At 41.2% G+C, this 274,189-nt stretch overlaps 10 protein-coding genes across 12 annotated transcripts; 3 read left to right on the top strand and 7 right to left on the bottom strand.

Moving 5' to 3' along the window:
• Positions 1 to 50: 50 nt before the first annotated feature.
• ggnbp2 (gametogenetin binding protein 2) lies at positions 51 to 4,534 on the bottom strand (the record flags this gene model as incomplete). The annotated part of the gene is made up of 9 exons (XM_083905159.1): positions 4,466 to 4,534; positions 3,483 to 3,601; positions 2,680 to 2,760; positions 1,793 to 2,046; positions 1,431 to 1,529; positions 966 to 1,079; positions 665 to 874; positions 367 to 541; positions 51 to 254 (listed from the first exon to the last, which is right to left on the bottom strand). The coding sequence occupies exons 2-9, from the start codon at positions 3,585 to 3,587 to the stop codon at positions 51 to 53; spliced, it is 1,242 nt and encodes a 413-aa protein (XP_083761285.1). The 5' UTR covers positions 3,588 to 3,601; positions 4,466 to 4,534.
• A 598-nt stretch (positions 4,535 to 5,132) lies between these two features.
• pigw (phosphatidylinositol glycan anchor biosynthesis, class W) lies at positions 5,133 to 6,605 on the bottom strand (the record flags this gene model as incomplete). The annotated part of the gene is made up of 1 exon (XM_083910260.1): positions 5,133 to 6,605. One exon carries the CDS (start codon positions 6,603 to 6,605, stop codon positions 5,133 to 5,135), a length of 1,473 nt encoding a protein of 490 aa, XP_083766386.1.
• A 1,151-nt stretch (positions 6,606 to 7,756) lies between these two features.
• myo19 (myosin XIX) lies at positions 7,757 to 18,090 on the top strand (the record flags this gene model as incomplete). The annotated part of the gene is made up of 24 exons (XM_083905148.1): positions 7,757 to 7,819; positions 9,313 to 9,460; positions 9,582 to 9,730; positions 10,043 to 10,156; positions 11,199 to 11,331; positions 11,411 to 11,480; positions 11,584 to 11,686; positions 11,790 to 11,886; positions 11,972 to 12,048; positions 12,143 to 12,233; positions 12,936 to 13,101; positions 13,304 to 13,377; positions 13,466 to 13,587; positions 15,063 to 15,176; positions 15,282 to 15,458; positions 15,544 to 15,681; positions 15,753 to 15,860; positions 15,978 to 16,048; positions 16,195 to 16,268; positions 16,882 to 17,021; positions 17,136 to 17,265; positions 17,373 to 17,458; positions 17,557 to 17,880; positions 17,980 to 18,090. 24 exons carry the CDS (start codon positions 7,757 to 7,759, stop codon positions 18,088 to 18,090), a joined length of 2,880 nt encoding a protein of 959 aa, XP_083761274.1.
• A 1,861-nt stretch (positions 18,091 to 19,951) lies between these two features.
• Positions 19,952 to 22,608, bottom strand: znhit3 (zinc finger, HIT-type containing 3). Its single transcript, XM_083910276.1, has 5 exons — positions 22,467 to 22,608; positions 21,134 to 21,165; positions 20,970 to 21,038; positions 20,766 to 20,843; positions 19,952 to 20,275 (listed from the first exon to the last, which is right to left on the bottom strand). The coding sequence occupies exons 1-5, from the start codon at positions 22,532 to 22,534 to the stop codon at positions 20,070 to 20,072; spliced, it is 453 nt and encodes a 150-aa protein (XP_083766402.1). The 5' UTR covers positions 22,535 to 22,608; the 3' UTR covers positions 19,952 to 20,069.
• Positions 22,609 to 26,214: 3,606 nt separating this feature from the next.
• On the top strand, positions 26,215 to 31,670 carry vkorc1l1 (vitamin K epoxide reductase complex, subunit 1-like 1; the record flags this gene model as incomplete). Its single annotated transcript, XM_083910757.1, has 3 exons — positions 26,215 to 26,438; positions 28,488 to 28,597; positions 31,444 to 31,670. The coding sequence occupies 3 exons, from the start codon at positions 26,215 to 26,217 to the stop codon at positions 31,668 to 31,670; spliced, it is 561 nt and encodes a 186-aa protein (XP_083766883.1).
• Positions 31,671 to 36,841: 5,171 nt separating this feature from the next.
• Positions 36,842 to 46,438, bottom strand: gusb (glucuronidase, beta; the record flags this gene model as incomplete). The annotated part of the gene is made up of 12 exons (XM_083910756.1): positions 36,842 to 38,520; positions 38,795 to 38,930; positions 39,109 to 39,285; positions 39,994 to 40,078; positions 41,567 to 41,713; positions 42,293 to 42,471; positions 42,599 to 42,736; positions 43,642 to 43,829; positions 43,917 to 44,059; positions 44,585 to 44,766; positions 44,855 to 45,040; positions 46,220 to 46,438. The coding sequence occupies 12 exons, from the start codon at positions 46,436 to 46,438 to the stop codon at positions 38,369 to 38,371; spliced, it is 1,932 nt and encodes a 643-aa protein (XP_083766882.1). The 3' UTR covers positions 36,842 to 38,368.
• Positions 46,439 to 82,626: 36,188 nt separating this feature from the next.
• ca4a (carbonic anhydrase IV a) lies at positions 82,627 to 89,193 on the bottom strand (the record flags this gene model as incomplete). The annotated part of the gene is made up of 8 exons (XM_083910546.1): positions 89,076 to 89,193; positions 85,828 to 85,872; positions 85,185 to 85,349; positions 84,943 to 85,088; positions 83,733 to 83,825; positions 83,576 to 83,642; positions 83,335 to 83,501; positions 82,627 to 82,806 (listed from the first exon to the last, which is right to left on the bottom strand). The coding sequence occupies exons 1-8, from the start codon at positions 89,143 to 89,145 to the stop codon at positions 82,627 to 82,629; spliced, it is 933 nt and encodes a 310-aa protein (XP_083766672.1). The 5' UTR covers positions 89,146 to 89,193.
• A 14,920-nt stretch (positions 89,194 to 104,113) lies between these two features.
• On the bottom strand, positions 104,114 to 154,400 carry mtmr4 (myotubularin related protein 4). Of its 3 annotated transcripts, none has more exons than XM_083904071.1 (20): positions 154,291 to 154,400; positions 146,809 to 146,910; positions 129,201 to 129,290; positions 124,709 to 124,825; positions 123,169 to 123,198; positions 122,238 to 122,320; positions 118,686 to 118,852; positions 118,497 to 118,593; positions 116,390 to 116,503; positions 116,102 to 116,301; positions 113,397 to 113,525; positions 112,377 to 112,488; positions 112,048 to 112,243; positions 111,782 to 111,967; positions 111,305 to 111,475; positions 109,563 to 109,717; positions 107,415 to 108,900; positions 107,190 to 107,300; positions 106,967 to 107,055; positions 104,114 to 105,803 (listed from the first exon to the last, which is right to left on the bottom strand). In XM_083904071.1, exons 2-20 carry the CDS (start codon positions 146,809 to 146,811, stop codon positions 105,626 to 105,628), a joined length of 3,714 nt encoding a protein of 1,237 aa, XP_083760197.1. In that variant the 5' UTR covers positions 146,812 to 146,910; positions 154,291 to 154,400; the 3' UTR covers positions 104,114 to 105,625. The 3 variants fall into 3 exon arrangements, with proteins under 3 accessions (XP_083760197.1, XP_083760196.1, XP_083760195.1); XM_083904070.1 differs by lacking the exon at positions 154,291 to 154,400 and adding an exon at positions 148,567 to 148,696; XM_083904069.1 differs by lacking the exons at positions 146,809 to 146,910; positions 154,291 to 154,400 and adding an exon at positions 140,180 to 140,303.
• Positions 154,401 to 157,764: 3,364 nt separating this feature from the next.
• Positions 157,765 to 165,044, top strand: hpda (4-hydroxyphenylpyruvate dioxygenase a; the record flags this gene model as incomplete). Its single annotated transcript, XM_083910570.1, has 14 exons — positions 157,765 to 157,818; positions 157,965 to 157,991; positions 158,197 to 158,259; positions 159,915 to 160,019; positions 160,115 to 160,157; positions 160,253 to 160,335; positions 160,837 to 160,926; positions 161,022 to 161,128; positions 162,221 to 162,298; positions 162,524 to 162,686; positions 163,363 to 163,434; positions 163,528 to 163,650; positions 163,734 to 163,850; positions 164,931 to 165,044. The coding sequence occupies 14 exons, from the start codon at positions 157,765 to 157,767 to the stop codon at positions 165,042 to 165,044; spliced, it is 1,239 nt and encodes a 412-aa protein (XP_083766696.1).
• Positions 165,045 to 170,828: 5,784 nt separating this feature from the next.
• rnf43 (ring finger protein 43) lies at positions 170,829 to 260,342 on the bottom strand (the record flags this gene model as incomplete). Its single annotated transcript, XM_083885885.1, has 9 exons — positions 170,829 to 170,870; positions 171,921 to 173,444; positions 174,507 to 174,609; positions 174,716 to 174,886; positions 174,976 to 175,077; positions 175,358 to 175,492; positions 175,593 to 175,667; positions 205,892 to 206,005; positions 260,115 to 260,342. 9 exons carry the CDS (start codon positions 260,340 to 260,342, stop codon positions 170,845 to 170,847), a joined length of 2,478 nt encoding a protein of 825 aa, XP_083742011.1. The 3' UTR covers positions 170,829 to 170,844.
• Positions 260,343 to 274,189: the final 13,847 nt, after the last annotated feature.

Below are 274,189 nucleotides of genomic sequence, written 5' to 3'. Positions count from 1 at the left end.
CAGGGGAACAAAGTCCTCTGTGCGCATGATATGATATATGTCCCGGAATGTTAGTAGATGGTTACCTCATCCAGAATTTTGTCTTTATCCTCTGCCTCCTGTTCACTTATGTCAAACCCACACTTGTTCTTGCGTCGGTTTTTCCGCTTTTGCCTCTTTTTCTCCTGCTTCAGCTCTTTGGCCCTCTCCTCTTCAGACAGCTCCTCAACAAACTGCTCTAGCCGACTGATTCCCTGCATCTTCTCCACCGCCATCTACGGCCATGATAACAGACATAATATAGTATTACACAACCACAATGCATTATCTGATCAAAAAGATATTATTACATATACACAAAGTCAACTATATTCAAAGTCTGCTTACCTCAAAACTTTTGCGTAGTGTATCAATTCCCAAATGGAACAATAACTGCCAGGTCTGCTCCTCTGCTCGTAGTTTCTGCCAGATCCTGTGCAGCCGCTCATAGAGGTGAATACCCAGACAAGTCAGAACCTCCTCCTGTGCAACGTCAATGGTCTTGGCATGTCTCTCTCTGCGTCTTTAAGAAATACAATTATCAACTGGACATATAAATACATGGCAAATGTGACAGATGGACTGATTTGATATAAAGTCTCATTTGACTGAAGTCTGAACTATCCTTGTATAAAGCTTTACTTACTCGTAACCTCCTGCAAACTCAGGCTCTGCCCGGCCGAGCAGGTGAGCGATGAAGTCTGTTTCACAGCACACATGGATGTGGTGCTCGTGGGGGCAGCAGCACAGCCCCTCATACAAGGCGGCACAGTAGCCCTTCTCATTACTGGAGTCCAGCTCCCCCACCAGGATGTTGTATGCCCTCAGCACTTTATTCTTACAGTCAGTGCAAAACCTGTAGAACAACACAGTTAAGTCATGACAAATGATCCAGGTCTTTTTAAACTCCCAATTGAAGGTTACAGGTTACAACAGTCAGACTTTACCTGTGTTTACACAAGTAGGTCTCCAGTGTCTCCAGGAGGCAGGCGTTATCAATGACGACCACCTCATCCCTGCACACCTGAGACATAAGCTCCCATACATCCATCCAGCTTCCCCTGTAAGCAAGCATATAGCAATGGAATTAACAAGCTTACAATAATCCCCATCTCTTTAACCTGCATTGGAAACAAAACAGTATAAACACTGACATGACTCTTTAGCAAATATGATGAAGTTCAGTCTATGTCTCAATGTGCACAGTCTTAAAAGCATGTCATTGTTCCTACAATTGCTTTTTTTTAGGCCACCATTAAATGTGTTGTTCAAGCAATGTTTTAAGACCATACGGTGTAATCATTTCTCAAACACATCAATAATATACGGGAAACGTTATATCATTTTTTGAAGTCTATATGATCAGACATCTGTTTGATGCAGAAAACAGATGGAAAAATAAAATGTCTTACCCCAAAGGTTTAGGTTTGTGTGTGTCTAAGGAGTGTAACTGGCACCTCTTGTTCTTTTTACTTTTTGGAATAGCATCAATCATGTCATTCAACCTTGACCTGTAAAAATAAAAACAACAAATAATCTCAAATTACATTGTTTAAGCGCCAAGTATTCATTCACCCACTGCCACATTAATTTTGATCTTAAAAGGACTTAACACACATCTGAAGCATATTACCTTAGAAATGCATTAACATTATGTATTAATTCAATAAAACCACAGAGCATTTGTTGTTTGTTTTCATATTAATTTAAAAGTTAAGTTTTGTCTGGTTTGTTTTCGCAGAAAAAAATAAAAACAAATATCTTTACATCTTACCCATGTACGTAGAAGAGGGAGTAAAGCTTCGTTACATCTGCTGAACAGGACTTGGTGACAGAGAGAAGACCCGTTGGTTTCACCGTGAGAGGCTCCAAAGCCGGGCTCCCAGATTCCACCAAATGTGAGAAGAGGCGCTCCACACTTCGTCTGCAGCCCACACATGGCACCAGCTGAGATAATGCACTGTAGACCTCTTTAGTGGTCACCATCAGGGCAATATTCAGGTCCTGTTGCTTCAACTTGGAGTGATACTAAAAAAAGAGGAAACATAAATACAGAATGTCCTCAGTTTGCAGACAATTCATATGAAGACAAACTCACTCATGTTCACTCATCTTCTATCGCTTTATCCTCCACGAGGATCGTGGGGGTGGTGTACACCCTGGACAGGTTGCCAGTCCATCACAGGGTCACATATAGAGACAGAAAAATAACCATCCACACTCACACCTACAGTCAATTTACAGTGTCCAATTATCCTAATCCACATATCTGCATGTCTTTGGACTCTGGGAAATGCAAACTCCATACAGAAAGGCCCTTTTTCCCGACTGGGTTGCAAACCACTCGCTTGCACCAAGACAGATACGGACATGAACATACACACAAAAAACACACAGTCAAATTCAATAAAAACAGGCATGACTTTGACGTGTTTAAACACAAAAGTCAAAATGTGACATCGAGTAACAGACAACACACCCAGGATAAATTTGAACACCAGGTGTGTACAGTCTTGCATAATACTGTTCACTTGATATCAAACCTCTGAGGACAGATGCTAATAATATAAATACATGCAAGCATGCATCCACACATTCCGAGTGCTTCCATACATTCTCGTAGGCACGACGTTGGAGTAGTTGAAGTTAAAAACTCCTCACCTCTGAAAATTGTTTCCATTGTGAAGGGTTGATGTCATGGCTCTCAACATTCATGATATTGTCAGAAAATTCCATCACCATCTGGCAACACAAGGTAGCACACAGCAGTTAATTTACGTCAATGTTTTTGACACAGTTGTTGGACTTTAAATTACTAAATGTTCACTACTGCAGCGTATTACATGAAAATAATCTAAGCCAAGAGTCATGATGCATCTTAATTCATCAACTGCAACAATAAAATAAAACACTTGCTGTGCCACAGATAAACTGCTGGGTGTGTGCAATATGTAACGCACACACCCAGTGGTAAAAATAAATACCATGAGACTATTGCAAATTGTTGCAAAAAGATTAAGATTATAGTGAGGGACTTTATAACCAGAGTTAATGTTGTTCAACAGCTTCAGGCATGTGGCCAGTTATAATTTTGAAAAATTTAACATTAGTGACACATTACCCTTTGTAATGTTTCACTGGGGTATATGACTTACGTTATGTCATACAGTACAACATGGAAGCTACAAGGTTTTACTTTGCAATCATCTGTGTTGCACCTACACTACTTACAGATAATCTTATGATAGAGTCTTATATACATATAATTTAAGCTTTCTTTATCCATGTTTCTGTCCTCCAAATAAACAGGGCCTTCAAACTTGCTTAAAACAACTATGCCCTTTACTTCTACATATCAAACCTGATGCAAATGATATGGATACACGTGAATCAAACAAAGTAGTGGTTGTGTTTGTGTTTTTAGAGATTCTTCTTGAGGTCATGATCATGAGAAAGCTGCTTACCGTCAGAGTATCATCGATATACAGGGGGATCTGTCTGGAGAGGAAGGGATACTCTTCTTCTCCTTCCCTGCAAACTGCAACCAGACGCGCCATGGCCGATTCCATTGTCGGTTCTGCACCTGACACACAGACAGACACCGGCTGACCACATCTAAAGATTGCACAGGCTACAACAAGCTAGTGCTAATCGGCAGCAGGTCATTGCAGGGTTAGCTTCGACAGCCAACACCACCTCGTCATCGTAATGCTTTCTTATCTACTGCTTGGCACAAAATGAAGTGACAACGCGTCAGCCAATTGTCAAAGTTGACAGAGTCTCGTTTAATGCAACTATAACTGCTGCAGTTTGTAAGGACTTTGCTTTGACCCAGATTTAAACAGCTAAATTAGCTTAACACTGTGGGAAATGGAACGCTCCTGCGGTTGAAGAGGTGTAAGGTTATTTCCGTGTGCTGTATATACCTTGTTTGAATGTCACACACCATTCTAATCAAAAAGACATTTAATTACACGACTGTCAGTTTGTTGGGTGGAAAAAAAACAGCAACCAGCAGCTAGCCAACTGAAGTTAGCCTGCAAGCTAATTACATTTAGCAGTGTGGTTTTAGAACTTGAGGAAACTGACCAGCATATTTGATGCACAGTATTTTAAACATTGACTCGTTATTATGTCGTTAAGTTTATCGTTTAAGTTCACATGGATATATTAGAAGTAAACTATAAACACGATGCAGTAACAACATGTTTGTAAAACGCGCTGTCGACACCAGCCAACGTAGCTTACCTACTAGTTAGCTCTGCTATCGTACGGAGCTAACGTTAGCAAGCTCGAATGCGGCTCATATAAAGTTTATGTGTGCGACTGGCCACTTCAGTGACTGTCCGTTTCGCCAGATTCCTCGCGCTGACGATAAAAACACAAAGCGTGAGCCGTCACCTTCACATTATGAACAGTCAGGCACCTGACTTGTGCTACTACTCACCAGCTCCTGAAAGTTCCCCTTAAAAAATAAACAAGTGCTACAGTGAGTGAAGCTGCTACGGTGGCGGAATCTTCATGACTGATTTGACCTATGCCCTGCGACGTAGTAAGTGACGTTATAATGTAAATGACCACCAGAGGGCGCATTGTGCCATATTTTGAAGCTTTTAATTTAACATCATTGCTGTTGAACCCCATAGTTAAAAATACATTTTATTATGTCCAGACTGTGTTGATAAGAAAACACATTGTTCATATGATGGCTTTTAGTGATTTTATATATATGTATATATATACAGTATGTATATGTGTATATATATATATATATGTATATATATACACATATACATAAATATATATATATATACACATATACATATATATATAAACTTTTTCTTAATCTTAATCTCAAAACAGAAATAAACTTCACACAGCCCAGCTGCAGTACAGTATTATGGGTCACAGCCTTCACTTTGGGAATCTTTACATAGAGTCTTCAGCATTATAGATCACAATCCTTTGTTGCATAAAAACATACAAATGAATCATCAAGTTTTTCAAATCTTATTTCAGACAGCATAACCAAAAAATGTATGAAGGTTGACAATCAGTAAGTTTCAAAAATAATTTATCAGTGCATGTCATACAGTGTAAAGTATGTTTTTAAGTCACCAGAATTTCACTGTAATCCCACACAGGTGTAAAACATATGTTACAGAGCAATTAGCGAACATATATATTAACAAAACACACACTGAAAATGAACTACTACAATGAAGTGTGTCCACAACAGAATTGGTCAGTCCTGTCATGACATTTGCAAGCAGGAAAAACAACAGCTGATTCCTGGCAACAGCTTGAACCAAACAGAATCTTTCGATGGCGACGGTCTTTCCGTCAGCGTTTGGGTGTTTTTTATGCAAGCTCCATGATGAGGGTACAGAGTGACAACCTGATATTGTTTTGGAAAACAGCAAAACCATGTCAACTAAACCAAGGCAGGAAAGGAAAAACAAAGACTGTGCGACGCTCCAGAGACAGAATGGTAAATTAGCTAATCTGCGAGACACTGGCGCCACCAGTGTCTGACACATGTACAAAGCAGCATACAGCACAAAACTACCAAATAGGAGATTTAAAATTGCTCTGAGCCACTCTTTAATGTGAGATCTCAGCTGCATCACATAAAGTCCAACTTGAACACCTGCCATGTAGATGGCCACATAGCCCACTGCAGAGAATATGCCCTCCTTGTTAGCATGCAGAAAGTCCTTTTCTCTGTTGTCGTTGTGCATAATGAACACCTTCAGCCCTGTCGTCTCCAGAGTGCACTGATAAAGCCCACTGAGCACAAGGGAAAGGGCCCACGCCTGACTGACGGGTAAGACAGCCAAAAGCATGGAAGCCACAACTCTAACAACAGCAAGTGTGAAGAAGAAATTCCAGTGGACACCATATTCTGTCACATGCTCATGATAATGTGTCATTTTGATGCTGGCCAGCCTTCCCAGACCAAGAACAACCAGGGGCCAGACAGACACAAGCTGCTTTTTGATATGATTAATCTTTGATCCAGAGATGTTCTTTCTCCGAGCTTCTGGACACACAAGGGCATTTGCAAAGACGTAAGCTCCAACACCAAAGTCCATAACCCCCGTGCCATAGGTTTCTGTTTTAGCATATCGCCTTGGGAAGGCACTGAAGTCTACAGCAAGAATGCTGATGGCTGTTTTCACATTTATAAACACTCTGAAGGCAGTCACAAAGGGAACCTGGTTGAACTGAACATGATTCTGAAGAAAGGTGCCTACACTGGTCTTTGGGTGCCGCGTAGACGTGAGGATGTAGCAAAACACACAAGCTGAGACAAAGATTAAGCTCAGTACGACGTGGAGAAGAACATCGCTTAGGACGGTGCAGGACACGACGAGGGGGAGAATAAGCGCAGAAAAGTCGAGGAGCAGGTGAGAAATCTGTGGAAAAGGCAGTGGAAGAGTCCCTTTGACCTGATGGAGGAGGATCAACATCAGACCTCTGTTGAGCAGGCACACTGGTGAGAGAGATGTACCCAGTGCAACCTCCTGTAGACTGGTCCCATTGAGATTACTCACAAACGCTTCCTTCAGGTCCCTTTGATTCATGGCCTGTGAACAATAAAGTTCAGTTGTCACTACACCATACACTGTGCTTAGAAACACAATGACAGCATCCATGTTAAACATACAGTAGTAATATTTGAGTTATAAAATATCACTCGACTAAGTTTTACAATATAGTGCAACGTTGGATAAATATATTTTTACCAGGGTTTTTGAAGCTTCAGAGAGGAAAATACTGTTTTATAACAACTGTTTTACAGTAAACACAGCATTTACACGAGAGCGCCTTTAAGCACTTCCGTATTCAGTCCCAAGACGCATTCAGGGCAGCTCGGATTTCAGGCAACTTGTCCTAACGTGTTAGAATATTATGGGGGAAAATGTTGCACTAGTAATAACGCTCGTACGCCACATTAACCGTTAATTTAGACACATACAAAAATGTATACGTTAAATCATTTCAACGAAAATAAAGAGGGAAATTTGACAACAACAAAAAAAATTACATACATAAAAGGAAATACAACTCCTAAAACGAAAGAAATATTTTTTTGTAAAGGTAATAGTTACTGTGCTGGCGGATAGAGCACCTACTTGGGAACATCCAAGAATCCTGGCGTGACGGAAGTACTGTGGTGTGACGGAAGTGATTTTTTCCCACACCGAAACAGAGAATTCATATCGTTCGGTTCACTCGTTCCCTGACAGTAGCGCCGTTCCCGAGACGCCACATGGCCGCGCTTTGCTGTGACGTCACTGCAGACCTGTGACGTCACTCGGGGGAACTTTTTATAGCCTTTAGGAAGGTTTTACAAATATGAAACTCCGTGAATTTAAAATATGGAATATAAATATTTAGAAAAGCCCGTGTCTATGTCTCGCGGTGTCATGTGGACACTTTAACAGGCGTCTTTTTACACGACACAATTGTTTTCAAGTCAGAGGAGGCGGGGCTCTCTCTCCAGTTCTTATCCAATCCTCTTCTCCACTTCATTCATGGACTGGAGGGAACAGAGGCAGCGGTTGGGAAGTTGTTGTCCTTGAGGAATTTCTGACAGTAATGGAAAAATGTTGGGGCTGAGGACCACGAACTAGAATAAGCGCAAGTCATTACTTTGACACGGTTAACACGCAGATTCTGGCGGTGCTTTTAAGACAAACCGAGACTTACACGAGGGTAAAGGAGACAATCAATGAATTCTGCGGAGGATCGACGTCACATTGGGGCAGGATACAGACATGGACGTGGTGGTGCGGTAAGTTCAGACCCTCATGCTCAGCGGTATTCAGACGTTTTCTTATTTAGTTTGAAAAGTTCAACTGTTAATGACAAATTTAACTGCACCTGTAGTATCTATGCCATGTCTATATACGTATAGTCGGTTCTTATTGAGTTGTTTCGTTATTGAAACACTGTTGAATGTCTTTTAAGACAAGCTAGTCCCAACAATGAGACGAGTCAATTACGTCAAACGTGACGTGAAGATGGCTGTCAGGTTGTTGTGGTCCACTTTTAGCAAGAGTAAATTTATACATTTCACTGTATTTCAGCGCTGCTATAGCTTGTATTGTCGTCAAGTGGCTCTGGATATCTTGTAGACAATTCCCTCTATTGCTTGTTGTTGCCAGTTAATCATTGTAAAAGAAAACATTCACTAAGAATGACGCAACACAAACCTGCTATCAATATTTCTATTTGGAACACTGAATGAGTCACATCTCAAATTCTGCTATAACATTACACTTTTTAGTCTTATTTGTATGTCTTAGTGTTTTGTACATCCTGGGTATTACCTGTTTAGAGTTAAGTATTAAATTAATGTCATTGCCTGTTTAAAATAGCCTGAATGATGGGATGTAGGCCAGGTGCTATTGGATTAAACCTGGCCACTCTCATATAAAGTACGTCAGACTGTTGACTGTCCTCAGGCAAGGCTGCAGGTCCAGACCACGTGATTCTGACAGGTTAGGGGTAGATCTGGATTTGTCTGTCTACTCTGAAGTGACACTGAGCAGTAAACAACGACATTTGGACATTTTGTTGTATCAATATAAAGCATTGTAGGAGACAGAAGGATGATCAGATGGATCATGCACAACGGCCTGCTTTTAAACTGAGAACATTAGATACTCACTTCAGCAATCAAATAATAAGTTACAGAAAGTGTGGGGTCCCTTCTTGAAATCATTCCCTGCAGAGACTTGACTTGACTTTTTGCTCCTAGTGCAGGATTTGGTGTAACAGTGATCTTATGCTATTTTGAATATTGTTTGATTGTTATTTTGTTATTATGGATTTTTTCCTTTTTTAATTCTTCTACCACCCTGCATCTTAATTTATACCAATTCACTTCATGCTGTAATTGATATATACACAGGTTCATTTCATATCTTTGTCATGACCATCCAGCACTGAACTTTTGCTACATTGAAAATTCATTCAAATAATTGCTTTATGATCATTAATGCGGCACTAATTCAGACACTGGCATTTTAATATCTTTGTGGACTGTACTGCTAAGAGTCAGCATCGAGGACTATGTCCGTGTGTTTTACTGGCAGGTACATACTTCATGTTATGAAGACATCAGATGTCTGGAAAGAGACATTAGTGTTTCATGTATTTGCAGTAATCACAAGTACAAGGTTCATTACACGCAATAACAACTTATCTTCGCTTTTGTTTTCGTTTTTATGCATCTTGATATTTCCTGTGTGTTTGCCTCACATCTGCCCTTATACACGATAGGCTACAGGGTCCATCAATAAAGACTGTTCCCCGCATCCATCCCTGAATGATTCACTTGAGGGAGAGATTCGGGCTTTCCTCACTGATGTAGATGAGCTCCACACCTATGACGACCTCACCAAAGTTAACCCTGTGACCCCTACAACAGGTAACAAGCAAGCAAGTCTCTTCTAGAGCCCTTTTAAGTTATTTACACAGCATTGTGTGCAGTGCTAGTGCTGGGAAATCATATATTAATATTTCATGATATGTAATGTTTTTCCTGTTAGTGCTGAAATGCCTGCAGGCCAGGTACAGAGTGAAGGTGTTTTACACACATGCTGGTTGCACCTTGGTGGCTCTAAATCCTTTCCAGCCAATCCCGCATCTTTACTCTCTTGATGTGATGAAGCAGTACCACTGTGCTCCTCAACCCCAGGTATTTACACCATCACTGTAAATGCATGTGTTTTTCTCTACTGTTTTTAAATATGTTGGGGACAAATGATTGTTGACACAAGCAGGGGTATGGAGGATGTGAGTGGGAGTGGGGTGAGTGTCAAGCTGTCAAGGGCTGTTTGTGCACTTTCAGTAAATCAAGCACTAGTGCAGATGCTCAGAAGCAACAATTGTTATTTTACTAACATAAATGTTCCTCACCTTCCTCCTCTCAAGAATAGCATCAGTGTTAAAGTCATTATACTGTATGAGCAGCATCTTAATAAGTAATTAATCATTTCCTTGTCGACAGGAGTTCAAACCACACATCTTCATTGTGGCAGAAGAGGCCTACAGGAACGTACAGGGTCAGCTGGAGCCAGTGAACCAGTCCTTGGTGGTCAGTGGTGAGAGCGGTGCTGGAAAGGTAAACTAACACGTCAACATAAGCTCTTTTAATACTGAAGGTTGCAGACCCCCTGAACTAGACAGACTTCACCCACGACAGTCAGCCAATTGGGCAACAGATGGTGCATAATGTTGTGGAAATTCTCAGCTGCTGCTGGTGAAGAATGAAATGGAGTCTTCTGCCGGGCCCGGCAAGGTTTTATTTTCTTTGCAAAAAAAAAGGATAATCTACACACAAGTAGTCGTAGCTGGAGAAAGACCCAGAGCATAGTGAAACCTAAACATTTATACCTGAGGAACATCCCTTTGTCTGGGAAGGGGTCTGCCCCTCCAGGCCATGCTTTCACACCCCTTTGTCTACGGCTGGTATCGGGGGCTAACTCCCGTAGAGGTATCCCGCAGAGGTTGTAGTTAGGTGCGAGTTGAGTCTCGACATCCTAATTTGAATACACAAAAGGACCTGATATCTTTAGGAAAGGGGTGTTGGGGCAGCTATAGCTCTGAGACAAAGACATTGAATTTACCATTACAGTAATTACTACGACAAGGAGCAGAATGTTTTCTGCATTACAATATATTTCTGTGATCCAAAAAAATTCATAAATGAGGTCTCAGCCAAATTGTCTACCCTTACGAGGTGCATGTCAGCTGCAGTGGAGTGCCACTCTTCTACTGTACCAGTTGCTGCCATACACAGCCACAACAATGTCGCATGAGAGTTATTATGAAATATGACATCCTAACCACTGCGACCACAATGATTATATGTTTACAAGTTGTTTGGTTTACCTGCACAAGCCTACACATGTACTTTTGCCTGCACACCATTCAAGATTCCTCCCAGTCCCTGACAAGTGGCAGTGTTTGAGTGTAATTATGAACCAGACTCTGTTCAATCTATCCACAATTGTCAAATTCATTACTCTGTGATCTTGAGATAACAGACTGAAAAAATATAGTACAAACCATGGCCACTCTCGAGTTCTGTAGATTTGAGTACTTAATTAAGCCCTTGAACATTTTAACGTCAGGTCAAACTTAAAAGGCTTGTGTCTTCGCAGACATGGACGTCTCGGTGCCTGATGAAATACTACGCCACTGTGGCCGCCTCCTCCTCGGTGGTGAAGAGTCAGGACACGGTGGAGAAGATCGAGAGGAGGGTGCTGGACTCCAACCCCATCATGGAAGCTTTCGGTGAGATCGCAGATCGCTGCTGTTGTGTTGTTGATGTGAAAATTACAGCCATCATCAACCACAATGTACCCTTCATTAGGCAATGCCTGCACGCTACGGAACAACAACAGCAGCCGCTTTGGAAAGTACATCCAGCTCCAGCTAGACAGGTAACTGCTCTGCTTTGTCTGTCATCTGCCACATGGCATCAACTCACTTACTAAAAGTCATCTACTGGAGAACAAAATTAATCAGTTAAACATGTTTTTGAAGGTGTCAGCTGTTAGTGGGGGCATCAGTGCAAACATACCTGCTGGAGAAGACCAGGGTCGCCTACCAACCGACCAATGAGAGGAACTTCCACATCTTTTATCAGGTGATTTAACAGACATCCTGTATGTTAATATATGATATTTTAGTTTTGACATCAATGCAATAGCACAGATGTGTCTATAAATGGTGAATGCATTGTTTTCCAGATGATGAAAGGGGCCACAGACGAGCAGAGAAAGGAGTGGAAGATGCCACTTGGTCAACATTTTGTGTGGCTGCCAAAGGCTGAAAAAACAATTGAAGGTTGGTGGTTGATTTTTATTCGGATTTCAACTTTTTATTTATTTGTTTTTCTTTTACAAGTGACTGATCGTTAAATCTTTTATAGAGGACTGTTTTCTTGACACCGTGGAGGCTATGGATCATCTGGGCATTAATCAAGAAAGGCAGAGACAAATATTCAGGGTCAGTTATTGATCCTTGTTTTTCAATGTGGTTGATTAACGTTATTTCTCTGTAAGTTGGGGATGAAACCTTTGTTTGTTGTAATGGTTTACAGATTTTAGCAGGACTTCTGCAGCTGGGAAATGTGAATTTTGCCTGTTCAACGAATGAATCGCAACCATGTGACGTAGAAGAAGAGTCTAAAGGTATTGGATATGATTTTGTTTAAGATGTTCAATTAGTTCTTACCCAGTGCATGAAGCTGGCTGGTACTGTCTGGTATAATTTTACTATTTTGAGTACTTGCACTTTAATCTGTAACCAGTACTTCTTACGAGATACTGGTGTAGCTATGTTTACGTGTATTTTGGCCCAGAATAATTATTTCCCAGGGTGCACTATGTGCCTACAAAAGTTCTACTAATTGGTCGCTCAGCAGTTTGATGGAAAAAGTGTTTCTTGCATTACAGACAGAATTAATAAACAAAAACATTATGATTTTTTACAGGGATTTATTCTGATTGTTATTATGATTCACTTTTCTCCATCCTAGACATCCTCGACCAGGGGTGGGCAATTATTTTACATAAAATATTGTTGAGGGCCTGACCAATGGAGGAGGTCAAAAAAGCAGTATATTGTATTGTTTTGGTGTACATTGGGGCAGCATACAAACACACAATAAACAAAATTAAGGAATTCAATTATAACATAATCTATCAAATGACTACACTAAATGAATACTATTATACTATACTACTGTGGTGTAGTAAATATATTGTCTGACACAAACACCTGTCTTTGTGCAGACAGATGCAGATACATGTGTCCATATGTAAATAATAAAAATGGCAGGCTTGATGTCTTGGTTTTGTACTGATCATCCTTCTTCTCATCTCTTTGTTCAGTCTTCTTGCAGAGAGCTGCCAAGCTGCTGTGCGTCCCGGCTGACGAGCTTCAGCAGTGTTTCAGGGTGAGGACTCTGCAGGCGGGGAAGCAGAGCGTCCTCAAGCCGTGTCCTCAGGCCGAGTGCGGCATGAGGAGGGACTGCTTGGCCAAGGTCATCTACGCCCAGTAAGAACGAGGACGTGATTACACCACTTTGTTTGTCGCACTTTAATGTCATGTGGTAATGTCTGATCCTGCAGGAGCACAATTCAACCATCATCATGCCACCTTTTTTGTTTACAGTAAATACCAAGGAAGATGCCTTATGAATGATAGTCATGTATTACTATTAAAGGAATAAATGTGTCACCTTTTTTTTTTCCAACAGATTATTTGAGTGGCTGGTCACATTCATCAACAACAGTATATGTGCGGACAAATCCACATGGTGCAACTTCATAGGTAAAGACTCTGTTGTTTTTTCACGACACGAAGAAAAGAAAGTTTCTCACATCTGCTCACACTGTCCTCGCCTCTCTGTAATCTCCAGGAGTCCTCGACGTGTACGGGTTTGAGTGTTTCCACATTAATAATCTGGAGCAGCTATGCATCAACTACGCCAATGAGAAACTGCAGCAGCACTTTGTGGCCCATTATCTCAGAGCTCAGCAGGTAAGTGGGAGTGTCTGCCAGGTTTCTGTTTCCACACTGATGGTAAACTGAAGCCTGTACAACAAAGCAGGATTTATGGTTATAAATTAGGGGTGGGGCGATATAGGCCAAACTAAAATATCTCAATATTTTCGGGGGATTTGCATTATGTGCATTATGTAATAAATCTAAAGCAACTTGCCATAAAATCCTCCTAATATGTCACAGAGACTCGACAACAACAGTACAGCCAAAATATTCGCATTAAAAAAAATCCCAAAAAATGCCATTTGAGATTTCTTAGGTACCAAATTATTAAAAACCCATTTAATTTTATTTATATGTCACTACAGATCTAAAAAGAACTTGTTTTGAAAAAAAAAAAAAAAAAAAGTATTATAACTCGCTGTAAATCGATGCTTCCTGTGCGGTGCGTAATAACAACTCTGTGGCTCTGTAGCGTCTTCAGTTACGCAGCGCCTAGCTCTGGCTTACCTTGGTCAATTAGGGTGATTGACAGCTTGTTTAAAAACCTCTAAACCGGTAGAATCAGACCCCGGTCTCCAAATGCGTCTCAATCACTTCATTAGCGAGTCAAAATGACATAATTGCATATGACACATTTGTGCGGACATTCGCCTTTCTCTAATCAGAATGATCTAATGTCGCTCTGTAATGATCAATCAGACCGGGATTTGTTCCCAAAGCATGCTGGAAAGTGTAGTTCTTCATTAGAAGTTGTTTTGTTCCGGTGGAAATAACTTGTTTTGATAAACAGCAAAGGTAAGACGACATTTCTGCTTGTATTTCTTGAAAGTCAGTTTCAACACATGTTGTTTTTGTTTACATAATCACGCTGACGCTCCGGTGCCACTTTTCAATGAGTGCGCTGTGACGGTTTTTTTCCGCTCCTGCTGTTTGATCCATCGGTGTTTTAACTGTGTTTCGTTAACATAAGAATGGTTTATATGAGCTTTCAGTTGAGTTTCTGACCTTTCTGTGGATATGAAGCATGTCTGTGTTTGTTAAAGTTAGATATGGTTTTATGACGATTTTATGGGTTAGGGGTCCCGGGGGCAACCGTGAAGAAGAGGTTACGGATAATGATAATTTGTCGATGTAAGTCAGTGGTTCTCAAACTTTTTATGCCATGTACCACAGGAGAAAATAAAGCTATCAAAAGTAACGTCATTATGTCCAACGTTACGAATTCAGTGGTGTTTACAGGTCGAGTAGTCAGATTATGATTATGTTTATTAACTCTTCCACATTAATGAACTGTTGCTGAATGAAACAGTTGTTAATTGGCTTCATGTTCTGGTTAGCCTGAAGGCTGATGTTAGGTTAAATCAAACTAGCTAATCCTAGGTTTGTTGAAATGACTCTGTTGTACAGCCCTCAGACAATCATCCTCTTCTTCATCTTAAGTATGACTGAAGACAAAAAGGTGTCACATCTTATAAAGTGAAAAACTGACTTCTTTATTGTTCTCCCAGGAGGAATACGTGTCAGAAGGACTGCAGTGGTCCTTTGTCAAATACCAAGACAACCAGAGCTGCTTGGATCTTATAGAGGGGAGTCCAGTCAGTGTGTTCTCTCTTCTGAATGAGGTACTCTGGCCATTTCTAGTTATTTATCACCATTGTTTAAATGCACAACATGTATCTACTGAGATTGGTTGTTGTTGAGCAGTGTTTTACACCCATTGTGTTTAGGCGAGTCGCCTTAATCGAGCGGCAGACGCCAACACGTTCAGGGCTCGTTTAGAGAAGGAGCTCTGCGAGAACGTCAACATGAGCTGGGACAAGTTCAGCAAGGTGCCCCACTTCACTGTGGCCCATTATGCTGGCAAAGTGGACTACCACATAGAGGGCATGGTGGAGAAAAACAGGGTGAGAAAAGCTTTTAAATCTGCGTTTGTTGAGGATGAACCCCATCGATCCTTCCCCTCATTTTCTGCTGGATTTTGTCTTTAAGGACCCAGTGCCACCAGAGCTCATTAGCCTCCTTCAGAAGTCTGAAAACTCCCTGCTTCACCAAATATTCAGCGAGAAGGAAACTGACAATGTGACGAGCAAAGGGCTGAGTAAAGTCACTGTGGTCTCCAAGTTCAAGGTAAGATACGGCTGAAGTCTTTAGAATCATGGTCCTATGAACATGCTGATGATGTAAATGTCTACTTGTAGAATTCTCTGGAGAGCCTGATGAAGATCCTCCACACCACGACTCCTCATTACACCCGCTGCATCAAGCCAAACCCTGACTGCAAACCTCTGACCTTCAAGAAGGAGGAGGTACAGTAGATACTCTAAACTTACAGCAGTATCGCGCAGCCGCCAGTGGGAGGCAGTGCTTTCTGTACTCGCAAAAGTGAGGTTGGTTTTCATGGATGTTCCCTGTCATGTTGTCAGGTCATCATGCAGCTGGAGGCCTGTGGGATTGTAGAGACCATTCACATCAGTGCTGCTGGCTTTCCAATCAGGTCAGTAATTTTTTTATCTCTTCAACTTGTGCTGTGCCACTCTTTAACTTTAACTTTTAACCATTTAGCAGATGCTTTTATTCAAATTGACGTACAAAAGAGGAATAAGCTACACAGAACTTGATGGTGTTCTCTCTGTCGTGCAGAATTGCTTTCAGAAGCTTTATCCAGCGTTACGGACTGATCGCAAAACATTCAAGGCTCAGGAGTCAATTTTCTGGTATGTACAGTTTGCCGATGTGTCCTTGAATGGCTAATTTTGGCATGCGGACTGTGGACAAAGATTGATTTTATGTCCTCTCTTTAGGTCTGCTGGTTTATTCTCCTTTTCCTTCACTAGCCCTCTTAGTACATTGACCCTCAGTTCTCTACTTTCCTTGGGACCTTTAAGTTGTGTCTATAAAAATGGGATCTTTTTAACACAATTTGAACTTTGAAGGTAAATGCATGTGTCTGTGAATGATGAGGTCTCCCTTTGCTTGCTGTGAAATGCTTCATCTTCCTCGCTATTTACTGCTTTTTTAAATTCTCATGATTCTGCTGCTTATTGTGCCAATTACATGGAACCTGCTCACAAAATCGGAATGCTTTCAGATATTTATTCACATCTTTCTGCATCTTCGCATGGACTTTTATGTTAGTTAGTATTAAAAGATTAACACCAGTTTAAGCTCTGCTGTTAATGTTCTGATGATTTCTTAATTTTCTTTATCCACCAAACGTTTCTACCCTATGTTGATGTGTGTGTGAGTGTTGCTCAGCCATCTGTGAAGTACACCTATTATATGCTTCACCTTACCTAATATGCCTTTTCTGCCCCGTCTCATATTTAGAGGCTGACAGCAGTGACATTCATCTGCAACAGGTGGAGCAATTGCTGGAGGTGGTGTCGCCCTCGCACTGCGTCGATCGCGAAAAACGCAATTTGTGGGTGCACTGTGGAAAAACGAAAGTTTTTCTCACCCAGTCAATGGTCAGTTGTTCATGTTCACTGTCATTTAAACTCGCAGGAAATATATTTTTCTGTAATCACAGGATTTTTCAGTCTTTAGTAAAATGTCTGGTTGTGTTTTTTGGGGTTTCACAGCTAGATTTGCTGGAGGATCAGAGAAAGAAGATCCTGTCTCAGTGCGCCTTCACCGTTCAGTGCTGTTGGCTGCGGCACCAGCGGCGCTTACGCCATGCTCGTTGGAATTCTGCTACTCTGATCCAAGCAGGTAAACTCTTTAACACATTGGCAAAGTGACGGTTCAATTGTGCCCGGTTTAAACCTGCAGAATGAATGAATGGCTTTGGATGTTAACATGTGTTGCACTGCTTGCAGTGGTGCGGTCCTGGCTGGTCAGAAGGCAGGTCCACAGATGGCACAGTGCAGCGACAGTCATCCAGAACACCTGGAGGCGGTGGAGGGTGAGATTTTGAGAGAGCGTCCTGTATAAAATAATATATGTCACTTTTTCTTTCCTTTGTGTAGATAATAAGTAAATGCTGTTTGGTTCTTGTGGCAGGATCTGTTAAAGTCCTTGGCTGAGGCAGAACTTGATGATGCCGAGGACTTTGCAGAAGAGGAGGTGTTGGCATTAAACCCTGCTATCAGTGAAGTGGGCTCAGTGCAGCTCTCCACCATCCAGGAGCCTGTCACGGTGCGAGGGTGGCCCATGGGCCTGGCTCTGGCATCAGCTCCATCCATCACAGTGTCTCTGACGGCGACAGGCTTCCATAAAATGATGTCACTGATGGCCTCGCTCAACCTGCCTGCCAGGAGAGGGGAGTACAAGGCAGAGACCAACCAGTACACGCAGGGCCTCGCCTCAATAAGGGCTCAGCCCAAGGTGAGAGCACATCCACTCAAGTGCTGTGAAAATGTTCTGTAAAGTTTACTAGATTTCTGTGACTATTCCTTTGACTTTTAATGTCACCACTCTGCACAGGGATCTGTAAAACTGCACTATCGGCGATCTCCACTTCTCTATGCCAACAGGCAACCAGAGCAGAAGACTGACGTGACGGGGTTCAATGAGATCCTGCTCGAGAAAACTTAGTGAGAGATCCTTCAGTGCAGAACACTAAAGGCTGGATTTCATGGATCCAGGAAAAAGGTGACCTCACACAATGGGACCAAACCCAGCAGTTTATGCTGCCAATTTGCTCTTAATTAAGAAGAGTATTTTTTAAACACTGCCAAAGATCTTATCTCCACAGACAAATTGCATAAAGGATGGATTGATAAACTGACAGGAGGTCTAGATATCGTAAGATACATCCATAAAATGTGCAGTGCCTTTAAAGGTCCTATGTGTAATATTAAGGGGGTGTTATTGGCAGAAACGTAATGTATTACTCATAAAAAAGTTTGTTTGTAAAGCCAAAGAGTAAGTCTTTTAAATGTACTTATGCAAGGGTCTTGCTTTACACAGGACGCCATTTTATGCTGCCATATTTTGCCAAATGGACCAGCCAGAGCGTGCGTTTGGTGGCTGGAGTGGAAGTTTACTATGTAAACAAAGGGAGGGCTGAGCAGAGGAGTCTTTCTGTCTCACCATGTCACAAATTCTTACACACTGGACCTTTAAGGCAAAAAAAAGACCTCAATTTCCAATTTGTCTCTGTCCAATAGCCAATGCTTTCTACTATTTGAGGCATTTCAGATTTTCTCAACTTCTATTGGTGTTCCACATTATTCAAATCATAAAAAGGGATATGGCTTCTGATTATGATGATGTCAGCGGCATCAGCAGTGTTTTGTCTCATCCCTGTCTCTAAGCCAATGTACCTCCTCATAATCAAGCATATACATATGCAAGCATATATTACTTCCAGTTTTACTCCTAGATACCGCTAATATTTTCTGTGATGTCTGAGTTTTTCCTCTCTGCATACCTCCAAAACCTGCTTGCACTTTAGACTGATAGAGCAGTGCATCGTGTCCAGCATCCATCTTCATGCCAAGTTGCTTAAACAATCATTATTGCAGTTTCCTTGACTTGACTAAATTGCCTGCACTCATGATCATGCACTCGTAATCTGCACACATCGCCTCCGCACCATACGCACACATAAACCACACATTTTTCCAGATTAACTTCAGTCATAAATCCTCCACAAACTGGAATATATACATCTCACCTGTCATTCCGCTCACTAAGGCATTTTTTTTGTTAATGTATTGTTAATATTTTTGTTGACCACACTTGGTCAAAGTACTGGTGCCTTCTTTTCTTTATAAATGTACAGTTAGTATACATGTTTATTTAAAGCTGATTATTTAATGCAGCTGTTAAGATCCAGCATTTATTTTGACAGTGTCTGGTGTTGGGGAAATAATGGTAACTATGCAAGTATTGCACATGTAAAAGCACATATTGCACATTAAAAGCACACATCTGCGCCTCACACCACAACAGAAGGGCCAAAAATAAATCACTAAGGTATTTATAATATGCCAAATCTTTGACTAACTATTTTTTGGACAATTTGTTCAGCTGCATCTCAAAGCCAGTACTGTATTTTAAGTGACTAGTCTTTGAACACTATTGTTTTGTGAGGGAGAACAAACTTAAACTAATTATATCAAGTTTTAAGTATCGATTAATTAAAACTATTTTAACTTCTTTATGCTTCAAAAAATTCACATAAACATACATTTATGTCAGGGTCGGTTTGTTCTGTGTGTCATCTGTGTTTGTCAGAGGTACCAATGGATCCATGTACAAGACTTGAATTTTGTTGTATTTAAATGACTGTTTTGCTGAAATAAATATCAGTGTTCTAAAATATGTCATGCACAAATTGTCCTTACTACTCAGATTGTACATTTCACAGTAAAACCTTTGGAATCAATTCCATTTTGGTTGAACGTTTATTTAACTGTTATACACTGTACATATTGCAACATAATCGGACACAACAGAAATTCCAACAGCCATACATCTTACATGACAGCGTGGCTTATTCTATAGACATTTTGTATATAAACAACATTTCCTTTTGCAAAAATAGTTATCAAAAAGTATCTGAAAATCTAACATTCAAGATCCTCGTCATCAGATGTGAATGACCGAGGTTCATTTTCTGCAATTTTCAAACACCGATCGGCAAACTCGACAAATAGAGGCTCCTGCATCGCAGTCTTCATGGCGTCGTCTTTGCGGTCTGCGCTGTCAACAGTGCGCAATAACTCTCTCAGGTGGGGGTTGCACAGGAGATCTCTCAGCTCTTTTGACTGACCTGTGAAGGAAAAAAACAATTAATTATTAATAATAACATCAGACACTTAATTTACAAGTTTAGCGGCATTAGCTGGAGGAATCGTTAGGTGAGGCTGCGTGAGATACTTGCACATTGTCAGGCATATCATCTAATATTTGAAGATACATCGATTTTGTTGTCACCGCTAGTCAGCCTTTTCTGACTGGATACTAAAAGTTTCTGTTGCTTTGTATATAGCTCACTCCCCACACCAAAGTCCATATAAAAAAGTGCCATTTGATAAGGCTGTCTAACTGCTCTGAGACAAATCAGCAGAGATTCTTGAGACATCAAATACTTTGGCAGGTGTAGATTTTTCCTTCCTCATCTTTTCAAAGAGAGTGTCTAAAGTTGATTCATGGTGCAGCCAGTGCACACATCCCAGCCAGTGCTTTCAACTCTGTGAAAGTACCACTTACAGCCACACTTCCTGAACTAACACTTTTAGAGCAACAACAAGCAATGATACCTAATTGCTGGAGCCTTTGCAGAGGCACTTTGTCGATGACGTCCTCCTGGTGCAGAATATCGTCAACGCTCCAAAACTCTGCAAAAACAGAAACAGCAATTCTCACACACTTGCAATCAAGTTAAAATATGTTGTGCTTTTTACTGGCTGCTACTGGGATGTACACAAACAGAATCACTGATATGACGAGAATAATTGTCCTACTGGTGTTCAAAGTGCCTGTCGTTTCAGGAAAAGCTGGTGTCGTCTGTACAATGGGCAGGCATGCGTCTGCTACGGAAAGAAGACATATAGTGTTAACTACTTTCTGTGTGGAGTTTGTCCACTCTTTTAAATATCAATAATAGACTGAGCACAAGATAAATTACCTTTATGGCGCTTGTAACAACCAAGGGAACAACTGCAAAAGAAAAATAATCTTGATTAATTTCCCCCAAAGTCATAGCATATAATATTGACTCAAAACAGCACTCACTCTTGTCAGAAATATTCTATTCTAAATAAATATCGCGAAGAAAGAGCTAGTATTAAAGCTCATAACAACATTACACACTTTCAATTGAGGTTTAATGGTTTAGTTATAAACAATTTTCTGTCTCTACAACTTTCTATATTCTCTTCAATGACACTCCAGTCCTGAAGATGGCGGTAATACACTTTTTAGCAACCTCCAAAAAACCCAGCAGAAGAATATAATTTTGACTGTTTTGACCCGTCTGAGTTGCCGTCACATGTGATAGTGTCCAAAATCCCAATTTATACTCCTGCGTAAAGTGCTCTGCGTAGCTACGCAGAGTCCTCTGCGTCGACGCAGAACCTGTCGAAGAGCCTCTGCGTCGTCTCCGGGTGCACGGAATATTTTTTAAGTGTCCGTCACTCCGTCAAGGGACTACGGAGACGGCAAGAGCTGCGATTGGTCCTCAGGACATGCCGAGCTAAGCTGCTCTGTGCCGGCTCACAGTGAGCGCCGAGCGCTACAGAGGGCGGAGCTGATCCCCGCCGATTTCGTCGCTGCCAAACTATAAATACGTCATATCTTAACACACACAGCACATGTTTAGACTCTAAATGACCAATTTCTCGCCTCAAATTATCTTAAAACTGCGTTGCGGGACACAGAAAAGTGAGAAACGGCCGCTGTTTCAACAACAACAGTCTTTCTCCCTCGGACGCCATTGCTCACTGTAGCCAAAAGCACAAGACCTTGCGCAGCGACCCCTACTGATCGGGCGGGAAATTGCAGCGCCTATCCGTCACCACGACGCAGAAGTATAAATGCTCGAGTGGTCTACGTGGTGACGCAGACGGATAACGCATACGCAGTCGGAGAAGTATAATGTGGCCTTAATGTTTTCATATGGAACCGTGGGAGGGTTAAGACTTTATGCATTGTACACAGGAACCATCATTTTCGTCTTAAAACTAAATTCGACCTTAATATTTGGCTTCGTGTCGTAAGAAAAAGTGCTCTATTTACCACACGTACGTTAGTGCACTGTTTAAGTACTCGTCAGCTTATACGAGCTGCTCTATTTCGTTTATTATTCACATCGAACGGACTTCCTTCCCCAGTTAGTGTGAAATTATTTTAGACGCACGCGTCTGGTCGTGGTTACCAAGCACCATAGAACACCAAACAAAACTATTCAGAAGCTAACTATTAGCGAGTTAGCATTCAGACAGAAAGCCAAAGTTACTTACTATCTTATTTTGCAGACTGGACATCTGTATTTTGACGACTGGTCGCTGCACACATTACATATCTGCATCCTGCTGTCTTTTTAAAAAAAAAGAGTATGCGACAGTTTTGTTAAACGAATAAAATTTGAAACTGTTATCTACCTGACAGCATGGGTAAGCCTACTAGCACGTAGGACAGGAAATAAAGTACATCATGTCCGGTTAGGGGGTTCCTCCTTCAAAATAAAAGCTGGGTAAAATGATTTGTAAATGTATTTTTATAATTATTAATGTTATTATTATTGTTATTATTAATAATGATAATACTAATAACTAATAATTCATATTAATTAATAATTGTTGAGCCTCAAATGGACCATAATTTGACCTCTTCAAATTATGGTCCATTTTTGGCCCAAGCAGAGGGGACCATTTTTGGGCCCCTCTGCTTGGGCCCAGAAGGCCTGTTCAGTAATCCATCCTTGCTCTGCAGGATTATCTGGGTCTCACTCCCAAGATAACAAAAATAAACCCTTTTGATTTATAAGGGGAAAAAAGAGGATATAAAGAGAAGGAAGAGAGTTACCTTTGTGATTAGGTAAAGCAAAGAGAGAAAGGGAAGGACTTCAACATATTGTGTAAACAAAAAGTCATGTGCCTAGAGTTCAGTACTCAACTTTATGGACAACAGAAATCAAGCAACACATGATGTTTTAGTAGACACCAAATTTATTGAATCATACAATTAAAATACAGTATAACATCTTGTGCACGCACAGCGCTGCCTAAATCTATCTGTCTATATATATATGCATATATATATATTTTTTTTAATATATATACCAAACACACACCACTGACCTAGATAGCTCAACACAAACAATTCTTGCATGGCTGTAACTTGAGAGTAGCAGGTCTTGTTTCAGGGCAGAGTGTGGAATGGAGAGCTGTCTCGTGACTGTATGCCAGACATATTTGCACTGTCACAGCGCTCCATTCACTGGGACATGACGGGCAGAGACACTTGGTCATGGTCAAACATCAGAAATCCAACTTGTATCCAAAATCTGCAGGAAAAAAAAAAAATCACAAGGTCATTAGAAACACATTCAGCAGCTCTGAGTCATTTTCATAGTCAAGTTGTCCGCCGATTATTTCTGTCAACATGGAAACGTGTCATCGTGACAACACTGTTGTTGTTGTTGTGAAGCTCATGTTTCACTTGCATGCAGCCAGCAGACCAAAGGCCCAATGCATGATAAAAAAAAAAGTGCTGTTTCCAGTCTTAACCACTTGTAAGAATTGTATTTTTTTTATTTAAAAAAAGGGTAATAGACTTGACATTTTCAATAACAACAACATTTTAAGAGCAGACAAGTGTATGTTTGTCATTTTAAAATAAGCCTTGGTGTCATGATTAACGTAAACAAAACAAGGTTAGTCCTTGACAAAGGATTGGGGGAGGTTCTGTGCTACAGGCCTAAGCCAAACACCTCGACTGTACAACAAGTGACCTAATAAATACAACATATTTTTCAACACATTTTTCACAGGCAGGTGTTTTTCTACTGCACATTTACCTATTCAGCAAAACGTTATATGAACAGAAGGAAGTTGTTGTTGACATTTTTTTTAACGGTGGAATGAAAACACGGTTTTCGACGATGATAAAAAGCCTATTTCTGGGACAGTTTTACCTGTAAACGTCGTCGAAATTGCATCAAGACGAGCAGCTCTTGGTTCTCCTGCGTTTCATTTGGCTGTTGTAAAATTTCTCCGCGATCTTCCTCTCGTGTCCTGCAGGAATATGGCGGTTGGTGTTGAGCTCGATCTCCCTCTTGGATCTGCCTTTGCCACAAGCGTGACACGAGTACTCGAGCAGATTGTAATAGTCGTATTGGTCATAATAAGTCTGCTCAAAGGAGACAAATCTTTCCATGTCTGTCGCCATTGTCCAAAGCGATGGGGCAGCAGCGGTTTGTTTTCGCCAAAGAGTCTCTGGGCAGAGTAAATAGATGATGTCACCCTGTGTTTATATACACGGAGTCACATGACAACACTGCTCAGACTCAGCAGGGGCGTTGCAAGTGCCTTTGAGGGCGACCTGTTGGGTGGGAGGATACATTTAGGTGGATTTTTATCCATATATTATATTATATTATATTATATTATATTGTATTGTATTGTATTGTATTGTATTGTATTGTATTCTTGATATATATAAAATGGATGTAGGCTTGCAAATTTGCAAAATTCGTATTTTGTCAAAATTGTACCGCCACCCGATGGTGAAGTGAGATATTACAGAACCCTGACTGGCGCATGTCATGTGCGCAGAAGTATACCACAGGCTTAAGATCCTTGTTTAAACTGCAGCCCAAATCAGATTTGTAAGCATATCTGATCCTAATCTGATCTTCCTGACCAACTGTTCACATATGCATTGCAAATGAACAGAGCCAGTTGCAGAATTTAACCCTTTAAGGTACGCACTAAGAAAAAAGTAAAAGCATTTTTTATTTTTTATTTACTTATAATAACAATAATGTGAAATTAGACCCTACAGTATTTCCGATACAGGCCTCTACCAAACGGCTGTTCATAATAAACCTGGTTTGCATAATTCATAAAGTACAACATTCAGAACAAATGACATTAAGTGTTAGTGAGTTCAGCTTGATGCATTTTTCAATGAGATATAGTGGTCGACCAAATGGTTGAGTAGTACCTTAAAGGGTTAAAGGGGTTCTTACAACTGTGGAATAAACAAAGCTCTTCTCTGGGGCCCCCCACTCTTAGCTTATGGCTCAGCTGATGTTTGATTAATACTTTTGTTAAATGTACTTTCACTTTTTCAGTGTTATGTGTATGTAATTTATTATAACATTTTGTATCACAACATTACTAGAAATTAAGCACTGCTGTGATATTTTCTTTTCATTGGGGTTGTATTTTTTTTATTTGTAAGTAAATTAAAGTATGCACAAGGAGTATTTATGTTATTGATAGACAAAGTAAATAGCAGTGGAGCAATGATCGACCTTGTGACAAAACATTTCTTTAAGGTTGAATATCTTTTGTTGTGTACTGTCAGCAAAATAAAAAGGTCTGAGTTCAGTCAGTGAGGTAAGAGCTGAACCAGTTAACTGCAGCATTATCATGATATATGACCTGTAAATTAAGAATTATGATCTCCTATGTCACATGTTTTTGAGAGATGAAAGGAACACCGTGTTTGCTCTTCATCCAGTGAAGAGAGAACGTCAATAATTTGAAAAACTTCATTTGGTTTAGCTGATTTCGATGATGACGTTTGAACTTAATATTTTACAAGTACACAAATTTGCACAGCAGCAATGTTGATATGATAAAGCGGGAAAAGCACAGGTGCTGAGCAAAGGAGCTCTGTATGCAATGACAGTGTCACAGTGAACCACCATGCAGCCCGACCATGGAACATAGTCATCATTAATGTGATTGTTTACCTGTCAAGGTGGCCCATAAAAGACATTAAAGGCATTGAAATAAGACATCATATATCAACAATTAGTTTAATATGGGCTCCAATTAATTTGAAATTCTATATTATGCATATACGTTATATCCCCCGCATGAATGTTTTGGATGTGTCTTCTGCTATTTTGTTTAATTTAAAAAGAAAAAAAATTTGCCTGTCACTCCTCTGCACCGAGGCCCCGCCCCTGACGGTGTGGCACGTCCTGACGTGTCCCCACGTCACGGCTGTGTTTCACGGGCGAGCTCGCTGCGTATGTATGCGTGTCTCCAGCTAGGCCAGGGAGTGATGGCGGCGCCCGTCCTGAGAGTGTCCACCCCTCGGTGGGAAAGAATAGCCAGGTTGCTCGTGTGCCTACTCGGCATCCTCCTGTCTCTGTATGCGTTCCACGTCGAGAGGGAAAAGGCGCAGGATTCGAGTTACACGGCGATGTGCGACATCAGCAGCTCCATCAGCTGTTCGAAAGTGTTCAGCTCAAGGTAATTTGAATTCAGCAAAGAGCGCCGACAGTACAGTGGCGCTCGCTGAAGCAGGATGCTATTGTGGCAGCCTCAGACTGGGAAGGGCTTCGCGCTTTAAACTGTCAAATGCACTCGGCTAACATCTGTCTGCTAGCTGGCACCGCTAAGGCTAACTGCACACCTTAAGTGCTGGCATGCTGCGAGCTGAATGTGAGTGAAAAGCGAAGGCACAAGTTACATGGAACCTTAACGTTTAATAAACACACAGTTTGATTTCTGGTTAGCTAGACGAAGCTAATTTTGCTAGCCGTTAGCTAACGAAATCCATAGTATACTTCTTAGCCTGTTAGCATTCAGCATCGTTACATTATACATTGAGACACTGATTGCTAATGTTGACTGAAGGGTTAGCGCGACACATCTGTAACACACGTAGAAGTTGACGTATAGCATGCCCAGACTAACGTTAATGTTTGTGTCTTGTTGTTCTTTTTTTGCCGGTTGAAGCCATTAATTCATTCTTGACCAGTGGTTCTCAAACTTTGTAGTACCACCTGAGGAAATAATGATCTTTTAGTAACACCATTATCACCAGCGTCATCCTCCTCCTCACATATACTAAATTAGATTAAAATTGAGCTAGAGATAAGGCGACTAATTGTTGTTGTTATTATTATTATTTCATTCATTCATTCATTCATTCATTCATTCATTCATTCATTTATTATTATTATTATTGTTATTTAATTGATTTCATTTGTTTCATTTTTATGAATTCCATATACCCTGGTATATACAGTATAAGGGGGTGGGTCAAAATATGAATTTGGTCATATATCGTAATCCTTCTTCATGCAAATACGATAATTGATACATCAGAGCAAATCATCATAATATTTTAATGAGTAAATTAAGGCGCTTAAAGTAAACAGTCTCTGCCAGTTTCCAAGGACCACCAGAGAAAGCTGGCGTACCGCTGGTGGTACATGTACCAAAGTTTGAGGACCAAGGTTCTAGACATTAACTGTATTCCAATTGATCTTTTAATTAGAATAATTTAGTAGTTTTACTGTTGTAAGTAGCAGTCATTTTAATGTCAACAGGCAGCTATCAGTAAGTTTGAGGGTTTTAAAACTTCACTGTGCTCTGGCTATTTACTGTGACAGTGTTCATACTACTCAAGCTCCAGAGATTAGAGGGAAAGTCGTTGAAACGTTTCTGTGTTTTCCAATCAAATAAATAGTCCAAGGTCCACAGATAAAATGCTTCTTTCTCATGTACTAATGTCAACTAAGAGTTGGTTAAGCAATAGTTTGCTCTTAATTTTCTTAAAATGACGGTTCTTGTATAACCAAGTCTGAAGTTACCGTACTGGCTTTAATGTGAGCATGCATTTATTAATGAATCAAGTGAATCCACACTGAATGCAGTTCTTTGTAAGCTTTGGAGTCAGAACAACCGCATAATTGGAATGCAAGCTGTCTAACCCTTTTACATATTTGTTAAATGAGTGTGCAAATCTTCTGTCTGACTCTGTCTGTCGGTCTTTTTATATTTGATGAACTGGACTGATTTTTACATTTAGATTGGGCATGGGTAACTCCCCCCAGAGGTTATAGATTGAATTTTTTTTTTTAAATAACATGTGAAATTTGAATCTCAAAAGCATCATTTATTTTAATACCTCCCATCTTATGATGCAACAAACAGAACCTTGAAGTGTAACCTGTAACATACAGTTGTGAGTCTACTGTATTTGAGAACTAGGGCTGAAAAATAAATGGATAACAGATTCAAATTGCAGTTGTCAAGGCTGCAGTTTATGATATACCCTATGAAGCACATCATAGGCAGGGTTTATATTGTACTTTAACAGTTCTAAAATTGTGTAATACATAAATATTGGCTGCAGTTTGGATGCTTAGGTACTCTTCCTTGCAGTTTGCTAGGAAAAAAATAAGAAATATTTTTACAAGTTATTGTTGAATTTTACAGTTATCGTCCAGTTATCATCGTCCAGTCTTTTTACCCTGACAGTTGTCTTCTTTTTTTTTTTTCCTCATTTAGGTGGGGTCGAGGATTTGGTCTCTTGGGCTCAATTTTTGGAAATGACAACGCACTGAACCAACCCAACAGTGTCTATGGGATTGCCTTTTATGCCTTTCAGCTCCTACTAGGTAACTTTTCATTTTATTAACTGTTTTGTTTATATAAATCTCTTCCACTGCAGCACTTGCATCTAGCACTTGCTGAAATACTCTTAAGTCTCTTTGACTAATTCTGATTCATATGATGCTGACATTCCTGTTTGTGGCCATGTTTACATTGAACTATTTGTGAAATAAGTGGCTGATATTTTGAAGCACTCTCCACTGAAATGCAGTCTTTTGTGTTTTTTGGACCTGATTCTAATTGATTTCCACCGAGTATGCATCAATATCAGTGAAGAAACAGAATAAGTCAGATGATTTGACCCCTAATAATGCTGTATTTGTCTAAATGACAGTTAAGAAAACATTTCTTCTCGTGTGTTATATGATGTTTCTTGAAGGGCTTCTCTCTCTCTCTCTCTCTCTCTCTCTCTCTCTCTCTCTCTCTCTCTCTCTCTCTCTCTCTCTCTCTCTCTCTCTCTCTCTCTCTCTCTCTCTCTCTCTCTATCGTTATATCCATAGTCAGTTCTCCTCAGTGATGGCATTGCTGACTCAGTCATTCTGGTTTGACATGTGGGCCTGCTGAGTGGTGTGTAGACTCCCCTGGCCACCTGGTGCTGGCACAGAACAAGAGGTCCTTTTAGCCACAGTAGTTGCCACTCATTTGACTAACACAATAGCTGCCCAGTTAAGCCAAATAGCTCCAGCGGGTCAAGATTTCCATATTAAAATCATGATCCGTAACTCTCAGAACCTGGATTGTCTCACAGTGTTAGACTATCCAGTAGTATTTATGAGTAGGCATGAGTGACTCCTAGTTATAGGTTAGGTTCTGTTCAGCTTGAGGCTTTTGTGGAAGGGATTTTTACTGTAGGTCAAACTTTTGCAACAACAATACATAAATGCTACTGCTGTGACCTCTCCTAAAGACACTGCTGGTTTGTAACAGTATAAGGACAATAATAACTGATTTTTGGTAATTCTGCTAATTAATCGTCAATTCCCCAAAACATTGTGTCCATAAAGCAGTGATTTTAATATAGTAAGTAGTGCTGGGCACTAGGTTAACACACGACACGTTTCCATGACGAATGACCAGAAAAAGACACGCGTGAAGTCATGTTTACGTGCCACGACACCGGAGTCCAGGCACCGTTTACCAGTTAGCTCCGTTAGCTACATTAGCTTGTTTAGCGCCGTTGGCACGCCTACAGTCGAACTGGAGCTGTCTGTTTATTAAACGAAAAGAGCAGTGCTTCAAATAATCAGCGTACCTGTGTACTGCGTATGTGTGCCTCTGTTTTTAAAGTTTACCGTTACTTTAGAGACTCATTGGAACAACCCGGAGTCACGTACGCATGACGTCACGCGCGTCTATTTCCGGTCAGTCAATGGAAAAGCGTCATGTGTTAACACGCCCAGCACTAATAGTAAGATGTCATAAACATCTGTCACAATGGATAGATTGTTTTCACCTTATGGGATGTATTGTCATGGTATCCACCCACTGACCACCAATAGTGTCTGTCAGAATATGGTCAGTGTATTTCCCATTCTATTAGACCTGTCATCTACCACAGCAATTTTAGAAATGTGCGGTTGTAATTGAAATTGTAGTGTATACGTCTCTGTCAGGTCTGATAGTTTTGCTTGACAGAGCGAAATGTACTAGCATGAAATTCTTTCATCGTTCTTACAAGGATAAAATCGCACCACTTCTCTATTTATAATTGAATCCCTTCCAACCTTTCCAGCCAAACATTTATTTGCACTCAGTTTCCAGAAAATCGGAAAACTGTCGTTAACGGAAAAACACCAAATTTGAAAGTTGGGTCTACCTAACAAGACGTGCAATGCACTAAAACTCGCCAAACTCGGTGTGCACTGGGTGAGATTTGCGATCATTAGTGCAATCTAGTGCTGCGACAAGTGTTTTTTTTCCAGTAACTAAAACAAGTTTTATGATTTTTCGTCTTCTTAAATGTGAATACTTTCTGGTTTCTTTACTCGACGTAACAAAGAGAAATCATTAACCCATTGGCTGCCGAGTGTTTTACAGCATTTTGACTGGTTTTTCGAAGACCCACAAAACAGTGTGTTCTATGACTAAACAGCCAATTAGTTAAAAGACGAGACATTTGAGAACAGGTTTTGGAAAACACTGATCAACATTTTCAACATTCTCTGACATTTTACAGACCAAACATGTACTCAATTAATTGAGAAGATAATTAATAAAGAAAACAATAATTAGTTGCAGCCCAAGTGCCTGACCTGACCTGATGAATTTAGCAGAATTTATAGTTTAAACCCCTTTTAACATTTGTTCCCACGAGCCACATGAAAAATCTACAGGTCACATGATGACGTGACATAAAATTGTCTTCTGTCCATTTCTGTCTGACACATTTTAAAGTATACCATAATGAAGTATAACAGAAACCAGGTCACAAGGTCATAGGGTCTGGAATAATGGATGAATTGGCACCTCCCAGGTTCATATACTGCACAAGTCAAATGGAGTGTCCTGTCTATTTTCACGAGGTGCATGAAAGAACTTTATTCATCTGCTATTTAGCAATTGACGAAATGTCACAAGCGCACTCAGTGGGCAAACTGCCTTTAGAAACCCTGACTACACCTCATGTGACAACAGAAAAGTATGACCAGTCGGTTCGTGTGTGTGAGCTAAATGTCATCACGAGGAGGCTGACGTATAAATAGAGAACCGTCTGAGGCTGAAACCTTTGTGACCAGTGAGTGCAGACTCATCAGGTTCCCTTTGTGTTGCTAGGGTTGTCTTCTCTCTCACCCCCCCCCCAACTCTCTTATATGTCACTTGCCTAAGCCCTAGTTTGTGTTTCTTGCCATAGGAATGACTGTCAGTGCAATGGCCGCCCTTATTCTCATGACGACATCCATCTTGTCGGTGGTGGGTTCACTCTACCTGGGCTACATCCTCTACTTTGTCCTAAAGGACTTCTGCGTCATCTGCATCACCACATACGCGCTGAACTTCATTCTCTTTATTCTCAACTACAAGCGACTAGTTTACTTGAACGAGGCCTGGAAGCAGCAGCTTCAGGCCAAGCAGGACTAAGCTGTCAAAGAACGGCAAGGAAAAATACAACAAACAAAACACCAACAACAACAACAACAAAAAAGAAATGACCTCTGAACATTTGACTTGCCACCAGGAGACCTTGCTTCCAAACGATGTTTATTCTGCTGTGTGTTCAAAAAAAATGAAGAAATATAACTTAAATGTTGGGCCTGACATCTCAGTGTTGATTGCGAACATGGAAGGATTTGTAAGTGAAAAACGGATTTTCAGTTTTAACGTGTTTTACCTTGTTTAACATTGTACTCACTTGAGGATGGGGCTAGCTCTACGCGTGTGTGTGTGTGTGTGTGTGTGTGTGTGTGTGTGTGTGTGTGTGAGTGAGTGAGTGCGCATATGTGGGGAAACACAATAACACGAGCAAGCAGAGGCAAGAGGGCCACAACGCAGAATGGTGGTGGACATTTCTCTTTTGAACAAAAAAGGATCGCAGCATGGAAGAAAAAAAAAAGTGGTTTACTTGAAATGGTTAATAAGGTCCTTAATTGATGACTGCACAGCAGATCTGCACTAAACCTGGAAACGGAGTAATGTGTCCCAAAATTAGATAAACACTTGATAATAAGGTGATCGTACAGTTTGCAGATGAGCTTCTACGGCACGGTGGGCTGGCAAACATTTATACAGAATCGTGTTTTCTTTCCCCCCCCCTCCCTCCTCATGTTTACACTTTGTAGAACGTTTCTTTTTGAGAAGGACCACTAAAACGAACATGGGGCAATGTGAGATATTGTGTGTAGATCGGTCGGATTGTTTTTTTGTTTTTTTTTGCGATTCTGTAAATACTGCTGAGCAATATTTAAAGCTAGATTGTGATTTAGTGTTCAAACTTAAAAAGGGGGGGAAAAAAGACAAACAACCAACTGAACAGAAGAGAATATGAATAAATCTGGAATTTAAAAAAACACACGATTAATAATCCCAGGGCAACAGTTGAGTCTAAAGATGTGGGACATTGAGTCCTGCAATCCTGGTCAGGCATGCAGTTAAGAGTCGTGTGGATTTCTTTGTTGTAAGTGGTAACTGTTTCATCTCGCACCACTTGACGCTAGTCTTTTAAACGGGGAAACTCTCAGTTTTTCCTCATCAAGTCGGCATAAACGGCACCCTCCTCATTTTTTTTAGTTATTGTCGTGAAGAGCATTCCTGACCACCACACGCGTGGAATCCATAAAGACTTATGTGCCTAAAGGAATGTTAAGGTGAATTTTTTTTTTTTTTTTAAGTTTCGATTGAGTACACACCAGTTTTACTTGTTGCAGGTGCAAGGCTTTATCTTTTCACAGTTTTGTAAAAACAAAAAACAAAAAAAAAAACGAAGATACCAGTCACGTGTTTCTCCCTCCCCCACGATAAGAGTCTCATTACGTAGCAAAGGCTGCTACACTGTGACTGTGCTCAAGAGTAGAGAGTGGCCTGGTGGCAGAAACATCTCTTCATTCTTCTGTTGCTTTATTTCATGTCTCTTTTTTTGGGGCTTTTTTGTTCACTTTGTCCAGGTCTGTATACATTTGATGTCAATTGAACAGTAGCGGTGATCTTGCCAAGCTGAGTTACAGTTCATTTGCAGGACTTAAATGAAACTTGGAAACCTTTTTTTTCTTTTTTTTATGATTTGCTGACAGCAATTGCGGAAGTGGCACATGGCAGAAGGTTCTGTAAGAAAACCAAGTGGTTTTGTTGAGCCATATTATGTGGGATTTGTTTTTTCCTCCAGTAAGACAGGCTGCTGTCGTTTATACAGAGATGGATCATGAGGAAAAGCAAGCGCGGCGGCTTGTTGTATTGTCATTTTAGTGACACATTAGGACCACAGTCTTTTTTTTTTTTTTTCCCCATCCAGAATCCACTGAAGTATCAAGTTAACAGTTGCAGTATATCCTGGCGGGACAATCTTCCACACGCTGTCCTCGATCTTTAACAGTCGTAGTAATAATAACTGTACTGTAACATTGTGGTGTGGTGTTAAACCGGCTTGTTGACTTAAGTTTTCCAACCGTGTTCTTTCTAACCCTTAACCCTTCTTGTTTTAATAGAATTCCAAGCTCTCCTTGACTCTTGTGTTGTAGGGTGAACGGTCAGGGAAGTCCATTTCAGTGACGTGCTTCCTGTGATAACATATGAAGTCATCAGTTGTAAATGGAACGTTTTTTTATTATTATTATTATTTATCGAGCTATTTCAAACCGTGCATCTGTTTTTTGCATGTCGTGACCAATTTTCTACCCGTCGTCGTTTCATCACACTTTTCCAAAGCAGTATGTGACTGTGTAATTGGAGTTTTCCAGGCAGAAAGTTTTTACCTTCACAATCGGCGACAGACTTTAATGGACGCAACACCTCTTTGCCCACTGTTTGTCAGGTCACTGTCTTACGTTCGATTAATGTGATACAATTTATAAATGGCAGCCACACAACTCAACTTAACAGCAGCCCAGTCGGTTATTCGTGTTCTTGAAATGTCCAATCTTTGAAACTCTTTGTTTCACGCTGCACAGAAATGAATGTGAACCAGTATCTTGCTTTGAAAAGAGAGACTCATTTACCACTGCATTTGCTTTGGGAACTGGTGCACATGATTAGTGGCAAGGTTGTCGTTGTTTCTTGCACAGTATTGCGTGGGCAGGCTTACCATCAGGTTCTTTTTTCCCACCTCAACTCAGAATTAGATTCCATTGTCTTTGTCCTTTTTCCTGGGGAAATTATGCGCACTTATAAAACAAGGATAAGGATTCACTTGCACAAGTCTTTAATGTGGAGGAGTCAAACTGACATTACTTCCTAGTTTTTTGTTTTTTTTGTTTTTTTGGCAGTAACTGGATGCTGTGAGAATCGACCATAGTACTGACAAGTGTAGACTGGGTAGCCTGTGTTACGTCAGTGGTTCCAGTCATATGCAAAGCTATTACACTAAGATGTGTGCAGTTACTTTAAAAGGAAAATCTGGATGTTAAATGTTTGACAAAGAAGAAAAAAAATCTTTTGCTGGTAAAAGGATTGCTTAATGCTTAAACGTTGCGTCATCATGAAATGTCAAAAAAAAAAGGTCAAGATGGGCGATGCTGCGTTTTCATGAAACATGTTTTTGGGGCCCTGAGGTAGAACTGCCAGGTTAGTTGCATCAACCAATGCCAATAAAAGTGCCTTTTGTCTGATCACTAGGCCTTGAGCCAAAGACGAGCAACAGCAACAGCCTTGTAAAACAAAGAATGGTAACTTTAACGGGCACTTCTGCTTGCCTTCCTTAAAACGTAATCTAATGAATTGGTAATTCCCAAAGATCAATATCCAGTGTCGGTGCAAAAATCCTTGATTCCCTGTCAAATCAATGACCGTTGAGTTTTTTTCCACCCCATATAATTGCCATCTTTATTTTATTTTTTTCTACCTAGGACGTGTTTTGTTAGCTGTGAATCCTCTCTACACGACTGTACGTTTCTCTTTCCGTCATCGATTATGCCCTTTAGCTGTCTAGACTGTTAACATTCTGCGTCATTTTAATAAAAAATAAAAACACACACAAAAGGTTGAGGGGTTGGAGGGCTAGGAATCCATGTGTCAGCATAAAATGTTAATTCAATTTCTTTCTGGAGGAAAACGTGGTGGGTTTGCTTCTGTATTGCCAAATATGTTTTTGAAATGCTGTATTTTCTTACATGGAAAAGTGTTACATGAATGGTAGGAGGGTGCAGGGGAAAAAAGTAATCTGTTCAAATCCACCTTATCTTCAAGGGAAAAAACTGTGGAAAAAGGGTTGACATGAGTACATTTTAAATTGTTTGATTGTCATGTGGAAATGATCTACCATTAAAACATTCCCTCTGAAAACGACCTGTTTTTAATTATTTGAATGAAACTCATTATCGTTAAGACTAAGTGACCTAAATAGTGATGGGGGTGATATAGAATTTCATGACCTGCTGTTGTCGGGCTGCAACTATTGATTTTTCAGAATCGATTAATCTGTCCATTTGTTTTCTACTTGTTTGGTTGTAAAATGTTGAAAATTCATTGTTTACCAAGGTTATTATAGTTAACGCAAACTAAAATTGAAAAAGCATTTTTGTAAGCTGAAATAAAAATTAGTAACTGAAACTGAATTATGTTTATAAAACTAACCAAAATTGTAGCAAAAAATGTGGAATCGTCTTTTAATTAATAATTGAATAATGATTAATTTCATACATAATCCTTTTGAGTTCATATGAAGTGGATTTTTATTTCTTCTCTGCCGGCAATTTTGAAAGGTTGTATTTGCAATGTATTATTTTTGATTAATTTTGCACCTGGCAAACACTCCATATTACAAAAGACTAAAACTGATAAAAATTGAAGTAAAACTAAGCATTCAAAATAAAAACTAGCAACCCGTTGTTAAAACGAATTAAAACAAAGTGAAATAAAAACTAAAACTAATGAAAAATCCCAAACTATTATAACCTTGGTGTTAATCAAACCTAGTAATAATGATGTTGTCAGGTCTTGTTTTGTTCACAAACCAAAATATTCACATCTAAGAAGCTAAGAAATCGGAAAGCTTGTTTCAATTCTTGAAAAAAAAACATTGATTAGCAAATCAGTAATCGAATAATTGTTGCAGCCCTTGTGTGTTGTTTTTAATGAGCACCAAAATCGACATCCAACGGTAAGTTAAATATTTTAATCTTGCATGTCTGTCAGATCCTAAGAAATTATCTTAATAATTTTGAAACACTCAACTTAACTAGTGACCTTTTTATTAGCAAATACCAAAGCGTACGTGGTAATGGATGAAGTAATTGTGTTTTTTTTAGATTCAGGAACTAAAATAAATACCAAATTTATGAATGACCTCCAGTAAGAGAAATGTGTGTAAGCCTCAAACCTGTCAGTGAATGAAAGCATTTCTACCTGATCGTTATCAGCACTGATACACTTCAATTTGATTTATTCATTTTGGATTAACAATGCTGGACCAAAGCCACTTACCTTGTCTTGGAAACTTTTCACATCCTTTAAAAAGACACTATTCAGTGTTGCACAACACATGACGCTTAATCCTCAAAGTTATTTCAGTCGCAGTGATTTCAGAAATCAAGTTTGTAAAAGATCATGTTTTATTTTGAAATATTCATTCTGACATTGCATTTACAAAAACATCCAACACAGGTCCTTAAACTCCTGATATGCTAATTGCACTTAATTAAAGAAACTTGAAACATAGGATTTAGCAAAAACGAAGGTGCTAGTGTGGTCCCGTCTTTGCAATGTACTGTACGTCCTCCAGCATCTTTTTTTTTACTGATGATTGTTCTTTTGTTTGTTTTTTAAATGCACCACCTTACACACACACAGTAAAACTGTGACAACTGAAGGAATTCAGCCACGTTAAAAGCGCTCATGCATTAAGAGCATTGAGGCCAAACTGAAGAATTATTTTAAATCTTTCGAGAATAAAGTCGTAATTGTTATTCACGAAAAGTCTCACATGATCAGCTGCAAAGAACGCAGCACTTACAAAGAAATACTTTGTATATACGAATATTTATATTTAGTACAAATACTAAACATATTTCACATTACCTTTAGCATCTTTGTGCAAGAAACTGAGTATGTTTGGAGAAAAGAATCTCACAGACTTAATCAATATTTTTTCTCTTCAGTTCGGCCCTAATACTTATAATATGCATAACTTTTAAAAACAAATGTCCATTTGATTTAAACCATCGTCAGTTGAGTTCCCACCCAGCTGATTAGACCAAAAGTTATTTTTTTTAGAGTCACTTAAATTCTCCTGCTCGGAAAACCGGGTCGTTCAGCAGTTAAAAGCAGGGTAAAAAAAAACTTGTCCCCGCCCAACCCGGCGCTTCTGTTGTATACACACAAAAAGTCAAACTTCATAGTCCGTTTTTACGATGAAGGAGGCAGCAAACGAATAATGAAATAATTACATTTCTCTTCACAAAGAGCAGAGGCATAATGACAAAACCAAAACATTTAAGTTTTCTGCGGAAACCACATCACCTCCATAATAACCGCAATAAACTGCAAAATCCTGTATTCATAAAGAACTAGAAGCGAAATTTTTACAAATCAGCATAAAAAGTGTTGAGAAAACGATTCAGATATGCTGGTGAATCCCCTGAACACAGATAAACTAGGTTTCACTGAAATGTTTTTAAATGAAGGGTCCAATTGTGCTCAAGTAGATTTTGACCCACATTTACCAGCATTTTAACACATATGCTGTGTTTCCATCACAGTATGGTTCGGTTTGGTAGAGTATGGTACATTGTAGAGTGGTAAAGCCCTGGGTCAAGCTTGCATTTCGATGGAGAACAGTATCTGTATTTGGTAGGTGACGTGTGAGCAAAGCCTGATGGCCATAGCGTGACGTCGTACTGTTGCGACGACATTGAACGCAACACAATGGACAACAAAGGAGGCCATCCAGCAGCTCTTTTTTTTGTGGCTGTTAAAGTCAAACTTTGCTGACAGCTTCACCCTGACTTTACCATACCATTTTACTCTGGTACTCTAAGGGAACGGTGCCAAAGAATGGAATGCTCATGGCTGGTTATTTTGGTCCGATTCCTAATGGAAACACAGACAAAAAAAAACGTACTGTACCAAACTGAACCGACTCACCAACTGGAAACACGGCTATAGGTTTGAATCAGTCCTCCTGGACTGGGTTCTCAGAGGGAGCAGGGATACTTGGTCCACGTGGGTAGTATTCCTGTTTGGTTTGCCAGACTCCAGTACCTCTCTCTCAGGATGAAGGCTGCTGCTTTGGGCTGCCTTTGCCTGGTGAAAATGCCCTTCTTGTTCCCCACCACACGGGTGATTCCTGCAGACACATGAGACATGATCAAATACAACCTTGTCACGCACCTGATGCTGAAACAAAGGAGGCTTTCATTTTTATTTTTAAAGTAAACTGTGCTTCCTGTTTACCAAAAACAGGAGAATTAAGGCTTTTGGTTTTGATTAGGGCTGTGTATTGGTAAAAATCTGGCAATTCAATAAATATTAGGGAACTAATACGAACTAAATCAATTCAGAATTAACGGCTGGACTTCCGAAACAGGCCCCAGGTCTGTTGTGATGTGCTGATGTTGTACCTTGTGCAGTCATGAAATCGGCAAAGTTCCAGATGAGTTCCCCGACAACATACTGCTTCCTCTTCTGGTCAAACACGTCGTGGTAGTTCTTTAGAACTAGCTTCTGGTACTCCTCAGTAAACATCATGGGTGGATCCTGAAAGGTGTAAAGAAAGCTGCCTTAGGAGTCTGCAAAGAAACATAACTGCTGGCCAAGTCATTTAAAGTGTCCATCCATCCATCTTCTACTTTAGCTTTATCCTCCACGTTAGGGTCACGGGAGGGGTGCTGGACAGGTCGCCAGTCCATCACAGTCTCTGTATGGTAATACTCACACTATGAAGCCCAGGTACCGCGTCTGCTCCATATTCACTCTGAATGATGGGTTTCTGGTATTTGCCATACCAGTTCTCGAACTGAGTGTTGAGCTGAATCGGGATGACCTCCAAGTGACCTTGATCATGGTACCAGGAGAAATAACTGTTTACGCAGATTACGTCCACGTAGGGAGCCTAGGGACGAGATAAAAGACAAAAAAAGTTGCAGGCCTTTGACACATTTTAGCAGCAGAAGTTAAGTATCGTAAAACTAATGAGACCCTTCAAGACACAACCATCAGCTTTAGAAGACATTACTCACAGCACGGGAATGTGAAAATCCTAAGGCATGTCAACATGTCTGTCAACAAGCGCTTCAGAATTGGAATAGTTTACCATGACAACCCAACCTTTAGTTCCTTATTTTTAACCGGGCACTTTATTTGACTCACTGTAAGGTATCAGACTTGCAGAGGGGTTTACTCAGTCTCTTTTATTAATCATGGGTGTGTTGTGGGCGTAACAGGCGACACACCAAGCACAGTGGCATTTCTTAATCCTTTAAAAAAGTCAAATGCACTTGCATCTTGGCACATTGTATAAAAAAAGGATTTGCCAGGAAGTTAAAAAGAACAGTTCTCTGCAGCAGAATATGGGCAGTTTTCTGCTTATGCACCTGAGCGGAGCAGCTGTGTGTGTGTGTGCAGTGACACATTGCAACACTGACTTCAGAACAGATTTGTGTTGGTAATATAAATGCAGCAGGAATGCAGCAACGGTGAATATGACCACGCCTTGTTTCAACACAAACGGTGAAAAAAGTGAAACTCTTGGCATGGATTTGAAGCGGGTGTGACCCGAGACCCAACAGGTTAGAAAAAGCGAAACGGTGTACAAACTCACCCCTTTGTCTCGAGCATAGTTACTGTCTGTGATGTAAGTGACGGGGCGCGTTGGGTCCAGAGCTTTAGTATGCTTTATCAAGGTTCTGCAAGGAAAAACAAAAGGTGCATAAACTGAAAATGTGTCATGGAGGTGTCAGGTACATCAAAAAGTGTGTTCTACAAGTTCACACGATGTTCATTATGTCTGTCAGCTCCCGGTCTTTGTTTCTCAGTATAGTGGTGTTTAAGTCTCCTGTCACCTGGCAACATTCTCGCACAGAGCACAGGAAGTGATTGATTTAATGTCGAGACAGACGGAGGCAACGGCAACATTGCTCGCGAGACGAAAACACAAAAGGTGTGTCAGAAGTGGCAGATCGAAAGGAAAATTTTTTTATTTTTCCCGCTTGCACTGCTGTCGTTTACACACTTTTACACACTATTCGGACGGGATTAGTTTTCAATGGGTAGGTGGAGTAATGTAATATTACCATAGGACATCTGTAAGATTAACGGCTAATTTGCACGGGATAAGGACGAGTAAATCTATTATGCACCGCCGCCACCACCTGTTGTGCTTATGGCGTTACTTCCTGTGCATACCAAACTGATTCCTGAAATCTTTTAGCTAAAACACCTAAAAGAATGCGAAACTGGACCAGGCAGGAAACGCTGCATTTAATTTCGGTTTGGGTAGAATGTCAGTTTCAGAGGCAGTTTGAGACCATGGTGCATAACCACACCATTTGGGAAGAGATTATATCAAATAGTTGTAGATAAATGTTCGGAATGGTCTTTGTCGTATGCCGGGAAAAACCCAAGGTTTGCCACAGACATTGTCAGACGGTCTCTATGCTTGGAAATCCATGGAAAAGTACTTGTAAACAGGATATGACAGAATATTTATTTACGTAAATATTTACACTTGGCACGGAATTACCGTAGTATTGGCTAAAGGTGACTTTTCCGGACCTTTGTTCCCATGGTAAAAATCTCTGTAATCTTAACTGACATTGTCGGGTAATAATTATGGGCAAGGCTAATTCGGACAGGACTAAAATCACAGAGAAAATCTGGGAATAATTACTTTACTCCACCTCTCTATGTAAAACTGATCTTGTCTGAAACAGCAGGACTTTAGTCAGGTCTGATAGTTTTTCTTGACAGACATTGTCAAATGTTCACAGCGAAGAAACAGAGGCTGTAATAATAAGTGTAGTTGTAAGCTTTAGAATGACTGTTTACTGTATTCACACACTGTACCACTGTACACCACCTCACTCAGGTTGTTAGACAGTTTCGAGTGTTTGTTTGCCCCGTTTGCCTCAGGCTGTCGCTGAGCTCCAGCTGTGAATGTTCAGGGCGGCTTCACGACTACTCTTTCTGCATTCCATGCGTTAGATTAAAGGGATGGGCTGAAACTGAGAAACACGGGGAGCTCAAATGCTTGAAATACTTCTCGGTCTCTACACCACCTAATCAAATATAGCCAACAAATGCAAACAATTATAAGCATCTTTAATATTTCCCCAGCCATAGAAAAGCCCAACGTCGCTTAGAGTGTGAATTACGGGTCCATTATCAAAACTCACTTGAAATACAGATCAGCAGGAGGCATCTCTGCAGCGGGCTCATTTGCGACAGACCACATGACCACGGAAGGATGGTTCTTGTCCCGGCGTACAAGCTCGTCCATGACGACGAGGTGGTGGGTGAGGGAGGCGTTTTTAAAACTACGACTGTTAAGAAAAAGACAAAGACTCATTCATGCATCTTAAACAACATTGAAAAAGACATTGTGTCCAAAATCATGTGCACATGTTATGTACAAATTACAATTGTAGTTGTACAGTTTTTGGCAAATAAAAAAAACAAAGCAGGGTTTATTTCTGCAGACTATGAATTTTACGGCTGGATGACATTATTGCTGCCATTTCCTGTTGCATAACCGATGCGTGTCGTGTACACGAGGCAGCAGATTTCAAATCAGAGCGATAACTGAAATAATATTACTGAAATTAATACTACGAGTAATATTTTACACTACTTGTTAATGGGGGAAATAATACTATGTTGCAACATGTTACTGCTAAGAGTGTGTGTGTCTACTTGTATGGTATTCACATGTTTTTTTAACTAATGACACTGAACTAACCTGCATTTAATTAACATAACTGGGTATCCTGTGGTGTTAATGGACACCATACGATACTATGTCCTCTGTTCTTGCGACTAACTGTGACTAAAAGTGAAATGTAGGTTGACGATGATGATGATGCTGATGATGACGACGACACACACCTCACACGGACACTTACATGTCTTTGATGCCCACCCCCGGACACTCGTCGATCACGACGATGCCATGGCGGTCACACATCTGCAGGATCTCCTCGGCGTACGGGTAGTGACTGGTGCGAAAGGAGTTGGCCCCCAGCCACTTCAGCAAGTTGAAGTCCTTGACAATCAGGGGCCAGTCCAAGCCTTTGCCTCGAATCTACCAGGTAAACGGAAAAGTCGAGATCAATGAGCTGGATTCGGTTGTTCTGAAGGACAGAGAAGCTCAATTCAAAGTAGAAATGAGACTCATTGTATGGTCTTTGCTGCCCTCTAGTGGTACTCACATCAGCGTCCTCATGTTTATTGACTCCATGGAAGTAGAAGGGTTTGTTGTTGATGAGGAACTGGGTGCTGGTGACCTTAACCGAGCGGATGCCAACTGGTAGGGTATACACGTCTTCATTGGGAGCCATTAAGCGAACCTGAACACAAGTGTCCCCGATTCAGACACTATGATTTCTTACCACCTGTTAAATGCAGCTCTTCTCACAGACCCAGAAATACTCAGCAATTGCAATGAGTTAGGAAAATCATAACTTAAACTTCAGTATGATGCGATTGTGAAGGACAAATTACATTAAAAACATGCTTAAGCGTGTACAGGACATGTGCAGACAAGCAAAACACTAGCGTGTTTGTAGATAGTAAAGAACGTAAGAAAGTCCATTACTATGCTAATATTCCACTGTGAGAGTCTTCATCAGCTATTTTAAGCAGGAAATGTTGCCACACATTCAAACTGGGACAAAACACGTGACTAGTATTGCAAGACTACTACAGGATGTATCACATTTATCCGATTAATCACTAAGATAATTAAACTGTCAGAATGGGGTTTCTTTTGGGGCATTTTGTTGTGTTTATTTGTTATAGAGATAATATGAGAATTATGTACTAATTAATCACTGGAGAAAATCTGAGAAGATTATTTTACCCAGAAGGGGAAATAGAGTAAGGAATATGTTAGCTGCAATTGAGTTCAGATCAAATACAGCATCGTGTCTCTATGACAGGACAGTAACCCAACAGGACATGTAGCTGAAAGAGTGCAATTATGTGAAAAAAGTGGATTAACATAAACTGATTTACGTTCCATTCTGCGTTAACTAATGACAAAGTCATACTGAATGATAAGTCAATGGTGGAACAGCATTTCATGACACATCCGAAATGAATTAATGCATTGAAAATCCACGATTTACATGAATGTGATTTTGTATTATTGTGGATGATTTAATTCCATAATTTAATTTTGTGTTATTGTACAATTATATGTAATAACGTGGTGTTGATGTTATATACCCACATATTATTAGTGAGGTCTTACCTCCAGAGAGTAAAGATAACCTGGATTATCGTGCATTAAGTACGGCCACCACAGGTTGACATCCACCACTTTGAGCACTCCAGACAGCTCAGTGGAGGAGGCGACACAGTGTCCGTCTCTGTCCTGCAGGGTGACCTTCAGCGTCGCTGTGGGCGCACCTTGGACTGACACGTCGTACTTGACAAAACCTAAAACACATCATCCATTAGAATTACTTTCGTCAACGACCCGTTTACAAACGTGAAAAACAACTTGATTGTTTGCGTGTATTCTACCGGTGTTATCCGAGAAGTCGGTCACCACGGTGATGTCATCCACATATGCCTTAGGAGTGGTGTAGAGCAGCACGAGGCGATGTATGCCAGCATAGTTGAAGAAGTCAAAGGAGTAGTTTTGCACGAAAAAGTCATCGGGATATCTGTTGAGAAATGACATCATAGTGGCAAATGACACTGGTGTCTGTAATTGTATAGAAAAAGCAATGGGTTTGACACCATTTGAGCAGGAAAAGTACAGATTTTACCGATCACAACAACTACTCTATTCACATGTGATTTTCCTGCTGTGCAAAGTACCCATTAGTCAATTAGCTATGAATATTGTTTGCTTAGTCACTGATAAATGGAAATAATCGCAGTTCTACAACTGAGAAAATGTTTAAACATTTAAATTCAATATATATATATATATTAGCCTGACTTGTAAAAGAGTTGCCTAACATGCTGATTTGGCAAGTGATGTGATTGATTATTACTTTTGTTGTTGTTGTTGTTAATGGTTAATGGAGATAATCAGACATGGGGGCAAAAAAAATCACTGTCCATAAATAAGAGAAAAGTTAGTTTGTATCAGGCTATTTTTGTATTATTTTATTTGCAGACTGGTGAATAAACTTTGGTTATATATGTACATATATAATATATATATAAAAAATTGCGATTACTTGGTGTGGTCGTCCATGTGCTGGATCGTTCCTGGAGGAAGAGTCTCCAGGGTCAGCGTGTTGTTGACGGCGATGGTGATCCTGCACGACGACGTTGGGTCTTTGCGGAGTAAAGTGCCTATCTCGGCCTCAAAAGGAAGATGGCCCCCTTCATGCTCAGTCACTTTGACCCCGTTCACCCACTGTCATCACAGAAGTATGATTTCAAAGCAGACCGATCGAGAACAGTTATATTTTTCTACTCTAACAGCGGGATACACCGATACTCACCACCACTGAATAATAGTGAGCACTTCCCACTCTGATAACCAATCTTGTGCCTTCGTCTGAGAGCCAGCGTGCAGGCACCACGACCTCTCGCTCATACCACACCCAGCCGATGAAATCTCTCAGTGAGGGGTCCTGTGTGATGTCGTTGTAGCTGGCGGGAACTGGCATGTCAATCACTGGGCCAGTCTGGGGGTGAAACAGTGTGAAGTTTTCACTGGGATGGTAATACTAATCCTTTTTAGTAACACCATGATAATAATAACATGGAGTTAAAGGTGCATTATGTAATAAATCTAAAGCAACTGGCCATAAAATCCTACTAATATGTCACAGAGACTCAGGAATAATGTTCATACAGACAAAATATTTGCATTAAAAAAATATTTTGCAGACTGTAAATCATGTTTATGTTTTGAAATCATGTTTTGGCATGTGGCGCCACCTACCACCGTCTACCAATCATTACAGTCAGTAGAGTCTCAGCTGCCGAGCAACCACGGGGTGCCAGTTATGTCAGAAAACGAAACCTAAAAGACCACTTTGGGCCACATTCTTACATATGGCACCTTTAATGTTACAAAATTTACTTAAATTATACTCAACCTTTACTTAACCTGCAGTTTTGAAGGAATAAAAGACGACAGAGGACAAATACAAATGTATACAATAAAGTAATATCTTCGCGATGTGGAGCAAAGAAACCAGAAAATGTTCACATTTAAGAAGCTGAAAAAATCTGAAAACCTGTTTCACAAAAACACAACGATGACTCGATTATCAAAATAGTTGATGATATATTTAATAATAGCATAATAATCGATTAATTGTTGCAGCCATACTTATCTCAAATGTAAATATGTAAGGTAAGTGATATCCAGGTATTCACCTTAGAAGTGAGAATTATTGTGTGCTATCATCAGTGTGTATTGGTCATTTTAAAGTTCTTTGTAAATAATATGAGTTCCCAAACAGAGGCCTCTGAAGTAGCAGAATTGACCTATATTCTACCTAAATTTAGACAAATATAAATAGGAAATTATCTGTTTCCACAAGCAAATATCACTTCACAGTCCTAGTAGACCACCTGAGAGTGACCCTCACAAAATATCAGGCCATTCTGATGTGGTATTTCAAAACAAACTAGTAGTTTAATTGGAATACATTTATTTATGCTACTTCAGAGAGCAGCCATCGCTTTTATTTTGAAATTGCACGCTCTTACCGTAATATACAGTATAAATGGATGTCGTAAAACAACGTGAAGGCTAGCTTTTTACACAGTTTTTCGAAGTGGAGGCTGCCTTTACTGTAGTGTTATTTACAACGTGAGCTGCTTTATTTGTTGTCCCACTTCCTCCCTCTCACCTCAGCCAAGCGACTTTTGTACCATGCCCTCTCGAAGCCCAGGTTCCTGCTCGGGGACTTGTCCGCCCTGAAGCCCCACAGTCCGCTCAGCTCCTTCACTTCTCTGGACGCAGACTCTCGCGGGAACAGCATTCCGCCGTTGAGCGCACAAACCGCACTCATCATGGCGGACAGACACAGAGCACCGAGCACACCGGCTCGTCCAGGTACAGACAACATTCTGACCCGCTCAACCATACAAACACACACACACACACAGTCCAAAACAACGCACTGCACTGCACTCCACCTCTGGATGCTAGTTTTGTCACGTGAGTTTACTTTTTGTTGTCATGTGACCACGTCTTCCTCTCTCGCGTTGCTTTCAGCTACCGTCGGAAATTTCACACTTTCACAAATTTTAAATGTTTTTCGAGGATACACTTAAAAGGAAGTGTATCAGCATTCACCAAATTAAAAGCCTGAAAAGAGAGGAAAACAATAAATAATCCAGAATACTACAACCCCCCCCCCCATTCACATTATATTTATTAATTTTGTTTTTGTCATTCTATATAATTTTCCCATCGCACCATCATTACTCGCTGCTGCACCACTTAATAATTGACACTAGATGGCGCAAGACACTGAGGCATCATTCACTGGCTTTTTTATGATAAGGTTTTATTAGAAAATACAGCCACATACAAACAACTGGTCGTGCCAGGGGTGCACATATACGTATCAAAGACATAAAATAAACACAGTTATATAAATGAAACATAAAAAAACATGCCCAGCATGAAACTGTTTGCCTTTTTGTATTTTTAAGTCTTCTAATTGTTGTGTGATAAGGAAAAGTTCAACATTGGATTTGCAGTGCATCCATTTGTTTTTGTATTTGTGGAATTTCCCTATTAACAGAATTAACTGTTAACAGTCACTTCTGTGGCAATAAGTCAAATGTATTCAAGACCAGATAAAAACGATGGGTCATCAGTTTATGAAAATGTTTTGCTAGTGTGTTGAGTTTAAGTTCTTCACCACCTGACCTTGCAGTTCCTCTCCAAGAAAGTTTGTTCAGATTCAGTCTCTGGGAGAAAAATATTTTTTTTACAATAAGCAAGTGACATTAAACAATCCCCAAGGCACGATGACGAGCTGCTGTTCATATCTCAGTCTTGTTGATGTTATGTTGTCAAGAAGAGTTACATTTATTTAAGACAGATATGTGATAAAGTGCTTCATTAAGTGATTCTATTCATAACTTTACCATCTGCCTGAAATTAATGAAAGGTTAATGGTGAGTTCAGCGTTAATTTCCTGTCCCAGGTCATTTTCCCACCGAATCAGTTTGGATTTTTTCAAAATAAGAGTACTTCAACGAGTAATCAACGATCCTTGGGTGCCCACTTCAATGTCTGCGATGTCGTATCTTCAGTTACAGAAAAATAATAGAAAAAACAAGTATTTTGTCTATTCCTGAATGTTTTAATTATCTTTTTTTTTTTTTTTTTTCCATTCAGTTGATTTTGATGATGCGAGATCACAGGGATGTATTAAAACATCGTTAGCTCACCGTTGCTCTCCCACACAGCACAGTAAAATGTTATCCTTATATCTGCAGGTCGGAGCTCATTGTCAGTTTCTCTACATCGTCTACATCAGATTTACCTCCCACACGAAGGTAAGGAAAAATCATTTCAGCTTCAATTCAATCCCAGACCTTCACGCTTCAGCTGTGTCTCAGTAGTAGAGTCAAGCAAATGAATTATTATCATGTACATTTTCTTCTTTGCTTACTGTAAATAACATGAGTTACTGCACATTTACCACAGGGTCGATCATAACACATTGACACTGACGTTTATTCAAGTGCTAATTCCTTGATGAATGAGTTACACCTGGCTTCAATCCAAAGGTTAAGGCCCGACTTTCTCAGATAGCCTGGATTTCTTAATTCTACTTTCATGCAGTAGTTCATCATGTTGACGAAATGCAAAAACGTGGACATGACGAGCCTTTTTAGTTGATATTTATGACGGTGGTTCTCAATTTTAGCCCCTTCAAGGAACCTCTTCAATAACTCTAGACCAAGTCATGCATTACCCTTGGAATAATTTGACTATAAATTACTTGGATTAAAAAATGTATGTATGAGGAAGTCAGATTTGATAATACTGATGTGTAGTATGTTTTATTATGGGTTTGATTGTTAGTCTAACATGATGTTATTTTCTTTAGCTTAGTGATTAATATATGATCAAAAGGGAGGAGTTGTCATGGAAAATAACATATATCTCTCTCTGTTCATTTGTCTCAACATATTTATTACATTCCTGTAGTTTCACTCCCTAAACTCACCTCTATGTGCATTCCTGTACCTTCACTCCCCACACGCACCTATGACATATTTACATGTGCATAGTCTTTGCCCCTTTGACATATTTACAGTTTCAACTTGACATCTAGCAGGATATCTTATATTCCCACAGACCTGCCGGTGCCTGAGTAAGCCACCATTCTTTTCATAAACCTGCTTTTTGTCATGGTTTGTTTTTAAAAGATAAATGTGTTCACTCATTTATTTAGCACGTTTCCCCAAAGCCTGAAACTAAGCTTTTCATGCTGCTTCACTCACGTTACAACTACATCAAGAGGTGAAAGTAAAAGCTGACATATTCAGCTGTGAGGAGCAGCCGCAGCAACAGCCCCCGCTCTGCATATATTAGTCACATATAAGTCAAGATAAGTTGCCTTCCACAAAAAAAAGATCATGTGAGTTACAAAGTGCAACAAAGTGCTGAGTAAAGCAATTTGACCAATGTCTAATCAGAACTGTACTTTGAACTAATGTCCGCGATATGACATCCTCGAGCTGATGTGTCCAACAGGAGCAGAACATGATTATGGATCTTTAAAGATCCGGTTGTGTACGAATTATGGAACGAGAGACTGCTGATTTAAAGGTGCCATATGTAAGAATGTGGCCAAAAAACAGTTACTACATTCAAATTCAAATTCAAAATACCGAGGTCTTTTAGGTTTCGTTTTCTGACGTAACTGGCAGCCTGTGGTTGCTCGGCAGCTGAGACTCTACTGACTGCAATGATTGGTAGACGGCGGTAGGTGGCGCCACATGCCAAAACATGATTTCAAAACATAAACATGATTTGCAGTCTGCAAAAGATTTTTTTTAATGCAAATATTTTGGCCATACTGTTGTTGGTGAGTTCAGTTTGTTATATGAACATTATTCCTGAGTCTCTGTGACATATTAGGAGGATTTTATGGCCAGTTGCTTTAGATAGTAGTATTTCTGGGGCTATATAGGCAAAAATCTAATTTACTATCCATACAAAGGACACCTGTGGTGTATAATCGCTGTATAATAATTATTGCATGATTTTCGTAGCCTTAAAAAAGCCATTTATAATAATATAATCACGGGCCGCTCCCGCTAAGTCCTTCACAATCACGACACGCCATATTTCTACTGGAGCCTGATGTGGACAAACTTGCGAATCTCGCGCTGGAAGAGCTGGAAGTTGTTGTGAGATGGAAATAGCGCAGAGAGTTAGTTAAATACGGCATGTTTTTAGCGTTTTTGAGGATGGGGCGGGATCATATTTATCGTGTTGCTGAACAAAAAGAGCGCCGGCAACTGAATCTACGTCATTAAAGAAAAGCAAACACGGCGCAGGAAAAGGTGTTTGCGGCAGACGACGGAAGATTAAAGAGTAAACATCGGTGTTGCTGCGTGCAATCACTGACGAGGGACGAGCGTTGACAAACTGACGCCGCGCGCAGGAAATGATGTGTTTTTGCTTCACGACTGATGAAGGCAAAGAACAGCGACATAGCACTTAGCATGATGGAAGTGAATCCTACTGCTAAAAATAAAGTGGACCTTCTGCTTATTGCAACTGGGTAACATAGTATTACAGGGAAAGGCATGAATATTCCATTATTCCATTATTTGTTTGATTATAAAGAGTTAATTTGAAGATTCATGAAAATATAATGTCTTGAAGCAGGACCTGGGTTCACGACACAGTCAGATCAAGGGCCTTTTCTGCATGGAGTTTGCATGTCCTTTTTGTTTGCGTGTTCTCTGGTTTCCTCCCACAGTCCAATAACATGCAGAGGTTAACTAAACACTAAATTTCCCCCGGAGGTGTGAACGTGAGAGTGAATTGTTGTTCATCTCATCGTGTCGGTCCTTTGATCTGTCAATTTTGAAAACTTTTATTGAATTTAAACAGATTATATATTAAAACAGATTATATTAAACATCTACATTACATAACAATAAAAACAGTATAAAAAGTGCAAAAAAACAGTGCAAAAACCCAGCAAAAGGTCCATATTCAGAGAATCAAATTATCCCAGGGGAGAAGCTGTTCCATTTCAAGAGTTCTACTGTAATAACTTGATTGTACACAGTGTTACTGTCAATCACCTGGTGGATGATCATGGTACATCTGGTCCTCCATAACTTTGATCCTACACTTAGAAATAAGGGTTCCAAAAGGGTTCTTCTACAATGGCTAAGGTTCTACCTGGAACCATTTGCTTCTGAAAAACCCTTTCCTGAAGGGTTCTTGATAACACTAATGGTTCCAGTAAGAACCATTTTGATCCAGAGAACCCTTTAAAACCCCTTTCCTGAATGAAGGTGGAACCTTCCAGGTGGAACCTCTATATAAAAGATGACACATCTCCCAAAAGGCTGGTTATGAAAATGCTATGTAGTTTCTCTGTATGAGCAGCTTTCATTCTTGAATATGCACAGAACATGACGTCCTCGTGAACATTCAGACCTCATATATGAATGATATAATTGGCTTTATGACTTCTTAATGAGACATTACGTGTAGTGCTTTAAAATGTCAATGTATCCTCAAGTGAAATCTATCGGTTCCTCTCATCGAATAAAGGGTTTTAAAAGGGTTCTTGGTGGAACCCTCCAAAAGGGTTTTTCTATGAGGACAAGCTGAAGAACCTTATATGGTTCTACTTAGCACTTTTATTTCTAAGAGTGTACAATGCAGATGACCAACTGCATCAGATCCTTGAGTACTTGTTGTGTTGCGCAGATTTGATTGTTTGGCGAGTCAACCAAGGATGGAGTTTCCTGGAGTCAGTGATGAGTTTGAGTTGAAAAAGCTTTAGCGGAAGCAGCTCAGATCTGAGGAGAACTGAGACAATGCCCAAGTACAGTATGTTAACAGTCGGGCATCCTCTGTCAGTCTGCCTGTGAGTCCCAGAGTTAGGATGTTTAAAGTTGCTTTCTCTGCTGATATATGGAGCTGACCTTGGGGAGGACTGCGCAGTACACTCTTAGAAATCAAAGTGCTAAGTAGAACCATGTAAGGTTCTTCGGGCTTGTCCTCATAGGAAAACACTTTTTAGCTCCAGGTAGAACCCTTCCACCTGGAACCCCTTTGGAGGGTTCCACCAAGAACCCTTTTAAAACCCTTTATTCAGGAAAGGGGTTTTAAAGAGTTCTCTGGGTCAAAATGGTTCTTACTGGAACCATTAGTGTTACCAAGAACCCTTGAAAAACCTTTTCTCTGTGAAAGCCCTTGTAGAAGAACCCTTTTGGAACCCTTCTTTCTAAAAGTGTAGCGTTGTCGGTCGTCTGCCACAGTCCGGTTAGGCTCAGCGAAAACATGTAGAGACGAATTCTGTTGACGACAGACTGGTGCCAGTGCTATACCGAGGCCTCTGTGATTAGATAGTTGCGGCAGGCACCGTCCTGAGTTGTTTAGGCTTGTGCATAGGACTGGGAGCTGATAACTTTAGAAAAGGCTGAATAATACGTTCTTCCCTTACACTTTGTTTATTTTGTCGTCGAGGACCGAGTATATTATTGTTTTGTGATTGATGTCCATGTTGAAACCGTCATCCTTCATTTTTCCCCAGACTTCCTGTGCCCTATAGCAGTCGATTAGCAGTTCTCAGTGCTGTTGTGTCTCGTCATCGCGGCAGTAAATCATGGGACATTGTTTTGTCGTAACAGGAAGTGTGTTCATAGAGAGAGAGAAGCCATCTCTGATGGGTGTTTATTTTAAAATATTTCAAAAAGCTCAGGTCTTTCATTATTATGTAAGTGTTCATAATTGATGAAACCTCCATATATGGAGTCATTGTTTTTTTTTTTTAATATAGTTTTAGTTTGTGCCCATCTCAACAGCCCCCAAGCCTCCATATTCTTCTCCGTTAGACCACATTACAGCCCACAGGTAATCTCTAGAGATATAATCAAAGGCTTTCTTCACGTATAATTGTACGTTTAATCTATTCATTATTACTTTGGCTAAAATCTGCATTCATTGAAGTTAAGTGTCTGTAATTGTGACCTGTGACCTGTCCAGGGCGTACCCCGCCGGCAGAAGGAATCGGCTCCAGTGACCCACGACCCTCATGTGGAGGATAAAGCGGTAGACAATGGATGAGAGGAGTATATTAAAAAGATTATGTCATGAAGAGATTTATGATTCTGTCTCTTTATCCTCCTGGTCATGTGGTGTAACTTTCCTTATAGTATATTACAGCGTGGATTTCATATGTTAACCCCCAACTCATAGGTCATGTATCGGCACCAGGAGTACTAATTACTCAGAATTGCTCAATTGTGCACCAGAAGTTAGGTACTGGAGCTGCAAATTAGTTCAGCTGCTCACATTTACCCATTGATTTGAAGCATATCTAATAATAGTCACCCAGTTATGAAAGAGCTAATTAAGTGGTTCCACTGTGGTGCGGATGTACTTATAGTCCTATAGTGTTCTCTACATCCTGCCTCCTCTCTTTGTCGGGGGGCGTCCGCCCTGCTCAACTAAACATGCACTGTGGCACCGACTGCCGCTGATAAGGTGACCCGAATGAAACGGCTCGGCTCCGGAACCTTTGCATCAAACGAGCTCGTCCGTCATATTCTTTTAATGTATTTTGTCGCGGTTTTTATGTGAGACGCCGACAAAGAGAGGGGCGTTTTCTGCACCCGGCCTTTGTGTCGCACGCACACCGCTGTGTCCGAGCAGAAGGATGGCTGTTTCTCTCGCCTTGGACTCTGTGCCCGGTGAACATGTGTTGCAAGGTGAAAGTGGTCGTCTCGACAGATTGCCACTTTCCATTGTCTTCGCTCCACATCCTCTGTCCTGGCAGCGGCACCCAATTTCAAACACCGGAAATATTTTTAGCATCTGCTGCTAAAAACTAGAGTGTCAAAGTCAATAAAAAGCTTAATTCAGTCAAAAAGCCACATTATACTTCTCCGACTGCGTAATGCGTTATCCGACTGTGTAACCACGGAGACCCCTCGAGCCTTCATGCTTCTCCGCTGTGGTGCCGGATACGCACTGCAATGTCGTGCCTGATCAGTAGGGGTCGCTACGCAAGGTTGTTGTGCTTTTGGCTACAGTGAGCAATGGCGTCCGAGAGAGAAAGACTGTTTTTGTTGAAAAAGTGGCCGTTTCTCACTTTTCTGCGTCACGGAACGCAGTTTTGAGATAATTTGAAATTGGCTATTTAGAGTCTAAACATGTGCGGTGTGTATTAAGATATGACGTATTTATAGTTTGGCAGCGTTGCTGTCGGCGGTGATCAGCTCCGCCTGTCCTGAGGACCAATCGCAGCTCTTGCCGTCTCTGTTGTCCCTCGCCGGAGTGACGGACACTTAAAAAATATTTTGTGCAGTCAGAGACGACACAGAGGCTCTCCGACAGGCTGTCCGTCGACGCAGAGGGCTCCGCGTAACCTACGTAGAGCACTTTATACAGGAGTATAAATTGGGCTTAGTGTGAGAATGACATTGCCATCCTGTCGTAAAACTCTGAGCACATTTCTGTGCCTTTGGCAGAGTGATGAGATTGCATCTAACATTAGCCACTAATGGATTATTAAGCTTTATAAATGGATGTGTAAATGTTAACAGTATTCCCTGTAGGGTCAATAAAGTCGATTTGATTTAATATGACTGTTCTGAAAGTTTGAGGGTGAAGCTGCACAGTAGCTCTAGCATGGTGGCAGATTGCGTGTGTGGGTGCACACACGAGTTGGAAGTCATCTCTTCAGCCCCGCTGTGCCTCCCTCTGTGCTGGGGTCTCGCACTGCCAAAGCCGCGGCTGTGATTCTGTGCGATCAGGAGAGAGAGAGAGAGACTGCAGACCCACCCAGCACCTCGCCGCAGATCTGCTCTACCCTCCACGCCTCATTAACGTCTACTTTCCTGCAGTAATGCGGGGATTTCGGGAGACGACACACAAGTTATTTCTGTTGCAGCTGGAGGATGATGAAACGGGTTTTCAGCTTGCCGATGGGAGGGAGCTGCCATCTGTCAAATTGTCTGTCAGGCCTGGTTGTTTTATTGGAAACAACCAGGTAGGAAAGTAGTTTTTTTATTTTTTTTGCACACAACATAGCAGTAAACTGGTGCAGGCTGCTCAGTAACACAGATGTAAGACGGCAGCTTCTGACACCGTAAAGTGTGAAATGAGAGCGCCTCGGCTGCTCGGTCGATTTTTAATTCCGGCTCGCACTCCCGTCCCTGTCCAAACACGGTGTCGAAGATATACTGTATGATGCCAGTGTCATCACATCTGACCCTGAAAAACTATATGGATCTGTAGTGGAGAGCAAACTGGAAACTGCCTTGTTATCTCATCGTCACAGCTTGCTTGGTGTAGGTGAGAGACAAAAGCAGCTCAAGATTAATGTTTCACCGCAACCTGTTAATGGCCATTACGGGTCACGTGGCTAACACTGTAGAGGCAAACACGCAGCTTTCACCGGAGCAGGGTCAGCGCAGAGGTCAGCAACCTTTTAGTCCATTTAGATACCTCATCATTTTTAGGAACAGGAAGCAGGTGTAGCTCACATTTTTGTGCCACACTCGCTCGGATAATAATTAATCAAATGACACGAGGAGCAAAACACTAACCAGAGTGGTATCACATGCATCGTGATTGTTGTTGTGCTGAGGTTTGCAAGAGCAAAGCTGCTTCAAAAAGGTAATATTCTGCCTTCAAATGTATTAATTTTCCTTCTCCTACAAACAGAGCTGCAGGACATGTTTGTTTACAGGCGACCATGGTGGTTTCAGCATCTTCAGTTATTACATTCAAACACGGCGTGGGCTGTCGAGGCAGGGTGATTTCTCCCCATCTTTGTGCTCGCTGTGCCAAACGGCACAGAAGACGGTGACAGAAGAAAGATTAGGACGAGAGGGAGAAAGGGAAAAGACATTCCTCATGTCTTCTGCCACTGTTCTCATGTGGAAATGAGAATTTGCAATGCATAATTCATAGCCTGTGGGTGGCGAATAATGAATATGTGCAAGCGATTAAAGGATACATGGTGATTAGTTGGCATGAGAGACACGGGGAGGGCTTCCCCTGCTGCGTGAGCTCACCTGTCTCTGCAGCAGGAAACAGAAACATGAATGCTCGATGTGAGGCGATACAGCACATGTACATTCATAATGTTTGAGCTGGACACAGCTGTATATCCATGTGCTCGGCTTGGTTCGTTTGTATTTTTTCTCTCTCCGAAAGCTCTCGGAATCACATGAACCCGTGTCTGTGGAGTGAAAAAGGAAAATCCATGTTTAAAGATGGTGAATAATACATCGCTGCAGCATCACGCAGAGCTGTGTCTGCACGCTGGGGTTTCCTTCAGAGGGAGGCAAAGGGAGGGAGGAGAGCTGGTGCATTTGGGGTGTATCTCCCTCTCCTCAACACACTCTTTGTTTCTGTACATGTTGTTTTTCAGCCATAACCGGTGACTTTTGTCGGGACCGGTTGTCATCACGGAGACCAAAACCTGGTCCTCGTCAGGCAGAACATTATTTCAGGGGAACTGGTTAAGTTCAGGGCTAAGATTTGAATATTAGTTAAAGGGACAGTTCACCAAGAACAAAATGCAATAAACTATTATATGCTCATGCGAAAAAAAACATTTCAGCATAAAATAACTTTAGTTTTAAAGGTCCAGTGTGTCAAATTTTGTCATCTGGTTGTATGAATTGCTATTTTTCATTAGTGTGCCTTCATTTATATCACAAATGAGAAACATCTTGTCCAAAAGGTGAATGATCTTCAGCTGCACTTTCATTAAATGCTATGTTTTACACACTTTACCTTCTAAGTTAAAGGTCCATTATGTAATAAATCTAAAGTAACTGGCCATAAAATCCTCCTAATATGTCACAGAGACTCAGGAATAATATTCATATAACAAACTGAACTCACCAACAACAACAGTACAGCCAAAATATTTGCATTAAAAAAATCTTTTACAGACTGCAAATCATGTTTATGTTTTGAAATCATGTTTTGGCATGTGTGCTTGGCCCTCCAAGTGTATCGGATCAGGAAAATATTAATTTTGCACCATAGACACAATCTTATCGTGAACAATTTTTCATGCCATATCAACACAAACAATTTTATTTTGAAATTCTGTGAAATATTGTCACAAATATTGTTATTATGTTGTCATCATGGAATATCTTCTTATAGTTAACAGTCCTGACCAGACTGCATGGTCAGTGGCCCCCAGGTCATTTGAGTGAGACCCCTGGATTAAAGGATAGGTGCGCAAACCTGTGTATGTGTGTGTGTGCTTTAGGGTTTTAGGGTTACAACTGGGTTTAGGCTTTTAGTTGTGATGGTTAGGGTTAGGGTAAGCATCTAGGGCATGGGTGTCAAACTCTGGCCCGCGGGCCAAATTTGTTTTCATTTGGCCCTTGAGGCAATATCAAATTAACATTAGAGCTGGCACGCCGGTATTATTATACACTTATCTATGTGAGCAACTTTTCTCCTCAATGAAGATGACGAAAACGTCTCACAGGATACGTCTGACTGATGAACACCGTTCGATAATGAAGGTTGCCTCAGCTCAAAGCCTGAACCCCGACATTTATGAACTAGCATCCAAGAAAAGATGCCAGGTATCTGTCTTGGGCACATCAGATTAGATCACTGTGTCACAAACTGAGCAGTAAAAAGGCCTGAATGGTTGATTTATTCATTGTTATTTTATTTTCAAATTTATTAGCTTGTGGAAAAAGTTAATGTTGATATTTACCTCAGAAGGCTGCAAATAGAAAAGAGGCATTCAAGTTTTATCCATCCATTATCTACCGCTTATCCTGTATTTAGGGTGCATTCAATTTTTATTTAAATTTTATTTGATATGCCATTGATATTTTTTAGTTATTATTATTTGAAACTCGATTTTGCATGTCACTATAAAGTTATATAAGCCTTGCTTGTTCAATATTCAATGCAAAACTTGTTTGGGTCCCAATTAAAAGGTTAATTTGTTCAACCTTGGCCCGCGGCTTTGTTCAGTTTTAAATTTTGGCCCACTCTGTATTTGAGTTTGACACCCCTGATCTAGGGAATGCATGATGTCTATGAATATCCTCACTACGAATGCTGCACAAGCATGTGTGTGTGTGTGCATGTGTGTGATTGAGTGAATGAGCCTCTGCGCGTGAGTCTCTACGCCGACACATCTGAGCCTATGCATGTGTTGTTGTTCTTTTGCCCAGCATCCATGGGTCATTGGTTCTAGGGTTGAAAGTAACTCCTCACATCCAGCCACCCACGCAACGCTCACTGTTATGCTCAACTATTCTAAATATACACCTCGCATGTATGCGAAGACGCAACTCACCCTCGAGGCAAGACAAAAGAGCACGCTGCACTTTTACTTATTAAAGACGCTGTGGGAGAGATGTGCATGTGTGCCGGAGGTTACACCCCGAAAAGTGTCAGTGAAGCTGTGGCAAAACACCAGGGAGCAGCTGCACGTGTGAGGTGCAGATGCTGCTGTGTGTGTGTGTGTGTGTGTGACGTTTACTCGGTGATATGTCAGTGAGTAATTCCTAGAAGTGGACTGAATGATCTGTTGTAAGCACTTGGAAGGATTTCCCAGTAACAGCTGGGTGCCCACTGGAGCAGGTGGTGCAGTCATCATTCTTACCAACGACACACGTAGTGAAGAAATATGGAGGTGTGAAGGCTGTTAGATGTGTCGTACAGGTTAGATAATGTGTAATATGATATCTAGTATTGTTCACAATGAAATCAGAGGTCATTCGGATGATGTAAAAACAGATCCAGGAAATGAAGAATGGATTTGTGAGGATGTTCTTATCGCGCTGGACCATAAGTAATAAAAAAAGACCATTTCCCATATTGTGACAGGTGTTCAAATGCTCACTAGAAAAACATCTGTGTTTATTTTTGTCAGCCTAATCAGACGAGAGCTTCTCTTTCGCCGGCTCTGTCATGAACATTTAACATAATGCAATCACTGCCTCAATCTTATAGCGAGTATCTGGCTCGGAGCAATAGTTTGGGTTAGTTAGTTTAAATTAGTTTTTATTTTTTTGTAAATGCTTCATTTAGTTTTTATTAGTGTTGGTGTTAGTTTTTTTTGCAATATGCAGTATTTGCCAGGTGCAAGATGCAAAAAGGTCATAATAAGTATTGTGTCATAAAAACCAGGGGATCCTTTTTATTTATTGTCAAAGGCCCCGTCCCATTTCTCCCCCCTAAAATGTCCACTTGGTTTGGAGTGCCCTCATCCATAAATTCCCCTTGTTGAGGGAAGTGGCTTCCCTATGGAATTGGGACACCACTATATGCAAATTAGCTTAGTGAACGTAAGAACGTGCTAACCTACGTCACATGTTGACAATTCTACCGGTGGAGCGTGCTACTATTTTCATTCAGGAAAAATGCCGGATCCAGTAAATGCCGGTAAACGCTATATCACGAATGTGATTGAAATCGGACAAGTCCAGGGTATTCGTCAAGTGAACGCCGGTACACACATCCAAAACAGTGACAAAACTACCCAGATGTAGCAGAGGTAGCTAGCGGCTATTTGCCGAGTGCTTCGAGAGCGTTTGCCCGTCATGTAGCTCTTCGTGATGAGCATACTCTCTCGAAGCACTCGGCAAATAGCCGCTAGCTAGCTAGTTGGCTAGCTGCTTTCGTAAATCGTCAGTTATGTTCTGACATTAGTGTTCAAAGCTCAACGGTCCTTTGGGTGTATACCAAACCAACATATTCCAACACATTTCGACATTGAAATTGTTCCTCGGCAGATGTGGCCGCCATCTTTGTTGAAAAATATCAGCCGGCTCGCAGAATTCGCAAAGCATCATGGGTAATTTCATCTTCCACTTCGTTTTAAGCCCGCATGAGAGCTCACTACATTTTGAGGGTTGATTATAAGCGCAACATCGCACTCCCCCTTGCTCCAAGCTACACGTGAACATGCAAAATTTAGGGTTAGGGCAAAAATGTAGGGTTAGGGCAAAAATGTAGGGTTAGGGGAGGTATTGGGACGGGGCCTATAATTTGAAGTTTCTCCCTTGGTCCCTGTTTGCGGCTGGTTTAATTGAAAAGTGAGCGTCTCAGGCTGATGATCGTGCTTCAAAACACCTAAGCTGTCTTTTTAAAGATGCTGAAACTCTCGGTCTCTTTGGTGACCTGTACAGTCGGGTCATCATTTCCTGCATGGTCATCACTGTGGGTGACTTCTTTTAATATTTCAAATGATTAGACGTTAAGAGAAGCGACGCGGTTTCAGAGTTGTTATCTCATGTGTGCGTTGCCTGGGGATGTGGGTCAGTGTTCCCCAGAGTTGGACCAACCTCCCGCAGTCTTCAGCTGAGAAAACAAATCAGCATTCCCTCTCTCCTGAACTGTTGAAGCTATAGTCAACACAGTTCCCCAGTCATAACCGAGTAAAGTTTATTTCCATAAAACATTTAAATCTATTTAAATCTGCAGAATAAAAACAAGGTATCTTGCTCAACTAGTAGTGCGTGGTGTTTTTTTTTAAATTGTAAGGCTATCAAATGGTGGATTGAAGTGCGATACAGCAAACGAAAGAGCAGAAGAATAAGCAGCATAATATTACAAAGCTCTTTTTCAAGAGCACATTTTCACGAGCGGGATAAATAGCCGTGTCATTTCTCCTTAATTCTCCGCACATGATGTCATCTGTTATGAGAGGACTGGTAATCTACAATACTTTTTTTTGAAGATCAGCGTTCGGTTCTCTCACACAATCGAACACTCGGCTTCCTCTTCCTGCTTGTGCGCAGACTGAATGAGAGGCAGCGCTGCAGGAGAGCCTCTGTGTGAGGAGACAGACAAAGAGGATGTCTGGAGGTCCATTTCTCATGGAACCACACACAAACGCACATTCCTGCACTGGGGAAAAAGGTGCTTGTCTCAGACTTGGTGTCTCAGCGTTTCGACATCAGGTGTTGACACAGAGCTGTAGTAAGTGAGTGCCTCTCGTAGTAATAATATTAAGAACTTTATTTGTAAAGCACTTCACGATGTGCTTTACATTTAAAAACAGCCCAGACCACCCCACCCAGACCCAGACCCAGACCCCAGCACATACGCCCACACTTACACACAAATGCATACACGTGAGCACACACATACATACACACATAAACAATATATACGAAGCGTGTTGCTGGATACAGAGGAGCCAGGTCAGGAAACACCATCACAGGAAGCCGTCTGCACTAGGGGCCGCTCATGGCCCCAGGCCAGGATTGCCTCCACCCGGGCGTCCACCGAGCCACAGGCCAGCGAGGGGCCCACGGCAGTGAAGCACGGCCATAGAAACACCCTCCACCCACCCACACCGGACGCGGCCGACGTTCGCCACGAGTTAGAGACATCCCAGCCAGCGGCTATCGCAGCCCCCAGCGCAGGCGGCTCACGCGGAGGAAACTAATGTATATATGGAATAAAGTCATAAAAACTATATAGGCTAAAAATATAAAATAAATACATTTAATTAAATGAAATACTACTTAAACAATAGATAAGATGGGGCAGGTGAGGAAAGTCAAGACCACAGAGCTTTTTCTACAAGGGGAACGGAAGGCAGAATTTATTTAACTGGCTTTACAAATAAGTTGTGACTCTTGGTAAAAAGGTGGTTTACCTACTAAGAATAACAGAAATACCAGTAAAAATAGGTAGTAATATTATATAATGCACAAATTGCTCTTGTTGGGATTTAGATTGTGATTTGGTTCATGATGGTGCGTCACCTTCTCCTTGCTTAATAAAAGTATGTTGTCTTAGAGATGGAAATTTGCGATCCGAGTCATAACCTCCACAGGGATTATGGCTTAGGGTGAGCAATGAAACAAATGATTTCCCAGCTCTTTTCTTGTGCTTTTGAGCAGAGGCGTAATCAGTGTTCACGATCACATCAACACCGTCAGGATTGCGTCTCAGAAGTTGGTGCCAGCACACTGCAGGGTCTCCGGTCTGCTGTGGCATGTAGCCGAAGACCTTTGGATAGAGGGAGAAGTCGTGTAGTGTGACACATCATCACAAACTCACTGACCAATCGTCTGACTTGACTCAGCAGCCTTTAGACTCCCTATCGTTTGTATTGTGGTGTGCTAAGAATGGTTCTGAATCATGACGTGACGTGGTCTTGGTTCCCATTGTCCTCAGGGTGGACAAGGTGTCTGTACTCTTTCCCGCGTGGGGAATTGGCGCACTTGCGTCGTACAAGTTATTAGTCACGTAATAAATACACAAAATTGTACCTCGGGGAGAGTGAGGAGGAAATCTTTTTTATTATGCTTAGATTTTGTGTAGTGACCCCACCAGTGTAGGGAGTGTTTTGGAATTTTCCAGTTTTCCAACTCAGCGACATGCTTTGACAGATATTAAAAGAGACGATCGAGAGAGGTTTTCAGAAAAGTCTTTGCTGCCAGGTCAGCACCTCAGAAGTAAATTGCCTCATTAAAAACTTAAAAGCAAAGTTTGCAGAGGTTAAAAGCAGAAAGACAGATACAAAAAATAGAATCAGCAGTCTTTGTTGACGGATGGATAGATAGGTAGGTAGGTACACTCACTTAGGTAGAATTAAAACTGCTAAGTAGAACCATATAAGGTTCTTCGGCTTGTCCTAATAGGAGAACCCTTTTTGAGGGTTCCACCAAGAACCCGTTTGAAATAAGAACCATTTTGATCCAGAGAACCCTTTAAAACCCCCTTTCTGAATAAAGGGGTTTTAAACGGTTCTCTGGATGAAAATGGTTCTTACTTTAACCATTAGTGTTACCAAGAACCAAATGGTTCCAAGTAGAACCTCAGCCCTTGTAGAAGAACACTTTTGGAACCCCTATTTCTAAGAGTGTAGGTCGGTCGGTTGGTCGTTCGATCGATCGATAGATATATTAAATCTTGAGTGCAGAACTTAACTTTTAAACATTTAAACAATGTCCATTGAATCAAAGTCGATCAGCTCTGTATACACACGCTCCCTCAGTCAGGACTGATAATATTGCTTGCATTTTCAGACAGCTTACAAATAATGTTACTGAGTGTGTTTACATGCACACTAAAAAACTGATTATTATCGGGTTTTTGTAGTTCTCTCGTTATTTTAGTGCTCGGAATAAACCGATTTCATTATCAGTTTATTGCCGTTATGTTTAACACACCTAGGTTTCTGTCAATAATCTGATGTCTTACATGTATACACCTTAAACGGTTTATTCCAGTTACCCGATTATTGCCAGTAATCGTTTTTTTAGTGCGCCGGTAAACACACTCAATCTAATTCCTGTTCATGGAGACCAATAAAACAATAACATCAACAACAAGACATGTCGGAAAATCCTTGACACAGAATTTACATCAAATCAAAACACCGATACTGTACAGGAAGTTATGCGAGTGCGCCAATGCTGAACAATGGCTTTATCTGGTCACCACTTATCTTCACCTGGAGGACATGGATGAACGCCAGCAGCAATCCAGATCGCTCTTATGTTGAGGTCAGTTTCAGTACACAAACTCAATCTTAGTCCAGCTTTATATAATGTCCATGTGGATGTACAGTATCTATGCTGTGGTCAGACAGGCCATCATAGGGTTTAAGGTTGTCCAGGGAGGTTTTTGTTTTTTTGGATGGAAATGTATTGGCTGCAGACGATATCAGAAAATAACCATGAGAGAGTTGTGGCCTTGTGCACAGACCAACACCACTATAAATAAACAATGTTGAAACATCTGGAAAAGCATCCGCAAGCTTTTAAGTAGAAAAGTCCGGTGTGATTTCTCATCGTATTAGCCCTTCCTTAAACCGCTCTTAAAACAAGACGTAAGACCTAAGTGAAGAGTCTCAAATTAGTCGATGATGTGTTGTTTTCCTTATCTCTACGCCTCAAACGTATTTGCTTTACCGCTCCAATTGAAAACAAAAAGTATTCTGGGTGTCTATCACACACCCTCCTTTGGGAGTGGGCGTGTGATAGACACCGTGACCCTTCACCTGTGTCCTCCAGGTTGCGACCCTGTTCCTTTGCGCACACACTGTAACCGAGGCCTGAAGGTCAGGGTCAGCAGTGCCAGCCTGCCTCACACGTCTGTAATAAAACAAACACAATGAGAATTAGACAATGGCTGAGTGAGAAAATGGGAAATTTTACTTTCACTTGTCAATCACCATGCGTTGACCAGCCTGTTGTGTTGCGTGATATGTGGGCAGGTCATATTCAGTCCATGGCCGGCGCTGATGGAAGATATTCTTCGTCACTTCATCAGATTTAACAATGTCAAACGTGCCGTTATTATGATCAAATACTACATTTAATGGACGTTTTTACGCTTGGCCCTTGAAATCAGGGGGGAACAATCGAGCAGATGCAAAACACGGGTCATCGGACACATTAAGATAAGAGGAACCAATAGATTTCACTTGAGGATACATTGACATTTTAAAGCAGTACACGTAATGTCTCATTAAGAAGTCATGAAGCCAATTATATCGTTCATATATGATGTCTGAATGTTCACGAGGACGTCATGTTCTGTGCATATTCAAGAAAGAAAGCTGCTCACACAGAGAAACTACATAGCATTTTCATAACCAGCCTGACAATCCAAATGTTTATTATTGGAGATTTGTCATCTTTTTATAAAGGTTCCACCTGGAACCCTTTTGGAGGGTTCCACCAAGAACCCTTTAAAAGCGGCAGCACTGTTATTTTTTTTTAGCTGTAGTAATCAATTCTTAGGTGAGAAGCTCAGTAGAGCGGCTGAGGTGGTTCGGACCCCTACTTAGGGAGATGTTCCTCTGGCTTCTCCAACTGGGAGAAGACCTTGGGGCAGACCAAGGTCTAGGTGGAGAGATTATATCTCCTCGCTTGCCTGGGAGAGCGCCTGGGGAGTCAGAGTTGGATGATGTGGCCAGAGAAGTCTCGGGCTCTCTGCTAGAGCTGCTACTCCCATGATCTGACCTCGGATAAGCGCTTGACGATGGATGAAATCACTTCTGAAACTTTTTGTGGATGCTTTTGTGTTTTCAGTCAGACTCCAACTTGTTTGCAGCTGTTTCACTTCACTAGCACAACGTTGCTGTTGCCTTTGTCTGTGTTAACATAGGAGGAACACAGTCGTGTGGAGCGGGTAGACTTAATGAGCATTGTGTTGATTCATTTGACAGTGGTTTGAATCTAATGGACATTTGTATTTTTTAAAAAATGGCCCACTAGAGTTTTAAACATTTTACCATATTTTACCGTATTAGCTCAATAAGGTGGCTAAAGCTGTAGAAGATGGATGGATGGATAGTTTGTCATTTGTAAAAATGTGTTCCATGATAAAGAGGTCAGTCCAGAGGAGAATAGGAGTCGATCCACTGTTTTTAAGACAAAACTGTGGGTGGTGCTAGCCTAGAAGTCACAAAAATAACAAACTGTGCCAAAAAATGTGTGTCACAAATTTCAAGTCAGTCCACCCAGTTGGTGTTGAAACATTTCACTCTGATGTCTCAGTGTAGTGCACAAAACTGAAAAAAAGTCCCTACATTCTATAAGGCTGGTGGCTGTTATACAGTAATTGGCCTCATGAGGATATTGAGCGGGAAACCAGAAGCTGCAGAGCAGGTTGGCAGCTTTCCTGCTGTTAGAAAAAAAAGTATCCAGACAGGGATACTGGTTAAACACAAATGTTCCTTGTCTCAGGCAATTAAAGTCATCTAATTAAGAATTCCATCTACAGTGAAAGTGAAATATAATGAGCTGCTTAAGATGCCTCAGGTCTTTCTCTGTGACCTGTTGTGAAGTTATTTCACCCGGAGATAAAAATAGAGAAAAACCTCCGCACAACTCCACGCTATCGCACAAAATCTGTTTGCCTACAAGTCCTATGACATCATCATCTGTCGAAGGTTATGGCCAAGACGGGCGAGGCGGCCCATCGGTGGCGCCCATGCGTTTATAAATAAACAACCATTCACAATATATTTCAGCTATTGAGAAAATTGCATCCCATCCTTGAGAATAATGCACGGCAGGATGTGTGTATGATAAATATTAATAATCCAGAGGCCCAGTGTTTTGAGAGTTGCTCATCTGGGAAAGAAGTCAGGAAAATCAGAAAAACCCAAACATGCTTCGACAGAATACGACGGAACAGTGGGAAAAACAACTGTTTCATCAACTTCCTGTAGCTTTAGTCATGTTTACAGCTTCTTATGATCACATTGTAGTTGGTTTGAAGTTCTACTAGTTATGTCACTCCTTAAATTGCATGAAATTATGTGTATTGCCCTCTTCTCTTTGCCTTTTCCTCGTCTTCTTCAGTGTTTTACAGCAAATAGAGTCCATAACCAGTGTTTTACAATAGCTGTCTGTGTAAAAATAATTTGCTATACAATCACCAGCCACATTATTAGGCACATAGGACCATAATAATAAGAAATTAACATTAATATTACTTCAGTCATGTTCCTTCAGATAAACCAGGTCACATCAGTGGAAAGTCTTTCTTTTTCTTTTGTTATATCAACATATCCTGTTATATTTTGAAAGACATACCACTCTCTTATTTCTTCACCCCCCAGTTATTGATAGACAATCCCAAATTAGTGACAACTGCTTCTTATTAACTCACCCCTTGCATATAAACTCAGTTCAGATTTAGCTCCCTGCCAGGTCGTCTTTTCAGTTTTCCCTACGAGCGTTCAAGCATTTTCTAGTGTTAGTTCTCTTGTGAATGACCATAGTTTCGGTCCACTCGGTCATTACAATAAAATATCAGCAATACAATTAAAATTATACATTTTAGGGCTGAGATATAAAGTTAAAACTCAAATAAAAGTTTAAATTAGACCCTACTGTATTTTAGATACAGGCCTCTACCAAACGGTTGAGACGTCTGTTCATAATAAACCTGGTTTGCATAATTCATAAAGTACAACATTCAGAACAAGTCACATTAATTTAGTGTTAGTGAGTTCAGCTTGATGCATTTTTCAATGAGATATAGTGACTTAAAGTGTGGTCGACCAAATGGTTGAGTAGTAACTTAACGGGTTAAGAAGAGACTTAAGTGAGTAGGTCAGAGTTACGAGTTTTGAGGGCTGTGAGTGCAAATCTTTGTCCCCTTTTCATCAATAAGATCTTAATATATATTCTAAAACGGATATTAAAGAGCCAGTGTGAGGTAGATAAACCAGGGTGATCATGTTTCTTAGTTCTGGTTGAAAGCCTGGTGGCTCAGTTGGCGGCCTACAGAGACTGGATTAGAGGAGGAGGCTCGAGCTTGAGATAGATCGGTATAGTACAGACCAATCAGCTGTTTGTTTACGCTCATTACGGAACATAATAACACTGTGGAGCACACGTGCCATTAAGTTCTAACAACAGTGTGTTTCATAGCGTTCCACTAGCTAACACTCAGTAAATATCATTCATCAACAAGGTTTGCAGGATCATCATCCTCTCCTCCAGGATCCTCTTTGCTTCAATTTAACAGAAAAAAACCTATACACATGTCACAATAAAGTCATCTTGAGTTAATTAATTTATTGTTTACGGGGGGTCACACCCTGGACAGGTCACCAGTTCCGTCGCCGGGCAAACATACAGAGACAAACAGTCACTCACTCTCACATTCACACCTACGGTCATTTTCAGTGTCCAATTTAATCTGCAGATTCTCACCCTAATTTGGGACTGTGGGAGGAAACCAGAGAACACCACACAGCAAGGCCCTCAGTCAAAAAGGGATACAAACTGGCAACCCTTTTTGCTACAAGGCAACAGTGCTAGCCACTACTCCACCTTAAGTTCAAATTTAAATATTTTCTTCACCGATTTCCTTCTCGGATCAAACATTTGGTGTCTCTCAGGGTTTCAACACCATGGAGAGGAGAGATTAAAGATTAAGATTAAACTGGAGCTCAAAGGAACACTGCAACTATTACTTTTAAGAAATTATTCAACATTTTTAAAAAGCCCTTTAATTGAATTTACGCAGTAAAACTGTCTCCGCAGCTTTTAAAACATCATGGATTAAACGTTTGTCACCTTGAACATCCATGACAAAATGATCATATCAAATCTCCACAACAAGAGTGTTACATACAGTACATTGCAGCTAAACTTGCATTGTTTATATAAATATTTTATACCGTTCACATACACTACACCTTATCTAACTAAAAGATGAATCACATGTCTTATGTAACCATTCAGTTTCTTACCTGGCTAAAAGGTGACTGACTTTTACTTCATGAATTTTACATGTACATTAGCCTCTGTTTGTCCTGGTGTGGCCTCCTGTATTCACATTTCCCTGCGCTTTTTACCCATGACTGCATGTACAGTGCTGAACGAAGTGCAAAGGAATAAGCTCCGATAAGCTATGGATGGATGCGGGCGGGAGTGTCCCTTTAGAAATGTGCATCATCTGAATAAGTCATAAATCCTTTCTGTAACCTTTTTGTCATATATATGCTGCGTAAACGACGTGAGAGAAAGATACTCTGCAAAGTACCTCTGTATGTCAGGATGGAACACAGGAGTCAAACTGTGAAAGGATTGCTTTTCCATCTACCGTCTTACTCCAGTGCAGACGTACATCATGTGTTATATAAAATACACTCTATGGACAAACGTATTCGGACGCCTGCCATTACATCGACAGGAACTGTAATGACGTATTCAAATATATAAATAGTACTGTCCTCCTATAGCAGCTATAACAAGATGTTTAAGTGTCTCTATTGGCGTGTTTCCACTGGCTCGACTTGACTCGCATTGGCATGGTGCGGTTATTTTGCATTTCCACAAGAATAGTATCTGGTACCTGGTACCATGTACTTTTTTAGGACCTGCTCTGGGGAGGTTCCAAGCCAGCTGACGTTGCATGTAGGGGTGAGGGAAAAATTCAACAAATTCAAAACGATTTATAAACTTCAAAAATCCATTTCTGGAAATAAAGAAAAGAAATTTAATTTCTATTTTGGAACACCACACAAAACACCAGTTTGTGTTATTTGTATACAGTTTATTTTTTTATTTTTGTAACTTCTGGGAGAAAAAGGCAGCTATCCTAAGCTTTTTTTATACAAGTTATTTTTTTGTACAGTAAGTAAGTTTTTATTTGTTTTGAATGAATAAATGTTAACTTTTGTCTTAAAGGTGCCATATGTAAGAATGTGGCCAAAAACGGTTACTACATTCAAATTCAAAATACAGAGTTCTTTTAGGTTTCGTTTTCTGACGTAACTGGCAACCCGTGGTTGCTCGGCAGCTGAGACTCTACTGACTGCAATGATTGGTAGACGGCGGTAGATGGCGCCACATGCCAAAACATAAACATGACTTGCAGTCTGCATAATATATTTTTAATGCAAATATTTTGACTGTACTGTTGTTGTTGGTGAGTTCAGTTTGTTATATGAACATTATTCCTGAGTCTCTGTGACATATTAGGAGGATTTTATGGCCAGTTGCTTTAGATTTATTACATAATGCACCTTTAATGATTGCATTTATTCTGGCTACATGAGTTATCTGCGATGCAATGACGCGTTTGCAAAATATTGATGGTTCCTATAGGGCTCTTTGTTGTTTACAAAAAGTGTGGATGCGTGCGCAGCGCAGTTGTAGAACGGGCGCTTCTCGGCGTTTAACTAGCAGTGTTGTCGTGAAGTTAGCTGGCTCTCATGTACGAATTCAGGAGATTTTATCCTCGTACTACACCAGCTAGTCACCTTGTGATGAAGCAAGTTATGCTTGGAAATTCACCTTGGTGAATGGGATACAGCTTGATGACACATATGCTTTAGGCGCCAGTGAGTGGATTAATGACGAGACGAAGTGGCCCCATCTGCAGTGGCCCGACATCCACTCGTACCTGATCGATCGACACTCCGAGTCTTCAGTCCGACATGACTCTGGATGCTTACGAAAGTGAACGGTTACAATGTTAGCAACACAACTTGTCCAGATTGTTTACCGGCTGCTTCCTACAGGTCTATAGTGTTATTAAGAGGTGGATAAATTCAGGCAGGACGCCACTGAAGGCCTAGGTGCTCACATCAACTTCAAATCACTGATGCTAGCCTACAGAGTCCTTCATGGGTCTGCTCCCACCTACTTAAATGCTCTCCTAAAGGCTTATGTTACCCCTTGATTACTCTGTCCATCAAAGGATTGTCGTCTGGTGGTGTCAACACCGCGCACAAGACAATTTTCATGTGTCTTTCCACGCTGGTGGAATGATCTACCGAGCCGCTGCCAGAACAGAGGGCGTCCCTGTCTGTCTTCAAGCTCTTGAAGACCCAGCTCTTCCAAGACCTGCATGTCCTTCTGCACTTGGATGCACCTCTGCACTCTCACCCTCTGTCAGTCCACTGTTCCTATGTAGTGGATTTCTTTCCAAGACTACCTCTACGTAGCTTATTCATCTTTTGTAGGTCGCTTTGGATAAAAGCGACTGCTAAATGCTTAAATGCAAATGTGATTGCTTGGCCCGCCACTACTTTCGTGTGATCACAGAAATCTGCTGATCAACAGCATCTGCACAGCATCATTGAGGACAGAGGCGGCGAGGACACCCACCCGCAGCTGTGGCAAACAAACAAATGTGGCTCGGGGTAAACGTAGAGAACTGCAGGAGTGTAGATGAGAGCCTGTGGGGGTGCCCACGCAATCCCTTTTTGAAAAGTTCCGCTTCTCCTTCCAAATCAGCACAGAGTCAGCAAAGGTGAGGGAAAGAGAAGCCCCGTTGTCCCCTTCAGGGCAGCAGAAAAAAAAAAAAAACGGCTGAATGAACCTAAAGCAGACATCTGAGAAGCTCACAGTGTCCCACAATGCACTGCAACACAACCGACTGCCAAGAGCCTGCTGCACAGACAAGAGGACCGAGTGTGTGTGAGCGATACGTGCTGATAAAGTACACGACAATAACAGCAACATTAGCCCCTCCCCAGACACATTTTGTGTTAAAGGTGTTGCATATTCACTGCTTTCTTGTGTGCACACCTGCCACAAATGTGTGTGTGTGTGTTACAGATTTGGCCAAAGAAACACTCAGTCAAGTTACCCTCCAAATCTTGCATTCCCTTTGAAACTGGAGTGCTTGTCTAATTCAGCGTAAAATTGAAGAGGTTGAATATGATCTGCACCTCTAGGCCACTGTGCACAAACCTCTGCCCCCCCTGAGCCTCATTTGTCTGATGAGGATGCTGGTCTTTTGTTTTAATGGGTCACCATAGCACTGATGATGACCTGCTACAAGTACCCTAACAGGAAGAAAAAGAAAAGGAAGTCTTTGATATTTCCTTTTTCCTTCCTGCGTTATAAAGGCGTCAGAGGTGAGTGCTTACTCGGTCTGACCAGCGTGCAGATTTGGCAGACGGCGAGCCACTCGTCCTGCCTTGGTTCCCTAGGGAGAGGTGGTGAGGAGGTGTAACAATATATGGAAGATATGTCACAGGTTCTGGAAAGGTCAGCGTACTCGACTCCGAGACGAGAGGTGACATAACTGTCCTGTCACGTCTTCGAAAAAATGCCGAAATGCAGCATGAGTTCTCAATGCATCCTTAAAGTTGCGTAAAAGAGCGTATACACTATGTGACAGTTCATTATGTCGACTGATTGAACTTGATTTTTTGGTTCATTTTTTAGACAAAGGGAAGTTTTCTTTACCTTTTGCATCCTCCGCCTTCCTCAGAACGGTCACCAGATGTCAGGTGGTGACGTGACCTTAAGGTGTTTGATGGATTTAGGATGTGTTCTATAGCTCTCTATCATTTGGTTGTGTTTTCTTTCCTTTCCTTGTGCTTCTCCTCTATTATTGTACTTGTCCGCTTCTCCTGTTAATAATTTACTGGCATCATAAAAAAGGGAGGGGAAAGGAAAACACCTTAAAATGCTAAAATGCACCCATACGACATGTGTGCATATATATTGTACATGTGCATCATTTGAAAAAAAGAAAATTGCATGTTCACCCTTAACCCTCTAACACCTGGGCCTCAAAATGTCCACCTGGACTTTTTTCCCCCTTATTTTATACACAAAAAGGACAGAAAATATCCTGCGAGTGAGTGCTTTTGCCATTTTTTCCAGAATAACTATCAATATCTGGCAGTGATTCACAATTTACTGCATGTTGCATTAACAATTTAAAATGTTTTAATTCGAAAAAAATCCAGATTTTGCGTGTTAAATCTCAAATTTGAACAGTATAAAACATATTTAACCCTGTAAAGCCCAAACCATTAAATAATTGACAGAAAATTCCTTCTGTCCTTCTGAACAAACAAACACATTTTTTTTCAAGAACAAAAAATACACAAACCAATCCAACAAATAGAACAAAACCAATGCAGCAATGGAAGTGGAAGGGTGGAAATCTGGAAGTTTTATCGGGTTTGTCAAGGGAAAAAATTGTCACACTGTTCAAAAACCAATGTATCACATATGATACGTTTGGCTTTATAGGGTTAAAATAACATTTGTTTGAGTTTGTTTCTCAATGTCCAAAAACATGGAAACTACTGTATGTACAGGCATTTTTTCCAACTCTCTCCTCTCTGGCAACAAATACGCTGGCCTCTCCAGAGATTTGCTCAAATAATGAATTCATAACTTCATCTTATCCAGAAGGAACTCTTAACTTCCTGTATTTGTTGCTTATTGTGTCTTAATGCCACCTTAGCCGTGGTGATTACAGTAACTGTTAGGCACGAAAACAAGTTTGTCCTTGTGACTGGCTCCAAGCATGACTTGGACTGCAGTTATGTGACGGTTTGTGCGATCGGAAATTCCAACGGTTTCTGAAAGCTGAGAAAGGTGCACGTCATAACCAACATGTGGTTATTACGGTAATTTCACTCACACTGTTTCTTGCATAACACTTACTGTCATGACTGAGGTGGCAATCCGACGGAATAAGCAACAAATACAGGAAGTTAAGAGTTCCTTTTGGATAAGATGAAGCTATAAATGATTTTTTTGAGCAAATCTCTCGAGGGGCCAGTGGAACCTCCGATGACTCACCTTATTTACAAGCAAACGTTCCTCTGACGCGAGTGAAATGAATGCTCTTTTATCCTGTTTCTGACCTGGTTTAGATACAGTCAGTGGTTTGTAGACTTCAAGTCTGTTCTCACTTGTTGTTGCAACAATGAAATGAAATGACGCCCTGAATAAAATTAAAACAATACATAAATCTCCGCTGTTTGATGAAAGGAAATCAAAGATCACAAATCCTGCAGAGATGTTTAGCTCCAATCAGACCATTATTTTAGTTTTTATTCTGATTTATTGCATTCCTCACTGACTCTGGCTCTGGTAAACCTGTTGTACATCAAAACTTTAATGTCCAACTTGAGGCAATTGTTTGCTGATATGTTGGCCAAAATATGAAGGGTGAAGTGAGAGATAACTTCACCAATAGATTTAGCTAAAATGTACACACTGTACCTTTAAACAATTATTAAACATTATTGTATAACTCCTAATGGGATCGCTTCAAAAATGAGCCCTGTAAATGTACTTTATAATATTAAATCAATATCAGTGTTTATTCATACCAGTTATAGTACATTAGCAATAATAATTATAGTAATTAATTATAGGACAGCCGGTGGCTAAGAGGAAAGGAATTGGGCTTATAACCAAAGGGTCACAGTTCCCCGGCTTGTGTGTTTGATACTGCACAACAAAAAAATATAATCAACAAAAATATAAATGCACAAAGAAAAACTTGTAGTTAGTTGTTGTTATGTGACAAAACAGAGTAACTAACCAAAAATAACAGTACAACTTTATCAATAAAGTGGCTTTAATTTGCGAGCATTAGGATCCATTTCAAAACAAAAGTCCTGGAGTAATGGCAGGAAGAACACAATGGGGCTCGATGATCCAAGTTCACCATCTTCAATAACGTGAGTGTCCACCATTAGCCTCACGCAGAGCGCTACACCGGGGACGCATGGACATCACCAGGTTGTCGATCGTGGCCTGGAATGATCGTGGAATGATGCACATTCAGGCTATGTTTACACACGGCGTTTTCGCCTCTGAAAATTATTCTTTCTAAAAACTCCGGCGGAGTGGCGATTTTGGAAAACTGCGTTTTCGCCGTTGAATGTAAACGGAGAAAAACAGAGTTTTAGGCAATGTACGCTCCAAAAATGCGACCTTTTTACATTTGGTTATGATCGCTTTTACATGTTTGCATTTGCAAATACAGCTCCGATATTATGTAGAGGAGCAGAGACGTATTAGGGCTCGGTGGTGAGCCAGACTGTCACTGTCAGCATCGCCGGTTTTGTGTCCGACCTGGGCGGACTGCTGTCAGGTGGGAGAACTTTGAGAAGGAGTGGCGTGACAATTTTAGGGTGTTGTGATCATTGCTGCTGTCACTTGTATAGTTACGTCCATACATCGAGGGTGAGAGGTCAGTCGTTGTTGTTGTCGATGAGGATTCTGATTGGCTCGTATGGCTTTCTACTTCTTCCTTCTTACACTGCCGCCCACAGGCTTGGCATAGTTATGATGGCTCTCGAAAACAATGATTTGTGCACAAAGTTATTTTGGGAAATGGAGGGAAGAAAATTATAAAAATTATAAAAATTTCCAGCTAGTGTAAACGTAGCCTCAGTTGTGTTGCCACAGCTGTAACGCTCGACCCAGCACTCAGCATGCCAATGGCACGCTCCCTCATGATTTGTGACATCTGTGGCATATTGACAAGTGACAAAGGTCCACATTTTGGTGTGCCCTTTTATTGACCAGACCATAAGGAGTGTCTGTGTACTGGTCACTCATATTGACCACCACTCTGCCATGCTCCATGACTCTCGTGAGTTGAAATACTTAATCTGAGATTGTAGTCAGTAGGAGTGGCCAAGTGACACTGGACAACTGGGTTTGAGCAAAACAAATCATTCCATAAACAAATGCATCAAGAATCTGAGCAAATGTCATGACATTCTATTTTTGTTCACCATGTCAATTTATATTTGTCGTTTATATTTTTGTTGAGTATATGCAAAGAACGGGTTCAATTCATAGGTCAGATTCACTATCACTAATTCTTGTGTGTGTAAAATAACTAATCTTGTCACATGACTGTATGGACGTTTGTTATCTTTACCAGACAGTAATACAAACAAAGAAGGCTTTTGTACATAATGGAAAGTGTTATCTGTGTGTCTACATTATGAGTGTTGAATTCTAATTCAGCCTAAATACCACTTCATCTGTTTGGACACAAATGTGGCTTTAAAAAAGTCCAAATCATAACATTAAAAAAAGAAAAGAAAAAAAGATATTGCTTTGTAAACTTGCATACACCATGCACCAAAGTCCATAAAGGAAATCTATGCTTTAACATCACTGCACACAGGAGTTGTTGTTGTTGTTGATCCCCTGCTGACTCAGCATTGATTACAAATGTGTTTTGTGACTTTGGAGTTTGAACTCGCCGTTCAGATTCACATGCATTAAAAAAAACGACCAAAAGAGGCAGCAGTAGACCAGCAACCTCTGTCTCCCACTGTGCTGAAAAGCTGATTTTCTCTATGGACTTTAGTGTGAGAGAGTGACTGATTCACGTTTTCCAGTGTTAAATGTATTCTTAAGATCTCATAGACTAAAGCAGGTGTATTACGTAGGTGAAATCTGTTTTTTATGACAGAACTGTTCTTAAAACAACACGGACTACTTCTTTAACTGAACAAATCTCGGTTCAGCGAGGTCGAAGGACTCCTGTCTCTTGTCTTCTCACCTCGCAGTCGCCGGTCTACGTGTTTTGGCAAACTGAGTCTCCTTCCTTTAATAATATAAAAAATTTTACACTTGTTTCATGGTGGACCACGGCACGTCCTCATGTAAATCCTTGTTTTCCCAGTCTGGATGTACTTGCATCCCAAAAGCGTGCAAAGCGCTGTGATTGGTGGAAGGTGAGTAGGAGCTGAGCGTCAGGTGGGAGGGGGATTTGTGATGTGATGTACAAGAAGGCAGTCGCCTTCCTCTTTTATTGTGACCTTCAGGGTGACGCATTAAATTCCACAAATCGAAAATTAAATATGCCTCCCACTTCTTCCCATGGCGTCCGTGTGCACAGGGCGTGTCACAGATAGGTGTATAAGTGCCACATCCTTGGTGACCATTGTTTGATGTCCAAATATCCTGTCTCCACTTTGGCCAGGATACGAGAGCACACTGTGTCTCGCAGAGCCGTCTCGTCGTGCAGGACTTCTGTGGCCTCCGACACATATTTGAGAATCCTTTCACCAGAGTCCCTTTTCAAACACAGGCACACACACGCACACACGTGTGTGGCAATCGAAAAACATGTCAGATTTCTATGCTGGACAACCTGCCAGACATTTAGTGAAGCCAAGAATGTCGACATGAAGCTATACATCAGTTTCCCCTCACCTCCTATAGTAGCCTGTGTCCTGAGAACAATGAAGTCCAACTGAGTTGTTGTCAAAAATAGAACAACCTTTGGCACGAAGGCATCTTTGTTTTCTGTTGGAGATGTGGCCCTGTTACTCCAGCCTGAGCGTGCTTCCTGTTGACTGAAGTCTCCTCACTCCAAGTCTGTACTTGGGTCGCCTTCAAAACTGAAGTGCCATGATATCGGCCTCCTCACGGCCAACTGTGTGCATATATTTTGACTTCTTTCACTGCAATCTCCGATAAGACAAATATTGTACACTTTGTCCTTTTGAGAGCAAATTTATTCAGATAGGGTTTGATTCAGGGTCAGCGTATCACATCTTTGGAGATGCCAACGCTCCTTTTCAGAACTGCACACCCTCACCCTCTCTTATTTCTCGCATATTTCTTATCAATATCTACAAATAAGCAGCGATCCTGAAACTTTGCTGTGTGATGTGTCAGCACTTTCCTCGTCATGGACAGTATTTGTGTGTTTCTTTGTTCTGGTTTGTACACTGTGTCCTTTGCAGCTGATTCAGATGTATGAATTTGCCTGTCAAGACGCTGTTGTCTTTAAACATTATTTTTTTGCTGCGTCCTTCATCTGAAAACTGGCTCAGTCAAGCAATACTGTGAGACCTGACTGAGGGAGCGTTTGTGTGTATACAGCAGCAGTCTTTATTCCATGGAGCTGCTGAATGAGCAGGTTTTTTGAGCAGTAGAATTCAACTTTTTATGAAAACGTTTTTGCATTTTCAGTCAGACTCCATTCAAATGCTGTTGCCTTTGCCTTGTGGAGCTGAAATGCTTAATCAGCACTGTGTGATCTCACGTGGCAACGATTTGAACGTGTCAGTCATTTGTTTTAAGTTTAAATTGAGCGATTTTTTTTTGGTGCCGCTTTCTTCCATATCAGTGAATCCAATTTGAACTACAGTGGGACAGACTAATCCAGATCATATTCCCCAAAACTGCTGCCCTTGAAGGGATTATCGTCGTCAACCTATCACTTCGACTGGCTCTATCTGCGCAGCCTCAGAACCAGGTTTGTGTGCTGTCCTGGCTCCACTTACATGGATCAGACACTGCTGCGAGCAGTGGGCTGCCTGCACATCTCCTCACTGAGGGGCTGTTTAAACACCTCGCGGAGAAATTACATTACAATAATGACATGGCAATAATAACATGGTAATAGTAGGATACTATTTTAGGGAGGTAATACTGTGTTAATGCCATCTTATGTCTAAGACCATTTCCAGCTTGGAAATATCAATGACAATCAACAATTTATTTCCAAATGACTATCCAGTTTTTTGCTTTGTAATAAAATGCTGTATTCAGATACGGTTTGATTTTGGGTCAGACTCTCGCTTCTACTGAGAACAGTACCATCACTTGGTGGGCAGGGTGTGGGCTGTGCTACGACAACAAACGACGACATCAAACGTGACACAAAGGAGGACATCCAGCAGCTCTTTTTCCTGCCCGGTCTGTGTCCGTTTGTTTCAACAAGGCGTCAAGCTTTGTTTGAGATTAGACTGCGGGTGTTTGCCACGACTTCCATGGGCTATTTACACCGATCACAAAGGACTGACTCGGTTCCTTGGGTTCGAGCCCCGGTTGGAACACAGGCCTTTCTGCAAGGAGTTTGCATGTTCTCCCTGTGTGTGCGTGGGTTTTCTCCAGGTTCTCCGGCTTCCTCCCACACTCCAAAAACATGCTTTGGGGAATTATTAGGTGAATTGGTCAATCTAAATTGACCGTAGATGTGAGAGTGTGAGTGAATGGTTGTTTGTCTCTGTATGTGGCCCTGCGATGGACTGGCGAGCTGTCCAGGGTGTACCCCGCCCATCGCCCTTTGTCAGCTGAAATAGGCACAGCACCCCCTGCAACCCTCCGGTGGAGGATAAAGCAGTAGATAATAGATGGATGGATGGACAAGGGACTGTCATTTTTCTGTCCGCTAAGCTGAGTGGAGCCTCCCTCACCGTACAGTACCATTTACCATGGTACCCCAAGAGAAGGGTACCGAAATGCATGGGCAGCGGATGCACAAACTGAATGTCCACCTGCCCACCTGTAGGTGGAGTATTAAGCCCCGGTCACCAAGCAAAAAAAACATTTCGACAACAGAAGAAGTATTTGCCAAGGATAGACATCCGAGCCATTCGAACCAGACGTGTCCGAGGGAGCTGTAGTCGTGTTCTCTTCATCTTTGGTAGGAATGCGTCTTATTCCCTGTGTCCAGACGTGTACCGCCACCCGATGTTGAAGTGGGATGCTGCAGGACCCTGACACGCAAGTATACCAGGGTCCGCGATATTCGACGTGCAATGCTGTATACCAGGGCCTTTTGGCTAAAGTTGAAATTCAACCTCCCTTCACAAATGTTCTGTTATTACCAAGTGTTCATTTGTAGACTACTATAGAAATATGATGGTAATACCAATACATCATAAAAGAGTTCCCTTATTATTGTTGCCATGCTGTACTGTTAAAGTGTTACCAGTAAAAACGACCTTATCTCGCTTAAATTTGTGTTAAATTTGACCACGATGATCTCTGACCTCACGATGCAACTCGAGCTCAAGCGTCACTGACCATGAAACTGATGTTTTTGAAAAGGTTGAAGAGGTTAATTTCCACCACTGGCAAAGTCATGTTTCTTCATGAGCAGCGACCACAGCTGGCAGACGCTTCTGTGAGTCACATCCTCGACAGCGCCACAACCAGGTTAGCAGGTGCATCAATCTGATTAGGTGATACGGTGACAGATATCTCAGCGTGATGGCTCTGTGAGACAAACTTATGGCCGCGTCCGTCAAGCGGCGGCAGAACGTGGAGACATCACGTCCTGTGGATGGGCAGTTAAGGTGACACTGTTTGTTTTTCAGTGACAAAAACTGGCCCACTGACATTTAAATGCAGCTCACTATCTGATGGGCTGCTCTGGGCGTTGCAGGTAAGGTCACATTCAATATGAGGATGCCTCATGCCTTTCTCCTGGGTAGAATGGTGTCTTTTGTCCCACAGAGCCGTGGGACAGAGGGCATTTGAGGGGAGGTTGTATGGGTGCCGCTGTCTGTTGGAGACTAAGGTACCACGGCAAGATATTAGGCATCCAACCCTTGATCCTCGGTTCCTCCTGATGCTTAAGTGACTGAAGCAGGGGAATGAAGGGGAGGCTTTCATTGCTGCTTTTCTGTATAGTCTCTGTCTTCTTAAGCATGTCCATCACAATAAGGCTTTTGATGTCTTAATGACAAGTGGTGGGTGTAGAATAACTTAAAAGGGAAAGAACTTTGAAAAAAAGCACCTGCAACCTATACAAGACAACAGATGTCTTATATATTTAGTGTGTTACTCCTCTTTGATTTTGTGTGTGTGTGAATTTCATGAACTGTTTAAACCTGTGATGACCTTAAAAGATCCTAATTGTTGGGGATTGGGGGACTTAAAAACCTACGAAATCTAGTCTACTTGTTATCTTCGGAATGTGTTTGCTGCTTTATCTTGTCATTAGACTGCCTTTTCTAATTGGAGAAAAACTACTCACTCTCCTGCACCAAAGACCACAGAGAAAACCAGCATTTTTTAAGCTCATGGGGACACAGCAGCTGCTGGTCTACTGGTGCGTCAGTTGGAACATTTATGTGACAATCTGAACAGAGGATTTCAAACACCAAAGACATTTAAACTGACTGATGGAGGCAGCAGTAAATGAACAACTAGTGAGTGCAATGATTAATATTTTCTCTGGAATTTGGCGTGAGATAAGTTTAAGTTTTCCATTCAAAATGGCTCCCTAACAGTAAGATACAGTGGAAGACATATTCTTAAGACTTAGGCGGATACAGATTTTATTTACTATCTCACTACCGTTCCATTGTTTCAGAGAATCACGATTAACTCCTTAACCTAAAGTGCATCTGACAATGGTTTGACTGTGACAGACATGAGTTTGTATTTAATAAATGCACAGTACATCTTTACGGCTTCCGTGTAAAGCTCTTTTCCAATATACAGATCAAGCACTACTCGACTCAACTCGGCTGGACTCTACTCCAGGCGTGTAGTTTTCCATTACTATAGCACCTCGTCAACGTGGGTGGGGACATCATACACGGCTGTATGAAAAAGCCATGATTACGCTTTTTACAACCATTTTTTCTGGTGTACTAAATAATTATCAGTTAATTAAAAAGATTAATTCACCAAATAATTCAGTACGTCCTGCATGACTGGAGCGCAGTCATGCAGGACTCTCTCTAAAATAGGCATTATATTACGAGAATTTCCCAAGAATAAAGTTGTAATATTATGAGAATAATGTTTCTTTTTAATCATTATCTAATGTGTTATTCTTAAATAGCAGCAGCACACAGATGACAGACAGAACCAGCCTCATCCTGGCAGTCGACCACCACCAGACATTTCCTCCTCCACAAAAGCGACGATTTCCTCCAAGTCTGTGTGAGTCTTTCTTCCAAACAATCTCAGTTTCTTTCACAGTCTTTTCAAAGTCCTGATTCTACAGATAATGTGGTGCTGATGTGATGAAAATATGAAGTATTACTTTATTTGTGAAGCCCCAAATCAAAATGCAACTTCACGAAATGCTCCTTAACACAGGTTGCAGCTGAGAATTTGCTTGAATAAAAATTACAACTTTATTTTCATAATATTACAACTTTATCCTCGAAATATTCTTTTTTAAGTTTGGCCCTAATGCTCTGTCGTACTATACCTAATGGAAACGCAAAAGAGCTGAGTTGTGCTACTTTATAATGGAAAAGTGCCATAACTCAATGCAATGTCATCTGGTGTGTGTGTGTGTGTTTGTGTGTGTGTGTGTGTGTGTGTGTGTGTGTGTGTGTGTGTGTGTGTGTGTGTGTGTGTGTGTGTGTGTGTGTGTGTGTGTGTGTGTGTGTGTGTGTGTGTGTGTGTGTGTGTGTGTGTGTGTGTGTGTGTGTGTGTGTAGTCACATCAGAACAAATCAATTAGAAAAGGATTAAAGGATTGAGATGCGTCAGTGTTCTTGGACTCTCCTGACAGACTGAAGGGGAATCGGACAGGAAAGTGAGAGGCTTGTCCGTGTGTCTGAGCTAGCAGACAAACAACAGAGCCAAAAGAGTCTATTTTCTCATATCACTTTTCACAGAGCGTTGGGGGTGGCAAGGCTAACACCGAGGCTAAAAACACTTTGAAACGCTGGCTCAAACAGCTTGAATTAAGCAGAGGAGACTGCCATTAAAAAGGCATGTACTGTAGGTAGTTTATTGTTCAGTTGGAACACATTCCCCATATTATGTATGACATTTTCATCATCATCAATTGGTCATGAGAAGCTCACTGCTTCATATACTGTATGCATTCAACACTATAAACTTTGCAATACATAAATAACAATAAAGAACTGTGCATCTCATATTAATATACACATTCAGTACATAAATACACATGTACAATAACACAGCATAGAAATATAACTTTATGCCTCATGAAACAATGGAGAACATACAAATTCCTTGCTCCGTCATCACAATACATCTTGCTGGCAGATTGTACAGATCTCTCGCTAGAATACATGACGAGTCCTGCTGAATAAATGAGTGAGGACTCAGCGTGGTGTAATTCACAGTCGATAACATTCAGTGCATTTGAGAACCTGTAATAGAAGCCATGAACACAGTCACGTGGGCTCATGATAAGCTATCGGAACTTCACGGGTCATCAGTGGGAAATGGAGTGACTGAGGTGTGTAAGTGTGTGTGCGGTTGTGCGTGTTCAGCATCACTCCCATCAGCCGTGGATAGTTAATGATGAACATGTGGGATGTTAGGACACATCTGAGACGTGCGTGGTCAATGATGATGGTGGCTGCTTTTTCAGAACGGTTGCTGTTGCATTAGCATATCTGAAGCTTCATTTGTGTCATCAGCTGTCTTTATTCTGTGACCGTGGGAGGTGGGAACAGAACAGCATGGATGCTCTTCGTGGAGAGAAAAGCATTTCTCCAACAGCTGCTCACTGAGTGAATGTGATGGTTTCACCTGATGGCTGCACTGTGTGCTCCCGCGACTTTGAAAAGAACGAAAAGGCCAAACCCGCTGACTCGTTTGACCGCTGGCTTTTTAAACGGAGGTACGACTCAGTCGCTGCTATTAATAGGTCCATGTTGTTCCCATGCCCCACTGAGACCAACACGTCATGTGCCGGGTCATGGGGCTGGCATCAGCGCAACCATCAGTAAGTCACACCGACATTAGCAGAAACTAAATTTACCTGACTTTGGACAAGGTGGATGTGGTTTAAAGTATCTGAGTATGAGTGATGTGCTTCTATGCTGGTGTCTGCAGGGTAACGGTGTCACGATTATGAGTAATTTGCTTTATGGCACATTCGTACGGTTGAAATAAGACCTATGTCTTCATTATTACATGCATGAATGCTGATCAAACCCTTACAGCACGTTTCATAAGGCATTTCTCCAACGCCCTTGTCATTTGTGTTGTAAGGAAATAACACCAAGTGAGTCATGCCTGCACTACAATGTGGTTGATCATCTTAGCAACCATGCAAGGACTACAATACAAAGTTCAGCTGAAGAGTGACAAACGACAGCAGGGGATACCTCGCGCTAGTTGGGCTGAGACAGTCCCAAGGCTGTCGCCATGGCGGCAACGAGGAGAACAGAGCTCGCCAGGATCGCCGCACTTCCAGACCGGTAGACCTGTCGGCCGTTCAGAGGCTGCACCGGCCTGAAAGTGTCCGCCATTGGCTTCCCGTCGTGAAACTGAAGTTCAGCGAAGGCTCGCAGCTGGAGGAGCAAAAAGGAAACACAAATATTCAGCCCCAGTTTGTGTATTGGCAGGCACTACCCATAAGTTCCAAAAGGGTCCTTCTACAAGGGCTGAGGTTCTACCTGGAACCATTTGCTTCTGAAAAACCCTTTTTCAAAGAAAGGGTTTTTCAAGAGTTTTTGGTTCCACTAAAACCATTTTGATCTAGAGAACCCTTTGAAACCCCTTTCCTGAATAAAGGGTTTTAAAGGGGTTCTTGGTGGAACCCTCCAAAAGGGGGTTCCACCAAGAACCTTTTCTATAAAGGTTCCACCTGGAGCCAAAAAGGGTTCTCCTATGAGGACAAGCCGAAAAAAACTTACATGGTTCTACTTGGCACTTTTATTTCTAAGAGTGTATAGCAGCCCAGAAACGGAAAAACCAGCCATCGTGTGTGTGTTTTGAAGCAGAAGTGTGCTGCGCAAATGAAATAGAACAACATCATTTCTGGTATGTGAAGTCCGCTTATATTCGTTTTAAAAGTCAGTTCCCCCCCACCCACTAACCTGATCTGTGCTCAAAGGGATGGGATGCTCAAACAGAGTCCAGATCACAGACTCGGAGCAGTCTGGAGTGGTCAGAGAGCCCTTGTAACGGTAGTAGTTGGTCAGATTCTGCTCTGATGGGATCAGCTGTGCCAGGGAGATACCGGAGACGAGAGATGCGTTTGCATCTGAAAACAGGAAAGAATGAAAATCAGCAACAATGTTATGGCACCATGTTTTTAGGCGCTCATTAAATACCTACCTGACGTTTTGATGTTCCGCAGAGCGCTGATGAGGGGGTCATACTTTCGGTTTCCACTAATTGATGCCTGATGGACAGGGAAAATAATTCAGCACTCTTTGTTTTCATGTTTGGAAGGTTAGATTCATTGCAGACATATGGGATTAAAATGTGTTACCTCGTAGAAAAACCCAAGGACGGCGACTCCCTCTCGGTCCGCGAGTGCTGTTTTCAGATCAGCGTAGTTATTCTTCATGTGGACAATATGCACCTGGAGATAACGGATCATAGCAGATCACAAGTGTTAATATGTTATATACACACACATACAGCTTCACTGTTGTCTAACAACACACCAGAGTGCCACGGTTTTACACTTGCATCATCATTATAATGGAGTCGCATCTTCAGAGGCCGCTCTCTTTCTATAAATAGTCACTAATGACACTAATGTGTCAAATCCGCTGCTCAAAATAGTCCCTCAGCAGATACTCCATTTACTGCTGTCGCTACAACAACATTGCTAAGAATGAAAATTATATTTGTAAGCAGTTTTAAAAGATGTTACTGACTTGGAGCTGGAGAGTCAAATAGTTTGAGCAAAGAGTTTATTTCTTAACGTACAATATATTCACATAAGCAACATTTGATTATTCAAAGTACTTTTTGACTTCCCATGCCACAAGGTAGAGCGTTTACATGACAGAAAGTTAGTATACTTCCCATAAGTATGTTTGTATAAGTGTATAATTGCTTTAAAATGTAAATCTTTCAGTTTTCATAGCCTTACAATAAGCCTTTTAGACAAACTTGCGAACTAGCAAGGAGCCTTGCTGTAGGAAGGCCATCGTCTTGCAACTGTAATCTTTTCGACAGTAGCTCAGAGGTACGAGCAAGATGAGGAAACTTTCTATGCAAAAAAAACCCATCCATTTTGGTATGTGAAGGCCACCATACACTCTTTGAAATAAGAGTCCTTCTCCAAGGGCTGAGGTTCTACCTGGAACCATTTTCTTCTGAAAAAACATTTCCAGAAAAAAGGGTTTTTCAAGAGTTCTTGGTAACACTAATGGTTCCAGTAAGAACCATTTTGATCCAGAGAACCCTTTAAAACCCCTTTCCTGAATAAAGGATGGAGCCTTTATAAAAAGGTTCTACCTGGAGCCAAAGCCGAAGAACTTTATATGGTTCTACTTAGCACTTTTATTTCTAAGAGTGTCGTTACCTGATGCACATGAGAAAGTGAGGTCTTGCCATTAGATGTCAAGAATTCTTATACACAGGACATAATAATACCTGAATTAAAGGAGAATCTAGAGTTGCTCTGTTGTATAGATAGATGTAATCCTTTATTGATTCTTTATATGGTCAAAAACAGCTAAAGATACCTCCATTGGATACTGCTCCCCATCGATGGTATGTTCAGAGCCAGGCCCTCCATTAATGCCCCAGTGGAAGTGGAACTGTACAGCCTTGTAGGTGTCTGGCAAGCCTCCACCTGAGATGGTGCTGAGATGAGGAACTGCGACCTGAACTGGTGGAGACACAACAACACACTGTGGATCAGACATGAGGAACAGCTTCTTAGCACCGATTAATGGCTGTTGATTTGAGGCAAAAATACTCGTACCCGAATGTCCGTTGTTCTTGATAGTGCCTCTGAAGATCTGCTGGTAGTTGGTGAACGTGAAAGGAGTCAGAAGATCATTTTTCAAGGTCTTTCTGGTGACAATATTGATGGGAGACTGAGATGTTCCTGCACAGTTGCTGTTGGCATGGTTCCACTTCTCAGGTGCTAAAACAAGGACAAACAGGCTGTCTGTTATCTGGGGTTTGATGACGTTACAGCCTGGTTTTAAACTGAAGCTTTATCCTGGACATCAGCTAGGCTACTGTATTAGACTGTTTTTCAAAGGCTGTAAATTCACTGGCTTTGCATTTCACATGTGGAGGAGTTCCACAGGGATCAGTACTTAGTCTTTTAAAAGTTCACATTTATTAGACATTTTGGTAAAATATCTTGAAAGCATCATATCAGAATTCCTTGTTTTACAGGCTGTTAAAAACAAAGTTTCTCTCAGAAATTGTCTTGACAAAAGCTATATCCAAAGCTATATATTTCCCATAATGTTCCATATTTTTGGTTGCTTTTATCAACTTTGGGTTTACTTTGCTTTGTTCCAAATGCAGTGTGAAAGTCTGTCAAAAAAACATCTCAGTAGTTTTAAATACAGTGTGAATATTAGAATTAATTCTGTAATTAATAAACTTACCATTGCACTTATGGTCACATGAGAACTGGGACTGATAGCACCAGTCTGAAACATAGAAAAATAAAATCCATTTTGTCAAATCAAATTGACAAAATTGAATGCACGTTTCCGTACTCAAAGCACATTTCTTGCGATTGTGGTGCTGGGCTTCTGTCCAGTTCAATTTGATGTTTATATTCAAATGTGCTGTTTCATTAGACGGTTTATTATGTTTTCATTAGTGCAAACAGTGAATTGTTCTCGCCTCCAAAACACAGGAACTGTGTCTTCTTAGACAAGTGAGACAATCTTCAGCATCAATGATCAAATATTTACGGGGAGGGTCTCCCTCTCTGTTATTACAATTGTTTGAGCACTTCTTCTGGACTTTGTGAAGGAAGTGTCAGTGTTTTTTTTTCCCTTTGCCGTGTTGGTAAGACTTTTCCTCCTGCTCAGGCATGATAATGGACACTGAAAATAAATGAAGCGGGGGAGGAGCGGGCAAAACCTGGGGTTGTGGTCACAATGCAATCACCAGTACGTCATATCAGTGATTGTTAATGGCATGTTTATTGCAGCAGGATGCGGTGTGAACAAGCAATTCAAAAAAAGAAGAAGGAGAGATATATAAAAATAAAGCTGAATTGCAGCATTGTACGGCCCTCGCAGCTGCCCCCCTGCCAGCAGGTGGTGCTATGCCCTGAACTCAGTTTTAATGTGCTGATGTTTTTTGGCCAGGTCTCTTGTATCGAGCTGATTGGTCAATCTACGGCAAAGTGACAGGGACATCCTGTTTCGAATGGTTGAAATTTGATTGCTGTGGCCACGCCCTTTTGAATCTTCTAGACTTTTTGATAACTGTTCGTTTTTTATGTAGTAGTGTCGTACAAACTGACACATTCTTTACGTTGCTATGATTAACGTGCCAGTTCATTTACGAAATGTGCTAATCAATAATAAATGGGCGCCAAAATGCGGCTTCCTATGGAGTTGAGGCCGTTGTCCCAATAGACTTTTTTGCTCGTCTTGGACTGTTGCCTGTTTCCACCAAGTTTCTTAGTTTCAGCTTTCACCTTTGGGGAGCGCTACTGAGCCATTTTGCACCACTTTAGTGTATTTCCCTTATTTTATAAAATGTTTCACCAGTTCTGAATTTTCATCCGTTTTCACCAATGTATCAATAATGCTATCTATCTATCTATCTATCTATCTATCTATCTATCTATCTATCTATCTATCTATCTATCTATCTATCTATCTATCTATCTATCTATCTATCTATCTATCTATCTTATTTTTACTAAAATATATTTGACATTTTTAAATCTAAGACTTCCAAATAAATATTTTTACAGTGGTGTTTTTAACTGAAGCAAAAAAATAGTAAAAACAACAACAACTCCACGCTGTCTCTCAATAAATGTCACACAGTCACGTGTCATGTGGCTCCTCATCACAGCCAATCACATCTCTGTCCGCACAATTCTTGACCAATCAGCGCTCGGCTTTGGCCAGCAGGCGCAGCGCAGCGCAGAGGGGAAATAATGAAGAGTGCGAGCAGTGAATGGATCATCCCACTGAGGAAAAGTGATCAGATGAAGGCAAAAAAGACAGCGAAACGAACGCGGAGGCCACGCCCACCTCTAATTCTTGTTGTGTGTGTGTAATTGTGCGCTCCTGTTATATCCTCACGTGCACAGCCAGCTCACTTCTAGAATTTCGGTTTTCCAGGTTTTTCATCCCCATTAACTTTTCTCTTCAACACAAAGCTGATGTAAAAACCACATTTAACCCACACACACCTGTCTACAGCTGCTCCACGTGCGGGCAGCATCCCCCCCCCCCCATCAGCAGATGCCATCCACGGGATCCGCGCTCCTGTTGCGTAAAATGTGCCACCTTATCCTTCCCTTCCAAGAGTTCCCTGGTGGAACTATGTAGCCTTCAGTTTTGCACCGGAACTCAACAGATGTCACACATTCACGTAGGTCTAACTACAGAATGTTAATTTTGTGGTATTGTGCTAATGAAAAACAACAATTCAGAGAATTTTTAACACATATTTACATTTATATATATATGTATATATATATGTATGTATGTATGTATGTATATATATATGTATGTATGTATGTATGTATGTATGTATATATATATGTATGTATGTATGTATATATATATATATATATATATAATACAGGACCTTTCACTACAAGTCATAAAAAAACCCCGTATATATTATATTCAAATACATAAGCCTATATGTTTTACATGTTTATTTACTGTTGGACCATATGATCCCGTGCATTCATTTGACTCAGTGATTATTCTGACATACACTGATTGATTGGATTGACAAATACATATGTGTGTGTGTATATATACACATGTATTTTTTTCAACACTAAATTATCTACACAAATCCTATAGACAACGACTTTGTCATTTTACCTCCCGCAATTAGATTTTTTTTCACTGTAAACTAATAATAATATATATATATACATATATATATTCTTTTTTATTTTTTTTTAATCACATAATGCTCCATGTTATGGTTGATCGATCTGAGTCCTTTTTTCCCCACAAACTTGCTCAGGTCAAGACGTCGCATTTTCATTTGGAGACACTGACGCTTCTTCTCTGCACCAACACTCCAACACTGACGCAAACGACTGTCGGTGTGTGGATGTGAGAGCAGATGTCTCTCTCTCTCTTTCTGCATCCGATCAGTCTCGTGCGCAGGAGGCTCAGCTCAGTGTGTGTGTGTGTGTGTGTGTGTGTGCAAGGTGCGGAGGATGACACGCAGCAAAACACGGTGATGGACTGAGCAGGTGGAGGCGGTCACGTCACGCAGGAGCGGGTTTGGTGCCGGAGAGAGAACCGTCTCCAAATGGCAAAGTCTCTCTCTCTGACTTCGGTCTTTTATATTTTTGTGATACCAACTTTGTAACTTAATAATTTATCTTAAAAAAAACCAGCTCTCTGATCTTAAATGTATATTTATAAATGAGCCCGGCATAATAATCAATAATAATAATGATCGTTTTTCATAATAACTGGTCTTTCATGATCGCATATTTCTGATAAATAACTATTCCGCCTTTTATGTGTTTTTTTTTCTTCTTCATTGAATATTGGGATCTGTACAAACCGTCTAAAATGAAAATCGAGGCACCAACTCACGTCAATAAATAAATAAACCATTAAATAATAGTATTGTCCAGTTATGAATGAATGAATGAATGAATGAATGAAAGGACACTCACCTGCTCCACTGCAGACCGTCCACAGTAAAGATGATGATGCCAGCACAGTGAACACGAGCAGCCGCTGCATTTTTGGAGCGTCTCTGTTTGAAGCGAAGTGAAGGAAACACAATGACTGGTTTTTTCCCCCCGATGTGATCGCATTCTTACAGGGGGGGTCTTATACCCATCTATGAGCACAGCCGACAGTACGGAAGAGTGGCCCCTCCCACTTTGGGTATCGCCTCCAATGAAGATCCCTCAGAGGGAGAGGGAGGTGTGATGGTGGAGGTGGAGGTGAGGGAGGCAGGAGTTTTAACATATTTGTCAGGGTGTTGATAACTTGTGTGAGAAGTGAGATAATCAACTCACTGATCCACAGGTAATTATATTAGAACAATACTCAAGTAAAGGTTATAACCGGGATGTGGCCCACAGCATATATTTGTGAACATTTCTAATAATAATAATAATGTGAATTACTATATTGTTCAGTTCCACAGAACCTGTGACTGGGTGTTTTGTGCCTCTGTAGAGCCACTGTGATCTGTAAGAAGTTATGCACATGTGTAAATGGTAAACTATGGCATAATATTGTTGAAATTGCACTTATTTTCCAAAGTTTCAGGTTGTACATTATATGCTTTGTAAAAAAAGATACTTCATTAACAAAAATGTTGATTTTTGTTGTTATTATGCTATTGTTTTACTGGTCCAGCCCACTTGAGCTCAAATTAGTACCTTGTACTCTCTGGTCAGCTGGCCATCATTGTCCGTGCACAGGTATAGTATTATTTACAAATCTATCATAGGCCCATTGCCCACATATTTATATACCTACATGTTACATACTCGGCTAGGTCATAGCTTACATTCCCAGGACTTTTGCTGTCCCCTCTGTACTATACTATAAAAAGTTTATAGTATATAGTAATAAAGTCATTTATAGAATAATATTGCATAGTATAGTATGGCATGGCATAGTATAGTATAGCATATCATAGTATAGTATAGTATAGCATGGTATGGTATAGAATAGAGTAATCTAGTATAGTATAGCATAGCATGGTATGGTATCGTATAGTACAGCATATCATAGCATAATATAGTATCATATAATATAGTATAGTAAAGCATGGTATGGTATAGTATAGCATATCATATCATAGTATAGCATAGCATGGCATGGTATGGTACAGAATAGAGTAATCTAGTATAGTATAGCATGGTATGGTATTGTATCATACAGCATAGAATAATATAGTATCATATAATATAGTATAGTTAAGCATAGCATGGTATGGTATAGTATAGTATGGCATAGTATAGTACAGTACAGTACAGTACAGTATAGTATAGCATGGCACGGCATGACATGGTATAGTATAATGTAGCATGGCATGGTATAGTATAATATATATTATATTATATATATATATATATATATACTATATATATTATATAGAATAGTATAGTATTATGCCGTTTTTGACCATTTTTGGACGACATACTATAGTTTGACTGTATGAGCCATATTTATTTTGTATTAGTTTATGTAATTCCACTCCGTGCCAGTAGGGGGCTGTATGTAATGTGGCTCAATTGACCTCGGGGCCGCCCAGTTACGCTTCTCAACCCAGTGAACCCCAGACCCAGGTGTTCTTGATTTGGGAAGTAAACAGTTTTCGGCTGCACCTGATGTGCTTATGGTTTAATGTGGTGCGATATTCGGTTTGTTATTTTGGTTACGTGTGTTGCGAGTTAACGTTTTTGCCGCAGAATGGTATATGAAGGAAAATAAGCCTGCGTGATAATTGTAAACACAACTGAACTGAACTCCGTTATGTTCGAGCACGTCTGAAACGTAAATCCTCCATATTCGCAACCGGTACTGGACTTTGTTTAGGACTGTACAGTACAGTGTGTTTTACGTGTTCGTTCGGAAGCCACGGCTGTGAGGTGGGCTAATGTTTGGAGTTGCCTCTTGCTAATTGGAGTTGTACTGGAGCGAGCTACAGGGCCAGCGGAATTCCAGCATCATCACACCGGGACACCATTCATCACTTCCGGCCAACGCTCGATTGAGGTATGTGTCGATCAGCGCTGATATTGTGAATGGTGTGTGTAGGGGTAAAATATGTAACTGAAAAACGTTGGGGTAAATTAACACCTAAAGCTTTGTCTGGCTGGTAAACTGTCTAAACTAAATAACATATTGCTAAATTGATGGGTGATAAAGAGTATGTAAATGAGGTTGAAAATGAGTTTAACAGGTTCAGTGGGTTGTGTGACAAAATACAACAGGTGCATACATCTTTATTGGTTTTATTGCCTGTTGATGAAGCAAGCAAACATGGTATCAAGCTAAAATGTTGAGTGTCAATGAGTTTATTGTGGGTACAAAACGATGGTTGTATGACACGAAAGCTTGCCCAGCTACTAAAGTGGTTGATGATCATAATGGTGATGATTTGCTGGGTCAAACTCAACCTAAGCAAACTCAAACTGTCCAAAGTGAAAATAAAATTGGACACAGTTGTCGACAACACTTCAAAGGAACAAAAAAGGGATGATTCACAAACTGCTGATGTTAATGATGGAAATGGAAAGGAGGTTGATGCCAGCAATGGAGCTGCTGTTGGATAGTATGAGGAAGAGGACGATCACATTCTAAGTAATATAAACTGAGTAAAAAAGATATGCATTACCCTGCAGATAATCCTCTTCATTTTCCAACTTGCATCGTATGGTATAGAATAGAATTATACAATACTGTACTATTAGTAAAGTATAGTATAGTATAGTACAGGGGTCACCAACGTGGTGCCCGCGGGCACCTGGTAGCCCTCAGGCAGCCAATATGGTGCCAGCGGGTTCACTTCACCTCAACTCACTTGCATGCGTCCATATGATCACTCGGTAAAATATCATTGATATTGTTTATAAAAACTGATAATCGTTAGGAGTAAGCACTGGAATGAATGTGTATGCAAATGAATGCATACTATTAATCATTTGGTAAATGGTAAAAAAAAAAAAAATGGTGCATAAAATGTTTATATGGTAGACCTCCATTATTCTTTACCCTTCAGGTAGCTCTAGGTCTCAAAAAGGTTGGCGACCCCTGTACTAAACTATGACATTTTTGTCAAATTTTGGACGACATACTAAACTATGACTCTTTTGTCAAATTTTGGACAACATCCTAACCTATGACATTTTTGTCAAATTTTGGACGACATACTAAACTATGACATTTTGGTCAAATTTTGGACGACATACTAAACTATGACATTTTTGTCAAATTTTGGACGACATACTAAAGTATGACATTTTTGTCAAATTTTGGACGACATACTAATGTATGACATTTTTGTCAAATTTTGGACGACATACTAAAGTATGACATTTTTGTCAAATTTTGGACGACATACTAACCTATGACATTTTTGTCAAATCTTGGACGACATACTAAAGTATGACATTTTGGTCAAATTTTGGACGACATACTAAACTATGACATTTTGGTCAAATTTTGGACGACATACTAACCTATGACATTTTTGTCAAATCGTGGACGACATACTAAAGTATGACATTTTGGTCAAATTTTGGACGACATACTAAACTGACATTTTGGTCAAATTTTGGACGACATACTAAAGTATGACATTTTTGTCAAATTTTGGACGACATACTAAACTATGACATTTTTGTCAAATTTTGGACGACATACTAAACTATGACATTTTGGTCAAATTTTGGACAACATACTAAAGTATGACATTTTTGTCAAATTTTGGACGACATACTAACCTATGACATTTTTGTCAAATGTTGGACGACATACTAAAGTATGACATTTTTGTCAAATTTTGGACGACATACTAACCTATGACATTTTTGTCAAATAGTGGACGACATACTAAAGTATGACATTTTTGTCAAATTTTGGACGACATACTAAACTATGACATTTTGGTCAAATTTTGGACGACATACTAAACTATGACATTTTTGTCAAATTTTGGACGACATACTAAAGTATGACATTTTTGTTAAATTTTGGACGACATACTAACCTATGACATTTTTGTCAAATTTTGGACGACATACTAACCTATGACATTTTTGTCAAATCTTGGACGACATACTAAAGTATGACATTTTGGTCAAATTTTGGACGACATACTAAACTATGACATTTTGGTCAAATTTTGGACGACATACTAACCTATGACATTTTTGTCAAATCGTGGACGACATACTAAAGTATGACATTTTGGTCAAATTTTGGACGACATACTAAACTATGACATTTTTGTCAAATTTTGGACGACATACTAAACTATGACATTTTTGTCAAATTTTGGACGACATACTAAACTATGACATTTTGGTCAAATTTTGGACGACATACTAAAGTATGACATTTTTGTCAAATTTTGGACGACATACTAAAGTATGACATTTTTGTCAAATTTTGGACGACATACTAAAGTATGACATTTTTGTCAAATTTTGGACGACATACTAACCTATGACATTTTTGTCAAATGTTGGACGACATACTAAAGTATGACATTTTTGTCAAATTTTGGTGACATACTAACCTATGACATTTTTGTCAAATGTTGGACGACATACTAAAGTATGACATTTTTGTCAAATTTTGGTGACATACTAACCTATGACATTTTTGTCAAATTTTGGACGACATACTAAAGTATGACATTTTTGTCAAATTTTGGTGACATACTAACCTATGACATTTTTGTCAAATTTTGGACGACATACTAAACTATGACATTTTTGTCAAATTTTGGACGACATACTAAAGTATGACATTTTTGTCAAATTTTGGACGACATACTAAAGTATGACATTTTGGTCAAATTTTGGACGACATACTAAACTATGACATTTTGGTCAAATTTTGGACGACATACTAAACTATGACATTTTTGTCAAATTTTGGACGACATCCTAAACTATGACATTTTTGTCAAATTTTGGACGACATACTAAACTATGACATTTTTGTCAAATTTTGGACGACATACTAAACTATGACATTTTGGTCAAATTTTGGACGACATACTAAAGTATGACATTTTTGTCAAATTTTGGACGACATACTAAAGTATGACATTTTTGTCAAATTTTGGACGACATACTAAAGTATGACATTTTTGTCAAATTTTGGACGACATACTAACCTATGACATTTTTGTCAAATGTTGGACGACATACTAAAGTATGACATTTTTGTCAAATTTTGGTGACATACTAACCTATGACATTTTTGTCAAATGTTGGACGACATACTAAAGTATGACATTTTTGTCAAATTTTGGTGACATACTAACCTATGACATTTTGGTCAAATTTTGGACGACATACTAAAGTATGACATTTTTGTCAAATTTTGGACGACATACTAAAGTATGACATTTTTGTCAAATTTTGGACGACATACTAAAGTATGACATTTTGGTCAAATTTTGGACGACATACTAAAGTATGACATTTTGGTCAAATTTTGGACGACATACTAAACTATGACATTTTGGTCAAATTTTGGACGACATACTAAAGTATGACATTTTGGTCAAATTTTGGACGACATACTAAACAATGACATTTTGGTCAAATTTTGGACGACATACTAAAGTATGACATTTTGGTCAAATTTTGGACGACATACTAAACTATGACATTTTGGTCAAATCGTGGACGACATACTAAAGTATGACATTTTGGTCAAATCGTGGACGACATACTAAAGTATGACATTTTGGTCAAATTTTGGACGACATACTAAAGTATGACATTTTGGTCAAATTTTGGACGACATACTAAAGTATGACATTTTTGTCAAATTTTGGACGACATACTAAACTATGACATTTTTGTCAAATTTTGGACGACATACTAAAGTATGACATTTTTGTCAAATTTTGGACGACATACTAACCTATGACATTTTTGTCAAATGTTGGACGACATGCTAAAGTATGACATTTTTGTCAAATTTTGGTGACATACTAACCTATGACATTTTTGTCAAATGTTGGACGACATACTAAAGTATGACATTTTTGTCAAATTTTGGTGACATACTAACCTATGACATTTTTGTCAAATTTTGGACGACATACTAAACTATGACATTTTTGTCAAATTTTGGACGACATACTAAAGTATGACATTTTTGTCAAATTTTGGACGACATACTAAAGTATGACATTTTGGTCAAATTTTGGACGACATACTAAACAATGACATTTTGGTCAAATTTTGGACGACATACTAAAGTATGACATTTTGGTCAAATTTTGGACGACATCCTAAACTATGACATTTTGGTCAAATTTTGGACGACATACTAAACTATGACATTTTGGTCAAATCGTGGACGACATACTAAACTATGACATTTTGGTCAAATCGTGGACGACATACTAAAGTATGACATTTTGGTCAAATTTTGGACGACATACTAAAGTATGACATTTTGGTCAAATTTTGGACGACATACTAAAGTATGACATTTTTGTCAAATTTTGGACGACATACTAAACTATGACATTTTTGTCAAATTTTGGACGACATACTAAAGTATGACATTTTTGTCAAATTTTGGACGACATACTAACCTATGACATTTTTGTCAAATGTTGGACGACATACTAAAGTATGACATTTTTGTCAAATTTTGGTGACATACTAACCTATGACATTTTTGTCAAATGTTGGACGACATACTAAAGTATGACATTTTTGTCAAATTTTGGTGACATACTAACCTATGACATTTTTGTCAAATTTTGGACGACATACTAAACTATGACATTTTTGTCAAATTTTGGACGACATACTAAAGTATGACATTTTTGTCAAATTTTGGACGACATACTAAACTATGACATTTTGGTCAAATTTTGGACGACATACTAAAGTATGTCAAATTTTGGACGACATACTAAAGTATGACATTTTTGTCAAATTTAGGACGACATACTAACCTATGACATTTTTGTCAAATTTAGGACGACATACTAACCTATGACATTTTTGTCAAATTTTGGACGACATACTAAAGCAGGGGTCACCAACGTGGTGCCCGCGGGCACCTGGTAGCCCGCGGGCAGCCAATACGGTGCCCGCGGGCTCACTTCACTTCACCTCACTTGCATGTATCCGTATGATCTGTCAGTAAAATATCTTTGATATTGTTTATAAAAACTGGTAATCGTTAGGAGTAAGCACTGGAAGGAATGTGTATGCAGTTGAATGCATAATATTAATCATTTAAATGGTAAACAAACAAAAAAATATTATATGGTAGCCCTCCATATTATTTTTTACCCTTAAGGTAGCTCTCTGACTCAAAAAGGTTGGTGACCCCTGGTATAGTATATAAGGGTTTGAAGAGTAAGACAACATAAGCTTAATTCTAACCCAAAAAACAGGTGTCTACATATTTATACATTTTATATTTAAACTTATTTATTTTCCACTTCAGTACACGCCTGCAGATCTGTGCAAAAATCTGCAAAAAAAGACCCCACCTCATCTTACTTCAAGTTTTAACAGGAAAGTTAGAACTGTCACCTTTATTTTCATTCAGCATGAATTATTGATCACTGTTAGTGGGACATTGACAGTTTTTACTGCTATATGAATGAGCTTGCATCGCACTTTTTAAAGACTCGTCAGGTATTAGTCACCACATATTTGCTACATCGCTGCTCTGATGGACTTTTGTCTTTTTTATTTTATTTTTTACTTAATTTGCATTTTTGGACGACATACTATACTATGACGTTTTGGACCATTTTTGGACAAAGCAGTTATCACGTTTGTCCCTGCTGCGCCTCTCCTCTTGCTCCTGGAACTTTTGAATGGCAAACAGGATTTCAAATAGATTTATCTAAACTGCCCTCCGTTGGACAAACGTGATATTACACGTGGAGGATTCATGATGTATTGTGTATGAGAATGTGACCGAGTCCATCCAGTCCCTCTACACACTCCTGTACAGTAGGTGGCGGTATACGCAAACAAAAGCTGTTAGTTAGACCTACCTAGAAGTAGGTGGACAAACATTTGATTAGCAGGACAGGCTAGCGGCTGCGGACAGGTAGAAGACGAAGAAGCAGAAGACCGTGCTCCGAGACTGTATATTAATGAAGTGGACTTATTATTGTGTCCACGTGTGTATTATTATTTTGACCACGGTTTTTGTGACACTTATCAATCAAATTAATCAACTTATTCACGTAAAAAAGTTTTTAGACGTTTTAGGTAAGACCTCATTAGACCAGGTGAAAACCACTGAACCTAGACTTCTCAAATGTGGACTGGATTAATCTACAGAGGCTGAAGATTTTTAACAGTCTCTGATTTGTCTGATAAACGGCTAGTATTTATGCATAAATGGGTCAATGACAAATAAAGCTTCTGAAAAGGTATTTTAAAAAAGTATTTTCAAAATTGATGTAATGCATATTGTTGAGTCCAGAACAATGTGTTATAACATTTCGCATATATTGAATAACTATTCTGTCAACTCATTTTTTAACAGTATCTTTAACTTCACAAAAAAAAATGTCAGGTGGCACAACCAACTATTCATAAAAAAAATATATACATTCCTAATATTTATTTTAAAATTTATTATTTGGAAACTATACCTTAAGGTGTCTACACTAGATAAACATTATTATTTTTATCAATGTGTTTTTTTTTACAATAATATAAGATTTTTGGTCTCTGAAGGTCAGGTTTTAAGCATCCTTTACATCCAATTTTACATTTAAAGACAGGAAAATAATCACACAAATACACAAATTCATATATTCAGTATAATAACTACACACATTACTTTTATAAACCATTTGGTCACTGTGATGTATCATTTATTGGTTTAAATTGGTTGCACCACTTGATCACATTAGTTATGACAAAAATGCATTTTCATTTCAAATAGTAACATGTGTTTTAGACATCAGTTAACCCTAACCCATCAAAAACACTTCACATAACATTACATCTTTATGATGAGGATCAAGTACAGTCGCAATGAAGTGCAGGGGGTGGGTCTGGGTGGATGTTGATAAAACGTGGTGACAGACGTGAGTGAAAACATTGTTTTCACTCCATGTTCTCAATCTTTGTGTTGATCCCAGGTTTAGAAAAATCTGTGGTGTATAAAAAGAATTGATTTAAAATAAACAACAACAACTCGTCTCTTAGCCTGGTGGGGGGCAAGTAAACCCTGGCGGCCCACCAGGCTTATAATGCACTGTGGGAAACCCTGTAATAATAATAACTGTTGTAGAACTTTCCAGCAGGTGAAACTGTATGTGCTAGATGTTATGACTAAGTCCATGGAGCATGCGTAGTTCGTAATCAAAGCACAGTTGTCAGCTGGATCATTGTTAATACTTAACCCGTGTCATGCAAATTTTGATAGTGATATTGGCATCTAAAATGTACAATTTATCATGCAAAATGATTTAAATTGTGTAATATCTTTTTATTCAAAACTAATAAACATTCTAGAAGTGTCATGGATAACCTTAGAGCAGTTGTGCCACCTGACACTTGCAACTAAACTCAAATTAAACAGCTTCTGTTTGGATGCAACCATTATTATATCCGCGAGAAATGCGCGCAGATATTATGGAATCGGTCTCGCGCGTCCGCAGATTTTAGCCGTTAACGCGATAACTGGAAAGGCGTTTGAGATTAAAATTTCTTTTCTCTTCTTTTTATGGGTCACATACCCCCTGTAGATGATCCCTATTGATTTTGAGCTGTCTACCATTATTATTAATTAGTTAATTAATTAATTAATGATATAAAAACCATATTTTCGCCTGTATCTTCCAAAGTATTGCAGGTATTGGCTTCAAATTTTGCATGGGCATCACATACCACCTGAGAATTATCCCTATCTTTGTAGCTTATTATTAATTAATTTATTATGCTAAAAACACATTTTGGGCTTTATCTTCCAGACTGATGGAGATATTGTCTTCAAATTTTGTACAATGATTCATGTAACAACTATCTACAAGTACAATCATTATTACTTTGGCTATGATTGGTAATAGTTACATAATAAGTTAACTGGTTAACTTATTAGTGAACACAGAAAAAATAGTTAAGGCATTTTTTCTTTATTATTGAGCTCATTTGGGCACATTGAGGATATCATGCGTTTATTTAGCACTTATTCATAATATTTATTACATTATAACATAAATGTATTAGTTATCATATAAAAAATAGTTAAGCCTCCATTTCTTTATTAATGCATTGAATGGAAAGTTTGAACATATTGTATGCTTTTTCATGAAATGTAATAAACATAGTGTATGCTTTTTCATGACATTTGGACACTTTGAAGATATGGCAGGTGTTTAATATTCATAATATTTAACAAGGTATAATAGGTTAACTGGTTTTATTAAAAACTAAAGAGAAATTTATGAGTGCAGGTATTCTGTGTTCAATATCGAGTTTATATGGATACTTTGAACATGTATAAAGTGTAGTCAGCATTATATCATAATATTTAACAGTTATTTAGTTGAATTTATTAATAATTAATTAAAACAGTTAGTGGCAGGTGCGAGTGCGTATACTTTGAGTATATTGGAAAGTTGAGGATTGGACAAGATCGCGGATATACCCCTTGCTGTCGGCCCCCGACAGCGTAGGCTAGTTTTCTACCCTTGTCATGAAGGTCACACAGAAGATTTTTTTTAAGAAATCAAGAGTTTTATGATAAAATCATTTTTTTCTAGTTTTACATTGGTTGTACCACACTGACATGGAAAATGTACCAACCTACATATAGTTGAAAGTAGTTATTTTTATCAGTATTTGATAGAGATCTACATCTGTATTTTATATTGAGTTTATCATTATTAAAATAACATTTTTATAGTTTTCTTAGTCTGCATCACCTGATATCTTAGGGCTTTGAGAAGCCAAAACATAAAATAATATAATTATTTGAATTTACTGATGTATGAAAATTATTAGGTTTTATAGAATAAAGTGATAGATGTCATGAAAAGATTACATTGTCTTTTTTTTTATATAATGGACACAAAAATATGCACGTCATGTCATTGACCCATATATGTATACTTTTTTTTTAATTTTTTTATATAAATATACCAATATTATTTTTAATATTTACTTGCTCTTCTTTTATCAGTGACCTGCCAACAGAATGACACTTTGTAGTGTTTTTATTTAGTCTTAAACTTTGAACTACATTAAAGATATAAGTGTGACAATCTCCTCAAAGAAACATTACATTCTTGTTAATGGCATAGTTGAATTCTCCTGCCTAACAAAGTGATTAAACTAATCGTTGTGTATAGCATGTCCTTTATATTTTAAATAACTGAATTGCCACTGTTTACAATCTGTGACAATATGTTAATTGTACTGTTTTTTAAAGAAATGGAACACTAAGATGATCTTGGGGAGTTAATAGAGTACAATTTTGGAAATGCACAAAATCCTGATCTAGAAAGAATATGATATATTATAAGATAATATTATGTAAGAAGAAAATGTAATTATAGCAACTTGTAAAAAAATAATCCAAAACTTACTTTAATCCCCCATGCTCACCAGCATAGAAATAGATTCATTGTAACTAGGGATGTGAATCTTTGGGTGGCTCACGATTCCGATTCTTAGGGTCAAGGTTCGATTCAATATCGATACAATGCATAGTGTGTTAAGGCAAATTATGGCATCAAAACAATACAGTTTGTGTAAGATAATGTGATCACACAAAGGTAAACTGAAGACGAAAGTTAACATTTATTAGTTCAAAACTAATAAAAACGTACTTACTGTACAAAACTGGTGTTTTGTGTGGTTTTCCAAAATTGCAATTAAAATCTTTATTTTATGTGAATCGATTTTTTTCCCCCACCCCTAATTGTAACTAATAATCAGACCAGAACTAAATGTTGGGGGCTGCATGAGTAGAATCCCCCCCATATAATTTCCCTATGCGCAGTTTTATCTACACATGACACACAAATAATGATCTTTATGACGAGGATCGAGTGCAGTCTCGAAATTTTTGATATATCGCTCAGCCCTACACGCGCACACACAAGTCTCCTGGGTGACTATTTTAGCTTAGTTGTTAGATGCTACATCTGCCATCAGAATGCATTTTTCTTTTCACAATGTAAGTGCACAAAAAAGTGCCATGTTGATATTTTAATCTCAGTTCACAGATGATTCGGATGAAAAGACCATGAGTTAAAGGTTCCACATCCAAAGTGAACACTGAAAAGCACCAAGAGCTCCCAAATCTCTCAGGGATGTGTGGCGTAGTGGTTGAGTTCACAACTGTAAGGTTGTACCAGTCTGGTGGTGGCTGGTTTGAATCCACCTCGCGGTCCCTAGAGATTACTCGGTGGTGCAGAGCGGCAATAAAGTGGAGGATGGGAGGGACATGATCCCCCCCGGCGTTTCAGAGACATGAGACATGAGAGGGGGTTATGCATAGACATGAAAGGAGGAGGTTTTGAAGAAGAAGAAGTAGCAGGCGGCCTAGCAGCAGTACTTACTACACTTACTAGGCCTTTTACTACTACACTTACTAGGCCGCTGACTACATCGTTCCTGGTCGTTCTCTGTAAAACCTCCTCCTTTCATGTGTACCCCATGCATAACCCCCTGCTTCCATGTCTTCCCGATGTATGACCCCTTCCTGTCATATCTCTGAAGAGCCTCCCCTCTCATTTCATGTCTCTGAAACGCCAGGGGGGGGGGATCAAGCCCCCCTCGGTCCCACTCATCCTCCACTTTATTGCCGCTCCGCACCACAGAGTAATCTCTTAGGACCGCGAGGTGGATTCGAACGAGCCACCACCAGACTGGTACAACCTTACAGTTGTGAACTCAACCACCACGCCACACATCCCTGAGAGATTCAGGAGCTCTTGTTGCTGTTCACTTTGGATGTGGAACCTTAAATGTTGACATATAAGGGAATTGAACTCTCAACATCTGTTGGGACCGCGAGGTGGAATCGAACCAGCCACCACCAGACTGGCACAACCTCACAGTTGTGAACCGAAAAAAAATTAGACTGATTTTAACTTTAATTATAGCATATTAATAATGGTGATGATATTAATTATGATCATCATAATCTACTCAAAACTGGACCTGGGTCCTGTAACCTGCAAGATGAGAGAAACTTCCCCATTCGCAAAAAAAATTTCAATTTCAAGATAGTTAATAAAATGTCCCCCATACACAATCAGTGCTTTTAACTTTTCAGCTTTTCTGTAGAAATTGTATTGTACACTTACCTTAACATTAGTGTGTTTTTTTTAACTATACTTGAATCGATTCCATATCAGGAAAACATTCATTTTTCCATAATTATGCAACAATCGCTTCTTTTGTTCCTTTCTTTTGATGAAAGAGCGACATCTTATGGACACATGGAGGAAGTGTTTTTTATATCTCCGTTTAAGCCTTCACATCCTTTCCCATTTAATGGAAATCAATTCATTCTGGAAACAAACAGACATCTTCATCTCACCTCTAGTCCATCTTCGGAAGGGATCCCTCTCCCAGGACGGACAGATGTGCAGCAGGTGTCACGTGTACAGAAACTGTAAGATTAAAATTCAGCAGATCACAAACAAAACATCACATTTACAAAGAGTCAAAATAGCCATTTCACAAATCATCGGGACTCGTTCCAGCTTCTCATGTGATCCTCAGAAAAGGACAAGGATGGATGAGGATCAGATATACCTGTAAAATAAGAACAAATAGGGAGAGCGAGAGTGGAAGTGCACAAACTCGAGGGAGGGAGAGAAAACTTCAGCATACCAACACATTTTGGACAATGCTGTGCTTCCATTTTTGTGGCAACTCTCCAACTTTATTCCAACATGACTGTGTCCCAGTGCACAAAGTAACCCTGACCCGCACAGAGACCTGATCTCAACCTCATTGAGCGCCTTTGTGACGACCTGGAACAGAGATTGTGAGCCAGGTCTTCTTGTCCAACATCAGTGCCTGACCTCATGAATGCTCTGCAGAATAAATGGACACAAATTCACCAAAGAAACACTTCAAAAATCTTGACGAACGCCATCCAAGAAGCGTCGTCCAAAGCGGTTCGAGCTGCAAAAGTGCTGTAGATTACTGGAACTCATAATTATGAATCAGGATGCTTCAAAAAGTATCTGAAGAGTCTTCAGTTGGTTCAGAACGTACTGACAGGAACCAGGAACAGCGATCACATCGCTGTAAAAATGTAGATATCAAATTTAAAATCCTCCTCCTCACATTTAAAGCACTCAGTCAGCGATCAGGCCCTGTCATACCTTAGAGACATGATTATTCCTTACCACCCAAATAGACCACTCGGCTCTGAAAATGGAGGTCTGCTCATGGTTCCCAGAGTCTCTCAGTGTAGAATGGGAGGCAGAGCTTTCAGCTACCAAGCTCCTCTCCATGTGGAAAGAGGCAGACACTCTCCTGAGTTAAACTTAAAACTTTCCTCTCCCTTAGACCACGAGTGAAAAAAAAAAGCCACACATTGATCAACAACACATAGGAAAATGAAAAAAACAAAAAAACATATATATATATATATATAAAGCCTTAGGATGTGATCTATAAACACACACCCAGGATGTCCATATAAGGAGTTGTGTATTGTTCCTCACCCGGTGTGAGGGTCTAAGGGGTGTAAAGCCATTTTAGGCAAATTGTGTTTGTGATATGACTCGACTATATTTGATTACACGTGTTGTAATACCTTTGTCCATATAGTGTATTATGTAAGACAATTATCGTATTGTGTCTTTAAATGACCATGATGCATCATCAGAGAATAAGGAAACGTCAAATTGAAAATCTGCGATAAGTTAAATGCAGAGGTCAAATTCCCTATATTGGTGTGTGTGTGTAGAAATAACTTAATCTAACACTTTATTGAGTTAGGCTGGAAAACAGATGCATGATATAATCTTTTATTTTAACCCATGGGATTTAACTTTTACAGTGCATTTCTTTACAACAATTACTCATTAAGTGACTGGTTGTAGCCTCCACTACAGATCAGATTACTATGTATGTTACATTTCTGAGCTTCTCTTACAGATCCCGACTCCTTGATCACATCCCAATAGTTAAGATGACGGATAAATTGCACACGTTAACTAATTCAGTGACATCCGATCATCCGTTTTAACGTCATTAGCCTTGTTGTCAAATCTGTTAATATTGAGTTACCTCAGTGTTATTTAAGAGCTAATAATCTGTACCATTGAAACATACAGACAAGTGGCCAATTAGAAACCTGCTGCCATCCGTAAGAAAGAAAAAGGCTTTAAAAACGAAAACAAAGTATGGCACTATAGTCTCCAAGAACGACCAGTAGACAAACACATAGTTAAAGGGGACTGTGGCCAAACTCCCCTGAACAGAACAATACACTCCGAGCACATCATTCAGTCTTCACTGCCACTCAATGTGAGGAGTCGTCAGTCAGATGGACATCAAGCTTTATACGCACGTTTAAGCCATTCGCTCTCAAGCATCTCAGCAGAAAAAAAAAAAGAAAGTCCCCCTCTGTCACGTCACAGAAAAACCAGCAGTACCTTCGAACGACGTCACGTCTTCCAGCGTCAGTATATCTACATTTCTTCTCTCATCATGACACGACAAACAAACATTCCGTACGTACAGTTTCCCGCCAGAACATCTCATGTCGCCACGCAGCTAAACCGGAGAAAAGCATTGGTAAAGACAGAACCACATTGACTGTGCATATACATCGTTTTCGAAAAGACATCTGCAGCAATGAACACATATACAACCCACCGAATGCACAAGAACATAAACTCGATCCAGTTACCCTTTACATATTACATTCAGGCTCTAAGAAACAAAAAGACGCGATGGCAAAGTAAACAGCAGATTTCTCCCTTTTGCTCAAGTTTGGTCTCAAATTCCCTCAAATACACGACAGCTAGTAGTGCACAAAATAAGAATACAAAATTAGACTTTTAAACACTGTAGCAGCAATTCCTTTTCTTTTAGAGTTGAAAGCCTCCAACAGAACTGGTAAAGGCTTTGGAGTCACCCCGTCACATCACATGGAAGGGGTGAGCGATTGTCCTCTGAAGCGCAAGACGGTGTCTGTAAGGACGGTGCAGGTGTGTTTGGTACTCAAGGACGTCGCGGCGCTCCCGACTGAAAATGTCTTTGAACACAACAAGTGGGTTCTGCAGGGGACTAACCTCGCCTGTGTGGACAACGCCTCCGTCTCACACTCCCCTCCCCTCCCAGCCCCCTTCCTCTTCAACTCCTCTCAAACTGTCTCAAAGTGCAAAACCGAGCCTCAAAAAAGAGTAACAATCCCACCTCGTATTCACCAGCCTCTCTCCCGCAGCCACAAACCAGAGCAGGTTGGGGGGTCACAGCAAGAATCTCAGCTCATCGGTACGTCGAGCCGAGGCGGGCCATGCTACGCGACGTCTCTCTCAGCTGGAGGCTGTGGCGATGGCCTTTTTGAGCTGCTGGCTGCGGATCTCGCGGGTGCGGGACTCGAGGAGCAGGTCGTGGCAGGTGTTGCAGACCAGCACTGGGTCGTAGAGCTGCTGGTCAGGGATGGGAAGCTTCAGGTGACAACAGTCTTTACAGAACACATTGCCACAGTTCCTGAAACAGAGCGCACAGAGAGAGTTGATTAAGACGGATGCTGTAACCTTTAAAACTGCTGTTGATAAATGACCGTTATTGTTTGAGCTGTGCGTAGTGACCTACTTTTAAAATACAAGTTTAAATTAAAATCAAAGTTGTTTTATTTATTTTGATGATGTCCTTCCTGACGCAACACTCCCATTGAACCGGGCATGGAACCAGCACCAGGATCATATATGTATATATGTATGACAACGTCCCCTGTATATATTGTGTATTTAGAGTGGAGCTCTGTCTGAGGACATTCATTCCTCTGACTAATTTAGGACGACTTTCACTTTCTAAGTGAAGCGTATAAATAATTCCCTGACTAAAACCTTTGATGCTGAAACCGAAGCTTGTCTTGAAAGTACAACGCAAAAAGTGTGTGAGTGAGTCACAGGCTGCCACGCTGGCAAAACTGTGCAGGGAAAAGCAGGATACAAAAAAGAATCAACTGTGTTAAGAAACTTAAAGGGAAAAAAAATTGAATCTGTCTTATTTCTATCATCAAAGTGAACATTTAACATTTTACCTTTACATCAGAAAGTATGTAATTGGTAATAAGGAGAAATAGAGAAAAAACACAGACTAAAGTGCACTCTTTCACAGATCAACCACAAGGGGGCGTACTCTCACCCTTGAAATTTATTCTCTCCACTAATTTGTGTCAAAGCAGATTTGAAAATCACACCATTGTCAAATACATGGATGACTTCAGGATTATCAGTCTGCAAACAGGGGAATTATTTCCATTATCGATTAATCGGTCGATCATTTCCTCTATCAATCAATCGTTTTGTCCATAAAATAAAAGAAAATGGTGGGAAATGTTGATTGTTTTTTTTCCTAAACCTCAACTGTTTGGTTTATGTGTTTTACAGGAGCAAAGAAACCACAACATATTCACGTCTAAAAAGCTGATGAATCAGAGAACTTGTTTTAAATCTAAACTTTAGATCTAAATCCATTTTTTTTTAAAAATGTACATAGACAAATTATGTTCATTATAATTTAAACCAGTATATTATTTTAATGTGTGACACCCACGCTGAATCTTTTGCACCTTAATCATGTGATTTTTCATATTCTCATTGTGTTCTGTGTGTATTAAAGCAAGAAAAAACAGTGTGAAGCCCAACCTGCAGTGGTGACGTCTCTTGGCTATCCAGAACTCACAGTCACAGTTGAAACAATGAGAAGCCATGTGGTCAGGCACCCACCTCGTGACCTACACACACACACACACACCCAGACAACTCTATCAGGACAGGGTGTGGTAATAAGGGTGTCAAAGCCATAGAAGGTGAGGTGGAGGTAAAAGTGAAGGAGTAGAGCAGCATTATTGCTCTAAAAGACGCCGACCTCTGTGTCCTTGCGCTCCACTCGATCCCAGCTGCCCTCAGACAGACGGTCCTCACTGTGGGTGGACAGAGAATCCTCCTCGTTGCTGTTGTCAGACTCCCGCAGACACGTCTAACACAACGGCAAAGACAGACGAGATTAAAACGCGAGTTATTCAAAAGTAAATATTTACATATACAGCAGAGAGAAAACGACAGGTGGCACCGTGTGTCGTGTGTGACTCACTATGTCATCCTCGTAATCGATGTCTGGCTCTGAGGGAGGGCTGCTGTACTGTTTACTCTCCAGCCTCATCTGCAGCTGCCGCACCTGCTGCCGCAGCACCTCCACCTCCTGCTTGTAACCCGCCTCGATCTGCCGCAGCCTCTGCTGCACGGCGTCCATGGGCACCGGCAGACCGTCATCGTCCAGGTAAGCCGGGGCATGGAGCGGAGGAGGAGAAGAAGAGGGTGAGGTGTACGACACCGGCAGGAGCTGGTGACCTGCCAGGGAGTAGCTGTGGAGGGCGGCGGCGGCAGCAGCTGCAGCAGCAGCAGGACTACAAAGGCCGGTATAGCCCACGCTCCTGGCTGCAGACAGCCACCCAGGCTGCGGAGTGCTGCTGGGACAACAAAGAGCCTCCCTGCGGCAGCACTGTGACCCATTGGCGATGGCGAAGCCCTGGGACCGCAGTAGCTTACTGGCAAGCCGGCGGCTCTGGTAAGTGTTGGGTTGCAAAGCCCGGCTAATGCCAGCGGGACTGGCACTGCTGCAGGCCGACTGGACCAGACCTCGAACGTTTTCCCAGTGAGAACCGAGCAGGGACAGGTCTGAGAGCTGGCTCTGGGAGATCAGATGGCGAGCTGCTACCTGGGTGCAGTCTGCGGCAACTGCCAGCACACGCTCCCTTCCTTTCACCACATCTGTCCTCGTGTCCTCTTTCTCCTTCTGAGGTTGAACCTCCTGGGGCTGTGAGTCAGGCTGCTCCTCACCATTAAAATATTCTGCGACTTCCTGGCTCACTGTGGGGGGAAGGACAGGGGGACGCTCTCCCTCATCGGTGAGAGTCTCAGTGGAGTCTTCCATGGGAAGGAGTGGTGTTAGCTGCTTCAGAGCAAGCAGGGCAGCAGATTCTGGGAGGCCATTTTCCTGGCTGCCAACATGGCCATTAATCAGCGAGGTGGGTGTGGATGCTGTGGGCTGGGTGCCGTTGCAGGGAAGAGGTAAGCACGGCTCTGATTTGTGAGTGGGTGAAGTGGTGCTCTCAGCAGTCCTATCAGGGCTCTCGGCCTCCAGTGGGGGTGGTGGAAGTGGAGGGTTAGTGATGTGGGGCAGAGCCTGTTGGAGCACAGGTGTGGGTAAAGGAGTGTGAGCAGGTGTGACGTCCTGCCTCAGAGTGACAGGGGGGAGGGGCAGAGAAGGCAGCGGCTGTGTGGTGAGACACGGCTCCTCCAGAGTCTCTTCACTGCTCTCTGCACCTGGAACATCATCATCTGGGGTTTGGGGGGGACTCTGATATAGGGGTTCATCCTCAGCACTGTCCAGGTCAGAGTCAGGTATGACCTCGTGAGAACAGTCGGCAGAGGCGTCTTCCATTGCAGGCGAGGGCTCCAGGGCAGAGCGACCCTCCTGGCAGTGCTTGTTGAGATTAGGGTCGCTGGAAGTGCGGGTCAGGGGTGCGCCGTTCTCAAAAGCTGTCAGCAAATTGTCCATGGAGCGGGTCTTGGGAAGCCTGGATACCAGAAATATATAAATTCATATATAAATGTTTCCATAAGCAGTAACTGCAGTAATACAATTCTATTTGCAATACCATCATTACCGGACTCAAGTCAGTCTCTATTCAAATAAACTCAAGCGCTAATGACTCATATTTAGACTTGGATTGGAGCATTAACTGATGTAGAAGTTGCACATGAGGATTTAAACTTTTTAAGTGACAGTTTTTAGTTGGTGCAAGTTTTTTTTTGTAGCCTCAAATTCAATCGTGAGTTCCAAATATTGTATAAACAATAAATGCAGCTGTATTTCAGTCTTTCTGTGGCTGCTGCTGCTGCTCTAGGTTCAGATACTCAGCCATCAGATATTCTGACGTGCTGTTGCCAGGTCACTGATCATTTCCTGCTGCTCCCTTCATCACTGACATTTGCAGTGTAAAGGACCATTAATACAAACACATGTAACATTAAAAAGACCAGTACCTGGTTCTTTGTGAGGGAGAAAAAAGCCACAGCATGTATCATGCATAATTAATAAACCGTAATCTAATACTGTTACTGTGTTCATATTCCCCATTCCTATTCTAAGGAGCAGTCTAACTCTGTAACGTGGATTTTTTTAAAATATAGAACTCAAGGAAATCTTTAAATAGATCACACAAAAGAGACAAAGTACCTGTCCAGGGAACGGGAAGTGAGTTCGTCTCCTGCGACGCTTGGGGGGAGGTAGAGCTCCACAGAGTCGTCCACAGCCGTGCAGGGGGAGGATGTGGGGAGGTAAACAGACGTCCACAGCTGTAGTGCCCGAGTGTGGCAGACTGGCTGCAGCACCTAGCAGACAAAAGAAGTGATGAGGCCCGTCTAAGAAGGTCAAGGTAGAGCAATTACTCAGTGATGCTCCTCCACTAACGTGTGTTTGATGTACACTATGGTTCAAAAGTTTGGGGTCACTTAGCAATGTCCTTATTTATATTTTTTCAATGAATATAACATTAAATGAATCAGAAATACACTCTATACATTGTTTATGTGGTAAACAACTATTCTAGCTGCAAACTAGTTTTTAATGGAATATGTACATAGGTGTATAGAGGCCCATTTTCAGCAACCATCTCTCCAGTGTTCTAATGGTACATTGTGTTTGCTAATCTAATGTTAGAAGGCTATTGGATGATTAGAAAACCCTTGAAAACTCTTGTGCAATGATGTTAGCAAAGCTGAAAACAGTTTTGCTGGTTCTTTGATGAAAGCAAAGTTTGAAGGGCAAAATTTTTATTTTGTATAAAAGTCATTATTTCTCATCTATTCATTCTCATTTTCTATTCATTTTGCAACTCTTTCGATTAATAAAAGTGTGACTTTTAATGGAAACACAAAACAATTGTATAGGTGACCCCAAACTTCTATCAAAATTATGCAGAAAAGAGGCAATGAAAAATCTCTAAGCAGATTCTACATGTGAATGAGCAGAATATGTAGGCGAGGGAAAGGATTTTGGTGCTGTGAGACTTCTGGTTTCTGTTTTCTAGTCTGACCTCTCACATTTGAGCAGGTTTTTGTTGCTCTACTGAGCTTTTTTAAATGTGTTTATCTGCACTCATATGCAGACAGCTGTTAATAGAGATAAGCCAAACACTTGCTGGTCTTAAGATTCTCACATCTCACATTGCCAGACATTCCAATCACAGACTTTGACAGACATCAAAACAACAAAGCTGGAGAAGCCCTAACACTACTGCACAATACTGTAAATATTCATCCATTCATCCGTCCATCATCAACCGCTTATCTGAGATCGGGTCACAGGGGTAAGCAGCTCTAGCAGGGGGGCCCCAGACTTCCCTTTCCCTGGCTACATGGTCCAACTCTGACTGGGGGATCCCTAAGCGCTCCCAGGCTGGCAGATATAATCTCCCTCTCCACCTAGGCCATGGTCTGTCCCTCGGTCTCCTCCCAGTAGGACATGCCAGGCACCCTGGTGGCATCCTTCACAGGGGCTCAAACCACCTCAACTGGCTTCTTTCCATGCAAAGGAGCAGCGGGTCTCTCCCTCCAACCAATCCCACTCTCTATTGTTCCCTCACTCCCGAGATAACTATATAAGATGAAGGGACTGATATATAGAGCTGAAAAAATAACTCGAATATAAATCGATTACTAAATTAATGAATTATTTTGATAATCGATTCATTGGTTTGAAGCTTTTTTCATGATTAAAACAAGATTTACGATTGTTTCAGCTTCTTAAATGTGATAAAAAAAAAATCTCCATTAAAGAGGAAATCCTTAGAAATTAATAAATTTGGTTTTCTGACATTTTCTGCACCAAACAATTACTCCATGAATCGGGAAAATAATTGTTAGTTTCAGCTCTACTGATATATATTGGGGAACAATACTGGGAAAACTGCCACTTACCATGTCATGACTGGGGATGTAGAGAAAGTTCTGGAAGTTCTTGTTTCCTGAGCGAAGCAGGGACCACACAGAGCAGGTGCGTTTGTAAATATTCTTTGCCTCCCTCTCGCGAGAGTTGTTACACAGAAACGTTCCGTAAAGACACGAGTATGTGTGCTGCACCAACTTGACCTGGACACACGGGAAGGTGGAACAAATTGAATCAAGGATTTGGAGAATTTGTGATCAAAATCATAATCACTCTGCCAATTCAGTGTAACAGTTGAGTGATGTCAAATTATATAAGAGGCTCTGAAAACAACAGCATTGGATCTAAACTAAAAGCTCTGCAATAACTCAAAGGAATAAACACAATGCAAAAACAGCACAATTGTCGTCTAGCGAATGTCTCAGATGTTTGAGATTTTCTGGTGAATTAGTCACAAAAACAATATCAGACAGACACGGGGAAGGAACAGGTGCTGCAAGACCACCCACCAGGAAGGCCTCATTGAACTCAAAGAGGCAGGGGAACTGTTTGAGCAGCTGGTGAACACAGTCCAGCCACTGCAGGAAGACGGGACACTGCTCGCTCACATCGTCAGCGTTCTCCTGGTGGCCACAGCGGTCCCCAAACTTATGACCGAAGTCCAGCCACTCAGTTTCTACAAGCACCTGGAAACCCTGTGGACAACATACGAGTCAGCGCTGAGGATCACAACATCTGAATACCCTGTTAAAAAAACCTCTGCGTAAATGGTCACCTCTAATGTTCTGTAATAGGGATCCAGTAGAATCTTGGCAAGGGCTACGATCTGGGGCGTGCGGTCCCACCCGTCTGAACAGTGCACCAGGACAGGGCGGCCTTCTCTCTCCACAGCTGAACACACCAGGGTGGCTGCCTTCAACATGACGGACAGGTGCTGCAGCCAGCGGGTGCTCTCCAGTGCTGAGAGCCAGCTGGGGGGGCAGAAGAGCAGACAGATTAGACGGGTACAATTTTAAATAGGTCATTATCTGTGTACTCTTGTCCTTCCGCATGACCGACGAGTGCAGAGTTGCTCAGCACTAAAGGTCAAACAGATACACTTACTTCCCTGGATCCGGGATCTGACTGCAGACGGCCCTCAGAGCCTGGAAGCTGTTCCGGATGGCGTGGATGTTCGCCATTCCCATGAACATCACCTCACAGTTGGGGTAGTACTCTGATCATAAACAAACATAACAACATGTTGGATAAAGGTCATTAGACAAACAATGCTTAGCTGCTAACACAATAGCATTATATGTTTAAATGCTTTAAAGGAGACATATTATACCCTATTTCTACAAGTTAACCTCGTTCCCTGGTGTCCTAATGAACAAGTCTGTGATATGCTTTGGTCAAAACACCTTAAGGATGAAGCTCCACAGCAGTTCAATCACCCTGCCAAAACAGTCTTAGAAATAAAAGTGCTAAGTCGAACCATATAAGGTTTTTCAGCTTGTCCTCATAGGAGAACACTTTTTGGCTCCTGGTAGAACCTTTTTCTTTTATAAAGGTTCCACCTGAAACCCTTTTGGAAGGTTCCACCAAGAACCCTTTTTAAACCCTTAATTCAGGAAAGGCGTTTTAAAGGGTTCTCTGGATCAAAATGGTTCTTACTGGAACCATTAGTGTTACCAAGAACCCTTGGAAAACCCTTTCTTCGGGAAAGGGTTTTTCAGAAGCAAATGGTTCCAGATAGAACCTCAGCCCTTGTAGAAGGACTATTTTGGAACCCTTATTTCTAAGGGTGTATGGCTTATAGGTGTATGAACAAAAACACACAGACTTGAAGATGTTTTTGAAGTTGTGCTTCAAGTACCCTTTCGAGCGTTGTTTTAGTCTCCACCATCTGAGAAAGAGATGTGGCCGTTCAGCTCGCTGTATAACTCTCTTCAACAGGTGTGACATATGTTTGTCTGGACAGGCACTACGCGGTTGATTGATTACAGTGTTTTTAATGAAAACAGATGTCTGCTGTTGCCGTTTATCAAAAGTACCATTAGTGCGTGTGAAAAATGAAGGTGTGATAGCGAAACGTAAATGCAGAAATAAATTTTTCAGGACTGAATGATTAACCACACTAACCTTCACATTCGCAGCCTCCGCCCTTGGCTCGGTTAGCCACTGCAGCAGTGTATGAGCGAGCGTCCAGAATCAGTAGCTTCTGTGGCACAGTGTTGTCATCACAGCCAGAGCCACCAGTTAGAGAGGAGTCTGTACAGAGAGAAGTCCCAGCGTCATGATTAACAGACATTGTCCACTCAAGAAAATCAATAACCCTCTTTCCACCAAGTGGCATAGTTTGGTTCAGTTTAGTATTAAATTAATTTGTGTTTGTCCGAAGGGAACCTAAACAATAGATTTGCACCGTCCCACTTTATGTTGTTACGTAGTGCGATGTACCAGTGAAATGACAACAAACGACGACATCAAAAACAAAACAAGAGACAACAACACAAGAGACAATAGAGGACACCCAGTGGTTCTTTTTTCCCTGTTAAATGTGTGGCTGCTCATCTCAATAGGAATGTTGTGGGTGGAGCTGACTGCAGTGTACCATTTTACTCTGGTACCCCAGGGGAAGGGTGCTAAAGGAGAGCTGGTTGTTTTGGTCCTATTCCTAATGGAAACGCAAAACCAAAAATAAAGTACTGTACCAAACGGTTCAATTTGGGGTAAACACAGCTTTTTGGCACCCTTCTTGTCAAAGCTAGACACACTGTTGTCCAATGAAGTTGTAGTCCTATAAACATGCCATAACTGGTCCAGAAATGTCCTGTCCAAATAACTATTAATAACTTAATAGAACTATATTATATCTGCTCGTCTCTTTCTTCTGTCTCGACCTCACATCCCTCTGTCCCCCATTTTTCTTTTCACCCTAACCGGTCGTGGTAGATGACTGAGCATTTTTGAGTCTGGTTCTGTCAGAGGTATTTTCTCTCCACTGATGCCTTGTGCTTGCTCATTGTGTGAACTGTGGGGTTTCTATTCTCTCTATAATATTGTAAAGGTTTTTGCTTTACTATGTACATCAACTTTAGATGATTTGGTGCTATACAAATAAATTGAATGGAAAGTGCAAAACATGCCATTTTTAATTATAGCATGCACTAAAACAGGCAGAGTATTCAAGGCATTTTGTGTGACTTTGTAAACAATTGTCATTTTGACTGCGTCATGTTCTTTGTTTAGCAGAATACGCTGTGTGACTTTGGTTTGATGTCACATTAATCACGTAGCTGTTGCCTTGAATGTATACTACAGACCCTGTTGAGGAAATTCAAGTGAGATCAGGGTTAATTGTTCCAAACTATACAATGGTGTGCAGAACTGCAGATATCACTTACATCCCCTCTCAATGACACAACCAGTGTTGCTATGGTAACAGTCACAAGCAACAAGCCTTCGACAGTGACTACAAACAATGACAGCTAATTACTCCAAGGTCGCAAGTGAATTACTTCTCTGCACTAAGCCAGTGTTGTGCAGCCACTGACTTTGTAAATATACTCAAGACACAAGGGCATCTTGTTTTATAAGAATAGAAACAATAAAACTATCAAGTTTCAGAAAGATGCAGGATTGTTTTCTAGTTCGTCTCTGTTGTTCTCCTTATTTCCACAGGGAATTATGTGAACTAGAATGTCAAATGCATGTACTTCTTGAACTGGAGCATGTAAACAATTCAGGATGATTTCATGCTAATTAATCTACGGCCGAATCAGTCATTGGAGTTAGCAGGAATAACAGGAAAAGCAGGGAATTTCTACATGACTATGTATGGAACTGAGTGTGTAGCCTCAATATCTTTTGACTGTCCGGAGACAATTAATTAAAAATATAAAGAAAGAAAGAATTTGCATCCTTCTGAGCATTGATGTCCCTATAATGTGATAAAAATGTATCTTGTGACTGTGTTACCCACAAGACATTCTGCCTTGCAAAATTTGAATGGTTAAAAGATTAGGAATTGTGTGTTTTTGCATCCAAGGAAGACACATTTTCAACCTAAAGACATTTCAGCTAGCTAGCAAACCAAAGGGTTTTGTTTAAGAGAAAGTGCAGTTACTCACAAGTGAACAGGTAAAACTGCTGATAAAGCAGCATGCCTAGGGTTTTTATATAGTTAGAGCGCTTTTATGAGATATGCTAACTATGGCTCCTGTGTGTCATTGAGCCACAGACCTAAAATCGCCTGCATAGAACAGTGGGGATGAACAGTTTTCAGTCTTTATTACATAACTATTTACTTCACTTTACTTCGTTCTTGGACAATTTCTTCTAACATACAGACTATATGGACACAAGTATTTGACCACACCTGTTAAGTATTGAAGTCAGGTATTTCAATCAGGCTTTGGGCTAGACCCCTTATCTCCTTTTCTATTACAACATGATTGTAATAGAAATAGCACAAAGCAAGCACGATAAAGACAAGTTTGGTGTGGAAGAACTGGACTGGCCCGCACAGAGGCCTGACCTCAACCCCATCAAGCACCTTTGGGATGAACTGGAACAGAGATTGCTCGCCAGGCTTTCTCGTCCAACATCAGAGCTTGACCTCATAAATGCTCTGCATGAATGAATGGGCACAAATTCCCATAGAAACACCAAGCCTGACCATTACACCAACAGGGAGTCTGGCTACCAAATACTTTTGTCCATATAGTGTATAACGAAAGGAACGAGGAGGAGAAACTGCATTTACTTTCACATTAAAGACACAAATAACCAGCAGCCTGACTCCTGACTGAGCCCACATTCACAAATTAAATTATAGCTTTTACCAAAATCACTATCCGAGGAGTCTGGAGCTTCCCCGCGTTGACGGCAGGCTGGTGTTCCACAGGTGCCCTTGGCTCCAGTGTCCATCTGACAGGCCTTGGCGATGGAAGTCACCAGGTACTCATCATCCGTGTTCCTCCAGCCCCACCAGCTGATCTCAGGCTGACTGCAACGGGAGATCACGGCCCCATTCCTCTGATGCCTAGAATTAAAGATTGAAGAAACGATAAGCACAATAATACGGACATAAAATCAGTTTACATATTGTATGACTGTGTGAGTTAAGCTACCTGTAGACAACAACAGGGATCCTCTTCCAGGATCTGAAGGAAGCGACACTCTCCAGCTCCTTGTCTGTGATCCAGATTGGAACCAGGAGCTTCTGAGGGTAGCTGGAACAGAGCCTAATAACAGGAAGAACAAGGGACATGGACTTTATAATAATCCTGTGTCATAGAGACAGTCCTTGAGGTGACTTTGCAACAGTGAGGAAAAAAAACTAAAGCCAAATTTCCCCATTTGAGACAAATGTTTACATTTACAAAGAAGCAGAAGTGACACACTTTATTCCCTGCTAGTGCTTGTATACAGGGACAAGGACAGTGGATCAGTTAAAGGATGTAGTGGCGTTACATCTGTAGCATTGAAATAGACGAAGTTTTCAGAGCAGCAGCAGAAATGAAATCAAAACGTGCTACCGTCTCACCCCTTCACATTTCACCCTCCTCTCTGATATTTTATTAAATTTCTATTTACCTGCTGAGTGTCTAAGGAGGGAGGAGAGAGACGGAGACACTGTGCGTGTGTTTGTGTCTCTTTCTCTCTCGCGCACTTGTGTGTGTGTGGGAGTAAAATACTGTGCTGAGTCACGGGCCTCAGCGGGCTGCAGTTAGTTTAATTAGTTGGTTGTCCTGTGCGTCTGTCTCCCTCAGCAGGCTGTGCTCTCTCTCTGGCCCCTATGAGCAGACTGTCCTCTTTTTTATTTTTTTTTTATTTGCCCGGACAGCAAAAGAGACAAGCAAGTCTGAGACAAACACACACACACAGGTTTGCTATTCTTCTTAGTAAACTGCATTGACCACCATTTATTTGGACAGCCTTAACAATGTCTAACCCTAAACTTAACCGAACCACAAAACGTGAGCTGGTTCGACAAATTTGATTTATTTGCACGTATGTATTAGAGCTTTGATTTGGTGAAATTGTTTCAAATCTGAAACATCAGACACGGCAAAGACAAGGATACACAATACATTGCTTTGTGTTGTTCTATATTCACCTTGAAAAATGACTCTGAAAAATTGCTGAGTCATTTATGGAGCATGGTGGCTGTAGTCGACTTGAATATGCAACAGTTTGCATGTGGTGTTCCTCAGGGCTCAGTCCTGGGGCCTCTCCTATTCTTAATCTATCCTCCAGATTTAAGATGCACCTTTTTAGAACTGCCTTCTCCCTCTGACCCTCCAACTTATCTATGTTACCTTTTTAGGTTTTTTATGTTCTCCAAATTTTAGCTTTCACATCTGTATTTTTATCACGTGTATTCTATTTGTTTTTATTGTGTCTGTTTTTTTAATCATGTACTGTAAGGTGACCCTTGAGTGCTGTGAAAGGCGCCCTTAAATTATTATTATTAGTTTATGTGTGAGAAAAGTGTCATGACTGTGTTAAAATGTAAACAGAAACTTTGCTGTAGTGTAGTCCACGTGACCACAGTTCATCTGGTTTTATTCACACGATCCTTTCTTACCAATAAACTTGCTAAATAAACACACCCTGCAGAACGTCAGAGCTCTAAGGAGGCAACAGTGTCACTCAGTGTACCGCTTTAGTCCTTTGTAAGCAAAATAAGGATTGTTTGGAACATAATCCACATCTGGATTATTGGCAGAGAAGAGGATTATTCAGCAGCAGATGTGTGCTGTCAATCTATAGCCAGGGTATGGAAAGGAAGTTTGACACTGTGAGCTGGAAACAAGTGCACCCCTTTGCCCACCGAAGACACTCCATCCATGCCAGTGATGACAAAAGTATTGATCATGGAACTTTATAAAAGTAATATTAGTATTTGTTTTCTCGTTCTTGTCATTATTTATACATAATCAACCATTCAAGCTTAGATTTGTCCTTAAGGAACGACTACCCATTTGGTCTAACCACTCAAATTTCAGGTTAAATTTCAAATCCAAACTTACTATGACACCCCAAAACCAGAGTTCTTACACTCCCATGGATGCACACACGTTCCCACTTCTTTCACAGCTTTCAAACATTCTCTGAAACCCTGTCACTCACCGCTCACTTCCTAAACAACCGCCGTGACACCTTACATCATCATCCCTTGTGATAGGACAGAAATGTCCACTGCTATTTATAGGAAAAGAATCTGTGACATACTTGTAGTTGGAGTTTATGTCCGACACTCTCCAGATGTTCTGCGTGTCAAAGCTCATCCTCTTGACCTCCATTTCCATTCTGTGACGCACATGATCACCTACACACGCACAGCACAGAGGGAAGAATTATTATGGGAACATTAACAGTTTAACAAAGTAAACAAACTTTTGTGTCGGGATTTGTGTGGACCTGGGCGACAGAGATGAACGTGCTGGTCCTCGTCGTCAGTGTTGCCTCCGAGACACCAGGCATGGTAGGCCAGAGCGAACAGGTCCTCCAGCCGGGACGGGTGAGCAATGGCCTGGATCAGACGTTTGACCCACTCCTGGCACAGCTTGAATGTCGCAAAGCGGCATCTGTGGTGAAACCGGAGGGAAAATTATAAGGATTAGTGGGATCCAGTGACAAAATTCAATGTAAAAAAATCTGGGATTTGCCAGCCTTTAAACATAGTAGAGCAGGGCCCATATTTATCAAGCGTCTTAGAATTACTCCTAAGAACCCTGCTAAGAGTAGACTTATGAGTTTAAAAAAATTCTTCGCTGAAAGTTGCACTTAAAAGTTAGTTATCAAGCGTCTTACTCACACTTTCAGCGAAGTGTAGGACAGAATCTTAAGTGTCACTCTCAGAGCTGAATTACGACAGTACTATGTGCCGTAAACTGAATTTTAGGTGACGTCACTTCCGTGTCCATAGAAATGACCAATCACGGAAGGGAATCGCTTGTCTAAGAATAAAGAAATATCGCAGATTCCGCAGGTGCTCCCGGATATTGTCGAGCACTCACATGTGCCAGCCTACGCTCGTCATTGATTTGTTAATGACCACTACCTATCAGCGGGTTGCATTGTAATGTCGGAAAACCTATCTGCGGTCCACAATGGACCAAGGCTGAACTGTCACAAGACATTGTCAAGGAATAACAACCTGGAAATAATCGCAGACCAGTTTATAAGACGCATCACTACCAGAGGAAACACATTCCTCACCAATTAAAAATAATGGTGAGTGACAAAACGACAAATTAAATATGTTATAGCCTACTGTGGTACTATGTTTTAAAGGATGTGTTGGAATGGTTTTGAATTGCGGATTTGGTCCATGATTTGCTTTTATTTGAACCTTTTTGCTGTAGATTTGGTGGTTATCATTATTTCCTTCCTGGTGTGTGGTTAGTAACACTTTAGATTTAACCTACATTTGTGTCATGAAAGCCAGTTGTGATCACTGACAATATCATGAATATCAGCTTTTGATTAATTATTGAGTGAAGTTGCTGTGAGTCAGTAGGCTGTTATTACCTTAAACTTATAGGCCGTTACGGTAGCTACGCTGTTCAATCCAGGCTGTGGTGTTGGGTTGTGGATTTTGTTTTTCCTTTTTATTTTTTCTTCATCTGAGTCTTTTGCGTTAGGGTTGCATAATTGAGATTAAAATCCTCTTATGCATCACCAGTGTGTAGACTGTTTTTGAGAAAGAGATTGTGTCCGTGTGCGTGCGTGCGTGCGTTCATTTTACTATGAGACGAATGTGCGCGTGTCAAAATAGCAACAATCATGCAAGCACAATGATGAGAACCCACCAGCAAAAACATAAAAAAAACATAAACATCGGCACCCCTGCCATTTGATCAGCTGCTCGTCATCTGACAAAGCCAGGACATCCTTCTCACCTCAGTGCCATCCCCTGCTGGCAACTCCTAACCACTTAAGACACCTCTGGAGGTCTCTTAAATATCTGGGAGAGTAGGAGTGATTCTTAGACTTAAGAAAGTTGATGAATAGCTTTTATTCTTAAGTTTGAGAGTATGACTAAATTTCACAAATTCTCAGGACTTAAGTGTAAAATGGCACTCTAAGACGCTTGATAAATACGGCCCCAGATTAGCAACTACAACTGGAAGGAAGTACCAAAGTTTGACTGAATGTACCTCTTGGGTCATTCTTTTGAAAAATTCCATTAGCCATGTAAATTTCAAAATGGCACCATTACATCAGAATTTAATTTCCTGGGTCGATTTTAGTGATTTTGGTGTCAAATGATAGGCAAAAATTCTATTTAATTAATCAGAAATCCTTTTTATACCTCTTTCTAATATTTTTTAAAATAATGAACATGTGTAATGTACTGCACAGCAGTAAGCAAAGGATTCAGCTCCTGATGAGCAAGTACATAATTTTTGTACATTTGTAATAAACGTTTTGCTGGAATAATGCAGTTATGGTGCATATTTTGTACATTAATCTGGAAAATATTGAAAATTGTGAAAAAGTGAATGGCAGAAAGAGATATACAAAGGATTTCTGATTAATAAATTCAAAATTTTAATAATAATAATAATAATGCATTATATTTAAGGTGCCTTTCAAGACACTCAAGGTCGCCGTACAACAACAAAATAAAAATAATAAAAATAAAAATAAAAAAATAACAAAAGGTAAGAGCAACGGGTAGAGAGTTGGAGAGTTAGAGGGAGTAGGCCTGTTAAAAAATGTGGGTTTTCAGATGGGATTTGAAGATGGTGAACGAGACAATGTTCCTGATGCCGGGGGGGAGGGAGTTCCATGGCCCCGATGGTGGTCAGACGGGCAGGAGTCGCAATGAGGCTGATAGATGAGCCAGATCAGTTTGACAGACGAGATCTTCCAGGTCTCGCGATAAATTATCGTGAGGCCTCCTCCTCTTCCGGTGAGACGGGGCTGACTGGAGTAAACAAACCCAGGTGGTGTAGCTTCATTGAGCTGAGAGAAATCATTAAGTTGTTGCCACGTCTCGGTTTGATATAAAAAGTCATAAAAAGTCATACTTGCGGTCGAGGAGCAGGTCATGGAGCAGACGTCCTTTGCTTGTGAGAGAACGGATATTAATTAAACCTACTTTGATGTTGCAACGGTCGTTGGATAAGCTAATGTTAGCCGCCGCTCTGGGAATGCGAGCTAACACACTGTGGTCCACTTTGCGGGTAGAGATTCACGGTCGACGGCGTTTCGTGGACCAAATGGAGTTTAGGCAGTGGAGTCATCAATGTGGAAGCTTCGTCGGGAACCACGGTGGATGTATTTCCGATATGGCAGGCGAGCGATGTCCGGATAGAAGCGCAGCATCGGCAGTTGGATGAAACCGAAGCTGGAGGAGCTCAACAACTGTGTATTGGAGTAGGGCTGATGATGGATTTAATAAGATAGACATAATAGTCCAGAGGAGAACAAGCCTCACAGGCAGGTAAATCCCGCATGATGAGCGAGTGAGAGGCACCAGGAGATAACGGTGGGGAGGAGTAAGAGCGCCACGAACAGGTAAAAGACGTCCATAAAGATAAACACACACGGTGCTAACAGCAGATCGTTTGCAGAGTCAGGACGAAAAAAGTTCAGATAACAGTTAAGATCAGAAAGGGGGAGAAAGGGGGAGAAAGGGGGAAAGGAGGGGGAAAGGGGGAAAGGGGGGAGAAAGGGGGAGCCGGAGAGCAATGGCAGCCAACCGCGCCAGCGTACGCTCAACAGGAAGTAGTTTTAGCTATCATTTGACACCAGAATCACTGAAAGGCCGAGGAAATTAAATTCTGTTGGAAATTTACATTTTTAAATTTACGTGGCTAATATGATTTTTCAAAGGAATGACCCAGGTACATGCAGTCAAATTTTGGTGCTTCTTTCCACTTGTGAAAGATTTTCCTGGAAAAAAAAAGAAGCAATAATCTGCTCTACTAACAGGAGCAACAAAGTGACTGTTCCCTCTACCTGACAACTTTGGAGTCTTTGCAGATAATGTGCAGCTGGAACATATCTCTGCTCTCCACATTCTCTATGAGCCTGAGAGGCACCTGTAGGGGGAGACAGAGAGCACAGATGATGAGCGTGACGGCCCCACTGTTAGAGCATGCAACATATCGGCACAGAGGTTACCACCCTCTGGTCTAGGCTTTGTACACATCGTGCAGTTTTTACCTCCCGGTAGAGAAGGAAAGGGACTCTATAGTGTGTTTACTGTGTGTAGATGGAGGATTTTTATAGATTTACAGACTAGTTCAAGTGATATAAACTATGACTCACATTCAGCCGTTCACACATTCGTAGAAAGCTTCAATAGCATTTATACATTTCCACTCAAACAGTGGCACAAATGTGAAGGACAATTTTGGTTTTTAGTATTTTGCCCAAGTACACTTCAACAAAACAGATGGGCGGAGCTGGGGAATCATCTGTTCTGCATCTACTCCAGACTGTGTTAGACTGAGATGTTATGTTTGAATAAAAAGCAGTGATTTACAAAATCATAGACGCTACTTCACATTTGGACAAAAAGACGTGCGTTTCTGGACACAAAAAAATCTTTTTTAATCAATTTTTGTGATTTTGTTACCGAACAATGAGGCTTTCCTACATAGGAGCCATCTTAGTCCAAATTGGACAAACCAAAGATCTGGTCTAGAAGGCCAGCACCATTTTATTTATAGGTCAGTCGCAAGGTCAGCCAACGCACTACATCACAATCACAATTCAGCGATGTGCTTTCATGGAAAACTGTTGTAATAAATCCTGCGTAACCACTTGGTGAAATGTAAATTACAATTTGCCCTGGGTGAACTGTAATATTGTACAGGAGGAGCTACATGACTAAGCTGTCTAGACTGTGCCAGAGGGTGATGTTTTTTTTCATAATGGTACTCACAGATATGTCATTGTCCACACCTGGGTATGTCTAAAACACAGTGACACCATGGAGCACACGGACAGAGAGACAGAGAGAGACAGACAGAGGGAAGGAGGGAGGGAGGACAAAAGACAGGAGGAAATGGAAAACACTATTAAACCAAAAAAACTTAGGAGACAAAAGGGAAATGAAGAGTTAAAGGGAAAGAAAAAAAAGTCATTGAGGATGATGGATAACTGAGTGGATTACACAGTGTACTACTACTACGACTTGTAGCACATAACCAAACCAAATGGAAATAATGAAGAGAAAGACAAACATGAACAGGAGCAAAGGGCAAGAAAACTGTTATGAAAAAAGGGGTAGGTTGTGAAAGGGTGATGTGGGTAAGAGGTTGTGGCCTTTAGGCCTCCATACAGAGTCCATTCTGGGCTGCTGGAGTCAAGGCAGGACACCGACTAAGGATTTAGCTCGTGTCAATTCAATGCATTAATACAGTCTCTTTCACACTAAAATTAGAGGGTAATAAACCTGGGGAAAATAGCTCAAAAAAGGCGATTAATACCATTAAGATTGCGTCTGAAGAAGAACCATGTAGTTACTATTTTGTGTCATTGACTTTGGTCCCTCTCTCAGTCCTTTTTATTGTTCTGTTAATTAAATAAAAAAATATTGTGCTCTGTCACAAGTTGTAAAAAATAAAGTTTGCCTCAAACATTCATGGCTGCCAGAAATGAAGGAGACAAAGACGAAATCAGCGCTTTCACCCAGGTCTTGCAAGCTGATAAAAAATGCAAGACCCAAACCACAGACGATAAAAAACAGTGTGTATTTCACAATCATTTCACCCAGTAGTGAATTCTGATTAAACACATTCCCATTGGTCAAAAGCCCATTTAAACCTTCCAGTGTCAACTGGTCTTTTGACCAGTGGAACTGGAGTATTAGACTCCACTTGGTTAAAGTAGGGTCAACTGCCTCCTGAATACCCTAATGGTCTGTTCTCCTCCTCCTCCTTTTCAAGTGCATGTCATCTTTTCCACCAGGATTCAGCTTCTGGAATAGACGGCAGGGAATTGGGAAAGGAGGAGGAATTTTGCTGCCAGCGGATGCAAACAATTGGCCTATTTGTCTTTGAGCAAGGCCTGACGTCAACAGGAGCAAGCTGGTGGACATCAGTGCCAATGGGGGCCAGGCCTAGGTGCCTACATGTCACGTTAAACCTCTCCTGCCGAGGCATCAAAGGGCCCACCTCTCCCTGAGGTACTATCCTGGTGCAAACAACGTCACACCAACAGCTCTGGGAAACAAGTTAAACAACTTTATGGGAACCTAATGTAAATATTTATAGGTTTATTGAGCTTGGTAGCACAATTATGTGTTTTTAGATTTTATTTGGCAATGAGGGAAAAAGTCTATGAGTGTTCAAATTCAACATTAACCTCCGTTCTCTCGCATTTTGGCTTCTGCAGTGATGTGGCATGACAGCATGTGCCATCTGGACTCAAGTGGAAAATCTGTGGTTCCTCTGCATGTTCAGTGTCTGGCTTGTACTCACGTTGATGACAGAGTCCTTGAACTTGATGTGGAGCCTGTAGTTAGAAATGGCAATAATGGCTTCATCGGCATGGCCAAGATATTCCACCCCTTCCCCCTGAAGAACTGGGAATGGCACCTGTAGGGACACCAAATGTCAGCATAGTATTCAAGATACAGAAAAAAAAAACAGTTGGCCTACCAGTAGCAATAAACAAAACACACACTAAAGTGGATGTACGCACAAAAATCAAACATTGCATGTCGGATGGTTGGACTGACAATTGCACCTTTGGACTCACTGACAATGTTTTTGTTTCAGCCTCACTGCTTGCTTAGCTAAAAATGTTTTGAACTTATGACGAGTTAAGCCTTGAAAACTGGATTTCCCATTGATTAGATATGTTTGATCCTGAAGACGGTCGTTTAAATCTATTTTATTCTGACATGGTTCAGTAGAGTGTCAGTGTTGTAAGACAAAAATAACGGCCAATTAGCATACTTTACAGGACATTTGTGAGTACAAAAGGCCAGAATGAGTAGACAAACGACTGGGAGAGAGACCGTCTCCACCAGTGCTGCTGACAGGACACTGTGCAGAGAAGTCCCAAACTGTCCATTAACACTCCTATTTGTACCCATTTCATTCCAGGTTGAGGCTTCAGCCTCAACGAGACACATAAATTAACATAACTGGCTCCAACAAGGCGGTAAAAGAACACATTTTCCTCTTCATTTTGATGCAGGGCAAAATATTTAAAAGTCAGCCACACGGAGGAGGCACACAGACACAGTTGGCAGCTTTTAAATGTGAAGACTGAGGCGTAGTGCAAATTTTCCTCTGTAGTAACAATCAATATAATAACTATTATGTTATTATATTGATTGCAGTAGTACACAATGGATTCGGTTAAGTATGAGTTTTTATGGATACTGTTCATCAGGAGGATTTAGACTACAACATAAACATTTTTGAGTCGCGTTGAATTAATCATTCCTTCTGCCTGGTATTTCCCACACAAAATGGAGATGTGTCCATCCACTGACTTCTTCAGTTTCTAGTCACCACTTCTGTTACCTCTGGCACCTTAAACATGATCATAATCTCTGTGGAAGACCAAAGGGACCAAGCTCTGTGTGTTTAGCCGATAGTGGGGACAACAGCGTTGCCTGGAGACAACATTACCTCATCCTACATTAGCATGCATTGCTGAGTCATGGAGAGGTGCACTGGCCCCACTGATGCATGCTAAAAGAGGCCACGCAGCCAGCCAGACGGGGGGGGGGGGGATTATGGTGAGATGCCAGAAAATCAGGCTCACTTGAAACAACATTTGCTAATACGGTAAAAAGCACCTTGGTCAGTGCGCACAACACACGAGCTAGATGCGACCGACAGACGCATAAATAAATGTCAACATCTACTGAGTCAGCTTACTTTTCATTACTCACAATAAATAAAGAAGACAAACTACCATCAGACGCATCCAAAATGAAAGGGGACCGATTTTTAAGAAGAAATATTGTGGATTGGCAAGAGGTCAGGAGCTGTCGGTACATCTGATATTTGATGACACCAGAGAAACCCCCTGACATTTATCACTGCACCTGCTGTTGCTCATCCCTAACTGGAAGCATGATGAAGGAGAGAGAACACAGCTTAAGCTGGGAAATGGAGCATGTATTATCCACATGGTAAATACAGGCACTGGTCCTTCTGACACTCTGTGCTAGAACTTCCAAGAAGTGGAATATTTGAAAAAACAACAGCTTGAGGATAATTCGTTATTGATTATTATATTGAGTATTGAGTCCACTTCTCTGTTTAAACATCATGCATTCAAATTACATGTATATATCATTTGTATACACAAATAATAATAAAAAAAACAAAAGCTGATTTAGGCAAAAAAAAAGATCAAGTAAGAAAAACCTCATCAAAATAATTTTTGCCGTTACTGTGAATTATGGAAATGTAGCTAGTTCACGTTACAGTACATTCTGCATTGAGAGCAGCAGAAACGTCTGTAATGAGAACGTGCAACTCCTGCTCGCTGCTCTGCTGTGGGACAGAGTTAACACGGCCTGCTGATCGTGTCATAGTAAACATGCTGTTCAAACTGCGAGCTGCATTTAACAAGCTGCGCTCCAAAAGTAGGTGCATGAATCACCGGCAGCCAGCAAGTGCAGCAGAGGATACTGTGTCACGTTTCCTCTACGAGGCCACCTTCAGCTGCAGCTGCATTAAAAAAATAAAAAATAGGGAGAAACAGAGCGGGATAGCTGAAGAGAGAGAGAGAGAGAGCTGAAAGACCCATGAATAACACTCTGACTTGTGAGTCGTGACTTCCGGTAGAAGCAGCCAGGCTGTGCAAAAAAATGCACACACACCTCTAAGCATGCACCACGGCCTGCACGCACACAGTGGGGAGGAGGCAGCGGTGGGGGATGAAACATGTCGGGGAATGCCTGCACACTTGCCTGCAGGAAAACTCTGTTAAGAGACGTCAGCTGTCAATGAAACCGTCACGAGAGTGCATCACCAAAAACATAAAAGCAGAGACACAATGTCTGGCTTCATGTGAGAAGGAGAGGGATCCATTAAAGTCACAAAAGAAAATGTGACAAAGGTGACAAGGTTCAGCTTTGCTTTTTCGGCTCTTTAGCATGTAGATTCCCTCCAGTCTTAATATGCACTACCGTTCTAAAGTTTGGGGTCACTTAGAAATGTCCTTATTTTTTGAAGGAAAAGCACTTTTTTCAATGAATATAACATTAAATTAATCAGAAATACACTCTAAACATTGTTAATGTGGTAAACAACTATTTAAGTCTGGTTTTCATGGAATATGTACATTGGTGTATCAAGGCCCATTTCCAGCAACCATCTCCCCAGTGTTCTAATGGTTTGCTAATCGCGTTAGAAGGCTATTGGATGATTAGAAAACCCTTGAAAACCCTTGAAATCAGTTTTGATGGTCCTTTGACGAAAGCAAAGTTTGAACGGCAAAATTATTATTTGGAATAAAAATCATTATTTCTAACATTGTCAATGTCTTGAAAGTGTGAGTTTTAATGGAAAACCCCAAAAAATTGTTTAAGTGACCCCAAAATTTTGAAAGGTAGTGTACGTCTTCTCAGGAAATTAAATAAATATGGAAATCTGCCAAGCTATTACTGGCGAACACATTAAAAACGCACCAGTGTATGAAGTTTGAAAATACTGCCGACCCCCTTGTCAATGAAATTAAATATCCATCCAGTGGGATTAGCTTCAGCTCCCCCAGCTGACCCTCAGAGGATTAACAATATGAATAATGGACGGATTGATCAATGGCTGGGCTGATTATTGGGACGAATTATTGAATGGACAAATTATGAGAAGTGTGCTACATCCTGAAGGAAGGTCACTGAAACTCAAACGGAAACTGGCTTTGATTAACACCACCCAAAAAAAAGAGAAGGTTAGGGAGTCCAGGCTGAGCAAATCCCTCCACCCTCCATCATCCAGTTCTCGAGACACATGATACTCAGCTCCATTAACCAACAGATAGCCAGAGAGCATAATCCCAAAACCATGGAGGACACGGAACAAGTGGCCCATCACAATTTTGCTAGTGGCATCCTACCGTAGAATAGACTTAGAATTCTTGTCACTTCATTGACCTAAAGGCTTTCTGCCGCCCAGTTCTTTTTTCCTGCTGAAGTGACTGATTTATTCGTCGAGAGTGTGTTTTCCTGCATTGTTCACAAACAGAAACAATCTGCTAAAGTTCCTGTGACCTTCGTGTCTGTTCGTTATTTTTTTTTTGCAATAGAAATATAGCAAAACGGAAACGGAAACACCAAACCAGGAAGTCATGATCGAATCGACTGTTTATATGAACACCAATCCCAATGATCATCAGAATATGTTTCCAAAATGGGCTGCACCAGATCAGAGTCTTCAGATTGGCATGTTTACCTGACATATTTTGATACTGATCTGTTCTTTCATTTTAATTTTCCTCTCAGTGTGACAGGTAAAATGTCTGAGTCACACCTTCTTTAGCCCTTTCATACTAAAGCTTTGCAAACATTCACAGCTTACTGCTTTCAAAACCTTCCATCTGATCTTTGAAGGTGTTGTAATAATATTTTTTATCTCACTGACAAATTCATAAAATATTTGATAAATATATACGTAAGAAAATTTTTTTCTTTTAAATGCCTTATCTGTGCAGCGCGTGGGTGATGGCTGCATTCAAATGAAGATATTTAACTCCGTCAACGTGCTTGCTTTATTAGCATCATATGTGAAACAGTAGCATAGCGCTTTGCTCCCCTGTGGACAAGTGCTGCCATCTCCGAGACGGTGCCTGGCTGCAATCCTGCTGAGTCGTGACTTGCAGCAATACCTTGGCGTTCACAAGACACCACTACCACGTACTACCCTGAGTCTGTGTCATCAGCGTGGTTTAGAGGAATTCTCCAAGGTCACTCAAAGGTCAAGCCTTTAAGATGGGTCATCTAACCTGAAGGCTGTCATCCTCCTTCACCAGCTCCTTCTGGGGGAACAGGTCCTTTGCCTTGATGTACTCCAGACTGGGAGGCCCCTCTTCACCCTGTCAACACACAAAGACAAAGCACAGGTGGTCAGATATATACGGTAAATAGCTTAATGACAGCAATGTCCCAACATAGAGGAGAAAACTGTGAAGATCCTTGGGGGAAAAAATGTCACATACTGTGATCTGTACTGAGCATATTTCAGCTTGGTAAAATTCCAGCAGCTTAAGTCACAGACGTCATGAAGCAGATTAAACATCGACTACAAGAGATCCAGAATTCTCTTAAAATAGCGGGAAACGGTTAACCACATGATCCTGGACATCATTTTTTCTGTTTTGATTGATAATGAAGCTGAAGGAAGGAATAATACTCTGACACGTTTGTTTTCTTTGCTTTGGCACTGCGTGGGTATGTGAATGATAGACAGGACTTGGTAGTGAATCGTGTAGACTTCGTGACTGGGTGTTACAGTCATGAACAAAGAAAGATAGTGGGACTCAGTTAAGTATTTGACAAACATAGCCAGTTTTTCCACAAGGCATTCATATTTTAAAATTAAATAACTCCCCGGTGAGAGATTTTGATTAATTTAATGCCACTTTTACTGGTTGGCATCCATGCAAATGTCACTTTATGAAGCATTCACTTGCTTAAATGAATGGTTGGCTAACATTTGACTGCAACATTTTAAGCAGAAGTGAGAATGAAAGAGGAACAAAGAGGGCAGTGAAACCTATCAGTTAAGCTTAGGCCAATCAAGAAAGAAATAAATAATCATGTATTCTAGCTGTAAAAATCTATATTCACATGTGAACTCAAAACCTCGTTTTGAGAGTTGTCCTCGTCGTGCTGATATTTGAGATGCGATTTATTATTCATTAATTCGTTGTCGCAGGTCACTGGAGCCAATTGCAGTGAACACAGGGCGAAAGGCCCGGGGGGGAACACCCTGGAGAGTCCATCACAGAGCCAACACACCATTCACTCCCTGCATGTTTTTGGACTGTGGGATGAAATCGGAGTACCCAGAGACAATGTACACACGGGGAGAACATGCAACTCCATGCAGAAAGGATCGCGTTTGAACTGGGTTGTGAACCAGGGTGTTTTTGCACTACACTACACAGTTTTCCATTGGTGGGCCAGAAGAAGTACACAAGCTGATGAGGCAAATATTCAATAGAAAGAAGCAGTAACAATAATATCACAATGTCTTACGGCTACTAGCGCTCTTTGTTTACATCATCAAGTTGCGTCTTCTTATCCATCTGTTGTGACCTGGATGTCTGCACCACCTACTAATTATCTCGTTTCTTCTTCTGCATACAATGCATTAAATGAGTTAGTCCAGTGATTGGTGATAATCCCAGTGTGGTTTTTTCCCGTATTACTGTGCTAGATCTGGCTTCTCCGTCAGGGTATGACCGTATGTCGATACGTTTCTTAATGAAAAGAGATATAAAGCCCTGAAGGCTGACCAGAGGGGTGCAGAACGCAGTCATCTGTGGTTTATTTCAGTGGAACACAGCCATATTGGTCTCCTGTTGTGCCCCAGGTCAAATAACTACAAACAAAAAAAACAGTGGAACCTCCCTGATGTCTGAACATGGAAGAGCCCCTGCTGTGTTTCCAATCATTGCATGTGTCATCCAAAGGTACAGACATGAATAAACCTCATGATGAGCAATCCCACTGAGATGACAGATGGAGATAGTATCCCCACAGTCACCAAATTATATTTAAACATGGGAATCATGTTAAACATGGGAAGCTAAAACACATTTTAAGAGCCTCTATGGAGCTGTCGGATGTTAAAAGGAAACAAAAATTAAAATACCTGTTCAGAATTACATTAAAATGTCTGGTTGCACACGCCAACATAACTTTAGACAGAGGTTTCACATATATAGACTAAACAATACAGAAAAAGCTACCTACTGTGAGTTAATGATGCCAAGTGTCTACCAGGTATTAGTGTGTGTGCGTGTGGCGTCTATAAAAGCAGCTGATTAATCATGAGAGTAAACATAAGATGTTGCAATTTGCTGCTGTCATTTTTGTACTGATGGCTTATTATTGATACAGAAGGTCTGTGTGCGCGTGAGAGATTACAACATTAAATATAATACTTAACTACACAATACTACACAAATCCATCACACATTAAAATAAACAGCAGTGCTGATGACAGCCATTCATTGAGGTGGGAGTCGATGCTGTGTCAAACTCTGATGTCCACACACACACACACACACACCTTCAAAGATACACCAAAGCGAGTGCCATGTGGTGAATCCTCCAGATGATGCAATTATGTTTGTGCTAATTATGTGTTTCCACACACTTGCGGCAAGGGTGGAAACTGCTTTCAAGCATAACAAAGCCAGTGAATGTTCCACCGTACCTCACTGTAAAATACTACGACTCAAACATGCTACTGATTAGAAAATGTGCATCAGTGAAGGCATATTCATGATTAGATTAAAAATGTGATTAAAAAGATACAAAACTGAACAATGTTTTATCAACCAACCACGACCATTAGCAGAAATTATGAAATTTGCAAGGTTTCTTGAATGCATTATGAGGCCCCTCCTTTAACTTAAACATGCTGTGGACCCCAAAAAAGGTAATGACATTTACAAGGGTCATTGAATGCATTCAGCTGCTGAACCCTGCATTACACTCACTAGCTATCATGCACTTGAGTTTGTTATCGTTTGTGGAGTGGAGAATTGCTCTCTGACAAAATTATGTCTGAAGTAGGAACGTAAATTAAAGTCTGTCGCGTGGATTTGTGTGAAGCAGTAACACTTTTTACTTCCTTCATAAAGACCACAGTGAAGTTCGTTTGAAGTAAGCTCACGTTGCTGTGGGGAGAAGAGAAATATTCAGTACATAACCCCCAGTGCTTATCAAATAGCATTTCTGCTTGAAGTATCCAACCCTTCTCCAGTCAACATTAACTACTTCAATGTTAGACTAGTAAAATCCTCAAAATATACCCTTTTTTGAACCAAATCAGCCCGTAGCATCAGGCTAATAAGACAGCTGCACCTCATCACTTTCACTTATTTATACCTGAGAAAAGGTGGAACATGACAGTGGCCATCTGTCAGAGGTACCCTGCATGGAGGTGTGGTCATTAAAGGTTGAAGCGACACTGTTGCTGGGCAGTCTGAACCACCAGGCTGCCATCCACGATTCCAGTCACAGATCCATTTGCTTTCTTTAAGAGAATAAGATTTTAGTGTGGCGTGCCAGACCACTACCATAATGTACTGAATAAGCTTTCATTATAGAAATTCAATGCCAATAAGTCAAGAGGAGCTTGCATTCAATATTCACACACACACACACACACACACACACACACACACACACACACACACACACACACACACACACACACACACACACACACACACACACACACACCTTCAAAGATACACCAAAGCGAGTGCCATGTGGTGAATCCTCCAGATGATGCAATTATGTTTGTGCTAATTATGTGTTTCCACACACTTGCGGCAAGGGTGGAAACTGCTTTCAAGCATAACAAAGCCAGTGAATGTTCCACCGTACCTCACTGTAAAATACTACGACTCAAACATGCTACTGATTAGAAAATGTGCATCAGTGAAGGCATATTCATGATTAGATTAAAAATGTGATTAAAAAGATACAAAACTGAACAATGTTTTATCAACCAACCACGACCATTAGCAGAAATTATGAAATTTGCAAGGTTTCTTGAATGCATTATGAGGCCCCTCCTTTAACTTAAACATGCTGTGGACCCCAAAAAAGGTAATGACATTTACAAGGGTCATTGAATGCATTCAGCTGCTGAACCCTGCATTACACTCACTAGCTATCATGCACTTGAGTTTGTTATCGTTTGTGGAGTGGAGAATTGCTCTCTGACAAAATTATGTCTGAAGTAGGAACGTAAATTAAAGTCTGTCGCGTGGATTTGTGTGAAGCAGTAACACTTTTTACTTCCTTCATAAAGACCACAGTGAAGTTCGTTTGAAGTAAGCTCACGTTGCTGTGGGGAGAAGAGAAATATTCAGTACATAACCCCCAGTGCTTATCAAATAGCATTTCTGCTTGAAGTATCCAACCCTTCTCCAGTCAACATTAACTACTTCAATGTTAGACTAGTAAAATCCTCAAAATATACCCTTTTTTGAACCAAATCAGCCCGTAGCATCAGGCTAATAAGACAGCTGCACCTCATCACTTTCACTTATTTATACCTGAGAAAAGGTGGAACATGACAGTGGCCATCTGTCAGAGGTACCCTGCATGGAGGTGTGGTCATTAAAGGTTGAAGCGACACTGTTGCTGGGCAGTCTGAACCACCAGGCTGCCATCCACGATTCCAGTCACAGATCCATTTGCTTTCTTTAAGAGAATAAGATTTTAGTGTGGCGTGCCAGACCACTACCATAATGTACTGAATAAGCTTTCATTATAGAAATTCAATGCCAATAAGTCAAGAGGAGCTTGCATTCAATATTCACACACACACACACACACACACACACACACACACACACACACACACACACACACACACACACACACACACACACACACACACACACACACACACACACACACACACACACACACACACACACACACAGTAATACCTGGTAGATACTTGGCATCATTCACTCACTTACTTATGGTGCACTCCTGACAATGCTAGAACACAGTGTATCAACCGACAGTTGTGTTAGACTGCTACATTAATCCAAGACAGTCTGCATCCACAGAGTGTTTCATGGATGTTTTAGTGTTAAATATTAAACATCATCACAAAGACAATATTCCTGGTTGTTCACCAGAAGGTTTTTATGACCGTAAAACATGGACACAGGCATCTACACAGTCTGTGAGGTAGGGGACTTGGGAATGCATTCGTTTGGAACCAATGATTCTGGTCAGAAAATCTGTTTTGAGGACACTTTACGGTCCAAAAATAGTGTTTACATCCAGAAAATGTATGTATAATTATATGACTTGGGATTACATCAGCCAGGTTATAAGTATTGGCCATTAAAGATCAAACATCAAAGTGCATGGAGACTGCACACTCAAAGTCCCACAACCTCGTCAGTCTCTGGCTGCTATGACACCAATGGCAACTGGTGCATCCGTGCACACAGATGGGCTTTCACTGTAAACAGCTGATGAGGTCGACTTCAGCCAATTTTCTTTTTTTTAAATAACTTGCATTGGGTGATTTTTCTCAGAATCTTCTTGTTGCCAAGAACATTCATTCTTTTCATCCAAAAGTTTATTTAACCAGCTTTTAGATTTTGCAGACTGGAGAGATGGACATGTTGTTCAATAAAAAACTATTTAAGGGGCAATATGTAAGCATTGTGTTATATTCATTCATTCATTCAGTCAGTCTTCATCTTCTACTACTATCCTGCACAGGTCGCCAATTCATCAAAGGGCCACATAGAGACAAAAAGCTATGCGGCTAAAATACTGAATGCTACCAATCTTTAAAAAGCCCCTTTAAAACAAAATGTTGCAAAATTCGGTGGTCACTTCGTGGACAATCGGGAAGGTTTGACAGGATTTGGAGCCCTTTTTTTGTCCTAGTTAATGACACGCAATCTACATTTACACCAGACTGATTGGGTGAATTAATATAACATTGTACGCTAAGGTCACTTAATGATACGTTTCATCTTGCTCATTTAAAATGTTTTATTTTTTCTTTATTTATTTGTTTGTTTTCTTTTTCATTTGAAGCTGTCTTTCCACACTTTGTTTATCTCAATTTTTTTTTTTTCTGTTATGTGCTGGGGGAGTGTACCGAAAAGGGGAGGGGGGGATGGGATTATTTTGTCTTCTTTTTTGCAGATTCTACCCTATTGTTGTATGGTAACATTGTTCTGCATTCTGCATTTGTGATTGTTCTCTGCAAATAATAAAAAGAAGTTTAAAAAAAAAACAAAAAAAAAAAAAAAAAAAAAAAATGTTGCGCTGGGAGAAGAAAAACACTGAGAGCCTGCTGTGGTAAAATCCATGCTGTAAGATATAGATGATTGAGAGTGGAAGGAAAGTTGAATAGAGGCCTGCGGATCATTTTCTTCAAAACAGGAAAGCAAAACAGAAAGCTACAGCTTCTCTCTGTGCATGCTAAAGGTCACTGTTGTACAAATATTTCACACACACCCATTCAGTTATTGTGTGTATAATTATTATTTTTTTTTTTTATCAAACTATCAGCCAGGAAAAATGAAAGAAAAACATACAGACATCTGTGTGGCAGCAGCCAAAAGCTCTCCTGCAGGCAAACGTGATATTTTAGCTTCAGACCCTTTGCATGGTAACACTGAAACAAGATGAGGCCCAACAAATCTGTCATTACATTTGTAAACAAACGCAGTGAGGCACTTCACTTTTCACTGCACACTCTCCACAATCAGCTTATAGAAGATTAAAAAGGAAAAGAGAAATGCTCGTCACTTTTTTTGCCGCCCCGTAAAGATGGAGCACAGCTTGTCCTGTGCTCGACACATTTTTGCTTTGTCACTGCTGTTAGCCAGCGCGCACCCATCCCCCCCCCCCCCACCTTTGCCCAAACCAGAAATCAAAAACCTGGGAGCCGACAGGCACGCGCACACATGGATATTGCTCTTATATGCCACTATCAAATATAAATGTCAGAGTTGTTAGCCCATGTGATATCTTGATAACGCTTATCGCTGCATCAGAGAGCGTATCAGACAGCAGTTGAGCACGAGCTAATGACACTGTACATGTGGAGACTCATTTTCATGAGATGAAAAATTTAATTTAAGTGGGGAAAATGTGTTAGTGATCGTGTGCGATAGCAGAAAGGAACACAATGTGACAAAACAAAGGTAGAATGGGTAAGAGAGATTGAAAAAGAGACACAGTCTTCATGGATAAGTGTCTGGTTGCCGTGGTTACCACAACCTCTTTTTTTTACAGCAAGAGTCCCTTTTCTTTCTAAAGCTTTCAGGAAACAATTTGCAGTCCATACTCACCAGATTATTTACTTAATCTGACTGGGCTTTGCACTAGAGTTGTGCAGATTAGAAACTCACTACATGATACAGGGGTGACCTCCTAAATATGTCTGCTTGTATGTCTGCTTTTGTGTATCCAGTTATTTGACACACTTAAAGAGAGAGCGCTTTTTCAAGAAAAAAATGTGAAGAATGACCTAAATGAGGAGGAAGAGAGCAAGAAAGGAAGACATGTGAATGGATACAGGGGAAGCAAGGACAGGGTAGAATAAAAGCTACCAAATATGAAAAGAAAAAGGAACCATCATGAGTATTTTCTAGTGAGTCGATATAGGGAATTGGTCAAGTTCAAGGATGGCAGAGCAGGACAGCTTTTTTTAAAACTAATTTCTTTCCCCCTGCTCTCACTCAGACTTAATATTTCATAAGCCACCACGTGGGAAAAAAATCTGTTCCATTTTAGGCCTATAGCTGCGTTGTGCTGTGAGAGCTGAGGAAACTAGAAAGGTAAGCAAAATGTACCCAAGACACTTGTTTCCATTTCTGGCATTTATTCCTGAGTCAGAACTCTGTGTTCATGATATATCTTCCTTTGTGTCCTAACACACTTGGTCTGTGTCACCTTTTGTGCACTTCTTAAAAGGTGTTACTGCTTTGATGTAATGCAGAATGGCGAGTCCCACTCAGCCTCACATTAGCCTAAAGCCCAAGCCCCAAAAAGCTTTTGGCTGTACTTTCACCATTGATTGATTTAGCTGGTGGGCATAATAGAATCTGAGGCATGGAAAAATCTTGCCCAATTCAATTAGTTTTCTTTACAGTTCCATTTAGTACAAACAATATCTATATCACGGAAGGAGAAAAAATGATATACTGAAACAATAACAGATGCCTTTTCTGCAGTTGGATCCCAACAACTGTGATGACGATGAAAACTCACTGCAGCCTTTCTCTTCCTCATGAGAAGACTGACAACGATCCACCGAGGGAGCAGAAGGCCCAGATACTAAATTATACAGACACTGACGCAGAGAAAGATCTGCCAACTCAGTTGCACTTCAGACATAATAAAGAGGGATCATAAATTGTGCAGAAACTATGGCCACGTCTGGTCAAAAAGAGAAACCAGGTGATCTATGAGATGACGCTTGCTGTGGTAGAACTGTGAAGGAAATTAACATACAGCTTTCCCAATATTAGTAAGGTCTACATTAAAAAAGTATGGCCCCATCCAATTTCTCCCCCTTAAAATTTCCACTTGGAATCTAACAAGTCCAGGTTATTCGTGTTCAAGTGAACGCCGGTACACACATCCAAAATACTGACAAAACTACCCAGATGTAGCAGAGCTAGCTAGCTAGCTTCCAACACATTTCGACATTGCTTATTTGCGGAAATATATTACAACGAAATTGTTCCTCTGCAGATGTGGCCGCCATCTTTGTTGAAAAAAATCAGCCAGCTCGATTTTGCAAAGCATCATGGGTAATTTTCATCAGAGCTCACTACATTTTAAGGTTTGATTATAAGGGCAAAATCGCACTCCTCCTTGCTCCCCACTACACGAGAACATGCAAAATTCAAGGTTAGGGCAAAAACTTTGGGTTAGGGGAGGTATTGGGACGGGGCCTATATGTATAAACAGTGGGTCTCGCTGTACAGCAAATCTGTACAGGGTGCTGTACGGCCAAGTGGGTAGGAGTCACAAATCAGTTGAGTATGGAGTCCAAACTGTCTGAGCCATTAGAGGTTGATGTGTCTCACCTCATTGGTCTCTTACATCTGTCTGTGTTTTGTGTGCCAGACACTTTCAGGGCCCGGTCTGTGACTTTATGCTTTACAAGAAATGCAGCTACTAATGTTTGATAACTGCACCTCAATTAAGATAACTTCATTGCACGTGATCGTGAGTCATTGTACACGTGCTCCAGCAACGATATCTGTAGGGGGGAAAGGTCCAGATGATATCAGGGGCATGTTCGCATTTCTTACGGGTTTTTATTTATGTCACTGTTAATATTTAAAGTTGGAAAGAAATGATTCCAATAACGGAATATTCAAAACCCCATGAAAACATTACAGTGAGAGAGGAAAGACTTAACTTAAATTTAGTTCAACAGTTGTTTAAAGTTAAGATAAGGTAATCCTGTGTTAGTCCCACCATGGAGAAACTTGCATTTTCCCCATTTGCTAAGTTAGAAATGAATTGTCCCAGACAATAGACACCAAAACAAGGTCAGAAGTTAACTTGTAAACCATTTTTTTTCCATTTACTCCATAGAAGGGTCAAACTAAACCATCTGTTAACAATTAAACTATTGCACCTGAGAGCTTTGCTATTTTTACATTTTAAATTCTTTATCAATGTAAAACAGTCTTATATTATCAGACTAACTGGTGTTGCTCTTTTGACGCCAAAAACAATCTACCCAGTCCACTCAGACCACAGACTACATCCCTGGTCCAACAGGTCACCTGGTTTGTTTTTGGCTCGGTGAACACAGTGAGCACAAGCACACAGTGTTATAAATGTTTAATTAACATTTTGCTTTGGAAAAACAGACGCTGCTTGGCCTGAATGTGCAATAGTCTGCATATTATTCAAAACTCCTACTCATAAACACATTTTGCAGTTAGCAAACGTGTATTTTTAGTCTCAAATGTGAGTGAAATGATTGCAACGTTGAGCCCTGGCTTTTCTTCAGAGAGCCATATGATGTCAGACGATAATGATTGTACTCGATTCTACTCACAGCTAGTCTTAGCCAAAACAACTTGCACAAACAAGTCCAAATCTTTGATTGGGTCATGCTTGGCTGTTGTAAAGACAGTCATTTCTCCTTTGTGTCAAAATGAGCAGTGATCCAACATGTAGAAAATATTATTTGTTATGTCCGTTTGATCAAGGGCCAGAAATTGAAGAGAAGATTGCATGTGTTGTCCCTCAGTGTGTTTTCAGATACCTTGTGTTACCATTAACAATCTGCGAGTTCTAATTTGTCCACTCTCAGCAACTCCACTTCACAGACTCTTTGCAAACAAAGTTGCAGCTTCTGAACTATCAGCTCACTCATCATTAAACTTCCGACAAATGGGAACCTTATTTTAGTACATTTGTCCTTGTAAGTCACCGGGTTTAGCTGCATAATTGGCCTTTTTCCATCACTGTGAGAATGTTCCAAAAAAAAAACTGGGTAAGACAGGCTTGTCATTGTCATGTGGAAGCGTAACAATCCACATCTACTTTTCTTGGCAGTTGCCACGATGGTTGTCAGCAATGACACAAGACGGCTACGTGCGTGTTTCCTTCTCTCAGACCTGGCAGGCATACAGCCAGAAGGGACCACCCTGAAGGATATGTTGTCCACTATTTAATTTTTTTCACTATTTACTTTTGTTTTACTGCATTTCATTCTTGTATTGCTACATCTGTGCACAGCTTTGGGGCTGGAGGTTCCCCCACCTCTTTATCCGCCAGTAACACAGCTACAGCATAGTGCAGTGGACATTGCAACAATGAGTGCACACAGTGTGCTCACTTTCAGAAACACACGTTTTACATGCCTCGCTCGCCCATCTTGCTTGCCAATCAACATAATGACAGCTTGGAGTGCAGCGATGCTGAGTAATGATAGCAATAAAGCATCTTTTCATCTCTGCATGCATGAGAAAGCACTGCTGAGGAAATTTCATTTATTTGTATATTGAGTTGGTTATTTAATAACCGCAGCGATCACGTGTGTTGACCATCCCACTTCAGCCCCCCTTCCCCATATCACTTGCTGATTGGCAGGTGCTCACACACACACACACACACTGAGATAGAGAGAGAAGTGCTTCACTACACACCTTACACAAATCAGAGTAACACACACACACATAATGAAGACCAAAAGAAAGGCATGTTGACTTACAAAGCAATTGAGCATGGAGCAGGACACCCTTCCTGCGAAGCTCATGTCGAGGAGAGGCAGGGCTGTGCCAGAGTGACACGCAGCCTGTGGAGCAGCAGCACGATCAGAGCACGAGGAGCCGGCATAACCATTCTTCTCCCAGCCGGAGCCTCTCCACTCCGAACCCCTGCCACCTCCTCTCTCCCCCCCCCTACCACCTTTTGCACATTCACCCTTATCAAGGAGGTGCAGTGGGACAACGCGCCGGTCCCTGGTCTCACTTAGGTTCTCACCCCACCCCCCACCACCATCACCACTCCCAGCAAGAGGAGAGAGAGAGCGCACACTCGTGTCTGAAGACAGTCCCTGTTGCACTGTTGAGGGAGGGATAGTCCAAGGTGAACACAACAGCGGCAGTCCACCTGATCGGTCAAGTTAAACCTGAGGTGGGAAAGCGATGAAATGCCCTCTCAACTGCAGCAAGTGGATGGAGGGAAAGTGCGAGAAGAAAAAGCAGGAGAGAAAGGAGGATAGAGGGAACTGCCTGATGCTAAGCTCCACCCTCTGCGTGCGCATCTACCTCTCTCTCACATTCACATGCTCGCACACACATTTCTCCCTGTCTCCCTCTCATCCCTTTACTCCTCCCCCTCTCCCTCCCTCCTTGTTCACCCTTCACCGACATCTCCTTATGAATATGCCTCCCCTCCCAGCAATGAGGCGAAAAAGCCTAGAGACTACCGCCAGTGATGAGACGATGCTCTGATAGCCAAGCACGCAGCAGCTAACCACAGCACACCGTGTAAACACTGTGAGCCCATAGCTGTGTGAAAAAGGCTACGCTGAACACACAAAACCTCAACCTGAAGCAAAAACCCAGACGCACAGATAAGAGAGCAGAGAAAGACTCCATCCAGCAGTTGGACAGTATCCATCGCAACACTGGCAGTGCACAGGGGAAATTGCGCGACAGAGGACAGAAGAGGGGAGGGTGTCGAGGAGAATGACTCTATGCGGAAACCACTGATGACAGAGCATTCTACACAAACTCCTTCCTCTGTGTCTTTTTTTGCACGGACTGACAAGTGCAGAGCATCTCCACTGCTTTGATGCAGTGCCATCATGTACTAGAAACCAGGGAAGGTCATTTGGATGTACAGAATATGCTGTGTACAGCCTCCTGTATACACACACACACAGCCCTTCCCCCCTCCTGCCACCACCACCACCACCTCCTCCTCCTTGGCAGAGTCGTGACAGCCACTCATGGGTATGACCCCCTCATTATGTAACATGTACTGTATGCCATAGTAAACACAGCAGGGTGGCTTTACAGCAATATTAAAATGGACTAATTTGGGCCCATTAAGCAATTTTAACACGATATATTATTTTATATTAACAATGCAGCGATAAATTAACATTTTTATGGCATATGAAATATCATGCATGATGATATTGTACATTATACTGCCTGTGACATGCAATTGTATGCCCGTGCTCCTGCATCTACAGTATTTACAGGCTTGAAAAAATGAAATACATTAGTATTTTTATAGATAATTATATTTTTGGTCAATTGCAGAGAATAAAGTGTACAGCAGAAATGACGTACTGTGCTTTTAAAGTAGTAGATTGATGTTTATGCGAAACTACATATATAGATCAATAGATTCAGTTCCAGAAAACTATATATTTATATAGAAAAAGTATATTTGTAATTAGTATTAAAATTTGGAACAAACATGATGACATCCATCAAAATATAAGCACTCTATTGTACTTCCCACTTTACTTTACTAACATTTTTCAACTGAATTTATTCAAACTGAATGAACTGAAATTAATTAATCTTATCCCCATCTTTTGAATTCAAATGGGTGGCATAAGATTCAACATTTAAATCATAGTCCTCATACAATGTTGACACTCTCATCAAACAAATGGCTCCATGCATCTACTGCTATAAAACACACTTCCATAAATCAAGCAGAACCTTACTAAGAATCATTAGTCACGACCTGTGCTCTACGCTCTACGTAGAAGCTCTGCATCTCCCTCTCTCCGGGCCATAATATGTCTATGGAATCTCTCCAAGTTTACCAGTTTTAAAAACTGAGCTTGACTTTTGTGAAATACACCTCTGTTTTGACATTTATTCCCAGCGCAATCCTCTACATGAACTTTTGAGTCCCGTCATTTCGTTTCCGACTTCAGGTCAGGTTTATAAATAACTTTCCAGTAGGGCGGCTAGGAACGATTATTTCCATAATGGATGAATCTGCCAATGATGTTCTGGAATCGTCGAGTACTTGTTTGGATTGTAAAATGTCAGAAAAAGTTGATCAGTGTTTACCAAACCCGGAAATGACAATTAATTAAATAATTCAGTTTTAATGATTTCTTTGTTATATGGAGCAAAGAAACTCAAACTGATTAATTGATGATCTGTGTAAAATTCAGACAGTTAAGTAACAACTCTGCATGTGGAAAGCATGCAGAGTGGGAATGAAAGAGGCACCATTCCATCTATTACAAGTAGTAGTAGTCAGTAGTGTATCTTATTTCAAGTCATGGTTCATCTAAGATTTTTTTTTAAAGTTGCATAGTGTTACTTTAAATGTCTCCTGGCTCCACCCAAACCAGCTGCAAAAGAGAGCACCAGATTTAGCCTCATGTGTTTCATATTTTATTTTAGGAAAGGAGGGCATCGAGTCACCAACAGTGAGTGGCAGACTACACACTAACACGCAGCTACAGAAGTAGGTTATGGCTCAAAACAATAAAAAAGGCACACAATTTATACAAACCATAATCAATCTGCAGGCTATAGCATATTATCTCACAGACAAGAGCTGGTGTCAATTCAACATTAAAACGGACCTAGACCGGAAGTTCCAATTAACGCTGTTTTTTAGTGTGTATCTGCGTCATTACCTTGTTTAAGAAGCCCTGAAGTTTCGAAAACAAACAGTTCAGCCACTGCTGAGAATGCTGTTTTATTCTAATCTCGGGCTCAGCGAGATCTCTGAAAAAACCCTTCTGGTTACGTAAACAGCGGTTCTCCTGAACAGCAGATCCTCCTGGTCCGGGCACTAGTCCGGGTTGCATACATTGTACCGCAGAAGAATAGCATCCGTTGTGGACGTGTTTCAAGAGCGACAGTGTCTTCTGACTCTGGGTCAGACTCCGGGTCAAAGTCATAAAAGGGACTGCGGTGGGGAGTCGTGACGAAGCTATTATTTAACATTGTTCAAACAATGTTTTGATAATGAGTAGCAGTGCATCCACCGTTCCAGAGGGTGGAGCTGCGCTTCTGAGAGCTGGTGTGCTGATTATGTCATGTCCGGGTATTGGCCAACCACAAGACAGTTGGGAAGGCTCTACGCTGGCTGGCCAATCACAACACAGTCTGTCTTCTGGGTGTGAGTCTGAAATTCAGTCGCGACTGACGAGAGCTCAGAAAAGAGAGATTTCTATCGGCTCGTTTACAGCAACTAGGAGGTTTTTGACCATAAAAACACGTTAATGTATAAGTAGACCTCCATAACTAACATGTGCAACAGGACCACTCTATGTGAGCTTTAAATATAAACCCAACACACACGGGTGACATCATATGGGGCAGTTCATGGCATCCCTTCTCATCAGAGGATCCCTACACAAGGTAGTATTACAGTGCACCGTGGGTACTAAGGGCACGGTAAAACAACCCTTTTGTCCTCGTTTCCATACTCACATTATTCCACGAACAATATTGCTGCACAAGTGGACAAGGGTATGAATTCAATACTTGTTGTTTTGTTTCAGCATGATAAAAAAAAAAAAGGCTGGAGGCTGGGAAACAACAAAACACTACCTCACAAGACTGGATTGAAAGGATCACGTTACCTGTGGAACTAACTGCAGAGCAATTGTATTACAATTAACCTTAGATGAACGGCAGCTCAGCTGAGGACAGGTACAAATATTATTACTGTAGCTGTGGACATCAGAGCAGCGTCACAAGGAGCCAAAAGTAGAGCATCGCACAAATTCATGTGACACAAACCCTGACAAAACATTAAGACAAAATTCAGTTCAATGGCAAAATGCCTACCAGCGGAGAAAACAAGGAAAAGGTGAGTTTTTTGCCAGTGAAAAAAACATCTACACCTTCTAAAGTCAATAATATCTTAAGAACATATTTGTCACATTATCTCGACGTTTGACAGCCTACGCCTAGATAACCAAAGTTTGTAAACCACTCATTCCCTGCAACAAATTAGACAAATAGATCAAATCTGCCATTTTCCATCACTACTGCCTAAGGATTCATGTTGTATTCTTTATGCAGGCTTGGCAACCATGTTTTCAGTGAGACCGTGCCTGTGTCTTGGGCACATAGTCCATTCAGCACCATGTGTCACTTACTCATTCATCCCTACTTCAAAAGACCTGAACTATCCCTTCATTTCCAGGGGTTTTGCTGATTTTCTGCAATGACTTACCATATAAAGTGGTGGGGGGGGGGGATTCAGCATTATACATGTCTCAGCGGACACATTATTTGTTGATCAGCTTTGCTATTAATTAGGCTCAGAGCTCAACAGTGTGTCCCACAAAAAGGCTAAGAGCTGGGCATGCAGCCATGGTGGCATTCTGTGGACCCAGCTGACTAGAACCTTGGGACACACCTCCTCTAGTTACACTTCCTATTTCTGTCCCATAAAGGCTTGTTAGTTTCAAGGGGAAGTTGTGACGGACTGTATAGCTGAAACAATTAATCAGTTTGAAGCTTTTTCCATTATTAAAACAAGATTTCTGATTGTTTTAGCTTCTTAAATGTGAATATTTACTTAGTTACTTTGCTCCACATAACAAAGAAACCATTAAAACTGAATCATTATGGTTTGCGGACAAAATGAGACATTCAAGAACATTGTCATTTCCAGGTTTGACAAACACTGATCCACTTTTTTTAACATTTTATGACATTTTATGGACCAAGCGATTAATTGATTACGAAAATAATCATTAGTTGCAGCTCTAACGGACTACCATCTCTTCAGTTTGGAAAAAAAGCGAACAAATTAGCTTAAAATTCATATCAAATGTAGTTTAAATTACATATATATACACATAATAGTCTAGGTCACAGTCATTGCTCATGAATTTTTAGTAAGCTGTGAACTATAAATAATCTTTTGTCAGCAAAAAAAAAACACATGCTTTGTCACACATTCAGAGAAATGTGAGACACTGCATTCCTACACAAACATCCAGGTTCCTCAGAAAACTACATGCAGCGACTTGCATTAGCACAATTATTTCGTGGGGAAGACGCACACTGCATTTAATCTTTGTTTTGCCACAAAAAAGTTAAATAGTCATTAGCATCCACTAGAGGGCAATCAGGACGGATTTCTATCCAATACCTCATGTTGGAATTCGAGGTCAAGGAGGTGATTAAACAACACTTTCACTGCCCAACAACCAAACAACAGAGATACACGCTATATCAGACATGTAACATCTGTTCCTGTTACCAAACACTTCTTGAGATAAACTGCAAAACCTCCTAAAACTACTCATGAATGTAGGGGGATGCGAATGCTATTCCTCAAATCCCTGTTTCAAGACAGCTATGATTACATTGCTGTGTCGATGTATGTATTTGCATATCTGCCAATCCCAAAGGAGCCCATGACACGTTCCAACATGCATCATGAGCATCCAGCAGGAATGGCTCACTGCAGCCCCCGAAGGCCTCGTCTCTTAGCGGTGAACCCTGTGATAAAACGCTGGGCAAGCACATTTAACACCGCTTATCTCAATCTATTAAACGTCAATATCGCACCTGCAAGCGAGGCTGAATTTGTGTGAGACAAAGGCAAAAAACTTCCAAACCAAAGAGAGCAAGTGCGGAGCCAGTCCGAGGAAGAGGAGTTGATTTCCAGTGTAAAAAAAAAATTACGAGAAAACTGAAACCCAGTGGTTCTCAAGTACCACCTAAGAAAATATTGAGCTCAAAGTAGCACGATTATCGACAACATTAAAATACAGTGGCGTAAATAGACCGAGCAAAGGCAGCAACAGACTTTTTGTTCCCAATAAGGTCATTTACTCTCTCATCATCCTCATTTTCCTCTTACATAGACACTGGTATAGCGAAATTAGATTAAGATGGAGTGAGGCATAAGTTGACTCTGATTATCATTATTATATCATTATTATTATATTCCAATCGCATACATTAGTATATATAGCAGAACAGTATTTCTGATTTTCATCCAAGTGCCATAAGAGGAAGCTCTTGTACCTCCAGTGGATTTAGATGATTATAGACATAAAGGGTAAATGAAGGAATTTAAGAACTTAATTCAGTTGAAAATGTACAAGTACACTAAACAGCAAAGTCCTCAGTGAAATCAGTGAAATCACAGACAACATTTGGAGAAGTGTATTCTCTTGTTGTTAAAACATGTCGCAACATCTGCTGCTTCAGGCTTGGTAACACTCTTCTGCCATTTCCTGTGTGAGTAAGTCAGAACGTCCCAACTTGCCGATTTGTCCTCCAGTAACCAGTTTAATACGGACCATCATTTTACAGCAGGGTTTATATACAAATACTGGTACGAGTCCCCACCCCGATAGTGTGATTGGCTCACCATGCTGCCAGCCAGTACTGCCGTAGGTCCAGGCGCTCCTCTGCAGGTCCCTCCCTCTCGCTCCCTCCCGTCTGCTGGGCTCTGCTGTGCCAGCTATGGCTCCTGCCAACATAAAAACACAGGACCTTCAGACATGTGTGTGGGTGGCTGGTATGGGGAGTGTGTGAGCGATTGTGTAACATGGCAGGGTTTCAAACCTCCTTGGTGTAAAGTACAGCATGCACAATGAATGTTGGCACTAAAATCGTAAAACGTCTAATTGCTGAAGGCACTAAGAGTCGGGCTCAATGATTTGGGGAAAATGACTAACTGAGATTAATTTGACATGAGATACTTTTTTATACTTAGTCGAGCCGAAGCTATGGTGTGTTTTAGACTTAAAACACAAAATGGAGCATTACTCCATCAGATCCCTGCAAAATATTAACTAATTTAAACGGACAGCGTGTTACATTTAGGAGGTTTTATTCAAGACACTGAGTATACTACCCATAAAAACTAGTTTTCATAGCCTTAGAAAAAGCTTTTATATGTATTCTGGAGCCTTGCTTCAAAGATTGCAAGTTTCTTGTATTGAAGCAGAATTTTACTACACAAAGAACAACATCCTTTCTGGAACATGAAGGCCACTATAGTTTCCTGACACACCTGGTGAAGGGACATGTGAGCCAAGTAGTCCTTTGTTCATTAAAATCTGTTGTCTCACCTTTGGATGTCATTAATCCTTGCACACTATACCTTTAAAAGATATGAACCGTTTCCAAAAAGCGGGTATTACTTTTTTTTTTTTTTTTAATTGGCAAAGAAATACTGGGACACAATCCAAAATGGAATGCTTAAATTACAGCCTTTGTGATTTGCCACTTCCTTCTAAATTGTGATTTCAATTCATTGAGTGTCACTGTCCTTTTCATTTTAATAGATCTAGAGGGATGGTGAAACAGGCTGTCTGGAACAAGAAGTACTCTCTATATGAGGTCACGTCAACATAAACACACTCTACGCATGCCAGCAGCAGAGAGACGTGCAGACACAAGCATTATCTTCGTCGCCACGCTGAAAACCTTGGGAGCGCGTCAGCTGACCTGACCTGACCCGACGGCTGATCTACGAGAAATGCAAACTCGACATTCCTCAACACTTTATCAGGAACCAAACAGATACATGCAAGAGAAGCGGAGGAAAAACACACAGGCAAACTCCAACCAAAACAAGCCGTGAGGCGGATCCTGCTCTTGTGACTAAAAGACATGAATGGTTTCCCCGAGATTCACTCTAGTCCCGGGCGTCTGAACAGAACAATGCATTCACACTGTGGCTGCAGCGCACGTAATAAAAGTCAACAAGGAGACAATGAAACATTCAGCATGAAAGCAAATACTTGATTTTTAAAAATAACAATGAAAAGCAACACAGAGTGAGCTGACTCGTCTTCCTGTGCAAATACAATCTCTGTCAGGAGGGAGTGGTGGACTCGGTTTACTACAAATACAGTAGCACACACTCACACATGCAGTCCATCTTAACATACAGTCTTCACTTCCTGGTGTTTAGGTAAGACTTTACTGCAAAAAACGTTCCTTACAAGGACTTCAAACTGGGATCAAAATTGTCACCGTGCACCCCGTGCACCACTGTCATCTCACTTCCCCCACTTGTTTTGTTTTCTGACACACCCCCTTTTGCACACAGCTCCGTACAAAGAAAAAAAAAAACTCAACTCATGATATATTATTTCTAATGGAAGCCTTCACTTACCTCCAACAAGTGCTGATTCACACTTTGTGCCCAAGCGTCTCTACTTTTCGAGCTTGAACGAAAGTTCAATGCATTTCAAAGTAGCGGTAGTGTCGTCTCCTAAACACATACTAGTTGTAAACCAGAGCATGACAAACCTCCAACCCTCCCTCCCTCTCTGGCTCCGTCTCTATTGCTTACTCTTTCTCCCTCCCACTGTCCAAGTGCCAGGCTTCTCAAAATGAAAGAGGCCATACTACAGGGCACAGTCATTTCACGCACCTCCAGCAATTGTCCACTCAAGACTTTTTTTTTTCTTTAATCAAAAGAAGGTACTTTTATTGCTAAGCAGTCTAATGAAAAAAAAAACCCTCAACAACAAAGTTACAAAAATAGCGCCATGGTTTATCTGAACAAAAATAGTGCCCTATAAAAACAAATGTAGTTAGATGTCAGGGAACAAAAAAAGTCAGCAAAGTCACACACTTTTAAAAAAAAGTCTCCAGTGACCAGACATATTAAATTTTGGGGGTTCTGCCTCTGGCTCAAATTCTTGTGAATGCAACGTCTAAAGTATGTGTTAGGGTAGCATTTTAAATTTGGCACAAACATTCTCTTGGATTCAAGGATTACATTTTGTCAAGGTCACTAATACCTCAAAAATAGTTTTTTTTGCCTTGCAAACACAATATCCCATGAATACCATGAGGGAATTCTTTCAAATTTGCCACAAACATTCACTTGACTCAAGGATGAACGATAACGAACGTGTCATAAGGTCTCAAAAATATTTGGTACACGTGTTCTCTTGGACTCGGGGGTGAAATCGTTAGATTTGGGTGGCCAAAACACCTCACAGAACACAAGGCTACGACGATTAATCCATTATAACTGATTACTCACACATTCATTAAAAATCATCACTATTCTGATAACCAATTTGAGTGTTCTTTTAATAATTAAAACAAGCCCTGTTATTTTTCTAGGAAGATAATTTGCTTGATAACAAAAAGTCTTATCGTTGATTTCAAAGATTAAACAAAAATATTAATACAATTATCACTATCTAACTTGTGGTGCATCTATTGCAATTAAGAGGTTTCTTGAATGCATCTTGAAGCTGTGGATCAGCGGTCTCAAACTCTTGGGCCACATGCGGCCCCCCAATCGATTTTATGCGGCCCGCCATCAAGTTATACACTCTTAGAAATAAGGGTTCCAAAAGGGTCCTTCTACAAGGGCTGAGGTACTACCTGGAACCATTTGCTTCTGAAAAACCCTTTCCCGAAGAAAGTAATGGTTCCAGTAAGAACCATTTTGATCCAGAGAACCCTTTAAAACCCCTTTCCTGAATAAAAGGTTTTAAAAGGGTTCTTGGTGGAACCTTTATAAAAAAAAAGGTTCTAACTGGAGCCAAAAAGGGTTCTCCTATGAGGACAAGCTGAAGAACTTCATATGGTTCAACTTAGCACTTTTATTTCTAAGAGTGTAGAGAGTTGTTTCTGTAGGTCTTTTTAAGTAATAGATTAGTTTTGTGTTACAAATACATTCTTATTGTCAACTATATATCGTTCCATATCAGAACAAACACTTTTATTTTGAAATTCAGTGAACACAAATATTATTATTGCAATATAATGTGTATCATGATATACTTATTAGTTCATACTGCCCACGTCTACAGAACAGTCTTTTTCTATCACTTGACTGCCAAAAATTTAATAGAAAAATAACTTTCTCTGTGTCCTCAATGTGAATATTGTCTGGTTTCTTTGCTCCCTATACAGCAGCAAACAACTCGAGTCATAATTTAAGACTTAAGAGTTTTCCACCTGAGTGAAAGATAAGGAAACTACTTTATGAGCAGAAACCAAAAAACATGATTCAAATTCACAATGTGGAAGTGTTTCTCTGCGTTTACACAGTGCAAAACTCTTGTTATATTGCTCCTGTATAAAATTATCTCACGATAATTACCGTTTTATTGCCCAGGCCTATCTAAATAGATCATCTTCCACAGAGTCCAACATGTTGCACCTCTTTGTTTCTGCAGACAACAACATGGACAAACCTAACATAGGCTCTAATGATGACTGGTTTCATTTTGTGTCACCCGACAGCCACTGTAGATCTTATATATGGGGGAATTGTGAAGCGAAGGGGAGTTCTGTTGGTTGCAATTTGCAGCCACTCCACTAAATTTTTCACACTTGTCTTTTAAAGCTGCATTAGGTGGCGATGTGACCATTAGGGGGTGGAATAAGTCAGCAAACAGCCATTTTACTGACTTATGTATTTGAGATGGCTTATTTAACAAGTGCTTTTATAATTGAATTGCCTGCAGTTCTGGGCTGAGGAGAAAAGTAACACTTCAGTGCACAAGTTGTGTGGAGCTCTATATTTCAATAACACTAGTCCAATCCGTGCACTTTATTAAAAACCACCCAAGTTTCCAAAAAATGCTTCAGAAATTCTTACTGAAGAAATCACTTTGTCTAAAAGAATAATCAATAATTTATTTCTCAATTTCTCAATTTCAAATCTTTCAGGAGATTAACAACATGTGCTATAGTTCAACATCTACAAAGATTATGGGGACATTTAATCTAGAAGAAGAAAACAACAGACTGTAATTCAAAACACTGATCACAGCTGTGCCGTGACATTTTCCTTGCAGCTGATGCCGGTTTATAGGAAATGACTGAGAAAACAAAACAGAACAAAGGCCACAGCATCTGTGTTGTCACCTTGTCAAGAAATCAAAACTGAAATTCCACACACAGTAAGGTGTGTGAGTGGAGAGATTTATTCTATTAATACTAGGTACCTATACCACACCCTCCTCAGTATTGTTATGCATGCTTAAGCATGTCAGATCCTGTCTTCACACATATCGTTGTTGTGACTGCTGTGTTCTGTACATAACACATGTTCATTAAAAGGTTAATTGCTCTCAATTTTAATGCTAAATGCTCATTTGTTTCTAATCTTGACGACAACGCTGCACTTTATCCTATAATTATATTTTTTATTATATTTTTTTTTTTTCTTCGCCTTCACTCTTCAACTCTGAAAATTCAGTGCATTTATATGCAGCTTTTTTTTCCCTGTCACACAGTATTCACACTCTGCCAGCACAACTATCAGGGGTAATATGGAGTTCAGTGTCTTGCCCAAGGAAACATCAGCATGTGGACTTCAGGAGCAGGGGATCAAACATCTGACTCTCTGGTTAGAAGACCAACCGGCAAGCTGAGTTACATCTACCATCCTGTATATACTGTAAATATCAAGATATTTTTCAATATTGTTTATTATTTATGACCTTTGTATTTACTGTCTTTGCTGCTGTTACACTGTAAATGCCCCCATTGAGAGACTGAGGTCTACCTTATCTCATAATTTAACGTCATAATTTGATAACTCAGTGACTTCTGTCAGTATCAGTTAGGGGTAGGAATCATGATGCGATCTACAAGTCACAATACGATATCATATATTGCAATATACTCAACATATAACAGCTCTAGTGAGAGTGAGCACTTGGCACTATCTAGTGGATGGAAACCAAAAAAATATCTTTGTAATTCTAATCCACAAAATGTGTAATGTTTATTTTTAACATTTCATATGCTGGTCTTACATATAGTGCCCAGCATTATTTTCTCATAAACTTAACCACATCAATCTCTCATCAACAATCATAATGCACTGCTGCCAACTCTCACGCATTGGCCGTGAGACACACGCATCTGACTGACGTCTCACGCTCTCACACCACACCTCCGATTTGTCATGCTCAAGTACATCAGGGTTGAAAACGGTTCTGAAAATATCCGAAACCTTAGTTTATCTGTGTTCTAATCTGTTGAGCCAGAGAAAAGCCACTTGTGATAAGTTATGCCTGTAGAGACGATGAGGAGTACAATATCAAACTGTCTCTGGTTGAGCCAATACATCCAAAATATTCTTCTGACACCTATTCAAAAGTGGTAGCTCAGTGGTTAAGTAGACGGACTTACTACGGGAAGGTCGTAGGATTTCATCTCAAAGATGTTGTTATTGTTTACCTTTTTATTATATAAAGCATTACGAGTATTAAGCATGATTAATACATAAAGCATATTGTGTAAAGCATTAATAAGCTTGGGATGTATAAAATATTACTATAGCCTACGATGTCTCACTCCAAGGTTTTCTTAAAAGTTGGCACTCCTGATAATGAAAAGGCTGTCTAATAGCGAAATAAAGTGGCTGACATACTACAGTCACAGTGTGTAAAAATTAGTGTCAAAGAGCAACAAACCGATCTCCTCCTATATCAGTTATATCAGGGAATAACAGTGGCCTTAACATACCAGAATTAATTTAAACACATTCATTCCCTTCTCTAATCTCCTACAAGCTCTGCTAACTCCTCCTCTTCTTCATTGGTTTATGCATCAAACTTATAGAGGGTAAGGCCATATGCCTACACTCGCATAGTTAGCTTTTGCTTTAACATTAGAAATGCATGATTGGGTTGCTAACATGGTAGTAACATGGTGGACCAATATGTCAGCCTCCATGAAGCAAGGCCCGTTGCAGGATTATTAAGAAATTAAACCCTTCTTATGCACTAGACGTGGCGTCAAACTCATTTTCACTGCGGGCCACATCAGCATACCCTCAAAGGGCCAGATGTAAACGTCATAGAGAATAAATGTAACTAAACGTAACCAAATATAATGTAAAATACAGGTAACTACTCCGTAACATATTGCAAAATAACCTTCTGCATTTATTACTTACTCAAGTTACAAATATGATACATTATAGATGTAACCCGGTCCGCGATAGTGATGCCGTCAATGATGGTCAACGCACGACATAGCATAGACCTATTTTAACACAGATTTTTAAGACAAATTAATCACTCGTGGGCCACATAAAATTACATGGCGGGCCACATCTGGGCCCTGGGCCTTGAGTTTGACATATGTGCACTAGACATTTAAAAAGGTGTTTTTCCTTGTTTTCCATAACAGCGAGTATCCATGAGACTGCTTTTCAGTGACTGTAGTGCGCTGGCTGCATTTGACAAAGTTACTACTTACAGTGTGTAACCTCACACAACCACACTGCACTTAAAGATCACTTTAGAGGGTGTAATATAAACTGTGGATATTAGAATCCAACTCACTACATTCCCAGTGAATAAAGATTTAACCACTTCCTTTTTCTCATGAGTATAAAATACATTTCCAATCCAGCACGTGATAAAATGTAATTTCCCTCCGTCAAAAAAAAGGGGGGGAAACCCGACTACACCGATTAACAAATTTCCAGCATCCCCGCCTACAGCTGACTGTTATAAGGTGTGAACGACAGACGCTGTTTGACTCGTGACAACACAACAGGTGATCACGAGTGACCACACTGGAGAAGTTTATGGCGAAAGTGAAAGTGGTTGATAGCCGCAAACACACACTGGTCCTGTGATAGGTGGCAGGCTCACAAACCGAAAGTGTGTGTGCGTGCGTGTGTGAGCACTGTTTGCTAATATTAGCATCATGCTAGCTCCCGGATAGCACCACTACCAGAGACTGGTGTGTAATATTCGGCCACTTTCCAGCAGAAAGAACGACAAAACGCCTCAGGGAACACACGCCGCAGACACGTCTGTCAGCCCGAGAACATGTCACACACAACACATCATTGACAAGTTATCTAAATTTGAAAAAAACATTACATCGAGTTACTCACTCAGAAAGAATCAGCTGACACAACGGTGACTCAGTAGACTACACGACTTCCGCATTCCTGTGTGATGACTACAGCGTCGGCCAATCGTCATCGAGTAAACCGAGCACCCTCGACCAGTAGCGTTATAAAACTGAGTTCCGGCCAATGGGCGAGCACGACAGTCGAGCAAATGTCGCGCACACACCCACAGCCGAGCCAATCACGAGACAACAAGCCGCCGATGAGCACCAATAGAAAATCACAGCGCGGCACAAACCGGACACACACGTACACAAGCCTCGGTATTGTGAACCCGCACGTAAAGCCGTGCCCGTTGTGTGCCAGTCTGTGGTGATTGACAGGCAACAAAAACACATGTTCAGTTTCAGTTTTCAAACAAATATAAAACAGAGAAGTTAAAAAAGGGGAAATAGATATTGCTAGGTTTTTAAAGGTCAGAGCAAAAGGACAATGTGTGCATAATATTTCCCCAGCATGTTTAAAAGCTGAAAGAGAAAGAGTATTTCTGGAAGTCAACAACTGTGAAATCTAAAATTATATTATATTTGAAACATTTATATACATTTTTTTCATACATGTATATGTAAATGTATGGTTCACTCTTTTTGTTTCATATGTTTTGTTGTATGTCAATAAAATAAATGTGCTGTCAGAGTTCAAAGGTCAGCCAATATAAATGTGTTTTAATGGCTCAAACACACCTCATACTCACATGGTCATTTTTCAAATTCCTTTTTTCATTGAACCCACAGTGTCCAATCTGAAACAAAAGACACAATTATTTTTTATTAGCTTTTCAATCCAAGACAAATCCACAATTCATTTAATCACAAGCAAGGCCAAAGAGTGACAAAAATCAAATAAGCAAATATTATTATTAGTGACAATATGTTTCTTTGTAATAATAACAACAACAATACATTATAAGGATAATACAGCAACAAACAGCTGCATCCCCCATCTGATCACGGATTATATTGAGCTTAAAAAGTTTGCATCGCTCACACAGACAGTGAACTGCATATATACATAGATACATACAGTACACAAACATGACGTGTCTGTGCATTTCACTTAGCTGTAGCTGGGGGGCACAGACTATTTGTGCTCATCTGCTTTGACTGTGAGAGCCTGCAGCTGACCTAATGTGCTCTCCAACCAACACCAGTCAGCTGCCACACAGCGGCTCACGCTGCTCCCCCGTGTTTGTCCCCCATCCTGTGGCATTTCCCCCACTGTAAGTCAAAGAAGGAGAAATATGAAACCCCTAATGTGAATGTTTGTCTAACCTGAAAAGGGGTTATCAGACTGTTTTGTAATGGGGTTCACAGGGTACATTAAGATGATGAAACTCACACAAGCATGCACTTAATATTATTTCATTTAAATTAATGTGAATCCTCATGTCAAACCTCAGCTTAAAAGCCTTTTAATGAAATGTATCACACATATTGAAAAATGGAAAAGTATAGTTCATCAACAGATTTATAGTTCTGTGTCTGTACATAATGTTCTTACAGCTATTTCTACTTCTGCTCATCAGACCACGGTGCACCCCCTAGTGGTGGATGCCAGGAACCAGACACATAGGGATGAGTCTTGACTTATCTGATGAGTTGTATTCTCCTGAACTCTGCTACTATTACTACTACTAATAATAATAATCATACATTCAGTATTTTACAAAAATAATTAAATAATTAAATACAAATTTGGCTCTATGGAGCCAGCATATTGGTTTATATACCTAAGTATGTCTCTGTTATATATATAAAAAATTTACTTTATATATGTTAATTTGAGAAGACAGTAATACTTCAAAAACTAGAGTTATTTGTTATTTTCTTTCTGAAAGCATGAATCTAGGTCCATATTTCTATCATTCTCTTTCAAAACCTTCGGTATCTCACTGCCTCACTCATATTTCAGAGAACTAGGGATACATACTTAACCTAGAGTTTGCTGCTTTGCTAGCATAGCTGTTATGCTTCCCTTTCATCAGTTGTCACGTAAAACAAATCACTCTAAAATAAACCATGCTCTGCTGTGGCAGACATTTATTTACACTTCAAAGTTGCATAATGCAGCTTTAAAGGTCTAGTATGTGAGAATAAGTGACATGTAATGATGAGACTGTAACTAACGAAGAACTCCTGTCCCTTTCCCAAACCTGTCAGCGAACTACGGTGGAATTTGGATACAAGAAAAGATGACGCTCTTGGCCAGGGTCTGCAGCCTCATGTGGCTCCTCCTGTAGCTTTGAAGAAAAGACAATGTGTTTATTATTATTTCATTTCCATGTTTTTCAACTTGAAGGCGTGAATAAAAGTGTTTTTATATTTTGTGCATGAAACACGATATTGAAAATCCTCCCCGAAAGCCATTCCCGACACTTAAAGGTGAAGTAAGTAGTTTATAGTGACATCTAGAGGAGAGGCTGAAATTTACAACAAAGAACTGCTCCTCTGCTCACCCCCTCCCTTCCCTGAGCGCTAAGGTGTCCGCAGCCGGTCAAATGTCGTCCTCGTCGTCTTTCTCTGTGTCAGCAGATGAGGTTCGTGAGGCGAGGGAGAGGACGAGCTACCGCGGCCGTAGCAGACGAAGCGGAGAGAGAGGAGGCGGGACTTCCGCTACAAGTAAAGCGACGCTTGATTTGTTCTCTTGTGTTTGTCCTTACCGGCTCCGGTAGAAACATGGCGTCTCGCTGCTAACATTGGCTATGCAACCGCGGCCCGCGACCATATTATTTTACATGACTTTTTGAAACACGACGAAAATGAAACAAAAACTATTATACAGCGACTAGACAATGTAGGAGCACATAATATGTATACAAAAGTGGATTTTGGGTTATATAAACCCATAAATACTACACAGTGTCCCTTTAAGTTAAGTAATGTGTCCATGAAGAAGCACACATTTGGAGTCCTGTCCATCTTTGATCCACGTACTTATGCTGGTGGTTTTATTTAATTTAATAGTATTTTTTCTACACTGTATAAGAGGTTGGGTATAATCAGCAATGAAATGTCAAGAGTTTCCTTTTTGGAGTTCTTTAAATATGGTATATATGTATAAAAACAACGTCATACATGATATTATCTTAATTTTAAGGGTCAAATTTTTTTTTATTTGGGTGGAGAAAGGACAAAAATTACTCTTTTCACTCTAAAGGTTGCAGACTCCTGGGTTCGGCTCAATGCATGCTCTGGCTGGTTTGTCTACTCAGGCCAGTTTTAAAGTGATAATTTACTTAAACTAAATGTTGCACTGATTAAACACTGGAGCACAGACAGAAAACACTGCCGTGGAGCGTCTCCAGCAGGAGGCGAGGAGGTGGTTCAGGTGGGTGTAGATACCAAAGGACCTATCACAGCTGATCATCTGGCCAGTACTTATCTGCGTGCTTTCAGACCAGACACTGATTTGCATTTCTGTTTTTCCTCTGGACTGTGGCTCATCCATAATCACAGCATGGTAAGAGACCTCATGATTACCGAGGAGCAGGTGTCCTCAGATGTCTGGGATGTTCGATGTTTTCACAGGAGAGGCGACGGGCTCTTCAGTGGATAATTAAGTTGCGTTAGAAATATGAGATCTATCGACTACAGGTTAGCTGCAGCACTTACTGATGGGTTTTTAATGACTTTCAATGTGATTTTCTTTCTTTTCAGACGAGCTACACAGATAAAGGCGAGAAGGTGAGATTAAAAACAGCCTGTAATGATCGTTTTCTAACAGAAGTTTTGAGCGCGTGGTGGCAGTTTAATGAGTAACAGTTGTTTGTTCTGCTGGAGAATTCCTGAATGAACGATTCCTCAAAATGTCTATGCATGTCACGATCTCATGACTATTTTTTCACATAATTATATTCCTTTTTTTTCTGTTGTATTTTTCATCTTTTAGCATGCAAGAGGAAAGTTTGTCAGGTTTCACCACATCACTTTCTGGGTCGGCAATGCCAAACAGGTCAGTAAGCAAACACTGACACGGGATTAAAAGTTAAACCTTGTTAGATATCAATGGCCTTGTCGTGATCTCAGCACCTGATAAAACGTTTTTCAATGACACAGTTTTTGGATTATTAATTAGAGAATAAAATGGTTGTTAGAAATTATTCTCTTCATGGATTTATAGAACTTAGATTTGATATTAGTGTCTGTATTTTAAAGCTCAACCATGTGAACCAGTGTTCAATCATGAACTTCTTGTCATATATTGAAGGGTTTGAAGGTGTTTGTTTGTCCAAAACAAGGAAAGTTCACCTTTGATGATTTATTTAGAGAATAATCCTCACATCTTCGATATTACTGTTATACATTTTATTAAACCAGGAATAAAAACTAATTGAGATTAAAACCATCTACATAAAAAAAGACTTAAAGGTCCCATAGAAAGGAAGTATTAACTCTTTTAGTTTGCAATTCATTTTTTTCTGTTTATGAAGCCCTGAAGTTTCAAAACAAACAGTTCAGCCACTGCTGAGAACGCTGTGTTTTATTGTAATCTCGGGCTCAACAAGATCTCTGAAGGAACCCGTTCCGGTTACCTCCTGCTCCGGGTACTAGTCCGAGCACATCCGGTTGCGTACATTGAACCGTAGAAGAAGAACGTCCGTTGTGGAGGTGTTTCAGGGGCGACAGTGTATTCTACTTCTCTGGGTCTGACTCCGGGTCAAAGGCGTAAAAGGGACTGCGGTGGGGAGTTGTGACGAAGCTATTTTTAAACATTGTTAAAATGTTTTGATAATGAGTAGCAGTGCATCCACTGTACCAGAGGTGGAGCCGCGCTTCTGAGAGCTGGTGTACTGATTACTTCACTTCCAGGTATTGGCCAATCACAAGACAGTTGAGAAAGCCGTCGTTAGCTGGCCAATCACAACACAGTCTGTCTTCTGGGTGTGAGATTTCAGTCTGAAACAGCGCGACTGACGAGAGCTTCAGTGAGGAGAGATTTCTATCGGCTGATTTACAGCGACAAGGAGGTATTTGACCATAAAAACAAGTTAATGTATGCAAGTAGACCTCCATAACTCACATATATGCGATAGGACCACTCTATGCCAGCTTTAAAATATACAGAGTGCAATATAAAATGATCACATGATCAGCATATTATTCAATAAAATCAATTCTACAGCCGTATTATGCTTCTGCCTCCAATTATTTAAAACGAAATAAACACATTAAGTGTCCCATAAAACCAGATTTTTCAGTTTCAGACAGTGTTGTAGTTTGTTCCAGCGAGAAGATAGCCTTTATTTTAAAAACATAATATTAAATGTGAAATAGCAGAATAATTACTTATTTTCATACCTGCAGCTTCTCGATTTGGTGATCGCACGACAGTCAGGACTCCTACTCAATTACAGCAATGCGAGGAATTGAAATTCATTATTTTCTATTAGAATCAGGTGAAGGCTGGAATTAACCACACTTTCTTCTGTGTCGTCCTCATTATGATGAATTCAGAACATTTATACTGACTCGAATGTCAAAAATCAAGTCGTTTTCTAACCCTAATCTTACGTGTCTTTAAAAAATGTCAGGAATTTCTTTCATATTATTTCTGTTTTACCCACAAACACAATTCCTGAGAAATGGATGCTTACCGACACTTTGCAGGCAGCTTCGTTCTATTGCGATAAGCTCGGCTTTGAGGCTTTGGCCTTCAAGGGTCTGGAGACCGGCAGCCGAGAGATGGTGTCTCATGCCATCAGACAGGACAAGGTACGCAGCTGCACGTCACGTACAGACATATTTAGTGACGTAAGCACTCGCTAAAGATTGAATTTACAGCTGAATATCTCTCTCTCTCCTCGCAGATTGTATTTGTATTCGAGTCTCCACTAAATCCTGGAAATGAAGGCGAGTACTTCCTTAACAGTTCAACGTACAGTACGTGTAAAACATAAAAACATACTGTGATGTTTACATTCCTGCATGGCTTTATTTCCTCTCAGTGATGGGTGAGCATTTGACGAGGCACGGAGACAGCGCCAAAGACATCGCTTTCCAGGTGGAGGACTGTGACTTCTTAGTCAAGGTAACTCTGAAAAATCGTTTGTTTTAACGGGACAAAACCTGGCAGGAAGTTATTTAGTTCATGTAGTTTACAGTAGTAGAATTAAGAAACACAGATTTTGGTGATTTGAATGAAAAAATTACCTATTACTTTGTGACTTGGTTGAAAACCGTGTCTCAATTTTGAAATCAGTGCCATACAAAGTCAGCATGTTTGCTCTTGTTGTGACAACGAGAGCAACCTTGGTGTCAAAGGGCGTGTTTGAACTCCTCAGCTCAGTCAGGGTTAGACTGGATGTTTTGGATAATCTCTCTCTCTCTCTGTGTTGACCTACAAAAAAGCTGACTTCAGAGGAGAGATCAACAGCGGCATCATTAAAGTGTTAAATATATTCTCTTTTCAACCACTGGAGGGCTTCAAAGAGCAGTGCACACACAGTCTTATACTGTACTGTACTGTACTGTACTGATGCTTGTTTCATTTCCAAACTGATCCCAGCTCTGTGTCCCTCTCTGCTGACAGAAAGCCAAAGAGCGAGGAGCCGTGATTGTGAGGGAACCATGGGTGGAGCAGGATCAGCACGGGAGGGTCAAGTATGCTGTGGTTCAGACGGTACGCGACGAGTGACGCACATCGGAGGGGCCTCGTGTAAATACGCGCATGAAACTGGAGATTGAGTAATTGTTGTGTCAATGTTTTGTCCCCAGTATGGAGATACAACGCACACACTCATCGAATACCTGGGACCATACAAAGGTGTTTTCTTGCCCAGCTACAAAGAGCCAATGTTCAGGGATCCTCTGTTACCCACGCTGTGAGTCTCCTCACTAACATGTTTTTTTTAATGCAACAACCTTTATTGATTATATATATTTTTTGTATTATTATTTTTAAACACAGATTTATACACACATTTTATAAAATATAGATGACACCCTGAAAGCTTCAAGTAATTCTGGCCCACCAGAATTAATATAAAGTAGATGATGATGATTTTTATATAGTCCTTTCCAAGTTTTGACAACCACTCAAAGTTGCTTTATACAGTTTAGTTTTGACATTCACACCCATTCACTCACACTTTCAATACAGGCCTAATAGCATAGTTGCCTTAGTCATATTTGAACGTTTTCGGAAAACAAGAAAAAATATATTTTTTAGCAAGCACATTGGTAAAGTTAGGCAGATATCACAATTACCAAAAAAATGACAATTATACGCAATTATGCTATGAGGCTAACGATGTAGAGCTACCTATGTTTATGTATTTGTACGTACAGTATATTTATCCAATATTGATATCCATACTATAAATAGATTTTAGATTTTATTTTAATTACTGTTAAACTATGATCAAGAGATTGAGTTGCCTTTAGATTTTAGTTACTTTATATTAACTAAAATCCAGAAATTGATTTTACTTAGTCGTTAACATATTAAAGAAATCTAGAAAGCTTAAGTTATTTGGTTTTATTTTGGTTTTTAAAAGTAATTAAAGTTCAGTATCACCACACTTGCAAAAAAAAAGTGCAAATTAATACTTGACCACTTTTGTGATTTCACTGCCCTCTAATGTTTGAAAAAATAAAACAAGAGTGACACTGGTTTAGTGGAATTAACTATGATTAATGCAACTGATTAGGTTAGGGTTGTTTGGGTTGTTACGTTTGTATCAATAATATTAGTCAAGCTCTAGCTACTCCAGGGTGGAGCAGGATGGCTCTTTTAAATGTATTTTTCCTTTACAGCAGTTGTCTGCAAAGTAAAACCAGTGTCTGAACATATACTTACACCTATGTTTTATATGGTGGCAGATAAAAATGGACAAAAAGTATAAGAGGATGATTCCAATACATACCAGTATGAAGCAGGGATTCTCAATTTGTCTCTCTACTTTTCTGTATAGTCCACCCGCAGGTTTGAAGTTCATCGATCACATTGTGGGAAACCAGCCAGATGACCAAATGGTGCCAATTACAGACTGGTAAGAATGCTGACTGAGTGCACGTACACACTGGATGGACATAGTGGACACACACACACACACACACACACACAGGACCAAAGGACAAGTAAACACTCCGCCTCTATTGCAGGGTGAAATGTTAGTGCAGATATTAAAACGCTATAGTTCCTGTACAACATTACAGGTCAGCAGATGTGCAGGAGGAACAAAAAATCCTCAGTTGGTGTTTTTGCAAAATTCCAGGTACCTGAAGTGTTTGCTGTTCCACCGGTTCTGGTCCATAGATGACAAGCAGATACACACAGAGTTCAGCTCACTGAGGTCCATCGTGGTCACAAACTATGAAGAGACCATCAAGATGCCCATCAATGAACCTGCCATGGGGAAGAAGATTTCGCAAATCCAGGTGTGACATCAGCTCATTTTTTATTTAAGATATGCTTGAAGAGTGATTCTTACACATGATTTACTTCAGTTTTCAGATGCAGAGATGTCAAAAGTAGGAGAATAGATACTTGTATTAAAAGACAATAAAAGTGCATGTTCAAAGTCTTAAGTAAAATTAAGTGTAATATAATTTAAATGCAAAAGTGAAAAGTAAAGATTTATCTTTTGATAACTTGGTCAATTGGAAAAAAAATTCTAGCATAAGTAAATAGGACAATTTCTTCAGTCATTAATATTCAGTTGTGAATATAAGGAGTAGAACACACAGACATTCTGCTAAGTAGAACCATAAACCTTATAAGGTTTTGTGTCTTTTGGAGGGTTCCACCAAGAACCCTTTTAAAACCCTTTATTCAGGAAAGGGGTTTTAAGGGGTTCTCTGGATTAAAATGGTCCTTACTGGAACCAGTAGTGTTACCAAGAACCCTTGAAAAACCCTTTCAAGCAAATGGTTCCAGGTAGAACCTCAGCCCTTGTAGAAGGACACTTTTGGAACCCTTATTAGAGTGTAGGCAGAAAAAATAAAAAGCCGCCTAAAAAGTAAATATTCAAGCACCAGAAAAAGTATTTGTGCCTTCCTTCCGTTGCTACTTCAGCCTCACTGCATTGTATGTTGTACGTCTCCTTTTGCACAGGAATATGTGGACTATAATGGTGGAGCAGGTGTTCAACACATCGCCCTCAACACATCCAACATTATCCAGAGTGTGAGTCAGATTTATCTTTCTCCTTAAATCAACATTTAAAGACAAGCTTTCATCTCACTTTCTTCTTCTTCTTGCGTTTTCATCTTAAAACAGGTAGTGAACCTGCGAGCCCGAGGGATAGAGTTCCTCTCAGCACCTGACAGCTACTACGAAACCCTGCGGGCTAATCTCAGCAAAGCCAAGATCAAGGTGGCGGAGGACCTCGACCGTTTACAGGTAAGAAAATGTCAAAAACTACTGCAGTTTTTGTGTTGTGTTCGAAACTCTCAAGAGACAATCTGTGTTCTCTCTTTTTGAAGGAACTAAAAATTTTAGTTGACTTCGATGACAAGGGATACCTTCTGCAAATCTTCACTAAACCCGTGCAGGACAGACCAACCCTTTTCCTGGAGGTCATTCAGCGGAACAACCACTTTGTAAGTGACCAGTTAGGCCAACCATTCCCAAACTTAAGCGTGTCGCAGCTTTAAAATCTGAAAATCCTCTGAGGTCCACACACGCAACACAAAGTGGTCAATCGGCATGGACGGCAAGGTTCCTGACATGTTTATGACATTAGTACAGAAGAAATGTACTGTCGTGGGACAGCACATGTGGCCACCATAGTGGTTGGTGGCCAAAAACATTAACTTCGGGCCCTGCTTATATTTAATGACCTTTCAAGGCCCTCCTGCAATACCCTCACAGCCCACCCTTTGGACATTGTGCCCCATTGTGACAAGTCCCCTCTTAAGTGGTTAAAAACATGATGTGGGGGCCACCTGCTTCTTGCATCAGGTAAAAAGTATCAATACTTTCTTGCAGCAACGCCACTGCTGAGTTAGACAGTTTGCTGGAAATCTGAGAAAAAGCTTTTTGCATTTATGTCTTATTTTGAGTGCAGAACTGATGGGATTTTCAGGCCTGAGGTGTGGTTTTTCAGGCCACCTGAACACCTGTTTAGAAAAGCTCCCACCCAGTGTGAACATTACAACAGCAGGCCACTTGTAAAAGCTCAGTAAATCTATCACACATACAGATTAAAAGGCTTCTCAGTGAGGGGGGATCTTTGGATTGTGTTGCGCCCTGTGGCACTTCATTTCTAACACCCAGCGCCCATTCGACTTGTCAGAACACGCACATCATGTCACTCTCCAGAAAGAAAGTCTCCAGATGTGGATACAATGCATGAAAGTGAGAAACTGAATCCGAACCACAGCAAAAGAATCTCTCTGAGAAAAACCGCCAACACTTGATCTTTTCACAGTCTATGAAAATATTTACATGATTCATTTGCGAGCTGACACCGAGTGCAGCTCTGCTGTCAGATCAGAGTGGAGGTTTGAGCCCAGTGAGAATATGTGTCTGCCGTTTGTGCTCCGACATCAAAGTGTTGAGCACCCAGAACAGAAGACGTGGGGAGAAGATCCCCAGAGCCATAACAAACGGCACAGACGGAGGTAGATCCCTGGGTAATTAGCCATCTGCATGTGTGTGTGTGTCTGTTCTCTCTCCAGGGCTTTGGAGCAGGAAACTTCAAGTCTCTCTTTGAGGCCATTGAGAAGGACCAAGACGCCCGAGGCAACCTCACTGTGCTGACACCTGAGGGGCAGGCCAGAAACTTATACTGATCCTGCAGCACCACACTCACACTGTCATACATGCCTCAAACATACATCATACTGCGCAAAACATCCACGTGTAACATGAAGCTGTCCGTAGACTGCATACAGCTAAATAAAGAAACTCATTTTCATTTGTTTGACATGTATAATTGAGAAACATGGAGTCAAGTCAGTTATTATTAAAACTCAAAAAGGTCTTTAGTTTGTCCATTGTAGGACACCAAGAAATCCTGCTCTAAATATACAGTATAATATTATTATATTAACTCATTTTGGGGTATTTTTTACATTTAGAGTATATTGACATCACTCTCATATCTGCACAGTAATTATGATTTATTACATTTAGAGCAGTTATTTGAAAGACTGGATCAGGGCTGGGTGAAGGTTGTATTTGTTGCCAAATAAGTTGGTAACAAATAGCTTATCCCCCCCCAACGTTTTACTTAATATTTTAATAATTATAAATGTATCTTGTCGAAATGCCTGGTTAACCACTTAAAATAATATTAGGTCTTAACGAAATGACAGTAAAAATGGCTCTTGTCTTAAATTACACATATTTCGTCCATTGCAATAGTTTGTCATCTTTAAAAAGTAGGTCCCCCATATATGAAACGATTGGGTTGTGTTACATTTTGATTGAGCCGGGTGAGCTGTTTCCTCCTATCTATCCAGTCTACACGCTAAGGTGGCTAAGCTAAGCAGCTGCTAGCAGTATCTTCGTATTTAGCGTACATACATACATACATACATGTGAGCGGGACACTTTTAACTCACATAAAGAGTAAACACTTTCACATTCAGGGACTTTTTATCATAAGTAAAACCGTATCCCTCCCCAAAATAAAAATAAAAATGTTGGCATATAATTAGCTGTTAGTAAAGTCAAATTTATCAGGCACTCTATTTTACTATTTTCACAAGCTGGTCTCACTGGCTAATTAATGAGTCTTTTTTATTTCACTAATTTTATTTAAAGTTTAAAATGAAGGTGAAAAAGCTGGCTGTAATTCTGAAATACTTCAAATAACAGCACCGCAACAAAATGAGCAAAATGTTTGGTACCAAATTTAGCAATTAGCTTTTTTCCCCCCATTCAAAGCCTTTGGTGCTTCGTTGGTGCTAGTTAGCCGCGTGTTAGCATGCTCTTGCCCGTTATTGTAGTTACATGGAAGCGTACTATCATTTCCACATTCATTTACCTCCACGTTCACTTCTGACATGTGCATCTTAGTTTCCTGCGGAGAAATCTTCTAGAAGTAGAAGCGGTGTCATAGTCCATGGAGAGGGAAGGCATCTTGCAGCTGGTTAGGTTACAGCTATTAGTGAAGGTCAAGCAAAGTCTTTGTCAACAGCAATCTACACACAAATGTACTGCCAGGTGTCTGTTAGTGTCAAAAGGCTGTTGGTCTCACTATTTTACTGCATAAATTTTTTTTTTGGGGTTAAGCAAGAGAACATTATGACTTATTTTGTAAAACTAATGTTATACTTTTAAAACAAGTGAATGCTGTTTGTAAGACGAGTTGGAGCCATTGATGTCTATATGCTTTTGATACAGAATGTCACCTGGAGAACACAAAAATCTGACTATTTTAAAAGCAAATTTTCCAACATAAACAGTGCAAATTGTTAAATACAACATATTAAAATATTCCTAACTGGACTTCCACAGAAAGACAACACATGTGCATTCACATTTTTTTTTTTTACTTCAAAATAATTTATTTGCATATACTTGGAATGAAGACAGGTTGATAGATCTGTGATGGCACTGGTCAGTTTCCATATAGGAACATTCACACTATACAGAAACCACTCTTTCAAACCTGGACAAAATGGATAAATATATTAGTAAATAAATATATTAGTGACGTGTCACTATATTGAAATGTTCTATTATATATAAAATACAACACTATTTCATTTCTGTTTATTTTATTTTTTTGTTCTCTTTTTTGTACACAAAGTATCCAAAATATACTTGACACATCCCTTAAAAGTTCTGGAGGGACTGTTACTCTATAAGAAAAAAGGCAGTTTCAGCTCATTATTCTTGCAAAAACGGAACAAAACAAGGACATAAACAACGCAAAGAGAAAGAGTCTGAAGTGGATGAAATCATGTCAGACTCCCCACAGCTTTTGTTTTGTTTTTTTTAATATGCTGACAATTTTGGGATTGTTTTAAATTAATACTATAAGATTTTATCGCCCCCTCCCCTCCAATATAAAATCAGTTTAAACCAAAGTGCTGCTGGTGATTCAGTCTTTTCCATCTCACAGACAGTTATGGCATGAAAATGAACACGAGGAAATTCGGATACTCGAGCTGGAGGACGCTGTGTTGATTCAATCAAAGTGAGGTAATATTAAGAGAAAAGGCAAGGTGAGAGGTTTCCGTATGACTGTCCATCGTCAATCCCCTTTGAGATTTAAGGACCGGGGGGGGGGGGGGGGGAAGCAGGAAGAAAAAACATAACAAAGTTCACCATAATTCAAGATTTTGTGTCTTTGGTTAGACAGGTAAGAGCTTAATGAGTTGGGAGTTTCCTGGTTCAGGGTTCTGAACAGTTTGAAAGAGTAAGGCACTATTGTCTGTGTAGATTCTCATTCATCCAGGTCATGATCATCGTAATCAAAACACAGCAGAGTCGGGATCAACTGGAACTTGAAGTTTCTCTTCTCAGAACTGTTTGCTACTGACTCACTGTGTTTTGGAGACTAATATAAGGCACATGTAAGGCTTTAGTAAGTGCTACTGGTTACTTTACAAAAAACAAAAAAACAACAACAACAACAACAACCCACAAGTTCTTAAGTCTGCTGCTCGTGCTGAGCTCAAACATACCCGCAGTCTGACTGCGAGAGAAGAAAAAAAATCCTTTCACATTTTCACTCAGCCTTTAAGGGAAAGTCCACGCTAAAATTCCTTATTCCTCTGATCTCAGGTTATTTAGTTTGGTACACTCATGTACGCAGACCTCTGTGGTTAAGATAAGTATATGAGAGCCATCTTTGATGAGGCTGTTGTTTTTATCACGCACAGTAATTTCCATCCAACAGAGATGCTTTAAAGGTCCAGTGTGTAATATTGAGGAGGGTTAATCGACAGAAATAGAATAGACTCCCCATAAGCAAATTGCTATATATATATATATATATATATAGTCACTTGGAGCCTTAAGGCGGATTTCCACTGGGCGCGTTACAGCAGCGAAAGTCAGCGGCGTGGTTTTGCTTACGGCAGCGCAGCGGTGCCTTGGGAGCCATTGGTATTCACAGAAGATCACGCGGTAATCCTGAAAGGACGCGAGTTTGCGAGATCCCATGATAGACTGTGTGTATAAAGGAAACAACAACAAAACAGCTTCTTTCATTTAGACGTGGAAGAACTGTTGATCTGGTGTCATAGAGGATTTAATGTTTCTCCACTTCACTAATCAGTCTCTCGTCGTACATTATGACTCTCCGAGACCCTCTGATCAACTGACTGTTGACCTGGTAGCACCAGCTGCGACGTAATGTTGATGTGAAGTTGCGATACGCTATATGACCTACGTATTGTGTTTTATTTTGAAAGGGGGGCCAAAAGTGTTTTACTTTGATTCTGTGTCGGGTTTGTTGTCTGGTGCGATCGGCTCTGTTGAGCGCGGTGCGACTAAGCAGCGGCAGCGGCAAAAATAGAACTGCTACCAATCGTTAGCTCTGCGGCGCGGCGAGCCGCTTCTGGGACGCTGCTGAGACGCGCCGCACGTCCGGTGGGAATGCGCACATTGATTAGAATGGAAGCGATCAGCAACGGCGACTGGCGTGCCGCGGCTGTAACGCGGCCTTGCTTTACGGAGGCTGAAGATTTCCTTCTCCTTTTTTAAACACAATACTGTCCACAAAAACACACTAAAACCCACTCTTGGGTACAGTCGATCTGATCACGACTTCCTGCTTTCTGCTTCCACTTCTGGAGAATTAGACAACGCTGCACTAAAGCATGCGGGTCACGGTGGAATTGTAAATTCCAATCAAAACTAATCGTGTTAACATGGTTGTTGTGGCTGTTCATAACCAATCAGGAAGTGTACGCGGATAACTGCGTCATCTTTTCCAAAGGGGTCTGAGTTTTTATCCGTCCACACTGAAATGCCACTGGAGTTTTCAAACAAAAATATATATAAACCAAGAAAGAAGAAAAAAGGAAATAGCAGTGAGAGGGAAGGTACCATAGTTCACGGGTGCGTTTTTTTTAACTGAAAATTTCCCTTAATCTTACACACTGGACCTTAAAGTGGATAGTTCTTTTTTTTTTTTTTTTAAACAACATCAGATTGTTTATTCCGTCTTTTTTTTGTTAAAAAATCAATACTGTATTATTTGTGTTTTCAGGTGGATCTTCCTTTAAGTGCTGCAAACTCAAAGGCAGGAACATGACATAACAAGGGATTTTCAGTGGTTATTTTGGCATCGTTACTGTGACTAAGATGAATTTTTCCCCCCATCTTTCCAGTGTTTGATTATCACAGAGACATTCCTCAGGCTCTTACTCATTATCGTTTTTGAAATCATGGGATAACCACATCAAGCTTTTATTAATCTGTTGCTAATGCGAACAGCCTCAGCTGACGCCTGGGACTGTAACACCGAGGCTTTACTCCAGTTAAATTATCCCTTATTATTATGCAGGCAATGTGTAAAGGAGAATATTTTTCTAAAGCTTTACGTGCTGGAAGAGAGCGGGAGGATGAAGTGAACAATGCGGGGTGTGGTTGTTGTGATGGGGCCTGGTCACTCTACACAGTTTAGGGGGAAGTTAACAGCACAGAAGTGCTGTAAACCACCGGCAAAGAGAAATGACGAGAACGACGCAATAGCTTGTAATGACAACAACATAATTCAGTCAAACTGGTTCACTGTGAAAGATGAAAAAAAAAAAAGCCTACAAAACGAAAAAATAAAGTTCAAAACAGCTGCCATTATTGAAATAATGAAAACAAGGCCCATGCACAGCTCAGCGACCTCAGTGAATGCTCATTGTTTGAGGGGCTGAGCATCAACCTTCTCTCCGCGAGGACAGGTCAGACTGCCAAGAGGACGAGTTTGAGTCGGAGTTTACGGGAGCTACATGGTTGTGACACAAAAACAAAAAGGAAAGAAAAGAAAAGTCACTACAGCAGTACCTTTAAAGACCTCCCCTGTGTGGTGTGAGGCGCGTTTAGGAATCTGAGCTGAGGTAGGCTGGACTCAGCTGAGACTGGACTCAGCAAAGGAAAAGGAAAAACTAATCAGACCAGTTAAGTACCTCGAATATAAATCAAGTTATTCTGTAATAGTGAGCGAGCAATGCAGAGATGGAATCTCACTTCAAGATTGCTCAACACTCAAAGCAAGGATCATTCGTTAGCTGTCACTAAGGAGCATGGAGCTTGTGTTATCATGTCAGAAAAGAAGATTCTTCCAAGTACTGATGAGGAGAAACACAGAAAAACAAACACTATTTCCCCCTTTGTGGTGTGTGAGTTATTTCCCCGGCAACTCCCCTCTCTCTCTCTCTATGTATTTTGATATAAAACATCTTAAGCAACAGTTTAAATCCCAAGAAAAATTCACTTTTAATGATAACCCTGACTAAGTCAGATAAAAGCACATTTCAGCATGTGAGCTCTGAGCTACTGGGGGAGGGGGGGGGGACCTGCCGCGTCGGCATTGCTGGCGGAATCATGTGGAAGATATGAGAGCGATTGGCCAATTAGAGGCTTGTCCATTCTGGCTCCTGTGTAGCAGCGTGATAATCGGGATGCAACAAGTTGTCACACACCAGACTCCTCCTCTGATCCTGTGGACACAGAACAAGATCGAGTAAGTAAGAAAAACATAAAGGATTGCAAGATTAGAATTACTGACAGATTATTATTATTATTATTATTATGTCAGGTTATTAACAGAGAAAAAGCAGCATGCTACATCAGACACACAGAAGGAACTCCGCTGCACTCAACTCTCTCAGCCAAGGATGGATTTCCCGTCCATAATCTCTCCCTCTCACCTGAAAACTACTTTTTTGGTTACTGCTGCCATTTATTTAAAGGCGCCATATGTAAGAATGTGGCCAAAAACTACACTCAAATTCAAAATACTGAGGTCTTTTAGGTTTCGTTTTCTCCGCCATTGTAGCTCAGACTTAACTGGCAACCCGTGGTTGCTCGGCAGCTAAGACTCTACTGACTGCAATGATTGGTAGACGGCGGTAGGTGGCACCACATGCCAAAACGTGATTTCAAAACATAAACATGATTTGCGGTCTGCAAAAGATTTTTTTTAATGCAAATATTTTGGCTGTACTGTTGTTGTTGAGTTTTATGGCCAGTTGCTTCAGATTTATTACATAATGCACCTTTAAATTGTATTTATCGCACACACGTAAACACAAGGAAAATAACAATCTGTGCAATTTAAAATGAACAATGATTCATAGGACAACACACTGTGGTCCACCTACTAAAAAACCTCTGACCTTTATGATTGTGTACTGTAACTAATTTTCATATAATAATCTAACCTAAATAATATAATCAAAAGTGTAGGTGATCTGCAAATTGTTTAGCTTTAACTTTATTTACAACTTGTTCTCTTGTTGTGTTACATTAATCAAAAAAGTTTATGATAACTGGCTGAAGCGACTATATAAAAGGATTAGTATAAAAAGGTCTACTATGTAAAATGTATGTGGCCTTATGGTAATTTTTTACAGTAGCCCACAATGGAAAAAACAAACCATCTTTTGAGTTCTGATGCTGACTGAAGGCTAAGCTGTAACATGCAACTTCACCAATAAATGTTTCTCAAAGGTATCTGCACCTTTGAGACGAATAAGCGAGGCACTCACCCTGATTTTGGTGTAATGTTTGGCAGTATAAACAAATGTCTGTGTTGCAGTCAGCAGCAGGTCCCTGATGGAACCTGCACGGTGGTGGTGGCCTGTCCATAGAAGTCCCAGGAGCCAGCAGCTGAGGCTCTGAGTGAGCCTGCTGCACCCGTTTTTGCCACACAACGTGGGCCCCGGTGCAACAGGGCCACTCCTCCATGCCTCCAGAGTCCAGAATGAGAGGCACGGGGAGCAGAGCCGGGTGCAGCTCAGGGGGGGAGCAGCAGAAGCCTGGGCCCTGACCATAGTGAATATGGATGCTACGGTCGTCCGGCAGATCCAGGCTCTGGTGGAAGCGAACAGAAGGGCCGTCCAGCACACAGGCAGCCACTCGCCCCAGAGGAGCGGGAGGGTGACTGTGTCCCTGATGACAGCAGTGGGGCTGGAGCTGTAAGGGGATCGGGGACATCAGGACAGGAGGTCCTGAAGGACTGCTGGTGTCATGGTCCTGGCATTCTGCCTGTCCCGGGCTGTGCCGATCTGTAGGGTCTGGTATTGGGCACTGGCAGGGACTGTGTTTAGGGGGGCACACAGGTGAGTCTTTATCCAGAACCACAGCAGCAGGCGAAGCAGCAGCAGCGGCAGCAGAGGCGCCCTGCTCCTCGTCCGAGCCTCTGCTTGGTCCCTGACTGTGCTCCCCCTCATCATAGTGGTGGTGTCTGTGACGGTGGTAGTGGATGTGGCTGAACACAGTCTGTGGCTGTTCTTCAGGGCAGCCCGCTTTGTTCACCACAGAATCCAGAGACCTGGGCCGGACCTGAGTACCAGCCTCCAGGCTGTTCCTCCGGGGGCCCCGCCCAGATCCTGGCCCATAATACACAAACGGATCGTAGTCACTACTCAGGGAACTGCGGAAGGTGGACCAGCTGCCATAAACTCCCTGCAGGGACACGTCAGTACAGTTGAGAACTGAGTCGCTGGAGGAGCCATGGCAGGGCCCCGAGCTGGAGTCACTTGCCGGCCCATCGGCTAAATATCCACTGCGTTCTGTGTGGTAACTGCCACCTGAGCAGCTGCCCTCATCCTGCCGGCTGTGAGTGGCTGCTCCCCGGGTCTGTGCCGTGACAGATGCAGCGTGGTGCAGTCTTGAACAGGACGCACTGCGCTGGGTCGAGCAGGACGAACGGTAATTGTGGCAGGAACGACGAGGGGTGTAGTGGTGAGTGGACGTCCTGCAGTTGCCACCGATCCTGTGAGGCCTCGCGGGACCTTCTGCGGGAAGGCGGTACCCACAGCCGGAGCCGAGCGGCCTGCTGGTGAGGAATCGCAGTGTTTGTGCGTCCATAGGGGAAGAGCCGCTGTAGTGACCCAAAGAAGGATATGGTCCGGAGGGTACACGAGGATAGTGGGGCCTCATAGAGAAGGGGATAGCATGCTGAGGGTAGGGGTGGTTATGTGGGCTGCTGTAAGGCTGAGGGTGCAGGAAGCCTTGGCTCTGCTCTGGAGTCTGCTGGAGCCTGTTCCTCTGTGACTGTCGCTCTGTCCCTGTGGACCACAGCAAGAATTAGAATCAGGTCGAGTTAATTGACATTTAAAGTAGACATATTATACCCTATTTCTACAAGTTAACCTAGTTCCCCGGTGTCCTAATGAACATGTCTGTGACATGCTTTGGTCAAAATACCTTAAGGATGAAGCACCATAGCAGTTCATGCCCTGTTCAGAACGCTCGTTTTGAGTGCCTGTCTCTTTAAATGCAAATGAGACACAGGAAACTACGTCAGCGTCACTGAGGCTCCGGCAGCCAACAGTAGTTAGCATTTGGAAAAGCCATCAATTGTCGGCACATTGCCGTCACATATAAAATGTATCCACTGGACACGAAAATCCCCTGAGGCTGTAAGTTTGTGTAGAACTCTGTGCTGCACTGTGCAGCCAAGAATAGAACACTTTTACTACTATTGCCCTCGCCTGCACTCTCGCGTTTTTAAGGGAAAAAGCGGAGCTCCGCGAGACAACAATTCCAGGAATGTCTCATTGTGAAGTAGCAATGAGCGCGAAAGTCAACATTGTGTGTTTTATTTCCTGTACTTAGACTGAGGAGGACCACAAAAACATGACTGAGTTATCTTTTTACACACTTTGCCAACTCATAGGGCCTCCAAAGTCCCAGATATAAGTATTAAAATGATCAAAAAGTTTATTTTTCATAATATATCCCCTTTAAATTTTTACGTTGACAGAGTCAGAGTCAAAGGAGGGTTTCAAAAAGAGCTCCAGATGTCTATGTTCAAAAGATTAAAAGACATCATCTCGTGAGTTGTTGAAAACACAACACATTAATAATCTCCATATGTTAAAAAACTAAGTATGCAACCAATCATCCCACCCTGTAACGCTGGCCAGTCATTCCATGTGGTCTGAATGAAATAATTGGTCACAGACAGCAGATTTCTCTCCTCTTTTAAACAACTTTACTATCAGGACTTTCAATATGTTTCAGAAGCAAGTTGTCTGTGGCTTGATAAGAAGTGAACATACATATTCATGCAGTTGATAGTTTGACAGAGCTACTGTGAACTTAACTGTAATTATGCTTGTCCTCACCCATGATGTTGTGCATGCAGAGGGGACAGGTGCGGTGCTGGAGCAGCCAGGGGTCAACACAGTCTTTATGGAACTCATGAGCGCAGGAGATGATCCTCAAATGCTGTCAAAGACAGACAGATACGAAAGATGAGCTTATTATCGAGATTAATTGATGACCGAAACAATCTTTAGTTGCAGCTCTAGTTCCTCATTCTCGCTGGTCTTACCTGCCCGTCCTGGAACTCATCCAGGCAAATAGCACAGACAGGGCTCGAGTTAGAGCTGCTGGCTGACCCCCAGGCCCCGCGGTGGCGCTGTGAGGCAGAGCAGCCCTGAGAGATGTAGGTTTTGGTCTCCAGTCGACTAATGGCCCGCATGGTCTGCTGATGAACAGAGTCCTGCACATACAAAGGGAGAATTAGACAATGAAAACACTTTGAAAGATATAAGGTTTATATTTCTACAGTATGCTGCAGCGTTTACTCACCCACGTCCTGTTGGACTTGCACTTGTAGCGGAAGGCAAAGATGAGGACGATGGTCAAAATAGCGAGAAAGACGGTGAGCAGGATACCCACATCGTAATGTGGCTGTCAAATGAGAAGCAGAGGAAGAGAGAGCACAAATATTAAAGAAATGAAGAAGAAAACATTTGGTCTCATAAAGCCATCTGTCTCTCCTGCCCTCTCGTCTTTACACTAGATGGTCACCTAAGCCTCAAAATGTCTGTCTGGACTTTTTTGCTTATTTTAATCATTAAAGGGCCAGAAACATTGAGCCTCTCATTAAAGATGATCTGTTCTGCTTGGCTCATATTCCCCTTTCAGCCTTTTTATTTTTATTATTGATGCATGTGCTTTCAACACTCACCCATTTGGGCTGCTCCATCATGATCTCAATGCGAACTTTGGCCTCCTCGTTCTTGTTGACCAAACCCATCAGCTCCTCGGCGTCTTCAGCCTCGACCAACACGACTGGACGAGGAAGGGCGTCTGTTTCTCGCAGCTGTGTGTGTGTGCGCGGATGTGAGAGAAAAATATCGTCAATGTCATCTTCTTTACGCTAATTCGTGCACAGTTGTGTGTGTTTTGGGCTGCACACCCACCTCAGCAGCAGCGTTGGCATCATCACTGACGTCAAAGATAACAGCCTGAGCTCCCTTATCCAGGGCCATGCGAGCCTGAGGGAGACAAAAACCTGTGATTAACACATGCGATCGGTTTATTGGACAAAAGAAATTACAAAAAAAAAAAAGAAAGATAACCGCAGCAAAGTGCTGATGGAAACCACTGTCAGTTTCCTCACTCTGTCACTAGGTGGCAGTCATGACATGAGCTCCAGGTCTCACAGCAGAGACCAAAGTACAGCAGCGCCTCCTGTAACTTTGCCACCTGACACAACGTGGAGAGTGTGTTCGAGGAAAACAAAAAACAAAAAAAACAGCAAAATGACAAAGACAAGTGCTATTGGACTGAGAGCAAAGGAAAGGAAGAACATGCTGACTGAATAAAGGGAATACAAGTTTTACACCTACACTTACACTTGCAAATAAAGTGCATTTTCTATTCAAAACTCAATGTTCTGCAGGTCAGATAAGGTCTCTTTGCTCCATTATCTCACACGGGTTGTTTTACAGTGTACAATTAGGAATATTATTTATTAAAACTACAATATGTAACTCAGTTTTCCACCGTGTCAATACACCCCTGTCCTTTAAGGGTAACAGTTGACTTTTTAAAAAGAAAAAAACTCAATTGTCATGCAAGTCTCTCTTGGATCACAACCTATATAACATGTATAAAGCAACCCCAAATTTGACCTTTACTGAGCAGACAACAACAAAACAGTAACTTACAGACAATAGTATATGCGGTTCACACAACAAGCTGATGTGAAACAACATAAGTGTCTATTGGGAGCCATATTTCTAAGCCAAGTCCAATTCCCATTCCGCTCGTAGCTCAGGTTTTTGCGATGTCAGTGAGGAAAAAGCTTCATCCTTTAGCTGCATCTCTCCATCACAAGCAACCCCCCTCCAGTAATTTATATACAAACAACCATGTGGAAAGCCACTTATAAGCTATCTTTTGATTAACAAAATTGAAGTGGCATCTTGAGACAATGGACCATCAGCTAAATCCATAAGGTGCAACGATTATTTGATAAATCGATTAATAATTAGGGGTGTCCGATAACGATACGATATCAAAAACTCATTACAATACAGTCATTTTAGACCATTTATGAACTATGAAGCTACACATTTGTGCAGTCATTTCAAATACATAATTCTCCAACTGTAACAAATATTGTTCTCCCAAAATGAAGCAATAAACTGCCCAAACATGACTCAGCTCAAACGCTTTTGCTGATATTTCATTTACAATCGACATTTCTCAACATTTTCTGATATTTTATGGCCCAAACAAGTAAAAAATAATCTACAGATTACTCGATCGTGACAATAATCCTTAGTTGTAGCATGTAGCTGTACATGCAGGACAGCCAGTGACTCAGTCAAGGTCCAAAATGCATATCAGGAAACAAATATTAACAAAGTGGAGTACTAATGTCTTGGTTGTTATCAAGGTCTATGTTCTGTTCGCTGGTCCTGCAGTTGCATTTAAGTACCACAGGAAATCCTGGACTCGGTCAATATGCTTCTTTCAAATAGGGATGTGTGTGTTCCTGAAACACATTCAAACACTCCGCCTGTCATATTCATGACCCCCATTAACTCCGATGTTTTCCGCAAAGCTCAGAGTCCACGGTGTCCTGTATTTGAGCTGAATGTTGGGATTCACAAGTTTCATTTGAACACGGTGAAAAAACGTCAACAAAAAAACCGAAAAACTAGGTCAAAGTGTTCAGCTGAAGGCAACTATTTGGATTTACTTGCACAGAAAGTTTATTCTTTAGATAAAAAGGGCTTCAGACAAGGAGAGAGAGATAAGACCAAGGTTAACATTGGATGAAGCGCTTTATAAGCCATTTTCCACTTGGTCAAGTAAAGAGTAAACTAAAAACCATTAAAGGAATACTTCACCGACTTCCATTTAGCTTTGTATTACTAGAATAAGAGTAGTAGTTTTGAAAAATTGTCCGTCCCAACTTCAGTTTTCACAACTGAGTCGAGAATATTTTTCATTCCCAGAATGTAAACAGTGTCTGCCATCTTTGCTAACATTTTTACGCTAACAGGAAGTGTCACTGGTGGTCACATAACAAAAAAAGAATTAATATATTTCTCAACTCTTTCCAACTCTATCCTATATTCTAGTATTACAAAGCTAAATACAAATTGGTGAAGTATTCCTTTAAGAAATCATTGTTATGACACCTAAAATGTAGAACGCGCAAAGCTAATTCTGCCCTTAGGGAGACTGGACCTCATTCCCAGAATGTAAACAGTGTCCGGCATCTTTGCTAACAGTTACGCTAACAGGACCAAGTGTCACTGGTGGGCACGTAACGAAAAGAAAAAAAAGAATGAAGATATTTCTCAACTCAGGGGGAAACTGAGGTTGGGAAGCACAATTTTTCAAAAATACTACGACTATTCTAGTAATACAACGCTAAACACAAATCGGTGAAGTATTACTTTAAGATGCTGTTGTGTTTGTTTAATGAACATTCTAAATTAAATTTGACCTGTTTTTGTTATAATTGACAGAAACAGTGAAAAGCAGTGTGGGGCTTTTATTTTCTTTGAAGGAAGTGACTTTGACGTTGATTTTATTTACTTTTTTCAATCCCAACTTCCTCTGTTGATTCAGGAATGAGACATGTATCTCAGATCGGCTGTCACATTTATCTCTGAAAATAAGTATAAAAAACAATATATATTTTTGGATGAAGTGGCGTTGACGTGTACATTACAATGAATGGTGCTCCACTACAATTCCAGCTGCACCAGATTCTCTATTTAAGACAAAAGTAGAGTTTAAATGTTTTGAAAATTTCACAGAGCGGGCTAACTGATTGTGTGTTCGAAGTATAGCAAAGGATTGTCTGAGGCTGACGTGAAGCTCCATGTGTGCTTTGGATCTTTTGAGCGAGCGTGTGTGAGTGTGTGTGTGTGTGTGTGTGTGTGTGTGTGTGTGTGTGTGTGTGTGTGTGTGTTCTGCCACTGCTCCTCTGTTTGGTTATTTCTGTGTTGGCACTGCTGGCTGTTGTTTGTCTTTACCAGCTTGCTCTCAAAGCCCCAGCAATGCTTTCGCCAGCATCACCGGAGGACAGCGCAAAAACAAACAGCGGCCTTTTTCATCAGCGTCTCATCACACGCTCTCAATCGTCTGGCATCTGCCAACGCCAAATAAGTCGGAGACGCGAGTTGAAACACCCGGGGTCAAACTGAACACAAAACAGTGATTCCCCGGCCCACGAGAGGAAAGTGTGCATGCAGTCAGACGCATACGCACAAAAGGAATTCAGGTAAAAAAGCATCACTCAGCTGCTCCATTAATCAACTTAATGGGAAACATACTGTTGTGGAGTGGCGGCACTGACCTGGGATCACTTTTTAACACTTCAAAAGGAGAAAGTCGACGCATGACGAAGGAAGAAACAGGCGTTTCCTTTGTAAACATAAAAAGTCACAAGCTCACCCCCACCACTTAATTTATTCCCTCAATGCACTGTGCACAGTGAATCACCATCTGCAAATGTGAGCACACAGCATATACTGTATGTGTGTGTGTGTGTGTAAGTGTGCAACACTGTCCCACACAACCACAGCTGGAATTCAAAAGGCCACAGTATCAGCGGTCAGGGAGAGGTCAAATGAGAACTTAACATACCCTCTCTGATCTTATCGGTTTTTTTTTTTTCTCCGTTTCATCAGAAAACGAGTAATTGTAGTACAAGCGTGGGCCCAAATGGGGTGTGGTCACATAGAAGAGAAAAAAAAAGATGGATATTTGACATGTGGGATTTTGCTTTACCTGGGGTTCAAAAGTTCTCTGCACGGTTATGTGCCCTTGCATCCTGTAATCGTGGTAATATATACAGGAAAGCCCACTTTTGTGGTCTCTCGGACCAGTACAGAGGTTTCCAATAGCTTCCTAAAGTACAGCTCAAACTAACAACAACAACAGTGCGTTCATTATTATCTCATACTATATGTCTCCAATGACTGCTGCTGTGGTCTTATTATATCACAGTATTAGTAGTAGTGGCACCAGAGTGCGGTCGCCAGGACGTACGCCTCCACCGAGACCCGAAAGAGGCCTTTGAGATCTTATTACATGATTAATAGGTGATATATTTAAACTTTAATGCAAGTGCAGGTCTGGAGACTGACACGACTGCCAGCCAAAGCGTTTCAACATCTCCAGGTTTGTAATAGTCGGAAGTGGAACAGACGTGGCTGAGGGTTGGTAAACAGCCGTCCTCGTGAGGTACAACGCGAGCTATTAGACAATATTTAGCCTGCGAGGAAAAACAATTGCAGCATAGGAAATGACTGTGGTTAGCAGGGTTATACGGCTGCGACATCATCGAGGTCAAGCTAACAAACTGTGCTCGCAGCACGACGGCGAGCTTCTACTTTGAACGCCGACGTTTGAAGGAGGTCCCGGTGGATATGAGACGGAGCAGGGATTATTTCACACGGGGAGCAGTAGCAGCAGGTTCATGTAAGAGCTGCTGACACAAACGTAAACACACCTGAGGGCACAGAGCCAGAAAGAGGCACCGCGAGGTCTCACACACACACACACACACACACACAGACAAATAAAGACCATCATCTGGTTGCAGACAGCAGCCGCTACAACTTGTTACAGTAGGAAAAACACATGTTATGAATAACATTGGTGGTGGCTGTGTTTGATTCACATTAAACCATGACAGTGAGCTGGCATGCACGATACCTGCAACTGAAGCGGCCAAATATAATCCAGCTGTGATTCATTTTATTATTCACAACTTCTCTAGTCCTGCTATGAAGGCTCGAAAAATCTCTGAAAGTCAACATGAGTCAAATCTGAAACCCCTGCATTCATTTATGTCAGAACAGTAATTTACTGCATCATCACATACAGAAAACTGACTTCTTAATAGAACTTTATCAGTAAACTGTGTCGGTAGCAATTAGTACTGTTCCCGGTATACAAGATGAAAGTGAAACAGGAAGTATTGTGCTTTATCTAAAAGGTCATTGTAATTACATGTACTTAATACCAATCCAATATGGATGTCTTCTTTTTCTTCCTAACAAAACAATCTAGGGACCGACTATTTGTTCTGTGTATTAAAATGTCAAATGAGAACTTAACATACCCTCTCTGATCTTATCGGTTTTTTTTTTTTCTCCGTTTCATCAGAAAACGAGTAATTGTAGTACAAGCGTGGGCCCAAATGGGGTGTGGTCACATAGAAGAGAAAAAAAAAGATGGATATTTGACATGTGGGATTTTGCTTTACCTGGGGTTCAAAAGTTCTCTGCACGGTTATGTGCCCTTGCATCCTGTAATCGTGGTAATATATACAGGAAAGCCCACTTTTGTGGTCTCTCGGACCAGTACAGAGGTTTCCAATAGCTTCCTAAAGTACAGCTCAAACTAACAACAACAACAGTGCGTTCATTATTATCTCATACTATATGTCTCCAATGACTGCTGCTGTGGTCTTATTATATCACAGTATTAGTAGTAGTGGCACCAGAGTGCGGTCGCCAGGACGTACGCCTCCACCGAGACCCGAAAGAGGCCTTTGAGATCTTATTACATGATTAATAGGTGATATATTTAAACTTTAATGCAAGTGCAGGTCTGGAGACTGACACGACTGCCAGCCAAAGCGTTTCAACATCTCCAGGTTTGTAATAGTCGGAAGTGGAACAGACGTGGCTGAGGGTTGGTAAACAGCCGTCCTCGTGAGGTACAACGCGAGCTATTAGACAATATTTAGCCTGCGAGGAAAAACAATTGCAGCATAGGAAATGACTGTGGTTAGCAGGGTTATACGGCTGCGACATCATCGAGGTCAAGCTAACAAACTGTGCTCGCAGCACGACGGCGAGCTTCTACTTTGAACGCCGACGTTTGAAGGAGGTCCCGGTGGATATGAGACGGAGCAGGGATTATTTCACACGGGGAGCAGTAGCAGCAGGTTCATGTAAGAGCTGCTGACACAAACGTAAACACACCTGAGGGCACAGAGCCAGAAAGAGGCACCGCGAGGTCTCACACACACACACACACACACACACAGACAAATAAAGACCATCATCTGGTTGCAGACAGCAGCCGCTACAACTTGTTACAGTAGGAAAAACACATGTTATGAATAACATTGGTGGTGGCTGTGTTTGATTCACATTAAACCATGACAGTGAGCTGGCATGCACGATACCTGCAACTGAAGCGGCCAAATATAATCCAGCTGTGATTCATTTTATTATTCACAACTTCTCTAGTCCTGCTATGAAGGCTCGAAAAATCTCTGAAAGTCAACATGAGTCAAATCTGAAACCCCTGCATTCATTTATGTCAGAACAGTAATTTACTGCATCATCACATACAGAAAACTGACTTCTTAATAGAACTTTATCAGTAAACTGTGTCGGTAGCAATTAGTACTGTTCCCGGTATACAAGATGAAAGTGAAACAGGAAGTATTGTGCTTTATCTAAAAGGTCATTGTAATTACATGTACTTAATACCAATCCAATATGGATGTCTTCTTTTTCTTCCTAACAAAACAATCTAGGGACCGACTATTTGTTCTGTGTATTAAAATGTCTGAGCAAACACACTGTGATGAGTTAAGCTGACTGACGGCGCCACAAAAACAAATATCCTGCACTAATTCCCACCAATGATAGCTCCTATTTCCGTAAAACCTTCACATTTATGAATATCAAACACAACAAATCGAGCATCTGTATGCGATTCCTGCCACTCGTTTTGCCCTCTTCCAGCAGTGGGTGGCCTGCTTAGAACCAGCCAGCGCTGTTTGTTTACATCCGTGGTGAAGTGCGGTGTGTGAGCCAGGCCTGGCATCGCAGAGCGTTTCCAACAAAAAAAAAAAAAAGAAAGAAGAAAAACGAAAAAAAAAAAAAAAACGATGCTGTCGTGATGTCTTTATTTCTCATGAGGGATGGGCCAAGCTTTTTTTCCATCGCCTGACAGAATCGCTTTTCTGGTTAATGCCTCAGTGTTTGTCATGAGTTTAATGTGGTGCGGATGGCACAGCCAGCTGCCTTCATGTGCAGCCATGTTCCAACTAACGGAGAGGAAAAGAACAGGGCAATAATGATAATATTACACACACACACACACACACACACACACACACACACACACATATATAGTCTTGCCATGGAGAAACATCTGTTAGACTAGTTTAACATCTATGATTACAGAATAAAGTCACCCAGTAGCTCAATAACCTTTGACTTTTGACATTAGCTTCTGTTTAAAGGTCGTGTGTAACAGGTTTTAGGCAGAAATTGAATACACTACCCATAAGTATGTTTTTATGAACGCACAATGATTCAAAATTGTTTGGTTTTTTGTAGCCTTCAGAATTAGCCTTTCATATGTACTTAAAATACTTTGCATTTAGCTTTGTATTACTAGAATAGGGGTAGAATTTTTTGAAAAATTATGCTTCCCAACCTTAGTTTCCCCTGAATTGAGAAATATCTTTATTTAATTTTTTTTGTTACGTGCCCACCAGTGACACTTGGTCCTGTTAGCACAACTGTTAGCAAAGATGGCGGACACTGTTTACACTCTGGGAACAGGGGGGGTTCTAAAAAGTGCACAATTAACGCGATATCGGCAGTTAACGGCGTCAACTTTAACGCACGTTGGCGCGTGACGTCATGTTTACATGACTCCGGATTGTTAAAATGAGTCTGTAAAGTAATGCTAAACTTTAAAAACAGAGGCACACATACGCAGTACACAGGTACGCTGGTTATTTGTAGCGCTGCTCTTTTTGTTTAATAAAGAGACCACTCCAGTTCAACTGTAGGCACGCTAATGGCGCTAAAGGAGCTAATGCAGCTAACTGGTAAATGGTGCCTGGACTCTGGTGTCACAGCACGTAAACATGTGTCTTTTTCCGGTCAGTCGTCATGGAAACGTGCCATGTTAACATGCATTAATGTGCATTAACCTAGTGCCCAGCACTAAGAATTGGCATTGCAGTACCAAGGCTCGGACCAAGTGTCTGGGACTACCTAAGGTATAAAGCTGCGGTAGTGGAGGTCGTTTCTCCAGGACCAGGGATGTAACCTCCATCCTTACTTTTTACTGCACAGATGATGACCAGACAGACACTCGGCTTGATGTGGGGAAGTCTGGGCTTTTATTTCTTCCAACTGACAGAGAACATTACTTCAACATTAGTGTCTGCTAAGATTATCTTCTCATGCTTCACACACACACTAAACTGCACCACTCCCTCTCTGTCTGTCTCTCTTGCTCATTCACATTTAACTAAGGTGAAACCAGCGACCTGAAAATGGGTCGGGGACAACCTGCATTGTTGAACATAATAACTCTCCAGACAGGTATGCAGCCCTACGGAGGCTAAATACCTGGAGTTATTGTCCACCAGTTAGTCAGAACTGAAGCCGCCTCTGGGGAGAGATGCACACCCCTAACAATGAACCTTTAAGCAGTAAAAAGGTCAGTGAGTGTTTTTTCAAACGTTAACCTACACCAGTGGCAAAAAAAAAACCTTTATCCGATTATTTTAAAACTTTTTCAATTAAAAAAAAAACTAATTTCACTCATTCCAGAAGCGGCCTCCAGTTTGTAAACATGCCTGAATGATGACATTCCCATTCCTATAAACAACTTTCTGTTTATTCAAATAATGACTGTGTTACGGGATTTGAGACTTTTAGCGACCGCCAAGTTAAAACATTTCAATCTTGATGTAGACAAATGAGTAAGACTGGTTGCTTTTATTTTGAATATCTCCAGTGCAGTTAATTACATACTGCCACACTTGGACTCTGAAAAACCTTTAACCCTCCTACAACATGGTGCTGGACTTTATTTAACCAGGTATAACTTTGTAGTACTTGCGGGGACCCGGTTGGTCTCTTTTCCCAGCACGACTATCATTCAGAGTAAATTATAGCGTGGAATAATATGTTTGGGAATAATGAGTGAGAGTGAAAGAGGTAAATAAAAAAAAGAGAGCGGGACAAGGAGGAAGGCGGGAGATGAAGGAGGCGAGCGCAGTGTGGTGCTGCTGCATTAAAGTGTCTAATGACAGAGTGCAGGGCTCTAAAGGCCTACAGGTCTGAGGCCGAGACTCTGCTCTGTCATTTCTCCTGACCGGCACTGACACACTGGAACCATTACTGAGGCACTGCAACAACACCGCACGGTTAAATGAGGAGCAGGCGAGGGGGGTTTGGGTCAATGACAATAAGATGAGAGCATAAACAAGAGAATGAGTCTGTGAGACATCGTTTGACTAATGTCATGTAAACTTCACAATCCACTGTGATGAACAGTGTTATTGTCAGAGCGACACTATAACTGCGTTTGAACTGCTGTTGGCTGTGCCCAATGGCCGTGTAGCGACGACAATGTACACTCTTAGAAATAAGGGTTCCAAAAGGGTCCTTCTACAAGGGCTAAGGTTCTACCTGGAACCATTTGCTTCTGAAAAAAAGGGTTTTTCCAAGGGTTCTCAGTAACACTAATGGTTCCAGTAAGAACCATTTTGATCTAGAGAACCCTTTAAAACCCCATTCCTGAATAAAGGGTTTTAAAAGGGTTCTTGGTGGAACCTTTATAAAAGCCATTTATGGAGCCAAAAAGGGTTCTCCTATGAGGAAAGCCGAAGAACCTTATATGGTTCTAATTAGCACTTTTATTTCTGGAACCATTAGTGTTACCAAGAACCCTTGAAAAACACTTTCTTTGGGAAAGGGTTTTTCAGAAGCAAATGGTTCCAGGTAGAACCTCAGCCCTTGTAGAAGGACCCTTTTGGAACTCTTATTTCTAAGGGTATAGAGACAAACAACCATTCACACCTACGGTCAATTTAGTTTCCAATTAGCCTGAAGCTTTACATTAGCTTTACATAGTGTTTTTCTAGTGCTTTATAAAGTAGAACCATATAAGGTTCTTGGGGTTGTCCTCATAGAAGAACCCTTTTTGGCTCCAGGTGGAACCTTTATCCCTTTTGGAGGGTTCCACCAAGAACCCTTTTAAAACCCTTTATTCAGGAAAGGGGGTTTAAAGGGTTCTCTGGAACCATTAGTGTTACCAAGAACCCTTAGTGTTACATGGAACCATTTGCTTCTGAAAAACCCTTTCTTCGGGAAAGGGTTCCAGGTAGAACCTCAGCCTTTGTAGAAGGAGCCTTTTGGAACCCTTTTTTCTAAGAGTGTAGAGAAACAAGGTTTCACATAAAATTTCACAGGACAAATGGACTTCCTGTATCAAAAGAAAAGAGGATGCTAACAACTAAAAAGGACAATTAAAGTCACTGGAAAAGACGTATCACAATATGACTAACCGAGGAACCTGCATGTTTTTTTGTTTGTTTGTTTCAATGGTTCGTGTTTTACTTGGCCCTGGAAAAATGAAATAAAAAGTATTAAAAACAGCGGTAGAGTAGCTCTAGGTGTTGCTGCCGTACCTCTGAAGCTGGGTATTTAAGTCTAATTGTGTGTGAAGAATTATTGCTCTATGTGTGTGTGCGGTGTGATTGCCGGGCGCTTGTTAGGTTAGGTTGGTTGGAGGAGGGAAGGGTGTGGCCCTGCAGGGTATCCATTACTCACAGGAGTACTTTGATGTGGGGCCGCTGCAGGAGCGGGTAAGAGGAGGGGAGGGGGGGGGGGCAAACAAGCCGGGGCAGGTGAGCGGATTCTACACTATCAGGAAAAGTATTGAGCCTGAGGGGGTGGGCCTGAATCACATTCTCCTCCTCCATATCTCCCATTCATTCTAGCGTACACAAACGCAGACACACACGCACAAATGCACACACACACTTGGCCACCTTTCTTAGGCAGAGGAAGGAGTCATACTGGAAAAAAGATATGAACCTGATTTGCCTGTCTGGAGGTGAAAGAGGTCATTTTTGAAGTTCACTTCCCTTGTGTTCTCTCCCCCCCCCCCCCTTTCTCATTAGCAGGCAGCGGCCATTCGTGACACACATTTTGAAATCCAAAAACCGCAAGCCGTTAGAGAAAGACCCGCGCCATCTGATATCCTATCGTTTGCTAAACACATCCTCCAAAACATCAAAGGGCCGGCCAGCGAGTGTCTGCAGCCCCGGGGGGGGGGGGGGCAGATGAGACTGATGTGGCCGCCAGTGACGGTCGTGATGATGGAGCTGAGAGGCCCTCGATCACACACGCCGACAGGTGACCTCGCATATCACTGTAAACCTGACGAGCCCAGTGGCCAGGCACCCAGACTGTCAGCAGCTAGTAAACATGTCAAGAGGAAAATGAAAGAAAAGATTTTTACAGGCAGCTGGTGTCGGCAGTGCTACCTCATAAAGGAACAGATAGTGGATGTGTGCTTATTTGCGGTATAAGGTATCTACCTGTTACTGTTCAAATGTTTGAGGTCAGAAATGTCCTTTTTTTTTTAAGTAAAAACAGTTTTTTTTTCAATGAATATAACATTAAATCAATCAGAAATATACATAGTTAATGTGGTAAACGACTATTCTAGCTGCTAACGTCTGTTTTTTAATGGAATATGTAGATAGGTGTATAGAGGCCCATTTCCAGCAGCCATCTCTCCAGTGTTCTAATGGTACATTGTGTTTGCTAATCGCATTAGAAGACTATTGGATGATTAGAAAACCCTTGAAAAGCCTTGTGCAATGATGTTAGCACAGCTGAAAACAGTTTTGCTGGTTCTTTGACGATATTTTCTATTCATTTTGCAACTCTTTTAATGAAGAAAAGTGTCACTTTTAATGGCAAACACAAAAAAAATTGCATAGGTGACCCCAGACCTTTGAACGGCAGTGTACCTACTGTGTATATATACATTGCAGGAAATTTTTAAAGGTACAAGACAAAAGAATAGCTACAAGAAATAAAGTTAACCTGCTTAAAAACAAACAAATACAGGCGTGTTTTAGTTTTGGTTGATTTTTTTGGAGTGAGGTCCGACTGAAAGCCCATCCACTCACCTCCATTTTCAACCACGCACCTATTGAATGACACAAGGAGTCACAGTTTATCATCCATGATCGTTATCAATGATAAAAAGTGATTTAAACTGGTGAATAGCGTTATAAATCAAGTGAGACGTTTTGAGAAACACACACAATGGCTTCAAAACCAGTCCACACCTGATAGCAATTTAAGATAATACAAAATTCAGACTCGATGACATATTGGCTTTACAATCCAGACTGGGAGGCTAGGTCCATTTCATAATCAGCCTCTAGTTTATCTGGATCTGCTTTAAAATGCTCTCTCCACTTTGTCTCCGTAAGATTTCATGGTAACTGGTTTGGAAAGTCTTTTTCTAATCCCGCTCACAAACATTCAAATGGCAAAGAAAAAACAACACCCGCCTTTTTCTGTCTGATGATCAAACAGATGGATTTTGGTATGAAATGTGACACAGGTCTGTTTTGAATGGACGACTTTGGAACTGCGAGTGAGGACTTCCCACAACCACAGACCTGGCTCCTCCAAACTGCTCTCCAGACAGGAATGTGTCAGAGTATACTCAGCTCGACAGTGCATCACCGACACTGAAACATCAATATAAACAACTAAAGCTGTGTAAACACATGAAATAGTTCTGGTGGTAAGAATCATGATATATGTGATTTATGGCAGCACTATACTTTCCCTAAGTATAATTAAGTAAACCACCTGGATTTGATGGCGGGGAGATGAATGTAAAGAGGGATGTGCAGACTTTTGTGATCTGGCAGGGAACACACAAACACAGCAAACCCCTCCCTCCTCTAAAGCTTCTCTTCACACTTCTCCAAACACCATCAAAGTTATGAGAAACTGTGCGATCTCACTATCTCTTTGTGCTGCTCAGGTAGTCTTACATTCAGGGAGGAAAAACAACATGTTTTTGAAGGCTTGGAATCAGTATGTTGATACATTCCTATAGTGCTGATGAGAGTCTAACTGGAGGAGGGAGAGAAAGTGCTCTGAATCAGTCGCTCTGAGGCTGGAAAAGGTTTTTTTTTTTTCCTTTGCTCACCAACGGGCACCAACACATAGACTTCGGGGGAAGCCAATTAGAGGGGCCCTTCCCGGCCTTTTGAGAGGCAGATAATGTCCTTGTTTTCATAAAGCATCCTGTTATTTAATCAGGCCTGTAAGTGAGAGCCTGACATCCCTCCTACAGTGTACAACAGCCTCCTCCCTCCTCGCCCTCACCCTGCCTCCCCCCCACTCACCTCCCTCCCCTCCCATCATTCCTGCCCTGAGCCCTCCATCTCATTCAACAGCTCTTGTAAGCCTCCAGGAATTCATTCTTGGAACAGGCCGTGCAGTAAGCCATGTCTTTCTGCAGAGCAAACACACACACACACACTCATACACACACTCAGAAAAAAAACAGATGAAACTGCCTGTAAATGAGGGATGTATAAAATTTTAAGACTTTGTTTGATTTCGGATTACACCAATATCATACGCTACTGTGTAACTCCTGCAAATCACATTTTGACTTAAATCAGAGGGTGCTTTGTTTAGGAAAATAGAACATTCCTCATTCACCTCTGTAGTGAAAATACAGATTTTTTTTTACAGGTTTTCACTTGAAGTTAAACCACTCGACTCTTTATTTAACAGATACAAGAAGACGACTGATGCTTTAAGATGCGCAGCTGCAAAACACTCAAAAAAGTGAAAAAAAGCAAGACTGAAAAGGTGAGTAACCCTCTTCTGGAGGCCTCAACAAGCAGGTTAACAGGTGAGGTTATGAAAACTTGATTGAAAGTGAGCATCCTACTAAAGGCACAGTGTTTAGAATCAAGGATGGGTCATGGCTCACCATTTGGTGCCAACTTTGGATAATTTAATTGTGAATTGTTCTTCAGGGCAAGAAGGCCAACAATTTTTGGTCTTTTTTTTACCATCTACAGTATATATATATATATATATATATATATATATATATATATATATATATATATATATATATATATATAAAGGCCAAGGACAGAAACTCATGCCGAGTGTGTGAGAACATCAAGCCCTCAGGGGCTACTACTGTAGGAACTACTATGAGGAACGCTAGCAAATGCTACCAAAAAAGACAAAACTATGAGCTCTAAAGTACTTTTGCGTAGTCAACTAAAACCAACACTGTATTATGCAAAGCAGAAGCCATATATGAATATTGCATCAAAACATCAATTAGTTTCCTGGTTCGGAACACATTTTCTCAATGTTTTAAGCAAAAGAAACGAGGTACGAAAACCGGCATGTGTGATTTTATGGGAGAGCTTCATCGCCCACAGCATGGGTGATCTGCATAACATGGTATGTGAAGGTACCATTGATGCAAGGGCTTATATTAGAATTGTCAAAATGGTGTTTTTTCCTCATGAACTTCATGTTGATTTGAGCAGGACAATGCCAGGCCTCACTCTGCACGAGTTACTACGGCGTTGCTTTATAAACATGGGAGTGCGTGTGCTTGACTGGCTTGTCTCCTATACTGAAAAGGCTCATTATGAAGAGGAGAATCAAAGCAACCACAGACTGTTTAGCAGCTCAGATCTAGTATGCAACAATAATAAATACAAAAAAACTACATCTATTAGTATCTATAATTCCACAATTAATAGGTATAATTAAAGAAAAGGTGACGTGATCAAATGGAAATCTTGCCGCTGTCCCAACTTCTTGAGTGTGCTCAATTACTTGTAGTTAAGTTTGTCAGTAAAACAATTAACATTTAAATAAAGATTCAAGTAATTAAACAAATTATACATTGTAATTACACATTTAAAAATAGCATCAAAGTGCAAGTAACTCAAAAATGGTAAGTAAGTATGTGAGTATATCACCTTACAACCACTTCAACAGTGTTCATCAAATATGTTCATGCATACTGTATAACTAGCTAAGGTTTTATCAGTATTTACCATGTAACTGTATATCGAGCTATGATTGGCCGACGCCAAACGTTTTGCAGGTTTTTTGGCCTATCAACGATCACTCATGAGCATAAAAGTGAGCCTCAAGGTGGCACCAGAGGAGCAGTCAGACCATCACCACAGGTCAATGTGATTCTTACAAAAGTCCATGGCAATTCTTTATATTCTAGTTCAAACATTTAAAGCCTGGAAACCAAATGATCAACTGAAATCTCCACAGCTGCGAAACCAGTAAAGTGCATCCAACTTGGTTATGGATTGTTTTCCTATTAAGCAGTAGTTCTCAAACTTTTTATACCAAGTACCACCTGAGAAACTATTGAGCGCTTGAAGTAACACCATCATCGCCAATGTTACAGTACAGTAAAGTCATCTATGGACTTCTCACAGGAGGCAGATTTATTCCCAATAAGATAATTTGCTCTCTCTTCATCCTCCTATTCCTCACATATACTTCAGACACTGGTATAACAAAATTAGAGTAAGATGGAATGAGAAATAAGGTGACTCTTAGTATTATTTATCATAATTTTTGTTTCATTTGTTTCATTTTCTACACACGAGTCAATATTCCTCACATATATTGACCCTGGAATATACAGTAAAACAGTATTTTTGATTTTCCTCCAAGTACCACCAGAGGAAGTAGCACATGGTTCTCAAACCATGTGCTATTGGTAACACTAATGGTTCCAGTAAGAACCATTTTGACCCAGAGAACCCCTTATAACCCCTTTCCTGAATAAAGGGTTTTAAAAGGGTTCTTGGGGGAACCCTCCCCCCATGAGCCAAAAAGGGTTCTCCTATGAGGACAAGCCGAAGAAACTTATATGGTTCTACTTAGCACTTTTATTTCTAAGAGTGTAGTTCAGGGCCAAAGTTTGTCTTACTAAAGTTTACTTGACCTCAAAGCAGCTTTATCATAAAATGTGGGTCACAGAATATCGCAAAAGTTCAGCTTTATAGCAACTGGGCTTTAAGCATTTCTAAATAGTCTCATTGTATTCTTGTGAAGTACAGGCTCACCGTCTGCCCTGTGAATCTGTTTTGTCAAACCCCTGTTAAAAAGCCAGAGAGGGGGGCATTTGGCACTAACCCTACCTGAGTCAGAGTTAAACAGGTTCACACTGCAGAGGAAAAACAAGAAATCACTGCCTCCGCCTGCAGTGTCAGACTCACAAGACCTGTTTGTTGGTTTGCTTTTAACTAAACTGGGAGATGCACAGTGCTCACTTGCTCGCCTGGGGAAGTAGTTATTGGTAACACAAACCTGTCTTCTTTCCACTTCACTTACAGCAGCATGCCCTTGCCCAAGCCTGAGGCGAGCCAGAAAAAAAAGAGAGAGAGAGAGAACGTAAAAGAGACAGACGAAGACAGAATGAAAGAGAGAGAGAGAGAAAGTGAGACAGTGGAGGGTGAAGGGACAGCGGGAAATGTCTTTTTTTTATGGGAATGTTTGACTTAATCTCATAAAGGCAGCATGAAAACCTCCATCTGTTTGCCGAGCAGTTCAAAAGAAACTCCACATGCCTCCGCTTGCTGCTATATAAAAACAACATTCTAATGCAGATCTTAAAGAGGGCCAGCGGCTCAGCCTGCACAATGAGAGCTGGGATGTGCCATCTGAGGCGATGGAAGGGTGGGAGGGTGGAAGAAGAACTACATAGGTAAACAGAGGAGAATGTAGTAGCAGAGAGGGACTGGTGACGATGAAAAGGGAGGCGAAAGAGCTCAATCAAAGCAACAAATTTTCTTGTCAACAGTCCTGTTTCTGACCTGCCGAGCCTGACCTTGAAGCAGTTGACAGACAGGACTGGTTCAGGTCACCCTGTGGCCTCACCTGCCACTCCTCTGAATCAACCCATTGACCTCTCCTCCGACTCCTGCTTTCTGTTCCCTTCTCTTCTCCCTCTTCACGTTTCACCATCAGGCTTATACCATTCGCCTTTGTCATTAGCGGAGGAATGTCCTGGCACTGAGCGGGGGAATCAAGGGCAGCACCTTCACAGTCAAGGTCTGTGAAGATAAAACTCCCCTTCTCAATAAAACCTTCCAGAGTAGGTGGACAAACCATGAATCTCATGGCTGCGGAAATGAACACAAAATCCAATTAAAATTGCACGATGACTAAAGATTTGATGCATTCCGAACACTAGGAACCAAAGGTCCCACGGACAGCAAGTGTGATGCTTCTGAAGTCAGGTTTTCCTGCACGCTACACTGCCTCTGCACACCTCCAGGCCTCCTCTCCCCAAAGCCAGGGCAAGACCAGGCCCGATCCCTTCTGCAAAGCTATTCTGAAGAGCCACCCCTCTAAAAAACTCCAGGGTTCAAACTGCTGCAAGATCAAAGGAGCAATACTGCGGTAATAATACGTTACTGCCCTATGAACATCTCATTCATCAGGGAGAGGCAGCGTTATAGTACAGTTGTAACTGCAGGGCCATTAAGCACTCATCATATGATCCTATTTGCCATCGCTATGTGGAAAAACATCTTTAGCCTTGCAGACAGGGAGAGGATGAGGGATAAACTCTAATAGCAGAAGTGTCAAAGAGCTGCACAGATAAGGACGGACACGAAAGTCATCCCTGTGATATGCTCTCCAACAGCTGTCCCAACTCTTCATGAATCCTTCCTCACCAGTGAAGTGACAACAACCACACCATCATTCCTCCCTTGCTCTCCTGCAGGCGGCTCAAGGTGTCTCCCGCGCCCCTTAGGGACGGCAGTAATTTAATAACAGCACAGAACTGTATCATCTGGACTCTGTCTCTCTTTGTGAGCATGACACAGTGCTCTATTTTTAGGTCAACATTTTCTCTCTCCGCCAACCGTGCCGAGTGTTGACAACAGCGTGATGAAACCCTGACCTCCGCACGCTCCCTTTGAAGTGACAAGTGATGTGCCTCCCTAATATGAATGCCTCGAAAAGCTTTCTTCAATATCAGCATGCGGCACTGCTGGAGGGCAGCGAGCACGGCTTCAGGGAGCAGACAGATGCGGCGCGAGCGCGCATGGCGCGTTTGCATGTTTGCATGTGAAAGTTCAGAAACACACCAAGCTATGCTCTGTCACACCTGCGACAAAGGCATATTTGATCTTTTCTTCGAGCTCCATTTGTAAACAAGTGATGATGATTAAAATGTCATTTGTCTGATAGAATACTGTAAAACATGTCTAACTGGTTTGGTGTTTAAATGTTATGAACACTATGAGTTAAGTGGCAATGTAATCCCTGTCTTTTCCCCTGTGATGCTGTGGTGAAGTTTGGTTAGGAGGCTGTAAACAAAGTCCAGAGGAGGTGCAGAAGTGTACTTATCAAAGATTATTATGGTATCATTGATGGACGATACTAAACAATGGTCTGTATCAGATGATATGTACAGTTAATGGCCAAAAATATTAATTGACTTTACTAAATACCATCACATTTTAAAAGACTGAGCATAAATTCAGGAATTCAAACTGCATTGGCCTATTAGAAATACGGGTTCCAAAAGGGTTCTTCTACAAGGGCTGAGGTTCTACCTGGAGCCATTTACTTCTGAAAAACCCATTTCCTGAATAAAGGGTTTTAAAGGGGTTCTTGGTAACACTAAGGGTTCCAGGTGGAAGTTTTATAAAAGGTTCTACCTGGAACCAAAATGGGTTCTCCTATGAGGACAAGCCAAAGAACCTTATATGGTTCTACTTTTAACTTTACTCTTCTTTTACTTAAAGACTTTTTAAGAGTGCATGTGACACTGTGAATGACTGGTGGCATTATGTCCAGGGTGAATCCAGCCTTTCGCCCTATGTCAGCTGGGATTGACACCAGTGTCTCCCACGACCCTCATGTGGAGGATAAAGCAGTAGAAGGATGAATGAAGTTAAGATGGTGCAAACACTCTACACTTTTAATAAAATAACCAATAAAAAGAACCATTAGTGCAACCAAGAACCCTTGAAAAACCTTTTCTTCTGGAAAGGGTTTTTCAGAAGCAAATGGTTCCAGGTAGAACCTCAGCCCTTGTAGAAGGACCCTTTTGGAACTCTTATTTCTAAGAGTATAGAGACAAACAACCATTCACACCTACGGTCAATTTAGTTTCCAATTAGCCTGAAGCTTTACATTAGCTTTACATAGTGTTTTTCTAGTGCTTTATAAATTGCATTTATCCATTCACCCATTGACTCACATTGATACTAGTATCCTATCATGCATCTTTCATACCCATTCACATGCCTCGACCAAGGACACGGCATGCAGAACTGGGAATCGAACCCACAACCTTCAAACTGAAAGACGAGTCGCTCTACCACTGACTACCCACACACACACACTCATGAGTTATAAACAGCTTCTATTTTAAACCACGCGCCACTGCAGACATCTCTCACTGTTTGTGAGTTGAAAGTTTTGTGGCGATGCTGCAGACAAACACAAACTGAGCTGCAGGGATCAGAGAACAGTGTGATTGCCTGCCAGGCCCGACAGTAACTATGCGTCGCCAGTCCAAAGCACCAAGTGTCATTTCAGTGAGAGAGAAAAAAACAAAACAAGGGAAGAGCGAGGAAAGTGAGAAAGGGGGGAGAGCAACAACCTGCTAATCACAAGTCCCTGCATGGGAAAAGACAGCCAGCAACTAAAAACATTACATATCAAAGCAAGCGGCACATCCTCCAGATTGTATGTACGTGTGGGAAGGACAGTTTGCTGTACTCAGAGTCAGAGTCAATGTTTAGCTTAGAGACGTTGGCATCGGGCAAGAAACCGACAAGACATGTGGATGAGAACAGTGGCCACAGCTGGGGTATGCTATGCTGAAAATATCCTCAAGGGGGTAACACTTGTACCTTGAAGCCAAGAGAATGTTCCACCTATTGAAGGTGAGAGGGTGAGTGGGGGGGGGGGGTGCAGCACAGAGCAGACCCTTCTGCAAATCACTCACACCTCAGCGGCTGAAGCGATGACAGTGCTGACCACAGCTGAACGACAACAATGCTGCAGGTCAAGGTGACATCTGTTTAGCTAAGACCTGTAGGCCTTTCTAACCTTCAGTTCCCTCTGTGCTATGATCCTCCACCAGTTCAAATGTCCCAGGTGGAAATGTCTTTGACTGATTTTGTATAAACAGCCAGATTGCTTGTACTTGCTCTGGCTGCGGCTTTAGGCCAGCAATTGTGCTTTTTGAAATTCTAGGAATGCGTTGGTGTGATGGACCTACCTCGGTGCTAAAATATGGCATGTGGCAGAATTCAATTAACTCCCTGTGGCATTAAGTGTTTTAGCCTTTAATCCCACTTCCATATATCTTCACATTGTTGCTCTTAAGGTCAGAAAAACATTCCAACCATCTTAACCCCCCAGTGAGAAAACAGGACCTACTTCCTGTGACCATCTGTGCTTTCCGTGTGCCACCTGCTCACCTGAGGACTGAATTCGATGCAGGTCACAAAACCTGTTTTCTTTTCTTTGTACAAACTACAAAACGCAAAGCACACAAAAAGGAGGAAATAATATACACAATCACACATTCCTGTAATTGTTGAGCTACTATTAGAGTCAAGAGAACGCACCATATGAGACACAGCGCTACTGAATCTGTGAATGCAATTTAGAGATGTAGTTGTATCATTTTATTAAAGGGCCCATATTGTGCAAAATCAACTTTTTAATCATTTTAGTACTGATATTTGGGACTCAGGGGGCCATACCAGTCCCCAAAATGTGAAAAAACAAGACTCAGTCATGTTTTAGTGGTTCTACTTAGCGTAAGTATAGGCGATAAAACATGCGATGTTTAAACCTCCCTCGGAATGACGACATAGCAAGCATTTCACCGTGAATGTTGGCACCCCGCCAGGCAGAGTACTTCACAGCTCCACCGTAGCTCCCCCTTGTCCCTGTGAAATACGAGAGTGCAGGCGAGGGAGGTAGAGTGGCTGCACAGCGGAGCACAGTGTTTTGCACAAACTTCTAGCCTCAGAGGACTTGTGTGTCCAGTGAATATTTTTTTATTTTTATGAAAAAAATGTTCACAACCTTCACAAGCCCTTTGTTGTTGATCGTGTATGTAAATTCCTATGCTAGAAAAAGACCTTGAACGCACCAGTTAAGTGCCTACAGTTATCGAGTGACGTGTGGATCGGTGATATGAGGAGCATGCGTTTGAAAGCTCTGCAGAAAGATGTAGATGTTGTCCTACATTTCTTCTCAACCAAAGGCAACCTTTCTGTCGTGTTTCCACGTTCTCTCCTCATTATTGATCCACACACGTCACTTGCAGCTGCCGTAACACTGGTGCATTCAAGGTCTTTTTCTAGCATAGGAATTCACATACACACCGTGCAGCGCGGCACATTAATCGCTTTTCTTCGATTCTAATGTTTTTATGATCGCAAGAAGCCAAAATCGTGGTCACTCTATGCATTACGGTGAAACGCAGTAACAACAGGTAAACGGACATTACTATGGGGTATATGGAGCGGGGGTTGGGACGACGGTGCATGACAATAGGTGATAAGTGGTGACAGTATGGCTGTGGATAGAAAGTTAGATCGACACTCCCCTGAAAGCAGTGGATGTGTGTGTTTACCTGGGTCTCATTCACATGTAAATGACCAGGCACAAAACCGAGCATTCTGAAAAGGGCTGTTTTGGCAGAGTTATTGAACTGCTATTGTGCTTCATCCTTATGATATTTTGACTAAAGCATGACACAGACATGTTCATTAGGGAATCAGGAACTAGTTTAACTTGGGGTAAAAGGGTATAATATGGGCTCTTTAAGATGTGTCATGATTGCTAATTAGCTGCTAAGCTAATAAGTGTTTGACTCTATGCTTCACCGGTAAGAACAACAATAATAATAATACTGATACCACCAAAATGATGTATTATATTTTGTTGAGATAAAAACCCTGATGTAATCCAGACTTGCCTAAAGCCGTATTTCCACTATTTGGAATGGTTTGGTTTGGTAAGGTATGGTATGTATTTCTTTGCGTTTCCATTAAGAATAGTACCAAAATAACCAGCCCAGACCGTTCCATTCTTGATGCCCTTCCCTTGGGGGTACCAGAGTGAAATGGTACGGTACAGTCAGGGGGCTTTGCCATTCCAAACCGCAAAGTACTGCGCCAAACCGAACCATAGTGAGCTAAAGGCTATTGGTAGGCTAAGTGGGCCAGACTTTGAAAATATTTTGCTGAGCAAGTTGGCTGCAATTCATGAGCCTTGTCTACAGGTTTGTGTCTGCAAACTTGCACAACACCCAGCTGGTGACCTTGGCACTAGGTTTCCCTCTGATTAGAAGACACTTTGGAGGTAAAGGCTGGACACCTGGACAACAGCAACAACACAGAGCTGTATAATCACGGCCACTATAACAACAACAAAGTCTTCCTGAGAGTGTGTACAAAGCCCTCCCACAACAGCAAGGTAATTCTGGTGGCTGGAATGTGGATATCATTCCATGTTCAGTTACTTTCCCCTTGTCCAAAATATTATTTGGCCGAGTCCCGTGAGAATCCACTCTCCTGCTTGTGTGATGACAACAGGCATGACTTATCGCCTTGTTTTCCTGTCCCTGGACTTCTAACAAAGGAGAAGCATCATTGAAAAGAAGCGGCTGGTTTTTACTCCCAAAGGGCCAGCTACAATCGCTCAGGACAATATTTTACTTGGAGACGGTGCACTGACACGTCATGCACTTTCTTTGAGATAGTCTTCATAAATTCTACCATTTTTTGGTGCGTAAAAAACATGATGAAGTCTAAGCTGACCTTTTAAAAGATGCTGAGTGGCCTATATTCATCTTAGCAATATATACATTTATGATGCATTGGAACAAATGACTTGAAATCGCTGTCTGGTGTATTAAACAGTTGCTTTACGTAAATATGACAACTTTCTGTTCACCAAGAACTGCAGTGTTTCTACAACCTTAGAAATGAAAGTGTTAAGTGGAACCATATAAGGTTCTTCGGCTTGTCCTCATAGGAGAACCCTTTTTGGCTCCAGGTAGAACCTTTATATAAAGGTTCCACCTGGAACCCTTTTGGAGGGTTCCATCAAGAACCCTTTTAAAACCCTTTATTCAGGAAAGGGGTTTTAAAGGGTTCTAAGAATAGTTCTTACTGGAACCTTTAGTGTTACTAAGAACCATTGAAAAACCTTTCTTCAGGGAAAGGATTTTTCAGAAGAAAATGGTTCCAGGTAGAAGGTAGCAGCCCTTGTAGAAGGACACTTTTGGAACCCTTATTTCTAAGAGTGTCACTCCACCTTTAAGGTGCCAGACAACTGTGCTAGTTACCTCCCACAAAAGCGTGCCAAAAAGTGGGGAACTACAGATCAGGTCATTTGGTAACCTTCACAACTTTTGACGGTTGAAATTAAAAATTGCATAACTTACAAAACTGTACCTCTTAATGGAAAAGAATTCCTATTTCCATGAATAATCAACAAAACAATTCTATTTCCCTACAATTTGAGGGATAAAAACCCTGTGTGCGGCAACATTTATTTTCTGTGATAATGAAGCTTTGATGAAGATCTCTGATCTGCTGCCCCCTCTACGTTGAAGAAAGAATAGTTTACAACTAATATTCCAGATTTGCATCACAACTTTATTGCTAAAGGGCATCATTTTGAAATGGCTGCCACACACACACGTCGTACACGTAAGAATGCAGCGCCAACACTTACACCACAAGATAGCTGATGTTACCACTGTATGACAAGGGTGGAGTTTATGGGGTGTAGGCATTCGGCTTGTGTAGTGCAGTGGATAAGAGGGAAAAAAATATGGACAAATGCGCCCATTGTATGTGTGTTTCTTCCCTTTTATCTGTATCATCAAGGAACACAGAGAGAACTTGAAGGGCCAAGCGAAATCGCTCTGCAGTCAGAACACCATCTATCACACAGACAAAATAAATAAGAGCCCACAGAGACAGGCTATCAAACTGCAAATTACATCATGGGTACAGTTAGAACCATAATGAGCACACTGACTGAAAAGAAGGCAGTCATTAGGCTGCTGGACTCAAAGCTGAGCACTTCCTACTGGATTATCTTCACATTGATATGGTGAGCTAAGACAGTGCCTAACTTTAGCAACAGAGGAAATGGGAGGGGGAACGACAGCATTGCCCGGGTCAAACAGGCACAAATAGTGGAGTGTGGTTAGTTAGTTCCGTCTTTACTGAAGAGAGAAGGAATGATGCACTGCTACGGGGAGGAAATGTCTGAAAGGCACTTTCATTAAGCAGCAAAAAAACAGGAAAAAAACATATTTGGGACACTTGTCAGTGCTTGATAGAAAGGGAGGGCTTGACAAATTAAAGCCCAAAGCTACTTCGACATCACTTTTGAAGCAGTTGCATTCAAGATGAAATGATCAAAGCAGTGTAAATCGATCTGACAGGGAGCATAAAGAATATGACCCCTCAGGATAACAGGAAGAAAGGGCTTGTACCTTTCGCTCAGAAGAGAGAAAAACATATTTTGAAATATCCCCACGTGGTTTGCAAACTTTTAATGGAGTGATTTATGGTTTGTCTCATATTAGAAACAATAAAAAATGCAGTGGCGTGTGTGTATTTTGCATGCCTCAAAGATTAAAAGACTAATCTGAGAGTCCATGCAGCACTTAAAGAGGTGTATGGTCCTTGCCGGTCGATTAGCAAGGCACTGCCAAGGTTGCAAATGTTCATATCTCGCTTCGACTCGCAGAAGAAAGAGACAGAAAGTCATATTTTATGCCTTTGAAGACAACCGTGCAACTATCTGGCACTGACGAGCAAATAATGACTTTTCTTGGGAGGGAAATCAAAGCGAAACCCAGAAGTCTTCTCACACTGACGCATTTCATACAGGCCAAAATGTCCATTGTGTACCTGCTGCTTTTTGCATTTACTCTTAAAAGCTAAAATATCCCCCTTTTTCCAGATGTTCCACTGTGTCCCTCCTCCTCAACTGGTCTCCGATGAACTGGAGATGTTGGACTCGGCCACTGGAGGAAAAGAAGCCAAAGGCAGCTGCCATAGAGTTTCCAGCCCCTGTCTGTGCTAAAAAACAGCAGGCAGGAACAGCCTGAGGTCAGTGTCACCCCCTACAGACAAGCAGACATGAGGAGACAAAAACATTGTCATGAGGACCATGATTTATCCCTCCCTAAATGGGCTTCCCTTGTTTTCAAGCACTTCCTGTCCCTGGGACGACTTATCCTGTCCTGAAAGTTTAGGCCACGGTTTGAACGAGTTTTTACGAGTAGTGTGAGTATTGTACAGAACTATGTCATATTGTTATTCCGTCTTCAGTCACTCATTGTGTCCTCAATCTCTTCCTCAGGACAAACAAAAGTTCAGTTCAGTGGCCATTCAGGACAAGACACAGTGGACAGAATGGTTACAGCACATGCCACAACACTGCAGTGTCCATAGCCCGTCATCCCTAATTTAAAGGTACAATACGCAACATTTGCTGCACAAGATATCAAGAAACAAACTACGTACTGTATATAGAGTAGGAGAATGCATACAAACTTAATGCCTTTTTAAACACTTCCCCATCATAACGGCGACCTGATAATAAGTGTTCTGAAAGCTTCCACTTCAAAGCGTCCATTATACAGTGTGGACACTGTCATTACCCAATTTGTACCGGAAACCCAATTTGTTCTGCAAATCTGCGAAGTAGGACTGCTCCCTGCACTAGGGATAAAACTGACTTGACTTGACTTCCTGTCAAAACAATTTACGGCAGGTTTAAAAAAAAAAGAAAAAAAAAAAAGAAAAATGTTTACACAATAAATACACGTTTTGATTTAGCATTTTGTTTTGCTAGTTATTCTTAGAAAAATCAATGTTTTCATTTCATAATCTTACATCGCAGCATTTCCTTTCAACCTGGCTTTCAAAATAAGAACTGACTTTGGCTTTTTACTCATATCAAACTTTTGCCATTACGCTACAGTTAGCTTACAATCTGTATCTTGTATAATTAAATACACATTTTTACTATAGCTCTCATTCTTCTATGAAATAAAACACGTTTTTTTCAAACGTTATTTTTACTGTCATTATCAGTCACAAGAAGTAGTCACGCTTGGACACACGCACAAGTGGAGGAAATAAATAAATACATGTTTTATTGTATCTTAAATTGTATGACTTCTATAAAATAAAAGACAAATTTTGTGCCATTCCACAGCTGTCGTTATACATTAGCGGTGACAGGAAGTAGTCACACTATCGCACACTCGCAGAACAAATCGGTTAATGACATACACCGTGATGGCAGGACATCTGGTTCATCTAAAGGAGACGCAATTTTTTAAGAAAGATCATCACCAGAGTTAATACTAGCCTGGCTAGTAATTTACATTATGTCACAGGTCTGTCTTCATTGGTAACAAGTTAGAAAAGGCACGATAGCTTACTGCCATTCGCTGTCAGGATCACTTGACTATCTCATGAATATCTTGGCAATATTTTAGACAATAAATTATCCTTTGAGCAGCATCGTGTAGATGCTGTGCATCTTGAAGCTCACCAGCAAATTATCTTCCTTCATAAGCTTTTGTGTTTGAATATTGACAAGACATTTATAAAAAAGTATTATACTGAATCTTCATGCTTTACATTAAAGCTAATGTATTCCTACACTCTTAGAAATAAGGGTTCCAAAAGGCTCCTCCTACAAGGGCTGAGGTTCTACCTGGAACCATAAGTGTTTTCAAGGGTTCTTGGTAGCACTAATGGTTCCAGTAAGAACCATTTTGATCCAGAGAACTCTTTAAAACCCCTTTCCTGAATAAAGGGTTTTTAAGAGTGTCGTCCAGGGATCAGTCCACAGTGGAGTAAAGCCTGATCTCTAACTGCTTTTTGTCAGATTCAGGACTTTGCTGTTGGTTGTACTTGGTGTCCAACGTCAACATAGTCACATTAACAATACTAACATGATTATGTTTAAGGATATAATGTTTAGAATGGTCAAAATCTCCAAACATATTTGCCTCTGCTCTTCACACATGACAGAAAAAACTGATCCACATTTAGTGTGTGGCAGTTCAACTTGATCAAAAGGAATTTCAAGCTGCAGGCTGTTTGGCACCATATGAACTACTACTAGAAGTTGTCTTTTAGTTTTGGATGTATTCTGACAATCATCTTGTTTTGGAACTATTATTCGAAGGTGTCATATTCAATGTGAACGATCATATAGCATAATAATATTACAAATACGAAACATGTCCTAGCAGTGTCGTTTGGATGTTCTCATCCCCGTGAGTGATGCTCCTTGGATCGCAAAGCCTGCCGCCACACGGGTGAGAAGCCACCTTTCTAACAGTTTGAGAAAGTTTGAGGTAATTTGATCCAGTAACACACACAAGCATGCATGCACACACACACACACAAATGAAAACCCGGGTTAAAGAAAACAGGATTACTGCACAATTAGGCCAAAACCTCTTTTTATCTAAGAGGAGCAGAATCAATACGCAAGGTCTTCTGTGAGAGTCAACAAGTTTAGACACGGGCTAAAACTTCAATGACTGCAAAGACCTGTTTTCACAGAAGCATGGATTCATACTGATGCTGTTTTTCAGAGCTGCAGGTTGAGTGGCAGAGAGTCCGATCACTTTCTCACAAAGCACAGAGATCACTGATTCAGAGGGGTGGGTAAGCCTCATGTGCAGGGTTCAGAGAAGCCCTCCAGGCACCGCTGTGGTGCCTTTTCTCATCGAGTCATGTGTTGCTCTGTGACTTAGCTTCAAGAACATTTCCATGGCTTCAGAATAAACAGAAAAGCCAGGCTGGCTGGTGGAAAGCACACGGATCACTTCCACTTCCACTTACAACTTGCTGGCAAAGGAAACGCTGTGGCCTCTGCTTGTGTTGCGTTGTGTAATGATGCAAAACCGCTGGAGTGGTGGAGGGATTTGATTCAGGCATTTGCACAAGGAGAGCTGAAGATTTGGATACTTCCAATTTGAAATTTCCCCCAAAACGTGTGAATCTGGGTGAGAAGTTACCAGCAATGATGTATGGAATATTACCAGGAGGGCTGGTGAGGGCAACTCAGTTTGAGAAATTTGAGGTATCTAGAGAATGTCTCTTAAAGGTACAGTCAAAAATATCCCTCATGGTTGTGACATCACTGCCTTTCACCAGGAGAAGCGCATGCCAAGGGAAATAATGCATGGAACCAGGCTTAACTTAAATGGCGAATGGTCTGCTTTTCTAATCTCGATGACCACTCAAAGCTGTTTTGCACTACAGTTTGATCATTCATCCATTCACACCCATTCATACAACAGATGCAGTGCATCTATGGCCCCCCCTTTACACCTGGCATTAGAATGTGCTTTCTGTTATCGGATAGGGATAGCCCTTACGCCACCTGCTCCTCTTCTTCCGAAAAGATTTCCAGCAGCAGCCTGCAGCATCACGTCCTGTGTGTGTTGCCATATCAACAACAAGAAGCAGATATCGTGTGTAGACTAGTGGAGCTGGGAATCGAACCCACAACCTTCCAGTTGAACAACCACTGAGCTCCCGTCCCCCTTTTATGTCTGCTGAACTTCAACTGAAGCTGAAGTGCTCTCAATGATCTCTGCCAAATCGTCTTCCTCTTTGGGTTTCAGCTGCTGTCTTTGAGAGTTGAATATTTCACTCTCAGCAACTGGTGACTATCAGTCATGTGCCAATTGGGGGTTATTGTCAGGAGCTTACGAAAATTGGAGTGCAGCAGCGACACCCTCACTCACAAAAATCTACCTTTAACTCCTCAAAATGATCAGTGATACTGTGACTGAGACCTGGCCAAGTAAAACAAAGCATTAGAGAGAAAGGCTGAATCAGAAAGGGAATCTCCCTGTGATGGTAGGAGGTAAGAAACTCTGAAAACCAAAATAAAAACAAAGGACAACAATGAAACATTATCCTTCAAGGTTTTCAGTTTTGCTTTGTTTGGTTTACAGTCTATTCTGAGTGTACGCGGTGCAACACGAACCCTCTGTGGCCGTCCGAGTATCTATAGATCAGTGGGGCGGGCTGCAAGTCAGACTAAACTGTAAACAAGTCCCATTCGAAGAGCAACAACTGACCCAGCACCACACATCCCAAACCGTCTGATTCATCGTCTTCAAACGGCCAAGAGCAAACTCCTCAACAGCTGCATGACGAATCCCCAATAAATCCACCGCGACCAAAAAGCTTTGAATCTCACTGAAGAAGCAAGGATGCAGGTGGCTGGAGTGGAGTTTATGACAACACATACTTTCCAGGCGACCAAAACAACAAGGAAGCGCCCCCCCCCCCCCCTTCCCTCCCTCCCTCCCTCCTTCACTTCTCCTGATTTCAAAGGCAGTCTGCAGGGAGGGAGAAAGCACTCGGAAGCAGCAGGCTTTTGTTCACGCGTTCTTCTGCATGAGGGAGAGACTGAGTTTTGTTTATGGGACAACACAGTGTTGCCATTAAGGCTTTAATCAGAACTGTTTTCTACAGTCAGCCCTGAGTGACAACCCTCTCCCCCCCCTCCCAATTTGGTTCCCACTGAGAGAGCAACAGGAGGAGGAAGAAGAAAGGAGTGGGGAAGTGTGGGAATGTCTCTGCATCGTCGCTACGGCGGGGCAGCTCCTAAACATGGCTTTAAATTAGGGGAAAAGAAAACACAGGCTAAAAAAAGGACAGTCGGCGAACTATACTCCTGCCCGCTAATTTGTCACCACTTGAAAAACGGGGGGGGGGAAATAGCACCAGTTTTAAAATCGGCTACTTTTAAGTGAGCAGCGTGTATGGTATAATACTTAAACATAAGGGAGATTCAGGTCAACTCTCTCGTAGTCGCACATACATCTAAACCGTTATGGGCGGATTCTATGGAGCTCTGACTGCGTTCATATTAGAGGGAAGCAAAAGTGGAGAACACCAAGTGTCTGGCTCTGGCTGGCTGGGCTCGGACCAGTGACAGCTGGTGCTTGAAAGCCTCACATCCAAAGCCAGGGCTCACTGCCACTTGCTACATAGCAGCGCTGAGTTAAGCCCATCCTCTCCTGTCCAAGCCCTCACTCTGAAAGATCAGTGTCCTGAACAAAACATCACGGCCCTGCCAAATAATTCCCCCCTCTAAAACTATCTTGTCTTTCAAGTCTAAATCCAAGAGCGGAAGGGATCCTGGAGAGCGGGACAAGATGGCAAGATGGTGTATCTGTCTGCTGCCATGTCTGAGAGGGGAAGGGGGGGTCACAGGGAGGGAAGTTTCTCAGAGAGCTTTAATCAGAGGAAATTCATGAAGGGGCCAAAGCCACGTCTGTTGCGTACCTTATCGAGCAGCGGCAGACATCGGGGAACTCTGTGCTCCAGCTTGACAATGGTGATGAAGTCGCTCTCCTGCCGTTCATCCTCGCTCGTGTTGCACAGAGACAAAGGGTGATACTGCAAAGGAAGAGTCAGAGAGAGAGAAGGGTTAGGGAATAAATGGAACAATTGCAGAATTTTAAAACACCACAGATGTTTATTTTGGGATCATTTTCGTGGAGAAGAATGCATTTCATTATTATTTTTGAGCGCTGGAGTTCAAGGTGTGCAGCCTTCGAGAAAAGTGCAAGAAGCACGGATGCCAGTGTAAATAAACAACAAATACTGAGTTAGTTTATTAAGTTATAATAATATAAACCTGCTGACAATAGTGATGGATCCAAAAAAACAAAAGGACCAGGAAGAATAAAAAGACTTAGATGAAGAAAGGTATACGTGTCGATTCAGTAGATTTTCATCCCAAATAGATTTGTCCCTACACTCTTAGAAATAAGGGTTCCAAAAGTCTCCTTCTACAAGGGCTGAGGTTCTACCTGGAACCATTTACTTCTTTCCCGAAGAAAGGGTTTTTCAAGTGTTCTTGGTGACACTAATGGTTCCAGTAAGAAATTTTGATCCAGAGAACCCTTTAAAACCCCTTTCCTGAATAAAGGGTTTTAAAAGGGGTCTTGATGGAATCCTCCAAAAGGGTTCCAGGTGAAACCTTTCTAAAAAGGTTCCACCTGGAGCCAAAAAGAGTTCTCCTATGAGGACAAGCCGAAGAACCTTATATGGTTCTACTTCACACTTTTATTTCTAAGTGTATGTACGCGATGCAACCTACAGTGTGTGATCTTAAAAATGTCGTAAAGTAAAGATTGAGAATCCAAAACTGGTGTTTAACGCCATTAGAGCACAACAGTTGCACTCGATGGATGCTTTTTAAGTGTTAAATTGAGGCGTTTCCTTCCCAGTAAAAATCAAGAGGAAAACTTAGGCGCCCTAAAAAATCAATTACATGGATGGCGATGTTCACTCCCACTCCAAAGCCTTGAGGACTAAAAGAATGAGAGATAGTTTTTTGGGAAGGAACATTTGATCCCCCTCTGAAAGGCAGGAAATTCGGAGCTGCTGAAAAGCTGCATTTAAGAGCTCAAGGGATAGCAGCGGTGTTTGCGAGTCACAGACAAGCTTTCACAGGGACAAGGGGGGGGGGGGGGGGCTGCACTGACTGCAGTCAAGGAAAAACACCGGTGTATCACTTTATTTGCTCAGATGACATCAGTGAGCGCAGCACCCAGTAGGATGCTGCGTTCTTGTTGCAGCTCACAGATTACCCTGCAGCGAGCAGTCGCTGTGCATGCTCGCTCTCCCACCCACGCACACATATATACACACCAGCGGAGCGGACCCACCCTGGCCCTGCCCTGCCCTGGATAGTCCCATCATGTCCCAGTTCAGCCCCGGTGGGCCTCTTCATGTGGCTGTGGGCTGAGCTCATGGGGCTCCCCCCTCATCTCACCCAGCGGAAATCCCTAAATTAAAAAGACCCACGGGTGACATCAACAGCTGGCACCCTGCGCTTCTGGGGAATTGATGTAATGTGCTGCAAAGGGCTGGTGCATGTCTGTCACAAGCAGATCGGGAGAGAGAGCGAGAGACGAGGGACCGCGTTGGGGCGGGAATATAAAAGTGAATGAAAAATCCGGGGGATCAGGAGGAGTGACGCACATTGTGTGCAGCGACTGTGGAAGTGCCAGAGACTCGCATACCACAGTAACCTATCACCAGTCGTAAATCTTATTGGGAAACTCAAGTCCTTTCAAGTGTGTTAATGACCTTTCTTCACAGCTTTTCCTGCACTTTGGTCATAATTGAAGAAAGTAATCCTTTGTTTAAAGAACTGTAGCGAGCTGTTGCCGATGGCTCCGGTCTGCTGGTGGCGGCACCTGTGGCGTGACATGTGCCCTCCTGTCATGTCAGCTGCAGAAGCTGAGACTGTAGTAGATAGATCATTGTGAAATGATAATGTTAACTCTAGCTGGCCCTTTTTTCCCCCCGTGTGTGTATTAATGGTCATTTGCACTGCATAAGCCTCGGAAAATAAAGCCGGGTCCAAAACCAACGCTTAAGGCTGAGGATTATATGTGCGGCTGATTTTTGACCGCGCGGTCGTTAATATCGCTGCTGTATGAATGGTTTGACAAATTAATGCGGTAGTAAAAAAAACCCAAAAAAAAAAACCCAATACATCAACAGACTTTAACCAATAGACATTACAAGTAATTTCATACCACGGACAGTTGATAGTTGTACCCTGGGGAGTAGTTGTGGAGTGACCAGGTGGCGTACGCTGAAAGATTCTGAATACCTCAGTAATTTTGAAGAAAAATACATCCATTAATGCTGTCAAAACGACTATGTTAACCACTGAAATTAATCATTTATAATATTTGTTAAATGTTTAAGCTTGCTTTACAGTTTTAAAGCCTTGTTTAATATAACAAGTTCATCCTTTGTGGAGTTTTATCAGTTATTTAACAGTTAAAAAAGCAAACTATTAGGTGTGGGAATCTTTTACGATCTCACAATTCGATTTGATTCTGATTTTTGGTTCAAAAAAACAAAGTTTTAAACGTTTATCCATGCATAGATGGAATTGTTGTAGCTGTTGCATAAAAGCAATATCACATATATCATAAGTAACACAAATAAACCATTCTGGGACATCGCGATTCTTATGTGAATCGATTACTTGGCACACCCCTACGAACTATCACAATCTTCAATATGAGCAACGCGGGGGTTAAGTGTCTCGCTCAAGGCCCCCGTAATTGAACCCACAACCTTCCAAAGACGTCTCCCCTCTGCTGCTGAGCTACTGTCGTCCCGGTCTGTTTATTTCTGTCTCGCAGATTAAATAAAATCAAAATAGACAGACAAATTGGTACGCTGCTGAGCTGCAGTTTATTTGTTGTCATCATAACCATGGCAATGGTGGCGCACATGACTTTATCTAAAAGAGATTTGGACGAACATCAGACAAAAAGAGAAAATAATAAAAACATAAACATGTAACGTCTAGCCTGGTTGTACCCCAGGTGCAAGTGAAAAGGAAACAAGCACTCGATGGACTGTTGTGCTGAGATTGTTGTGTTTAGGGTCTTTGCTGAACGGCAGCCCCTCGGGAAGGAGCAGCATGAACCTCTGGCCTGGGCCGCGTGCTACGCTGCCAGCTGCCTTTACCAGCCTGCATTTACTAGGCAAAATTAGAGGCCTACAGTTAAACTTGGCCCTTAACAAAGAAAAAGAAAAAAAAAATCCTTAAATGACACAATTTCATTGATGCCATGACCTCTGCTCTTTTTTTTTTCTTCCGCTGATTTGTGGGAAATGTTGGGAAAAAGGGCTGAAGAATCAGGTTTTACAACACCATCGGAGTATTTGAAGGCTTACCTGATTGTGTGTGTGTGTGAATCTTGTTGTGATATTTGAACATGTCGATGCACGGGGCTGTGCAATCATACCTAATAAAGCAGATAATAATCCCAAAGCTGAGCCAAACAGGCCCAGGAGGAGCGGCTGTGCTGAGTTTCCTCTGGCTTTCTCAGAGACCATGGGTCCCATGTTTTGCAGGCCTTATCTTCTATTTGAGATATGTGCCACCGTTGGTGTCATCTACGACTTGGAAATGTGCTGATGCTATGACTATAAATGGCATCGAGGAGAGATTGAAACGTCTTCGTTTTGGTTTTTGTATGGCCCTGAGAAAAAGGGGGCCTGGGAAACCAAATCACAGAGTCTCCATTTCACAGGGACAAGTGACCACAGGGCACACAAACAGTTCCCCACAGACTGTTAACAATGCTTACTCCTTCATTACGCCTCCTCCTCTTCATCTGTCTAGATCTGTTGCAAAACTGACGGGGACATGTCCCTCGGTTTCTTTGTAGCCACGATTAAAGGCATTCCTTTCCAGCTCAATCAAAGACTACCCCAAAAATATTCCGAGGCAAGAATCTAACAGCCTCAAAAACAAATACAGGGACAGAAAAGGGAAAATAAATAGTAGCTGTGGTGAGAAGTCAATAAGATTTTTTTTCCCCTCCGCTTAGCCCTGAAGATCTTCTTTTTTCATCTGCCAATAATCAGCAAGAGAGTTTTCTAGTTCATCTGGTGCCAGCAGGGAACCAGGCCCAGGCAGTTATGTCAGTGTGTTAGAAGGGGAGGTGGGGGAGCAAAAAAAAAAAGGGTTTGCACCTCTCATCAAGCTCCACCACTCAATTACCAGTCACTGAGGTCAGAGGGTCTCTGAGGAACTATTGGCTGACTAAGCAACATTATCAAAATTAAGCAGATTGGTTAAGAAGGAGATGAAAGACATATTTCAGTATGCGATTATTCTATCAAACAGTATAAATCAAGACTCAGGCACAAGAGCAGAAGGCTTCTTTAGACGGTGCTCTGCCCCGAGGCCTGGAAAGGGTGCCAGGTTAGTGCACATCAGGGAAGAACTGAATCAACCTACACACGCACACACAAAACCTCAGAAACTCAATGTACAGATTGTATTATCTGTTGCCTGGATTGTGATTTACCGAGTGACTCAGCCTCCCACGTCTGGACTTAATATCTGATGAAATCTCTTTGTCTCTCTCTCTCCTCCTTTTGAAACTCTAACACGCAGGTTTGTGCAGCTACTCGACCGAGCTTCTTATGATATTTTCATTTACTGTCATTCACGTGTACAGACTAAACAACGCATTGTCCATAAACCCTGACCAGTCAATGTCTGACCCCAAGCTCAATCGAAACAATTCAAGCCCTAAACTTACACTTAGAAATTACAAGGGCTGAGATTCTACCTAGAACCATTTGTTTTTCAAGGGTTCTTGGTAACACTAATGGTTCCAGTAAGAACCATTTTCATCCAGAGAACCCTTTAAAACCCCTTTCCTGAATAAAGGGTTTTAAAAGGGTTCTTGGTAACACTATGCTCCTATGAGGACAAGCCGAAGAACCTTATATGGTTCTACTTAGCACTTTTATTTCTAAGAGTGTAACCAGTTCCTCGGAAATGGGGGTTCTGCCTCATTCGGGCCTGTTTTTAGTCTCCATGAGGACGACTGGTCTTCAAAGGTCAGTGTATGTGTCAGAAAAGGTCCTAAAGAGGTATGTTATGCAAATATTACACTACATCTACACTCGTAGAAATAAAAGTTCTAAGTAGAACCATACAAGGTTCTTAGGCTCGTCCTCATAGGAGAACCCTTTTTGGCTCCAGGTAGAACCTTAGGGTTCAAACAAGAAACCTTTATTCAGGAAAGGCGTTTTAAAGGGTTCTCTGGATCAAAATGGTTCTTACTGGAACCATTAGTGTTACCAAGAACCCTTTTCATTTTGATAATCGATCAATTGGTGTTTTATTCAGTAATTAAAACAAGCTTTCTGCTTTTCCAGCTTCTTAAATGTGAATGTTTCTAGTTTCTTTGCTCCACATAACAAAGAAATAAATGAATAATTCTTGTTTGTGGACAAAGCAAGACATTAGAGAACATCAGGTTCCCCAGGTTTTTTTTGTTTTCTTACATTTTACAGACCAAACAAGCGCTTGCTTAAATGAGAAAATAATTGACCGATTAATCAGTTATGAAAACAATCGTAAGTAGACACTGCTATGAATGCATTCATTCAGTGATGTACAGTCAAATTAAGGATCAACTTTCTAGTCGCAGGAAATGTGGTTTTCCAAAATGAGCAATTTGAGCAAAAAAAGCAGATTAGGAGGAGTCTGTGATCTGGTGAACAACACTTACAGATTGGACTCATGTGCATGCATTTGTTACGGGATGAGTTCGATGGCAGGTCTGACACTGAGCTTGACTGAGGGTTAATGGGGGGAAGCACAGCTATGTATTGCTGCTAATGGCACTTGAGCATGTACTTGCATGTGGACACACTGTATGTGTGCACATGCACACATGTATGTCTTTTTATCTTTTGTCTTCTTATCTTCTATCTGATTCTATCTTATTTTATTTTGCACTATTTTATTGTTTTTATTGTTTTTAATTACTTTTATGTGTTTCCTCTTTAATTATTTATTTCTTGTAAAGCACTTTGGATCACCGAAAGGATTGTTGTAAAGGGCTGTATAAATAAAGTACATTTACATTTACATTTACACTATGTGCCAAGAAAGCAGTCCCTCTGTGGTCCTGCAGGGTGAATTTCAGTGGTTACTTCAGGGGGCGCTGAAAGCCAGTGCTAGTGAGTATCTTCTCAAAAAAAATCATATCCGCTCTTGGACCGTTATTTCAGCAACGCTGGCTTGGACGCACACTTTGTGGTGCAGCTCTCGGTGCCACAAATGACACAGATACACACTCCTCATACCACAGTCCTCAATTGAACAGGCCACTATCTCGTGACCCTACGCTAAGTAGATTTACATGAAAGGCTGTTATAGTGATGCCGGACTGCCCGGTGCCAAGGGAGTGGAGTGGAGCGGAGAGTTTTTACTCTGTCGGAGCATCTGGAAAAATAGACTGGGAGACCATTGCCTCTCGTCTTCTCTTTGCAAATGCAAACGAACAGGACGCATTACTGCTTTAGTCCTGTCAAAACAAAAGGCGTGTCATCTTTCCCCCCTCGCTTTATTGACAGTGTCAGCCCCATATCCAGTAACGGTTACCACAGAGAATGACTTGGGGAAACGTGATCCCATAATGAGGCCCAAATAATTACCACCAGCCCCAAATTTGCTTGGGCGCTTTCTTTAAGTAGCAGCGCTTTGCCCTAACTCCAGGCCCGTCAGACTGTCTCTGTTCTATAAAGGGATTAGACGGAGAAGAAAGAACCCGGAGAGGGAAGAGGAGCTGATTTTAAAGAAAGGGAAATGAGGAGAGAGCTGAGTGCTTATGTTGGTGGAATACCATATTCGATTAGGATTATGACAACTCTTTAAATTTGTTGTTTATCTGTGTATTTCCGCATAGAAAATGTGCCCTTTTCATTAGCCATTAGAACACATCTCAATCTCAATGCCCACAGGCCAGATCCGGCCCAGGGCACAATTATATCCCAACCATAAGACGATTTTTAATTTTCTTTTACTGGCCTGGCTCCATGTTGCTCACAAAGTGGGTACTGCAGGCCCCAACAACGCCCGGCAATATGCAACATCCTGTGCTGTCAAAAACATTAAGACACCTGCATTTGCACTTCGTCTGACATGCTCAACTGCATCTAAGACCACTTCCACCCGGCTTCAAGATATGTCGAAACAGCAAGTGGAAAAGAGGGAGGCTGCGTGCGGCTGACAAGTCAACCTGCCTACATTTTGATGATATGGCATATTTTTAACAAAATTACAGGTTTGAGACAAAATTTTTTACTTATACGTGCAATTGCGTGCCAGTAATGTGCATATATGATGGAGTTTAACTGAGATGCACCGAGCTGGGTACAGACACACCTGTGTTTTGATCAGTTATTGCCAAGATTTTAGATTTAGTGGAGGAGTGGTTACGATGCCCTATAGGTGGAAAACAAAACAAAACATAACATATCTAAAAGTGTCTCAAATGCAGATACTTGCCTTGACTCTTAAAATAATGTTATTCTGTTACTGCAGGGGACAGAAACCCTTTGATCTGGCCCATTAAAGAGGAAACTTTATGACCCATGCCATGACAACTATCAATCTATGATATGAAATCATCTATTTAAGTATGTAAAGCTGTCTTTTAGAGTGATTCCTTTAGGCCGCCTGAAGTTAAGTTTATCAGCCTTTCACTGCAGACAAGCGTCATGTCTATGTGCTCGTCTTGCAGGCTGCAGGATCCAGATCCAGTTACGAGGCTATTATTATTATTATTATTATCATTCAGCTCATATCATCACCATTTGTATTATGCTATTATTAAAGTCGATATCAGTATAATTCTGTATCAACAATATCTGCAGCTGTTTGCATAAATGACACAGTCTTTCTATAAACACGTCATCACTGATTCAGAACTGTCTTGTCTAAACTTGATACAATTGTTGTAGATCTGCTCCTGGTCTCTCTCCTCTATCTCTTCCTCACCTCGCTCTTGTCCTTTCTGACGCCCATTTTTCCTTTCACCCCAACCGGTCGAGGCAGATGACTGCAAATCTTTGAATCTGGTTCTATCGTAGATATCTTCTTGTTAAATAGGAGTCTTTTTCTTTCCACTGATGCCTAGTGCTTGCTCATTGTATGAATTGTTGGGGTTTCTTTGCTCTCTATAATGTTGTCTATGTACAGTGCCTTGAGGTAATGTATGTTGTGATTTGGTGCTATACAAATAAAATTGAACTGGATTGAAAGGACAAGACTATAGACGTTTTACCACCAAGTGGAACGGAACATATTATTTTTGTGTTTCCATTAGGAATAGTACCAAAATAACAAGTTACAAACGTTCCATTCTTTGGCACCCTTCCCTTGGAGTACCAGAGTAAAACGGTATGGTACGGTCACCTGATTAGGCGACAGAAAAACGTCACTCTCTTGCGATTGGTGTGAATATCCCATGGAAGTCGAAGCAAACGCCCACAGTCTATTCTCATACAAAGCTTGACGTCTCAGCTCAACAGCTGTTATCTGTTGTGTCGCATTGAATGTCGTCTGTTGTCGTTGCACTGGTACGACGTCAAGCTACCAGACACATATCTCTTTGGGGCCCAACAAACAGCTTTCACAGGGATAGGCAGAGAACATGCTAACAGGGTGAATGCTATGCTAAGTGAGCTAAAACCTGAAAGAAGCTGAAAATTCCTCCACAGACAGAATTTGCGAATTTGCTGCAAGAACAAGACCAAGTAAACATGTTTGGGAAAAATTGTTTGAGGAAATTGTTTTGGAATTATCATTATCATCATAATCATCACTACCATCTGACATCAGATGCTAAAGACAAACATCACATTAGAGGTTAGCGTGGTATTATGTGCTTGTTTTTATGACGTTGTGCCCTTTGCCTGGCGGGATCAAATTTCACCTCGTGGGATTATAATAAAAATAGTTGAATGATGAGCTCAGCAAAATTCCCTCTTGCAGTTGTGCCACAAAGCGTATGACACAATAGGTAATTTTCATTATTCGTGTAACAACCACAGCACAAGACCTGTGTGAGTCTGGTGACAAGGTGTTCAAAGTCTCTCAACTACAGACAGAGCTGCACTGGGATCACCATGGAAACGGTTTAAAGATGGAGCGCCACCGCCGCCGCCATGTGCTCTCTCCACATTCCCCCGCACAGGTTTCTGTGGTCTTACTAACGCAAACACACATGCTTGCATATACACACACCTAAACATACACACAACTAATAACTAGGGCCACTCCATCAGCCTCGGGCAAGTGCTACACTATACATTTCAAAGCTCTGAGTTAAACATAAACACAGCACTTCCCTGTCATAACAAGTCAGTGGCTTGGTAACCCTGCAGTTTGTTAGCATTGCAGTGATCCCTCTTCCCAGTCGACACGGGAGCCGCATCACACGTCCTCCAGGCTTCCTTCGGCCTGCACCCGGCCCGCAGGCCGACTCGCAACCTCTCTCAGGTTGCACGACATCAGTCAATGAGAAAACCCACACTTTTCTACGTGTCAATCACTTACGGATGGGAGCTTAAGGTCAGCCACATGGAAAGAGATTAGGCACCGGGGGGGAATGAGGAAGGGCGTTTACAGACAGGAACTCCAAATTAGAGAAGGAGAGACGAAGAGAAACACAGAGAGAGACGAATGGGAAATATGACGAGAACAAACAAGGAGGGACACGCTGTGTGTCATACGGTAACACTGTATGTGAAACTAAAGTACTGCATACAGGGAGACTTTTGGAGACCACTTCTGACAGTTACAGTATAAATTACCTCTACAATACTCTGGTACACATCGTTAATTTTACGGACTTCTTATTTTTACATGAGTAATTTAACCAAATGGTCTATTTGGAATATTATGGATCTTTTAACCTTTTAACAAAAACAATATCATTTAGTACTATCGGAACTGTATTGTCTGGTAGTTTTTCCTTACCCTGGTCGAGGGTCTAAGGAAATAGGATGTTACCAACCTCGTGAAAGCCCTGTGAGACAAACTGTGTTTTGTAATAGTGGGCTATATAAATAAATTTGAGTTGAAAGCTAATATCGCTGCTTATATTATTATAATTCATATCACCTGCTTTTAATGCAATGTTTACTTTGGTATAAATATCTCAATGCATCAAAAAGACAGTCTACGTTAAAACTCTGTCCTTCAGTGAAAGAGGACGGTAGCCAGACTGGCACAGCTGAAGGCTTTCAATAGGAAAAGTGGTGTTTTTGAGCTGACATCATGTCGACATAATAGAGATGTAAAAGGGATCAGGTTTTTTGATGTGTGGTTATAATGGTGGTCATACTGAGGTATGGTCATGCTCAGTGCTAATGTCACCATACATACAGTATGTGATTGCAGTGCTGAGGAGCAGCCTGAGTAAGGGAAGCTCGCACTCACTGAACGAACAAATTCACCACTTTTTCTTGTTTCCTGACTAAAAATTGAAATGCTTTATAAAAGTAATTTTACTGCACTGTTGCACCTATAATAAGTTGTGTCATTTTGTGACTTCAGTGTTTGAAGTAATTTATGTAAGTGGTGCAAAGTTACCAAATGAGGCATGTCCCACGTGGGCTGAAAACACAGATGTTCTATATGGAATTTGATGTGGGAGAGTCTGAAAATAACATATTCTTAAGATATCATTGACTAAAGCAGGAATGCATCTACTATGCAAGCTTCCACTGGTAGGAAAATAAGAAATACAATTGTACTGTATATACCAGGGTATGTGATCGGCGTGGAGCTGAGGACTCGGTCCAAAAAGGTTACGAACCGATGCTGTGCAACCAACTATTCCAAAGTGGTACACTGTTAGAAATAAGGGTTCCAAAAGTGTCCTTCTACAAGGGCTGGAACCATTTTGATCCAGAGAACCCTTTAAAACCCCTTTCCTGAATAAAGGGTTTTCAAAGGGTTCTTGGTGAAATCCTCCAAAAGGTTTCCAGGTAGGAACTTGATAAAAAAGGTTCTACCTGGAGCTAATTAGGGGTTCTCCTATGAAGACAAGCCGAATATCCTTATATGGTTCTACTTAGCACTTTTATTTCTAAGAGTGTAGATGGACAGGCTACCTTATAGAATGCTGCCACACCACAATGCTGCAAGGTTTCTTGGTGTTAACTGATGTTGGAGTAGGCTGAAAAGTCACTTCACAGACAGCGACGAGAACCAGGAGAGATTCACTGGTTGCTTTAAACAGGTGCCCTAATTTCACACGTCTGAACATAAAAAAACAATAGGCAGATGGGGTTGTTTAACACCCCTCCCCCCCGGACCCCATCATGACTTTTTTCTCGCTTTTGTAGTTCCAAAATGAGGCCCAGCCTTATCCTAGCTTATCTAAGCTCTATGTGAGAACAGAGACAGTCTGAAGCTCCAGATGCTGTTCAACTACACAGCAGACATTAAAAACAAGACACGAAACAAAGTAACCTCAAGAGAGAAATGATTAAAGAATAACTGATGTAATTGGTCCTGACATTATCTAAGCATTATCTCTATGTTTATACATGTTGCTATATATATACTTTGAGTGCTATTTCAAAATGGACTTGCTGCTTTTAAGTTGATTTAATTACAGACATTCATACAACAAATTCTGGTATGTATACCGTCCACAAGCAGGCAGCAGGTGGGGTTCACCTGTTGGCTGCTGTGCGCACAGTTCAAATGAAATGAATGTAAACAGCTGCAGAGAAACCGAAAGCTCTGTTTGGGGTTGACGCCATAAATCATTTTCTTGAAATGCCCTCTGAGGCATTTCCATCCTCCCATCTGCACTGAACGAATGACAGACAAAAATGACTTTGCCTATAACTACCTCCTCACACTTGATTCTTTTAACATCTGTCCCCAAGTGTGTATGCGTTCTATACACTGCAAAAAGATTTCCACGCGTCGTGTTGTTGCACGTTCAGCCAGCTTTCCTGGAAAGAGGATATCATAAAATACCGTCAATCAGATTACGCAACCGGAGCATAGTAAATAAGTGTGTCACAATAGGTATTCAAGACTTCAGAGGTCGGAAAAATTGATGAAAACATTCTTTTAGATGGGTGTTTTTGCTGCGCGGTAGTCAGCATGTAGCATGGAAGATCTCTAATTAAATCCAGTGGATGATCCCATGAAAAGGAGTCAGTGTCTGCCACCATCCTGCCATTGCATCCCACAGGGAATCCCATAATCACCTGTGGCCCGATGTCGGAGAAGTGGAGTCATAAAGGAAAAGAGCAAGTAAACACAACAGCTAAATTAAGGGCTTTTATGTGTTATTTTTACTCTTTGCAAATGTTTATGTGACCTTATTGCCGGGGCCAAACACATGTGGCATCCTTAGCAACGCCGCCAGTAAACAGTCCTGAAAACATCGGCAGTAAACTTGTCTGATGTGGCCGCTGACTGCTTGCGACACACCTTGTAATTGGCAGGGTAATTGTTTTCTTTTTCGACGCTATATTTCACTTTTGGCTCTGCAGGCATTGATTTATTGCCATGGAACGCTGTGGGAGCTTCTCAAAACAAAGCAGCGCACGTTTCTGTCGAAACATCAGTGAGAGACCGCCTCTCACTTTGCACATCTGGATATCTACCTGAATCCATCAGTGAGATCAGTAAGGGGGGGGGGGGGTTTGAAACAGGGAACGAGTGGAAGACTGGGAGGCAGAATCTTCCGCCCCCCTGCGGTGCTTTGGTGCATGGATCCTTCCGTTCAGCCGAGCGCTCCGGGTCCCACTTGGGTCGTGTGCTGTTTTTTTAACGGCATGAATCGAGCGCACAGTTGCATATGGAGCATGCATGAGCAGTGCTATATGGACAGGGGTGGAGGTGGTGGTGGGGGGCTAGCGAACGTCGCTGGGCACGCAGCCAGAAGCACGGAGCTCCTTGTGGAATGCCGTGGAAAAATGAGACGCAGGAATGCAGACTCCACTGATCAGTGTAAACAGGCCGAGCTGAGAGAATGCTGCCGCGCCGCTTTGAAGTCGTTCCATCTCTCTATCACACGTACTGTACACACACACAGCTATTCTTTGCTGGACACTGCATCAGCCTAAAACAAAGTATTACCGCTCACACTAACCATGACCAGTTAATCTGTAACTTTAACCAAACCACATTTCTGAAATCGTATTTGCCTCATTAGGACCATTAGTTTTGGTCTACATGAGGACAACAGGTCCCGACAAGGTCAGTGTTTATGCCAGAAAAGATCCCACAGAGTGCACAACTAAGTGCCTAAACCGAACACTAACCCTAAAACCAGGTTTTAAACCTGAAAGAAGCCCTTTTAAAGTTGTGGGGCCCAGTCAAAATGTCCGGACAAGGTCAAAAAAAAGTTTTTTGGACCTCACAAAAATAAAAATACATGTACACACACACACAAAAAAACCTAGTGTGTCATCAGCCGAGAAGCACGATTTTAAACAGAGAACAATAAATTGGGATAAGTTTGTCATCAGTGCCACGAATGTGACCTCAAAACACGAGCATGTGCAGTACGTGTGCATTTACAGCCGAGCCTGAACACAACACTCTTTATCACTCGAACACAGATGCACTGACTTCAACACACGCGCGCACACACACACACAAACATATACAGGCGTTAACACCTGCACTGCCCCCCACACGCCCCCCCTCTCTACTGCAAGCACGACACTTCCAGCCCGGCCGACGACAGAGAGTTTTACGAGGCGAGTCCGCCTCGCTCCTCAAACTCCCCTTCCCTCCTCTCGCTCTCCGTCGCCCATCCGCTCCTCGTCCCCTGCCTCAATATGGCCTTTCAACATCTTTGTTGAGCGCGCCGCCGCAGCGATATCAGACTAAGAATGCCTCCAGTGTAGACAGTAGACACACAGGCACCGGAGCCTCTACCTCAGCGTCTGAGCCAGCAGGCTGAGGAATCCACTCAAGTGGGCAGGTAAACACTGCTGCCCTTTGGAACGCCACTCTCTCTTATGACCTGTGTGTGTGTGTGTGTGTGTGTGTGCGTGCAGGTGTGTGGGTCCGTGCTTTATTTCAACACTATTATCAGATAGAGCACAAAACTGAGGGTTCATTTTTAATGGGATGATTGCTATGTTTGCTTTCTGTGTCAAAGGTAGACAAGTAAATTACACTTCATGTATTCTGCAAATGACTTTCAGAGGGACATTACATCAGAATGTCAATGTTATATGAAACAAAACAACTATATATACACTACCGTTCAAAAGTTTGGGGTCACCTATACTATTTTTTTGTGTTTTCCATAAAAACGTACAATTCATCAAAAGAGTTGCAAAATGAATAGAAAATTTAGTCCAAAGAAGCAGCAAAACTGTTTTCAGTTATTCTAACATAATTGCACAAGGGTTTTCTAATCATCCAATAGCCTTCTAACGCGATTAGCAAACACAATGTACCATTAGAACACTGGAGAGATGGTTGCCTCTATACACCTATACATGTACATATTCCATTAAAAACCAGGCGTTTGCAGCTAGAATAGTCGTTAACCACATTAACAATGTATAGAGTGTATTTCTGATTAATTTCATGTTATATTCATTGAGAAAAAAAGTGCTTTTCCTTAAAAAAATAAGGACATTTCTAAGTGACCCCAAACTTTTGAACTTTTGAAGACCTGAACCTGAAGCCTGAGTTAATGCTTCCTTTTTTCTAAATTATTCTCCACTCGTTATATTCTTCACATGCAGGGATGATTGCAGTAAAACAGCAAATCTTACTCACAGTCACAGCCAAAAACAATTTCTTCTTATGTCAAACGGCACGACTCGCTGCAATTAAACTGTATTAAATTCTTTCTGCTGCTATTATTTTGGTGCACTTATCTGAGGCGAATGATGATCATCCTGCACCCTGTAGTTTAAGACAGTTACACCCTGATGGCGTAGGATCTGAGGGTCCTATTATAATAAATATAATTACATAGATATTTGGACCATCTTATGTAACAAATTCAAATCAACTGATTTGTTTTCGGAACATTTTGGTGTTGAATTTTAGGAATGCCCTTGGCTGGTGCTCAAGACAAGATACTTGAACGTTCGGTCTGTTAGCATTTGAATATTGTTTTTTTTTTTTTTTATCATAGTGACTGAATTTTAATTCAACTGTAATAGCCCTATTAAACTCATGACAAACTGTGCTTATCTCCAGAGACGCCACGACAACCACGCAACACTCAGCGCGTCTATATAAACAGTCATACGGGTCTCCATGGTATATATACACATAAATCACCGGTCCCATTTGGATACAGCGTGTATACAGTACAAACACAGACACTAACAAAGTAAAGTTGAGTCGAGGCTGCTGCTCTGTGTTCTAGGCGGGCTTTTGATTTTCACAGAGCTGTGCCACCTCAGAAAGAAGAGTCCGATGAATGAACTCTACAGCGTCCACCTACTGCAGTTCGGTCTGGGCGCCAGTGGGAAAAGAAAAAAAAGAAACATCCTCGAAAATGTCTCGGCGCAAAACTACATGTATTTTCACATCGCTCCTCATTAAAATATATTTGGCTCATAATTACAGAAGGGGAGGCATACGCTTGACTGTATCGAGCGGCGACTCGATCTGCCTCAGACAACAAAACACAAGGCGTTCCGCCGCCGCCGCCACCGCCGCAGCGGCAACATTATGGTGCTGCACTTCCTATTTTAAAGAGCAGCGCTCACCACTCTCGCTGTGTTTTCTGTGGGATAAAAGGTAAAAAACAGAGCGCGGCCTGTCATCACCGCTGCACTGTCATATCATACTGAAGCTCTTAAATTGGTACTTCTGCTGCCGGGGCCATGGTAGGTCTGCTTGTGTTCTCTGGTAGCTGCTAGATAAATCCCTTCAGCAGGGACAGTCTATGATTTAGGGGCCATGCAGCCGACACCGCAAGCAGGCACTGCTCAGGCACTGCTCAGGCACTGCTCCACCACGGTCAGGTGGCTAAGGTGCATAAAGAAGCCCAGCAGCAGTTCATCTGCCTCAGCCATTCCCTTTCCTCCTCCGAAAAACCTGGAAGCTCTGGGGGCCTGCAGACAAAACATTCCTGTTTTTCTGCAGACTCTTGGCAGGAGCGGAGAAAGCGTCTCAATTCAGTCAAAGGAAACACAGACTGTACTGGAGTTTTGCGTGCATTTTTTTTTTTTTTTTACTATCACTGGCTGGAATGAATCGTAAACAGGGATTTGGAAACCCTAGTGTTGTGCTGTCTGTTCAAAAAAAGAGAGGATATATTCCTCACAGACAGACAGTACACAGGTACTTACTTTGCTATTCATTTTTTAACCTCGAGTAAACTCTGTCCGCTTTGACATTGTGTTATTATTATTAAACTGTTTATCCACTTTGATGAAGACTGCATGTGTACATCTTTTGCATTGGTTGGCCAGAAGTGTACTCATGCTATGAATTGTGGAAATTTGATTCAAATGAAACTGTAAAACAGTTCAAGGATAATATACTGCTGGAAAAACTGCAAGGAAAGTTGGAAAAAAACACCACTTGTAGAGCTCTTCCACTGTTTCCTATCCATCTTAATATACCTGCACTCTTAGAAATAAAAGTGCTAGGCAGAAATATATAAGGTTATTCTACTTGTCCTCATAGGAGAACCCTTTTTGGCTCCAGGTGGAACCTTGAACCCTTTTGGAGGGTTCCACCAAGAACCCTTTTAGAACCTTTTATTCAGGAAAAGGGGTTTTAAAGGATTCTCTGGATCAAAATGGTTCTTACTGGAACCATTAGTGTTACAAAGAACCCTTGAAAAACCCTTTCTTCGGGAAAAGGATTTTTCAGAAACAAATGGTTCCAGGTAGAATCTCAGCCCTTGTAGAATGACACTTTTGGAACCCTTATTTCTAAGAGTGTGCTGGCCATAGATGAAAAGATACAGATTTCAAAAGACCTGAAATGCCTGAAAAGACCTAAAATGTTGATGCCTTTTTCAAACCTGGAAATTATAACGTTTTTAAATGTCTTTTGAAAAAACAAAATAAATCAGTTTGAATGCTTTATTTGTTATATGGAGCAAGGAAACCATAGAATATTCACATTTAAGAACCTGAAGAATTCAAGTTATCGTTTCAGCCCTAATGTACAGTATATACTGTATATCAATCATCGTCATGCTATTGTTTACAAGAAATGTCATGCATAGCAGAAGAGTTTTTTTTCACAACAGTGACTAAATCATTTCGACATCCTTGTACAAAAATGTTCCGTGCAGCTCCCTGAATGGTCAATTTGGGACATTTTGTTGGTAGGCTGGGACACATATTTCAGCATTAAAGCTTTAATTACATCCACATGCAGCGAGCTGACTCACTCGCAGCATTAATTTGTCACATACGATACGATTCAGGGTTTTTGTTCTTTTTTTTAAATTTAATAATCCCTTTTCTCTTTCAAATGTGTTTGAACTCAGCTCAAGAATGTGATTTTTGCAGTGGCCGTGGCAACCTCGCCAAGATTAAACTTTGAAGTTAAATCAATCCATCCTGTTTCATTGTTTAATAAAAAAAAAAAAAAGGAAACGGAGGAGGTGATGTAAATGTTTTTTATGAATATGTAAACTCTCTGATGCAGCGTCTGTGTCACTTTTTGTGGGTGGGCGACACCTCCTTTTGGACCATGAAAGAAAATGACATTGTCATGAATAAGTTTGTCCAATATCTTTTTTTTCCCCCAAGTCAAATACTCATGAATGACATTCCTGTAATACAAAGGAATTCAATTTTCCACTGAAGCATTCTGTGGTTAGTGCCTTTGGGGTGGTTTTGAGGGGTGTGTGCACCACACACACATACAGACATACAGACAGACAGACAGACAGGTCCCTTCTGGTGGAGACGAGCACATTCACCGAGACGGATTGACTCATCTTCACAATACAGACCTGGCCGGCCCCGCAACCTGATCCAGTCTCCTTCCAGAGTCACTCAGCAGCCTCACATTAGACCTCTACACTTCCTCTGCTGGGTCTCCTTCCTCTGGCCCTGAGGCCATGGGGACCATGGGTATCTGTGAGTCTCTGTGTGTGTGTTTGTATGTGTGTGTACACAAAAGACAGTGACCTCATATGGCATGAAAGGAGAGTCGAGAATCCTGTCTCAACTGGAGTCAACTGGAGGGTCCACAATGCCGACACTTTAACTGCCACCTGAGTCTAGTTCTTCTGCTCAACTGCCGACGGCACAAAGGGAAAATCTGTACCGGGGTTTTCCTGCTTTCAATCTGACTGAAATATTTAAGACATTTTTTTTTTATCACCAAAGTTGCAGACTGCAGCTGGTGGCACAAGAAACAGAAGCAGAATTCAAGTCAAGTCCTCTTGCATGACTAGCACTATGTTGCTCATGACGTAAAAAAAACAAATCACTTCCTGTGTGCAGTGCAGGAACACCACAAAACAAGGCAAAACAAGATCTGAACGACACGATAATGACATTTTCACGTCATACTTAAATTAAAATACTCAATAGTAATGACCCTAAAATGTCATTACCACATGACACCACCAAAATAGTACTTGTAATACAAAGTTGACAACTCCATATTCTAATTTTTCTATTCTAATTCGATAATCGATTGATTGTTTTGAAGCTTTTTTCATGATTAAAACAAGATTTCTGACTGTTTCAGCTTCTTAAATATGAATATTTTCTTTGCTCCACATAACAAAGAAATCATTAAAACTGATGGGCCTTAGAGGATTTTCAGATTTCAAAGTGAGCCACGTGCAAGGTTAAGTTTGGACATGCTTTCTTGGAACAATCAAAACCTAAACAATACATTTCAAACGGCCACTTCAGATTGAAAACCATTAACAGTTCAGCGCAACAAAGCGACAGACAGGTGACAACAACAAAGAGGTAATAACTGTTCGTCACCTTTCCCGACAGCTGTGGGCTAGCCTTGGAGGGTTAGTTTGAGCCATTTACTGCCATGCGAAGGAGGGGAAATCAGTGCAAATTGGAACCAGAATTTCCTGATCCATTTTTGTGCTTGAGCCTTTGTACGCGAGCCAACACGTCGCCACGGCTCACTGCACACACACCTGCACCCGACGGAAAGGAGGAGGGGAAAAAAAAAAAGCAGTGGAACTCGATTGTAGACTGCAGTAAATAACCGCATAAAATTAAACTCCTGGCAGGGGAAACGATAAAGACAGAGGGGGAAAGCACAGCCTTTCCTCGTGTAGGTCCATTCAAGCTGCACTGCAATGTGGGTGGGCCGCAAATCAGGAGCAGCCTTTACAGGCTTGTCCCTTTAGAGCGAGCGGCGCTGTGTGGCAAAGGCCAGCTGCCACTCCGCCAAAGTGCATCACACTCCAGCTCGCTCCATTCGAACCACATCACAGCCAGGCCGATGGCAACCCTGACCTTTTAGATCACTCAGCGCTGTCCAATTGTTACATCCCACCCATTCCTATTCACACCTGCTTATCATAGTAGGATAATGGTAAAATAACAGAGCTGTGGATAAGAAGGGGCGTGCATAAAAAAAGAACCTCCTGTGGGTGTTACACTGGTGTATTTTCACTCCGCATTGAATGCACCATGAAAAAAAAACATGGAACGATAACACTTTTAATTAATCAAACCGTTAATGAAACTTCTCCAAGTTTAACACACCCAGATAATGTGTCTGAGCAGAGCCAGCCTGCAGATGCAGTCGTTTGGCTTTGCCGTTGAAGATTAGCTCATTTCGTGCACAACTTTTCTACGTTTTTCAAAACCAAAGTTGTCCAATTCAAGTTCTGTATCGCCACACTCAGTGCTTCACTTTTAATATGAGTGGAAATGAATACTTTTAAAGTCTAAAGTCACAAAAACAAGAGTGACACTGGTTTAAAACTATAATTAATATTTTAGTTCCATCTGTTTCAATAACAGTCAAAGGACCTGCCGCCGCCTGTTATCACTTGCTGCCTCTCAACGCTGATGTTACGACATAAAACCAACCAAAAGCACTCTTACTTTCCCGCGCCGAAATTCCTGTGCCAAAAAGGTCTCATGCTGAAAGATTGAACATACTATTCCAATGTTTGTTTCCTGCTCTACCCTCTATTTAGTTTAATTGACTTCATCTGCCTCTGCAAAGGTGACTCATGGGATTTAGTAAGCTCAGTAATTGCAGAGGAATTAATTCTGCGTCGTACTCATAAGGCATTAGGTGAACCGTAGGTGTGTCTCTCTCTGCGTTTCGGTATTCAGACCAGTGCTAGTGTAGCCTGGAATGAACTGTTAAATAAGCAGATGTGCATGATTCAGGTCGACTCTTTTGTCACTCTCACACTTAACAGCGTCTTAACGCAACAGGCCTGCAGTGAATCACCATCAATAGCACAGACATGTGTTTGAAGGCAGGATCGCAGTGAACTTGGATCTCTCGTAACAGTTAATTATCGACTGCACCCATACGTTCACGCGTAATACTGATAATGCATTAATATTCTATTGCAAAAATGAGACAAAACAAGGTCAAACTTTCAATTTAGTGGATTTTTGGTTCAAAATGTATTTGAGAGTGGGTTAAAAATAAATCAAGACTTTATTTCTTCTTTTGTGTTACTTTACTTTTACAGAAGTAGCCACAGGGTGTCTCTCACGTGATGGCTGTTTTATTGGCAGCTCTTAAAATCCTTTTTCGGTAGGAAGAGTAACCAAGCACTGATTTATGCTCGAGAGGGAGAGAGGTCTCACTGATGTTCCCTGTGAAATTATTTAATTATTTATTGGAGACTTCTTTTTTTTCTCTTTCTCCTCTTTTCTCTTGCGACGGCTCGGGGCAGAACATCGGCCCGACCACAGGCCTCCCACCCACACACTTCTCTTTAAAGTGTGCCACTGAAACCCCAGCTGCTCAAACTAAATACAGTAGCTCATAATTTAGGTGAATATTACAAACCGTTTTTCGTATGGTTAGCGCAAGCTACGACAAAGCGACTGTCAAGTCTCTATCGAGTAGAAAAACAGGATTGGACGACCAGGGTGCGTGAGAGTAAGTGACATCTAACGGTGAGACTGCAGATGGAGGCTTTCTTTTTTCTTTGTGAACATAACAGGCTTATTCTAAGGCCATGAGAGCTAAGAAAACTATTTTTGATCAATATAAGGTTCTTTGGATTGTCCTCATAAAACCCTTTTTGGCTCCAGGTGGAACCTTGGAGGGTTCCACCAAGAACCCTTTTAAAATAATTTATTCCGGAAAGGGTTTTTAAAGGTTTCTCTGGATCAAAATGATTCTTACTGGAACCATTAGTGGTACCAAGAACCCTTTTGGAACCCTTTCTTCGGGAAAGGGTTTTTCAAAAGCAAATGGTTCCAGGTAGAACCTCAGCCCTTGTAAAAGGACCCTTTTGATCCAATATATATAAACATTTACGAACACATTTCTCAGACAACTCTTTTAATGTTGTTATTGAAGATGAGGAGTGGGAGGTGGTGTGTGGGCAAGGTCATAAAGTCACTCATAGTCCAATGTGGGGAGAATTTAATTGGAAATTAAAAATGAGATACTTCAAGACACCTTGACCCTGGATTTCCACTGGACGCGGAACGGCCACGGAACGGCAGCGGCGCGGTCGCCGTTGCAAATCGCTTCCATTCTAATCAATGAGAGCATTCCCACCAGACGCGCTGCGGAGCGTCTCAGCAGCGGCCCAGAAGCGGCTCGCCGCGCCGCAGCGCTATCCATAGGAATCAGTTCTATTTTTTCCGTTGCCGCTGCTGAACCTCGTAAATTTCAACGAAGCAGATCGCACCAGACAGGAAAAGCGACACAGAATCAAAGTAAAACATTTCCGCCCCCCTTTCAAAATAAAACACAATACGCAGGTAATATAGCCTGTCACAACTTCACATCAACATTACGTCGTCACGTGCTGCCAGGTAAACAGTCAATTAATCAGAGCGTCTCAGAGAGTCATAATGAACAACGAGAGACTGATTGTTGAAGTGGAGAAACATAAAATCATTTATGACACCAGATCAACAGTTCTTCCACGTCGGAGAATGAAAAGAAGCTGTGTTGTTGTTGTTTACTTAATACACACAGTCTATCGCTGGATCTCGCGAACTCGCGTCCGTTCGAGATTATCGCGCGATCTTCCGTGAATACCGCCGGCTCCCAAGGCTCCACGCCGCTGCCGTTACGCGCCCGGTGGGGATTGACGCCGGGCAGAGGACGAAGCAGAACCGCGCCGCTGCCGTTCCGCGGCCGTTCCGCGGCCGTCCCGCGTCCAGTGGAAATTCAGGGTTAGTTACTTCAAAATACAACATAAATAATTCAAATTTGTGCTGGAGGAAGTGTAAACAGATTGGGGACCACACTCACATTGTCTGGGATTGCCCAGTACTGATTCCATTTTGGCAGGGGATCCAAGCAGAAATTCAAAATATTTTGAAAATTAAATTATTACTGAATCCATTACATTATATACTGGGTTTGACCCCAGGGGAGGATATAGGGAAAGGAAAGTTCAGCTATTACAGATTCTCCTACTTGGCAAAGAAAATGATTACCCTGTCCTGGCTCAGGCCCCTACCTCCCCTACCCTTCAACATTGGCGAGAGGGGCTAAAGAAAGTTTATTTAATGGAGAAGATAACTGCAAAACTCCAAGTGAAAATGGACTTGTTTTTGGTTTTATGGGCCCCTGCCATTTCCCACTTTGGATGGCCAGACAGATGAACTGGTAGTAGCTAGTTTTTTTTTTGGGGGGGGGGCGGGGTTCTCCTGTCAAATGTACCCTCCTCTCTCTACTCGGGGTTTGATTTATATGGGATGTCCAACTGTGTGGTAGACCTTGACTAGGCTTGTATGTTTTCTAAGACACCATTTTTTTTATTTTTTTTTCTCTGATGTTGCTTATGTGTGTGTATGTGTATGTATATATGTGTATAACTATAAATAAAGAATGTTCAAAAAAAAAGGACCCTCTTGGAACCCTTGTTTCAAAGAGTGAAGTAGGGTTTTTTTGGTAACGTCATGCAAACATCTTTGCCAACAGCAAACGGCGACAGACGCCAAGACACAACTATGTTTAATATTCCTATGACACGCACATGACACACACAGCGTCAGCATTAGTGTGAAGTGGTGAAGTGGCGTTGGCAAACATGCGAGTGTCTGTTTGTTTCATTGCCTGGACCGACGGGACTGTCGCCTGTCGGGCTGAGAGATCAGTGCATAGGGTGTGATGGGAAGGCGGGAAGGGAGAGGAGAGGGGAGGTGGTGGAGGAGGAGGAGGGACGGGTGTGTTCCAACACGCAGGGCCTCTATGCAGATGGGTAGCGACATTCAAAGGACTTCCTCGCTCGTACTCGCTCCGAGGAACATGTTGTTTTATCGTAGCGAGACAAACATTTATCAAACGGGAGTGCCATATCAGTGTCCCTGTGGTAAATACGCTGGCATGATTGTTGTTTGTTAGTCACACCTACTTTGGTCTGGGAATTGTTGATGCATCATTTTATTAAATGCTTTTCAGTTTTACCACAGGTGCAAATTAAGTTGTTTCCTTCAAAGCGAGGCCTGGCGCTGAGCGTGACAATCTTGTGTTCAAAAGCGAACCACTTTAATTTGATTGAAAAAGAACTGAACAAAGTGCAATCCTATATTCTTCTTCAGAAAGACAAAAAAAAAAAAAAAAACGATGGGGAAATATTTTAAAGAGCTAAGGTTGAATTTAGTGGAATAAACGACAAATCTTGAGGGGATTATAAAACCAACTGGCATGTGAAACCCCTACCGTCTGAGGAGGAAATGGAGCCGGCCCAGGGTGTTTTCCACATTACATGCAGCCCTAATATCAAAGGAGATAACAATTCCAGCTGCATCGCTGTTGCTGCTATACACAGGATCATCTGGAGGAGTCATCAACCACCAGTAGCTACAGCCGTCCATCCACCACTATGACTACCACAAAAAAAAAGCTGCAAAAGCCTGATCACATAGACACACAGTCGTACTTCTTCGAGCGACTTTAAACAAATTTTCTGTATTAAAACCATAAATCAAACGCACACTCAAAGCTACGCAGAGGTTAAAACGGGCTGCCTTCCTCGCAGCTGTGGTGTGGAACATGAAGGAGGGGGAAAGAGGAAGCAGTTGTACACCAAGTTATATCTCTATTCTTAATAAAGGCTGTCGCTCCCTTCAGAAGCTTAATTAGAGGCTGAAGTGGTTGCACGCGATGGATCTGGCCCTTGGCGCAGACGAGCGACAGCTGAGTTACTGTGCTCTTTGGAGAGGATCCGTTCAGAAGCATGCCGTCTATTTGGCCCTCCAGGCCAATCAGGCAGAATGTGGGAGAGGAGTAGGCAGGTAGATCAGGTATGAATCAAAAACATGCCTGTCAAGGTGACAGACCCCCAAGGAGAACGTGATTGATGGTGGAAGCATCCTGTTTTCTCCTCACGCATTTGTGGTTTTGCTTATAGAGAATGGCACAGCTTGAAAGAATGAGTCGACACTCTGGGAGACAATTATTTTGGAGAGTTCAGTGAGGTCAACAGCCCTAATTGTCTAATGTATATGAAGCTGAAGCCAGGAGACGCGCTGTGTCTCGCTGTGTCTCAATTCACACACTGTATTTCCAAACTTGCTATTTTGAGCGCAGGAGGGTTTGTTGACAGTATTTTAAATGGAGCCTCATGCGCAAACGAGAGCAACGCCGCTAAGATGCGAGCATCCTTTGCAACGCGCCTGTTTTTTCGGGCAACGCCTGTAATATCATAACTTTCCTGATGCTCAGCCAAATTAGTAGATCAAACGAGTCTTTGACGACTTTGAAATAAGCGTCTAGCCTTTATCCTCCGAACAAAGATTCTGAATCAATTAGTTATGGAGAGGTCACACCCACACACCAAATGTTTTCATGTGAATTAATTCATTAATTAATTAAGGCTGCATTCAACTTCAGTCATCTCTGCAGCTCCCAGGACGGGCGTGACAGAAGCACAACTCACGAAAGGGTTGTGCAAAAATTTAACACGGGACCACCAACGGATCTTCACATTTGTGAATATGGCGGCTGAAGGCGACTGACACATTGTCAGTGCAGATGAATGCTTGCCATTTCTGTAACGTATCGCCGTAGGTGACGTATACGAGAAATCGAAATGCTCACTTTTAGGTTGCATTAATGAAGCAGCTGCACTCGTGTTGCACAGTGTATGGCTGGCCTTTCATTTGGGACAAATCCATGTGCTATAATGTCAGTGTGTTATCACAATATTTGGGTGCCAATTTGATCGTTTATTACGATTCAACAACATCGATAATTGCAATGTTCTTTTCCTTAACCCTTTAAGGTACTACTCAACCATTTGGTCGACCACACTTTAAGTCACTATATCTCATTGAAAAATGCATCAATTTGAACTCATTAACACTTAATGTGACTTGTTGTGAATGTTGTACTTTATGAATTATGCAAACAAGATTTATTATAAACAGTAGTCTCAACCGTTTGGTATTGTAGGGTCTAATGTAGAAAAAAATAAATAAATATTGATTTTCATTGTAAATAAAATAAAATAATAAATACTGCAAAGAAATGATTTTTCCTTTGATTTTTTTCTTGGTGTGTACCTTAAAGGGTTAAACAAAATTGCATGTTATAGTCCTTGAGACAATAACCTACAGGTCATATTTCCAAAATAAACTAGTAAATGGATGTGGGCATTTAGCTGTCTCTGCTAATAATACAATAATCACAATCAGATCAAGTAGAAAATAAAGTGGTTGCCATAGAAATAGAGCCTTTCAAACATGACAAAGCAAAAAATGTGAAAATATCACAATTTTGGGAGAGAATATTAAACTATTTGGGTGTACTCAATATATGAGTGTACTTGCTAAATAAATACCCAATCTGAGACACACCAACCAACGTCATTACAGCTTATTCGTCAACACATAACAGCTCCTAGAATACTTAATAAGAAAACTGGACTATTTGTAGCCTGGGTGCAGTCTTGTCACCATCGTCACGTACAACATCATGTTTTCAAGAATGGACTCCCTGACATCAAAAGAGATTATGTTGCACCAGCGTGATATCTTTGTTTTAAAGAGGCTGTAAATCTGACTGATAATGTCATAAGAGACGTGACCGATGCCACTTTGAAGTTGACCTTATCACAGAGACCATAAACCGCACGGGAAATCGTAATGCTAGAATTAGGTCGGCACGAAAGGACACAGCTTTTTCACAGTTTTTTCCAGAGGGGGGGAAAACAAAACAAAAAAATCTAAACCAGTAATTTTATCAAATGAGGGTTTGAAAGTGCTGTGTTTACTGTGTAAACACAACCGGTCTACAGAGAGAGGGCACCAGAGATCACTCTCATACTGTATAGCCAGTGTTGACTTCGGAGTGGATTTTCTGGCCTTAAAAACACTCTGGTTTGTGCTCACTGCTCTGCTGACTGACCTCATGTGAGGAGAGGCACTCTCCGGAGAACTGAAACACACCATGGAGTGTGGGTTACAGTCCACCAGTAAATGGACGTGTCGTGTCATTTTTCACTTGTCACACTAAATGAGACCGTTTCATGCTAATGCAATTATTTCAGTGGGTATCTCAAATCTCTCTAATCTTTCCGAGATTTCCAAATCGACTCCTGAGACAAAAAGACGTTTTGCGTGCACTCCAGACAAGCGGACTTTGATCTATAAAATTAGAGAATTGTCAGTTACGGTCCAGTTCTGTGGTTGTCGCCAATGCTTAAAGCAATATTTGAACTTAAAGGGGAACTCCAGTTTTTTCACATCAAAGTCTGTGTGGTGTTGGTTAAGAAAAAACAGTATTTGATGGACCTTTTGTGGCTCGAGGGGGGAGGCGTGTAGCGCAAAGTCCTTTAAACTGCCTCAAGTGACGTGACATGAGTCAATGCTGGTTAGATCCAAGGAGTAACGGTTGAAATTGCTAGCTTGTAGGCCTCAGTCTTCATATATGCTTGAGTTCAGTGGCTTAGGGGCTACGTTAGCTTGTATGAACGAGAAAATACCTGAACCTATGACCCAGTTTTTGGCTCTCACGTTGCATCGCCGATATTGGATATCCTTAGGTGTGAATGGTCGGGAGTGTTGTGTGTGTTTTGGACCCGCGATGGACTGGCGACCTGTCCAGCTGGGATTGGTGACCTCCGACCCTCATGTGGAGGATAAAGCGGTCAACAACGGATGGATGGATGTGACAAGAACTGAATGCCCATGAGAAAAATTGGAATTGTGATTCTGTATATTGCCCCTAACAAAACCATGCGAGTTATCACAAATGGCTCACATGCTGATTTGTGTTAATTATTTACATCTATAACATCTATCCAGGATTGAATTGAACCCTAACCCAACCCTAACCCTAACCCTAGTTATCACATACTTCCTTTACCATTGCTGACATTTTTTCCCAGCTTGACTGTTTAATATTTGACCCTTTTTTGTGACCATAATGGATGGACGATAAGACCCGGAATTGGTTCCAATTATGAAGCATTTTAGGAAAGCTAATTCAGGCTAAGAAAGTAAACCAAATGCTAGATAATTGAACATATTTCAGATATTTTAAAACTAAAATTGATGGTGCAACAGTTTTCCTATCTGCTCCTTGTATATCCACACCTCCTGACATCACCGTCCTCGCTGTGCTCCTTCTGTCTCACAGCTTCTCAGAGAAACATCACAACCTTCCTCTGTGAAGGACTTTATTATGAGAAACTGTGGAAAAATAAAAGCACGCCGACGACAGACAAGGGGGGAAAAATCGTGAAAAATGTGCACATAAAAAGGGGGGAGGGGTGATAAGCAAGGCAGATTGGCGATAAGAGACAAAGACTGTACATGCAGTAACTTGCCAAGACCTGGAAGACGAGGGCCAGTGATAAAACACACACCAAAGCTGAAGGTGGCGAAACACAAGCGTCTCAAACACAGACTCTGATATAAAAGGGCAAAGAGATTGGGAGTGAAGATGGAAGCACATGTGTGTGTGTGTGTGTGTGTGTGTCACATGGCTGCACCTGTGAGTAATCTCGGATTTGTCAGTGTGCCTTAACAGGCATCTCTGTAGGCTTCGCTTCCTCTAAATGGGCCAGATGAATATGTAATCTGTGCTCTTTCATTTCCACGCTGGCCACTTACAGTAGCCCACTCTGCTCACTGATCACAGCCATATAAAAAAAAAACGTAGACTCGACGTGTTGTACACAAGGCGAACAAAAGACGGGTCAACGGGCCAAACCTCCTCCTGGAGCCAAACCACTGAGCATGACGACAATCTAAAAAGGCTTACTGGCACTTATGCTGATATACATGTACATACCTAAATGTACAGTATATGACGGCAAGGAAGCACTTAACTTTGGAATTCTATGGCACTGTGCACAAAACAACAAAACAATATTGTGTGGATAAATGCCAACGACTTTCCAAGGGTTCCGATTTTTCAACACTCTCGCCACACCCACACAAATCTATCTATCTCCTCCATGTGTTGGTCGTTTATTTTCAAGGCAATAAGACCAACGTAGAGTGTTTGAACTGTTGCATCCAGGACTGGTCGAACAGTTATCAGGTTCTATTTTTGCAGTTGCCGAGTCGCGCCAAGCTCAACAGAGCAGATCGCACCAGACAGCAAGTCCGACAGAATCAAAGTTAAACACTTCCGTCCCCCTTTCAAAATAAAACACAATACGCAGGTCACAACTTCACATCAACATTACGCTGTGACCGGTGCTACCAGGTCAACAGGCAATTAATCAGAGCGTCCCAGAGAGTCATAATGTACGACGAGAGACTAACTGTTGAAGTGGAGAAACATAAAATAATTTATGACACCAGATCAACAGTTCTTCCATGTCGGAGAATGAAAGAAGCTGTGTTGTTGTTTCCTTTATACACAAAGTATATCGCAGCATTTCGCGAACTCGCGTCCGTTCAGGATTATTGCGCGATCTTCTGTGAATACCGATGGCTCCCAAGGCACCACTGCGCTGCAGTAATGCGCCTGGTGAGGACCAACGCCGGCCAGAGGGCGAAGCAAAACTGTGCCTCATAAATCCACCTTTATGTCTTCTTCGTGTTGCGTTACATTACCCGTCCTGTATTGATGTTCGTACACTCTAAATTTGGGATTAAAAGAACTATCAGTCATTATTATTAAAGACCTCTATTTGAAAATATGATTGTCTTAAGTAACTCTTACTTCATACATTAAGTATTATCCGTTTTTGGGCAATTTGGACGTCCACTACATCCTGCTAAGATTCAGAATTACCTCAGGTCGTATGATGCGTTTTACAGCAACAGGGGTACAGAATGATAAGCCATCGGAGTGTTTTGACTGTCAGCAGCATCTGCTGGCTCATTAAAATGTCTGAAACCCACAAGTGAAGGTGGAGTTTACGCAGCAGTTTTGATGTCGTCACATAATCCAGCATGCATGTTGTACAAACAGATTAAATGGGCTAAACATCACAGAACAATATTAGAAGAATCACCGACAATTAGCGAATTGCTGAAATATTTTGGCCAGTCTCTTTCCTAACGTAGATCCCTGCCCATTCGAACACTTGGTTTCTATGGATTCCCATCAAGTACAGTAGATTACAGCACTCTTGTTTTTGTGGAGACATGGCAAGCTGTCCACTGTCCATCAGTCTACATCATGCACATCCAATGTGTTGGCCTCTGCCTCCTCCTCCTCCTGTTACAATCTGAGGCCAGAGGTGGGCACCGTGCCAAATACACCAGATAGTTTTATACACAGCTGCAAGCAGGCGGCCAGTCCAAATAACAATGAAGTCCACTCATTAAAGCTCGCTCGACTAAATGACAAAAAAAAGCAGGACAGGGAGAAGTTAATGGAAAAAAGAACTGAAAAAAAAATCCAATCCAGGAAAAGGAGGCTTTTAGTCTTAAAAGAGAGAGCTTGTTTCTGCAAGAAGGAAAAACAAAAAAAAATGCAGCCCGTCATAGACGAGACTTGAGAATTGACAGGAAATGATATCAGATACAACATATATCTGTTTTTTTTATCCCCAGGCTATGCAAAGCATGCCTCCCCTGTGCGGGAATGAAACCAATCTCCAGTCATAATCGCTGCCTCCATCTTCAAAACCCTATCTTGTTACCAAACACGATGTGATTAAAGCAAATATACACAACAAAAACACAACTAACAGCTTGTGTGATGTTAAATATAGTCTCAGCTATTTCAACAGCCAAAGATGGCAACTGGGATGATTGTTTTTCTTTAAATCCAGATACGACGCATCATTTCATTTCCGAGGCGGTCTGACACACAAGGGGCAACAACCAGAATATAGACAAAAAACTCAATATTGTAATGGAAAATAGACAAAAGGTGTTTTTTTGGTGTTCATGTTGGGTTTTAACTGCCAAAAAGAATGTAGGGTCGACTCAATAAACCTAAGCTAGTAAAAGATAATACTAGCAATTACCATTATTTACACAGAAAGTGTATTCTAATCTATCAAACGCTCATCTAAGCACTCCCACAGTGTAAATACACTTCCCGATCATTATTGTTTCCTTGGGCTATAACCTCCATCCCCAGAAAACTTTATCCAAATTGGTCCTTTACTTTTTGATAGTTCACTCAACTTTGATCATAAAGTTAGGGCTGATGGAAATGGATTTATAATTGTTGTATTTTTCATTCATTTACCCACGCTGTTAGCGCATATAAGCTAAGAAAGCAAAATAGGAACAAAGCTAAATGTACGGCTGCTGCTTGCGGTGGGAGCCGTCAGACTGAAAATGAGAGTGAACAACGTGGTTTTCATCCTCTGTAATTACACATTTTATTTTCTCTATGGGCTCTTATTCTTCACAGTAACATTCCTCCAAATCATGTTTGATTAGCCATGGTTTGAAAACGCCGGCCCTTCTCTTACAGTAAGAGACTGTTAACGTATGAGCCGGGCCACAGAGGCCTTTATTTATTCCAAGGGGTCCGACCAACAGCCTGTGTTTTCTCCAAGAGACTCCAACATTAAAGACTGCTGCTGTCTATTTCTGTCATACGGTTAAGTTTTACAGAATTGTGCTCTGACAACCACTGGCCTTGAAGATTTTGTGTGTGTGTGTGTGTGTGTGTGTGTGTGTGTGTGTGTGTGTGTGTGTGTGTGGGCAACAGTGCCATGCTGAGAGCGCTGCAGCTAGCCTTTAGCATAAGGTTCTCACCACATCCTTCGTTAGCAGTCGGGACATAGCTTGGTGCTGTGCCGACGTAACCTGAAGCCTGCTGGGAAAGGCATTTCATGCTTTCACACGAGCCTGAGCTTTCCGTATGTGTGCGTGTGTGTGTGTGTGAGTTAAGGGGGGTTTGAACATGGAGGCGAGCATCTAACAGAGGCCCGGGCAGGCCGGTAGAGGGCGGGGAACAGCTGGCTTTTCATTGACAGGATTTGAGTGCTGGCAGTTAAGATTTCCCTCCAAAGTGGATTGGGAGGGTCGACTGTGTGAGTGTGTTAGAAAAAGTATTAATATGAGGAAGGTAAGGAAAGAAGCTGCATGAATAATACAGTAGGTAGACCAATTAATTGGGCTGATGTTCTAACAATTGGCATTGGCCAATTACTATTTATTAATTGGGAAATTATTACAGCTTGAACCTTTGTAACCTTACCGTTGAGGAAAGTTATATCACAATATATAGTGTTATTGAATCATTGCACAGCCCTAACCAAGACCATAATCTGTAACATTATGACAACATAGCACTGCCCAACCCACAATAAAGGCTGGACTTTGTAGACTATCCTTTTGTGTTAGCAAAGGCAGATGAATAATAAGAAATATGTCCCCAGTGCGACAATGGCAGGATGCGCAGGCTAATTAAACAGCAAAAGTACACACGAGAAATTCACTGTTTGGCGATTAATGGGCAAAAAGACTTCATACTTTTTTCTCCTCAATCACTTTGCTCGACTTCCTCACTGCTGTCGTGTGCTGGCTTGCAGGTACACAGCACTGCTTTGACTTATGGCCTTTAACTGGCAAGCGATTAGCCTTTACAGGAAACCATTACTTGTTGGAGGTTTACACTATTGACTTGTTTACATCTGTTTATAGTGCAATGATATAAACAGGAATAGGAGATACAACTGTGTCTTGCCAAGTCTAACTTCACATTTTCTTCAGAATATTTTTTCCTACATTAATTACTGTCATTTTGGGTTGAAAACTTGCTACAGAGGGGAGAAATTAATGCTCTGTGTGTACCTTTGTACCTTCAACATTTTTATATTGGCCTGGATAGGAGAGAAACATAGCTATGTCCCGATTCGAGTTACACACCTTCCTTAGGAAAGTTTGGGAATTTTGGAAATATTCCAAATTGGGAATTAATGAGAATTAACTGGACATTTTGGATAAATTAAAGAAACTGTGTCATATGTGAGTACAAATAGGAAGTATTGTGAAGAATCATAGGATACTTCACAATACAATACACAATACCAAAAATATCATGATATAACGATTCTGTGATAACCAACATACTGTAAGACGTATCGATCATATATCGATACATCGTGATATCTGTCTATCTGAAGAAAACAAAGTGTCTGTGAAAAGTTAAAAGTGCAGGATTTCTCCATTTATGCACCGAGTGAAACTGACAGAGACCGATTAATTTAGAGCACAATTGAGACATCGATATTTGCCCGACGGACAACGATATATCACCAAATCGATATTTAACCCCAAATTATTAAAACAAAAAATTCATAAGCTGACATGCATGCAAAAGCATACATCTAAAAAAACATGACACAGATTTATTTGCGGGTAGAACTTTGCCGAATGCACATTGCATGTAGGGGTGTGGCCTCAATAGTCCTGCTTTTGGAATAGCAGTGATATTTAACTTTATTGCATCCAATCTGATTGTTTTAGCAAAGATCATGCTACAATAAATTATGTACAAACTATATTTACCTTCAATTTTGAAAATGTCCTGTCTATTTCCATTCATTCCTGTGGAAAGTTTCCATGTCTCAAAACCCTATAGGTCCATTGAGCTCAAAATGCTAGCTATGGACTTCAGTGCAGGAGAGTGAGCACTTTACAAAGTTAGTGTCATACATGGAAAACATGACATTTAATTGCTTATCTGATTGTTTAAAAACTCAAGAACAACACCCCTTCAGTCAATTCATGCGTTGCATGTTGATGGATTCAGTATCGAGTGGAGTACATATTTTGACACCCTGTGGAATGATTCCATCTTGTTATTTTTAGCAGCAAGCTCATCCGTCATCCAACAGGACGGTGCTGTGTGTCCCAGTCCAGTTCTCTCATAGCCCACAGAGAAACCAGCGACTTCTCTGTCCTGCCTTCACCATAGAACCAGGCCACCCGGTGAGGACATCAGCAGGCTGAACATTTACTTCATCTTTTACCCCATCCCATCCTCAGTGCACCAGCTATTCTGTTCCCACACTAGCCCATCACTGCTCCCCAACGTTTGCCCCACAAAAGGGGCCAGCGAGCAATGATGTCACCGTGTAGAGGCTCGGAACTCATGCACCACTTCACACAAACACACGTGTTGCTGCAAGCGTGTACATAAACATAACTGAATAATGACATGGATAATGCAATGACATACAACCACACAAGGGATAAAGTAAACATGTAATCACACTTAATGTCAAGATGTCCCATTGAAGAAAGTAAATTCATTCCAGATCTAAAAGCAATTATTGCTGCAAGTTGAAACTACGTGGCATAACATTCCAACTGGATTATTTGTGAACACATCCGGTGGTGTTATTATCAGATCTGAACCGGGCATTAAAGATACTTGTCGGGACAGTAAAAGATCAGACGCTTTGCTCAGAAATGTCAGCTGTTCCTCTTTATCTTCACAGTCAAGCACAGCGAGGCTCGTTGTCACTGTCCACGCTCTAGCTTTTCAAGCTTTTTGGCAAAATAAAAGGCCTCTCTGATCAAAGGGCCCAGAGACTGAAAAACCTGCAGCCAGCAAAACCATTTGTTTATTCTGCATCTCCATGACACTACCAGATAAGAGATCTAAAAATATAAGGGGCTTAGGAAGCGGGTAGACGATGACAGAGTAAAGCGTGTAGGTTACAATGGAGCTGAATCAGTGTAACGGAGGAAACAAGAAGGAGATAAAACGGGGAAATGCCAGTTTCCATTGCTACTGTGACAACAGTGACAAACAACAACACAGGTCTGGGGTCAAAATCCTCCATCAAATTTTGCTACGATTATTCCTCTGTGAACTCAAGCTTCTTCATATTAGCTACTTACAGTAGAATGGCATAAATATTACCACCTCCGAAACTTAAATATATTTAATAGTGCTGTCAAACGTACTAATACTAGCTAATGCAGCTAACGGAGCTAACTGGTAAACGGTGCCTGGACTCCAGTGTCGCGGCACGTAAACATGACGTCACACACTTCTTTTTCCGGTCAGTCATCATGGAACGTGTCATGCGTTAATGCGCGTTAACCTTTTGCACAGCACTAATATTTACGACAGATAAGCAAATAATAACAATAAGAGTAATTTAACAAAATTGCTTTTCCATTAGCGATAGCACCTGGTACCTGGTGCTTTTTTGGTACCTGCTCTGATGAGGTTCCAAGCTAGCTGAGCTGATACTAAAATGTGACGTCAACACACTGCCGGCCACTGATTGGCAGAGAGTGTCGTCACAGAGCCACGAGCGTGACGTCAGACACAAGACTCAAACTGAATGAACAATGCCGAACTGTAGATCGGTTAAACAGAAATCCAGAAATGTGCGTTAATCTCCAACATTTAGCGAGGAAGTTTCTAAAATCTCAATATTTAACAGAGGGATCTGGTGAATTTAACGACCCTGGCCATGTTGAGGAGGTACTATGAAGTAATGGAAAACAATCTGCCTGATACCAAGCTAAGTAGAGTCGAGTAGAGCCGAGTAGTGGTCGCACTATATAATGGAAAAGTGCCACAGTCAGTAGTAATTTGACCCAGGAGTGAATGCAAATTAAAAACATTACCACTGGTCAAAAATGCTTTTAAACCAAGGAATGTAGAAATGGGATATAACTATGGATTTGATTTCATTACGTATTGGCACAGTAGTTTGCAGCTCGGGCCATGGGGTAGATTCACTCTCACTGCCTTTAAATGTGTGTTTCTCTCACATGTCACAGTAAACAGACGCAAACAAACACAACAGGCACAGAAGGAAAAGCAGGTCACTGTGATTCCATCGTACAGGACACAAAGCGTCCGGGTAGTTTACTAAAGCCATAGATGGAGCAGAGAGGGGGAGGTTAGTGAAACACACCCCTGCCCCATGTGGCCAATGATCACCATGGAAAATGTCACCCTGAAAAATGATTGACAGGCCACAGCTTTGACTGTTGGTGAATGCTAAGGAGGGAACAAGTATTGCATAACCACGCGGCTAAGGGAACATAACTCACAGCTATGGTTGCCTCCCATGTCTCCAATGCCTCCCATTCAGACCACAACCATGCAATACTATACCTGCTAACAAGGCAGCCTGACATTCTGCGTCCACTATTTACTTTCCACTGTATTTATGATCAGTTGTCTATTCTGGAGCCAACCCTACTTGTTTTCCCTTTGATTTCTGCAGCACAATTCCTTCCCCCTTAATATGGTGTTGCTTCTGTGTCAATGATTGCCCGGCTCTGGATCTGTATCTGAACTTTTGAACCTTTTGAACAACTCTCTCTTCTACACTGCAGAGAGGTGAGGCATAGAGGGTGGGCTCTAGGTTGGGGGTTAACTCGTTTACGACTCGCACCATAAAGCTTCCTGAAAGGTTGGCCGGGGCTGAATAAGCAAGGATATGTTAACCTTTTACCTTTTCCGAGCGCCGACAGTGTAGAGTCACAGGAAACGGCTACATGTCGGTGTATGTTTTTGTCAAGCTGTGTTTGTATGGCACAGTGTGCATGAAAAGGCAACTAGACGTGTCTTTCTTTTCCTACAGAGCAGGTGTTTGTGCTGGCCGTCCCATGAGAGACACTCTGGCTGCAGTGTTGTGAGATCGCTCCCACCTGTGAAGATCAAATATGAGACATTTATTATACTGGGGGGACTTATCTAGCACTCCCTATCAGATGGGCTATGTAATAGAGAAGCCCTGGACAGATCTACTTTCAATGCCCTGAAAGGCACGAGAGGTTACCCAAAAGAAAATCATTATGCCAGAAAACAAAGGCATGGTAGGCGTGGAGGAGAAACCCTCTAAAGGGTACTGCCCTCTCTCCTCCCTGTTTGCCATGCAGACTGGAAACACTGGGTTGCTGAAGGGCATATTATGTCAGTGTGTTTGTGTAGTGGAAGTGTGTGGGTGGTATGTTTGAGATCTCACTGGTCACCAATTTTAACGTTGTGCCTAATTAGACTGTTTCAAGAACTAACTGTTTAGGAGGTTGTGAGTAACTATATATTTCGCACATAATTACGCACCAGCGACGGCAGACATTTAAACTGAGGAGATGTAATTTAACCGTGCCAGGGCCTATGCATCATTGTGTATCTCCTATTATGAAGTTTTCAGTAATACCCAGCTGTAAAGTGCTGCCACTGTTTGTCCTCTGGGCACCAACCAGACACCAGTTAAATGACACCGGCCTTCTCAATCTCAAAGCTGGCTTACCACTTACCAGCCCTTCAGCAGAAGGCTCACGCAACCAACACTTGTTGGTTACATACAGTGCCGTATGCAAACTGTTGTATGGCCAAACTACAAAGAGCAGCTCTGCAACATGGCCTGGGTGAAAATAAATGAGATTACGGCCCATTGTCACACAGCATAAAACAGGTCGTTTCACTTTAGTCAATGCCTGTGAAATCAAACCATGTGAGTACACCGAGGTGGTGGGAAGGGGGGGCCCCCCCAAATCAAATTCCGCTTAGGGCCCCATAAAGGCTTCGGATGGTCTTTCGACCACTTGGGCCCAGTCTGAAATCTGGGGTGTTGTGAAACATTATATATATACTCTGGGTCCTCAGGAATGAATCTTATCGTTACTGCCACCAGCTAGTCTACACAACAAGAAATCAACACAAGAAAGCTCTGCATAATTTGTTTTTATACTGCTATTCTAGTTCCAGTTGTTGGTCAACACAATAAATAAGCAAAACTATTTCAATAATTACAGGATGGCTAAGCACATTTTCAGAGCCCAGATGATGAACCCATAATAAATGTGGTGACCAAGGCTGACTTTTGTAATTCTGAATAATACGTCTCAACACCTACAGTTATTATTGTTGATAATCGTGTCATCGCATAATGCTGCTACTGCTGCCGGTTTAATATGAAGCTGGAGAACTGCAGGTGATCCATTATGTAGATTAAAAATAACTTCAGGTCAAGGATTAAAATGACTGTCAGTGCTGCAGCTGTGTGCCTGATCATGTTGCCCCTGACACGGGATGGCAGGGTAAACGCCCAAAAAGCTAATTAAAAGCTGCAGAGGTAAAGCTCGGATGAGAAGCTTCTGTCTCCACTGCTTTGTTTGAGTAAAAAAGGGCCCAGACTTTTCTGCTGGATAGAGGAAGTGAGCTTGAGGGAGGGAAGAGGTGTTATCTCTCCACATTAGCAGGCTCCAACAGAACAGAGCACATGGCCTGAGGATACCTGCAATTACAATTTTAGATACAGACTGTGCCACACTCGTACACACCCACACGTTTGTGCAGCTATTCTTGTTAGGACATAGTAATAACTTCCATTCATTTGGACAGGCTCACCAAGGTCTTATCCCTAACCTCACCCATAACCAGTTAATGCCCAAACCGTATTCATATCCTACTATTAACCTCAACCAGTTCCTCAGCGATGAGGTTCTGGCTCATTAGGACCAGGTTCTGGTCCCAGACGTCAGTGTTTATACCACAAAGCGTCCAAAAGAGGTAATAAAAATAAGTAAACACACTTCAAAGAGCTTTTTTATATTTACATACCAATTATGAGGAATCAGATTCCAAGCGCCACATTTCAAAGTCTGATATGTTTACATGCCACCATGAGCGCCGATGCCATGTGTACAGACAGATTCAGCTTAATATGGGTGCACGCCCTTTTCACGTATAAAGAGACAGCCACCTGATCAAATAACCATCATTATACTGCTCACTCCGACAGTCTCACCCTCACAGCATTCATCTGGGCTATTGTCGGCTCCTCTCACCTACATTTGTTTGGCAAGAATTCTATTAATTTACGCAAACCTCTGCAGAATATTTTGATAAATAACTTTGTCAATGCATTTTGTGTCTGTGAATTAACTCCTGTTTTCTTTTTTTATAAATAAAATTGACCTGACTTGACAATACACTGTGCAAGAGCTCTCCTATGGTCTCCAACCAGTTGTCAGATTGTCTTCATGTTCATTGTCAAGCCAAGTTTGCTTATCGGTTTCATTCCTGTTGCTGACAGTTTTCCTGCCTACTTGGCTACAAATCAGCCTGCAGCCCCTTTGTACATAGCCTGCCTGTGTCGTTTGCCTTGTTTTGAACATTTATATACAACCAGTCGCCTTTGCTCACACACAGTATCATCAGTGCAGTTCCATTTTTTGTATTATTATCATTATGGAAACTGAAATTGGTTTCTAATAATTATTGATCACAAATAAATAATATTATTAGTGCTGCCAAGTGTTTACGCATGACGCGTTTCCATGAGGAGCTAATGCGGCTAACGGAGCTAACTAGTAAATGGTGCCTGGACTCTGGTGCCGTGGCACGTAAACATGACTGACCGGAAAAAGACGCGCATGACGTCATGTTTACGCGCCGCGACACCGGAGTCCAGGCACCGTTTACATTAGCTCCGTTAGCTGCATTAGCTCCTTTTAGCGCCATTAGCGTACCTACAGTTGAACTGGAGCGGTCTGTTTATTAAACGAAAATAGCAGCGCTACAAATAACCAGTGTACCCGTGTACTGCTTATGTGTGCCTCTGTTTTTAAAGTTTAGCGTTACTTTAGAGACTCATTTTAACAATTCGGAGTCACGTAAACATGACGTCACGCGTGTCTTTTTCCGGGCGTTAACCTATTGCACAGCACGAAATATTATCATTATATTAAAGCAGATGTCAGCTTCCAATCAGATGGATGTCTACAACTCAGTCAAATCAGATCAGTCTGTTTGACAGTGAAACCACTCGTCTGTAGAAATCAGGCTAATCGAGCTAATAAGGCTCATTTAATTCAGTGAAGGCTACTCAAAAAGGACCTGTTTAGGCTGTTAACTATACTGACAAAACAATACATTTGAGAGAAACAGATCCATTGTTTGACAGCACGAGACATATTTTGTTTCCTCACTGTATTTTAAAATGCTGCAGTCCTTTGAGCGACATGTTGTTGTGTTTGAAACTGAAAAGCTTTGAGGTAGAGGCTGCTTTTGTCTGAATTTTGTGTCTCTTTTCACTCATTTTTAACCTCAGGCAAGTTAACTTGGGCAGCAGGTGGCGTAGGACTACCCGGCGATCATGTGACCGTGCGCCTTACTTGCCTCGTCTACCAGAACCACACCAAAGAAAATTAATCCACACATAAAGGGGATTAGGGAAAAAAAGAAAAAAAGAAGTGCGAGTGGGTGAAGTACCTGCGAATTCAATTTAACCAACATGATCATGTTCAAGCAGGGCTTTTAAGGACAGAGTGAGAGATAATATGAAGAGGAGGTAGGGAGAGATGGGGAGACAAAGCAGGAGGGAGTGCTCAGATAGTGCAGCAGTGCTCAGATAGGTCTTGAGGTACAAAACTGTGGCTGTGGCGCTTTTGGAAGGACTCCAGAGCTTGTAGTGCAGGTCTCCTTTGATAATGGGCCACAGTATGTGTAAGAGTGTTGGGCTTCAGCCAAGGTACACAGCCTTTTGGTAATAGTTAACAGAGTGGGCAAACAGTGGAAGTCAGCGGCATGGAGGTAGGTCAGGGAACTGCAGGAGACACAATGTGTATACCCTACCACCCCCAATTGCCCTCTCATTCTGATGGCCCTCAGCTCACTTCCTGACTCTTACATTTGAACTGGAGCTTTGTAAACATGCCGTGACTCATATAGGACAAAAATGTTGTAATAAGCACTCGGCAGGATTTTCATCGTAAATACTGCAGGATGTAAACAGTACTCCACCAGGAACTCCAACAACTCAAGTTGACTGCTTTGGAAATCAGTCAAATTTCACTTGATGCAAATTCATTCTTGTAGTTAACAAAACAACACGATAGCCCTAGGACGTAGAAACATTCACATTTCTGTTGTGATTTCAGAGGGTAGTAGACCAGATCTGGACTAATGTTTGTAAAACTGCGAGGCAATTAATGTGCTTCCACGGCTACAAGTAGCTACAAGTGCTGTGAACACACTCACAGAGAAGCTATTAAATAAACTGTTCATATGCTAACTACACTTTCAAAGCATGTGCAAACACACAATTATAAAATACAAAGAATGCACAAAGGGACCGAAGCTCACGCCTGATTAGTGTTTCAACAACACTTTACATCATAGTTACTGAACTCCTCGCCAATTCCTGGTCACCATAACTAGTTGTTGTTTAGGAAAAAAAGAGAAAAAGGTTTTTGCAGGTGACTGAGACATAACGCATCAACAAAGCTGTTCTTACAGTGCTCTCTCATCCACTCTTATCAGGCAGTGTTTGTGTTTAGAGGGCAAAGCTTTGGTGAAAGGACAGACAGGAACCTTTTCCAGACTCCTACACTCTTAGAAATTAGGGTTCCAAAAGTGTCCTTCTACAAGGGCTGAGGTTCTACCTGGAAACATTTGCTTCTGAAAAACCTTTTCCCGAAAAGGGTTTTTCAAGGGTTCTTGGTAACACTAATGGTCCCAGTAAGAACCATTTTGATCCAGAGGACCCTTTAAAACCCCTTTCCTGAATAAAGGGTTTTAAGAGGGTTCTTGGTAGAACCCTCCAAAGGGGTTCCAGGTGGATGAGGACAAGCCAAAGAACCTTATATGGTTCTACACAGCACTTTTATTTCTAAGAGTGTACTGTACAAGTTGGCTATCTAGACGTGAACAGGATTTCAACATGTGACATAAAATGCGATCTTAACTAAGACGTAATTGGTATAATATGTAACATTTCTGCATTGAAATGTCTTAAAACTATTATTTCTGGGGCCAACCTCCAAATAAACATTAGAATGAAAACAAATATTCGGTAATGTTAATTTTATCGTGAGTATTTGTCACTGACGGACCACGACTATACTCGGTGCAGTTTGCTGCACGTTCTGCCGATGAAATTCTCCTGTGCTCCCACGCTGCTTCCCCATGTCATCAAACTTTTCAGACTTTTCATCTTTCAAACCACCTGTCATATTTCCCCCATTTTTTGAGCTATGCACAATGTATTAACTATCTTAGCCATGCTAACTAGCAGCAACAAAGTCAGCCACGACATTGCTCTGGTAATTGCCGGTAGCCATCTTAAGCACCAAACCGAACTATCGTCAATCACAAAAACATAACACCCAAATCCTTTGGCTCAAACACCGAGAGCAGCACCAACCAGTGGATGAACTGCAACTCACATTTTACCAGTGAGTCAGTACAGCTGCTAACTGGATTGTTTTTTGATGGCTCTCCCATACGCATTGGTCACTTTATTCAGTGCTTCTGGTTATGTAGGGGCTGATTTCATTTGGCAAAGATTATAAATGTTATATTGTTTCGTTTACCACAACCTTAGCCTGTCTCTGTGATTCAGACAGTCAGATTTACTCTGGTGGTGGAAGACGTGCTATATGTGTGTCTGCGTCTTGCTTTCAAGTAGCCCTGCAGTCCCAGACAGTCCAAGGACTCGAGAGCGTTAGACGTGTCATTACCCAATCCTCTGCCGACCTGCTGCTCTAATCTCAGAGTGAGCAGACCAAACACCAAACCACGCACAGCTCTGCTTTAGTCTTTAGATCTGGCTTTCGGAGCTGCTCTGCTGTAATGTTGTGCTAACCCTAACCTAGGGCCCAGAGCAAAGAGTGACACCATGCTCCACCCCACTTTCCCCCAGAGCAATCTGGGGGTTTAAATAGCAGGCTGTGAGGGAATGAGGCTTGGCAGCTCAAGTCACCAACAGACCATCTCAAAGTAGAAAGGGAGCCCATACGTCTGCAGACAGTCCTAACACACACCACTTGTTGGATGTCAAACACTGCTTTCTTTTCTGGAGCGGCTCCCACACAGGAGGTTATCAGGTGAATGGCCCTGATGAGTCAGCTTTGCTCTCTCAAACACCAACCGCCGTTTGATCCACCCATCTATAATTCCAGTCAACTGCTGCACACCAAGTGCAGCTGACACTGAAACAACAAGGATCTGTTCTCGTTGGAGGCAGCGGGAGGCATAATGTTGGACTAAACGTAAACACATAGGTTAAGTAACCCAGATGTATAAGATATTCTGCTGCCCTATCACTTCCCTGCAAAGTCGCAGTCTGCTGGTCAAGGCTATTTGACAAAGTAGTCCCAGTGGAAAACCAACACAGCACGCTGGCATGAAAACAACAAGATAGTAATGCATATTTTGAGTGAGTTCAGCAATGAGATCATTTGCGTTTCTGTTGGTGACGGGTGTTCGCTGTTTGTGTTGGCTGCACCACACTCCAGAGGGTTAATCGTGAGGGGATGCAGTGACTGTCCAAGCCTCTCTCAAAGTGCCCTAAACAGCAGTATGTCAGCATTCCTACTTGGTGCCAAGGTATTTACTTTGGACAAGAGGGAGAGAGGCACTGTAAGGGACTGCTTCTAATTAGGAGAAGCCAGTCAGGAGGTCACGGCCAATTGGATTGGGTCTCCTAGAAACACAGTCCTTTCCTGAGGATTGTTGGATAGAACACTAAGCCCAGTCTATTTTGGGTTTAGTTGTTTTTGGTGCATAAAACAAGGTCAGGGCATAGCTGTGCTGAATCAGTTATTCTGCCAGTGGTTTGGACTCTTAAACATCATACACCATCTAAGGAATATGTTCACCAATTTACTGTGCCATATGACAAGCTTTTCCAACAGGAAAGCAAAGTTTGTTTGTCTCTGTAAACTGCTTTTGCAAGGTCCACACACTGGATGTGTTGTGCACTATGTTATGTCTGCACTGCTGGTGTGCTGCAATGTCTCTGTACTCTACTACATGCCAGGCCTCTTCATGCAGATAATAATTTTCCAACAAATTTACTATATGTAATAAAAAAATAGTCCAAATTGATCCAAGTTGGCTCTGTGGCAGTGGAACAAGACTGTACTGATATCAAATCATGGATTAGGTGTCCACAGCTCATTCACCAAGTGCTGAAACAATTTACCTCTAAAAAGAAACATATGGATTTGACTGAGATATGGATTGTAATGTCTTGTTTTGCCATTATTTTATAAAAAAACAATTTTATTACATAGTTTGTTCTTTGCACATTCCCTGAAGGGGAAAACATTTCCTCCCTACAGGTGAACAGAGAAGGACCCAACAATTTAAAACACTTGTCTGGCAGCTCTTCAGAATTAAACCTTTTGTCTATGATGCAGAAGCATGCACCTTACATTTAGTCTAACTGAGAGAGCAGCCATCTATCATGCTGGCAGGCATGTGACAGGATGTATGATGATCGGTCTTGTTCACAGAGAACAATCATTCACCTCCTGCTCACACAGTAGTCATTAGGAAAAGGCAGTCAACTACAAAGAAGGATGAAAGCATGGTGCTCATTCAAGCTGAAAAAGGTTTTCCCATTGACTGTTTCATTAGCAAGACTTGGTTGGAAGTTAACCTTATGGTTTGCATCGAAACATAAAAGTGAGGAGAATTTGTTTTTCTAATTCTATAGGGCAGGCTGATACTGAAGGCAGTATACATACTATATCGTACATGTAGTTACACAGCAACAGCAAAAACTAAAGATGGCATGTTGTACAGTGAAACAGAGGCTACATCCATATAACTACAACAGTTTTCAGATTATAAACAATCGAAAATCCTTGAGCTAATTTTGAAGACCTGAAAATGTGCGACCATTAACGGACACTGGGGCGTGTGCATTCTGGTGCAGACAGGAAGTCGATTCTCTCCTGTGCAGTTTTTGCTTCGTTTCATAGAGTACTGTATTACCAACGAGGAAACAACAATGGTGAAATGTAAGAACAAGGATTTCTTTTATTAGACCAACAACGAGGTGAAACTGAAACTGAACATGAGCGATTACAAGGTGCTTTTTTTTTTCTTCCCACTGACGATGGTCGAGTTGTGTCTGATAAAAAGCAGTACGGAAGTAAGTGCAGGTAACAGCGTCATCATTTCCAAAGACAACAAGTGCATCTGCAGGAGAATGTATGCATTGCTCATCATGTCAGGAAGAAATTAACTGAAACTACAAGCACTCCAAAGTTGGATTGTGAACCAAGTCATTACACATTTTACAGGTGCTGGATTATTCATACAATATTATTGTATTCTCTTTTTAAATTACAGTACAGGGAGCCAACTGCAATGTGACTAAATCAGACTTTCTTGTTGTCAGATAACATCTTGATTAAAGCCTTTCTAATTCAATAACTAACTCTGCAGGAAGAAGGGCAGTATGAGAACCATTATCACAACTAATAGCTTTCTGGGAAAAAGGCAAAAAGGTCAGCGAGGGACATGCTGTTTGTTGTTTGGACCTGACCATGTGACTTTTGGAAATATAAAGATTTTTTTTGTAAGTAGAGTTATCTCCCAACTTCTGGGATTACAATATGGCTTTTGTAGTCAAGCAGCACTGAAAGATCTAAGTCACTTTGATCCTGTTTAATAGAGTTTGGTAAATGATCTCAGAATGGGAGCTCCGCCTCCTACACACACACACACACACTCATGCATGCACGCACACAATTATGCTTGTACACACATACATAAAGCAGCAGACTGTCACACAGGTGAAAGCTCTTCTTCTTGCAGATCATTGAGCCAAGCGTTCAAGCAGAAGAGTACAAAAATGTTCTTACACACACACACCCACACACACAATTCCACTCTTTGCTCACAACAAATCCTGCCATGTTCTACATGTCACGAGAAAAAAAGACCTATGGTGTTAGTCGGACTAACACTTTTTGAAATACATCGGAAATTGTGCTAAATTGAATTTCTCAAAGTCTGACTAACACACCCAGATAATTCGATTGGAAGTCAAGCTACTACTGCATGTACACCTTCATTCGGAAGTTGCCGTGGGGGACTCCAGAAGCAGGTACACAGAAGAATAAGTTAACAGCTACAAAAACATTGCGACAATGACACAAATTTTATGCTCTGACAGTTTACAGGAATTGGTAATTTCAAGTTAATGGACGGACTTGTTAGGGCGCTACACTGTGCTAAGTAAAAACATATAAGGTTCTTCGGCTTGTCCTCATAGGAGCCTGTCCTTTTGGAGGGTTCCACCAAGAACCATTTTGAAACCCTTTATTCAGGAAATTGGTTTTAAAGGGTTCTCTGGATCAAAATGGTTCTTACTGGAACCATTAGTGTTACCAAGAACACTTGAAAAACCCTTTCCTTTCAAAGGGTTTGTGAAAAAAAGCAAATGGTTCCAGGTAGAACCTCAGCCCTTGTAGAAGAACCCTTTCAGAACCCTTATTTCTGATAGTGTTGGGGTTGGGAATTGCCAGAAAAAATATTGATACTTCGTGTCTCAAAAGTTCGATAATATCGGCACACAAAATATCGCAATATTTCACTGTATCACGTTCACAGTCACATAGTCCATGACATACTGGAAGGCTACTGAGGCCACACCCCCTCGTTACTGGATAGTACCTTCCCCTCTGGCTTGCAGCTATTTTTCCAGTGGCCACTTTCGGTATTGCAGCGAAAAAATCCTACAAATCCCCATCATTTCCATGGAAAGTTTGTAAACATTTAAAGGAAATTAACTGGGAAACTTCCACCCTTTTGCAACCCTAATACTGGCCAACAGTCCAATTCAGTCCAACAGTGTAGCTAGTTAACTGTGCATGGAAACGACTGATTATCTCTGTGCTGCAAATTATTTTGAAGTCAATTATTTACAAAAGTTTTCAACTTGTCATGTAGGAACCAAACAACTTAATGAAATTATATTATTGTGGATACAACTGCTTTAAGATGTGGGCAAAACGCCATACAAATAAAATCTCAGAGAGTGACGGAAGGAGCCACAGGGAGCCAGAGAGAGGGAGGGAGTTTGTCAGAAAGCATTTATCTGTGGTATGGTGATGACTCTTTTCCTCCAACCTCTCAGCAAACTAAGCGCTTCCTGCCTTTTGACGACATGTAGTCAATTTTGTCCTTGAAGAAAAAAAGCGCATGCAGTGATTTACAACCACTTTTTAAGAGCTCTCAAGAAACAAGAGATGGTTAGTTAGAGGAGTGGAGGTGAGGAGGAGGAATCTGAAGCTGTGCTCCTGGGAGAAAGAGTGAAACCAGCATAGAAAGACGGACTGAGCGATAAAGTTAACACTTAAAACATTAAGCAAAATTGAATTAATTAATATGACAGCAGGAAAAATTAAATTCTAAATGTTTACAATGAGTGGGGTGTTCAATTCACCACGTTCAATCGCAAACTGACACAAATAAAGTACAGACATAAAGAAAGATCAATTACATGGGTAGATCAAAAATAGATACTTCAAAGTACAAGTGAAAAATGTGACCTGCTGGTGGCACAAGATAAAACATCAGGGGATCACAAATGTCATGTGTGAGATTCAGCCTCTGGGCACCATAAATATCTGTACCACATATAAAGGCAATCCCTCCCATAGCTGTTGACATGTTTTAGTCCAGACCAAAAGTGGCACACAGGTCAGTGTAGCCAGATTGAGAGCCAAGCCGATATCATGGCTAAAGATATTCACGATCGATTCATTTTGATGCATTCAGAACTGGTCTCTCGCTAGCATCGCTAACTTTGGATTTAATGCTTGGCAACATTGCACAGAGCAACAGAAAAAAACTATTGTGATAGTGGATTCACCAAAGACAGGGTCTTTGTACAGTAAACTACTCAAACTACTACTAATCTGTGATTTTACTTCATTTATTTTAGTTGGAAAACCGTGAGTTGGATAAACCTAAGTGACACAAATTTACCAAAACAAGCCAGGTTTAATCCTGCAGCTTCCCTGCCCCTGTGAGCTAAAAACACAGTTTTCTCTGTGGACTTTGGTACGGGAGAGTGAGTGCTGTACAATGTTGTACAAAAATGAGATGAAAATCAAACATATTCCTAAGATATTGTAGACTTAAATAAGCATGGCTTTGATTTGTGACTGACTGACTTTGGCTGGAACCTACTGACCATCACACAAAGAATGCAAAACACAAAAAACTATGACTTAAAGCTGCACCGCTGTGTCATGTCCCATTTTAAATAAAAGGTTGTGATTGGCCCGGCCGGTAGGAGGATGTATGAAAATCCTGTCTGAAGCAGGGTGGGCGATCTGTGAGAGGGAATAAACGTGACCTTGTGCTGACTGGTCTGATTTCCAAACTGTACTAATGGTGAGAATTTAAGGCATGGTATGCAAATACGGCTTGATCAAACTGTCCCTGTAATCACAACCTTTCACCTGGAGGGGAACACACAACACAGACGCAGCCAACCAGGAGTATGTGAACCGTCCTGCCATATGGTGCAATTGTCATCTGTTGCAACACGGTTCTCTGTAAATCTCTATAAATGTGGCCTTGATCCCCCAGGAAAGGGACAGCTTGGCCTACGCAGCCGCCATGGATCAGTGGGCTTTCCTATGTGCTCCCACTGGATCGATTTCAACTGGAAAGAGACAGGTGCTTCGCTTGACCTGCTCTGCCAGGACAAATTCAGAAAAGGTCGCACAAGATAGCCATCTCGCAGGGAATGCAAAAATCCCAAGGTAGTCTCCGCTGTTTATCACCAGACATTTTCATGATAGAATTCCGCTGGATCTGAATGCAGTCTGGCCCCGACTAACCCTGTTTAGTTAGGTATGGTGCTAACAAAAAAATGATATAAATATAGGTATGAGTGCGTGTGCCTGTGTGTGTTTTTATAGTCATTGGTGACTCATTCCTCTCCATTGTAACGGATGCACGGCTATATAATGGTACAATTTAAAAGAGCTTAGTGCTAGTCCTTTAGTGCTCTAATGGTTTTTCCTAATAAAAGTACTCTGAGGGTAGAGTGAGACAAAGCCCATATCATTAACATTTCATTTAAGTGTGTGACACACAAACACACACTTTAATGTGAAATTTTGCAATGCCTGCTTCTTCTCTGATGTCCTCTTTTTCCTCCTGTGTCCTCTCCAAGTCACCCTTTCTGTGGGCCGGTTCAAGGATAAGTCCAGTAGTAATGCTTTTACCATCCTGTAATATGTGCTTGTGTGTGTGTGTACATGACTTTATTAGACTGTGAGGACAAATTCTGGTTCAAATGCGTCGTAGTAAGGACATTTTGACTTTGAGAGGACATTTTAGCAGGTCCTCACAACTTTAAATACGTTTTTTTTAAGGGTTAGGACTTTGTTTTAGGTTAAAGGTTAGAAAAACATTAGGTCGAAGTGCACAGGCTCAAGGGTACACATAGTTGAGGTGGTTAAGCTTAGGGCCAGGGGAATGCATTATAGCTATAAATGTCCTCACAACTATACTAGACACACGTGTGTATGAGTGTGTGTTAGCATGCTCTACACATGAATGCTATAAAAATTGGATTTACTGGTGTGGACTAAAGTTTGAGGTAGTAAGTAAGAACGAGGAGACGGCTTCTCTGGTCATTTGCATAAGGAGAGCTATTAAAAGTAGACAAGAATGTGTTGTATAACATACAAATATTCCAGACCTGGTCTAATGACTTAAAAAGAAGGGGGCCAGCAGGATTGAGAGACTTGCCATGTTTCCCCTGCCCTTGACCTGCCTTTCCCATCTTCCCAGTGCTGCCGAGATGGTAAGAGCCATCTCTTGTGGAAGAAGGTGGGCAAGAAAGCACGAGGCCCCCACTTCCTGTGCTGCAGCTTTGTCAGATGCCAGCCCAGGAGAAACCATTAGTCCTGAGCTTGTGTGATAACTTGAACACATATGGAGGACTGCAGGCAACATACTGTAGAAGAGTATTTTATACTCTTCTACAGTATGTTGCCTGCAGTACCCCATATAGACTCAGAAAAGTGACTGCAGGCAAAACTGAGCTGATGGCCATATGAAAATATGTAAGACAAACTCTCTTTTATTGATAGAGTTTAGTATGAACTGGCAACATGAAGGAATGTGAATAACATCTCAACAGCACTGAGCATATTTTTAAGTTACATGCCGTGCTAACAGTTGACCCCGAGCGTCCTCTTCATCTACACAAACAACACTTAATCAATGTTCCTTTTAAAGTCACTGTGGCAAAGCATGAGCACATTATAGCTATTCCTTTCATTCCTTTATGAAGCTGCCAACGTCAATGAGCGCTGCAGAGGATAGATGAGGACGTGATTCCCCTGCCGTCTCGATGATATCCATACCAGAGGACATGGCAGAGCGTTGCATGATAGACAGAATAACTGTGAATGTATGGATTGCAGCAGAGCATGTCCCTTCCACTGAGTCTCCTGCTGTTACTCGTGGAGCTTTTCCACTACACAGTTCCAGCCGGACTGGGCACGGCACGGCAGAGCTCAACTCTACTATTTTTTTTTTTGCTTTTCCATTAGCGATATTAGCTGGTACTTATTTAGTACCTGCTCTGGCAAGGTTCTTAGCGAGCCGAGCTGATACTAAATATGACGTAAACAGACTGATGTCAAACATAGCAATGCCGAACAGTAGATCAGTTAAAAAGACTTAAAAATCCTGAAGACATGAGTTAATCTCCAACATATAGCAAGGAAATGTCTAAAGCCTCAATATTTAACAGGGAAGTCTGGTGTATACCACCAAAAATCACAACCCATTATGCCGTATTTCAGTTCAGTGACTGAATCAGACGGAGTCCACTGCTTCAGTACACCGAAAACAACTGCTTTACAAGTCACTAGTCACTAGTTTGTGTGCATCACATATAAAATGACGTCACAGCGTTTTCATGCAGCAGTTACATGACTCCGCTCCACATTGAGGAGGTACTATAGTAATGGAAAAAGATGCTTGATTGACTTTCAGTTAATAATTGATTCATGTATTAATTGGTGCAGGCTTACAACGTGTCAACAGAGATTTGGATTCATTGAAGCGCAATTTATACTCCTGCGTAAAGTGCTCTACGTCAGTTACTGAGACCCCTCTACGTCGTCTCCGGCTGCACGGAAGATTTTTTAAGTGTCCGTCACTCCGTCAAGGGACAACGGCAAGGGCTGCGACTGGTCCTCAGGACAGGCCGAGATAACGCTGCTCTGTGCCGGCCACTGTGCGCACTGAGCATCCACAGAGCAGCTGATCAACGCCGATAACGTCGCTGCTATAATATATACTGTGGCCTTAAGACTTTACACAACAAAAAGCACAAAAAACTTAAAACATCCCAGGCTGCCGCACACTTTTCAGGAAAACATTCCGATTACACAGGTCACATACAAACTGTGCACAGCAGTGGTCCCTGCAATGTAAAGCCGAGAGGAGCCCGAAGGAGTCTTAGACAGGATGTTATCACATCCAGCAAGATAGGAAGTATGGACAAGAAATCTAAAGGGAGGGGGAAGAGAGGGCCAATGTGGGAAGCGCAGTGTAAACAGTCGCAGTTTTTAATCATCCCAGCTCACGTTCGCAACTGGACTTGCTTTGATGTTCTCCCCCAGCGCGCCCACCCCCCTCCACCCTCCCATCCCTCGTTCCCAAACGACCGTGCCGAGGGCCGGCCGAGGGAAAATGTGCAGATAGTCTTCGGACAGATGAGGGAGGCGTTCAGTGCCTTGTGGGACACTGAGAGGGGAGATGAAAGAATGTGAAGTGCGGAGTTAGCTCAGTTGTTCAGTCAATTGCCCGGCATGCCTTAATTATAGCTGATGTATTTAAGCGAGCTCTCAAAGGTCACTGCAAAATTTTCAAAGCAAATGATCCAAAAATACAGCATGAGGGAGAAATGAAAGTCCCGGTGGCTTTAAATGAAAACAGGTGGAATTTTTATGATGTCCTTTAATTGGGGACAATATTTGTGGGGAAGTTAAACTCTGAAAAGGGAGGCCAGGGGAGAGTTTCAAGTTTAAAACGATCCCTTCGACTTGGGTCACTGTGCAAGATTCATTCTGGATGAGGGAGAGAGAGTCCGAATTCCTCCGCACTTGTATTTGTCCAAATAGTGCTGGCCAGATCCAGGTTGTTCATTCAGAGGAACAGGGCATACTTCCAGAGAGATCACAGTTTTAATAGATCACAGGGAGAGGTGCACCGAAGCAATGTCTCGTGGCTTGAAAATACAGACAAAGACTGGGAGCTTTTTCCAGCTCTGTTTTTTATGAGTTTTGCTCCTTACATGCAAACAGGTGCAGAATAGGATCCTGTAAAAGCAAAAGCTTTTGCTCTAACTTTCCGAAATGTATTATTTCCACAAGGCTTAAACAATGTGCCTTTTTGCCGTTGTTACCAGCACAAGCACAAGAAAAGTGAACAGTCGTCAAAGTTGTACACCTGGCTCAAAACTCCACTAGTTTGCCTCTCTTTACATCTGAAATTAATCCAAAATAAGACTATTCTAAAAGAGCAGCAATAGAGAATGGCTCAGAGTGACGACATTTCCACGTCAGTGAAGATTAAGATTGAAGCAAATAAATGACAAGTAGCAACTCAAGCTTAATAAACTGCCATACTTCAGGCTGGTTCAGAGTTAAATCAAAACTCAACTTGCTGGATTAACAGACAATGATTTCAACCTTAGAAGTCATATACCAGTTGGGTTTGGTGGCTCTTATGATGCATTCATTGGCCGGACAGTTTTTGTCATGGCGAATAGATCATAATCTGTGGTAGAAAGCGGACACCGTCACACAGCAAATCTATCTATGGAACTCAAGCTCGTTTCCAGCCTTCATCCCCTCCGTCCTCCACCACAGACACAAGAACATAAAGCGGGAGCTGTAAAGCTGCCTGCAGAGGTAATAACAACCTGTTGGAACAGGCCTAGAGCATCCTGCAGCACAAAACAGCCTCTGTGCTCCGTGTGAACAGTCCAAAAAAACAGAAAAACCTGCAACCAACAACTATACTTTCCCAGCCATGGACGCAACTAACATGAATGACCTGACTATGATTAACAAGAAAATTTAAAGCACAGACAAACAGACTTTTTAGTCTGCAACGAGAAAAAAAAAAAAGGGGGGGGGGGGCATGGATCTTATCAGTAGAGGATTAGGCTGTCGCCATTCTGACTGTGGCAGAGATGAAAGTATTAGCGCACTACGATGCTGCTGCTCTTTCTTTCACACCTTTAAGAAAAACACATGCAGATATCACGAATGCAAACTTGATCGAGTGCCATCAACAACCCTTAGCAGCTTGATATACAATACACTGTAGCATGTACAGTAGTCTGAGTCATACATAATATGAAAAACAAAATACATATGAGGGGGAAAAAAGCTGGTCTTTGATCTAAGCTACACTTTGTTTTCCCCCAGCAAAATGTTGCCAACATGCCACAAAGACACATTAATGTCACATTGTTTTCACCAGAGAACCGTCCTTAATACTGGGCTCAAGTCACATAAATCCTTATCAATTACAGCAAAGTGACGCATCTGGCTCGCCATTCACAAAACCTCCCACACCTGGTGAGTGAAGAGAGACAAGATCCTACAATGCCGCATATATCTGTCGTCCCGTTTCTGTGGAAACGGCAAATAAATCGAGGCGGCCAACCTTCACGGCCCGGGACCCTTAATCCACTTCTGAATCCTAAATATGCGCACTGAATAGACTGCATACTTCACATTTGCGGGGTAATGACATGGTGTTTGTTAAAGTGTTGTTAAAGAAAATAACACTTCTGCTTAAGTAATAGGCTTACATGGGTCTGAACACGATTTGCTGTTTAGAAGTCTGCCACCACACCTTGATATTAAAAAATTTTGGAAGAACATTAGCTGTCATAAATAGTTGCAGTGATACACCTCCAAAACTTGGCAACCTCGACAAAACCGCTGTTTTTTTTGTTTTTTCTTTCAGCAAAGTAAAAATAGACTGAAAACAAACTAACCTCAATAACAGCTGTGTGTCATCACTATTGTTCAAGGAATTTAGATATTCTGTCATCACTTGCTGAGTGAAGAGGGTAGTATTACTGTATTATACGCAACGGTCACTACAGTGTTTTTGGATCTTGGACGACAACAAGGTCAGGCTTCAACATCAAAGAGCGGTTGCTGTGTAAACTGTTTTAGCTCTTTGTTGTCACTCCACAGAACGGACACTCGTAAAAAAAACTAGGAATCAAATGAATGCTTTCTTACATAAACCCCTGTTTTAAATGTTGAACAGTTTCTCCCCAGTTGGCTCAGACACCACAGTATCCACAGACTGGCCTCAATGACTGTTTTTTGCAGATGACATTAAAATTCTCACTGTTTTATGGTTTATATTGTACATTTTATCTTATAGTTTGCCTACCCTTTGTTTGCTTCCTTTCCTATCCTCTGTGATGCTTTGCCAATTTCAATTCCCCCCCCGAGGGATTAAAGCACATCTTATCTTATCTTATTTATTTGATAAAAAGGATTCTAAATGACCCATCGCACACTCCGTTTCCTGCATATAATCTGCTACCTTCCAGGCAGACGTTTACAGATCCCAACGTCTGTGACACAACTCAACAAGGAATCACATTTATTGTGTCATGCATCTTGATAAGCCCTGTCACTTTAATATGGCATCTTATTCCTGTACATTTTGCACTGTGACTACTAGTGTTTAATGCCTTGTTGATGTTTTTTTTTTTTTTATTTGATTTAACTTTAATGTTATTAAAGACTGTTTCTGATTCTCTCTCATTTGCACAGACACCTGATCATCTCTGACAACAGGTGCATCCAAGTGTGATGTATACGAGCATGAAGACAAGCTTACCTGCATGAGTTTTCCCTCCGCATAGCCGGCACTTCCTCCCACGAACACCCCCTCCAGAGTGATGGGCTTCCCCGTGGCCTCGTTCTTCAGCAGTGTCACCTTGATGAGCGCTCGCAGGGCCGGCCGCTCGGACTCCAGGGCCGGCTGAGCCAGCACCACCTGCTGCTGCAGGGCCGCCATGAGCAGCCACGGCCAGAGCCGGGCCAGGCGCCGCAGGGGGACGGTCATGGCCTCGGCTGTAGTGGCGGTGCCCAGCCGCACATGGTGGACTTCAAAGCAGGCAAAGCACCGGCGGGTAAACAAGGGAAGGGGAGGTGAGGAGGAGGAGGAGGGGGGGGACAAAAACAATATGTGTACTCGTCCCACTTCTTCTTCTTCTTCGTCGCTCTTCTCTCCGCCTCTACTGCGAAACAGATACAATCCAAATGTTTAAAGCTGGAGGACAGCCAGCATAACTCAAACTCATAACTCAAACTCCCATTCAGCACCAGAGTTAATATTCAAACTGTGTCACTCAGTGTGGACACATGGAGCCAGCGGCGGCTTCTTCTTCTTTACACAACACTTCAGCGAGTTTAAAAGAGGGGGAAAAAAGAAAAAAAGTGAATGAAAAAAAACGGTGGTGAACTTTTATCCAGTGTCATTAATATGAGTAGCGAAACTCGTCGTGTTGCGTTAATGTGTGTGTGTGGGTGAGTGTGTGTACCCTTCGTTTTCCAGCAGCCTTCACACACACACACACACAGCCGTGACGTGTTTGTTGTATCTTCTCCCACAGGTAAAACAATAAAGAAAGAAAAAACAGCGCAGGTCCCGATATTCATCCGTCACGGCGCTGTTATAATGACCGTGTGCGTCAGTCACAAGCACCGCACGGCGTCAAAAAGGCAGCGTGTCCCGTCTGCGCCACATTTTCGACGTAAAATCCACTGGAAAGTTGCGCAGCCCACGACTTGAACTTCAAAGGCAGCAGGGGGGGGGGGGGGTGCAGGTTGCCGCCGGGGAACCTAATAAGGCATGTTAACCAGATAATGTAGACACACAATGTCGGTTAATACTTAAAAACAACACTCGTGAACGCTGTTAAAGTCGACATGTGCCTTTTCTATGGGATTAATAAATCAAAACGGACCGTTGTTTTGCGTCACTTATTATAACTTTGTAATTACACCGAGTCCCGAACCCCACGCGCCCTCTAACACAGTACTTACACTCGGCTCTCATTTAATTTAAATCTCTGCGCTGGTTTAAAGAAGAAGAAGAAAGAAATAAAGAAAGATCCCAAGTTCAGTTCCTCCGCTGCACTGAGAGAAATGAGATACGATCCTCCTGAGACCAGCGAGGGGGGAAATGAAGTGTTTGTCAGAATCATCTGCGACACCGTAAGAAGAAACTGATGAAAGGCGTACGGAGTAAAAGTTTTCCAAACTCTTCGTGACTCCTGTTTTAAGTTGATAAAGTAGAGAAGAAGAAAAGTCCTCACGCCGTCTCTCTCCAGTCAACCTCCAGGTCTCTCTCTCTCTCTCTCTCTCCCTCTCTCTCCCATGGGATCTCATTGACGGCCTCTACCTGCTCACCGTCCCGGTGCCTTCACGTGCTGTCGGAGATTAGACGACTCTAAAACCTCCACACAACAAAAACACCAAAAAATACCTCCGGTGTAAGTGAACAGTGGATGTTTTCATCCAATTTCTTATCAATAATCTACATCTTCCTCTATCAAACTGCATTTACTGACCTCATTTTCGGCACTACATAAATCGTATAATTATAAACCGAACTCTCGGAGTAACACCTGAAGACAACATGAGCTGCTGAGGGAGGAGCAGCAGCACCTTCAGTCAAACTGAGAGCGAGTGACTCCCTCTAGTGGACAAAACCCGACACAGGCCGCAAAATAGAAGTGAGTCCTGACAACTTTAATTTTTTTTATTTTAATGTTTTATAAGGTTGTGTGTTTTTATATGGTTTCTCACACCTGGTCCTGAGGAGCCACTGTCCTGCATGTTTTTCTCTGCTCCAACACACCTGATTCAAATGGTCAGCTCGTCAGCAAGCTCTGCAAAACGACCCATTTATTTGAATCAGGTGTGTTCAGGGAGCAGGGAAAACACCTAAAACAAAGCTATTCAACTTAAGGCCCGGGGGCCAGAACCGGCCCTTCAACCAATTTGGACCGGCCCATTAACCCATACTGGTACCAGTACTGGCAAAAAAGACATGAAGGAAAATTGGAGCCACAAATCACTTACCAATTACCTCTAATTTTGTAAGAGCCAATTGTGACTGCTATAACCAAATGTTGGTGGTACTGTAACTGTAACCTTTTTACACTATGCAAATTGTATTGTACCTGAATGTTGGTGGTTTTGTCACTTACCTTTTTTGCACAAAACTAGCAGCCATTTCAATAAATGAGTGCTAAATCATTTCTAACATGTCCGTTTACTGTACATGCAACACGAAATATTAGTACAGGGGTCGATCTACAAGTTTCCGAAAAGCTGGCCCTCTGGAATTTTTAGTTGAATAGCCCTGACCTAAAACATGCATGACAGTGACTCCCCAGGACCAGGACTGAGAAACCCTGGTGTTGGAATGGGTTATTGTAACAGTGTATCTGCAGGTTTTCAGCAAGTCAAATTTAAGACTTTATAAGACCTTTTTAATTCCACCTTGAATGAAATTTAAGAGCGAAAACACTATAAATATAGGCGATCAAGCTGTATTTGTCTTACAACCCAAGCATAGCATGTGTGTCATTCAATGAGACTCATTCAAGTTTCCTTTTTGTCTGTTTATTGAATATAAAGCGATACTCATTGCTCTCTGGTTCAATAGCCGTTTGTACAAATGCAGTTTAACTGCATGTTCCGCCCTCTCTACATCTCCTTCTCGGAGTCCCGCGAGAAAAAGAAAATATATAACATTTAATAGTCCTGTCCTGAAAAATTGAAGACCTTTGAGTAATGTATTTAATACCAGCATATAACATTTGTAATGAATTTAAGACATTTTAAAGTCTTTTAAAGACTTTAAGGACACCCCGTGTAAGTAGGTGTACGGTTTGCTTTGAATACAAATGCAGTCGTCTTTGGAACTTTTGTCTGCTGTGTAAAAAGTTAAATTAAGAAAAAAAATAAACATTCTATAATATGTGAAAACTTTATTTTAGGATTAATTACAATATTTAGAGCTCTCGAGTGAGAAATAGAAAAAAGGTTTACTGCCACAAAGCAAAACAATCTCTAAAACTGGGGTCTCAAACTCAAATGACCTGGGGGCCAATGAGCATCTAGGCTGGACAGTTGGGGGCAGAGTAATTGAATTTAAATTTAAATATTAAAAAAAAAAAAGTGCCATATGTAAGAATGCCAAAAACAGTTACTACATTCAAATTCAAAACCTTACTGGCAACCCGTGGTTGCTCGGCAGCTGAGACTCTACTGACTGCAATGATTGGTAGACAACTGTAGGTGGCGCCACATACCAAAAACATAAACATGATTTGCAGTCTGCAAAATATTTTTTTTAACCCTCAGGGGTCCCTCGGCCCTTTTCGTGGCTTTCTGTTTTTTAATTGTTAAGCCATTTTGTCTGTGTTGAATGGATATAGCTCAAATTTTCCAAAGGTAATTCATTTTTTGGTAAACTTTAGAACCGTCATCTCAGTTTCTTAAATTAGCCTAAAATGGCTAAGCAGCGCAAGAACTTACAAAAGTGTTCTTCGTGGCAGAAAATGGCCACCTTCCCAAAAACTGCTATAAAAACATTATATATATTAATATTTTTTTCCACTTTAAATAGTCAGTCTTTTAAAGCTACTTCAGCCTGAAATATATAAATCAAATATTAATAATATTTTTAAAATTTTAACCCTTTAAAGGCCGGTTTGTTTTCACAACTCCACTGTTTTTTTACCTCAATGATTGACAGCAAGATTGATTTTGATTGCATTGTTAGTTTGTCTGCAGTGGCAGATTTAAAATAAGCTAACCTAATGTGTTCTTCGAGCCTGAAATCGCCCCCATTGAAAACCATTGAAAATACTATTTTTGATTGCACATTTATCTTAACATGAAATAATGCATTTCTTGATATTAAGGTTTCATGTTGGACTACTAGCATTAAATTTAATATTTTTATATTTGTCCACCAGGTGGCGCTATGTTTTCCCATTCAAAGCATCGAGTTTTCTGCCCACATTTCTTGCTACTAAAATGATAATTGAGTGCCACTGTTGATGTTGGATAATGTGTATGTGTTAAAAAATTGTCTGAGTGTGTATTTTATGTCCAACTTCATAAGACTTGTTTCTAAGAAGACCACAGTCAGCGTTATAAAATCATTCAATAATAAAAACAGCGAGTCGCCTTTTAGCACTTCAAAGATAGCTCAGCAGCAGGAACCAAAACAAAGTTGGACTTTGTTTTGAGTCTTGCTGAGATAGTTCTAGTATGCAGATGCACTGCAGCCATGGTTATAAGTATGGGCAGTAGTGCTGGAGCAGTCATTTTGGAAATGGAAAGACTTTACACCACACAGGAGGCTTTGGAAATGATCATGAACTCTGAGGATTCAGAGGCCGACATGGATGAGGCCTCTGAAGTAGAAACAGACCAGCTGTTGTCCAACTCCAACTCATCTGAAGACTGATCTGAAGATGAGAGTGAAGTGGAGGTGGATTATGCTTTTATGAAGACACACAATGGTCTCTTCCATCCCCTGAGGAGGCAAGAATGTGCTACTCCACAAATAAGTGTAAAAAGAAAAGGAAAGGAAGAGAGAAAGGAAATATTACAACAGATGCAAAAGAGGTGACAATAACCTTGATCAGGTACGTGCCATTACGCATCAGTTACTCACACATGTATTTATTGTTACTCTTATGTTCTTGTCTAAAACATATGTCAGTTTTTTTGTTGCAAATGTCCTTATTTGGCATAACATAAATAATATATGTATCATGAGAAAGAATAATTGGATAAATTTTTTTATATTGTTGTTTTAAATGTTGTTGTTTTTCTTTTGTTAGGTTGTCGGCACCAACCCCTGCAGAAGGAGAATAAATAAGTAGCAACTGGCCTTTCCACAACCTGGTTGATGTTTGGCTGTATAACACCTTTATGCTGTGGTGAGAGAGATGCTGGTGACCCCCCCCACATCGAGAGGAGAGGGCGGCTTCCCTGCTCATCAGCTGCTGCAGGAATGGTTGAATAACTGCAGGACGCTGATGCTGCAGGTCCTTTTCTCATGAGTAAATGTGAGGACAGGAGGCTGTGTCATTTTTGCACTGATAGAAAGACAAGAGTTGGCAGCACCTGCTGCAAATGTAGGGAGTTTACGTGCAAAGACCAAAGCCTGTACATTTGGAGTCTCTGCTCCACCTGAGCTGGACTCTCACACATGCTGCAGTCAGTCAGTCAGTCACTCACTCGCCATCTCTATCTTTTCCTTTCTCCCCATCTCCAACAACACAACTAACTGCCCCATGTTTCATATTCAATGTTCATATTTCAGTGTTCGTCATTCAGTGTCCTTTGCAAAATAAATGTTTTTTTCAGGTTCAGCTTATTATTGTTTGTTTATTTATCTTAAAACAAAATGTGGTAATAATTATTTAGCAGGGAAAAAAACATTTTGCTTGTAGCAGGAGACCGATTCAAAATCCATCATATATCACAAAATAAGATTATTAAATTGGATCTGCCACCACAAAAAACTAACAATGTATCAAAATCAATGTTTCTACCAATCACTGATCCATCTCAGGGCCTAATACTAATAATAATAACCAAATATTTCTTGAAATATATGTTATGATTGTAACTGGAAATGATAGGAAATGACTGTAGTTGTATCGTTTTTGGGGGGTTTTGTTGATGAAAAGATCGACTAATTTAAAATGGAAAAAAATATTAATATATATTACAGCGGTTTTTGGGAAGTTTATATTTGCTGCTGCTAGGATCGAATTAGACAGTTTTTCTAAAAAAATCTGACATTGCAAAAAAAATAATGCATCAAAATCAATGTTTCTGCTAATCATTGACTCATCTCAGGTTCTATTAGTAATTATAATCAAATTCCCCTTGAAATGTATTTTATGGAAGTTATTGTTGTTTTTTGTAGTTTTTCAATTAAAAACAGTGGAGTTGTGAAAACAAAGTGACCTTTAAAGGGTTAAAATTTCAAAAATATGATTAATATTTGACATGTATATGTCAGGCTGAAGTAGCTTTAAAAGACTGACAATTTAAAGTGGAAAAAAATATTAATAGACAATGTTTTATAGCAGCTTTTGGGAAGGGGCTGTTTTCTGCCATGAGGAACACTTTAGGGATTTTTTGGAAAAATCTGACACTGCAAAAAAAATAACAGTGCTTCAAAATAAATGTTTCTGCCAATCATTGACCCATCTCAAGGCCCAATAGTGAGTACAATCAAATTCCTCTTGAAATGTATTTTATGGAAGTTATTGTTGTTTTTTTTCAATAAGAAAACAGTGGAGTTGTGAAAACAAACTGGCCTTTAAAGGGTTAAAATTTCAAAAATATTAATATTTGATATGTATATTTCAGGCTGAAGTAGCTTTAAAAGATTGACTAATTGAAAGTGGAAAAGATATTAACATATAATATTTTTACAGCAGTTTTTGGCAAGGGGCTGTTTTCTGCCATGAGGAACACTTTAGGGACTTTTTTTAAGGGATTCCTGAGGGTTAATGCAAATATTTTGTCTTTACTGTTGTTGTTGGTGAGTTCAGTTTGTTATATGAATATTATTCCTGAGTCTCTGTGACATATTAGGAGGATTTTATGGGCAGTTGCTTTAGATGTATTACATAATGCACCTTTAAATAAAAAAATAGAAATCTAACTAAGCAACTTTTCAGTATATGGGTGAGCTTAAAAATATATCATGCCTTTTCCATCACGACATAGCATTTTTTTCTGATATTTCACAGAATTTCAAAATAAAAGCATTTTGTTGACATGGAACCATGTATAGTTGACAATAAAATTTATGACGGAAAAGTAATCTAAAAATGGAAAATAACATACAGAAATAACTTGATATTAAGTGGCGGGCTGCATGAAATCAATTGGAGGGCCGCATGTTTGAGTTTGAGACCTCTGCTCTAAAAGATGAAAAAATGTTCCCCAAAAGGAAAGGAGATGATGCTTATATTGTCATTATACAACCGAATTTGCCAACCTAACACGAAGCCAGACCGGGAATCGAACCCACACCTTCGTGCTGTGAGACAACAGTGCTAAAGACTACAACACTGGTTGCCGCACGGCAACAACCTGCTGTGTGAAACCTTTGGTGATTTGTGTTGTTGATATTATCCTGCCTCTGTTTGGTCTTCATGAACAGAAATGAAGTCACATTATTTTGCGTCCCGTCTGTCACATCAGACACTGACCGAGGGGTTAAAAGTTCAATCAGCATGTCGAGATCTAAAATGAGAAATATGGCTGAGTGTCAGTAAAGTCAATGCAGTGATGGCTTTTTTTTTTTAAAACTCATTCCCTTCCGCTAGTTTCTACTCTGAATGTTGTTCAACACTCTTACCTTAACGGTTGGCGTGCTCGTGCTGCCGCTGTTGAGAGCCTTGCTGGGGTCATGGTGAGGGTCTTCAGCATTGGCCTTCATCTCCTCAGTGTTCTTTTCACCATCAGCGATAACCTAATGAGGAAAAAGGGGTGGACAATATGAGCTAAGATTATATCACAATACCCCATTATAATATCAAAAATGATGATTTTTTGACGGTATTTCACAGAATTTCAAAATAATAGTGTTTGTTTTGATATAGGATGATATAGAGTGCACAATAAAAAACGATTTATTATGCAAAATGGATCCATAAATATCAAAAACAGCAACATGAAATCAACCGGGGGTTAATCTTTTCAGTTAATACTAACCAACTACATTTAAAAGGCGTATTTCTGCTAATGGTAAGGATTCAAGGCATTTAATGATTGTAATGCTTCCATACAATGTCCCTTATTACACACGTAACACATGTTGTCTACGCATTTCTTGGACAAATTGATATAAAATAGGGTCAATTAAATGTGAATATTTCCTGGTTTCTTTGCTCCATACAACAAATAAATCTTTTAAAAAATGAATCATTTTGGTTTGTGGACAAAACAAGACATTTGAGAACATCATCATTTTGAGGTTTTGGTAACGCCGCTCAACATTATCTGACATTTTATGGACCGCACGAAAAATCCAGAAAAATAATTGATAGTTGCAGCCCTAAAAACATACTTATTTCGCATAGGGTCTCGACATGAAAAACCCAGTCTGTCATTATATGTCACAAAAAGAAAAACTGATCTGCTGAGTTAATTTAGGCGATTCAATTATATATGTTATATTACTCCATACATACATACATTGTTGGCTTACCTCGAGTAAAGCATATGAAGAGTTAGCTTTCATATTGCCTCCCTGGTTACTGCGCTCTACCTCGGGGCGCGCCTGCTCTGGGAGCTCCACTTTTACAGGGCAGTTACTGGACTGAATTGGTGTCAATTCATCAGCAATCTGTAAAAATGGAAAATCTGTGTCTTTAACTCCTGGTTGTGGCCCACACATGACACCGCAGACAGAGAGCTAAAAACCTGAAGGTCCTCCAATTGGGGGAGGGTTAGCACTCCGTGAATAGTGGACTACTGCATGAGACATGAAATAATATGGTTTAAAAAGTGACAACACAGCTCAAACAACTAAATGAATTACTACTTATCAAACTCCGTACGACACCACCGTGTCAACCCACTCGCCACATTCCTGGATCCAACACTACGACACTTTATTCAGAACACTCCATACAGCTCGAATGACAGCAGAGACTCCACAAATTCTGAGGATATACGTCCAATTAACTATTTTCGCTGTAATTTCTCTTACCGTTGATGTTTCTCCGTCAAAGGTTGACATTACATCAAATTACTTCCTGCGTTAGACTCAAATCTTTCCCGGCGTCGTCGTATCTATCGGACATTAGGACCCTGGGCGAGGTGGTACACTCGCTTCTTCTTGTTCCTTAAAGACGGCTGGCCACCAACATTATGGGGCATTACCTACTGACCCCATGGATGTATAATATGAACTGGATAGAGCACCGCCCCTTTGCTTCCGTTCATTCCTATGAAGCTGCTCACCCAGCGCATATGCCAAAAAAGTTTTTGACTTCGGCGTTTATTTCCGGGTTACGTGGCCCATAGAGCATGCGCAGTAGTGTCCCTACTGTGTGACACTACTGCTGTGTGAACGAGCCGTCCGCGTTATCGACTTGCTAGGCGCGTACATGAACAGCGAAAGGCATGATGGGAGTATGCTAAAGAAGTGGGCTAGCGGATTTCATGAATACCGCCGTCACGTTAACTTCGGCTTTAAACCATGGATTTGTAAATAAATGCAAAACCATTTTAAAAATGTAAACAAAACCCCCTCATTGTCTTCATTTATTCACATTTCTCATTAAGTGTTCATATCGTACGGTTCACTGACAGCAGCGCTGTTCCCGAGACGCCACATGACCGCGCTTGACTGTGCTCGTACACAGCTGTGACGTCACTCTGAGAAATAAGATTTGTCTGTGTTTTTTATGGCCTTTAGGAATGTTTTTCAAACATGAAACTCCATGAACTAAAAAATAAATAGTATAAAGATTTATAAAAGCCCGTGTCCATGTCTCGAGGTGTCCTGTGGACACTTTTACACGCATCTCTTTTACTATTGCGGTCAATGGGAAAAAAAATTGCTTTTTGGGCTCCATGGGATTTTTTGTTGCAGTACCCACAGTGGCCACCATGCAAAAATTGTCTTCAGGGCAGAGGGGGTGGAGCTCTATCCAGTTCATATTATACATCCATGACTGACCCGGGGTGTGGGTCAGGCTTCTATCTCCCCAACTGCCTATATTTCTTCCTAATTATCTAAATAATAGTAATAAGGAATATATAAAAGTAGTTTTCCCTTTAGTATGACAGCCAAAGTATTCAAATAGACCGTGTGGTTTCAGACATACTCATTTCATTATGGGAATAAAGATAAACTGGATTAATTTAAGACTTAGGGTCACTTGTTCCATGACAGATTGAATATAGTCCACATTACTCACCTGATAGTAAACCTGGGGAGAGAACGGCGTGACCTGAAGCCCATTCCCTGGCACATGTGATGCCACAAGATTCGGATGGTAATATTGGAAAACTTTAAGAGCAAGAAGAACAAAGAAAAACAGCTTCAAATTATTGTACAACCTGTAGAGGTTTTGGTTTAGGGCACTGACTCCTCTAGAGTGGGCGGGCGCCTACTAGTGGGCCTTGGAGGTATTTCAGGTGATTATTAACCAAATGTATATATCATATAAACACATATTATTTGTTCTAGTGGGGGTCATATTTTCCTGTGGAGGGCATCATTGGCATACCGCCTGTCAGAAATGATTATGATTAGAAGAAGAAAATATAACAAGCCTGGACCTTTAAGTGATAAAAAAAAGGCATGGTTTATAACCGTCTTCCTACAACTTGTGTCGTACTTACATGGAGAATAGAAGCCAGGCTGAAACTGTGTAGAACAAGCATTATAACTGATAAAAGTAGCACCTCCGTGGTTAGTGCAGGGGGGTAACGCCTGCTGGATGTACACAGTGTTCGAGCATGAGGCCACTCCAGTAGAGGGGTGGGTTGAAGATATTGGTAAAGCTGGTGGAGCTGCACCGTCAGCATGGCCCCCCATCGGGTATAGTGGTGGGGCTGGGGTTGGGACATTGGGCACTGTCCAAGCCTGAGCTTTGTGTGGATGAGTTAACATTTGATTTATGGGGCTCAGAACGGCCATTTCTGCAAAAACAGGAAAAAAGCAAACAGTAAACAGACATAATAAACATGAAACAGTGACTCCATGCTTTAAAGTAGAGATACTGAGCATCTGTGTGACACTGGATCAGGACAATATAGGATATATCAGACAGTTGAAATGGTCAAATTTGACATGTAAACCCTTAAAAAAATTACATAAAGGCTTTAACAAACACAGGCAACATGCTGTAAAGAGAGATGTTTACCACCACTGTCATGTGACAAGGATGTGAGTGAGAGCTTCTGTCACCAGGGTAGCTCCTGGCACGTTCTGGCACGAATGGTCACAACACAAAACACGCAACGCAACACAAGACGTAATATGGTGTCAGCCTATCAAAAAAGAGATGGAACTGTAACAAGAAAACATAATGGTTTAAGAATAAAATTTGTCAAGAACATTTTTGTCTGAAAACTATGTAAAATCATCATGCTTAAACAATAAAATAAAAATATTAAAACGAGGACAAGTTCGTTCAAATACCATTCTTGCAATATGGCCAAAATCTGTAAAAAAAAATGGCTGTTCAGCCCAAGATGGCAGCCTTCCTGTAGGACTTACAGCAATGTTACATCTGACGTTTTGGACCGTCCTGACATGATTAACGTGTACCAAGTTTTGTTCATACAAATGAAATGTGACAAAAAGTCACCTGATGAAAGCTGTTTTTCATTTTCATAAGCCCCTCCCACTTCCATTTTTTTTACGATTTTTTTCCACACTGCTGTCAGATGTAAATTTAGATTCTTTTTAATGTGGCCCGCAGAAATTCATGAGTTTTGGGGTATGTTCAGGCCTTGAAATAAGCGATTGACTATGAGGAAAAATAATAATAAAAATAACTAGAAGCACTGGGAGAGTGCAGACCTCCGCAACGGCAGCTCCACAAAATAGTGATAGCGTCTATGGATCACGCCCAAATTTAATCACTTCGGGTCCCATTGTGGACATTAGCTGAAAATTTCAGCCAAATCCGTCAACGATTTTCCCAGTTATCTTGCTCAAAGACAGACAGACAATCTGTCTGACATAGGCGAAAGGCAGGTTACACCCTGGACAGTTCGCCAGTCCATCACAGGGCTAAATTCATCAGTGAAAATGTCATATTCAGGGTTAAGTTGTTTAGAAGAACTCAAAGACACTGGACTGATACGAGTATGCAAGAGAGCTGCAAAATACTCCCCTCACTAAGATGAAAAAAACACTCTTGTACATTATTTGTTACAGAGGAACTTTATTATGCTTGAAGAGGTACCGGCAAACCGAGAAAGTGGGATGGGACCCAAAGCAAACTCACAAAGCTCACAAAATAGATGTTGCAAAAGATGCTACTAAGTGTTTGGTTTGATTTCCGTGTTGGATGTCACACTCATTACTTTATTTTATCTGACCTCTATGATATAATAATTATGTGTGCTTAAAGGACTCATATTATACCCTATTTCTTATTTTTTAGTGATTTTCAAAGTAGGTAGTTGTCAGTGCTTGACAGGAGTTTTCACATTCACTTGTTCCCTCTCAACAACGATTGATGCAGTGACACTCACCTTTTTTCACATCTCTGTCGCTGCCATCACCTCCGCTGGGTCGAGCCCAGGACCTGCTGCTCACTTCCTGACCAGCACTCAGCTTGGTCCTGTTGTCTGCAGTGAGTCTCCTCAGAGCTCCGACAAGCTCAGGGTGGTTCTGCTTGAAGTTTTTGTGGAAATAGCGGTGATACGTACCGCCGATGGGGGACGAGTTGACTTTGATGAGCTGAGTGGTTTTCTTGAAGCCGTACAGGTTGAGCTGACGAACAAAGCTGCAGAACTTGTTAGTTTTAAAGTTGTCGGAGCTGCTCGAGGTGCAACTGCTGGGGCCAGACAGGACCTGCAACTCGAAGAGCTCTTGGTGAACGACAATGGTCTCACCGAGGAGGTCCCAGCAGATGGATGTTTTGGTGGGGTTGTTCACCAGACGCCACAGTTTGGCAGGAAACGTGGTGGGGTTGATGTAGTCTGGGAGTGAACCTCCACTGGCATCCATGCTTCTGTACTGTATGTAGAACTGTAAAGTTAACAGCTATCAACAACTAACACCAACTGCCAGATTTGTGAAATTTCGAGTTCAGCTGTCAATAAATCAACAAAAATCAAATACTTCATACTCCATTAATCTGTGGATTGTTTTCTCAATTAAAGATAGGGTGGGAGATCATTTTCTGGAGCATTTTGAACCAATGACATAACGCATTGTCACAAAAATGGAGGCCTGTAAACACACTATCCAATCATATTGAACGGCCCGAACGAACGACACGATGTGTCACGAATTGGATCGTGACACATCAATCAAACAGCCATCTGACCCCCCCTCTACCCCTCTTCATGCACTAATCACGTTACAAAAAACGTAAAAACGTTACAGAAGGAGAGGTGCCAACGACAGGTGTTGGTCGCAAACGAAAGACAGTTTTTGGGAAAGCTACTGCCAAGAAAAAGGCTGGCGCAGATTGATCCAAGACCAGAGTGAACATCGTTGCTGTGTTTGAACGGCGGCGACAACTGTAAGCCCAGAAAGGGCTGCAGAGTAATGACATGGTGGCTCTGATTCTACTGGTAGGTTAACTTTATGTCTTGAACTTGAATTGCCAATTGAACAAGTATCCAACAAAAACGTCACCGAAAAGTACCGAAAGTTATCGATGCTGCGCAGCGCTGGTGAATCCATGTTTGTTGCGCGTTCCTGTGCTATGGAGGCGTTGGATATATAAATCAAAATGTAGCCTGCTCGAAACCGCCTTTCCAGGATCTCCAACCCTACTGTTAATCCAATATTTGTTGGGTACATATGTCAGAAAATGTTGAAAAATGTTTCCCAAACCTGGAAATGATGATGCTCTCAGATGTCATGTTTTGTCCATAAATGAAGATTACTCGATTGCAACATAACAAGCTTTAGTTCAATATTTACTGAGTGAAACATGAAAGATTTTAAACAAACCTTACACTGATTTAATGAATTCTTTGTCAAATGGAGCAGTGAAAGAACATGAAAAATCAGAAAATCTCAGAAAATAAAAATGTGATATTAATATAGTAATTGAGTAATAACCGATTACTCAAATAATCATTTCCTTACCTCTTTTCAATTTGGTAACTGCTGTAGATTAGTTTGTTTTCGGCCGTTTGTTAAAC

The sequence above is a fragment of the Microchirus variegatus genome (assembly GCF_963457635.1).
Source record: "Microchirus variegatus genome assembly, chromosome: 2".
In the NCBI taxonomy this organism is placed as follows: domain Eukaryota; kingdom Metazoa; phylum Chordata; class Actinopteri; order Pleuronectiformes; family Soleidae; genus Microchirus; species Microchirus variegatus.
The sequence above is the reverse complement of the archived record's forward strand: the minus strand, read 5'-3'. Positions and strand labels throughout refer to the sequence as shown.

Coding starts and splice junctions, on each gene's coding strand:
- znhit3 (XM_083910276.1), bottom strand. CDS start 22,534: ATGCAGATATGTAATGTGTGCAGCGACCAGTCGTCAAAATACAGATGT. Junction 21,039..21,133: donor TTGTTACAAGCGCCATAAAG/GTAATTTATCTT, acceptor TTCTTTCCGTAG/CAGACGCATGCCTGCCCATT. Junction 20,276..20,765: donor GCAAAGGCTCCAGCAATTAG/GTATCATTGCTT, acceptor TTTCCTTCACAG/GTCAGTCAAAAGAGCTGAGA.
- mtmr4 (XM_083904069.1), bottom strand. CDS start 140,224: ATGAGCTTCGCAGGAAGGGTGTCCTGCTCCATGCTCAATTGCTTT. Junction 124,826..129,200: donor AGGAGGATGACAGCCTTCAG/GTTAGATGACCC, acceptor GTGTCCCTACAG/GTGCCATTCCCAGTTCTTCA. Junction 122,321..123,168: donor GTGTGGACAATGACATATCT/GTGAGTACCATT, acceptor CTCCCCCTACAG/GTGCCTCTCAGGCTCATAGA.